This window comes from Callithrix jacchus, chromosome 5 (assembly GCF_049354715.1).
Source record: "Callithrix jacchus isolate 240 chromosome 5, calJac240_pri, whole genome shotgun sequence".
NCBI classification, from domain to species: Eukaryota; Metazoa; Chordata; class Mammalia; order Primates; family Cebidae; genus Callithrix; species Callithrix jacchus.
This window is the reverse complement of record NC_133506.1, coordinates 13,834,927-14,084,330: the sequence shown is the minus strand read 5'-3', so window position 1 is coordinate 14,084,330 and position 249,404 is coordinate 13,834,927. Positions and strand designations below refer to the sequence as shown.

At 40.3% G+C, this 249,404-nt stretch overlaps 1 protein-coding gene and 2 long non-coding RNA genes across 11 annotated transcripts; all 3 read right to left on the bottom strand.

The window, feature by feature from the left end:
- Positions 1 to 25,006: 25,006 nt before the first annotated feature.
- Positions 25,007 to 37,522, bottom strand: BMP2 (bone morphogenetic protein 2). The gene is made up of 3 exons (XM_002747345.7): positions 36,324 to 37,522; positions 34,745 to 35,097; positions 25,007 to 27,001 (listed from the first exon to the last, which is right to left on the bottom strand). The coding sequence occupies exons 2-3, from the start codon at positions 35,088 to 35,090 to the stop codon at positions 26,157 to 26,159; spliced, it is 1,191 nt and encodes a 396-aa protein (XP_002747391.1). The 5' UTR covers positions 35,091 to 35,097; positions 36,324 to 37,522; the 3' UTR covers positions 25,007 to 26,156.
- A 5,254-nt stretch (positions 37,523 to 42,776) lies between these two features.
- LOC118153561 (uncharacterized) lies at positions 42,777 to 146,232 on the bottom strand. Of its 9 annotated transcripts, none has more exons than XR_008481208.2 (9): positions 146,111 to 146,232; positions 123,971 to 124,158; positions 123,521 to 123,701; positions 108,197 to 108,442; positions 94,164 to 94,374; positions 93,637 to 93,758; positions 89,699 to 89,819; positions 54,234 to 89,530; positions 42,777 to 43,490 (listed from the first exon to the last, which is right to left on the bottom strand). It is a non-coding gene; the product is annotated as an uncharacterized LOC118153561 (long non-coding RNA). The 9 variants fall into 9 exon arrangements; XR_013536321.1 differs by having other exon boundaries at positions 54,234 to 64,089; XR_008481211.2 differs by having other exon boundaries at positions 42,928 to 43,490; positions 54,234 to 54,307.
- Positions 146,233 to 148,176: 1,944 nt separating this feature from the next.
- Positions 148,177 to 154,691, bottom strand: LOC144582849 (uncharacterized). Its single transcript, XR_013536318.1, has 3 exons — positions 151,537 to 154,691; positions 150,870 to 150,958; positions 148,177 to 149,309 (listed from the first exon to the last, which is right to left on the bottom strand). It is a non-coding gene; the product is annotated as an uncharacterized LOC144582849 (long non-coding RNA).
- Between the last annotated feature and the right edge of the window lie 94,713 nt (positions 154,692 to 249,404).

The window sequence follows — 249,404 nt, the reverse complement described above, 5'->3', positions numbered from 1 at the left end:
ATTTTTTTTCTTTCTATTCTTCAGTTTGAACAATTTCTATTTATCTACCTTCAAGTTTACTGATTTTTTCTTCTGTGACCTCAAATCTGCTGTTCGGCGCCTATAATAATATTTCACTTCAGTGATTCTACTTTTCACCTGAAAAATTTCCACTTAGTTTAGTTATTCTATATAATTTCTTTTCTTTTCTTTTTTTTGAGATGGAGTCTTACTAGATTGCAGTGGCACAATCTTGACTAACTGCAACTTCTGCCTCCTGGTTCAAGCAATTCTCTTGCCTCAGCATCCCGAGTAGCTGGGATTACAGGTGTGTGCCACCATGCCCAGCTAATTTTTGTATTTTTAGTAGAGACTGGGTTTCACCATGTTGGCCACGCTGGTCTCCTCCCAATCTCAATCCAGCCTATTTTGTATAATTTCTATTTATTTATCAGGATGCTCTATTTGATTAGTCATTGTTTCATAGTATTCTTTCATTCCTTAAATATTACATTTAATTGTTTGAATGTTATTTTTAATTTCTACTTTGAAGTCTTTGTTGGCTGAGTCTAAAAATTGGAGTCCTCAAAAATGGCAGGTAATTACTTATTTTTTTAAATATAGGTCACATTTTTTATTTGTATATCTTGCAATGCTTTGTGGAAAACTATACATTTTAGATACTATATTGTAGCAATTCAGGATTTCTATTACTCCTCCAGGGGGATTATTTTTGTTGCTGCTTTTTGTTCGTTTAATGATTTACCTGAACTAATTCTGTAGATAGAGTCTGTGTCCCCGATGGTATATAGCTTCTAGCGTCTTTTATTAGATTTTTGTTGTTGTTGTTCTTGCTCTTATTTGTTGAGTCTGATTTCCTTGTGATTTCCCTTGTGTTAGCATAGCCTAGTCATCAGTCAATATTGTTCAGAGGTTGTGCTCAAACAGTAAAGTATTACCGTGAGCCAGTAATACTTCTACCATTTGATAGTAGAACTGTGTGTGGATTTGGAAATGCATTTGGTCCCTGGATTTTGCTTTCTGGGTGTGCAAACCCTTACAATCAGCCAGAATGAGTATATAGCTGGAGACTTTTCCAATCTCTCCAGAGTGCATAGCTTTGCCCAGACACCTAGCCTTTCAGAAGCCTAGAGATATCTTGGTGCTTATCAAAGATCACTATGGCCCTACCATTCCCTGGCTCTGTTATTATTATTATGCCTTATCAGGATTATGGCTTCAAGCTAGTTGTCATGATAGTCTTTCTTACCTGTTTGCCATGAGACCATACTATTTTCAATAACATTTATGGATGATATTTTTCTTGTGCACTCTGTTTCAAATCAGGCCATCTTCTTCAGCAGTGAAATTACTGGTTTTCTCAACTTGCCATGCCCTGGCAGAACTTCTTTACTACCTGCAGAAGTGGTCTTGTGGTTGGGTTGGACAGGAGCATCCCAGGCTAAAGGCTATAGACTTTCACAGTTCTTAACCAAGGCTTGGCAGGATTTTTTGAACAAATGTTTCTATATGTATTTTATATCTTTGGTAGATTTAATAATTCTGAAATTATTGTTTTCCAGAATCTTAATCATTTTTGTCAGTAGGATTTGCCCTGTTTTTCACTTCTTCTATCTGGAAGAATTTGCCCCTAAGATAAAATTGCACATCTTTGAAACCCCAATAAAAGGTATCTTGAGGGGAATAAATCTACAGAATATCACTTTATCACAAAATAAAATAAAAATCAACAGTTAACCTGGAGTTTGGAAAACCTAGGAATTAAGATACCTAGTTCTGGTTCTGGCTCTGCTACTGATGTTCATGAACCACAAATCCCAATATATTGGTTTATCTAGCTGAGTCTTCCACAAAACCAGCTGGAATTAAATACTTTATACAGGTCTTTATAGGATGAATAGCTGTACTCATATTAAAACAGCAAAACATAGCTAAGTGATGCTTAAAGCATCATAATAACAGTGAAAGTATAAGCGAAACTGCTGCACTAAAACACTTAGAGCACCATCTTGGTAAAACCCACAGGTGAACATGAACTTGGCTCAACACGAAGTCAGAGACTGTGAATGCATCGTCAGACCCAGGCACCAATCGCCCTTTCATCAAAGGCTCTTATCATCAAAACTTTCAACAAATGGTCTGCTTGAGAACATAAAATACAACTAGATAACCAAGGTCTGAGTGCCACAAATGAGTAGTATAACATGGCATTTGCCCATTTAAGGACAAAGTTTTAAACCTCTGCTTGTCACTTCATAACTGGGCAAGAATTTTTAACCATTCTAGACCTCAAGCTCCTCAACTGGAAAATGTATATAAAATCATTGATTCCTTTGACAGCTAAGAGGATTAAAACAAATGTGGCATTTCAAGTAGATAGTATGCAGAGTATGATACATAAGTCCTCCAAAAATGGTAGTAGTTACAATTATATCTCTAGAATGGTCCTGTGTGATGACAGTGGAGGCAGCTGTTGCATAAAAGATGGGAGTTCACACCAGATCTCTCTTACCTTTATTAGGTCGATGCTAGGATAAGTCACGTAAGAAACTCCTTCTTGGCTGGGCGCGGTGGCTCATGCCTGTAATTCCAGGACTTTGGGAGACTGAGGACAGCGGATCACTTGAGGTCAGGAGTTTGAGACCGGCCTGGCCAACATGGTGAAACCCCTTCTCTACTAAAAATACAAAAACTAGCTGGGCGTGGTGGTGCATGCCTGTAGTCCCAGCTACTTGGGAGACTGAGGCAGGAGAATGGCTTGAACCTGGGAAGTGAAGGGTGTAGTGAGCTGAGATCATGTCGTTGCCCTCCAGCCTAGGCAACAGTGAGACTCAGTCTCAAAAATGAAGGAAGAAGAAAGAAGAAGAAGGAAGAAGAGGAAGAAGAAGAGAAGGAAGAAGGAAGAAATGAGGGAGGAAGAAGAAGGTAGAAGAAGAAGAAAAAGGAGAAGAGACTCCTTCTTGAAGCAAGTATTAGTACCTGTTATTCCCTCACAACTCCATCATGTGAAACTGATGGGAAAGTGCAATGGGATGAGGTGGGAGGGGAAGCAGAAAAGATGAGAAAGGAGGGCACACTGAACAGAAGGCCACAGAGGCCTACCGATTTACTGGGGGAGTTGGAAGAAACTAAGTGAGAATAAGTGAGGGTGGCAAGAGGCAGGCAGGGAGTACTGATTCTGCCTAAGGCCACCTTGCATAGATCCCATTTCAGTCATCCAAGGGCTTCTCCCTTCTCTCTTTCACAACAGCCCCAAGCATCTGTGTAGCTGTATGACTCACCACTATCTCTTCTCTATCAGCAAAATATGCTGTTTCACTCCTCCACCTTGCCTCCCAAATTGGTCCAAGCCCAGAGATTTCCAAAACTGTGCCTCATTTATCCGCATTTGCAGGCAGTGGTAAGGATGGTCCCTAGGCTGACAGGTTGCCACAGCTGATCACATTTACCCACTTTGATATATGCTGTATTTTGACATATGGGCTTTTCCACAAGTATCTAGGAAATAGCCTATACAAGTGCATCAGTTGGGATGATTGGAAATGTACTGGCTTCTGTAACTGACAGGGTCCAGAGAGAGAGAGAGGGACCAAGTACAGTTCAATCAGGCTTCTGCTTAGTGTTCCTCTGTCCATTCTCACCTTTATCATCAGACTGCAGTAGTTTAAGGAATCATCCCTGGGTGGCACATCAGACAGAGAAATAAAGGGATTATTTCATCCTCTGGGTCTCTCTTTATATTAAATAAAAGAAAAAAAACTTTCTTAACTAAAATCACCTTGAAAACATACACTTTTGAGCCAATTTCTGTGGTCAGAAGAATACCATATGTGATTGGCTACAGTCTGGGTTCTTAAACTGACCTTTGACAAACTTCTCAGAATTTTATATTCACATGAATCCTCTAGGAATCTTAGTAGATTGTAGATTCTGATTCAGGAGATTTGGGGTGAAGTCTGAAATCATGCATTTCTATTATAACATCCCAGGTAATGTGGATGGTCTGCACTTTCAGTACAAGAGAACAGATGGGATCTGGAATAGATATGGAAGCCCTGTTAACTTCATGAAAATAGTGACTTTGTTTTTATTTACTGCTAAATTCCCAAAGCCAATAATACCACTCATTACATAATAGGCATCCTATAAGTATTTGTTGAATTTTGAAACATATATTTCCCCAAATTGGAAAATTAATGCATAGTCAGGTAACAGATCTTTCTAATTCATTATCCCTCTCCAGGCACCACTATCAACCTTTGAGCTTTTTCATTGCTGTTTAAAACACTCAATGGATTCTGAAAGCTAAACATGAATAAATGATACAACACCTGCACTTTGAAACAGCAGCCTTACAAATAAATTCTTTCCTTGAGACTGCTAGTAACCCATCAGTACACTGACCCTACTGAGACATCACTATTTAGATATAGAGATCTTCTTTCTAGGTGCATAAAATTTTGCAATTAGAAGTATTATATAGAAAGAATACTGCATGTTTCAACATAGAAGTAAACTGCATTATTCTTTGCAAACTTTTTAGCATGCCTTCTCAAATGGAGCAAGGTTAAATGGCATGAGAAGAAAATGAAAATGACATAAAGGGTATCCAGATTCAAACTGAAATATAGAAATGAATGTTGAAATAAGATATGCTTTTGTTGACACATATCATCTGATCCATTTGAAAACGTAAAAGTGTAGGATTTAGAATTGAATAGACTTACAATTCTTTTCTAAGAAATATTTTTGAAATATTTTTTCCTTCTAAGTGTTCTTTACTCTTCGTGGAAGTTAGTAGTAGTTTTGATTTCTGAAGAGAGAGAGAAGAAATTATACAGGTGCCTTCCTGAATGCCTTACAGTTACCTAGGATGGATCTAGAGAGCAACTGTTATATCTAGACACACAAAAAGAACATCAAATGGAGGATTATAAAACATAAACACTCAGACTTATGAACCCTGGCACTTGCCAACCCTGGTACTTTAATGAACCAACTGTTCTGGAGTCCAAGAGTGCAGAGGCATCCTCACAGAAGCCAAAGCTAATGTAAACTCTTATCTAATTTATCTGCTGGGTAGCAGGACTCAGATGCCTGTTAGAGGCCTAGTCAGTTCCTGTGAAAGGGCTAATCTCCAATCCCCATTTCCTTAGGTTCTTTCTCTTATCAGGGAAAACGCATTTATTCCTTCTGGGCTGATTTTTGGAGGTGACAATTAGCCTCATGGAAATGACTGCAAACTAGTAGCGGAGATTTCTTTGTTGACCCAAAATACCCTCCTGCCAAGTTTATAGGATGGATCTTCCTTTTCTGCAGATAGTTTATGTGTAACTGGTTTTGTTCATGGCAGCATGTTGCATTGGTTGGTGGGTGGAAGCAGGAGACAGATATCATTATCCATTCTTTTCCATAAGCAGTCAATGGCCTATGTCTCAGACAAAGGGGACACAGGAGAGTCAGGCTCATTGCTGTCCCTGAAAATGCAACAGAGCTTCTTGCTCCAGCTGAGAGAACTTCCAAAGCATCAAACTTAGAAAAAAAAAAATCTTGAAAATTGTCATAAGTCCTAGAGGCTGCTTCCTTCAAAGAATTATTTTTCTTGTGCTGAGTTTTGTGGGAATACCATGGGGCAGAATACAGGATGGAAGCAATTCACTAGATTCCTGAGCCATAGGTAGCTGGAGTGAAATCCCACATCCCTCAGTAAATCCACGACATTTATAACTCTTGACTCTCCCTGAAAACAAAGACAACCTTCCATTGGAATGATGACACCTTTATTTGCCCCTGCTTTGCCAACCACCATGTGCTGGTTTCTATGTTCTCTGTAAGAAATCATGCCATTTGCCACCCTTCTTTCTGTAATATGTGCCACATCTAAACTGATCTAAACTAGCTGAATCAAAATGTCCATGATAGGAGCAAACTGTAAGCCAGTTCACTTGTCCCTGAAAGGTCTTTCCCTTCTTCCCCAGTCTTTTGATTTTAGACTCAGCAAATTTTAAAGAGTGGTGCTAAATGATCAAAACTAAAATAGGAAAAGAGGACCTATAAATAGCCTATTAGGAAATATATTAGAATTAGGAAAAATTGCTCAGGAAAGTTAATTCCCTGAGCTCATCATTGCCTCTGCAATACTGGAAACCTTTCAAGAACTTCAGATAATAGGTTTTAAGGGAGCAGTCTAAAATCTTTCTTGAAATACTAAACAACTTAAATAAATTCTAGGACCAAAGGTGTTCTGATGAAAAACGAATGCCCTGCAAATTAATTGATACAGTTTGGATGTTTGTCCCCTCCAAATCTCAGTTGAAATATAATCCACAATGTTGGAGGGAGTCTAGTGGGAGGTCACCTCACTCTGGGTGGCCATGGATTCCTCATGAAAGACTTGGTGCTATCCTTGCAATAGTGAGTTCTCACTCTGAGTTCACTTGCGATCTGATTGCTTCAAAGAGTGTGGCACCTCCCCGCTTACTCCCTTGCTTCCATTCTCACCATGTGAGATGACTGCTCCTCCTTCACCTTCCACATGATTGTAACCTTCCTGAGGCTGTCACCAGTAGCAGATGATGGCAGCACGCTTTTGGCAATATTTGCAGACCCATGAGTCAATTAAACCTCTTTTTAAAAATGAATTATCCAGCCTCAGGCATTTATAGCAACACAAGAATGGTCTAATATAGTAATGAAACATCTTTATCCCTTTTCCTGTTTTTGTGTGAGTCTTTAATCAAGGGAGTGACAATGATTATTAAATGTGCACCCAGATACTTAAGTTTCAGAACATAGTATAAATAATTGAAGTCATTCATTTATAAGATAAGATATAAAGGAGTAACTAAGAAAATTATATAATCACTTCTGAAAAGTCCTCCTTTAGGAATTTTAAACAGTTACTGCTTCCAAGCCAAAAAAAATAGTCCTTTTAGTCTTTTTGTGGTAACTATTTCTTCCCCTCCCTCTACCAACCAGTTATTTTTTTTTCTTTTTAGCAAATAGAGAAAGAAAAAAGAAAAGCAAAATAATAGCTTTTTAAAAATGCAAGGTTTTACTTGAAGCCAAGACTGCATTTCTAGGTAACTTTGATCAGATAAATTACCTTTAAGTATCTCAATTATTCCCTTTGGAAAACTGAAATCATTTATCACCTTTTACTCTGCATATTTATAAGGACATTTAGAGATCAAATAAAACTTATCTGCTGGGACTTCCGTTTCCAGGAAGATTAAGTGGACACACTTTTCCCTATTCTTCTAAGTTCAACTAAAAACCCTGAGCATTATATGCTAAATAAATTAAGAGTTTCTGAAAAATAGAGTGAGAAAGGCAGGCCGGCTAGGGACATTAGGACTGGAAGAACACAGGTGGTAAGTTCCCTGGGGTTTCTTTTTACTTCATACACCCCAGACTGGATCATACAGAAGTGACATCTTAAAAACACCAATGGACACAGATCAAAAAAAGCCCACAGGAAAACCTGCACTCTTGCCAAAAGACAAGGTAAGGAGTAGTCTACAACGACAAGAAATATTTAGATAATAACCACTCTACTCAGCCAAATACCACAGAAAAAAACTTCAGCCCTATCCATACCTCTGATACCAAAGGCCAAGTGAGAGCCTAGGCTTCATGGCAGGGACAGATACTCCACACCTTCTCCCTTGGGATAATGATACCCCCTATCCACAAAGTCAGTGCAAGCCAGATTCAGATCCCAAAATTTCACACCCACATAGCAGTAACAAAGAGCCCCTCATCCTCTGAGTATCAGTGGAGGCAGAGAGGAAAATCTGGACTTCTATCTCCACCTGGCAGAGTGAAAGTGGCACTTCTCCCCCTTCATCCAGCAGGACTGCTAAATCACAAGATTTAAATAAGATCCAACAATCCTATAATATCAAAACTGTCCAGGTTTCAGTAACAAATCACTGGTTATAAAAGAACCAGGAAGAACTCCAACTAAAGAATAAAAGGCAATCATCAGATGCTGCCCCAATGTGAGAAGAATTTTAAAGCAGTCACCATAAATCCACTTCCATGAGCAGTCTCACACAGGCTTGAAATAAATGACTGAATAGGGAGTCTCAGCAAAAGAACAGAAGAACTAAAGAAGAATAAAATGGAAATTTTAGAACTAAAAATCAAAATAATTGACATAAATAACAACAATGGACTCAACAACAGAATGAAGAAGACAGAGGAAAGAATCCATTAACTAGAATAAACCAATAGAAATTACCTAATCCAAAGAACAAAGAAAGAACAGAGAGAAAACAGAGTGAAAAAAAAACTGAACAGTTTCAGGTATGCATGGAATTATCACAGATGATCTTGTCATCGGAGTCCCAGAAGGAAAGGAGAGAAAAAAAAAAAAAAGATGAGGCTTTAAAAGGATCAAAAATGAAATGGCAAAATCTTTTCTAAATATGGTGAAAAAAAATTGTCTATAGACTCAAGAAGATGAATGAACCTCTAACAAACAAATAAAAAAAGGGCAAAGAAACAAATTCCAAGATACATTGTAGACAAACTTCTGAAAACTAAGGACAAAGAAAATCTTGAAAGCAGCCAGAGAGGGGTAAAACAATTCAAATGACAGGGCATTTCTCATCAGAAACCATGGAAGACAGAAGGAAGTGGCACAGTACTTTTGAAATTGTTAGAGAAAATAATAATCACCTGAGAATCCTATACCTAGTTCCTGATGAAGAATAGTAACATCTTTAAAAAAGTACTTCTGGCTAACATCATACATAGTGAGGAAAGACTAACTGATTTCCACACAGGATTAAGAACAGGGCAAGGATGTCCACTTTCACCACTGCTGTCAATCTACTGGAATTTCTAGCCAGTGCAATTGGACAAGAAAGAGAAAGAAAAGGAATACAGATTTGAAAGGAAGAAATAAAATCATCACATTTGAGGGGTGACATTATGATATAAACAGAAAATTCCATAAAATATGCAAAATCACTTCTAGCCTAATAAATAAATTGGACAAGTTCACAGAATACAGATCGACATCCAAAAATCAATTGTATTTCTGTTTATTAGCAATTTATGTGTTGAAACAAATTTAAAATAAAATACTATGTAAAAATCATTAAAAGAGAGAGAAATACCTAGTTGCAAATCTACGAAAATATTTACAGAACTCCTATACTGAAAACTACAAAATGCTGTTGAAAGAAATAAAAAAAAAAGAAATAAATGGAGAGACAAAATGTTCATGGATTCAAACACTCAATAGAGTAAAAAATGTCAGTTCTCCCCAAACTGATATACAGCTTTAACAGAATTCCAACAAAAATCTAGTGTGGTAATTTTGTAGACATAGGTAAGATTATTCTGAAATTTATATAGAAAAGCAAAAGAACTGGAATGACTAAAACTATTCTATAAAAGAAGAAAGTGGGGGAAATCATCATACCTTATTTCAAGACTTATATAGTTATAATAGTGAAAATGTATGATACTATTGTATTGATTGATTGATTGTAGAGACAGGGTCTCATTTTGTTGCCCAGGCTGGTTTCAAACTCCTGGGCTTGAACAAGCCTGGGTCTCCCAGTGTGCTGGGGTTACAGGTATAAGCCACCACACTTGGCTGAAAATGTATGGTATTAGCAAACACACTGACATATAGATCAATAGAAGAGAATGCAGAACCCCCAAACAACTCCACTTAAATATGAAAAGCTGATTTTTGACAATGGTACAAAAATAATTCAGTGAAGGAAGAAACTTTTTGTAATGGGTATCCACAGGCAAAAACCAAAACGGCAAAAACAAATAAACAAAAAATCCTAAACCTTACATGTTATACAGACATTAACTCAAAATGGATCAGGATCGTAGATTTAAAGGTAAATTAATAAATTTTTTTAGGGAAAAAAACATAGAAAAAAGCCTTCAAGACCTAGAACTTGCTGAAGAGTTGTTAGACATTACACCAAAAACAGAATCCATAAATGAAAAACTGATAATTTGATCTCATCAAAAGTAAAAAACATTTTTAAAAATTTGTAAAAGATTCTATTAAGATGAAAAAGGCAAGCTATAGACTGAGAGAAAATATTTGCAAAACACATACCTGAGAAGAGTCATATCTAGATTATATAAAGAAGTCTTAAAACTCACCATTACAAATAAGCAATTCAAATAGAAAATGCCAAAAAAAAATAAGGAAATATTTTATTGAATGAAGTGGCAAATAAGCACACATATTATTCAGGCATTAGGAAAATTGATATTAAGGACACAAGCTACGCAACTTTTGGTATAGTTAAAATAGTTACAACACCAAATGCTGACAAGGATACAGAGAAACTGAATCTCATACACTGCTGGTGATAGGGTCAAATGGTACGGTGGGAAAGTGTATGGCATTTTCTTAACAAAACTAAAAATGATGCTATCTTATGATCAAGCAACTGAACACATGAGTGCTTATTTTAGAGAAATGGAAACTTATATCCACACCAAAACCTGATTGTTTATAGCAGCTTTAGAACCATGTTTGCTCATAGCAGCTTTATTCATAATTGCCATTAACCAGATCAGCTCAGATAGATGTCCTTCAAGAGGTGAATGACTGAATAAACTATGATACATCCATATCAGAGAATACAAGGAATTAATACTTGCAACAACATGGATACATTTCACGGGCATTATGCTGAGTGCAAAAAAAAAAAGCCCCTCTGAAAAGGTCATACACTGTATGATTTCATTTATATAATATTTTCTAAATGACAAAATTATAGACCTGAGGAAAAGATTAGCGGTTGCAGAGGGTTAGGGATGTTGGGGAATAAGGGAGTGGTAATGGCTATTAGGGAATAGCACGAAAGCATAAAATAGATCTCTATGATGATGGAACACCTCGATTGCAGTGATGCTTACACAAATCTAAGCATGTGATTAATGCCATAGAAATAGACAAAATTGATAATAGATATCAAATTTGACTCCTCTCCACTGTCAAATTCCAGTGTCTGCTATTGTACTATAATGATACAAGACATAACCATTGGGGGAAGTTGTATGAAAGGTACACATGAATCTCTACCAACTTCAAAATTAAGCTTTAAAAAGAAAAATTGCCTACTTCTACTGCCACCTTCTTTGTTTTAGTTTCAGACTGAGAAAATCCAGTCTGTCCTTCAAGTATTCTGAATCCATCTCCCCTAAACTTCTCAGATACTTGGGTCTATTTGAAATATTTTTCTTCCCCCGTTATCATCAACCTCTCTCTTCTTTAGCATGTAAATTAATATCTCACATTAAACAAACATGCACTCATACACAAACTTCCCTCCAAATGCTGCCTTACCACTTTGCTATACTTTGCAGGCAATCTTCTTCAAAGGATTGTCCATGTTCACTGACTCACTATTTTCACTCTTCGCCTCGGACAGCCTGGCTGCTGCTCAAAGCGCTAACATTCACTTAAATCAAGGTCACAGTCCCAGTGGAGGCTTTTCTACCCTGTTGTTACTGGAGATGTCAGTAGCACTCAATATTGTGACTCTGTCCTCGTTTGTGAACAATGTCCTCCCTTGGTTTTCACAGTACTACACTCTCTAGGTTTCCTGTTATTCTTCATGCCTCCTGTTTTCAGCCCTTTTTCACTTTTATTTCCTCTACTTGACCACTCAATGTCAAAATACCTCAGTGTTTGGTCAAATCCCCCTTTTCCCCTTCTTTCCCATTCCATTTCCATGGCTTTAGTACTGATATGCCAACAACTTCCAAATTCCTATTTCCAACTTAGGAGTCTTTTCTGAATACATCCCATGTACCCACTGCTTACTTGACAATACCATTTGAATATTTCACAAACATCTCAAATTCAACATGCCCAAGCTGAACTCGTGTTTCCCCAGCAAGATATTCTTCCTCCATGCTTCCCATCCTGAAATTATGATAGCTTAAGTTTTGATAGCATTCATTGCAGTCACTAGTCACTAAGTAGCTTGAATTTTAAAAATCTCAAAAATGACTTTTAGTTCTTCCTTTTCTTTCCTTGACATGTCTAGTCCATCAATCAGTAACATCAAATATGCCTCTAAAGAATATCTCAAATCCACTCAATTCTCTTCATCTTCCTTACCACAAATGTGATACAAGCCACCATCTTTTCTAAGCTAGAATACTGCAAATAGTTTATATATTAGTTATTTCTTATGTAACAATTTATCACAAGTATAGTGACTTAAAATATAATAACTTTTTTATTTGAGACGTTGTTTCACTTTGTCACCCAGGCTGGAGTGCAGTGGAGCAATCTCTGCTCACTGCAATCTCTACCTCCCACATTCAAGCGATTCTTCTATATCAGTCTCCTCTCCTGACTAGCTGGGACTACAGTGTGCGCCACCATACCCACCTAATTTCTTTTGTATTTTTAGTCGAGACGCATTTTTGCCATGTTGGCTAGGCTGGTCTCAAACTTCTGAACTCAATTGATCCGTGCACCTTGGCCTCCCAAAGTGCTGAGATTACAGGTGTGACCCACTGCACCTTGCCAAAATAACATAAATTTATTATCTTACAGTTTTCATGGGTAGCAGTCGAGGTGTGGCAGCTGATACTTCCATTCAGGGTCTCACCAGGCTGCAATGAAGGTGTTGATGAGGGCTGTCAGCCTTATCTGAGGATCAAGGTCCTCTTGCTCGTTAACAACATTTATTTCCTTGTGGCTGAGGTCCTGGCTTCCTTTGGTAGCTCCTGGCCAGGGACCAGTCTCAGTTCCCAGAGGCTACCCACGGTTCCTTGCCACGTGGCCCACATTGGTAGTTTACAGCACGGCTCTATGCTTTCTCCCAGGCCAGTAGGAGTACTCTCTCTGCCTGTTCACTCTCTTAAATATCTCACCTGGTGAAGTGAGGCTACACAGGAAAATCTCCTGAGTAACTCAAAATCAACTGATTGCCTCCCATCGTATTTATAGGTCAGCTGCTCTCAAAGGGAAGGGTTCTTCAGAGTGCATACACCAGAGGGCAGAAATCTTGAGGGCCATCTTAAAATTATCCCTGCTGCAGCCTCCTAATCATTCTCCATCTTCTCCTTTCTTATTCAATCTATTCTCCACGAGCAGTCATGGTATCTTGAACAAAATGCATTAAATCTCGTATCGCCCTTGTTTCATAAGCCTTAAATTACTTTCAATCAGATTTAGAATAACAGAGTGATATGATATGGCCTCTATTTACCTTCTAGTCTTTTTTTTTTTTTTTTTTTTTGAGACGGAGTTTCGCTCTTGTTACCCAGGCTGGAGTGCAATGGCGCGATCTCGGCTCACCGCAACCTCCGCCTCCTGGGTTCAGGCAATTCTCCTGCCTCAGCCTCCTGAGTAGCTGGGATTACAGGCACGCACTACCATGCACAGCTAATTTATTGTATTTTTAGTAGAGACGGGGTTTCACCATGTTGAGCAGGATGGTCTCGATTTCTTGACCTCGTGATCCACCCTCCTCAGTCTCCCAAAGTGCTGGGATTACATACCTTCTAGTCTTATTTTATTCCTCTCTTCATGATCAAGATGCTCCACCTACCATGGCCTTTTCCCTCTTCCTTGCTAACATCAAACTATTTCACTCCATAACATTTTGGGTGCACACTGTTTTGGGGGTGCACAGAGGCCTGGAATGCTCCCTTATGCCTACCTCCCCATAGCCAAACTCTGCTTAGCGGGTCTCTTTCTCCTCCATGAAGTTCCAGCTTAATGACATCTTCAGAGGGATCATCCTGAGTAGGTACCTGCTTTTTCCTAGCCCAGTGCCCTGATTCCTGCACAGGACTTTGTATTTACTAATTACTCATTCATCAGTGTGTTTACTTGTTTATTGATAAAGACTTTGTTTTTTGCTAGATCCTCAAGGATTTTAGTTTCATAATTAGTTGGTATTTAAGCTTACTTCAAAAGGTAGTTAAGACTGGGACCCCACCTGCTGGCACGGTAAATCTTGAACCTAAATATTTCAAAATTATAAACCCAGCCTACAATTATTATTCTTTTTTACTCCAAAATGTTAACACAGATATCAGTATTGTGCTGATATATATTTTTCTTGTCTTTTCTCTCATGTGAAAGCAGTTTCTATCAAGTTGTTGGTGTTATTCATTTAAATGTCTCTGAAAGATAAGGAGAAATACCCATTTTTGTATTTTTCTAGAATAGGGAGAATTGTGAATGGTAGTCATTGGATTATAAATTTATTTTCCTCTGGAAAGTATCAAAACTCAAAAAAGGAAAAAAGAACTCACAATTCCTAAAAAAGAAACACATCCAGGAGTCAACCTTCCACAAACGGCGAAGGGAAGTGTTTTGTCCACCTGCAAATAAGACAGGTACTATAGGATAAGTTTTAATATCATAAGTGCTTTCCCAAGACAAATGTTCTCTAGCGAGGCAGACAGCTTTGGGACAAAAAGGCGATAGGGAAGACCAAGGACCTAATTTAATCCAGGCACCAGTAAAATTCCTTATCTGCTACACCAAGACAGTAGAGCAGGGAAATATAAAATGCTTCCATATGTATTCTCAAATCTAGGAAAGCAGTCTTCTCTTCTTAAAATCTCCACTGATAAAAAAGAAATGACAGTGAAGGGTGTAAAGAAGGGGCAGCGGTAGGTGAAAAGCTCAAGAACTATAGTCATTCCCAACGCACTCCTGTGGCCTCCTGACTTCTGTAGCACCGTTACGTCTTTCTCATGCTTGTGACTGAATCCCTGGATTCTGCAGGAGCCACTTTGCTTGGGAAGAGAGGGAAGAGGAGTTAGAACTCCAGGAGGCTATTCTGCTATATCTCAAAAAATGCGTTAGGTTAATGATGGGTAAAGTAGTGAAACTGTTAGTTCTAATGAACATGAAGCTTAATTGGAGATTTTGTTCTTCAGAGACTCCAACAGGACCAAAAGTTTGTTCCACTCTGAACTCAACTAGGCCATGAGCTCAATCCTTTATGGAAACAGTTTTTTCTTCTTTTTTTCAAATGTGGCTGTCAACATCAAATAAAATATAGAGACAAATCTCTAAACTCAATATTTTAATTGGGAATCAAAGAACTGCATTTGGGGCATACACATAGACCATGGTGAATTTTGTTGTGTGCAAAGAACAAAGAGAAGGTTGGGAGTTTTATTAGAAAGAGAAATGTTCTGTATTGTGTTAAAAAATGCTCATGAATACTAGCAAGTTTCTGGGAGCTGGCAAGCTCTGATTGGTGAGTGATGGCTTTAGATAAAATTAGTCTTAGAGTCGTGGTAGGTCATTTCAACAGCTGTGAGGTAAAACTGGTATTAAGGTTTCAGTAGCTGGGTTTGAGGATAATTCCTAAAGTGGGTGCTACGTACCCCACGTGCTTTTCCCCCTGGCTCTTCAATGCTGGTTTAGTTAGGTAAGACAAGAATAATCCAAATTGTGTCATCAACTTTTAGATGGTAAATGTCTGTGGAGGTGAAATACATGTCACAAATTTTTGACAGTCTCTTCAAAAGGTGGGGTTCAATAACCCTTCCCACTTGCTTTGAGACGTGACTTGATGATTTAGTGACTTGCTCCTAATAGAATAAGGTCAAAGCAACAGTGTTCGACTTCTGAGACTGAGTCAAGTAGGCTTTGTGGCTTCCTCCTTATTCTCTCTTATTCTTTCATACTGGGGGCTGTCATGAGGACACTCAAGCGGCCATATGGAGAGTCCCATGGGGGGACGAAACAGGGGCCTCTTGGCGACAACCATGTTGAATGTACCATTTTAGGAGCAAATCTTCCAAGCCTAATTCAAGCTTTCAAATTACTTTAGCCTTGGTCGATATATTGGCTGCAGTGTCCCGAGAGATTTTGAGGTAGTAGTGCCACCCAGCTGCGCCTGAATTCCTGATCCTTAGAAAATATGTGAGTTGATAAAAGCTTGCTTTAAACCACAAAGTTTGAGGCAATTTGTTTCGCAGTAATAGACACCTAATAAGGCTCTACTTATTCATTCAATTTTCACTTTATAAACCACATTGACTTTAAACAATGACACGTTCACAAGCATTGTCTCATCTGTTCTAAAAATCCTATGAAATAGAAAGGGCTAGAATAATCTGTTTTAAAGGCAAAAAGATTGAGGCTCTGGGTGGTTACCTCCCAAGGATATGCATTTAGCAACCTGCAAAGCTGGAAGTGCAACACAGACCTCCGACAGGTGAAGCCAGTTCTCTTTCTACTTTGTTGATGGTGCCCAACCTTTTCTAAGACACAGTAGATGAACATCATCAACATTTACCGGGATCCTGTAACTATTCGTGACATTCTGTTCAAGTGTTGGCTCTAGCTCCGTCACTTTCTGTCACCTGAGAAACCCCATCAGTCTGCAAGTGAACACAAGTGACGCGAGTCCACTCTCATTTATTGCTCTAACCAACCACTGTCCAACAGAAACATAATACTAGCCACCTGTGTAATTTAAAATTTTCTAGTATCACATTAAAAATAAAAGGAAATGATAAAATTTTAAAAATATACTTTATTTAATCTACTATATCCAAAATATTATCCTTCCATTATAAAATCAATGCAACTATTCTTAATGTGTTATCTTACATCTTTTTTTTTTTCATACTAACTCTGAAATTGTGTATTCCACAATTACAGCACATCTCAATTTGGACTAGTCACATTTCAAGTGTATAACTGCCTCATGTGGCCAGTGGCTACCGTTTTTGCACAGTTCTGTTCTAAGGATATCATGCCCAAAATCTGATCCTTCATTTTAGCATAAAATGCTTAGAGCCACATCTCACAACTGATTTTAGCATGCAGGTAAATTCTGAGAACTGGGGTACCCTGCTTTCCATTTGCATTTTCTCTTCCTAATACATTCTCCTCTGGGAGAACAGAACTGGAAGGCAGGAAAGATGATGGTGAAAGGATGCTCTGTCCAGAGATCTAGAATGGTCCAATGTCCTCTTTATTCTGTCGTAAAAAATGAATGTGCAACTTTCCAATGGAAATGCCTAGACTCCTGAAACCCGGCATTATGCAATGACACAAAAATATCCTTGTTATGGCAATTTAGAATAATTATTACCTATTTATTAAAGTAAGTTTCTGAGCATCAATTAGTTGGTGTTATTCTGCAGATGTGCAAAAAATTATGAAGTGGGAGCTGTTGAATGAATCACATTTTATATTACAACCTGTTATTATCCAGTTACAACTGCATTTAATATCTGAAAGTTAGAGAGAGAGAGAGTGTGTGTGTGTGTGTGTTTTTAAATTGTGACCAGAATTATGACAAGATCCTTGCACCAGCCTGGGTCTTTCCTCACCCATGCAGCAGAAGTCCTACAATACCCTCAGCAAAACTACTCAGAAAGATCTACAAGATATTGGGCAGGATCTTAGCTTATGAGATTCATAAAATACATATGAGAAGGATTGCCTTCATTTAATGCTGCTACAACGAAGACCAGAGTTAGTAAATGATAGCAGGGACGTATTTACTGCAGTGACATTTTCACCCAGTTTCCTGAGCAATTCAATATAAGAGAAATAGTAAGAAGAAACAGACTGGCTGACGGTTAACATCAGCGAGATCACCTGGTGTATGGGCGCAGGTGGGATCTGGGAAGGGAAGGATGAGAGAAATGCCCCTCGTCTTCCTTTTTTTTTTTTTTTTTTTTAATCAATCTTCTATCTCAGAGGGAAAATATATATCCACCTAGGGAATGTTTTAAGTTCCTAAAGAGTAAATAACTGTTTCAACCTTTTAAATTCCATGTAAATTATCAATGAGTCATGAGAAAAATGCTAATGTTAAAATTAAAATCAAATGAATCACTGTTTCTGGCTGCAGAGGAGAAGCGCTTTCTTTGGTCTGCGCTGACACTCTGCTGAAGGCCAGTGGGTTGCCAGGTCCCTCCCTGCCCCACTAACCCCACCCCCAGCTGGAGCAACCCTTCTCAGCATCCCAGAGGTGGTGTTCCAGGGATGGGAGGAGAGCCATTCCTCCCTCACCACCAGCATTTTCCACGAGAAGTCTGTGGAATGACTGCCTCCCAAGCTGAGTCGCATTACCATGGAAAAGGACAAACACAATAGGATCTTGTTCTGTGTCCAAACTGGCCTCTCGCAGGAGATCTTAGGCACAGCTTCAGTCAGGTTTAACAAGCTCTCAGATTTGTGATGACACAGGACTGCATCGCTCTCCCTTTTAATAAATAAGATTGACTTTTTCAGCTCCTCTTCCCCTATCATATTTCCTTATCTCCACAAAAGTTCCTGACACCCAGAGCAAAGAAGAAAGAAATAGAAAGGGAAATGAATGTAAAATGGAAAGTACAGGAAAAGTCTATTCACAGTGTTTGAGGATTGAGTAAGTGATGGGGACAAGATTAAAGATATCAATTTCTACTCCTGCGAAAAAAAGGACCACCAGGTAACTTGCCTTATCACAACACAGCCTTGTGGGTCCTGGGATCTGTTGGGACTTAGAGGTCAAAACCCATTAGGCAGGAGACTTCTAGAAACGTGCATTTCAGCACCAGCTGCCACTGGATGAAGGTTCTTGTTTTCACACCAGTGGGACTGAAACAATGCAACCCCTTGAATTTTCCAGAAATAGCACAAAAAACACAAACGTGTCCCCTCCCTCATAAATTTCCTTATTTGATCTTCTCATGATTAATGGCAGTGTTACAGTTTCAATGTCCTATTCCTCTTGGTTCCGGGGATGAGAGTGCTTTGCAACATTGCCCGCCATGCTGCAAGGAAGCACCAGATTGTGTTTTAGGAATGTTAAACAGCCCCCTCTCTGTTCCTTGTACCAAATCCTTAATAATACCTTAGTGCATCAAGAGTGAGGCTGAACAAAGGCACAAGGGCAGTGTCCGTACAACATCCTGGCCTCCAGCTGCCTGTGCCATCAAAAGGGCTGCTCAGGAATCAGGGTACTCAAAAGAGAGAGAAGAATTGGAGCTTACACGTAGATGTCTAACGCGACAACCTCCCAAAGATACATTTCCACAAAACATAATATTGACACAAAATCTGATACTTGTGTGTCAGGCAGAAATATATTTTCCTTTGGGCAGATGTTGTAGGTAAGAGGACTCTAGAATTTCTTAGTCTTCAGTTTCTCTTTCAGTTGAGATTTGTTCTTTCTCCAAAGTTCAAGAAAGAGGAAAACTTCAAAAGGAGCTTCTGGGCCCTGCTCTACGCAGGTAAAATGTTTCATACTATCACCAAGGAAGAGATGATTGTGCTATTTAATTGTATTAAAACTCACTGTTTTGCTATTGAAAGCAGCATTGACCTAAGTTTTATATATACATATGTGTGTGCGTGTATGTGTGTGTGTATACGTGTGTATATATGTATATGCATATTTGTAACCACAAACCACCTCTAACAACTCCATTTCTCCCCACTTTCTAGTATTCAGCTGAGCTATCTTTTGGCAGCAAACATGCTCCAAATCTTGAGATTAGGAAATATTGACATTTTCTCCTGAATCTGTTTTTCCCTATTTCTACTTAGCTTACCTATTGTTATCATTAAGTTTGCAATCTGGCTCACTTCAGGGCCTTAGTGTTTAAGCAAAATTATTTTCATGGTTTCTAATATTGACAATACTGATATGTCCTGGAGGACTGTAGGTTTACCAGTTAAATCAAGTGATTGAACAATGTCTAAATCAGTAAGATTTATTTGTAGAGGAATATTTTGTCACATTTACATGTATAGGCCAGACAGGCTTCATGTAAATGTCATGTAAATTATATTTACATTACAATGTAAATGTAGTCTTTACATTAAAAGATTGTAATTTTCAAGAGAGTCTGTGATGAGCACACCTCAGGGCTCCCTAATTGATCCCCGTGCCAGGAAACCCTGCCTGGAAATGAACCAGGAAAGTAGTTCAGGTTTGCCATAGATATGACTTAATTCCAGCACCGCAAATCCCACAAAGAGGAGAGTCAAAGATTCAGCATCTCAGAGGATGAATGAAAAAGAATGGAAGCCCTCAGTGAGGAACGCACGCCAGCTACAAACTGTGTACACATGCAAGATGAACTTGTGAACACACGTCCAACTTGGCAGATCTATAAAGATTATGTATTTATAACATGCTCCTGAAACATCTTACCAAATGAACAAATGACTTTGATTTAAAATTAGGCTTTTAAGAATTTTAAAAAACTTTTCCAGTACTATCTACCAAAAAAGCATAGGTGACTTCCTGGAGATAGTATTCTCCACACACTAAAGCCTGTGTGTCTGAAATGTTGCCCCCAAAAGCAACCTTTTCACTTCCTCCTTGCCTCGAAACAATTGAAGCAGCTGGGAGCTGGAGTTCCACTTTATTAGTGATTTAAAACACACCCTTGGAAACTAGCTGGCTTGCTTTTTTTTTTTCTTTTTTTTTTTTTTCTATCCAGGTGGGAAGCTTGCTCCCTCTAATGGGAACAATACTTAAGAAACTTCTCAAACAGATAATACCTTAAGAGCTAGTCTTCAGAAATATCTTCTACCAGCCATCTATCCGACAAAAGCAATGGTAACCTGGTAGGAATACTAAGCCTTCCACATAAAGACATCGATAAAATAATTCAGCCGCCAAGATTTGGCATCTTTAAAAATGCCTTTTCAATCTTTATAACTTTTGTCTGCTTGGTCGTCTAGCAACCAAGTGCCGAAAAGAAACTCCACCCAAAACAAAGTGAAACAATACACTTAACTTCACGAGTGTGTATGCATGCACGTGTGTGTGTGTATGTGTGTGTGTGTAAGATTCTCAACATGCAAAGACAGAAACGCATTTTGAGACAATTAAAACAGAAAAAGTCTCAATTGTAGATGTCAGAAAAGGAAGTCAGGAGTGAGTAAAAAGCCATGAGAAAATGTGTAATGCAGGATGAGGGTATAGTTTCCACACACCGGGCTAAAGCAAGGTTTACACTCTTAAGCAATAAAAACAAACCATTAAGCTGGGCCCAGCACTGTCAGGAAGTATAAAACAGTTCTTGAAACTTTGCAGTTACTATACAAAAGCTTTTCATAAACTCTGTTTCCTGATCTTCATTAAACGTTAACATCAAGTTGCCATGGGGCAATTAGCTTGCCTCCTGAAATCAATAAAAAATCAACAATTTGGAAATAGTTGTACAGTAAAATAGTTCAATAATTATTCTCCCATAGTGTTGTGGCCAAGCGGTTCCAGTGTAAATGCAGTCCAGATGAGATCCTGCTCCTTAAGAGGGAGGCTTTAAGCAGATCGGTGGTTTGCTTAGAGACCTCCTCATCAGAATGGACTGCAACAATAATGTACTCCTGGCAATGCTCGGAGTGGGAACCAGGGCACGGGGCAAACACAAACCTTTAAGCGGTGTTCAAGTCAGCATCTTGCCTAGCAGTGCTTAAGCACCTCAGAGGGACTCAATGCAAAATTCAGAGACCTATGTAAAATGATAAGCTCAGTAAAAAAAGAAGGCGCCCTATGCTTGGCATTTGGACTCCAGACGGGAACAAATCATTATATATGTATGGATAAATTCACAGACACACACACACATATATGCATATAATGTATCTACGTACGCACAACAAGGAGTGCATTTGTGATTAGGAATTCATTCATTCTAAGAGGTCTTCAACAAATATTCAAATCTGAATTACTCGTGGGATACCTTCCAAGGACTCCTTAAAATAAAATGAGGCTGCTACCTAGACGACCCTCACAGGACGTTTTACTGAACAAAGAGGTGCTAGCACCAAGCAAGGGCAGAAAGTTATTTCTCTGCTGACTCCCCGTCTCAGGGGGAAATTAATTCCTGTTGTTTTTTCTAGCTTGAGCCCATTTTAAACACCTTATTTGAAGCCAACTGCAGCATTGAAAATTCCAATATCCATTAAATCAAACCTCAAATACCAGCTTTGGAAGCTTTATACCACCCTGTAGGCTCAATGGTGTTGAACAGTGAACTGCCTTAGAACTTAAAAAAAAATCAAGCATCATATTTAGTATAAACAAATGCTTCAAATGTATGACATCTATTTGCTGCCTTCAAAGGGAAAAGTTTTAACTCAGACGCTTGGCACTAAGATCACACAAGATCAGCTCAGTGGACTGACTTAAGTGTTAAACTTTTTTAAAGTACGTTTTTAAGGGCTTGCACCTGCTCCCCCATCCACATAGATGTACTGACACGTATTTGACTAAACTGACTATGTACATGCCCAAGCAAGCAAGCGGAGCAGATTTTACAAGATAAGCAACCAAGTGTTTTCATGTCTGAGGGTGGCTAGAACACAAAATTGCCAGTCATCTTGTTGGGGGAAAAGAATGCCCTTGGAAAAAAAAAAAATGTAGGGCATCATTTCAGATATAGTGAAAAGTATTAAGATGCCATCCTGTATGCAGGTTTGGTTTTTGTTGGTTTTTTTTTTTTTTCCTTTAAGTACTGCTTCTTAGAGAGGGGCCTAAACTTGGTCCAAATTCTGCAGTAACGACGAAGCTATTCATTAGCGCCTTGGTACTCAAACTGTGGTCCTTTGGCCTATAAGGGCTTCACCTGGGAGCTTGTTAGAAATGCAGGATCTCAGGCCCCACTCCAGACTCACTGAAACAGAATCTATAATAGAACATGATCCCAGGAGGTCTGTACACACATTAAAGTTTTATTCTTCTCACAGATTTCCTGGTGATTCGGATGCACATTAAAATCAAAGTTTTATTTAGAGCAATGATCCCCTAAGTTAGGTAGATGTTTACTTTGAAGTTTGCAGGGCAGGGAAATGGTCAGAAAATTCTGCCCTGGAGAATACCAAAAGGCTGTAATTTATGTCAGCAGGGTGGAGGAAAGAGGAAAAGCAATTTACCCAAGCGGAGAAGGCTTGCATCTTATCCCGCATTTCACCCTACCTGTCCCCTGCAAAAAAAAAAAAAAAAAAAAAATCAAACAGAAAAGAAATGGCACCAGGAGATTCTTTCTTTGGATTGTGAATCTATGCCACAGTTACTATAGGTGTTAATTGTTCTTGATTGCGCGGCTGTGTTCCTTTTGCCTTAGAGCAGATCAGGAGGCTGTGGTATGCGAACATTCAGTGAATCACTATCGTAACATTAATATGACAGTAAAAAAGAAATATGCTATTTTTTAAAGCCCTTTGAATTGTGCACATAATTTTCCCTCTCCAGTAAAAAACTGAGAGAAAAAATGGATTGCTTAGTAATCTAGTGATTCTATAACCTGTCATATAGACCAGGTTTACAGGTCATCTCTCCATTCTTGGCCTCTTAAGGTACCATTTAAAGCAGCAACTGAAGTAGGAATTATGAAAAGACGGAAGCACAGATAGATCTGTTAGCTGCCCACCCTCCCTCTTCCCCATTTTTGAAGGCAAATAATGAACATGGTAACCTGGACGTGCCATGCAGGTTAAAGCCACACCAGAGAGGCACACACAGTCGAGACAAGCACAAAAACAGATGGTCAATTGAATCTATTTTGAAAGGTGGGCCCCCTAAAATTCAGAAATGACTATGTGTTGACTTTTTAAAGACAACTCTGAAATGATTCAAAGGATTCTAGAGAATAATGACTGAAATTAAAGACGTTCAGTGTTATGTTCATTATGACTCTTTATTCCTCAGAATGAAGAATGTGAGCTAAAATGTCTGTAACAACATAGAATGTTTGTAAAAATATTGTTTCTCACGTGAGCTGCCAAGAGGGTCAGAGTCTCTGATTATAAAATCTCTGAAACTAAACTGAAAACGCCAGCATCTATACATATGTAATATATATTACATACATCTTTATATGTATATTTATGTATTTTATGTTTTATATATTAAGTACATATATGCAAGATAACACACTTTAGTTGATATCACTGAAAACAGTTTTAACTAAGAAAATTAGAACCAATGAAGCAGAGAAATCAGAAAGGTGGATGGAACTGCTGAAGGATGAAATTCTTGTGCTATATCCTCATGCTCTCATCTAGAGAACGTGAAGATGAGAAAACATGGGTTATTAGTTTTAACGTGTTAAGACTGTGCAGTCTGTGCTTCATGTCTATGGCAAGACAGGGTGAAGAACAGCTGGAGAACAAAGAAGACCCCACTCTCCTTAGTTGGTTCTAATCTAATGGTTCTCATCTAATCAAGAACAACAGAACTAGACATAAAAAGAAGCCAAAAGATTGTAACAGTTAACCAGTATTAGTAAAAGATAACTATGGTGCACATTTAAAGATAGGGTTTACATAACCTCATAACCTCCAAAATGTAACTAAGCTCATGGTCATCAAAAGTTAATTCCTAGGAAGAATTTGATTATAACAATCTGTTCCATTATAAACACACAGTTTTTTAGCCAATTCCAAGGAGATTAGAAGTAGGTTTCACCAATCATGCATGGCAGGATCAGAGGGGATGCAAAGTCTTAGAAACTGACCTAAAGTACTGCCAGTAAAAGTAGTTGTGGGTGCTCTGCTCTTGCAAACATCTGCTGAACCCTTCACTGGGTCTGATTCTAACCCGGAGTACAGAAGCCCTGACACACTGGTAAGTGTTCCTTCTGAGCAGCCTAATTTGACTTCATTCTGTTTGGGCGTCAGTCCAATTGGCAAATGTTCTTATAGAAGCTGATCTCAGACACTTTCCCTTTCTAATTTTTTGGCACCCTTGCCTCTGTTGCATGGGATATTATCTCCGAAACTTTATCTCGGGTTATCCAGGTTTTGCTTGTTTTGTAGGCTTTAGTTTTCCCTTAAATCTTTCTTCCCCAAAGAAGTTCATTTGAAAAATACTAAATCACTGGTAGCACCTTTGGTGCAAATATGACTTGTCAAATAACTTGCCTGCAATTTTCCAGCCATTCTTTACCTTTCCCCCCACCCCCTCTAAAATATATAACCAGAAACAAAAATGCAAACACAAGGTCATCATTGTGGGTGCTATACAAATGCACCATTTTCTTTCACAGGTTAGACTTTATAGAAAGAAATGTCAGAGCTTTGATATTTATTATCTGAAATAGGTTTAACATTTGGAGAAATGTGTTCAAACACACAACCTTGGAAAGAAAAGCAAGCTGAGAGTTACGAGAACAGAGGGTGGGCAGAAAACACGATGTGCATAATTTTGCTGCATTTTGGGCAAAAAGTTGGAAAATTGGGTTCTTTGGAGAATAGAGAGCTCTCAGATGAGGTAAAGGTAACATACAAATAAATTTCCAACTCTTGATCAGGGCCACGAGATATCAATTTTGAATATACATGACTACAATATCAATAATGAAGAAACCTTATGTTTTATTGAATACTTGGGCCAGATCAGCCCCTCTGAAGGGATCGCTAGGAAAGAAGAACAACAAACCCTCATTCACTTTCCTGCAGGTTCATCATTTTCCTAATTATTCCTATGGATTCTGCTTTATTCTTTCTGCAAATGAAGGGGCAGGAGGAGAGTTTCTATAATAGATCAGCAATGTCTGGTTCTTATCCAAATATTCAACCTAATAAGGATGTAAATTCTCATGGTTTGGACAACCACTCTGCAACATTCCTGAGAATTGAATAATATAATAATCTTGAAAGTCAGCAGAGTGGATTATCCACTTTTTTTTCTGGACTTGAACTTGTGAACTTAACAGTAGCGCTGCAAAAAAGCAAATGTGCTAAGCACTTTGCTAGAGTAACCTTCCATGTAGACTTTTCATCTTAAATACACACAACTGAAAACAACTACAATTTTTGGAAAATTATGTACAAACCCGATACTTCTTTTGATTACATATAAATACAAATTAGCTATTTTTTTTCCTAAAAAGTGGTTATAATAGTAAATAAATACAAAATAAATCTGACCATTATACTTCATGTGCTGGGGTTGAACCCATATAAAATGTACAACTAAATACATTTTAAATCTTTAAGGAATAATTCTCTGATTAAAATATTTGTTTTCCCAACTTCTTTTCGTAGATATAAATATATTTTCAAAATAGTTGTTTTTTTTTTTCCATTCCATAAATAAAGTCTTCATTGGGAAATATTAAAGTGTCAACTGGGGTGGGTTTTTGTTTGTTTGTTTTTTTCTTTTTTCTAAAATATATATATATTTATTTAATTAATTAATTTTGCTGTACTAGCGACACCCACAACCCTCCACAACCATGTCCTGATAGTTCTTTAATACAACCTTTTCATTTTCGTCAAGGTACAGCATCGAGATAGCACTGAGTTCTGTTGGGACACAGCACGCCTTAGGAATCTTAGAGTTCACAGAGTTGACCAACGTCTGAACAATGGCGTGATTAGTGGAGTTCAGATGATCAGCCAGAGGAAAAGGGCATTCTCCGTGGCAGTAAAAGGCATGATACCCTGGGGGAGCCACAATCCAGTCATTCCACCCCACGTCACTGAAGTCCACGTACAAAGGGTGTCTCTTACAGCTGGACTTGAGGCGTTTCCGCTGTTTGTGCTTTGCTTGACGTTTCTCTCTTTTGTGGAGAGGATGCCCTTTCCCATCATGGCCAAAAGTTACTAGCAATGGCCTTATCTGTGACCAGCTGTGTTCATCTTGGTGCAAAGACCTGCTTATCCTAACATGTCTCTTGGAGACACCTTGTTCCTCCTCCAAGTGGGTCACCTCCACCACGAATCCATGGTTGGCATGTCCCTGTGCAGTCCACCGCATCACAGCGGGGGTGACGTCAAAACTTTCCCACCTGCTTGCATTCTCATTCACCAACCTGGTGTCCAAAAGTCTGGTCACGGGGAATTTTGAGTTGGCTGTTGCAGGTTTTATGATTTCATAAATATTAATTCGGTGATGGAAACTGCTATTGTTTCCTAAAGCTTCTTGCATCTGTTCTCGAAAAACCTGAAGCTCTGCTGAGGTGATGAACTCCTCCGTGGGGATAGAACTCAAATTAAAGAAGAATCGCCGGGTTGTTTTCCCACTGGTTTCTGGTAGTTCTTCCACCGATTCTAATTTGATAAAGGAAAGCAAGGAAGAAAGAAGAAAAAGTCTTTCAGTAAGCCAAGTAATGGCATTTGATTATGACAATTTTTAAACCTCATTGTGGGATTTGATTTAGCCCATGTAAAAGTAGGTAACCCGAAAATAAAAATTTCCTCTTTAAATAAAAATGGAGCCTCTCTTCTCTCTGTTCTCTAAGTTCATGTCATCGTGCAACGCATACCATGAAACAACATTTCATAATTCTTTGTTGTAATTTTGATCTAATACATGAATACTGCTTCCAGGTGGCTATAATAATGGGGGAAATGGTGAAGCATTTCTTTGGAATTCCAGACTTTAGAGGGGGAAAAAAGTCAGCACTATAGTTAGTAGAGGTCTAATGAGTAAGGATTTGAGGAAATTATTGCATTTCTTTTTAAAAAAAGGCTTTAATGTCAATCCCTTAAGCAGTATTCTAAAACATTACTCTGCAATTTAGATGATTTACAAATCTCGATATACAGATTTCAGCTTCCTAATTAAAGACTCTGAAACTCAACATCAACGATGACATTTCACAAAGCACACCCTACTATTTTACTCAAAAGTCCAGAGACAAAGGCATTTACAGGGATCTACTTCTTTGGAAACGTATAGGTGGTACTAGGACACTGTAGTAATTAAGGCCAAACAATTTCAAGAGAAATAGCTTTCCCAACTGTTGCCTGTTCTCTCACCTCTTTATGACCTCAAAAATCAAAATCTCATTTTAGGTGCTTTTGGAAGAAAAATAAATGACTTGTGTTCTGTTTGTAATGCCTTTATAGTTTTAAAAGATAAACCGTATTAAAAATATTATAACTGCCTGGTAGTTATAAAGGCTGCAGATGGACAGAAAACAAAACAAAAAAAATTACAAAAATCCTATTATGATCTATATGACAAAAGGAACAATCTCATCAATAATCCTTCTATACCCACTACCATTATTTCAAAATAGCCATTTAAATGGGCTATGCATAAAAGTTTTGTTTGATTTTAAATTTCTGAATTTCAATTTTTAGGAAGTATTGTTCTCCAAACAAATAATATATAACACAGCCCCTTGAATGCTTGTAGTCTGCAAATCATCAAAGGTATGACATTGTTATTAAATTGATAGTATATACCATGAGAGTTTGAGATATTTGGGTTTATTTTATTCTAACTTTACCACATCCTATCATTTCACTGCCAAAAGAATTTGCCTGCTTCACTCAGAATTCCTACACAAGTGCTAACAAAATCTATTTTGCCATAGTTCCATGTTATTGTAAGAAGAGACTATGTTTTTATTAATTTTATGGTTGTATTTCCCTAAAGACAAACAGCTATAAGTTGTGCACTGAATCTAGATGCCTTAGCAAAGGAGAATCATGTCACATCACTCACTCAAAGGATTGACCTGTGCAACCTTCCATCATCAAAGCAACAGTCATTATGCAAGCTAAATGGACATACCAAGTTCAGTGGGGCAGTTACCAAACTATGGAGTAACACTTTAATGCAATGCTTTTCAAACTTCAACCTTCACATAAAACAACTTGTACACCATAAAGCTTCAGATGCAGGCTCTGATTCAATAGGTTTGGGACGACGCCTGAGATTCAGCATTTCTAGCAGCTCCTCGAGGAGGGGATTTATGAACTGGGAGACCACACTTGGAGTGTCAAGGTTTTGCAGGATGTTTTTCATAGTCAAGTGTAGATTGCCAGAGGAGTGCATTTTAAAGGAGTGCCTTTTTGTTAAATATAAAAATTAGTAGAAGAACCATTAGTGGTGGCAAAGAAATAAAAGTGGGCCTGAGTGGGCCCAGCCAGGGTCTCAGAACAGAAGTTTCTTCTAAAGCTCTTCTACATGGATATGGAGACTATCAGGCCAATAGAGTCCTTTAGGGTTTCCTTGAGCCTCTGAATCCAAACCTATAGGGAATACCTTTCAGAAGCCAGCCACATTCCAAACTCCACCTGAAGCTAATGGTAGCTAATGGAAGCTAATGTGCCTAAAGGCCAGGCACAATCATTAAAATAACCTTCTAACCATTCGGACCTGGGCTCTTCTCATTGGCTCCCAACGAGTACCAAGAATTGTGGTTAGCCTCTTTTATTTCCTCCTTCGTCTTGCAATACAGATGTTTCTGATGAAAGTAATTTTTCAGCAGAGAAGGTAAAAGTAACCTCAGACCCCCAGGACACCAGAGCCAAGCCAGCACCTGAGCTACTTACTTCCCTGGTACGAATCTACTTAAGAACACCCTCTTTTCTTTCAAAGAGAGGGAAGGCAAGGAAAATTATCTAGAGCATTCACTGACTAGCTGGATTAACAAAAGTGCTTAGAGAAATCACAATTGCAAGAAAACCCTAAATCCGAATCCATAAATAAACATATTCTCACACACTGTCTCTCTTACACATACACACCCACACGGGCCAGACAATGACAATGAAGGAACAATCTCCAAGGCCACCATGAGGGACAGGTAAATGAAGGAAAGAAGATGGGTATACGAAAGGTATAAAGTAAAATAATAACCTTCAAAAATATTAAAAGACAAGAATGAATCATATAAATTTGCCACTATTTGACCAGAAACACAGCAGCAATTTCATACGGTCCCAAGTCTCAGTGGAAGTATGTAGCCTTAGCAAAAGAGAATCACTCAGTGGCCTTAAGAAAGGAGAAAAATACACTATCAAATAATAAGAGGTGATCTGAAGATCTTTCTCTGACCTTCCAACTGCGCCTCAGTGAATCTATTCCTTGAAAGATGTCATCCTCAATACAAAGGCATCCATTGCAACACACCTGATTGCAGACTCAGGTCACAGAGATAAGTTAGAAGTTCACAGAAACCCTCACACCCAGGAAAATCATTGCCCGAGGTGAGGGACTATACCATCTTTTTTTTTTTAATCTGCCAGGGAAGAGTATGAATCTTTTCTTAAGGGTAGAAAAATTAAAATCTATTTGAAATAAAGTAAGTAAATAAACAAACTTTCTATAAATTATCACAGCAACCCTGAAGATGCCAAAAATACATAGATTCTCAAGTAATGTATGCTTTATTGGAGACTTATACAATTGCTAGTTTTCTGTAAATATCCCTTCCTGAATAAGCTGAAGTTCTTAAGGGATTTGAGGATTACGACCTATCTTTGACCCAAGTTTGTGAGCTCCTAAGTTCTTAACCAAATGGATGGAGCTACGGCTGCAAAAATGTGGGAAAGTGAAGAAAAATAAGACAACAATAACATTTGCCCTCTCCTCCAAAAGTGAAGTCCTAATTTAGTCATCTGTGCTATTTCAATCATTCATCTACCTTAAAATAATTCAAAAGACTGAGCTGAATTCTCCCAGCCAGCCTACGTCCACTCTAGCCTCCTTTTCCCTAGAGAAGACTATAACAGTAACAAAATAAGTCATAATGATAATGATACCTGAATGCTTTTTTGAATGCAATCTGGTACTATCAGCTTTATATGAATTATCTCACAACAAACCACCTAGAGAAAAACTATCATTATCTCCATTTTGTAAATGAAACTGTTGGAGTTCAGAGACGTTTTATAACTTTCCTAAGGTCACAGAACTAGCAAATTAAGAGCAGATATATGTAACTGAATCTACTGCAGTTCCCCAGTTTCTTTTCTTTTTTTCTTTTCTTTTTTTTTTGCGACCGAGTCTCGCTCTGTTGCCCAGGCTGGAGTACAGTGGCACAAAGGCTGGAGTGCAGTGGCACAATCTCAGCTCACTGCAACCTCCACCTCCCAGGTTCAAGCAATCCTCCCACCTCAGCCTCCCAAGTAGCTCGGATTAAAGGCATGTGCCATCATGCCTGGCTATTTTTTTATATTTTAGTAGAGACTGTGTTTCACCATGTTGGCCAGGCTGGTCTGGAACTCCTGACCTCAAGTGATTTGCCTATGTAGGCCTCCCAAAGTGCTGGGATTACAGGGAAGAGCCACCATGCCCGGCCAGTTCGCAAATTTCTGGCTACCTAACATACATGAGGACTCGAAAACTTGTAAGTCAAAATCATTAGGGGAATATTTATATTTAGTACAATGATAACATTGGGTGAGTTCTGTCCCAGCTAAAGAAACAGAAACATATGACTTAGGGATGATGGAGAAAACAGAAATGAGCAGAAAAGTGATGGGGCCTACTGGAAGATGTAGATTTTATATGGAGCCACTGCTATTTTGTGGCTGCTCTTTTGTTCTAAGTGAAGTATGGTAAGCGTTATCAAAAAAGTAAGTTCCCATTTTGCTTTGAGAATTTTAAAACACACTTTGGACTAAAAACATCTCCATTAAAACAATGACAACGACAACAAAACCTGGGGACGTGCTGGCAAATCAGTAAGGCTAGGAGTCGCTGCCCTAACACAAAATGAAGGTGGCTGAGTGAAACAGACAAGATTTTCCAGAAATGAAATAACAGAGAACTGATCAAAGAGAAAACAATATCAAATACAAAAGGTTAAAAATAATCCATTTTTTTTAAAAGACAACAAAGGAAATGGCAATTTGAAGGAACGGACAGCATGGTTGTCATCAACAACCCTGATTTGGCCTTTGCCCACCCTTAGCACCAACACCTTTGGAATGATCAGGTATTCTCTTATTGTCTCAGTGAAAATTCAGACAGAGCAAGTCTAAGAAGACAAATGAGTCACTGCAAAGGGATGGAGAGAGGTTTAGGGGAACCACTAAAAAAGAGGTGGAACAGAAAATGTCAGTGCCAAGGAAGGATCATGGGACACCAAAGCCTCAATCTCAACAACCATTTTGAAATAGAGTAACTTTCCTACTTAAAGCAGCCTCTGTAATGACAATGAAATACCTGGGGCCACTAGGGGACCATACCATGTAAGCACTGGTTTTGGTGGATCTATGTGTCCAAATCTGTCGTTTGTACTGGGAATTTGGGCCACAAAGTCCTTATCATGGGGCAATAGTTATTTCTTGAACTTTTCTATTATATGAATATCTTCATAATAATTATATTTGTGGAAAGGTTAATCTCTATTTGAAAGCTTCAGTCATAGAGGCAAATCATTCAGTTATTTCATGTAAAAAGAAGACTGTGTCCTTCAGAGTGAGGAGAACAAGCACCTGGTCTTTCTATATTCCCATCTGGCAAAAAGCATAAAGACTTTTTGGAGGGGCAGTGAAGTCAACCAGTTTCAATGTGTTTCCAACTACAGCAATGCATAAAACACTCTTTCCACTTGGAGAAGTGACTTTTCTATGTTCGGTGGCAATTCTGGAAGGTCCATGTAGCTGAAGCACTTTTTAATGGCCTTGAAAACAGTAACATTTTAGTGAAGCTTATATTCTCCCAAATAAAAGCCTTTGGAGAAAGGACTAGACGAAGTTCAGTAGGAAAAATACAACTGATAATTCGGACTCAGATCCTCTATGATATGGTCCCATGATACTCATATTGGTTGAAAGAACTCCATCATGATGTCTCTTGTCTAGTAATGCCACCAAACCATCCGATCACACCCTCAAAGAAAACCCAACAGGTAATTCTTATGGTTGGGTCTTTATGGTCTTTTATCAAATACATGCTCATTAATGCTGTAGAAACTAAATTCGGTTCTCAAGCCAGCAATCTTAATCACATGGTTTATTAAAAAATTTTTTAGTGGCATGCATGGCACAAGGATGTTTATAAAAAGCAAATCCTGGGTTTATACAACAGTGATTAGTCTTGAAAAAAGTGCTATCTCCATCCAGCCTAATGATGATATATTAGTCATAACTAGACAAGAAATGGGTTAGTTGAAACTTGGGGCAAAATTACATAGCTTTTCTCCATTATCTAACTGCATTAAGACCTGAAGTTATTACAAGTTGATTTTAATCAAGTGGGTAACTTCTGTACTGTTTTGCAGATAACATTTACACTCACAGAAGAATAAATTCTGACTTTATAAACTCAAACATGCTTTATAAGTTAAAGTAACACAGTTGAATAATGTGTAGCCTGCTTAGTTTTGATCAAGCCACTTAAAGAGCAATGATGAGACTATGCAGACATTACTGATAAAAATCCTCACACAATCGAATGTTTTACTTGTTAACTAACTTAAACGATGATCTTCCTTTGAAGTTATAACAGAGACACAGCATCTTCCTGGCCTTAAAAATAAAGTTAAGAACTTCCATGCTAAATTTCCACAAGAGGTGTCTAAAACAGCTGTTCTGACTATATTTCTATACTCAAACAACAAACAAACAAAACTATTCTAATCAGCATTTACTGGGAATGATTAGCTGGATCTATAATAATTTCAGGGCTAAGAGGGCAGAATACACACCCCCCACACACACACAAATTTTACACATGACAACAGATGACTTCTGCTTTCACTGGATGAATTCTGAAAGAGCGGAGTGAGTTCTTACCGCCTTTCAAATCTGATTTCTAGCTAGCAGAAATGTGCTTGAAAATGAACTGATGATCAATTCAGTATCCCCGCCATGATGTAGAGCTGCCTCAATGATAATGTATCTTCTGCTATGTGGCCTGCCTTTGGGACTTATTTCCATTACCAACAAATGTTCTCACAAGCATAAGTCATTCTTCACACTGGGAGAAAACATCTGGCTGTGCCATTTCTGATTAGTCTATTATCGGTGTAGATTTCCCACCTGAAACTTACCACCTAAGCAGGGAAAGGCAAGAAAGAGAGCTTCACTCCCAACTCCCCAAATATCCTTCATTGCTCTGTGATGTACAACTTTGTACTCTTTTCTGGGATTTGAAGAAACCCATGCTCTATTTTAAATGTATTAAGCCAAAGAAGCATCTAAAAGTGTAGAAAAAGAATTGGAGTGGAACATATTTTTGACTAATTGCTCTAAGAACTTAGGTACAGAGGCTCTCAATAGCCGCTGTAAGACATTCCCACTCGACAAAATGCCCTTCTGATGAAACAAGCAGATATATCCCACCTTAGAAAAACCACATGTAGTATCATAAAAGAAAAAAAAAATCCACATTTCAGTGCACATTAAAAAAAAAACAGGCAGCTGCTACAAATGCTTTTATCTGAAGGCTTGCCTTGTCTCTACTCAGGGCCTATCTCAGATTTAAGCACAGGACAAGAAAGCCATTGTGGAAACAATAAGATTGATTGTAGAATTGATCTCCCACGGGGATTAGATCGGGATTCAAAATCTTCCAAACCAGGCCCAGATCAACTATAAATTAGAAAGACTTTGGGCTTTGATTTTTCAATACTATCTCTGCAAACTCTGTCCTTGGCTCTGTCTAGCCTGAAACCCTGGCTTAAGCAGCAGATTTATAGAGCAAAAGCTTCCAAACAGACTTAAAGAAATGTCAATCTGCCTCCCTTTTTCTCCTTTTCTCTCTGTGGAATTCTTGCACGTTTAGCTGACTAGGGGCATGCCTTTTGCCCTCATCTTCCCCATCACTTGATTTCTCTCCAGTTCCTGGGAGGAGGAACTCTTCTGGCCGCAAGCCAGGGAAGAGGGTGGCGGAGTTACTCAAGGGGAATCCCTGGCTCCCCCACCACACAAGCGATGAGTTACAATGAGTTAAAATCAGGTTCAGAAACGATGGTACAGAAGCCAGAGTGGAAACGTTCCCCGGTGCCCTGGCCAAGCTGCCTCTGCAGGGATGGCTGCAGTCTGCCCTGGGTGGAGGGCTTCGCAGGGTAACTCCCCGCCCCCACGCCCTGCTCCGCGCCTCACCTTCATGGTGGAAGCTTCGCACAGTGTTGGCTCGGCTGGCTGCCCTCTCCAGCCGGTGGTCTGGGGCGGGTGCGCCCGGCTGACCCGAGTGCCTGCGATACAGCTCTAGCATGTAGGGGGGCACCACGGCGTCCCTGCTGGGGGTGGGTCTCTGCTTCAGGCCGAACATGCTGAGCAGCCGCAATTCGAACTCGCTCAGGACCTCGTCGGAGGGCTGGGACGAGGGGCGGCCCGACGACGACGCCGCGAACTTCCTGCGGCCCAGCTCCGGAACGAGGCCGGCCGCGCCGCCCAGGAGGACCTGGGGAAGCAGCAACGCTAGAAGACAGCGGGTCCCGGCCACCATGGTCGACCTGCAGACAGGACCGACGTGAGTCACCCCGAGTTCCCCGCCCAGTCCTCCCCCCTCGCGCCCCCGCGGCCCCGGCTCCCGTTTGGCAAACTTGACTCCTCCAGGGTGCCCTCCTGGCTTGGCACACTCGCGAGTGTACGTAAGACCGACCAAGGCTCAAATGTTTGGGATAATGAAAGGTCCCAAGTTCCAGGACCAGATGAGTTCTCGCTCCCATCCAACTCTTAACTCGTCTGACATCAGATCTGGGGTTTGCCCTCCCCTCCCAACCAAACCAGCTGCAATGATGGTCACCTTTTTGTTGTGACACAGCGCTGACAGTCAGTGCAGGGAACCTGGGAGAACCACCGCTTGGTCTGACACCCTGCGTCCCCTATACAAACCCAAATGCATAGTGCTCAGCGCTCTCTGGCATATAAACACATGCAAATGGTGCATGTGATTTCCTTAGAGGCGCTGTATAGAACTTCCTCATACACACACACACACACACACACACACTCACACACACACACACACACACAGCCTATAACTTCCAGACCCTGTAAGCTCAAGGCCACAACTTCCAAAGCCACTTAAAACTTGTGGCCCAGGTCCCTACCCTCAGGGGTGTCTGGAGAGGCCACTCAATCCCGCATCCCCATAGTACAGGTAAGACACACATGTATCTTCCTGGGATTACGTAAATGGCGAATATCTATTAATGCACGTGTCAGCTGTTAAAAACACAGTACCAAGCGATCCTTCAGTACCGACTGCTCGCATTTCTGGAAACGAGTAGGGAGAATCCCAACTCCTAGTACTTTCCTAAATGGGACATGGCTCTGTGTAAAGAAACCAAGTCTCTCAGCCACACTTGAAGAAGGGAGATCACCACGGCAGGGTGGACAGGTTCTCAGCTAACGGGTGAAAGCCAGGGGCTACCCTCTCAAAGGGATTTCCTTGACCCTTGACTCTTAAAAAAAATTCATTTAAGTGTTAACAGCTTCACAAGTATTCGGGGGAGAGGGGAAAGAAGAGGGGTGGAAGAGTGCGGGCTGGGAGGGTGAGGCTGATGGTCTCCCGGGGCAGCTTGAAGGGGGCACCCCCACAGGGCTCCGGTGCACGTGGACCTGGAGAGGGGTCTGTTTACTTCTGGCCTGGACATAAGGAAGGGCTCTGCCGCAGTGACTGCCCAGATCCCCCTCCCACCCACCCCCACCCCGGCCCCTGGCTAGCGTCCTCTACCTTTAGGAGACCGCAGTCCGTCTAAGAAGCACGCGGGGACACGTCCATTGAAAGAGCGTCCACATGGAAAAACTCTGGTCGAAGGAGCTGGCGCAAGGACCGAATGTCCGTTCCTTTTCTTTGCCTCCTCCTTCTCCCGGATGCCGGCCGCGCAGTCTCTCTTTTCACGCTGGGAACAGCGTCCCAGGGTCCGGCAAGGCGGAGGAGTGGAGGGGCGGTGGGGCTCGGAGGTGGCGGTGGCGAGGCAGGATCCGCTGGGGCAAAGGCACCGGCGCAAAGTGGGGAGCGCAAGTTATTCTCCCTGCAAGTTCAAGAACTCCCCAGCCAAGTGCTGACACACAACAACAGCGAGCAGGGGGAGGAGTGCGGGGCAGGGAAGGGAAGGAAAGCTAGAAAGGAGAAGCTGGTGCAGTCGTCCTCCTTAGGAACCAGCGCCCGTGGGACGCGTGGCCCCGCGCGGGCCGGCTCCGGGACTCCGGGGGCGAGGGTCGGGCGCTCCGCGCTAGCTCCGCTGCGGCCCATGGCTCGGAGCAGCCATCCTGGGCGACGCCGGGTCCGGGGAAGGGCACGGCGGCGATCTCGGTGCCAGGCGAGTTGCCCCCCAGCATCACTCTGCCTTACTCCAATGCACCCCCATTCGCGCTCGCCAGTCGAAAGCACCGAGGCTCAGGCGCCCCGTCGTCCTCGGGCTCATTCTTCGGCGAGTCTAGCCGAGTCCCGGGCCGCCGAGGTGGGTGACTGTGCTCTCCCCTCGTTCTCCCAGCCCTGGGGGCCAAGAGCCCTTTGTGGCTAGCCTGGGGTCCGATCACACCTCGGCCGGCGCGTCCCAGGCCCCCGATCTCCGGCAGGAGGTGCTCCGCATCGCGGCGCTCGGGTTCGGCTCCAGAGTCCCCGGCGCCCTGAGCGCCCGTCCGCGGCTCTGGCGCAGCCCGGGCAGCCGAGGCCACGGCGCTGTGGCGCGCTCGGCCGGGTGCTCAAGCCCGCGCGGGGTCTGCGACTCGCGGGTGCCTCGCGCCCCCCGGGTGATCTGCGCGGCGCTGGCCCCGAGAGCGTTAGGGTCGCTGGCGGACGCTGTGGCGGTCGACGTGCAGCGGCGGCTGCCAGTCCCCAGCGGGGTGTGGGAAGCGGAGCGACTAGCGCAGTGCGAGCCGGGCGCAGCGCGGCAGGGCGAGGACTCCGGCGGCGACGGCGGCGGCGGCGCTGTGGCGCGGCGCTCGCGGCTTTTAAAGGGGACGCCGCCAGCAGGCTCCCTCCCGGCCTCCGCCGAACACCTCCCCCTCGGCGGCGCGGGCCGGGGATCCCCGAGCGGGCGGGAGCTGCGCGCAGGGGTGTGGACGGCGCGCCCGGGCAGCCGCGGCGGGGTGGGGCAGAGGGCGGGGGCGTGCGGCCGCCTAGGCGGGCGCTCGCGCCTCCACCCCCTGCCCTCAAAGGAGAGATCAGCTGGCGCGCCGGACCCTCGGGGGACTCTGAAGGCGAAATCCAGGACAAACGCAGGGTCAGGGTCTGGCCTCTATTTCCCCTCTGGGCCCGTTATTCAACTTTCAGTTTGAAGTTTTTCGGTAATACACGATTTCAAAAAGTAAAACAGGACACCTCAATTGCAGCGCATTTTGGCATAGCATAGACGTGGGATCCACACTTCTGTTTCCCTGGAACAGGAGGAAAATTAAAAGAAACAGGAGGCTGGAAATTGAGTACTTTTAAACATTAATACATAGAGATGTATGTATTTACATATGTAAATGCATGTGTACAAATTTCCATTTACATAAATATGTGTATGCATTTATTTTCATATCCATGTACATGTAAATGTATGTTTATATAAATATATCCTTGTATCTTTGCGCCTCAGAGGCAGGCGATTAGCAGCTCAGAGGAAGGTAAAACAATGCATAGCGTGAACCAAGCATACAGGACAATTCCAGTCTGGGACCTTAGGACCTTCTACTCCACTCTCTTCCACCAGGCCCCCAAGAAGTAGAGCTGTGACACGTGGCCAAATCACTCCTCAGCTGAATATTCACTCAACTCACTCCTCAGCTGAAATATTCTCAGAGCTGCTGCACCGTGAGTCTGGGGCTAAGGGTTTCTACCCTTCCCAGGATTCCAGGAGCCCCCTTGCACAGCACCTCGGGGTTGCCCAAATGATCCCCAAAACCAAGGGCAGAAATTTTTGGTAAAGGCCAGGTTCTGCTTTCCCAGAGCTATTGGGCTTGCAAAACACAGAGAAAAAAGTCAGAATCGGGAGCTGGTAATAAAACTATTATCCATGTGTATTATTTTTTCGGTGGGGGAACTAAAATAATTCTAGGTTCCGCTCACGTAAATCGGATTAGCAACCCACAGAGGCGAATTAGGCACTTGCTGTTTCTAAAGGTATAAAGGTCAAATAAGGTATTTTGGAGGAAGCCTGCCTACCAGGAAAATAAAAGAGAGGTGGGGGGAGTTATTCAGGAACATGCTACTTTATTTCTTGCGCCCGGGGGGGGATTGGGGGGGACGGGGAAGGTGCTATAGAAATTGACTGTCACTCTAAGTCACTGGACAGCAAACAAGTAGCCAATAAAACATATTCTACATATAGACACAGTTTAAAAAGTATTTATTGGGCTTCTGAAACTACTTTTTTTCCTATCAAGTTTAATTGAGAAGTTAACTGTTGTTTCTGTCATTACTTAGATTTCAAAAACCAAACCAAACCTCTATGAGACTTCAATCAATAGGTAGCTTTTAAAGAGGAGGAAAAGTTGATAACTATTGAATGTCCCCGGAGAAAAAGTAAAAAATAAATGTCCTGTGATGACATCAAGGATGTCTTGCAGCTTTAGAACTTCGTAACTTGGTAAGTGGAAACCTTGTCAGTTTAGAATCTAAGGGAAAATGGGTAATTCCGAGCACTGTTTCATGGTGGTGTTGCCCATTGCAGAACCTCTTTTATGTAGGGTGTGTGACTTCTGAGGAACTACTGAATGCCTGTCCCAAGCACAACTTACCTAAATTTTGGCCCTATTTCTCTCAAAACCAAGGCTTCATTTTTTTTTTTTTTTTTTTTAAGAGATGGCTGCCCTCTTGTGGTGAAAATGAATTCGAACGCTTGAAAGAAAGAAGTTCATAAATAAATAAATAATCTCCAAAGATTGTATTTGGGATGCGAAGTACAGGCTGACTGTATCTACCCATTTTCCAGGGAAGAGCGATAGGCAGAAATGATAAATCTAACTAGAGACGAACTATTTTTTTTTTCTCTTCACTAATGGCTACCTTCCACCTGCAATTTAGATTGCTGGGTTATTTAATACGTTGGGAGAGTGTCTGTTTGCCATGAAAATATCACTTGCTGCTAACCGTTGTTGATTCTACCTTTTTCAAAGGTTCATTCAAAGTTTTTCAGTTGAGAGGGTGACATTCATTCTTCCTGAGTTATCAGATTTGGTGTATCTGCCAGCAAATGTGGAGAGGGGCCAAGGTGGGAGTGGGGAGTTGTTAAGAAAGGGATAGAGGTTGCAAACTCAAATGCCTCAGAGGGTACAGACAAGTTATGTATAAAAGCAAAGATGACCAGATAATGATTCCACACTAAGGAGGTCGTTACTATTCCGTTTCAGTCACTTCTTGCCAGTTTCTCAAGAAACGGTGCGAATTTGCATTTGATTGTGTGTGGACAGAACTCGGGATGAAATGAAGGGTTTACAGTCACACTTTGGCAACTTTTACTTTAGCACTTCCGCTCACATGATATTCCATTGGACTGCATTCTGTAGCCATGGCGTTCAGCATTGTTCTTGCCAGGCCAACCATTATGCAAATCAGTATTAAAATAGTCTTCTAAAGTGCGCAGCAGGCGTTGCATGATCCATCTACCTTGTAATTGTCATTCCATGGAAACCTGTGATAACTGCCCTGAGAAATACGCTTTGCTTTTTAGCATACATATCGCTTTGTTACAAGTTTGACACCGGAAACCAGCCGTTCTTACTTACCTGGATGAAGTTTTTGTTGTTATTGTTTTGTTTTGTTTGTTTGTTTTGGGACTGAGTCTCACTCTTTCGCCTAGGCTGGAGTGCAGTGGCACAATCTCAGCTCACTGCAACCTCCGCCTCCCAAGTTCAAGTGATTCTCCTGTCTCCATCTTCTGAGTAGCTGGGATTACAGGTGTGCACCACCACACTTGACTAATTTTTGCATTTTGAGTAGAGAAGGTGTTTCGCCACATTGATCAGGCTGGCCTTGAACTGCTGACCTTGTAATCTGCCTGCCTTGGCCTCCCGAAGTGCTGAAATTACAGGCATGAACCACTGTGCTGGTGAATGAAGTTTTTATCACAAGAACTTGGAGCCAAGGCAAAAGAAAAGCATTTAGTCAATCAAATGTTTTCCTTTTGGGTGTTTGATTAGACATAGTAGAGAGGGTGGGAGAAGTGAAGTGATTTATCTAGAAAATTAGACCAAGTTGGCCAACTCAGGATCACTGCTTTCAGCAAGTACCAATTACATCTTCTTAAAGATTAAGAAGAACGAATTTTGTGAATTGATTAGACTGTCACACAGTTTAAGATGTACACATTAATTTATGTCTGTAATTGATCATAGTTCAAGACTTCGGAGTTGGGTGACCTTGGTTCTAATTCCTGGTTCTGCCATGGATGACTGACGTTAAAACCGTCATCTCGTCTGTTATTTGGGGTAAATATATGTTCACTTGCTTCAGACTGACATGATGAAGATCAAATGGACAACATGTGTGAACTTAGAGAGTTTCTGATTGCTGCTCACTCTGTGTATCTTCAAACGTATTATTTGGCCTTCTGCCTGCAATAGGGCCTGGTTTTACGAGGGGACTTTGGATGCCTTTCTTCTCCTTCCCTTCTCCTTCTCCTCTCCTCCTTCTCCTCTTCTCCCAGCTTTTATTATATTGCCAAACAGTGGGTATTTCATCAGAAAGGTCACCACTTGGGTCAGCCAATCTAAAGCAGCTGTCCCCAACAATTTTGACACCAGGGACTAGTTTTGTGTAAGAAAATTTTTCTACAGATTGGGTTCAGGGAGACGGTTTCAGGATGAAGCTGTTCCACATCAGATCATCAGGCATTACATTCTCATAAGGAACATGCAACCTAGATCCCTCATATGCACAGCTCACAATAGGGTTTTAGCTCCTTTGAGAATCTAATGCTGCTGCTGATCTGATAGGAGGCAGGGCTCAGGCAGTCATGCTTCTTCACCTGCCCGTGGGGGTTCCTAATAGGCCATGGACCAGTACTGTTCATGGCCCTAGGGGTTGGGGACCCTGATCTAAGGAAACAACAAATTCTCATAGCCTCAGCTCCCTCATGAATACTGTGTAGAGACTACTAGTTGACCTCCTCTCGTGGAAGTTGTGAAGAATAAATGAGAAGGCGTGTGTGAAGACAAAAGGCTGCAAATGTGTATCACTATATACACGCAAATTAAGGCCATCGGCTCTGGTTCTTCAAAGATGTGATTTTGTTTTATGGTATTTTCTTTTGCACTTGGTAGATTTCAAAAATATGGGTTGAATGAACACATGTTTCTGGAAAATAATTACAGTCTTCAAAATAAGACTCCCCTGTGGCTTTTTAGCATGAGTACCACTTTGTTACCAGTGCAACACCCAACATCCGGTTCCGATTACTTCACCTCCACGAAGGTGTTTCATGGGAACCGGAAGCCACAGCAAAAGAGCAGCATTTAGTCATTCAAACATTTACCTAGTTTGCGTTTGATTAGACATAATAGGAATGATGAGTGGAGTGGGGTAATTTATATGCAAAGCCAGGCCAATCGGCCAAGTATGATTGTTTTAAATCTCCACTACATATTATTTATCATATACCAATACATTTGCATACCTTGTCAATGATATTAAAATATTTTGACTTTCTGTTAATTAGACTGTCAAGAGTCAACCACAGTACTTCCTTCTAGATACCCAGTCTACAAATATTAATGAGCAGCTATGAAGCCCATGGCACTATGTCACTAGGTTCCAGTTAATACAAAGATACGTAATGTCTACACATAATTTAATTAGAATTCAATGGAAGAAATGCAGCATGTTTCCAGGTAAATAAATATAAAATATATGTGATATGAGATAAGAACTTTAAGAGGGTTGAGACACAATTGCTTCAGGTTTAACAAAGAGCAACTCATTTCTGAAATGTGGAACAAAAAAAAAAAACCTTGCTCCGTGAGTGTCACTACCCTTATTTTACAGGTGAAGAAACTGTGCTTAGAAAGGTTAAGTCATTTTCTCAAAGCCACATGGCTAGCAAGTGGCAAAGCTTACACTAGACTCATATTTTGGGAGCTTTGGACTTCTCCCCCTTACTATGCCATGGTCTCTGAATTCATTCCCCCCGCCCCCCACCCCACTCACTATGCTATGGTTTCTCAATTCAAAGCCAAGACATCATGTGAAAAAAATTTAGGATGTTGTTTTGAGGAGTACAAAGAGGCAGTTCAGATTTGGAGGTGGGGTTGGATAGGGTTAAGACTATACTAGAAATTAAGTCTATTCCTTAGACCGAGCCCCAGGAGGAAAATGATGGAATATTCTAAAGGGCCAGTTGAAGGGGGTTGAACAAAGGAACATTATACAAAAATGTGGGCAGAATTGAGAGGAAGTGACTAGAGATCATGAAGTATCATGGCCCTACATTGGGAAGCCAAACCAGGAACACAGAGGGGCAGTTGCGAGAGCCCTAAGAAAGCCACAGTTGAAGGCAAGCCATTGGCAGAAGCCGGGGAGCTGGAAGGGCAAATAAGTATCTCCACCTTTCTTTTCTCTGACTCTCTGAACATTTGTGGACATCTCCCATTGGCCTAACTGAACCAGAAGAGCAAGTGTATTAGTTACCTATTGCTGTGTAATAAATGACCATAAACTTTGCGGCTTGATGCCCATTTTATTATCCTGGAGTTTTTGTGGGCCAGGAATGCAGAAAGAACTTAGTTTTCTTCTCAGGGTCTTGTAAGGCTGTAATCAGTTTTGACAGAGGCTGCAGTTTCGTACAAGCCTCAGGGTTCTCTTCCATGCTCTGGTGGTTGTTGGCAGAATTCACTTCCTTACAGCTGTAGAACTCATTCTTGGTTGCTTTTTTCATCAAGGCCAGCAGGAGACTGTCTTTCTGACTATTATACCCTGTTTTAAAAGATTCACACAATTATAGTAAGCCTACCCAGGATAATTTATCTTTTGATTAACTCAAAGTCAACTGATTAGAAATCTTAATTACATCTGCAAAGTCCCTTCACTGTTACGTTATAACATATCCCAATAAGAGGGATAATATCTCATGATATACATAGATCCTTCTCATACTCAAGAGGAGGGAAGTATTCAGAAATTTTACACCGAATGCTCAGACTCTCAGTCTATGCAGCCTATAGGCATTAGCCTCTAAGGCACAGAGGAAGAAAAAGAGTAGGTCTCCTTATGTTGTGGATCTCCAGGTACAAAATGAGAATATCCAACCGAGTAAGATTTGAACAGTGGCAGACTACAGGATTTTAACTCTTGTTTCCTACTCCAAAGAGTTTGTATTCTATTCTATATAAATGCATCACTGTGAAATGTTTTTACTAGAGGAATGACATGTTGGAGATGCAAGTTACAAAACAAATTTCGTATTTGGTAGAGTGTAACAGTGCAGTGGCAGTGTTGGAAGCATAGAGACTGTAGATAATGGAACCAGTCCCTAGCTTTTGTAACGCTGCTCAGAAGTGGTAATGGGGTCTAATATCCACATGAAAAATAAGTCAGTGTCAAAGCTATAATGGAGATGGGACAAGCAAGGTGTGGCTTGTGGATGGGCAAGAGAGTTTTGCAGGGGGAAGGAATCAACAATATCTGTAGAGTTTGGAGCCCAGGTGAAACAAACAAGAACAAAAACTAGTGGGGCCCTTAACAGAGAGAAGTATGAGCAAGAGCCTGATGAGAGACTCAGGGATAGTTCTTTCTGGAAGTACCTAGAAAGTTCTGGTTAAATATCCTCAGGAAGTTCTTCTGGAGTGATAATTAGGCACTGGCCTGGGGTTCAGGAGAAGGATTAGGGAATTGAGTTATAGATTTCTGAGCTAAGACTTAACCATCTGAGAAGGAAAAACATTGCCAAGGAAGTGCATAGAAGATGTTATGGAACAAGTGTTCAGAAAAATAAAAAACAGATCATGGTGATTTGTCCTAGAATTAATAAGAGAGCAGTTTTCAAAAGAAGAAGCTGATCTGCAGTCTCAAATGATGGTGAAGAGTGTGGAACAAATAGATGAAGAGTTCACAGTTCCTTGGTGAGGTTTCTAGATTGCAGATCTAGAAGAGTGAAGTGGAGGGAGGCTAGTGGGATTGACGTGGGAGTGGAAGGAAAGGAAGCTGAGTCACAGTGTGAAGTAACTTTGGGGGATAATCTGGCTGTTTAAAAAGTAATTCAGATGATGACTGAAGCTAGGATCAAAAGAGAGACTTTAAAAAATTGAATGTGAACATGACTGACACTTGTAGGAACGAGCTGACTTAGAAGAACTCAAGTTTTCACATGAACAATAAATCTGATCAATCCCTCACTATATAACCCTTTGGGCTCATCTGGCAAATGTTCTTAATTTCTTCAATATGATAGCCAGGATTCTTCATCCTCAAATGGATCTTTGAAATCAGCCCTTGTGGTAGAAGCCCACAAGCCCCTTGTGGTATTGCCTAGAAGATATTTGCTCAAATGTGGAAACCTCTGAGACTTTTCCTCTTTAGTAACTCATTCTCAAGATAACTTGCTTCCCAGCATATCACCTGAAACCCCCAGCGTTTCTGTTTCCTGGTCAATTGCCCACCAACCTGGAACAGAGCTAGCTATGCAGAGGTGATTTTTCGCAAATGAGGCAGACCTAAGGTCTTACCCATAACCGCTTGCTGGGGGGTTCCTCTTCATTTGAACTGAACGGTGATCTGTTGGAAACTCGTCACTTCCAACCCAGAACACAGCTTTTCAGAGTTCACTCTGAAAGAGGATGGGAGTGAAAATCTAAGCACTGCAAAGGCAAAGAATTTCTGTGGAGTTGAAGGATACCTGGAAAACTATTTTCTCTTCCAATCCAGGACACCAGTTATTGTATGTGTGTAGGGCTTTGAATGGAAAGCTAATAGAAAATAGCATGAATGGGCAAGTGCATTTCTAGTGAGATGAAAGTAGGAAAATAAGATCTTGTTTCTGTCTGAGCTGATCTTCAGGAAATCCCCAATGTCGCTCCTCCACACCCAGCTATCTTCACCTCATTTATTTCCCAAGGGTAGCTGCTAACACAGCAAGAACAGGCTTTTTCTATCTCCTGCACATGACATTCATATTCACCCTGGTGACTTCTACGCATGTCCTTTATCGCCCTTTGAGCCACGGCCATTTTCTACAACAGTCTCAATGCTATTGTTTCTTTCCATTTTGCTTCGTGAATAAAGAGACCCAATAATCTGTCATACAAACAGATAGGTTTCTTTGAGAGTGAAATGTGAAGATATGAATATGCTGGAATAATAGGGGTAAACAAGAACTGTCCCAGGCCCACGAGACCTGGGGTCACTCCAGAAAGCCTTCCCTGAGGTTTCCAGATCTCAGCTCTTTCCCTTCTCTGAAATCCCACTCTATTTTCTGTCTGTGTAACTTTTAACACTATTTCTTGTCTGTCTTAGAGCGTTCTCATCTATCCTTTCCCCTGCTACACTTACCTGTAATTGTCTTAATTTCTTAAACTTTCTTTTGTATGAATCAGTAGTACCTATTAGAGTGATAAATCTCAGTAAATTCTTATAAATGCTTTTAAGTTTGATTCAACTTACTGGGTGCATTGAAATATTTTATCTTTTTTATTTTCAAAACATTAATTTGAATAATTAAGGGTTACTGGGGGCTAAGTGCAAATAAGATAGGTCTCCTCCTTGACTGTAAGCTGCTTGAGGTCAGACATGTTTATTAAGAAAGTAAAAATAATTGTTGGTTATTTCCAAGTGCCCTCAAGTTTTTAAAAGATTTTAAATGCAGGATTCGAAAAAGATCAATTGTATCACAGAAAACCAGTTGACAAATGAAACTTTGATTATTGACACAACTGTTCGAGTTACTTCTTCTTTATGATTGATTCCCCCAGATTTATATTTCTCTCCAATAAATAAACAATAAATTCAAGAGCAGAGAAGTTGATCCAAGTTATAAAAGAAAGTAAAAAGGAGGCATTATCAGTAGGTGAAAAGTGTCTCCAAATAGTACATTAAACGGTTAAAGTCATCTTGAGAACTTTAACAAAATGAACAAAGAGTTCATATATGAGCTTTGCTGGAGAATTTCTGTGTGGTCATTGATTCTTTACAAGACAAAATCTTCCAGGAGAATAGTATATTTGTAAGTTTTAATCAATGCCTATGGGTTTGTCATTTACTTATTTGCATATTTCTGTGCCGTTCACAGCTTTTTGGGCCACACAAAGCCTAGCAGCATGGCAGTTATCTCTGAACTGTCAGTCATGTGCGTCTCCCCATAGGGCCTTAATGGGATCAATGGTAAATTGTAAATTATTTTCATCTTGGTTACCTGTTAATTCAGGTGAGATAACTTTGCAAAGGCATAAAGGGTTTGAGGGTAATGACTTTAGAATTGTGATTACAACATACTCAGATTGAACAACAGAAACCCAAGAGAATCCCTTTGATGGTGATTTTTAGTGGATATGCTCACCCTGGACATATTTCACAAATTGTCTTAATGGGAAACAAAAGATTCGGCTCCTTGCCCTAATTAATAATGAATTGAGCAAATAGTCTGAGGTATATGTGAGCTGAGCGATTTTGAGAAATATTGTATTTCATCCTCTTATATTTACTCTGTAGTTGACCACCCAGTGACACCGAAGACCAAATGTAGCTGCCATGTCAAAGTCTACCACAGCCCGCTCAGCCCTGAGGCCCCAGTGCACACCTGATTGCCAACTAAGGGCTTTTCCCACCTAATGCAGTTTATTCTCCCCACATGTGCTGCTGGCCAGATGCCCTTGGGAATTAATACCTCCCAGGAGCAACCCTCAATCAATGACCAATGGAAGTTAGCATCTGAATACCCCATCTGCCTCTAAGAGGGGTAATTCCGAGGTGCATAATCTGAACTGACTCTGTTCCAGCCAGCCACAGTCATAACTGGCTTAAGAACGCATCCTTCATAGGCTGCATTCCCTTCCCTACCTCACCTTCCCATTCTCCTAATCGTGTTTTCTTCGCCTCCCTCTAACTTACTTGTACTTGAACTTTCGTCATCCAGCGAGCTTCTGGAGGAACCCAAAATGAACACCGGAGTCTCTGTTGACCTGGGATAGTGCCTATCAAAATGGCTTTGAATTTAAATTGAATGGCACTTTGCCATGAATGAAATAAGCCTATTGGCTTTGGAGACCTATTTCTTACTGCACTTGCTTCATTTATTCATTCAATGACTTTTACTTTTTCAAGCACTGCTAAGTTGCCGGAGCTACAAAGATGAATATGGTGATTTATACAAATTAACAAAACAGAAGTTTATACAAGGTACAGAAACTGAACCAAGAATAGAGTTAACACCTACAGCTGAAGTTCAGAAAAGGTTTCCTGGGAGGACATAGCACTTGAGTTGGATCATAAAAACTGAGCAGGTGTTGGGCAGATAGACAAGGTGGAGGGAGGGAATTCCAGGCAGGAGGAACAGCAGGGGTAAAGGCAGAAAAGCATGAAACATCAAGATGCATTAAATAAATGATCAGCAACTTAGTATGACTGCACAGAAGAGGAGAAAGGGGTGCCAATATTTTGCTGGGAAAAGGAATCTGGACTTTTCCCCGTAGGATCTACTTTGCTTTTGAGAAAATCTCTTTGGTGGGAGTGGGCATGATGGCTTGGATTACAGCCAGATTACAGGCAGAAGGACAAATTGAAAGGCTGTTATTAATTGTTTAAGCAAGAGATAGAGAGTCCTTGCACTCAGCAGAAGCATGGGGTGAAGGAGAGGACTACGGGAGATTGAAATGGTAAGATCTGGTGGAACTTAATGGTCCATGAGGAATAAAAAAGGAGTTGAAATGACAGCATAGAAAATACAGAAGCAGGAACATGCTCTACTTCAAATGCATAGAGATTGAGAAAAATCTTGGGGGAAAAAAAAAAAGGCTCATTTAGGTTCCAGAATCCAAAATGTCAATTCCCACAATTGTCAATTATTATGTCCTGAAAATTAGTCTCTTAAGATCATTCATGCCAGTAAGTATATATCAAATAGGTAAGCTGTCTTTTTACAAAGTAAAACTAATCATTTTTAGGTTATTAGGGAGGCATTTTTTGGTTTAAACAGTTCATTACTAAAAGACCAATTTGCATCTATAAAGAGGCTGACAGATGGACAGTATTTGGTCTAATGCAGAGTATCATAAGTTATAAAACCATTAGAGAAAACAGTTATAATTTCGTTAAATGCCTTAAAAATAAATGTTAGCAACAGTCTGCTTTCCTTGGTATTGATTCAGCAGCTTACTGTTTCAATGTCTTATTAGACAAGTAAACTACTAAGTAGGCAGAAAAGATGGTACTCTGGGGAAGTGACTTATTTTAATATAGTGATGAATGAATGCTGATGAAATAGACAACAGCTTAAAGGTGAAATGCAAATTAAATTTTCTGTTTTACTTATATGTGCCTTATAAACAATTATAATAAAATATCTCTGAATATAATTTAGTATATTTTTGAATATTTTAAGTTAGGTTGGCTTCCCATAATGAAAGCCTCAGAGACATGTTTATTGGGAAAAATATAGAAATTGTACTATATTTGTTCTCACCATTTGAGACACTACGGAGTGGTTGTTGCAAAGAAAGAAGAAAGAAATCAAGGAAGGAAGGAGGGAGAGAGGGAGGGAAAGAGGGAGTGAGGGAGGAAGAGAAAAAGAGAAATCAGATCTAGCTATTTGTTCATTTCTCATAAAGGTGTTATAGGGAGAAAAGATATCTGATTATTTGACTGTTCTTATCTAGTTCAGAGTGAATTTGGATTTTCTTCACTTTAGTTAGAGAGCTAACAGAGTGTCCCAAAGTACCAAACATAGAATCAGGCAGAACTAGAACTATTTGGCTATTTTCAGTATAGATGTATTTGCCAAAATTCACCTCGCTCATATATTTTAAGTGATTTTCATTATGGAGCTACTAGGAGATGTCTGAATTGAATTCGCACATGTCCTTTTTCATCTTCAGCAAGAAATAAATGAAGCACTTTTAGATAGGAAGCAACTTTTAGATCAGTTGACTCTTGTTTCATGTCCTACATCAGTTTATTAGTCTGTTCTCACACTGCTATAAAGAACTACCTGAGACTAGGTAATTTATAAAGGAGGTTTAATTGACTCACAGATCTGCACGGCTGGAGAGGCCTCAGGAGTCATGGTGGAAGGTAAAGGAGAAGCAAGCACCTTCTTCACAAGGCAGCAGGAGGGGTCGTGGAGGGGAAGCACCACACATTTATCAAAGAACCATATATTGTGAGAACTCACTTATTAGCACAAGAACAGCGTGGGTAAAACTGCCACCATGATCCGATCATCTCCCACCAGCTGTCCCTCTCGACATGTGGGGTTTACAATTTGGGTCAGGACACAGAGTCAAACCATATCAATCAGTCATTAAAAATCAGAACTGGGCAATTCCCCTGTTTTGCTGACTTGGCTTCTAGCTTCAATTAAGCCAGAGAAGGAACTGAATGTGAACAGTTTTTCTCCAGTTGTCTTTCTACCTCTTTTTGAAATAACCTGAGTGAGGTGGACTAACCATAAAATGAATGACTAATGAATTATTACATCGAGTGTGCTTTAATGAACACTTTCAGAATTGTATCCTGAGTTGCCTCTCTTCCTGTGCTGTTCACACTGTTTTCTGAGCACTGTTTTCTCCCCACCAAGTCTACCTCATAGGAAAGCCTCCAGGAATGTCTGGGATTTTTCTTCTTTTAAGAATATTTATTTATATTTTATATATTTAGTATTTAATTGACAAAGTTTAAATATATTTAAAGTATACATCATGATGATCTGATATACATATACATTGTGTAGTGATTACCACTATTACATGAATTAACATGCCCATCACCACTCCTGCTGTACATGAGATCCCCAGAACTTGTTCATCTTATACCTGAAAGTTTGGACCCTTGGACCAACATCTCCCTATTACCTGCTCCAACCCCTCAGTCCCTGGCAACCATCACTCTGCTCTCTGCTTTTATGAGTTTAACTTTTTTGGGTTCCATATATAAGTGAGATCATACAGAGTATGTCTTTCTGTATCTAGCTTATTTCAGTTAGCATAACATCCTTCAGTTTCATCCATGTTGTCACAAGTGACATGATCTTCTTTCTAAAGGCTGAGTAATATTTCTTTTTTTAAATTGCATTTTAGGTTTTGGGGTACATGTGAAGAACATGCAAGATTGTTGCATAGGTACACACGTGGCAGTGTGATTTGCTGTCTTCCTCCCCATCACCTATATCTGGCATTTCCCCCCTTGCTATCTCTCCCCAATTCCCCACCCCCCACTGTCCCTCCTCTATTTTCCCCCAACAGACAGTAGTGTGTAGTACTCCCCTCCCAGTGTCCATGTGTTCTCATTGTCCAACACCCACCCTAAGTGAGAACATGTGGTGTTTGATTTTCTGTTCTTGTGTCAGTTTGCTGAGAATGATGGTTTCCAGGTTTATCCATGTTGCTACAAAGGACACGAACTCATCGTTTTTGATGGCTGCATAATATTCCATGGTATATATGTGCCACATTTTCCCTGTCCAGTCTATCATCGATGGGCATTTGGGTTGGTTCCAGGTCTTTGCTATTGTAAACTGTGCTGCAATGAACATTCGTGTGCATGCGTCCTTATAGCAGAACGATTTATAATCCTTTGGATATATACCCAGTAATGGGATTGCTGGGTCAAATGGAATTTCTATTTCTAAGTCCTTGAGCAATCACCACACTGTCTTCCACAATGGTTGTACTAATTTACACTCCCACCAACAGTGTAAAAGTGTTCCTTTCTCCACATCCTCTCCAGCATCTGTTGTCTCCAGGCTGAGTAATATTTCATTGTATATATGTGCCATAATTTCTTTACCTGTTTATCCCTGGATGGATGTTTAGTTTGTTTCCATATCTTGGCTGTTGTGAATAATGCTGCATGAAATTTAACCAAGGATGTGAAAGATATGTACACTTTATAAAACATCAATGAAAGAAATTTAGAGAGACATAAATAAATGTAAAGCTATCCTGTGTTTATGGATTGGAAGAATTAATATTGATAAAAGGTTTATGCTACCCCAAACCACATACATATTCAATGTAATCTACCAAAATTCCAATGTTATTTTTCAGAGAAATAGAAAAAACAATCTTGACATTCATATGGAACAATAAAAAACCTGGATAGCCAAAGCAATTTTGAGAAAAAAAGAACACAGCTGGAGGCATCTCATGCTCTTATTTCAAACTATATTACAAAGCTCTAGTAATCAAAACAATATGGTACTGAAAAAAAACCAGACACATAGACCAATGGAACAGAACAAAGTGTACAGAAATAAATCCACACTCATATAGTTAATAGATCTTTGACAAGGGCACCAAGAACAAACAATGGGGAAAGGAAATTATCTTCAATAAATGGTAATAGGAAAACTAAACATACACATGTGAAAGAATAAAATTGGATCCTTGTCTTATACCATATACCATAAGATTAGGACTTAAATGTAAGGTCTAAAACCATGAAACTCCTAGAGAAAAACACGAGGTTGGGGGGAAGCTCATTGACATTGGTCTTGGCAATAATTTTTTTGATATGACACTGAAAACATAGGCAACAAAAGCAAAAATAAGTAGAACTACATCAAACCACTAAGCTTCTGCTCAGGAAAAAAACAAAGGTTCAACAAAATGAAAAGGCAACCTGTATAATGGGAGAAAATACTTGCTGGCATTTCTGTTTTTAATCAACTTGAAAGGTCTTGCTTTGGAAGAAGCAGGTTCAGAGTTGGAGAAGGAAATCTAGGGGAAGAAGGCCACTGACTTACTATGTGGGCCAGGCTGCCATCAGGGAAGGAGGAGAGTGCAACTGGACGCTGCCCCCAATGGCAAATGCTAGTCTTCTTTAGCCCCCTAAGACATTTCTCTCATAGTAAACCAAATACGTTACTCCCAGTTTATAAAAGAGCTGAATATTTTTGGGAATTCTCTCTCATTTTAATGTAAGAGAACTTTTTTTAACTATTGACAATTAAACAATGATGACATCATATTATATTTTAAGTAACATTTTAAAGTATTTTTTTAATAACAAGGTCTCACTTGGTTGTCCAGGCTGGAATGCAGTGGCATGATCATAGCTCACTGCAGCCTTGAACCTAGGCTCAAACAATCCTCCTGCCTCAGCTTCCCAAAGTTCTGGGATTACAGGTGTGAGTAACCATAGTTAGCCAAAGTATTTTTAATAGAGAAAAGTAAAGAAAGCAAAATATAATGACCCATGGTTCTCTTACCCAGATGACCCCCGTTAACTTACGAAATAATAATATACACAAATGTTAAAAGTGCCAAAATATATAAAATTAAAATAAAATAATAAATACTAATAAAAGATTTTTTTCCTAAAGATAAACAGGGCTAACATGCATATTTAAACACAAGAGTCAAGGCACATACACAGATGTATGGATTTTAAAAATAAATACATCTTGACTGGGCACGGTGGCTTGTCCCTGTAATCCCAGCACTTTGGGAGGGTGAGGTGGGAAGATCATGAGGTCAGGAGATGAGACCATCCTGGCCAACATGGTGAAACCCTGTCTCTACTAAAATACAAAAAATTAAGCAGGCATGGTGGTGCGTGCTTGTAGTCCCAGCTACTTGGGAGGCTGAGGCAGGGGCATCGCTTGAACCCAGGAGGCAGAGGTTGCAGTGAGCCGGGATTGTGCCACTGCACTCTAGCCTGGCAATACAGCAAGACTCCATAATTTGTTTAACTTCTTCTCCTGATGGACATTTAGCTATTTTCAGTTTTTTTTTCTTTTTGCTCTTATAAGAATGTTTTAATAGGAACCAACCCAAATGCCTATCGATGATAGACTGGACAGGGAAAATGTGGCACATATACACCATGGAATAATATGCAGCCATCAAAAACGATGAGTTCGTGTCCTTTGTAGGGACATGGATGAATCTGGAAACCAACATTCTCAGCAAACTGACACAGGAACAGAAAATCAAACACCACATGTTCTCACTCATAGGTGGGTGTTGAACATTGAGATCACATGGACACAGGGAGGGGAGCATCACATACGGGGTCAGTAGGGGGGAAATAGGGAAGGGACATCAGGGGATGGGGAGTTGGGGAGAGATAGCATGGGGAGAAATGCCAGATATAGGTGATGGGGAGGAAGGCAGCACATCACACTGCCATGTGCGTACATATGCAACAATCTTGCATGTTCTTCACATGTGCCCCAAAACCTAAAATGCAATAAAATAAATAAATAAATAAATAAAAGAATGTTTTAATTAATACATTTATAAACAATTTTACTAATATAGCCAGAGGGTACATTTCTAACAATAGATTTTCTGGGTCAGATAATGTGCATTGAAAAAAGATTTAAAGATTGTACATGAATTGCACTGCACCAAAGTATGTGCTGATTTACTCCATCCTTAATGGAATTCATATCAGCTGTGGGCACTATCAAATGTTAGTAAAAAGATAAGGTAACAATGCTGCTTTATTTTATTTTAATTTGCATTTCTTTGTATTATAGATGAGACTGAAAATCTTACTTATACTTACCAGCCATTATATCTCAGTTTGTTTTTTATCAAATCCTTTGCCCATTAAAAATTTTCTGGTTTCTGTGCCTTTTCCTCATTGACATAAAAAGCAAGCAAACAATAGAACATTGTATTACTATTACCACATCTACTTTAAAAAGTGATTTTTCAGGAATTTTATCTAAAAGAAATGTGTCCTGTCTCAGAAATGTGTTATAAATATTTTTCCATCTATTGACTGTCTTATCATCTTATTACATATTTTTTGTATAGAAATTCTACATGTTGATGTAGTCAAATGTACTCATCTTTAGCTCTGTGACTTCTGTGCTTTCTGCCTTAAGTTAAAAGGCATTTTCATACTCCAAGGTCATACATTTATCAGTGCTTTCTCACACTATTTTAATGGATGAATCATTTATCTTGAAATCTGTGACTCGTCTGAAATTTATTTTGGCTCACCAGTTTCCCATCACATTTATTGAATTATCTATTATTACTAGTTTGAAATGACATTTGTCCTATATTATCCCACTTATGTTTCAGAGTCTTTCATTGACCTGTCCATCTATTTCTTTTTATCTTATCTAGTTGCATTGGCTAGTCTTTTCCTACTAGAGGATAAAGTGCGAGGGAGCAGGGATCTTGCATGTCTTGTTTGTAAAAAGTCCTTCCTTACTTACCATGTCAATAGGTTCTTGGAAACTGCAACCGTAAGTGAAGAGAGGTATACGAAAAATATTTTCTTCTCACCAAAATTATAATAAAGTGCCTTTAAATAGAACCATTTTATTAGAGAACCTGCTGTACCTCATTTGACTTACAGTCACAGTTTCTAAGAACCTACCAATGATATTAAACAAAGAATGACCATAGTTATATCCATACCATTTAAAACAGTGCCCGGCACATAGCAGTCTTCAAAAACCTCTGTCGCTCAGGCTGGAATGCAGTGGCAGAATTACAGCTCACTGCAGCCTCAACCCCTTGGGCTCAAGTGATCCTCTCACCTCAAACTCCTGTGCTCAGGAGGTTAGTCACCTCAGTAGCTGTGACTAAAGGCATGCATCACCGTGGCCAGCTAATTTTTAAAATTATTTGTAGACACAGGATTTCTCCACGTTACCCAGGATGGTCTCAAACTCCTAGCTCGAGCATTCCCCTGCGTCAGCCTCCCAAGTGCTGGGAGGTGTGAGCCACTATACCTGGTTCCACATTAATTTAATTTTAATTCTCTATGTAAATGGGCTCAGTGCACACATTTGTAGTCTTATCAGGGCTTCTTTTGTTAAGGTAGATTTCATTAAGAAGAGCTTATGGACTTCACGAGATTCAGGCTTTTTTTTTCTTATTAAATGAATTAACTAACAGTTACATAATGCTTTCTATATGCCAGGCCCTAAGTGCTTTATAAATATTAAGTAATGTAATAATAAAAGCTATAGTTTTTAAATGTTTGCAAATAATTCAGTTGGCATCAAATAAGTGTGCCCTCTTGGCTTAGTTTAGAATTTTTACATGAACCCCCATCTTACCTACCCACCTTCATCCCAAATAACTTGAAGATGTTGCTGTATTACCACTGCTGGTAGATGTTACTGTATATAAGTCTGTGGCCAGCTTGACTTTTAATCTTATACTCAATTTTCTTTTTCTACTTGTATTCCTAAGAAAATTATCTTGATCTTTGAAGTGGCAATTTTTGTAAGATGTATCTGTTTGTTGTCATGTATTCATTTGTTCTAGAACACATTATATAACACAGTCAATAAATTGGCTAATTCAAATAGCTTTTTTTCAAGTCATTTCCTTGTATTATATATTCTAATCTCTCTTCCATTGTTAGGATTTATAATGAAGATACCTCACATCTTCACTGGATTGTCCTCATACCCTCCAAGGGCACATTTCTTCCCATTGGAGATAGACGTTCACTCACAATCTCTAATCTCTGTTAGAGAAGTAGAATGGAGGTGAGGGGTGCATTTGGGAGGTGGTGGGAAAACATCAGAGCCTCTGGTGTCTCTAACTCTGCCTGTCTTTTTAAAGATGTTGATTTGAGTAGTGGGCTCTTTCTTTACTTGAGCCCTAGTGGTATTTTCTCTCTCTCTCTCTCTGTTTTAAAATATTTTTATTTTTAAAACGTTATTATTATGTTTCACTCTGCCATTTTGCTTCAGACTCTGCCTATCTGCTATTTATGTATTGTGCAGTATCTCATATGCTTGAGCTACTTCGATTTAAAAGCAGAGGTCACCACGTGAGAATAGCCTTATAATTCCACAAAGTTCACTGGCAGTAAGTGACTTCCGTAAGGCCACTAGATGATTATACTGGAGGTAGGACTGCTCATGTGTGGCAGCTAGAGAAATTATGTTGATGAATTGTCACGAATAGCCGAAGCTGATTACAGCATACATGATAAGCAAGTTTATTGAGCACCTACATGCCAATTTCTCTGAGCAAAAATGAACTCATTTGGGTACTCCTCACAATACTGTAAAGTAGACACGTTTTTTACTCCCATTTTATAGAGGAAAAACAAAAGACACAGAGTGGTAACAGAATTTATCCAAAGCCGTCCAGCTCCAAGGAGAAGAAATGGTATTCACATTTTGGTGGGCCAATCCCAGAAGTGGTGGTCTGAACCCTTTTCTTATGCTGTTTAAGCTTGAGTCCAAGTTACATTAAGCTTTCTTTACTGCACATGTAGACTTTAAAATGTTTGGTTTCCCTAGTAAGGCCAAAAAAGCTTTCTAATTAAGTCAACTCTGTCAACTCCATTTATCATTCAGATATTCCATGTAGGATATTCCTGATGACTGGGCTTATTCAAGTTCTTGCTGAACTAATTGGGTGATTTGATTTCATGTTGACCCATCCTTAATTAATAAAAATAATATCAGTGCTAGCCCCTCTAACATTTTTGTCTGCACATGTAGAGGTTGTGGCAGCGAATGTTACTGTGAACTCTTGTGCTCCAACAGCCATCTTTTGTCTGCTTCCGCACTGGTGGGAGAGGAAAGGACAAATTTGCAGCCAGTCATGTATTTAGAATTAGCCTTGGCTATAAAGACCCAACAGACCAAGCAGCCTGATCACTCCAATATTTGTTTGTCTGCACGTGGGATTCGTGTCTTAGATCATGACACAGAAGGAAACCTTCTTTTGAAAATTTTCTCTATACCAATCAAATTGCTCCCTTGGGACACATCATAAAGAAATGTCATGGAGGACATTAATAGTGGCGTTCACCAGAGCTATTTTTTACACAGCCACGTTCATCACAAACTCAAATTTTAATGAAAAACAGAATTTTGGTGAGTTAGTTTTTTTCCCATTATTTTTCAGCTTAAATTTTTTGATAGTCACTGGACCCATAAATTGAACTTGTATTCAAAGGATTTGAGCTAAATTAGTTCAGTAGTTTACAGTTAAGTTAAAATAGAAAAACTACATTTTTCTCTGAGAATAACACACACACACTCTCTCTCTCTCTCCCCCCAACATCACCTTACTAAAATAATTTTTTTCTTTTCTCTCTGCTGAGTATTACTCAAAAGTACCTTAAGGTTTAATATTCAAACTTGGCAGTTATAAAATCCTCCCAGGGGAGGAAATTCAGGAGAATTTAGAGCAAATTGGCTTAGCAATGTGTTTTGAATATAGGCAACAGAACATTTTCTGTTTGGGTACAACTACATCAATGAAACTTGAGTCCGTGGAAGTCTTGTCCGATGCCATTTAGAAGGTTGTCAGAGTTAAGGGAGGCGTTAGAAGAATACCAGTTGGAACAGAGAACTGCCTAAAGGAAAGACTCTATTTCCTTCCATTTCCTGCTGTAGATAAATGAGGACCAAATATAGGAAACCGTAAGGTCATTTCAGCAAATAAAAACCAACACACCATTCTGGGTATCGTATATTGTGGTTATTGCTTCTGGTATTTTGCCCAGTGTGATGGATTCAAGCATGGCTGCAAATTCTTTGACGCTTTGACACTCTTCCCACACTCCTAGTTTTGAGTGGGCTCATCACTGCTTTGACCAAGAGATTACAGGGCAAGTTACCCTAGGCAACTTCTGAGGCCAAATCATGCCAGCAGGCAGCTTCCACCTTGTTTGCTGGAATGCTCACTAGTAGAGCTGTGAGTGATTGTGCAATAGGTCGGAATAACCTGTCATACTGAAGAGGATAGCATAGCTTACTGATTAAGAACACAGACTCTAGAACCAGACCACCCGGGTTCAAATCCTGGCTCTACCAACTGCTAACTTTTTTCTACCAACTGCAGGACTGTTACTTAATGTCTCTGTAATCCAGTTTCCTCATTTGTAAAATGATGAGATATAATAGACCAGTACCTATGACCTGTCCTCATGTCTGTACCTTCCATAGCTTCAAAAAGTAAAATGCGATAGTATTTATTAACTCCTTAGAATAATGCAGGCAAATAACAGACACCATGGCAGTATCAGTTCAATAAAACATGCATGTTATTTTAGGTTTGCCTTGCAGGTTTAGAAGCAGATTGCACTCAGTATGTTTCAGAATCAAGTCATTCTGCATTTTGGATTTCAGAGAACAGATCCCCATGGCAGCAAGTAAAAAGGTTGCTGAAACTGTGACGGACGTCAGCAATTCTGACCAAAGAAACTTCTAAGGTCTAAAAAGCAGGAGGCTTCTAAAATACTTCTTTTGCTTGCACTTCTCCTACTACATTCTGGGCTGATGTTTGCTGTGTTTATATCATTGAACCAGGCATTTTCCTACTCATGCCCTAGTATTGGGTAAGATATTTGAACTTTTAAAATTTACATGTCTAAAATAGTTACCAACATGTACTCCCCCACCTTCCAGCTTGCCTCACCCTCTGAGGGATTAGGTTATAAAATGAATGAAATCATCATTCCTGTTTAGTGGCCAATCCCAAGGCTAAAATAAAAAATGGAAGGAGGTGGACAGCAAAGAACATTGAAGGAAAAATTAAGATATATGGATACAGAGAGACCTAACTAGATATCTCATAGGGCATATTATTGGCAAGCACATCACAGCCTGATTGTGATTTTCCTTCATTCATCTTAAATCAGAATAATAAAAATGGAGCTAAAATTTACTAGTCAAAGTACACTGAAGAGATAGGTCAATTATCTAGGGCAAATATACAAATATACTTGTCTTCTGAGACATCAATGTACTAGTCATTTGCCAGTTTGTAATAATTCCCATGTCCTGCTCTGGTAACTGCATTTCTCGGGCTGCTTTTCTCCCTAAGTTTCTGGTAGATTTAGGCAAAGAGAGGCTCTGTTGGAAGACTGGAGGGTGGGAGATGGAAGAAGCCAGGGTAATTTTCCCCATCTGTCTGTGCTTCAGATTACATCCCTGGCAATGGTTGTCTCCTGTATGATTTAAACTTCCACTGGGAGGTCTCACCAACCCCATAGCTTCCAAATTCTGGCCCTGGTAACAGCATTTCCTCCCGCTAAGGTGGTAGCTGCTTCTTGCTGTTATTAACATGTGGGTTGCCTCACCATCCCCTCTATGGCTTCCTTCCTCCTCATTTCTGTCAAGTCTTTCTATTAAATTCCTTCTGTTTAATATACCTAGAGTAATTTTAGTTTTCCTGACTGTACCTTAGCTACTCCATAAGCAGTTCTTTATTATCTAAAATATAAGGGAGTAAGTAGTGTTGTTTTATTGACCTGACAGTTCATAAACAAAACAGTTGCCTATATTGAAGATGTTAAAATACTCATATGAATTACGATTTTCTTATTAAATAACTGGGCCATGGTTGCGACACACTTAGGGGTAATTCCAGCAATTACTTCTTTATATAGAGTAATTAGATTTAGTGGGCATTGGTGTTGAGTTGCTCAAGACAGTGAATTACCTCTCAGATGCAGGCAAATCCTCTTACAGTCACCTTCCTATGGGCCTCTCACTGTGCATTCCCTGCTTGTGTCATATCAATTGTGTAATATGTCAAACTTATGCATAAAAATTCATCACCCAATAGAAAAAGCTACTCTCACTACCATGATTTAACAGATAATTAATCTTTATGCTGATGATTCTTTTCCTCAAGTAACATTTGTATTGACCCTCAGGACTACCAAGATCTGGTAGCAATCGTTCCTCATAAACCATTTTATTTGCTTGCATGTCATCAATGTGAGAGGCTGGATACAGAATTGAGCATTAGGAAGTGCCATCCTGAGGGATCTGAACCTCAGCAGAGAAGCTGGGATCCACAGTCAGAGCTGACTGTTTGCACGAAGGCTTTATTGCAGCTTAGCACGTATGAAAAGGTTTTCTGTACTCCGCTGCTGGATGAAGCAGATTGCATCACCAGGAATTCCTGTCCTCTAACACATAGTGGCCAACAAGCCTTAATAAGCATTTGCTTTTTTATTTTCAGGTCAATAACGTAATACTTTCTGTCCATTATGAAATCAGTTTTTAAAAATACCCTTTTTAAGCTAGAAGAAAAGACATAAAATAATAATTCCAGTGCTCTGACTCTGGTATGTCCTGTGCACAAATACTCAGTCAACTTCACTTCATGCAAACGATGGGACATGGTTCATTCTTAAATAAGACTGAGTTTCCAAGGCACAGCACCTGGCAAGAGGGGCTGTTGTCAGAGGAAGGAAATTGTATATCTTTCCATGAGGTAGATGCTCTTGGAGGGGGTGGGAAATGGGCTCCATCCAAGGTCAAGGCCAGCATCCTCTTAGCAAAGTAGAGTTCAGGAGCCAAGGGTTCAAAGTTAATACACTTTGGTTGGAAACAGTGACACAAGGAGCTTAGGGATGCAGATGTAGCAAACAGGATGCAGACCATCTCAGAAAGCCAGAAGATCTTAATCTAGCCAGCAGGCCACGTCAGAATTATGGCAACCCCAGTCAAACAGTGCAGAGGCAATGAAAGAGGAAGTAGAGGATGGAGATGAGGTCACAAGCTAGAGGCTGGCTGGGCTAGAGGGTGCTAACCTCGGGATTGCCTCTGGAAGAGTTCCTCTGTCCCTTGCTCTGGGTCTAACTTCAGAATTGTCTTGGTTCCTTAAGGTATTCAGATACCACAACACTGTGTAGTATCCCTTTTAGGAGCAGGAGCCACTAGGTCTGTTCTGAAATGCCTTAAAATACTGAAGGATATCATCTGGTACAGTGGTTCTCAACATCCACTACAGTACCTGTACCTAATGCCACTGGTACTGCTCTGTGGCCTGTTAGGAACTAGGCCACACAGCAGAAGTTGAACTGTGGGCAAGCGAGCATCACCCCTGAGCTCCGCATCTGTGATGGTATTAGATTCTAATAGGAGTGAGAACTCTATCGTGAACTGCGCATGCAAGGGGTCTAGGCTGCATGCTTCTTATGAGAATCTAATGCCTGCTGATCTGAGGTAGAACAGTTTCATCTCAAAGCCATCCCCCTGCCCCAACTCCATGAAGAAATTGTCTTCCATGAAACTGGTCCCCAGTGCCAAAAAAGATTGGGAACCACTGTTCTGGCATACTTAATGATCTATGCTGATCCCTTGTTTGAGAAGCTTTATCCACACAATGATAAATAATCATTTAGATGGGTTTTCTCACCCGGCCAACCTTAGGAATTGCAAAACCCTAAGATTTCCCTAGTGTTTAGTGGACATGATGTTGTTCTCAATGGGATCAAGGTGAGTGCTTACAAATCTGCAGTCAACTTCATACAACCAGCAAAGAGGCACCTGGGTATGCACACAGATCTCAGGAGCCAGAGGTTTCACATGGCCAAATGACTTTGAATGACATTGAATCAAGAATTCAAAGGACTTAGTGAAACAGGAATGTCATTATGGAAATATTTTCAAGCTCTAATAGCATAATACCCAAGCAGGAAGCTAAGTTGTCTAAATACAGACTGGACTTCAAGGAAAGACAGCTTTAGGTAACCAGGGCGTGTGTGTGTGTGTGTGTGTGTGTGTGTGTGTGTGTGTGTGTGTCTGCGCATGCATGCACATGTGTGTGGATGTAAGAGTGTCTGTGCATTGGGAAGAGGTGACTCTGAGGAGTAGGGAAGAAGGTGATCAGGATCCAGGACTGCCCTGAAAGCAGTTGAGTACTGTCCTGGTGACTTCTAGAACATTCCACAATTTCTGCATTTTTGGTACTGTAGAAGGAAATTAATCAGAACAAATATTCCCTCTCCTTGCTCCATGTCAAACTGCTCAGACGCCTTGCATTTGGGTCTCACTGAGTTCAGCAGCTCCTAACTGGTGGCCAGTCAGTGGTATCTAGCTTTAAAAAGTATCAGATTTGGCCTAAAAAGTGCCTTTTAACTTTTACAAAATTGTTGCAAAAATCTAAAATTTGGAAATTTTTCTATAAAAACCTAATATTCCTGCTTTCTTTTTTTAAAGAGAGAGAAGATTTGACAACACCAGCCAGGCCTTCCTTCCCACGTAGCATCAGTGTGCTGGAGCAAAGCAGTGGGGCATCCCTCTAGATGGGACACATGCTCCCTGGTTTTTCATACCCCAAAATACTGGCCTCTGTTGCCATTTGTCATCACACCCACAATATTTTTTCTCTTAATATAGAATTAAATAACAGTAAAATATGTCTTGCACCAACATATCTATCAAATGTAAGAAACAAATACAGGCCTAGAGCATCTGTGTGCCAAAGTATGTTTTCTTACACCTGTTTTACTTAACTCATGTATGTTACCTGAGTTAGACTTATTTATAATAGAAAAGTTAATGAAAATGGGTTGGACAGAAATCAATCTGCGGTATAAACCTGAGCACTTGTGGGGAATGTCATTACCTCTGTCCTTGTTCCGTAGACAGCCATGTCAATATGGACATCAAAAATGTAGAAGTTTGACTGGCTCAAGAATCTATCTGCTCGGGTCATTGGGATTTATTTGACTCTTTCATTGTTGTAAGAAATGATCCCTGGAAATAGCTTTCAAAGGCTAAATGACACCACCTTTATTAACTGTGTGAATGACAGAGAACTTTGCATAAACACTGAGTTATGAAAAGAGTCAATGACCTCTTAGAATCTGGCAGGTTTAGACAGACACAGGTGAGTGGTTAAGCAGTTCCTGTCAGTCAAGACTTCTGAACAAACAGGGGCATGTGTGTCTCAGTAAAATGAGATTTTTTAAGTGGCTCTCCCTGAGCTATAAAATGCCTCTTAAAAAAAAAAAAAAAACAGATGAAAACATCCTATGAGAAATTCTGAAGTCTTTAATACATTTCAGGTCCTGTAGATTTCTTTAAAAAATAGACTTCTGAGGTAGTTTAAGAGGGAGGGAAACGCTGTCAGAATCAAACAATTAAAGACCCTTAAAATACAAAACACACACATGAATGGACAATAGCAATGACACTCAGAGGCATGGTTTCAAAGAGAGAGGAAATGAAGTGAAGGCAAGTACTGGATAAGGCTGATGAATGGAACAATATGAATCAAGTGGTAACACAGGACCTTTCTGCCTGGGATATGGGCGATTCTCAAAGTGCAGGATAATGGGCACCCTGCAAAACCCAGGTCTAGATTTTTTTAAATGCATCATAGAAAATCTAAAGCATAATTAATCTCAAGGATCAAAACCATTTCCTGGAATTTAAATTCCAGTTAAATTTTTGCATGGTTTCTTAGTCTGGATCTTGTACAAGAAAAAGATGCCAAAAGTGGATTCAGCAGATTGAATGAAAGATCGAAAATTCAAATGTTGATTGTTCTTCATTCACACCTCCTTTGCCCCAGTCCACTCTCTTTGCATTATTCTGCTTTGTGTCCCATGAGGTGATATCTATGGATGGAACCATGCTATCCAGGATGCTGTGGTCTCTGGCTTCTGGCTGCTGGAGGTACTGCCAAGAGATTGGAGGGAAGTTAGAAAGAGATAGAGAGGTGACAGTATGGCTCCCCCTCTTCTCTTCCTGCTAGATCTCATGTGTGACAGTCCAGCTCCCATGGGGCTGTCACTCACGGCATTGTTGCTCCTTTGTGTGTGTGTGTGTGTGTGCCTGTAGACCTTGGGGTGGTTACAATTTCTTGCTGTTGGTAGATCCTGGGTGTCTCAACATACCTTACTAGTTTCTTTAACTATTCAACTGTTCTCACTCTTCTGCACATGGTCTGGGCATTAACCTCTCTTTAACCAAGTCTCGTATGTTACAACTCCCTTGTAACTAAGTCTCTGCTCCTGCCAAGACCCTGACAGGTACAATCCATTTGCTGGAAGTCCTGGATAACTCTTAAGTGTTCAGTGGTATGATCAATAACAATAATCATCCTAATAATAAAGTTAATTGAGAGTTTTCTGTAGATTAGACAGTGTATTTTATGTCTACTGTCTCATTTAAGGTTCACATCCATCTCAGCAGTAAGATATTGTTTTTATCATCTCTCATTTCCATATATGGAAATTAAAATTTAGGGAGATTAAATTGTTTGCTCACGGTTCAACAGCAACTAAGAGACCAACCTGAAACTCCAACTTGGGTTTTCCCAAAGCTATCACAGAAGGACAGAGTGGGCAAAGAGCTGTTCTGAAATTTCTGAGAGGCTGCTATGGAAGAAGATTTGGACTTCTACAGAAGGCCAAAGGGCAGAATAACTCCCAAAGGGTGGAAGCAATGGTGTGCTGATAAATGTTTAACAAGTGGTTCTCAGTGTAGCAGAGTGGGTGATACTTGTGGAGGAAGAAGCCCTAATCTGTAGCTTTTGATAATTCCTGTGATGTAAACACACCCATCATAGCCGATTTCAAGCCACCAAATTGGCATCACTAACTGTGGAGTTGGGAAGAGCTGTGCACAATCAGCTTGAGAGTTGGTAAGAGTAGGTATGAATCTGCTCCAACAAAAGTGAATTTTGACTAGGAGGAAAAATCATGCAAAATGGCTATTGGTTACCCTGTAGAGGAATGAGTTAATCATTATTGTAGGTAACCAGAAGTTTGATGAGCTGTCGTGGACCTCAGAGAGGGAATTTCTGTGCTTGATAGGACCTGGAGACCATTTAGGTAATGTCTGACTCCAATACATTTAGAAATGTTGGATGGGTTCTAGGTGGGAGAGAAGAGAAGAAAAGGAAGAGATCTAGTCAAACCTAAGAATCTAATTCTAACTTCACAGAGCTGTGTGACCTTTAATAATATATAAAATTCCTTTGAGCCTCTTTTTATTTTTTAAAATGAAGATAATAACACTTAATTCTCATAGTACAAAATTAAATGACAGAGCCTTGGAAAAGTTATCAAATGCATTTACCATGTCTCTCACTCTAACATTTCCATTCACTCCTCTTCTACTAGGGCAAAGAACAAGAATCTATATGAAAATCACTTTATTAAAAAATATGCTTAGAGAATTAATATCCGAGATTTCTATTTCATGGTTTTTGACCTGTGGTATATACACATCGATCTGTATTATGGCATGGTTCCATTGAAATTGGCTATAAATTAAAACGAAAGAGAAAGGGAAATCTACCAAAATTTTGGCCACTAAATCCAACTAAAGGCCATGGAACCATTTTGAGATATCAGAAAGTCCAGCCAGCTGGACTGTGTTTTGTAACCCTGCCTGCAGTGTAGCACTATCAGAGGAAACAAACTAAGGACCGGCCAAATTGGTTTTGGATACACCAACCCACACTGGCACAGCACAGCAATGCTTAAAAAGAAGAAAGATAGAGGCCACCCTTCCAAGCCTTAAGTCATTTTAAGGGGCAAAGTCAGTATGTGACTCCAGAGCTTGCCTGCGTATTGAAAAAGGCAGCCAACATCCTCCAGGGAAGAGCAGGAAATTTCTTATGCAACTCCCTCCGCTCATTTACTTCTCCAAGAACCCTTCTAAAAGCAGAGATGTCTGAATCTTCATCATGTACTTAAAAGCAGAGAAGAATGCTACTTCCATGAGCTGCACTTAAGGTATCTCCTTCTTGTCATAGTGGGCCAAGCAGATAGAAAGGTGGAAATAATATAAAAGCTGTTAACTAGCTTTGCCTCAAAGAAAGTTTTGCCATTAAAGGCCCTAATTAGACTTCAGAAGTGATATTCTCTTTAATTTTATTTCAAAAAAAATTTTTTGAAAAAGTTATTAAATTTATTTCAAAAGTCACCACCTCATTTAGCATACTGCTTGATTTCAGAGAGGTTGACAAGGAAGAATTGTTCATTGCCAAACCAAAGAGCTACAAAGCATTTTGAGTTTTATCCTCTTATAAACCTGAGAGGCTGAGACCAATGCAAAGAAGAAGGGCATATAGAAGGAAAGAAACTTTTGCAACACCTACGATGTGCCAGACAGTTTGCTGTTATCTTGTAGAATCCTCTTTACAACTGTTTTCTTTCTGTATATGTAGAAATTGAAGCTCAGAACCAGAAAGTAACTTCTTAAGATCAGAAAGAACCAAACTGGTAAGTATGAAATTCAAGCCCAACTGTAACTGTAAGAACTGTGCCTTTTTTTTTTTTTTTTAAAACCACATTACTTGACTTTCCACACTACTTAACTTCTTAAGTGGTTTTGATCAATATCAGGCATCTAGATATTGGGCATCCGAATGATTGGGTGAAAAGAACAAAGTCCAGTCCAATGGGGCATAGCCTATGCCCATCTGAATTTAGCCCAGTGGCTTTATGTATGTGCACAGTGCCTGCAGAGCTGGACTCTGCAGAGCCAAGGAACCCTGTCTCCAGTTGGGAAAACAGAACAACACCGGAAAAATGCTTAGCACATGACACTACACAGCAGCTAATTGAATATAAATTGACTGGCTCCATGTCTAAGCTCAACCAGAGCTCAACCAAAGGAAAAGTCCACATAGGTAGGCGGAGGAGGTGTTATGAGAATCTCAGTAATGATAGAGTCTTTATAAGAAAAAAATTGATGGTCAGGTTGTTTCCTGTTAGGTCAGGGGATGACTGGAAATTAACTAAAGCAGAGAAATGAAAACTAATGTGTGTGAGGTATACAAAGTGACACTACAATGCAATTATCACCACATGTCCTCCAGAAGAGCGAAAATAAACACTGAAAATATGAAGCACTGGCAAGGATGTGGAGCAACTGGAACTCTCAGACGCTGCTTGCAGGAGTGTAAATCGGTTATGGCCACTTTGGAAAACTATTTGGCAGTTTTTACTAAAATAATTCACATGCATACCATATATCCAACAATTTCTTTCCTAGAATTAAGGACAGCAAAGATGTATACATGTATTCACCAAAATATATGTACCAGAATGCTCGTAACAATACTATTCATAGTAGTCCAACTGGAAGTTGCCCTAATGCCCACCGACAGCAGAATGGATGTACAATTTTTGGTGTGCAATGGAATATTCATAGCAAAACGAATGAACAGCCTGCAAGTACACACAAAAACAATGATGACTGTCTCGAACACTGAGTGAAAGAAGCCAGACACAAAAGTATATGCTATGATTCCACTTCTATAGCCCAAACCAGATTAAAAGAGATGATATATTCAAAAACACATTAATTTATATTAGGGGTTAGTATAGTGATTACCCCTGGGGAGATAATGACTATAAATGGGCATGAGAGGGGTTTCTAGGGATGTAATTGATGTTCCCTGTGCTTGTTACACAGGGTTATTTAATTTCTGACAGTTCACCAAGCTGTTCACTTATGATAAGTGTAATTATCCATTGGTAGATGATATGTACATGAAAGTTTAAAACTTTAAGATATATGTAGGTGGCAATCCAGACAAGAATGGATTTCTCTCCAATCTCATCAATGTCTAGTGCTCTTGTTAAATGGAAAGGGGGGCTGGGCTTGCAGAAAGATTTCACCATCTTTCCAATTCTCCCAACTCTGATGATGTTCATGGTGGGTTACTAAAAATGTGTCAGTGCCTCCAGATAAGACTGTATAAGCACTCACAGAAGTGAAAAAGTCATTTGCTCCTCTGTTCCTCCTGTCTTCTTCCTCCCACATCTCCAGCCCCCAATCAGCTTCCTGCTAAGTATTAGTTAACCTCCTAAATGGATACGTCTTGATCTTAAACCTCACAGGAAGGAATATTTACTTTTGTATCTGGGTTCAAAGTACAGACTACAGTAGTTGGCTCTTAGGTTTATGTTATTGGCTTAATTTTCTTGCTCAAAATGAGATGAGGGATACATTAAGATTGAGAAATTTAAAAAAACATGATTGATGAACTGGCTTACGTGACTAAAGTTCCTTTAGCAACAAAAATATTTGGTACCTTCCTTTAATTATTGAAATCAAGCAATGTGCCTGGATCTAAATGATACAAAATGGTTTGAATTAGAGTCAAATAATTGCCATCCTGACAGAATATAAACTTTTTCAAAGGGAGTGGTGAATGGGGATAAAATATAACTAATAAACTCTGAAGCAAAGCTCACATCTAAGACTTAAGCTTCAAAGCTCTTAAAAATGAGACTTTTTTTTTCCTTAAGAGAGAGAGACTGAGATGCACGCAGAAGGAGGAGTGGTTTTCCCAAGCTGATTTTTCTTACGGGGTGACCAAGCCTGGGTCGGAATGTTACCATGTGATCAGCCCAGACTGTGGCAGCAACACAGTCTCAACACAGAAGTTAGGACTTTCTGCAGCATCATTAAAATAATTGGGAGAGAAAAAAAATGTTAAGCTCCACAAGCTTGAATCACAAGCCTCTTGGAAAGGTTAATAAGCTTTCTGCACTGCACTCTCCTCCCCTCTCTTCAATGCCCTGCCACCCCGACCCTTCCCACTTAGAATGGCAGACTGGTTATCAGTCGGGAAAAGATTCAGAATAAAGCCTTTGTTTCCAACAGCTGCACAGGCCCCCATTCCACCACTGTTGTCGGGAGGTTCTTGTTTATGATGATGACTATAGAGCTCTAAAAGGGAGCTCTGCTTTGATTCCCATGGCTGAGAGCAACTAAGCTAGCAGACTCTTGGGGTCCAAAAGGAAGTCAGTCCTGCAGTATAAAGGTATGTCTGTCAGGAGAAAGGGGGAGGCACTAGGCAAGGTGGTAGTGGCAACACACTGGCTGAGGTTGGACTCTGTTAATGAGAGGCAAGCAGCTTAGATCCAGGCAAGGAAAGACAGAACTGTCTTTAACCAGAGAAGCAGTTGTAGCACAGCTCACAGAGAAAGTGTTGGAGCATGGAGTAAATTCAACTGCCTGGGTAGTGTGCCAGCTGGAGGAAGGCAGCAATTGGATAACTGGATTTGTGTCAGGAAAATGAGAGAGAGGAGGAAGGGAGTGAGAGACACAGACAGAGGGAGGGAGAGAAAGAGAGATTGAGCTTTCTTCTTCCTCCCTCCTATTTGGCCTTGGAATACCCTGCAGACAAAGATGGACTTCATTTAGCAGAGTCCTCTGGCCCAGGCTGCCATCACCTGCCAAAGCCCTGAGCTTGAAACTAGGTTCAAAGTAGGGTTATTAATGAGGGAACAGCTCCCTGCTCCTCCTCCTCATCAGTGAGCTTAAGTAAGTATAGCTGGTGCCAGTGCTGGCCACAAATGGAGGCCAAGAGAGAAATCAGCCTTCCCTAGAGAGTCAATGGCTTTTAAAATTTTGTTAAAACTCATTGAGATGGGTGAGCAGAGCTTCTAATGGAAAGAGAGAGCAGCTTGGACCTTAAGACAGATATTTCAGAAACCATATCCAGGGGAACAACCAATTTACAAAGGAAATCCTCACATCCTTGTGTTAAGTGAAAGCTCTTCCTGATGAGTGACAGTGGAAATGTGGACAACTGTGTGAATTTGGAGCTCATCCCTCACAAAGGCCATACTCCTTGGCAGTTACAGCTGACTTCCTATTGAATTCAACCTTCTCTGAGTGTGACATCAGGGAAGCCTCCAAGTGGGGCATGTTCAGACCTTTGAGCTCAAGTCTTTGCTCTGCTGATTAGCCTTTTATGTTTTGCTTCATTCCACACCCCAATCCCAATGACTACTCTGCCATCAGCACCTTCTAGGGGCAGTTGCTCTGTTCCAACCCTGTGAAATAGTTTTTATTGACCAATTTTTTTTTAAAGTATTGAGTTTAAATGTTGATATCTCATTCACAGGAAGTCTTCCATGTGATCAGTTACCCAACCTCTTTCCCTATTGTGGCTCTGTCCTCCTCTAGGGTCTTAGAGTTCTCTCCATTTAAATACTGACTGGGAAATTGGAGAGTAGAAAAGGCATCAGCTTCTTGACTCCCTTGTTTGGAAGTGGTACACAACATCTCTGTTTATATTTTACTGGGGAACCTTAGTCACATGACCCAACCTAGATTCAAGAGGGTCTGGGAAATGTAGGAAAGGTCACTGCAGCCCAATAACAGCTTTTCTCTAAAAGCCTAAGTCTTTGGTAGACAACCAGCCATGTCTGCTAAGGAAATCTTATTATTTATGACTCCCCCTCCACCCTCACCATCACAGCTGATTGAACCTGAAGTATGCACACGCCTTGGTCACAGACTGGCCAATGGCATCCTGTTGCAAAATTATATGCCCCAACTGGCACAACATTAGCTGGGTTTATTAGATAATATCTTCAAGGAACTCGAAATGCCCAAGTGAAGAAACGTACAAGCAAAGAGTAACTGATTCTCATTCTTGGAAGAGCACAGGGATAGATATCCACAAAGTCTTGCTGATGAATGCTTTTCCAGTTCTAGCATTTGCAAGGCCTGCCTGTTGTTGAAGCCACATGGTCAGAAAGGAATGATGCCAGTCTTCAAACTCAGATTACCCTGGCTCCAAAGCCTGATTTGTAACACTAACTACTACTATCATCATTATCTACCTCATGATACCACTTCCCTATTCAATGTTTTAAATAGAACCTCTTAATATTTTTGGTAAGTTGGTTCATTTTCTCAATTCCTTGGCACTTCCTATTTTCACAAAAGGTGTGACCCTTTTGCCGTGTAACTTTGCAGTTTATTTTTCTAAACACAAACTCAATTTTTCTATCCATTGATGGTGGGGTTGGCCATATGGCTCACTTTAATTAGTGAAATGTGGGTAGAAATGACTGTGGGAGAGTTCCCAGAAAAGGCTGTTTTGCTCACCTCTTCTACTCTTGTGATCACCATACAAAGAGTATAACACAGGTAGCAACAGCCTCATTATTTTAAGCCCCAAAATGTGATCATGGAACAGATTTGAACCCAACCTAAAGCCTAGAGCCAACCCTAGTCAACTCCTCATCTGAAGCAGAATAGTCCCAGCATCACTGCAGAAGCATGAGTGAGAAACACAAAGGCTTATTGTTGTAAGCCCCTAAGTTTTGGGGTGATTTGTTATGCAGCTTCATTATGGCAAGGGCTGATTAATACAATGCTATAAAGAAAATGTTCTTCTCATTGGCACGATTATATACATCTGTGCTTTTTGAGAACCTACTATAAACATGTATATATGTCATATTATTTTTGATCCTATGTAAATAAATAATCCCTGCTTTAGCTACACCACCTATGACCAGCAGAATTGAGGTTCTTACACACACACACAGACACACACACAGATACACACAGAAAGTTACTGTTTAACACTAGAAAGTGTACATTCATTTTCTTTATAGATTAGCAACCAAATTTATTAGAGTTTAAGTAAAGAAAATATTTAAGACTTGTCCAAGGACATTTCATATAGATAATGCATTTATGAGATTTTACATAATAAAAGAGGGGATACCATTTGTTTTTTGACTCGCTAACTAGACTTGGTTTCTCAGTCCTGGCTGAGGCCAAAAATCTCTTTCTTCTATTTTCCACCTGTTTTCTAGGTAAACAAGAAAAGCGAATCAATAATTACAAATAATGACAACATCATTTCTTCATTTAAATTCCTCTCTTTCTTCTAGCATCAGTCCCACACTTTTTTCTAGGAGGCACAAGGAACATGACGCTAGAAAGATGCCGAAGGCAGCAGGGGGTGGATAGCATGTTGAATGTGTATACATGAAAGCGATTTTCAATTTCCAGTGCAAATTTTAAGTGTGTTTTTATCGCTTACAACTGAAACTAGGGGCAATCTCCAAGTCATTTACTTAGGTGACAGGATAAAAATATGATTACATAGATGAGGAATCATTGGGTTAAGAGTATGATGAGATGTGTTTTGATCCAGCTACATACTCAAAAGGAAATGTTCAGGTCTCTATTCAGTTTGGTCAGTTCCTACACAACTTCTTTGACATATTAGTTGTTTGAATGAACATTTTGCCAAGACCAGAAATAAAATGTATATAATGTTTGTGTTGACACCCTACTCAATATGTGTCCCCACCTACCATAAAGGCTCCACTGTGGCAGACATTACTAATCAACTCTGCTGTGGCAGACATTACTAATCAACTCCTGGCCCTTTTTCCTGCTAAGCCTGGAAGGGCCTCAGGTTCCGTCTTAGAACAACATTGCCAGCAGTCACTGCTAATTGATGGAGTTGGCACCTGAGATGAAATCTAGTTACCTTTCTTGTCTTAGACATTTTGTGCATTTCGGATATCATCCTCTATTCGACGCATTTCTACCTTCTGTCAATTTTCACTTTGTAAAACCACTTTTAAAATAAAAATCAGTGCAATCTTCCACACTCTCTAGTGGAAGCCTGTCTTCCCCTCCTAAACTCCGTCTCTCTCTGTTCCTTTCCACTCAGTGTGGAAGCTGCTTTCCTCTCCTGGATTCCATCTTTCTGGATTCTCTCACTCAGCGTGAGAGTTAGCTGTTTCTTTCTTTTTCTTCCTCCTGTTTCTCTGTCTCTAAATAAATCACTTTCTACAAACAAACAAAAAATCAAAGCAATCATAAAATGACAATACTCATAAATTACAGTATTCTGAACACATATTATTGTTCTGTCCCAAGACTGTCTACAAATAGCAATCAATACAATAAACAAAGGTTAAGGGAGAACCAAGGTATTTCGTAAAGAAAACAAAAGAAAAAAATGAATAGGACACAAATCTCCTTAGTCTGGTAGCAAATTTCTGTTAAGAAACAGGTATGTTAAGGAGTGCAGCCTCACAGAAAGCAGTGGGGAGGCCTTAACCATGGCAGAAATGATCTCCCTGATTTAGTACACTTTGGGAGAATCTGGTCCAAAAACAAGTGGCTGCTTTTTGGGCAGAAAAACAAATTTTGTGTTGTAACTGTGTGAAGTTATTCATAGCAGACACAGTATAGTTTCAGACAAATGGGAAAATGTGTTAAGGAGAAAAGACAAACTAGTATAAGTGACTCACCAGTGTTTTCAGGGTGAGTGAAACACACAAATCTGAATTTATCAGTTCTGAGCTCCCTCTGCTTTCCTTTCCTTTCCCTTTCCCCCCTGCCAGGCACCCCCTCCAATGTTCCCTTTTCTCCTATTCTGAATGCATCAGTGTCCCGGAAATTCTGGCAGCCCTCCTAGGCCAGCTGTTGCCTCTGACCTGGACATTCCCAGCTTTCTACAAGGTCATGGGACATGCTGTATTCTGGGATTCCTTTAATGGAAGATGGGAAGGGCTTGAGACTATGTGTCCCCACTGTCCCCACTGTCCTCATGACCCTGACTGGTGGGTCCAGTTTACAAACACAGGCTTGAGTGTCAGCCTTGTGGTCGAGGATTTGACTTGAATGTAATCTTTAACTTATAAATTCAGTACTTCAATTAGCTCCATAACCACCAATATAGCTCAGGGAATAAATACTAGTGTTCCCATTCTCTAGAGGAGGAAATATAGATAGGACTCATCAGTTAGAGTGTTTGAGTTTCAAAATAATGAGTTCAGTGTCTTATTCTAATATTCCAGAAACAGCAATTGTTACCACAAATGAAGAATGTACACATTTGTTTTACAACATCTTAATGCACAGTATTCAGCCTTCCTGTACCCTTGACTGCTTAGTCCTTAAAATATATTGGTGCGGCAATGTCTGCATGCCGTTGTCAATACATTTATTGGCCTGTTTGTCCCAGCATCCCAGTTGGAATGGGAACCCTTCTAAGAAAACCCTTTATCCATTATTCACCTACAAACTCACTGGGCACCCCCAGAATTGTGGTCATGGGGGTACAGCAGGTGTCTAGTCACCCTTTTCTGGCTGTACCAATAACTGGGACCTGATTACAATTCTGTCTCATCCAAGGCACCTCAGCAGAGAGAAACTAGCAAGAAACTCACGCTTCCTGCCCGATCTCCTTCCTGTCTTCTGTGATGTAAAGTGGAGAACAGGCTGGAGAGTGTGCTCAGATAGATAGAAGAAACTGAGCAAAGCACACAAAAACAAATGAATGAGTAAAAATGAAAAAATAGGGAAGATTTTGAGTTGTCAAGAAAGGAGGAACTCTGAACTTCTGGCACAGACTCAAACCTGGAAACCCAGTGAGGTTTGCCCATCACTAATGATCACATAATAATATGTTCCCAGGGGAGGGGCCGAAAAAGGCTATTAAAATACCGCAGCTCTGGTGCTGTATGGGAGACAAGCTCTGAAATGTGGTCCCCGTCAGATTTCCCTTGAGAGTCAAAGGAAAAAATGACTGCAGTTTGGCTTCTAAAGGTAAAATGTTGGGAAAACTCACTGGGGAGGTTTGTTTCCCCAGCCCAGGGTTGGAAACGCCTGCGTTTGCATTGTATATTTCAAATGTGGTGATGGGCCAGCTTGTTAAGTGTGCTGGCTTGCTCACTGGGTGACTGGCAGGCAGCCGTAAGTGAGCGGAAACAAAACCATTTGTGGGGTGTGAGGTGGCCAAGGTAGCTAGAACCAGCCTTTTGTGATGTCTTCAATCAAAATGGTTATTTCAAAAGGTGTTGCCAACTTGGCCTTTCCTTCTAGAAAGATAGGATTCTTGGGTAGAGTACACATGGGTCTATGGGCATCTTGACTGATCACTGTGGCCCATGAAAAGTGCTAATTTCACTGTATCCTATGGGTTACAAATGGTAGGGCTCAGTAAAAGTTTTTTTTTTTTTAAATAATCTTTACTGGGGTGTAATTTAATACAATTAAATTATCCATTTTAAGTATATAGTTCAGAGTTATGATAAATGTGAAGACCCATGTCACCACTACTGAAATCAAGACAGGACATTTCCATCACATTAAAATGTTCCCTCGTGCCTTTTTGCAGTCAACTCTGCCTCCTGATTCCCAGAAACCACTGATCTGTTGTGTCACTCTACACTGGTTTTGCCTGTTTTAGAATGTCATACAAGTAGAATATTACATGTATTCTTTTGTGTTTGGCTCATCATGAGAGTTTTGAGTTTATGTATGCTATGGGTATCCAGAGAGTATTTATTTTTTATTATTGCATAGTGTGCTGGTGTATGAATGTGCCACAGTGTAATTGTCTACATGCTGTTGGATATTTGGGGTTTTTAACAGAAAGGAGTGAAGAGAGTAGAGAAGATATAAGGAGATTTTAAGTTAAGGAAGATATGGAAATATGGGCAAAAGGCTTACACTGGCACTTCAACTAGGCAATATCCAAATATCTAACATCTGTGAATTAAAACTAAAACGAGTTACCAAATACCCTCACCAGAATGGCTGAAATAAAAACCTCTGGCAATACCTACTGTTGGCAAGGATGTAGGGCAAACAAAATTCTCATGCTGTGTGTAGGGTAATGTAAATTGAACCCAGTATTTTTCAAAACTGGCAGTATGCACTAAACATAATATACGCAAACTTGTGACCTGGCAATTTCACTCCCAGGTGTATATGCAATAGGAACACATACATATGAGCATCGACAGACATGTAGTAGGATATTTATAACAGTGCTATTTATATCTCCAAAATGAAAATTACTTGAGTACTCATTGACAGTGGAATGAATCAATAAATTGTGGTAAACATATAGATTACTAGACAGCAATGAGAGTCGACAGTATATAAATACACATAACACTATGGATATTTCTTTTTCTTTGTTTTTGTTTTTGAGATGGAGTCTTGGTCTGTCGCCCAAGCTGGAGTGCAGTGGTGGGACCTTGGCACACTGCACCCTCAGCACACTGCAACCTCCACTTCCTGGGTTCAAATGATTCTCCTGCCTCAGCCTCCTGAATAACTGGGACTACAGGCACCTGCCACAACACCTGGCTAATTTTTTGTATTTTTAGTAGAGATGGGGTTTCACCATATTGGCCAGGTTGCTCTCAAACTCCTGACCTCAAGTTATCTGCCTGCCTCAGCCTCCCAAAGTGTTGGGATTACAGGTGTGAGCCACCATGCCCAGCCTCACTATGGATATTTCTTATGTCAGATACAAAAGAGTATACTATATGATATATTTATATATGTGTCTAAAATTCATATATAGTGTTAGAAGTCAGAAATAGGGGTTATCCTTGGTTGGAGTAGTGACAAGAAAGGAACACGATAGGAATTTCCATGGAACTTGTAATTTTTGTTTATTAATCTGATTACTCAGGTGTGTTCAGTTTGTGAAAATTCACCAACATCTGCACTTAATAATTTGTGAACTTTTATAAGCATGTTATTATTCAGTGAAGAGTATCAATTGTTTTTTTAAAAAAATCGTTGGTATTTTTCAATCCTCTACCTTCATTTACACACACACACACACACACACACACACACACACATCACAAGAACTGAGAAACTGTTGGCTAGGTATGCTATAACCTTGGTTCACAAAGTGGGGTCATGAGGCAGGAGCAGGTGCCTCACAGTCCAGGTTGTCAAGAAGCCACAAAGACTTGTGACAATAGGTAAGGCATCAAGATCTATTTGTAAATATAAATAACTGTGATAAATACATATGGAGGTATCATAAAATTGGTGTGAATCTTTGGAAATGTCCACAAGAGTTCTGGTCCTCATTCTGGCAACATAAAAAAGGAGGAGCAGCAGATGGCCCTCATCAGTTTATGACCTCCATGAATCCTTCTCACTGGTTGGTCTTTGGTCCTGGTTTTTCAAACAGTTAATTAAGTAATCAGGAGAACTAATGGAGAGTTTGACATCACAACTGCAAGCCAAATGAGGCAATAGAAAGAGTAATATAAAGCTCTCATAATCCCCAAAATAGCTTCCCTAATACTGTTTGAAATAGTGCTGTTGCAGATGAACTTGTTTTGGTTAAGGCTTTTCAGTGAACGATTTTTTAAAAAAAAGAATTATCAGTGATAGCCAGCAACTCCCTTGTCTAATAACATCAAGTTTTGCCCGGTCTCTAGGCAACAGCGTGGCTGCTAGTACAACCATGGTTGTTCCTAAAGGGCACTCAGCCCTTCCTGCCTTTGCTGCTCTAAGTTGACATAAAACGTTTAAACAAACGCACAAGTTTTTTTTGTTCTTTGTTCCTAAATATTTACAAGAAATTTTGGAATTTTTCAAAAGGAATTGCAAAATTAACAATAATCCCATTTTTAAAATGATGAGCATACAAAGCATCCACCTCTGTTTCTTAAATGCCTATAAGATGCCTGATTTTCTCTCTGTGTTTTGCGCTTACTCCAGGAAACAGCTATAGTTCAGTGAATAGAATCTTCACATTTCCATCATTAGACAGATTTGAAGCCTAGTTCTTTCGCGTAGTGTCGTATGAGCTTAGATAAGACCCTCAGTCCTCATCAGCCACAGTTCCCTCATTTGTCAATGACGAATGATGTGAGAATTAAACAAGATAAGATGTTTGTAGGTGTCTTCTGAATTATAAAATGTACAATGGCCTCTGGACCAGCTCCAGTGTCATCATCACCTAGGATTTGTTAGAAACACAATTTTTCAACCAGGCCCAGTACCTCACTCCTGTAATCCCAGTACTTTGGGAGGCCGACATGGGAGGATCATTTGAGACTAGGAATTTGAGACTAGTGCAGGCAACATGGTGAGACCCCATTCTTTAAAAAAACAAAAGAAACAAAATGAGCTGTGCATAGTAGTGCATGCCTGTACTCCCAGCTACTGGGAATACAGTAGGGAGGCTGAAGTGGGAGGATCGCTTGCTCTCAGGAGTCTGAGGCTGCAGTGAGCTATGATTACACCACTGCACTCCAGCCTGGGTGACAGAGCGAGACCCAGACTCTTAAAATCAAATAATAAAACACTTTCTCAGGTTTAAACCCGGACCTATTGAATTAGAAACTGAGGTGCGGTCCAGCAATCTATTTCAGCAAGCCTAAGTGATTCTGATGCTCACTTAACTTTGAAAACCCCTGTGCTACATAGACACATGCCTGCACTTATTTAAAAACTGCTCTTCTCACCCAAAGTCTTGGCTCAGACTCTACCTAGGACATTTTGCCCTCTCAGAAGGTATGGGGAGGAAGCTGCTTCTTACTGTCTTGTAAAGAATGATCTATTTTTAGTTCATGGTGAGATGGGGCAGAGTCAGTTCTCCATGTGGACTGGGCTCTTTATTTTTGGCCCTGTCTCTGGCAGGTCTCTGCTCGCAGCTGTCGATTCTATCTGCTTCCCTGTAGGAAGCACTCCTGGTGCAGGTCAGGTGGGGCTGGCCTCTTAGAGATAGGCCTAAAAATGTGAGAGCTTCTCTCTAGGCTGTGAGCCAGGGAGTGATCTCCATGATCTATCCAGTGTCTGCTCCACAAACCCGGGTCTTCTGCAGTTCTAGACGAGGATGTGAAGGAGTGGGCAGCCCTCCTTTGCCCTTAAACTCAAGCCCTGTCTTTCCCAAACACGAAATACAGGAAATCCTTAATCTGAAGGTCAAAACACTGATACTGGACTTGAATTCTTATTGGGTCTGTTCTCAATTGATTTAAAGCAAGAAGGAAAAAGTAGCACCATTAATTGGCACCTCAAACCTCAATGTTGGTCTACTACAGTAGGCTAGCCCTGGGGGCTAACTTTGATGGGGACACCATTTTTTCTGAGAAATTACACCAGGGGCCTGCCCTACTTTATTGGCCCCATCTTAGATATTCTCACTTTGTTCCCATTTCTAGTCCGCTGGGCAAAAGTACTTTTTAGTTCTCTTGCACTGTAGAAAGGATGAACAAAGTTCAAGTTCACCAATCTTCCTCAAGTCCACCCAAGCCCATTCCTAGCTCCAGTTCTCAAGTCTGTTCACATTTTTAAAAATCCCATTTCTATTCCTGGTCCCTTCTCTATGAGAATTTTCTGTCATGATATGTTATAAAGATGTGTCTAGTAAACCATCACCCAAAAGCTTAATGGGTAAAAATAACAATAATATATTTTGCTTATAAATTTGCAAGTGGAGGAGGGAGTGATGGGGCTGGCCATCTCTTCTCCGTGTGGTGTTGGCTGAGTGGCTTGACCGGGAGCTGGACTACGTGCTGTCAAGACAGTTAATTCACATGGATGGCCAGTGGGTGCTGACTGTCATCTGGGAGCTCAGCTAGGGATATGGTCAGAGGCCACACTGACCTCTCCATAAACTGCTGCAATGCAGTGGCATGATCGGTTCTCACCGTAGCCTCAAACTCCTGAATTCAAGTGATCTTCCTGTTTCAGCCTCCCAAGTAGCTGAATTACAGGTGCATGACAACATGCCTATCTATTTATTTTTATTAAAGAGCTGCTTGGATTTTATTACAGCATGGTGGCTATGTTCCAAGAATGAGCAACCCAAGAGAACAGGCTAAAGACCTATCCTTGGAAATCACATGCCACCACTTCTACCACACTATCAGCCAAGGCATTTACAAAATCTTAACATACACAAAAGGAGGGCACATAGATTCTACCCTCGATGGAGGAATGAAAAGATTCTAGAAAAGACTGTAGGATGGCAGATATTGTTGAGGACACCTTTAGAAAATACAGTCGCCACTGAATTCTCTAGCGGCATCAAACTCATTTTATTAAAATGCAAATATTCCTAGAAAGGTAATACAATAAACAGCTACCAGTCAATGCCCTGTTGAGGATTATTTTTGATTATGTACCCAACTTGGAGGGAAAATGACCTATACTGATTAAAGGCAATGACAATAGCTTCTAGTTTGCATACCTAACGTGTGTCAAACACTATGCTACACAATTTACATGTGTTATCGTCTGTACTTGTAACAAACCTGTGAGATAGCTGTTACTGTTCACATTTGACAATTGAGAAACCCAAGCTTAGATAGGGTTAGGGAACTTGTCTGAAGCCACACAGGTCAGAGGTGGTTGAACTGGGATTCCAACCCAACCAGTCTGATTTTGCCTCCTCAGTCTGATTTTAAGCTTTCTCTCGACCTACCAACCAAAACTTTAAAAAAAATTAGTTTAAACTAATTTTAGATTTACAGAAAAGTTGCAAAAATAGTACGAAGAATTCCTGAATTCCCTTTACCCCCCTTCCTCTGATACTAACTCTTTATATGACCTAATACAGTGATCAAAACAGGGCCGTTAACATTACTACTGTTAAAAGAAAAACTAGAAAAATTAAGTTTAACAGAACTTAATTGAGCAGAGAACAGTACTCAAATTGGACAGCCCTCAGAACCAGAAAACATTCAGAGAGCTCACTTCACAATGCAGGGAGGCAGCTGCTATTAACAGAAAATGGAAGTGAGGTACAGAGACAGCTTTATTGGCTACCGTTCTGTGTTTGCCTTATTTGAACATGGCTGATCACTGGAAGCCTGTGATTGACTGAGACAAGGCTATTTATCACAAAATAATAAAGTTAGGCTTTCAGTTAGTTTATATACTTAGGTTGCCATTTGTTAAGGCCTCAAAGTATGAAGGCATCCTCAGGTCAACTTTAGTTGAATTTCATAGTTCAGTGTTAACTAAACTACAGATGTTTTTTGAATTGTCCTCATTTTTCCAAGAACAGCCTCTTTATGTTATAGGATCTAATCTAGAATCACACATTCCATTTAGTTGTTTTTCACCTTGCTTTTTCTCAACCTGTGACAGTTTTTTTTTTTCAGTCTTTCCTTGTCTTTTATGATATTTTCACCTGTGAAGAGTACTGCTCAGTTCTTTCAAAGAAAGTCTCTCCATTTGGATTTGTCTGATATATTTTCTTCTCATGATTAGGTTGAAGTTATGCATTTTTGACAGGAACACCAAAAAAGTAATGCTAGAGTCTCCTTAAGGCAGCATGTCAGAGGATATATTATGACAATAACTCTCATTACTCATGTTAGCTTTCATCAATTATTGGGTAGTATTTCTAAAGAAAGGTAGGAGAAAATGAAACGTGGACTTGATGTGGCAGTAGGAAATTCTATGCACTAATGTTGCTATAAATAGGATAATAAACAATTATTCTTTGTTTATTTTTTAGAATTTAGCTGGGATTACAGGCATGTACCACCATACCTGGCTAGTTTTTGTGTAGAGATGGGGTTTCACCAGGTTGGCCAGTCTGGTCATGAACTTCTGACCTCAAGTGATCTGCTTGCTTCAGCTTCCCAAAGTGCTGGGGTTACACACGTGGGCCAATGCGCCCTGATGATAAATAATTATAACGAGCCTTCCATGTGCCAAGAACAATACTTATCACTTTATTAAGATTAACTAATGGGTTATCCAGGATGCAGTGATTTCTCGGGACCTTGGTCTCCATGACCTTTTAGGGAATTTGTTTGATAACAGAGCCAACTTGTGAGTATCAACACCCATCTTGTGGGGCTCAAGGAAACTCGGGTGGAAAGCAGGCATTTCTAGAGGGAATCTGAGGGTTGTAAAGAGCAGATCAGCGTTTTAGGTCACTAGCTGAACTCCAGCTACTGAAATTTCTGTCTTAAGTGCATGGAGCTTCCATTTTATTGATCCATTGACAGGCAGCCTGGCTGGAAGGGTTTGTGGCCCAGAGCCCTGGCTCTGTGGGATAGGACCCTCTTTCACTATCATAAATGGAACTTCTTTAGCTTCGTCTTCTCCATTTGCAAAATGATGATGATGCCTATTTATAAGCAGGAAGGCTATGAGAGTAGTGCTGTAAGGATAGTGCTGAGCACTTCCTATTCTATTAGTAATCAATAAGTTGGAGGTAGTATTTTGAGGGCAATACCATGGTATAGAAAGAATGGAATTTTTTTTTTTTTTTGTCTGAGATGGAGTCTCTTTCTGTCACCCGGCTGGAGTGCAGTGGCATGATCTTGACTCATTGCAACCTCCGCCTCCTGAGTTCAAGCAATTCTCTGCCTCAGCGTCCTAGCTGGGTTTACAAGTGCCTGCCACCACGCCTGGCTAATTTTGTTGTTGTTGTTGTTGTTTTTGTTTGTTTGTTTTGTAGAGACAGGGTTTCACCATCTTGGCCAGGCTGGTTTTGAACTCCTGACCTAGTGATCCACCCACTTCAGCCTCCCAAAGTGCTGGGATTACCAGCGTGAGCCACCGTGCCTGGCCGAAAGAATGGAATCTTTAAGTTGTACACTCCTGTCTCTCAGCCTCAGGCCTGCCACTTTCTAGTTGGACAAACCGGAGTAACATAAAACTCACAGCATCAATTTCTGGAAAATGTTGAGAAGCATTCCTAGTTTGTAAGCATCCCTAGTTTGTGATAGTAATAATGTGTAGAAAGTTCCAGGCCTATAATAGGTGTCCCAAACAAGTACCTTTTATTTTTATTATGGTTGGTTACATCTTTAGTCAGTTAATCCCAAGGTTTTCTATCTAACGTTGGCCTTTTCCCAGCCAAATTCTCCCTTTGGGGTGCCCTCATGAGGGACTTCAACTAGGTGGGCTCTTGGCTCTTGAACTGGGCTCCTGAGTAGAGCTGAAAAATTCAAAGGAAATCCATGAATCTCCATGGTACCAAGGATACAGCAGCAATGCCATTTTTTTTTATTTAATGGCACAACCATTGGCATCAAGACAAAGAAGAGAATTTTCTTGTGACTCAGCAGTGATTAGCCTCTAAATGCTCAAAATATTTGCAAGCTCTTGCATTCTCTATGGATACACAGGTATTGGTATGTTTCTAAAGAAAATATCGATGCAGAATACAGGCAGTTTGGACATGGCTGCTTGCCGAGATGATTAATATTTTATGACAACAGTTGAACTGAAATGGATTTTCCTTCTGGTCCTATAATTGCTGGTGGCATTTCAGAGTGGAAAGAAAGCCTTGGTTTAAAATAAAACAAAGCTGTTGATGAGAATATCTTCAGCAGACTGGAGTTTGGGTTGAGGATTACTCCTCTGAAAGTGAGGGGGTATAATTAGGGCAAATTTATGTGTCTTATATATAACCATATGTGAAAATGAACTGTGGTGCTCATATTTTTCAAGTTGTAATATAATTGTAAGTTACTGGATTGGCAGGAGGAGACTTGGGTTCCAGACTCCCTTCTGCCATTTCCCTGCTATGTGACACTGGGGGAGTAGCAATACCTGCCTTGTACTTGGTTGTCTTATCTAGAGATTTGTAAGAACAATACTTATATAACTACATGCTCTGGATATATTAAAATTTGCAGGTGACTATGGCCAACAGAAGCACACAGTTGGTGCTTAGCAAGCCCTTGATGAGTTCAGTAGAATTTAACCTAGTCCATACTTGGCATGAGTGGCCTTGGGCATATCCCTGGGCTTTTCCTGTAAAATAAAAATGGTGGACATTAAATGGGTATAAGAGTTGCTTCCACATTCAGATGTCTCTCTGCATCTTGGTGTCCATGTCTGTGCCCTCTTATGTACCTATACAAACATTCCACCATAGTTTCCAAGTAGACATTCTGAAGTACTGGTCAGCTGTCTCACAGGCATTCCCAGATTGAAAGCCTAATGTCCTTTGTATTGTACCCTCCAGTTCATATGTGCCAAGAACTTCTCAGGAAAAAGCAAATGATGGAATATAAAGATTCTACTGTGGCTGCATTTCAAACAATAAGCAGAAGTAGTTTATTTAATCAAATGAGACTCTTTGCACTCTCTCTCTCCTCAAAGCAGTTACAATTCCTAAACACCTCAAGGGAGTTTCCTTTGAGTTTCTGAAAATATGTACCTCAAACTAAAATTTAAACTTTTAACACAAAAAGGCAAACAAGGCAAACAAGACTAGCAACTCTTTAAAGTAGGTTTCCAAAAGAGCATTCTTAGAGGAATGTTGCTTAATTCGCAAGTCATTGGCAGGTGAATGTGACTATTACCGAACACACTTTTTCCTACATCTTCATAAAGAATGGAATTCTATCAGTCTCTCATACTGCTACAGATTTTTAACTTAAAGAAAAAGAATATTACTAGTTAAAATAATTAAAATTTCTTGCAATAGTCATCAGCAAACATTTCAAAAGCTGCATTATTGCTTTTCAAGATGTATTTTCAAGTATATTACTTTCCTAGGACTACTATAAGAAGGAACCACAAACTGGGTGGCTTAAAATAACAGAAATTTGGCTGGGAGTGGTGGCTCACACCTATAATCCCAGCATTTAGGGAGGCCGAGGCGGGTGGATCATGAGGTCAAGAGATTGAGACCATACTGGTCAACACGGGGAAACCCCGTCTCTACTAAAAATACAAAAATTAGATGGGCATGTTGGCACACGCCTGTAGTCCCAGCTACTCGGGAGGCTGAGGCAGGAGAATTGCTTAAACCCAGGAGGTGGAGGTTGCAGTGAGCCAAGATCATGCCATTGCACTCCGGCCTGGGTAACAGGAGCAAAACTCGGTCTCAAAAAAAAAAAAAAAAAAACCCAGAAATTTATTCTTTTACAGTTCTGGAGGTAGAAGTCCAAAATCGAGGTATTGGAAGGACTTTGCTCCCTCTGAAATCCGTATGGGAAAACCTCATTCGTCCCTTCCTAGCTTCTTGTGATTTGCTGGCAATTCCTAGCATTTCCTGGCTTGCAGCTACAGCACCTCAGTCTCTGCCTCTGTCATCACATGGCATTCCTCCCTTGTATGTCTCTTCTCCTCCTCTTCTAAGGACACCAGTGATATTGGATTAAGGCCGTCACTACTCCAGAATGACCTCATATTAACTAATTTCATTTGCAATGACCTATTTCCAAATAAAGTCATATTCTGAGGTCCTGGGAGTTAGGACTTCACCATATCTTTCTAGGGACACAATCCAAATCATGACATTCAGGTACCTGGAAACACCTATTCATTCAGAACAAATAAAGCTAAGTACATTTGCAAGAAGCTGGAGAAGCAAAAAAGGTAAATAGCAGCTATATACTAACTAACATATTTTATATGATGGCCACAAAACTATCCAATGTATATTTTGATGAGACAGTAAGGATTTATTGAAACCTCTATGGAAAACAGTATGCAGATTTTTCAAAGAACTGAAAGTAGAACTACCATTCCTCCCAGCAATCTCTCTACTGGGTATCTACCAAAAGGAAATGAAATTGTTATATCAAAGAGAGACCTGCACTCATGGTTATTATACACGAGCCACAATAGCAAAGCCATGGAAGAACCCTAGGTATCCATCAATGGATGTCTGGATACAGAAAGTGTAGTATATATACACCATGGAACACTACAAAGCCATAAAAAGAATGAAATTATGTCTTTTGCAGCAATGTGGATAGAGCTGGGGGCCATTATTCTAAGTGAAATAAATCTAAAACAGAAAATCAAATACCATATGTTCTCACTTATAAGTGGGAGCTAAACAATGGGTACACATGGACATCTAGAAGGAAGTCGAAACACTGGGGACCCCAAAAGGGAGGAGAGTGGGAGGGGATGAGACTGAAAAATTACCTACTGGGTACAAAGTTCGCCATTTGGGTGATGAGTACATAGAAACCCAGACCTCACCATTATGCAATATATACAAGTAACAAACCTGAGCATGTACCCTTTGAGTCTCTCTCTCTATATATATATCTGTTGGCTTAACTTTTTGTCCAATGCATGCACTTTTCCACGTATGTTTGTTGTAGGGTGGACTTGATTCTGCTTGAAAACCCCAATGGCATTGAGATGATTGTTTCATGAGGGCTACCACTCCACTTTTGATGAAAGCTATCACTTCATTTTTTCACTTTCTTGGTTATAAAAGATTCTTCTCTTGGCAAGTCTACTGGATAGGATCACACAGCTACTGTCAATAATCTTCCCCTCTAGATAAGGCCAGGGTCTGGAGGGGTCTCCCTGGCCCTTCTGACAACTCTCCTGATATTCAGTGAGAGTTACAAGTGCTGTATTATGTGCTCTTAGCTGACTGTCTAATCCACATGATTCAGCTGCTGTAGCATTGCTGTGAAAATCTATTCTAAACAATCTCCAATGAAAGTTATCTTAAATCTCTATTAGCCGCATATAACTTGACCAGAAATCTGTGCAGAAATGTGCTCAAGATAGCTAATGAATCCTTTCTCTTAGGTGGCTCCGATCTCCTCCTCATAGTCACATGCAGTTCTCATTTTCATTGACATCTGCAGTATTCGACAATGAACCTACCTTCCCTTGGATTCCTGTCTTTTAAAACGTGCATCTAACTCATAGTTTTAGTTCTCTTCTCTACCTCTCTAATTACCTTTATGCTATTTTCTTTCTTCCTTCTTTGGTTTTTCTTTCCCCTCCAATGGAAAATTAAGTGTATGATCCGATCTACATAATTCCATCTATCCTCACTGTGCTGAGTACAATATTAAGAATATTTCATTCCCTTGTCATTTTCATGCCTCCTCACTCCATTGACCTCAGACTTGGCTATGGGGCTTGCTTTGGCCAAAGGATGTGAGTGGAAATTATGTATGTCACTTCTGAGCAAGACTTTAAGTGTGCTTGCTTGGTTGGCTCCTTGCCTCTTCTTATTCTGACCTTTTACTGTGAGAACAGTATGCACCAGATGCACATGTAGCCTTGAACGGAGTAACAAAGCCCCAGGCAGAGCTGCAACTGACTCACAGGAGACATGCTGTGTGAGCAGCCATAGGCTTTTGCTATTATAAGCCACTGGGATATGGGGGCTGTTTGTTAGGCAGCATAATCTACTGAACTCTGACAAATTCAGTGACCCTCAAATCTACCATGGCCTTTTTCTAGTAGTGCCACATAGTCCATTTTCTAACTGCATGTTTTGTTGGCATTTCCAACTCAGTTTGTTTAAAAATTAACTCATTAGGGTTGTGGGGTTTTTTTTCTTTTCAAAAAAGTTCCTCCTTCTGACTTCCCTGTTTCTATAAATATGACCTTGATCTTTGAGTTAACTTGGACTTCAAACTTTGGAATCAGCTTCCAATCTCCCTCTGTCTTGCTGCTTCCACGTTTAGTTAACTGCCAACCCTGTTGAATTCTTTTCTTTAGTTCAATAAATGCTGATGAAAACCTACTATATATCTAGCATGGCCCTTTTCTCTGTGGGGTTTGAAGATGAATGTGACATAGCTCCTGCCTTCAAAAAGTTTTCAATCAGATCTGGAAGCAGGATCATAAAGATGATTTCAGCACTATACTATTTGTGCCATGATAACATTATCTTGTAGGTGGAGAGGAGAGGCACATTCACGGAAGGCTGCCTGGAGGGGGAATGATGACTGAGCTGGCATTTCAGGAATGAGTAAGCAGTACTGAGGAAAGAGGGATGGGGACAAGGCAAGCAGGCCAACTCTTTGGAGGAGAACCAGGAAGGCATGGTTGAGTGTGGCGGACTTGGAGAACCACATGTGATACAGTATTATCTGAACACAAACTGAGGCGAGCGTAGGAGATAAGATGGGAAGATGAAGCAAGGTCCAGGCCACGGAAAAGTTCCCACATTCTGTTACCCAGTTTAGGTTCCAGCCTACAGAGTTAGGGAAGAGAGGCATGGTTAACATCATGCATGAGTGGAAGGTGGATTATTTCCTATATTAATTAAAACAGAAAACATAATATAGCACCTATGACATGCCAGATGTCATTCTAAGTGCCAGGCAAATATTAATTAGCTCATGTAACTCTCCTAACAGCCTACTCTGCTTTGCCATCTTACAGATAAAGAAATGGAAGCAGAAAGAGGTAAATCTGTCCACGGCTATAGAGCTAAAAGTGTGAGAGTGTGGATTTGAACCCAGGAAGTTTGGGTTCAAATTCAAATGTTGAACTGCTACACTATTTTGTTATGGCTGGATGAGAGAGACCACTGTGATTGTACAATGATAGCATGAGCTAACTAGAGACAGCATGCTTTGTCACCAGGGGCTGATTTAAGAAACATTTATGTGGTTAGATAAGGAAGACTTGAGACTGATGGGATAAAGATGGGTTCAGCAGAGAGAGGAGCCAGGATTGACCTGAAATTATTTGGCTTGGCTGACACTGGTGGTGTCACGAGTGAGACAGAATATAAGAGGAGGAGCAGATCTGAGAGGGAGATAATAAATTCTGTCCAGAATGTGTACAGTAGAGGAAACCAAATAACAGTAGGTTGAGAATTGACTTAAAGGCAAGAAGCTGGACATGGCGAGCCTCTGTTATCACCCATTAATTCATGCACTTTAATACTTGAAGTGCACAGCAGAAGCCTCCTAACAGACTTCCCTAATCACTGTTCCTCCCTACTCCCACAAATTCTGTACTCCACATGGCAGCAATCTCCTGAAGGTGACATTTTAATCATGTCCTTCTCTACCTCACCCATTTCTAAAGACTCCACTAGTCCCCCTTCACCTCCTCAGCCTGGCTTCAAGGTTTCAGAAAATCAGGTTCCACCTACTTTTCTAGTCTCGTTCTTCCTGCAGTGCCTTATGCAACACCTTCGAGCTTTATGTTCCCGTTATCCCTTGCCTTTTCACAGTGGTATGCTTTTGTGCATGTCGCCTTCCCCCTCAATGCCTGCCTAAGAGTACCCTACCCTTATTTTAAGACCCATACAAGACACCTTTTCTTCCATAAACCTTCTTTAGTTATTCCAGCCAGAAAGGGTCTTTCCTGTCTCTCAGTCCCTACTGTTGTATATAGTTGACACCTCACCTGGCATAGGCTCATGCCCAATGGCTAATTATCTAAGAGATTCGTGTGCCCTTTAAAGACTAAAGCATTTTGTACACTTTTATAGTCTTTCTATTATACATGCCTACTAAATTAATCACATTAGTCAAGATCAAGGTGAAAAATCATGTCTCTGGGTACACCAAACTTCAGGGTAGCTTACCTTAGCCATCTTTTTCCTATTTAATCTTCTTGGAAACTGTGTCAGTTGACTTTGTTTATGTCTTTATTGCCTCAACATGATATGGAAAGAATGGAGGAGAGGGAGGAATCATTCCTTTTAAATATATTCTCTAATGGTTTTACGAAATTTTAAAAGCAGCATGCAAACATGGCGGCTATTTAGCCCACAAAGTAAAGATATTAAAAGTAGCACTATGATAGCAAATGCATGAAGGAGAGCAAAGAGGCATTAACTTCCACCAAAGTTTTCAAGCTCAGATATCTGTGGCCATATCAGTCCCAAGTTTCATCCTTCCTGTAAAACATAGAACAGAGCTTGGTGGGACCAGCATCCTGCAAGCCAAGAGTCACATTGGTTGTAACGCTGTGGGCATGGGTGTTTTGCATGGTTATTCCAATTTTCAAATGTGCATGAATAGTCTCCCTGAGCTAGATCACGAGCAATGTGGGAACTAAAACTTACCTCCCTGTGGGTTCCCTGTAGAACCTAGAGAAGAACGACTTAGAGGAGCTGATTTATAGATGTTATTGAATGGATCAGTCATCCCCAAAATCCCAGGCATATTTCTCAGGATCAGAATCTTCTGTGAGAAAAAAAATGGTATACCAAGTGAAACAATCATCTTTTCAGTTATATATATATATATATATATATATATATTTTTTTTTTTTTTTTTGAGACAGAATTTCGCTGCTGTTACCCAGGCTGGAGTGCAATGCGCGATCTCGGCTCACCGCAACCTCCGTCTCCTGGGTTCAGGCAATTCTCCTGCCTCAGCCTCTCGAGTAGCTGGGATTACAGGCGTGTGCCACCATGCCCAGCTAATTTTTTGTATTTTTAGTAGAGACGGGGTTTCACCATGTTGACCAGGATGGTCTCGATCTCTCGACCTCGTGATCCACCCGCCTCGGCCTCCCAAAGTGCTGGGATTACAGGCTTGAGCCACCACGCCCGGCCTTCAGTTACATATTTTAAAGAAATTGTTAGGCAGGAGAAGCCTGAATGAACTTCATGTTTTAAAAAGTTAATGTATTATTCATTTTTATCCTGGACTACTCCTGGGGTAGGGTTATGTGTGAGAGAGAGTGTGTGTGTGTATGTGTGTGTATGACAGAGGTGACAGAGAGGGGAAGAGAGACAGATTCAGTTTAAGTTTTCTACACAGCAAGCATGCTTTGTCTTAGAGGCGCTAAAGAAATTTCCTTTTCCGCATTTGTATTTAAATGAGGCACTAACTAAAATCGGGTTTCATTATCCTAAGCCTCAGCTCACACTTAATGAAAGAGCTGGTATAAATTATTTACTGAATGTCATACTTCAGGTTTTAAATTCAATATATTGTGATACATATGTTACATAATTTAAGAGGCAGACAAATTACAATATGGCACCTGCCCCTGTGTCTCCATTCGGTCATTTCTGCTCCCTCACATCAATATTTTAGCAGAGACCCTCCAGTTCTCTCCTTTAAAATAAGCCACTATCCAAAAACCCACAAAGGGAAGTAATCCATTTAACTTAGGACAAATCTCATATGCTGAATGATTTAACAGCTCAATTCTGAGCTTCAGCAAGTCACCGAAACATGTTGTGAGCAGAAGTATCAAATGTGAGAACAGAAAGTCTCCCCAGCCAGCTTCACTCTCCTTTTGCTGTCTTTGGGTCACTGCTCTTGGGGTGTTAAATTTTTTTGTTTGCACTTAACCCTCTCGTGGGCCAGAACCCATTCTGCCTGTCCTGCCTGCCCCTTTGCTCTCTTTCCTCTGTTTTCTTTTCTGTTAGTGATTATTTATTAGTCTCCGAGGTGCAGCCTAGGATTTTTCATGGTATTTCTCCCGCTTCCTTCAGCCCGTTTGGTCACTGCTGAGTGTTCAGATGGGAGAGTAGGTTTTGACATGTCCTGTTATGTGGAACTGGAGCAGTACGCTGGAAAAGCTATACAATTACCGGTTCCCTGGCATCATTTCCTCTCAGCTTTTTGGCCAGGAGGGACTGGCTGAAGAGGAAGTGTAGTCCCATGCTTAGAACACACAGTGGTGGAGAAGGCTGGGCCCTGGCTATGTCTCCTGGCTCTCCCACTGACTCCTTGTCTAAAAGCAATGTGCCCGTAGGCAATTTCTTTTTGTTTTCTCTCTCTCTCTGTTCTTTTCTGTTTCTCTCTCTCTCTCTCTCTCTCTGAAGTCAAGGTAAAAATCCTTTTGATTGCTAACACCCTCTCACCTGGCATAAATGAATGTGAGACAGAAAACAGTTCATTAAGCCTGCAAAGAATTAAAACGGATGTTTCTAAGGTGCTTTGACATCCTGAGAGAAATAGAGTACCCTTCTATTATTCCTTGGGGAAGCTGAATTTCTCATGTGAGCATGGTCAGAGAGAGCTGGGTCAATGGAAACAATTTGTATTTACTCTTCCCTTATCCATCTGTAATCACCCTGCCTATTTTTAGAGTAGTGTTTTCTAGAATTTTAATTGGTACACACATTACCAGGGGATCTTGCTGAAACGCTGATTTTGATTCGGTAGGACTGTGTGGGTCCTGCATTTCTAACAAGCTACCAGGCCACGCCTATGCTTCTGGTACTTGGACCACACCTACTGTGCCAGGTGTCAGAGAACTCTCCGCACCCCCAACTGTTTCCTTGTCCACACTGTCTAGACTGTCCTCTCTGGCCAGTCTTCCTCTTCTCTGCATTCTCCATCTAAACGTCCCAATCCTATATCCCATTGTCTGAGATCCTCTGTGCTATGTCAACACGACGAGGAGCAGTTTCGTGGCTCCAGAACTACTTTTCCACCCTTGGGTAAAAAAGTTCAGTCCTCTTCGAAGTTTGAGCCTACGTCACCCCCTCTTTGCTCTTGTCCCTGGCATTGTGATTTTGTTCACCCAGTCATTTGGTGGAGGCTGGCACCTGACTCATAACCATCATGATCCATCCACTTCAATCAGTCTACAACACGCATACAGTCTGCCTCTTCGATACCTATTCTCACAACTTTTTATTTTTTAAAAATAAAAATGAGCGTTACCTTTACTCCACTGCAGCTACTGCTTCAAGCACCACACCCCAGACTTGGCCACCAGCCAGAACTGCTGAGCATCAGAGAACTTAAACACGGATATCCTACCCCGTGACCTCCTGTCCTCTCCAGTCTTCCTCCCTCCCTCTGGCAATGCTTGTTCTTTCAATGCCTTCATCCTTGATGTCTCCACTGTCTCTTGACCTCTTGTCTTTGTGTATGTAACCCGGGTCTTCCATATGGCCATCCCAACTCTTTTCTTAGAAACACAATTTTCTTGAGTTTCTATTTTTCTTTCTCATTGCATCTGGAGCACCGTCATCTGCCCTTATTTTTCCTACACCTGGGAAACTGAATATGGCTAGAGAAAAATTACCCATTGTACCACCACAAATGCGTCGTCTTAACCTCCACTGGGCCCATGCACGACTCCACGATGTATTCATTCACAGATGCACAGGTCCTCGAGCCACCTTCTGAACTTTCACCTTCTCCTCAAAACTCTAATCCAGTCCATGTCACACCACTCATCTCAGTAAATAACTATGCTCCTAGTACACAAAAATTAGAGAAGCCTTCCTCGGTGAACCTTCTGTCTTCTACGAGCTTATCTTCATCGACATCGGTCTTCTCTACCCTCTCAGATGATGATGTGCCCTTCCTTTTAAGGCCAGACCCAATCACCTGGGCCTGATCACCTCTCATCTCATCCCATTTCTTCCAGGCTCAGTTCAACTAGTTCCACCAGCTTCCTCATCTTTAACCTCTGTTTCCCACCCATCTCCTTTTCCCACACCAGCTGCATGCAATATCTAATTCTCCTCTTCCGCAATTCTCCAGCCTCCTCTCCCACAATCACCCTGCCTCACACATTCACCTGGTTTCCATTCTCCTCACAGGTGACGCTCTTCCATGCCTTGATAATTTTGCTGAGGCTGTCTCTAAGTGAGACATTCTTTGCTGTACAGTCTGGAAAATGTCTATTCATCTTACAAAACTCCAGTTGGGTGCCTCCTCCAAGCAGGCTTCCATGTCTCCCACAGTCTTAGTCACCTTGCTTCCGGGTTGCCATCCATGTCTTAAGGTTACCATAGCAACCTTAATTTATTTCCTATATTTTCTCATATTATCTATCTGTGTGTCTGTCTCTCTTGTGGACCAGGACCTTTTGAAGTCAGGGACTAACGGCTCATTTGTTTTTGCCTCTCAAATGACTGGAACTGACTGGGCGCAGTGGCTTATACCTATAATCCCAGTACTTCCGAAGCCCAAGGTGGTTGGATCATTTGAGGTCAGGAGTTCGAGACCAGCCTGGCCAACATGGCAAAAATCCCGTCTCTACTAAGAATATAAAAATTAGCCAGGTGGTAGTGGTGCAAACCTGTAGTCTGAGCTACTCAGGAGGCTGAGACAGGAGAATCCCTCGAGCCTGGGAGGCAGAGGTTGTGGTGAACTGAGATCGTGCCACTGTGATCCAGTCTGGGTGACAGAGTGAGACCCTGTCTAAAAAAAAAGAAAACCATGACCAGAACAGTGCCTGGAATAATGTTGTTGAGAAATAAATATTGGTGAAATGAATGAATTAATAAATAGAAATCACTCATAAAATAAATGTATCATCTTGCATGCCACCTCAGTTCCAAATTGCTTTACTTCATGGACCTCTTTTGGGGCATATTTGTATTTTATCACAGGGCCAGCTTTCAAAGCTTACTTTAATAATAATAGTAACACAGGTAATAACATTTTTGATATAACACCGACTGTTTATTGAGTTTGTCTTAGGCTCTGTGCTAAATGATTCATATACATTATGCCGTTGAATCCTTATGACAGCCCTGTGAAGGCAACCTTATTATCATAAGCTTAGAGGCGAGGAGCTGAGGATCAGAAAGGTTAAGTACACACCGCAGGTCACATGCCCAGGAGGTTACAGAGCTCGTTCTGAACCTTTGCCAGGCTGGCTGAAGATGCATGCCCTGTGCACCACATTTGACTACCCTTTTGGCCCCTGGCTGTTCGTCTCTAGAGTCTGGCCTCTCTCCTTCCTGGTCACATGCAGGGATTTTCCTGGGCTTCTTCGACGTAAGCACCCTCCTCTCTGTCCAGCCTCAGAGCACTGTTAAAAGAGTGGCATTCAGTTCTATATTTGTCCATTTAGTCTAGACATGTAATAGTATTTCAAAGAAGCCTACGGGTTGAGAGAATTCATTTCAATAATCATTAAGTAATGAAGTGCTACTTAGCACTGTTTGCCTTAGATAGGGAGGACTCTGGAACTGAGGCGTTCTGTGGTTTTCAGTAGAATGCAGTTAAGATGATTGGAACTGTGGTGCTCTAGCTGGCCCTTTTTTGTTTTTTCGTTTGTCACTAGTGATGTTGTGTAGAATAGATTCTGCATGTTCACCTTCAACAAGGAATGAATGCCAATGCAGAACCAAGGCTGATTAGAAAGCCAAAGGGATTTGAGACCTGGCATGTGTGACCCTGAGGCAAGGAGCCTTAGTGACTCCTTTACCTGGAGACCAGAGGAGGACGTATTTTATTCATACATTGTCAGAGGGTGCTCTCTAAATAGACTGCTTTGAGACTCTGGAGAAAATCAGGTGAAAAAGATTTGATCCAGGGTTTACCTGATGATTCTCATGTTTCTTGTTGTCAGTTAAATTGGATATTTGTTTAATGCACAGAATTATAATAACAAAGTTTCTGCTGAAGGCTTTATAACTTGATCCTAAATAATTATCAGGGCCTTTTTTAGGACCATCACAATTTCTAAACTCTGTCCAGCTTTCTCTGGTCTATCATGTTATGTATTGCTGTGCCTGCTACAACGTTCATGACATAATAGCTTTAGATGATCATCCTTAAATCGGAATTTTATTTCCCACTCAACCCACATTTGAAGGCTGCATTCACTTGCCACAAATCTCTCACCCAATTAAATTGAAAGAATATATGTATAACTAACAATCTAAACATATGTGTGCCTGTGTTTCTTAAAACAATAAAATCTTAGTGGAAAAGAAGGTCAAATCATTTGGAATTGTTTAGACACATATTGGGGGTCTATATTATTAGCAGTATATCTTCTGTATACAATTCTGTAAATGTTATATGTTATTGTTGGTAGTGTTTTTTTTAAATCTCTGATACATGATAGAATCATATTGTAGAATTTTTATCTCCTCCCACAGGGTCATTTTATCATTAGAAAACATCCTTTGGTTTGTTAAATGCCAAGTACTCAAGGATGCAATTGCGACCATTTCAATTATCATTCACTTTTTTTTTTTTGAGACGGAGTTTCCCTCTTATTATCTAGGCTGGAGTGCAATGGCATGATCTCAGTTCACTGCAACCTCCACCTCCCGGGTTCAAGTGATTCTCCTGCCTCAGCCTCCCAAGTAGCTGGGATTACAGGCACCTACAACTAAGCCTGGCTAATTTTTTGTATTTTTAATAGAGATGAGGTTGGTATCAAACTCCTGACCTCAGGTGATCCACCCACCTCGGCCTCCCAAAGTGCTGGGATTACAGGCATGAGCCACCATGACTGACCTATAATTCACTTTTAAACCTTTTGACTTTAGACTTATTTCCTGTAATAAATGCATATAAAGCAACAATTTCTTTATTGGCTCATTTCAGAAAATAAGCACCTTCTCAAAAATACATATAAAACAAGCTTCCCAGACCAAGATAAACAGAGATCTCCTGAATGTCTGCAGGCAAAGGAAAAGACGGATGCTCTTTGGGTCCCTTCTAGAGATGGGGTTGTAGGATTTCTATGGAGGCGATGGCTGTAAGGAACCAGGTACAAGTCAAAAGCCACTCTTTTAGATCACAGGATCCCCGGGAGTTTGTCTCCCAGATAACACTCTGATAACTGTTGGTGTTTGAATTAAAACTAGAATGCCTTGCTCTTTACCCTCAGCACTAAGCCCTCTTTCTCAGTGTAAACAGGGCCTATGTGCCAGGGTTCTTTTTCCATCTGAGGTCAAAATATTTCAACTGTGACATCACCATTGGTTGTTGAGGAAATGATTAGGTTATCACAAATAAAGTCTGTCTCCCTGGAATGAAATGATGGAGTGAATGAAATGATGGAACAAATGAAAGCCCAGGAATAAAATGCTTGTCTCCTTCAAAAATTCTTAGCCTTCCATGTGGAGGGCCATAAAGATGACCTATGGAGAAGGAGGCTTTGGTTCAAGTTCTCTGGGAGAGAGGTTAGAAAAGTAGCGAATTAACCTGTCTGATACCTTATCAGTCAGTTTTGAGTAATCAACTAAGTTAACATTCTTGCCTTTCACAAATCATTAAATCATACACCACGGACCTGGAAATCTCTTAGTTCCTCCACATGAGGTATGGCTGGAATGTGAGGAAACGTCAGATTAGGAGGACTTTTCCCAACAAAAGAGAGTGAGTGATTCCCTTGGAACTTTAACCCTTTTTAATCTGAGTAAAGTCCTTAGCAGTTAGATCAGGAAGATAAATGAGGCAATTGCTCCTGGTTTATGACACTCTTTGATGGGTTAAGTTGAAACCGGATGGAATTCCACTAAGTTCTCAATGGAACATCGATGCACACAATAACCCACAATATCATGCACACAAATACACAACACAGGGCATACAGCTGTATTAAGCTTGGGTTCATTCTCCCTGGTTTCAGTTAAAGAGCAGCAGGAGGAACTGGCTTGTAGATCATCTTTTTTCTACCTTTCCTTTCTTCTCTTATCAATGTCCCGTCTTCTAGGGTTTGAATTAATGCTATAAAGGTTTACCCTTGCCTCAACTTCTCCATACCTCAAGGAAATTCAACACAAAAATGGAGATAATGAAACCAATTAGAAATAGCAGAAACAACAGCAGCAAATTGGGAAATACCACAGTGCCCAGGCAAGCATGTCAAGAAGACTTTTCTATCCTTCCACAATCGGTTCAGCTTGGGGCTCATTTAAAATTGAGATGCTGTAAATTCTTGCTGAATATTTAAGTATTTCCTTATCTACCGAATCACTGAGGATGAATCATCTGCTCATTTTAAAATGTGTAGTTTGAGGCAGGTGGATCATCTGAGGTCAGGAGTTTGAGACCAGCCTGGCCACCATGGTGAAACCCCATCTCTACTAAAAATACAAAAATTAGCTAGGTGTAGTGGTGCAAGCCTATACTCCCCGCTACATGGGAGGCTGAGGCACAAGAATCACTTGAACCCGGGAGGTGGAGGTTGCAGCGAGCCTGAGTGACAGAACAAGACTCTGACTCAAAAATAAATAATTAAACAAACAAACAAGGAAATAAAATGTGTAGGTATCAGAATTACCTGCAAAACCTTGAAGAAGTGTATGCTCTTATGCCAACACACAGAGCGGTAGCGTATGCACTCAAGCTTGCATTCTTGTCCCAGAGGCCAGCAGGGCCTAGGACAGCTCTCCTAAGAGATTTCTGAATCCCTGCCATGCTTAGCTAGGTGAGATTTGATACGATTTGACACCAAGGGCAACTCTAAAAGGAAGACAAATTTTAAAAGTAAAACCCAAGATGGTGTACTTTTCACAAATAGAAACTATGTCTTATTTATCTTTTTGTCTCTTTAAGGTGACTACCAAGTGTCTGGCACAAAACCTCCCTCAGTGTCTTGTTGGTGAGCTGAAGTTCTTCCCTGCCTTCTGCTGGGCAGAGGGCACACTAGTTGGTTGTATGAACAGAACCAGCTGCTTGAGATAATGCCGCTAGCCATGCCAGCATCCAGCCTGTAGGGCTACCTACCCAGTTCTGACCAAGACAGAGACCATTAGAAGCCTTCTTTCCAGCAAGGGGGAAGATGAATGGGTTGGGGCCCATATGCATGTAACAGTCCGTACAAAAGCCTGTACACTCTTACTTTGGCCAGTCTTCTCCCCAAAGAGCTGTACTTTGGGAATTCTGGTGTTTCATTTTAAACCAGAAAGACCACAAGGCTGGCACTTTTCTGTCTAAATCTTCCTCTTCCAAACCTCACTTAGCACATCCAAGAGGTTAAGGTTACAATCTTGAATTCTGCCTGAGTTCCCCAGGACCATTCAGATATTGTTTCAGTTATCTATGGCTGTGTGTGTGCCAAATCACCTCAGAGCACAGTGGCTTAAAACAACAATCATTTCATTGCTCATGATCCTGTGGGTCAGGAATTCGGGCAGGGCTGAGTAGAACAGCTTGTCTCTGCTTCACGTGGGATTGGCTGGACTAACCCAGCTGTACTCAGCTGTCGGCTGAGCTGGGCTGGGCTAGGCTGGGCTGAGCTGGAGGATCTAATATGGCCCTGGTGCTGGCTGGCTGCTGGAGTACCTTGGTTCTCCTCATGGACTCTCTTGAGAGACTTCCATGTGGTCTCCTATGCTCCAGGCCTTTTTCTCTACCTAGCCTCTCTCTCCAGATGCATAGCCTGGGCTTTTTCATGTGGTGTCTCAGAGTAGTAAGAGTTAAAATAGAAACTACTAGTTCTCTTAAAGCCTGAGTTTGGAAATTCCAGAGCATCCCTTCTGCATCATTCACAAGCTGGCGTAGTGTAAGGTTGAAAATCAACCCAGTTTCAAGAGGTAGGGAAATAGACTCCCCCTGTTGATGGGAGAAGCAGCACGCATATGCAGACTTGAGAGAAGTTGTGGCCTGTTATCTCTGTAGGCAATCTACCACAGACCCGTGGTTTTGGACCACTGACAGCTGCTGTTCTCTGCAGCCATACTGATATGCAAGGTAACCCTTGAATTCTTGCTTTTCTCAATCTCAGTTTCTCTCTTTACCAGACCAGCTATGTGATATGCCTTAGGTAACCCTTGCTCACTCAAGACATGGCCTGGGGCATTCCTGGTATAGATGCTCATGACATCAGTCACCATTCATGTGATGGAAGGGGAGCTTAAAGCTTATGCCTTCCAAAGACATCCAGCCACTTCCTAAGAGAACCATGCTGGGGAGTAATTTCCACTCCCTCTCCTTTATCTCCAGCCTGATCTTCAGTCTAAGTCACCCTGCAAACATTTTTATGGACGTGGCTCATTGGGTCTTACCCAAACTTACTCTCCCAACTCAGAGTTTAAGTGCCCTTAAACACCGAGCTGTATGTCCCTGCCCTGTTCCAAGATCTGTGGTGACAGCCTGTACTACCCATTCTTTCCCTGACATCTATGTCTTGGTTAAAATGCTTGTGTTGCATGTTGCATGGGGTAGAGAATAGGAAATGACCACTGATTAGAATGATTGGTTCCGCCCCACTGATCCTTTGTCCCTGTCCCCCTTTCCACAACGTTAGGCCATATTCCAAGAGATGATCTTTGTTCTCTATTGAGAAAGGCTGTAATTGACACACCTCTTAGGATGCTTTTCTGTATCTCCAAATGGTTAAAAGGTCACATTACATATTTTATATGCACCTTCAGGCTTTAGTACAGCATTGTGATTGGATGAGGTTTACAGGAAAATAAAAATCAGGATGCCATCAAGGAAAACACAACTAAATATTGTCTAAAAATAATATGCCTAATCTGCATTTGAAGACAAACCTACACTGCATATCAATTTCACATGATTAATCTATTACTATTTACATGGTACTGTGATTCTTAAGGGTCATAGACCATCTTTGTTAGAAATATAAGGAAAGTGGGATAAACTATTCCCCAGAAAAATGCACAAGTGGATAACATTTTGCATTCATTTCAAGACATTTGCCTAACTCCTGAGTTTCATTAATGAATTTCCTATAAAGAATGTTAGATGCAATGGGAGGTAGCCTTTTGGAAAATCTCAAGTACAATGAAGATCAATTTAGAGTAATTTTATTGAGAATTATATGGTCAGGACACATGTATCCTCCTTAAGCATTCCATTTTAATTATTGTCTCATGTGGATCTTATTACGTAGGTGACCTTCTGCCCTTTGGTCATCTCCACCTTCCTTTCGAAAGAGCTGATGGAAGTATCCTTAATAACCACGTAAGCTTTCAAGCCGGTGCCCCTTCCTTGGGGAAGGAAAAAGCTCTCTTAATCTATGGCTCACATGAAGTACGGTGCTGAGTTTTGTAAGAGGAGGATCCTACCCTGAAGGGTTTTGGTGACGATCCAATTTTCACATGAGCATCATAAACTGAAATTACCAGTTGCTATACATCCTGTCTATTCTCCTATTCAAAGAGATACACAGTCCTCTAAGGAGACAGAAATAAATGCACAAAAGGTCATGTGTAGTTTGGGCATTTCTTGGGCCAGGTACAAAGTCCATTTTGATGGACAACGTCAGTGGATGCCTTGCTCTTAATGATTTACCATTGCCAAGGAGATCTAAGTAGAGTCATGAAATGTAAACTGAAAGAATCTGAAAGTAATTAAGATTTCTTAAGACGTAACTGAACACCACATTTTGTGTATATAATTCAAGTGCACTGCCCAATTCAATAGATATCCAATTGTTAAGGCAGCCTTCACATACCACATTTTATTAATTTGTCTCATTTCTACATTATCATGGGTTTGAGCCTGACTATGAAGAGGAAAATAAGATAATAACACCTTGGGCAGGTAGAATGTCTTTTATCAGTGATCTCAAAACATCTCATAAGCATTAATCACTTCTGAAAACACGCTGGGAGGGAGATGGGGCTATGACCATCGTGCTGATGAGGAAGCAGATGCTGGTTAGGGATTGGTGACTTACAACAAACCACAGGATCTTGACAAGGTCTGGAGGAGAAAGGAGGAAAAATGGCCAACCCCGAGACAGAGCCTTCAAGCTACTTCTTTGCCCAGCTTGGTTCATCCATCAGCTGCCAGTCCACTCTGCTCTGGCTGCACCCATCCTCACCACTTCCTGTTTCCTTCTTGTCTGATTATCTCTGGTCTCACCACCAGGTAATATATGCTCCTCTTTGAAGCAGATAGTGTTCAAGCTGAACTTTATAAGCTGGGCTTCTTGCAAAGCAAATAAAAAGAAATCAAGGGAGAACTAAGTACCATGCATCTGTCAGGCCTTCCAAAAGATTCATTTACAACAGCCTGGGTTGTAAATCTCAGACTCTATCAAACCTATCTTGGTCCTTGAAGACTTAGTTTGGAATGAGTTGTCCTTCCTGTGGTCAGTAGTAATAAGATACTATCTGGTCCCGTAAGGTTCTAACACATTGGATGAAGAACAGCTAATTTTAGCCTTTTGTGTTGTATATCCCACAACATAAACTAGGTGAGGCACTGTTAAGAAAGTAACTCCTGATCACTGGGCATGCTCACTACGGTTTGCTCCTTCTTATTCCCTTTATCTTCATGAATCTTCTCATTTCCCAATCACACTCAGAAAGACACATTCAAGCCTCTGTCCAGGATTAACATCCAAGTCAGAACAAAGTCATGCCATGAACACACACAAGAACCATCTTATCAAGGAAAATTCTAGAAGTTCCTCAACATGTCACAGCTCCTCTGTGGACAACACCCTCCTCTCTAGTATTAATATATACATTTTTTATAAAGCAAAATATATGTGCCACTCTGGATATTTCTGCTTCCCTCTCTTCTCCTTCACCTTCTTCAAAATAGGCAATACATAAAGATGAAGTTTTAAAGAATGATAGCCACTGTAGAATGAAGTGTGGACTACAAAATAAAATCATGATAAGTTCGTTCCATGCCACGTCACTAGAGAAAAAGGTTATACACAACTAGGGGAAAAAAATCTTTTTTTCCATTGACCCACTCAAAACAAGCTATGACCTCACCAGGGCTGGATATCTGGTGAATTCCACTAGAGTATCATGCTCTGGAATTTAGGAATTAGAGGAAGGGGCCAGAGGAAATTTTAAAATAGACCTAGAGGGTGGTGAGGCCTGGTTCACAGATCTGCTGCACTGTGTAACCCACAGCCCTCTGGGAACTGTAGCAGTGATGTGTTTTACTTTTCTATTTTGAGCCTGTGACTCACATTACAAATATTGACTTCTATTTCTCTATTAGCATCAGATTTTTTCTTGAATCCTCCAAATTGACTTTGACTATAACTTTGGTTAATATTAAACCTCTTGGGTCAACACATTTTTATAGCTGTGAGCTGCTGCAACCACATGGAGTGGGGATTGGCAAAGAAGCAGCGCAACCAGGAGCAGGACACGGAGAGGCTCTTTCCAGGCCTCCCTCCCCCGGCCCCCGGACTACCCACATGCTCCTGCCAGATTCATCTTCCCAAAGCACCAGTGGCATCATGGTTTCCTGGGTAAAAGCCTTCCATCTAGTACCCCTTTGCCAACTGAGGAAGATTTGAATTCCACATCCAAGCACTCCAGATATGGAAAGGCTTCTCTCTCGCAAACCCCAAGGACTTCACCCAAACAAATCACTTCCATATACATATATCATTTTTCCCTTGCTTCAATACTCCAAGCACTCTGAGCCTTTCTTTTGATACATAAGTCATCCATGAGAGTACATAAATTCTCAGCTTCTGCCATCTCCACCATAGGCTTTGACATACTCACCTTTGTACTCTCCAAATACCTAGTACCAGAGAGCCAGGCACCAAGGAGATAACGAATAAACCTTTTCTGAGCTGAATTCTGTTTCAAAGTTTATCTATTTCCTTTAAGCACATATTTAATAGTGACATGAAGTAATAAAAATAGCTGTACTGCAAGGTGTTAGAGCAAGATGTCTCAGGGAAAATTGAATGATTTTTGCTAATACTCAGCTAAAAACAAAAACCACACATATTAGTATTATTTTTCACCTTATCTGTAATAGTAAAACAAATCATAGCCAGAGTGGTAATAAGCATGAGATTATAAATTATAATACAATAAAAATAGAAACCCACAGAGAACACAGCGTCCTAACCATCCTTATACCATGAATTCTTTTGAGGATACACTAAACAGAATCAGAGCATGAGATGTATTTTTCACTTGCCTCCACACGTTTTGTAGTGGGTGATTGTTAAAGAGAAAACAATGGGAAGGCAGGAAGAGGATACGGAAAGCAGGAAGAACTGGAGAAAAATTAAAAAAGGAAAGGAATCTAAAAAGCCAGGTATCTCACAAAACAGAAAAGACATCATCCTTGACAACATAAAGTGGATTTGACCTCTCTCTTTCATGGAACTGAAAGCAACCAGATAAAGTTCAATCCCTTTGTTTGCAGTTGAGAAAACTGAGGAGGGTGGGGGGCAGGAGGCTAAATTATTTCACTTCCTCAGGGTACAAGTACTGTAACTGAAGGTAGACATTTTGGTCATTCTGGTTGGACATCCTAAGCAGGTTAGTTAAAAAATCAAATGGAGCCCAAGTGCTGCTGATAGAGTCCTTCCAGTTGACAAGTGTTTATCTTGCCCTTACTCGATATCAGATCCTGAGGAAACAGGAGGAAACTCTTGATTTAAACAAAATTCATTCAAGAGTTAAGATATGCCCTTTTTATTCTAAGGGACTGAAAAATAAAAGCCTGAATTACTCTGAAAGTTGGTTCATATGTAGCTTTCTCAGCCATGTTAGGTAAGTCCTCTAATTGTTCACAGGTTTGATAAATGTCTAGCTTATATATTATTGCCTCTGCCCAATCATTGACTGTCGTTTGCTTCCCTGATCTGTGATTCATCTTTGTGGTATTTCCAATCAATTGCCGATATATTGGTCTCTTTGGCAATGTAGGCCAAGGCGTGAGTGCAGTTGCAAGATGGCTTTCCTGCCCACTGATCCATCTCTCATCCACTGTCTAGGGTTTCTGCAATAAAAATAGTTGACCCACATGCAGTTTGGGCCTTTCATCAGCTGCCTTTTTTTTTTTTTTTTAAATCAAGTTTGCTTTCTTGAGACACAAATACCAGTTTGGTTTCAGAAATATAAAGGAAGCAGGAGGCTATTTTGTCAAATCAACCTCTCTAGAAAGTATGTGAGTGATTTGTGTGTTTTCTCATGGTTTGTAATAATGGACAAACAGGGGGCATATGTTTCCATTTGATCATAGCCCTGTGGACACTGAAAGTCCGTATTTTCCTGTTGCTAAAACTTGATGGAAACAAAACTAAATTAAAAAAATCCCTCAAAAGGAAAGGAGCAACACTTCTCTCATGACTCATTTTCAATGTCAATAGAAAGATTTGTTTCCTCTGAAGGAGCACTTCAAAAAGGAAAAAGCAACTAAAAATTCTAAAGCGAAATGAAAATCCCACTACATATTTTATTATTGTAAAGCCAAGAGAAAAAAGTGTTTGTGATCAAAATATTTCTTTCATTCGTTTGTACATTCTCACTCTTTCCTCCTTTCAAAGAAAACAACTGGACCATCTTCACCTTCCCATACAGGCATGTGTAATACATTTGCGATAAAACTAAAAACTGAATATTCGCTGTAGTTCGTTAGGAATCAAGTCAGAGGTGAGGTTATCTTGCTCCAGACATTCAATGTTACGCATATCAACTTAATCCCTGACTATGTCAACTCCCCTGTACAGCTTTATCCGTTTTAAATAATATTGACAGCCACAGCCACAACAACAGCTAACAGTTAGTGAGAGCTTACTAAGCCTCAGGCGCTATAGAAGCAGGCCAAATGTAGATGTAAAACAATAAAGTTTGAATTGTTAGGAAACAAACACACTTCTGTGCCCAGCACTTTGGATTTGAATTGACTTTGCTTCTCAGAGCTCAGGAGAGAAAGATGGAAGGAGATGAGTTCAGGGAGTCATGATGACGGGTTCTGAAGTCTACTGAAAAGACCAGGCGGAGAGTCATAGAGAAAAGGGGGACACTCCCTCCGGGGGTCACCCCTCACCATTGCGCCCCAGTACAAGGCATGTGCCTGCCATTTAGTGTGTTCTGTAGGCATTTGCTGCATGGAAGGAAGTCTGCTTCTCTCCTGCATGCCAAAGTGATTTCTAGAATATTCGTAACCTCTGCTCCTAATGGACATGGCCTCCAGGATAAAAGAAAGAGAGAGAAGGTAGGGGGTAAATTGGAGTACTATCATGAGCACTTCCGCTTAGTCTGATTCTGCTTTGGAATATTAAAAAGTTGGACCAAATTGGGCAGATGGGTGTGCCTGCCTCTCTCTGGGCTCAGGACTTCTATCTTCTAATGTCTGTGGTTTCAAGCTTGCCACAAAGACTTGACAACTTCTCACTTTCAAACACTAAATGGGGACAATTAGCCTGTGATCTATGTCGGATTAAATGCTCAGCTTCCATTTCCTGATTTCTTCCAGCTCACGAGACCCGCAGGCCAAAAATATACTCTCCCTCCTGCCCACAAGGCCGCAGAGCCCCGTCATAGTTCCTGTCCTCTGAGTGTCCTTCCCGTTTTTGACCCCTTTTGCTATCACAAGCTTCTTTCCTGTTGTGCCTTCTAATTCATCAGTTAGCACTGGCAAAACATCCAGCAAAAAGCTGTGTCTCTTGTGCTTTCTGCATGCTCTGTCCCTATCCTTAAGTTTCCATCTCACATGTTAACTGGACTCCCTGCCTCACTTTGCCCTTCCTGCGCCCCACACCTATCACTCAAAAGAAGACACAGCTTCAGACTTCCCAAGATCTTTACTGTGCCGGCCATTGGACTAAAATGTCCCTTAAATCAGGCCATTTCCCACTTATCATCACATGCACACCTCATCTAACAGGAGTATGGCCATCAGCGTGTCATTTCCAGGTCCTACTTCCAGGGAGTGACCTTTGATGGTAATTGATCATATAAGTGCATCTATGCTAATATGTTATTTTTCCTTGAGATAACTTTGCTTTAAGTAGGTGGGAAAACATACATTTTCAAAGGTTATTTAAGACCTAATGTAATAGTGGGGATTTTGGCACGGTGAAAAGTCAGGGGCCAAAGCTTGTTGGAATGCCTCCCAACCATACCAGCAGGTAAAGGTTAGTGTTTTAAACTCTGATTATGTTTCCTGCAGCCTCAGCCTTTACTGCTGCCTCTCTGCACTGTCCTCTCTGTGGCCCTCAGTGAGGACTTGATAAACCATTGACCTCAATTATTAAGTGTGGCACAGAAACAATATTAAACCTGACTCTGGGTTCCCTGTTGAGCTATCATGTGTCTCTCAGCAACTTGGCAGGGACCTTTTTCTCACCCCATGTCCTTCCTATTACCCTGTAGCATGTCCTGAACCCTCCAAAGCAACCCCAGAAACTCAACTCCAGCTTCTCAAGAATGAAACTGTGGGACACCTGTGCTGGTAATTTTGCAGGTCAGCACTTAATCAACAGGCTCCTTCCTGCCCTAGTGTTCTGATGGTCACCTGGGGTCACGAGGTTACTCTTTCTATCACTAATCACTGCTGATTCCTGGGAAGCAGAGTTGAGCCGCCCAAAAAGGAAGTTGAGTCATCCACAAGCAAAGAGTTGCTTTTATGTTTTGCTTTGTTTTAAAAATCTGAGTCTTAGAGGAGTCTGGATAGGGATTTGGAAGGGTCTTCCACCCTCCGGGTCAGCACAGCCTGCAATTCCTAGGATACCTGGTTGCTGCATCATTAACCAAAAGAAACTGAGAAATTCCATTGACTATTAAAATTACAAAAGCAGATTATATGTATTTAGCAAACACATTGTGACATGTATGTCTTCTGTGTCATTTACTTCTCACAGTTACCCAGTGAAGCAGGTACTGTTATTATTCATCATTCTAGAGGTGAGAAACGAAGTAGAAAGGCAGTGACATACTGGTAAATGCTCACAACTGACTCAACAGGCCAAAAGGAAACAGAGAGAGGAAGGAGAGAGAGAGGGAAGGAAGGAAGGAAGGAAGGAAGGAAGGAAGGAAGGAAGGGAGGGAGGGAGGGAGGGAGGGAGGGAGGGAGGGAGGGAGGGAGGGAGGGAGAAAGAGAAAAGAGAGAAAGAGAGAGAGAAGGAAGGAAGGAAAAGGAGGAAAGAAAGAAAGAAAAAAAGAAGCCTTATGTGTAACATTTGCCAGTTTCTGAAGGGGTAAATCTTCACTGCGTCATAGATTTTTTTTTTGAGGTGGAGTCTTACTCACTCTGTCACCTTGATGGAGCGCAATGGCTCAGTCTCACCTCATTGCAACCTCCGCCTCCTAGGTTCAAGTGATTCTCTTGCTCCAGCCTTCTGAGTAGTTGGGACTACAGGCACCTGCCACCATGGTTTTTTTCTTTTTGTATTTTTAGTAGAGACAGGGCTTCTCCATGTTGATCAAGCTGGTCTGGAACTCCCGACCTCAAGTGATCTGCCCACCTTGGCTTCCCAGAGTGCTAGGATTACAGGCGTGAGCCACCACGTCCGGCCCATCATAGAAGATTTTAAATTACCAACACGATGCTGGTGAACACAGAGTTGGGAGCGATTTGCACAATCAGCTTTCTTGAGTTGGCTCCAGCACAACCTTCCAGACAGAATGGTTGTTACCTCCTTCCTGTCACAGAGCATGTACCTGGTACAGCTGACATTTGAACGCAGAGAAGGCTGGCTCCAGATTCCATATTCTTAACCACTAACAAAGCACAGCTAGAGCCAACTAGCAGGGCCCCCTCTGATTAGCAGGTCGTTTGGAGTGCTTATTTTAATTAATCAGTTAATTTCACAAATAAACACAATGGTATTTGTTGGCAAAGATGAAATGGCAACATGTCTTGATTATTTTTGTCTTCCCTGCCTCTGAGATAGTACCAGCATGTTTTAGGCACCCATACTTGTTACTGGAATTTTGCCGAGTTTAATAGGCTGGCATTAAAAGGATGTGGGATGTTCTTCGGTTAAGTCCTTAGAGGATTGAAGATTAGTGTTCTGGAGATGGGGCAGGTGGGAGTTGAGGATGGGGGAGCTACATGTCAGAGTGTAGAGACTGGCAGAGTGGGGTAGGGCACGACGCCATTGGAGTCAACGTTTCTCACTTGCCTTTTTCCCTAGGCTGGTACTGCTGCTCAGAACTCTAAGTGGAGTAAGGTTGGGGACACCCTACCTGCTGATTTGTCTTCTTTGCTGCATTAGGTCGCTGATGAGTCACTCTGCTTTGGCTTTCAAGAAACAGGTGGAGACAGAAGAGGCAGGGCCCCCTTTGCAGATCAATGCTAGCAGCTGCCTGAGGTATGAAGCTGGAGTGTGCGATGTCTCATGGTTTTGCCTCCAGATCGAGGGATCACTTCACAATTTCACGCTTTCAAGGTGAAACTGCAAGGCTCTGCCACATGTTATCAATTTGGCTGACCTGAGAAACAGAGGGATGGTTAGGATGCCCCTGTGGTACGCCAGTGTAAAAACTAGTTAAGGCATAAGCTATGATTGGGCAAAAATCCTTACATGATCCCTGGTGAAAACAAACCCTTCACCTGGGCCAGACAGACACAGCACATTTGCCCACATGACCTTATTTGGCCCTCACTAAAACCCCGAGTAGACCTTTTATTCCCATTTGTCAAAGGAAGAAACCCTTAAGTGTATCCTTCTGGCCTGGCAGGAAGTTCCTAGTCCACTCAGATGCTGAACGTTAAAGACTCTGTGGTCAGGTTGAAGGGAAGCAATGGGGCTGAGCCACCAGGAGCTAGCAAGAGCAGGAGCCTGTACCATCCCCAGGTGTAAAGCAGAGGGAAAGGGGTAATGCCACCAAACCCAGAAAGCTGCAGCCACCATGGGAGGGAGGCCACTGCCTGGGGCCATGGCCATTCTCAAAGCCGTGATCACTGTCAACACCAGACCTGACCTGAAGGAATGTAGGACAAACACTCCAACTTCTCTCTCATGTCACAGAGGTGAGGAGGCACAGGAAGTGGGCCCCTAGGGTCAGCCTTCTGGGTACAGAGCAGGACAAAGAAGGGCAGAGGATGCATCTGAGAGGACACATGGAGAACAGCCAGTACGTGAAGTAACTTCACTAGGCTCGCAGAGGGTGTGTCTGCCAGGAAGGCCTGAGAGGGAACACAGGCATCCTGGTGCAAAAGAGAGAGCCAGGAGATGGGTCCAGAGTCCATGAGTCCATGTGGCCTTGACCAAGCTGTTCCTTTGGTCTCAGTTTTTCACCTCTAAAACGGAACACTAGATTTGATTCACCGTAAGACATTGCCACTTAAATAGTCATAGTTCTTAGTTTCCCCCAAATAATACTCTTTGCATCACACCTTGCTGAAACTGGAGTTAATTTCCCTCTTCTCTTCTTTTCTCTCTTTTAATGTAAAATGCTTAGGGCATATTACACATGAAACAACAAACACCACCACAAAAGGGGAGTGTTTCTAAGTCACCATTTGTCAGCTCAGTGAATGGAACTCATGAGACATGAGAATTCCTGGTTACTTGAGGTGGCAGCAGAAGTTACTATTGCCTGGCTAGGAGTCCTGCTGCACAGCCCTGGCCTCCATGTTTACTGCAGGGCATGGGGGCTTCAGAGAGGATGAGGAGGCTAGCTACCCAAACAGTGTTGGTGGGAGAATGGTGGAAGAATCTAGACGTATAAACACACACACACACACACACCTGGGGCCACACACAATCTATGCAACTTTCCTGGACATATTTCTGGGATGTTCGGTGTGTGCCATATTGTGATTCATTAATACTATAAAACAGAGGCAGCATGGAAGCGTTTGAGGAGTGCCGAAGCTCTTTAAGTTTTTTGTTTTTATTTAGCCATTAGGCAACCTATTTCACAATGAACAAATTCAGGGAGATGGAAAAGCCTGGAAAAAACTTGTATATGTAGTAGAAGTTCAGCCTGTTCATGTCCTAAAATGGAATCATTCATAACTGAGAATGTATGTAAATGATATGAAATAATGATTCTGGAATGGGTCTGGAATGAGGCTGGACACCCGGCCTTCTGGGTTATTCTCTTGCTGTTTAACTCTCCTTACAAAGGCAAGAGAGCTGACATTCTTACAATCGTTGTACTGCAAAAGGAACAGTTGAAAAACAAGCATTCAGTGAACAAACACGTCTGTATGTGGGTTATGTACCCACTTCTCTGAGTATTCTGGCTGGCAGGCCCACATACCCTTTTGGCTCACCTGAGGTCACCTGCAGTACTTCCCAATACACAGATGGCCTCCCGTGTCTCTCTGCCTGAGGTTGGTCTCTGGCCACAGGACTGTGCTTGACCCACATGCCAAGGCACGAATGCCCTATGAGCAACTCTTAACTTCTGAGGGATGGGAATCCATATGGCAGGAATACCGCAAGCTCTTTGCGGTATGGCTCTGAGCATGTTCCACACAGTCTCTTAGAACAGGGCTCCCTGGCCCCCCAATGCCAGTCTGTGGTCTGTCAGGAACCAGGCTGCACAGTGGAATATGAGCAGTGGGTGGGCGAGTGAGCGAAGCTGCATCTGTGTTTACAGCCATTCCCCATTGCTCACATTACTGCCTATGCTCTGCCTCCTGTCAGATCAGCCAGGGCATTAGACTCTGATAGGAGAGCAAACCCTACTGTGAACTGCACGTGTGAGGGATCTAGACTGTATGCTCCTCATGAGAATCTAATGCCTGATGATCCGTCACTGTCTCCCATCACCCCCAGAGGGGACGGTCTAGTTGCAAGAAAACAAGCTCAGGATTCCCACTGAATCTACATTATGGTGAGTTATATAATTATTTCATTATATATTACAATGTAATCATTAATATAAGGTGTACAATAAACATAACGTGCTTGAATCATCCCAAAAACCATCCTCTACCACTGCAGTCCGTGGAAAAATTGTCTTCCATGAAACTGATCCCTGATGCCAAAAAAGTTGATAATCACTGTCTTAGAGGGTCCAGGGTGGGATTAAGCCTCAGTTGCCCATAAGGGTAAACCACTCATCAACTCATCTGGCCTTCTTCCTTCCCTTTCTCACCTTCCTTCCCCACTGTTCTCCCCAGAATTACCTCTCAAAACACTGCCTGCAGCCAAATCCTTGCCTCACACTTGCTTTGGGGGAACTCAAACTAAGATAATGTCTTTGGGCAAATTAGAAAATGATGCCCCTTCCTGCAGGCCAGTTTGCTGCATGTTGGGCAGAGCACAGGCTGGGTTCCAATGCCCCTCTGTCCTCACCACGCCCCTTGTGCAGTGAACAACTTACACCACTGCACACAGGCACTCTGGTATCACAGACCTAACTTATCTAATGTAACATGAAATAAGTTAGTGCATGCAGAAATGATTACACACAGGTGTGCTATGCATAGTAGTTTCCTTCCTCTATTTGAAATGCTCACAGTGGTTTTTTCAATCTTTTTTATTACTTTTTAGCTTTTTCTTGATCCCTGCCTTTTTGATGCTATAAGTCCCTCACATTTTTGTGGGGAAATGAAGATTGTTTTGTTTTCAAGGATCATATACACTTAAAAATTTGTTTAGAGGGTAGATTTCATGTTCCGTGTTCTTACTATCAAGTAAAAATGCTTGTGGCTGAGTTTAAGGTTGCGGGTGAAGTAGCTGAGATAACCACCGGAAATGGGGAAGGAGAAGCTGTTGAGAGAGAATGTTGCCTTGAGCCCAAGGCAGTTCCTTTAGGAGTGACCCAAGAGCCCGGCCAGCCCATGAATGACGGCTGGAAAGATCATTCAAGGACACGCAGCTTTGCCTACGCTGGGCCAGTGACTCGCCTACTTTACCTGAACTGATTCGTTAACTCCGTGAAACAAATGGCTTGAATGATATTTTTGCCCTGAATCAACCACTTATTTGGACCTCTTGCAAACACAGGCTTTCTGTGAAATAAGATCAGGTAATGTCAGCTCTGCACCGGCAAACATACACAGACTGGTTGCAGAGCATGTTTTGGGAGCAATGGCAAGAAAGTAATTTAAAGTTTGTTACTGTTGAGAAAAAAAAAAAAGATAATTAAGCATTTATTATTCGAGCTTAGGAAGGAAAGTAGCCACTTGCCCGGGAGGGAGTGACATCAATCTGAAATGCACGGTTATTTGTGTACCTGTTTAAAACTGAGATTTGAATGCCTGGTAATGGGAAGATGGAACAAATGTTCTTTTTATCCAGTTGTTTCAAACTTGTGTGGTTAAAAGACACATCTGCTTGGATGCTGTTCCTCTTGGGATTGCCTGACCTGGATTTTAAAAACCAAAAGCATTTTTAGCTGGATACGATCATTAGCTGGGTACCATGCTCTGTGCAGAGGGGGAGGACCTGAAAGTGGCCTTTCCTTGAGTTGCAGTGAAGCCTCCCAGGGGTGGCATTGCAGAGCTCCAGCGGCATGGGGTGTGAGGCCAGACGCAGTGTGTTCTTCTGAGGATGGGTGATTGATGTGAGCAAGCTCAGAGGCCCAGGAGTAAATGAGTCAGCAGCAGGGAGCAGGAGCAATGAAACAGGGGTATTCTCTCGAATCCTTGCTTATTTTGGGACAGCCTGATGCTCTTCTCAGAGGGAGCAAATAAAGCATTAGTGGAGGGAGACGCGCTTATGTAACTCATTTCTAAAGCAAGTGGGTGACGTCACTGAAGGAATCAACACCTTAATTAAAGAAGTTAAATAGAATTGATGTAAACACAGCTGGCCTCCTTTCAATGTAGACTCATACTATCCTTAGCTCCACCACTAATTAGCTGTGTGAACTTGGACAAGCATGCTGGGCCTCAGTTTCCTCAAATATACAATGAGCAGGTCATCCAAGGCAATGGCCCAGGTACTTTCCAGATCTAACATCCCTCAATTCTATTGAATATAAAGAGTGGCAGAAGTTTCCACAATCATTGCAGCGACAATAGTAGCTAATATTTCCTGGGCCCCTCCTACATGTCAAGCACCATGCTAGAGACTTTCAATTGTAGTCTATCCAAACACACGATCTCCTTGCGTCCTTTTAAGAACCTCATGAGGTAGGTAGGGAACATTATTATCCTGATTTTTGCCTGTGGAGAACCTGAGGCCATAAAAGATTATGGGCCTTGGACAAAGTCACGTAGTAAGTAGCTGATTTGGTCAGTGTCTCAGCAGGAAAAAGATGACATGTTCCAAAGGATTTAACTGAGAATAAATATAGGGCCTCCTTATGGATTCGTGGGCAGAGCTAAAGCAGCCAACAGGGAATAGTCAGGCACTGGGACTGTCAAAAGCAAGGGAGCACAAGGAGACATGGGGATGAAGTGGATGTCACTGGAGCCTGGGGAAGGCAGAGGCCAAGGAGACGGGACACCGGCCTGGAGCTGGAGCCACAGAGGAACGCAGCCGCCAGCAGAACCAGAGACAAGTAAGGAGGAAAAAGAGGAAGAAATATCCCAGCCTCTCTCTCTTATTGCCCTCCTACATCCTGCTAGACCTTTTCATTGCCTATAGACAATCAAAGCTAAAGGATAAAGGAGCCAGAGAGGTCAGCCTCTTGGCATAACAGCAGGGAAGAGAAAAAGAGAGAAGAGGTCTGGGGACTACATGGAGAATAATCAGCAACACGGAGCCAGGGCTGTAGCACTGCTCTCTCTGAGTCCAAAGACCTTCCAGCCGGTCCAGCTAGATGACAGATGTGTAAGAAGACGTATTGCATATTGGAGACTATAATAAGATGACTGGACCTTGAGAAGCTCTAACTTCATTGGCAATGGCTCCATGGTCCTGGTCATCAATGTTAATGGCATCACAACAACTCCTATCATTGCAGCCTCACTACGTTTTGGGTTTTTCTCCTGAAGACATATCAATGGATTGCTAGTGCTGCAGGAATGGGAATGTGAGGGGGAGGAGGGTGGAAGGTCATTCATTACTCATAAGTCTTTTCATAAATAATGCAATAATATTTAACTTTTGTAAGTTCCCACAAAGAAGCAGGCCCAGATACGCGCAAACACATGGGGTTGTACACTCTTTGGTCTACTACTCTTTCTCTGGTACCCAATGTACCTTCAACCCCTGTGTATCCACCTCTCACCTCCTAAGAGACATCACCATAAGCCCATTTCCATGCAGTCATCTTTTGCACACGCTACTCCCTCTGTCTGCAACAACCTCTTTCCTCACTTAGTGAAACTAGATTTCTTCTCCAGGAAATGAATCAAAGTTCACTTCTTCACTGTGAAGCCTTCCTCACTTCCCTGTTCACTCCCTTATCTACATTTCTTTGCACTAACTTGTATTTGTATTGCCGCACTTCAAAAGTGTAAATATTTCTGTTTGCTTCTGCTGTGGACTGTGAACCCATGAGGAAAGGTGTTGGTTAAAAACAATAAAAGGAACAACACTAACATTTATTTAGTAATTACTAAACAGCAAGCACATGCATTAGTTTAAGTAAGCCCCACAATAAACCTAGGAATTGGGTGTAATTTTTATTTTCATTCTGCAGATGTAGAAACTGAAGTTGGGAAAGATTGACTGGTCTAAAAGGTCACCTTGCTGTATTTATAGACGTTTCAGATGTTTATAGATGTTTTTATAAGTCATTCAAGTAAATGTGCTCTCTTAAATAAAATGTATAAAAAGTACAGAAGAGTGGGCATAGGAGGCAGTTCTGGCTACGAAAGGGTCGGACAAAACATATCAACATGTATTTTTTTTGAGCAACTACTATGTACCAAGAATGGATACTAGGAACACAGTTTGATAAAGTAGTGTAAATATTGAAGCCTTCTATTCAAAAACTTAAATTATGAGCCTTTTAAAAAAAAAAATAAAAACATAGGAAGTAAAAAGAATTGAACTTTACCAGGAATGTTTATTTCTTTTATTCACACATACATTATTTACCTTGGGAAAATCTGATTAAATGTTGGCATTTGTTAATTCTGAAATCCTACTACGTGGGTATTTGCTATATATAAAAGCTTATTTTTTTCAGCTCTCCCCAGTCTCTATGTTTTGCCAAATTGAAAATACACAGAATACTTACATGATATTTTATATGTAGTCGAGGATAAATAAATATTTGTCAGTAATAATGAAAATAAAGAGGCAAGCTATTAATACAAAAAATTAACACAGAGCAAATGAAAGTTCAGACAACAAAAGCTGCATGAATTTCAGAGTCATCATGGAATATAAAATATTGTCTGGTATCTGAAATACATGTTACATCAAGTTCTAAACATATCAGAAACATAATGCTTCCGGGTCTTGAAAAATATTCTCAACTAAATAATAATTCCACAAAAGAGTCAAGGATATTCAATTCTGAATCATTAAACACGACATGGCAATAGTATGTATTGTTTCATGGCAAGAAAGAATAGTAACGACACCACCACAAAATCACTCACAGACTAGGTTGCTGATTGCTTCTCCTGGCTCTGAAGTCTTTAGGTGGCCACACTCTGTTAAGTCTGATTTCACTCTGACTTTGTGTTTGTGTGTGTGTGTGTGTAGGGGGGGATGTGCATGCATGCGCACATCTGAATTAGTGTACACACATGGCGCCAAACTAAATGAGATTGCAACATTCTCACCAAATGCATGTGAGACCAGAAGGCTGATCCGAAGGTGCCCACCCTCCCATGTGCACAGATTGAGTGGAAAACTCCCATCCTCACCTGCATATTTTGTCTCTATGGGACTGTAATTCTGGACTACCAAAAATAAAAATAGGATTTGCTTCTGGTTTAAGATTCAGGAAGGTAACTACAGGTTGATGTTAAGTGTGAAAGAATCATTTAGAATGTTCGTACACATTTGGCAATGTATTACATTATATATACCTATGCGCATACGTATATGTAATGTATATACATATGTATAAAGAACATATATTTTGTCTCCATAGAGACAAAATATGTCTCTTGTGTGTGGGGGGGGGGGGATGAAATTAAGCCTGACAGAAATGTGGGCAGAAGGAAGAGGCTAAGGAGGGAGATAATATTTCAACAGCCTCTCAATAATTTTTCTTAGGATTTTTGTCATTCCATCTCCTCATTGGCTCTCCCTGCACATTCCCAACACTGTGCCCCTAAGACCCAAGGGTTCTGATGCATTGCTAAAAGGCTTCTTGGATTGTTTTGATCTCCCAACAAGTCCCTTCATTCCCACTGAGAACTGCCACTGAAATCCATTCCTCGTAAAGCCACCAAAGTTACCTTCGCATGTCACACTATCAGCCTGACATTTTTCACCACATCTTCCCAGCACAACTCCTCAGAAAGCCCCTAACACCGATCCTTCACAGTCCGGTTTCTGCTCACATTTCAGTCTTCACCAAAATCCTTGCCTACTCCATTCGCTAACTCTGAGGTCCCTGGATGACCCTACAGGGAGATTCACCATTCCTAGGTACTCACCAAAGTGAAATTCTCTTGAAGCAACAACAAAGCATCCAAGGTCAAACCAGAAATGTGCCTCCCATTTATTTTCTGACTTAACACTGATTTATATTAGAATACATTTGAGAGAGACTTTGTACTATGGTTCCCTTGTTCTTCAGATTCCCCAGAGATTTTAATCTGAACATATCAGGATATTTCCCACCTACCCTTTTTGTATCCTTTTCCCTCTGCTTGAAATGTCCTCCCGGTCCCACAAGTGGGTACGCTGTGTCTACCTGGCTTGTGCTTACTTTTCCCTGAAGACTCAGCTTAAACATCCCTGATGCTTTGAAGCCTTCCTGAAGGGACCTCTCTTCCCATGAAATTACTGTCATGGCTACCACTTATGACCACTTACTATGCACCAGGCACTGTTCATGTGTTTTGAATGGATTTCTCATTTAACTCTCAAACACGTGTTGGGGTAGTGCTATTATTATCTCCACTTCACAGATTACAATTTTAAGGTTCAGAGAAGTTAGGTAGCTTGCCCAAAGCCACACAGCTAGCATGTGGTAGAGCGAAAGACAGAAACAATGGCCATCTATATCCATGACAATCAGCTTTCCAGCCTCTCTGCCCCTCTGTGGTAACCCTTGTATTACTTTGTTGTGACCACTGGTTTAGTTGTCTGTTAACCTGTCTGTCTGTCTGTCTGTCTGTCCCACTAAATTGCAAGTAAGTCCCTTGGGTGCAAGACCCATTGAAAATTCATTGTTAGTGTCACACTTCTGGGATCCTGTTGGAGGGATATGGGTACTTGGAGGAAAGAGGGAAAAGAGAAAAAAAAAAGTTTCTCCAATAACCCTGGAATCATTGTCAGCCCTTGGAATGACGTTTTCCAGGGCTCTTCATATTTTCCATGGTAGCCTAACCCAGTTTCTCACTATTCCTCATTCGTGTTCAATTCCACTCCAAGGAAACAGCCTGACCCCATGCCTGAGAGGGTTGTGTGCGTTATGGTACATAAAAAAAGAAGCCTTACAAATAGCAAGTGTTTTGAAAACTCTTTACTATATTCCCATTTCCCCTACCTACCTCCACCCAAAAAAAGCTGGAGTTATGAAACGCATGCTAAATATTGAGCCATTAAACTTAGGGATATTGAGAGAACTGTTTTCTTAAAAGCTTATTTTTTTCAGCTCTCCTTGTTTTGCCCTGAGTGTTTTTAGCAGTTCAAACAGGTTGGGTTGCCCACAAAGAGCAGGGCACAGGTTTTTTCCACCCCGTAGGTTGAGGTATTCATTCCCACTTTAAACCTCTCTAAATTTATGTGCCAGTATTTTCCAAGTAGATGTATTTGTAGATATGTTCGGGATAGGACTGGACATTCACAGTATTGACTGAGACTGGGAGATGACAGCTGGACAAATTCGAGGTTTCAAGCCTCATCCTCAGTCTGACCTTTGGCAGCAATGGAAATGTTTGCACTTTGCAAAGCTTGTTATTCTCTATGTGTGTGTGATCGTGTGAGCATGTGAGTGTGTGTGAGAGAGAGATAGAGAGATGGGGGAAATATGTGAGAGAGAGAGAGAGAGAGAGAGAGAGAGAGAGAGAGAGAGAGGGAGAGAGAGAGAGACTTGGCTTTTAAGAATAACACTATAATAATTGCCAGAATGGGTCAGGCCTGGGGCTTCTGGGCTCCTGGGTTTCTGCCGGCCAGAGTTTGGGTTCTGAAATAAATGCCACAACATATTATTACAGCATTGTCAGAATTCCTTATGATCTTATTACACTTCTCTCTTTCTAATCTCTTTTCCCACGTCACCTCTACCTTGGTGACCTAGCATGGATTTACTTCTTTTTTTTTTTTTCCAGTGGGGGGGGAGTCAAGTTTACTGAATTATAATTTATTTACCCTATTTGGACAAATGCACCTAGTCCTATAACTGACACTGCAATTAAGATACAGAACACTTCCCTCAGCCCCAAATATCCCTGTCTGCCCCTTTGTAGTTAACCACTTCCCTAACCCGCAGGCCCTGGCAATCACTGATCAGTTTTCTGTTCTTATATAGTTTTTAGACTATCCTATCTATGGAATTATATGGCATGTCATCTTTCATTTCTGGCTCTTTTCACATAACAGAGTATATTAAGGAGGCATGCATGCTGTTGCACTGATCAGCGCTTGATCACGATGATTTTTATTCTGAGTATTATCCCATTGACTGGATGCAGTGCAGGATGTGATCTGCATACCAGTTATTTATTCACTAGTTGATTGTTTCTAGATTTTATTGGTTATGAATAAATCTTCTCTAAACAACTGCGTATAGTTTGTCCATGAGCCTAATTTTTTATTTTTCTTGGGTGAATCCTCAAGAGTGAAATTGCTGGGCCATATTCGTAAGTGCACATTTAACATTGTAACAAAGTACCAAGTGTTTCCAAAGGTAATCTCCATTTCCTCATTCATCTGACAATTTCAAAAGACTTCAGCAGGGTTCCTGATCATGTCCCTTAATGCCAAAAAGCATTGTGTGAAGCAGTGTGTTAAGGATATGAGTATAAAATGGGTCAGACTACTCAGAATCCCAGTCCAGTGGCGGCAGGAACAGTGTGTGAACTATTACCATTTCCGAGCATTTTTTCTTTTGTCAAGAAATTATGGCCAAAAGGGGTTAACTCACCTGCCCTAGACGACTCTGTCCCCAGGTTGTGGATAAGTCATTCTGGCTCATGGGAGAACTAGGCCTATTATTAGGACCCATTTCCCCATTTTCAGGAGGAGACGGTAAGGCCTGAGGAGTTCAGGAATGACCTGGAATTTGATGTTCTAATACCTGCTGTCTACTGTGACAGTGACTCACTGGATGACTCTGGTATATCAACCTGACGCTCCGAGATTTGGTTTCCTGAAGTCTGAGATAGGATTGCCCTGTTGACTCAACTCACTGCTTGGGGAAAGAGATTACAAATAGGAAGAGTGTCACACAGGGGCGTTGATGCTGGCAGTTCCATGGCATCATGGGCCTGGACACCTTTTTCCCAAGAATGAGAAAGACCATTATTATCCCATTCCCTAGATGGAGACTCTCTCATAAAGAGAGATCACATGCCTGACCCTGTGAGACACAGTGAGTCAGAAGAGTTTAAAGAGTTCTCAAGACTCCCAACACTCTTTCTGAAGGTGTCTGCTGACTCACTGAATCCCTTCCTTCTAGAATAATTTTACAAGTTGAAAACATGGTTGGGCATATAACTTGGCCCTTGGCCCTTCTCAGAGATGTTAATAACAGAACTCATCTCCAAAATGGCCATCTTACTTTCAGGTGTCCCTTTCCACACATCAGAATTCTTTAATAAACTGGTCCAGGCTGACCTTTAAAGGGTAAATAGGGGATCCTGAGGCATGTCTACAGCAGACACTGTCTACTCATAGGTTCTTTATTTTTCTCACTGCTGGGTGTGCCAGCCTGATTTCCTATGGCCATCACCTACATCTCTCTCTTTTCTTCTTGTTCTTCTTCTGTTTTTTTTTTTTAAGCACCCACCACTTGGGGATAACACCTTCATCTTTGTCATGGGACTTCCCTCGGGCTCAGAACACACGTTGCCCTGTGCATTGCCAATGGCTGTGTCTGTGAATTCACATCCTACCAAGGCAGGCCTAACCAATGACTGTGCATTGGGTCTTTTGGCTGAGATAATATTGAGGTGTGTGTTTTGCATCACTTTGCAGAGTTTCTCCCTGGGATTTTATCACCTTTGTGGAAAGTGCCTTAATAAGACACTTTCTTGCCTGCTTTTTCTCCCCACATCAATTCCCTCCCTTCACCCACCCAAGCTCCTTGTACTGTTCAAATAAACTACTTGCCCTCAAACCTTTTCCATGTGTCTGGTTCTGGGGAATTTAAACTAAGACTGTCATCCACATTTTGCATTTTCATATATGTCTTTCTCAAATTCTAAAAGGAGTCTGGAACTCCCTTCTGATGATTAAGAGCACTGTTAAGATATGCTTTTCTCCTTTGGAAATCTCTTCTCCCTATGTCCTTGAAATTTTCTTCTTCCAAAGACCTCTCAGTGGTACCCACTTGCTGTTAAAACCAGTCTACAGGAATGAATCAAATGAATCTTAAATTTATGCGCAATAATATTTAGCTAATAACTGTTAATGAGTTACATAATAACTAGGGGCATATTCATCCCAGGGACGTTTTGACTTGAAACAATCATTAAGCACAAAGTAGAAAACATAGATTTTATATCTACAAGGAATCCAAATAATTCTGGATACCTTAGGAGAAAATTTTAGTTGAAGCATTAAAGGAAAAGGTCAAGTTGATTGTTGAGCGTTCTTCTAATAAAACATTGCTTCATGTGTTTTCATCACATAGATGGGGCTCTGGCAATTGAATTTATATATGAACATAAAATCTGACATGCACACCAAAGACAATTATAAAACTTGTAAGCATATAGGACAGACGCAATTTCTTTTAACTGTCTATAAAAAGCAAAGGTGTGTCTCTTTCTAGAAAAGGTAGGCAGCTCAGGATGTCATTCAAATAGTTTTACTCACTGACTTATGACCTGGGATTATTTTAGTGGTACCTTGTCCTCAAGCTATTTCTAATGTACTGACCACACACACACACACACACACACACACACACACACACGGTTTTTAAACCAAATGCACAATGTACTTTCATATCCATATCCAGTATCAACATCAAGGAATATCAAACATAATAGCTGACAGTCTGAGGCTCACTGTCTGCTTTCAAGGAGCTGCCAAAACATTCAAAAGAAAACACTCCAATTCACAGCAGGGCTCGTTGTCAGTTTACCTGATCTGAAATTCAACACTATCATAACTCCTGACATTCTCACTTACTTGCCTTAGGAAAATGGGGGGAAAAGTAATTTTCCTTAGTAGAAGACTACCGTCTGTTTGACAAAGCTTGCGTTTGATCTTCACGTGTCCACCCTCGCCAACAAACACAGATCAAATTCCACGTCTGTGACAGGCGGAAGAAATATAACCTTGTAACTTACTAAATAAATGGTATGAATGTGGCCATTCCAATGCAAGCATTGTGGGATGGAAGCACTGGCTTGAATAGAGTCCAGTCACTGCAAGTTAGCAGGAGGTGTGTGTGCGCCCATCACTTCCACTGTCCACAAAGGAGAAATGTCAACGCTTAAAAGCACTCACTTCCTTCAGGCACAATTGACAATCAGGCCTCCCCTGGCAAGCCAACGAAAACTGGGTTTTCAGCGGAGTGAGCTAGAATTCCTCATTCAGTCACTGGTAGTCACATGGATGGATGCTTACAAGGATGCATCCGTTTTCACATCCATTTTCAGGGGTACCATCTTGTGCTTTGCAATCATTGGAATTCAGCGTCTATAATTCAATCACTTATAATGTTCCATATAACTGGAACATTCAAGCTTCTTAGCCAACTAAGTAAGATTTTGTGCTCAAATGAAGCACTTGTGGTTCTGAATGAACAGTTGAAATAAATTGTGGGGCTTGGGATTTTGTAGACACAGAACTTTTTAAAAAATTAAACTTTATTCAAAAATTTTCTCTTTCTCTCTTTCCTTCCCTTATTCCTTCCTCCCTTGTTCCTCTTTTACTGTCTACTCTACCTTTTGGTAAAGTACAAAATGGACCGAGGAAAGGTTCTCAGCTTTATTTTTACCAAGTGACCACAGTTGCATAACCAGATCTTAGGTGAAGAACAAAAGATTACCAGCACCAAGAAGCTGACTTGCGGGGCTCGCAGTCCCTACTTCTTCCACCAAGGGTAACTGCTCTTCTGAATTCTAATTGCATAAATTCATGTAGCCACTTTCCAAACTAAATATATGAAATCATACAGATGTACTTTTTGTGTCTAGCTTTTTGTTGTTGTTCTAGTTTGTGCATTCTCATTGCTGTTTATGCACTCTTCTATTTCTGGGTATTTGAGTAATTTCCAGGTTCTAACTATAACAAATAGTGATACAAGTCTTTTGATGATCATCAACACTCATTTTTTTTTAGTGACAATATATGCTCGATGGCAGAATTGTTGGGTCCCTTGGCATGTTAAACTTCAGGAGACACAACCAAAAAGACTGGCAAAGAGCTTGTACCCTTGGTGTTTTTCACTTTTACATCTTAGCCATTTACGTGTGTGTATTCTTTTATTTGTAGCAAGGTTTTTGTTTGTTTGTTTGTTTGTTTGTTTTAGAGATACGTCATGTTCCAAAGCATGTCCTAGGCACAAAGGGCCAGATCCTGATCTTAGAAATTTGATGAGAGAGACAGAGAAATAAAACAATGCATACAATCCACAGTAGTGAGGGGTATAACAAAAGTAAATACGAAATGCAGTGGATGAAACAAGGGAGCATTTCTTCAAAGAGGTGACAAAGAAATACATTTATTTATTTTTATTTTATGTGAAGCTTCCAAACTTCATGTAAATTTCTCATATGATTAATGTGCGCTAATAACCCAATTTCTTGTTTCATATATTCAAGAAAATGTTACCTAAAGCTCTGCTTACTCCCCTAGTTCATTCTTCATACATTTTGCAGAAGATGATTTGTTTATAATCTCATCTACTTTTTGATGTATTTTTTCCCTCAGTTATACAGAAGGCATGGAGAGAAAGAAATCCTCCAGCTCGAATAAAAGCAGCCTATCAAGGTTTAGAATTAAACAATGAGTAAGTTTGAAATATATGGGAAGTAAATTTCTTTTGAAGGAAACCAGAAAAAGAAAGGAATTATGGTTGTTCTAGAAGGATGAGTAGAAGCCAAAGGAGAAAATGAACAAGAAAAAGAGAAAGAATCGAGGCTCATTTAGAGACCAGCAAAAGGTTGTGCTCACATTGAGTAACGGTGGGAACAGCATGCAGAGGTAGCAGGTCTTGCTATCACAGAGAACTGAGAATTTGTTCTTTAGGCCTTCATGAGATTAGAGAGGTGTTGGAAAAGGAGAATGGCCTAATTAGAGTTTTTAGGTATGATATTTGTAACCACACTCAGTTAACAAGCACAGAAGTTACCAGTGGCATTTATATCAAATTTGCTTTGAGGTTGTGCTGTTGCTCTGTGCTTACCAGTGAAGATGTTACCATCCATGACTGCCTGAGTTCCAATTGTGCCTCCAGCACTTACTGGCTGTGTGATGCTGAGCAATTTAGCTTCAGTTTTGTCAACTGGATGGTAGTCGTTCCAACACTTCCTACCTCCTAGAGCTGACGTGAGGGAAATTATCCAAGCAAAGGCCTCAGCTGCAGCCTGGCAAAACATAAGAGCTCTAAAGGTGTTAATTACTAGGTTAAGCAGGAGATAAAAAAAAGCACCAGGGTGATGACTTATGCCTTTCCTGTGGAACACCATGGGTGTTTTATGTACAAATGTAGAAAGGTAATCACACTGACATGTTCCAAAACAATCTATGATTCTAACTATGCATTCATACATTCAACAAATAGGAATCATGAGTGTTCTGTGTACAATCTGATAAAGTAATAAAGTTTGTACGTTTAAAAACATTCTAAACTCACATTCATGGATTCAACAAACAGGTATGAAGTCTCTCATGGAGGCAGGCAATGTGCTGGACACTCTAGATGCTAAGAGAAATTGAATTGCTTCTGCTTCATGGAGCCATGACACAGCGTGAGTAGAGCTCTAACCAAAGGAAGTGTAGAGGAAGCACCCAATCCAGTCTGGGACAGCCAAGAAAGATTTCCTAGAGATGACAAATAAACAGAGATTTGAAGTGCAAGCTAAACAAAGGACACTTATGTGTAGGAATAGCAAGCGATTGAGAAACCACATATGCAATGAGAACAGAATTCAGTAGAAGTAGGGACGAAAAGAAGCTATTTGAGGCCATTCCCTCTGGCTGCAGTGAGCTAATCATATCATAGTAATAGTTTATCTATTACTTCATGCACCATATCTTTATTGATTATCTGCTTTGTGCCCAAAAGTGTTTCAAGTACTAGGGACATAGGGATCTATCTGAGATGCTCTTGTCATCTTGGAGTTTATATTCTGCTTGTCAAGAAATAATTAATAAGGAAGAAAGTGACAGATGTGATAGATACTGTGAAGGGCATAAAACAAGGTGGTGTAGTGATATTGATGGCTTAGCTAGGAGGAATGGAGACAAGAAAGTGTCTCCAAAGACATGACATTGGATCTGTGGTTTTAAAAGATCAGGGAAAGAATATTCCAAGGAGAAGGAACTGCAGGCCCAAGGCACTGAGGTGGGACTGAGCTGGGGGAATGAGTATAACATTGAGTTTGGAGATATAAACAAGAGTCAGGTCACACAGAACCTTGGAGGTCAATGTCAGGTGCAGATTTTATTTCAACTGCAGCAGGGAGATGTTGGGTGGATGGGTAGGAACTTGAAGCAGAGAACTGTCATGCCAAAAGGTATATTGTATGGTAAATGATATTAAAGTAGGGCAGCAAGGGAAAGAGAGGCCTGCCCAGCAGCCTGAAGAGCCCTTCAAGGTGAAGCCCAATGTCTCTACTATACATCAAAGGGTGCAGACACAAGTAACATCTCCATTGCCTCCAATTCAGTTTGTCAAAGGAGAAGGAGGCCTGTCTTTGTCTTGGAAGATGCCGTATCATCCTAAATACTTTCTAAAAACGTACTGGTTTGCCCAGCCCTGAATGAAGATGTATTCATTCAAAAATATTTATTGCTGCTTCTTTTAGTCAGCTTCCAGGGTGGAAGCTGAGTTGCTCTATTTTTTTTAAATCAATCCAAAATAATTAAAAGAATGTAAAATGTTAATCAAAAGTAAATGAAGGGATAGAATAAAGGAGCCAGGCACTACTAGTGACTTTTATTGCTTTTGTTGGGAGCCTAGCAAGGGAATTTTAGATGAAATTCCCCTTTCAGAGTCCAGGAAGTAATGACACATTCAAGTTAAGCAGTTTCCCTTCCCTGTGGCCCTGTGTGGTCCACTGTGATTGGGATCTGGCCTGTTCTCAGCCTGCTAGAAGAGTGTCAGAATATGTGACCCCCTCCCGGCCTTTCGTGATTTCTCAGTAGAAAGGAGTCATTTGCATGAACTCTTCATGTTATAGGCCCCAGGAAACAGGTATAAGACACACTACTTGGGAACAAGAGTTGAAAAACAGCAACAGTTCACCCTGGCTGTCTCTAGCATTGTCCCACAGTTGGTTCACACGATTTATGTTAGCAGAATATCCAACTGCCCAGGAGTGTGAATTTCACAGGGAGTGCCGGGGGATGGGAAACATTGCCAAAACAGTGGATTCATTTTATTTTTCTGGATTTTTTAATTATCAAACTTTGATCATTCAGAGGAAATAAAAAATTCCTAATTTAAGCATCTATTAAAGTGGTGGTATCATTGAAGATAAAATGAGTATCAACCAGAATTTCAATCTTAAAACACATACCTGTCCACCTATATTGATTACTTCCAGTACAGTACTCAGTAGCTGAAATCTGGCACATTTAATTACCACCTGTGAGCACACTACCCACCAATACCAAGCTGTCTGTCTTTGTCTCTCAGCCTGCTTTTGGAAACCCACTGTTCCCTGTTCACTGAAGCTTGCAAACAAGTTTAAGTACAAGATTAAACAAAAGACAATCTTTATTGAGAAAAATGCAATAAATTTGACAGTCAAAGATGACTAGAGATATAACTTCACTCCTCTCCTCGTTGACCTGGCTTAATAGTTGTTTTTATTTATCCCTAGGAACCAAAGTTCTGAAAACATCTATTCAAATTTCTAAAGCACGTTCATTTTTCAACATGAATGTTGAACCAGTTAAGAGTGTCATCTCAGTGACTTTTTTCTATTTAGAAAGATGACTCCCCCCTACTAAGATCAGGGCTTATACCCAACGTAATCATAGAGACATTTTTTTTTTCTGGTCTCAACCATGTTACCATTCTTCTGCTCCACAGAAGTGATGTATTTGGAGGTGTGAAATACTCATCAACATCATGCCATCTGACATTCTTATCTTAATGATTAAGTCAGTTCTTAGAAGAATAGATTCCATACTTACTGCCAGAAGCAACCTTCTTTAGTTGATTAAGAAACTTCAACTGTGATGACAGGAAGTGTAAATTTGATGTTGTGCTAAGAATGTGATTATCCAAATCGTTTCTAAGTAGCATCAAGGTGGAAGTAGATATCAAAAGCAATACTTCTGTTTTCTTCTCTGCCTTCTAATATTTTCATTTGTGCCTCTCTAATTTTTAGCAAATTTGCATTTTTACTGCATATTCTTTTGTCTCATATCCAGAGACACTAGATCATCAAACTAAATATAATTGAAAGTGAATTAATAAAAATCGAAAATGTGCTTCATTTATAATCTATAATGAGGTTGTTAAGAAAAGAGCTCAGAAACTTACTAGCCCTGCAGTTCCTAGTAACTACTTTATAGTATCTACTCTTATTGTTATGAAAGCCTTAGGTGAAATTTCTCCCCTCCATAGTTTTCACCTTCCTAAAGAATCTACCACCAAGAACAACCATATCCTTCATTTTTTGAAGCTTCCCCTGTTGGTTAACAAATATTGATAGCTAATAATACAAGACTAGAGTACCCTTTAGAGTTTTCATTGTTTATTTTTAGTTAAGGGTTGAATACATGTTTTTTACTATTTTTCTCTAAGAATATATGTTTGATATGGTCTCTAAAACCTGAGAAGTTGCTGGTTATATTTTAAAAGCAATTGAAAGGTATCATTGATAATATGATGTCTCATAAGACCTGATGTCTGCCAGTAAATTTTGGACACACAAAGCCATTTATTTATTTATGCATTTATATGGTCAAACCACTCTTAAAAGGGAATAAATGAGAGGAGACATTTACTATTGAAACTTTCTGGTATATTGACTTCACCCAATGGTTTGAAGTCAAGTTATTTATGCCCTTACAGAGAAAGTCTTCATGTCTACTACTTTTAAGTATTGGCTAAATTAAGCTATTATTCATTTATGAACAATCCTGCATTCATTCATGTAATCATAAAACATTAGAGCTAGTAAAAAATAAACTCAGTTTAACTTAATCCTAGTCTTTCATTTTATAATTGAAAAAATTGAGAGGTGGGGACTGTGAATGACTTTCTTATAGTCTTCATTACTTAGTTATTTGTTCTATATCTTACAAAAGGACTTAAGGTAATTTACGATGAGAGAATAGAAAATAAAACGAGAAAATAAAATAAGATCGAAACAGTGGCTAAATTTGGCCACAAATATAGTCCTGGGTGTCCAGTGGCAAAAGCTGAATATAATCTTCACAAACTCCAAGGTGCCTCTGAGCTACCTCAGATCAATTACTTAAATAAAGCATAGAGTCCCTGTAGAGGGCTGAGAACAATGCTTCTTTGATCTACTACATTCTTATTTAGAAAGGAAGTAACTAGCTCCCAACCTGATTTTTTTTCTCCATGCCTCTGACATCAGTTTTTAATCATTTATGAGAAATATTACTTAAAACACCCCTCCAATTTCTTACAATTTATCTCCCTTTAGAATCAATTTCACTGTTACTTTTTTTCCCTTATGGCATTCTTGCCTGTTTTTGTCAGAACTCCTTATACATCTGAATCTCATCGCTTCAAACAGTACAAAAGCAGGGAACAACTTTACATCTTCTAGTGTTCATGGCCATGGCGGAGCATCCACAAACAGTAATTGTCAAAAACTGCTAAACAGAGGGAGGCTGAGGTGGGCAGATCACGAGGTCAGAAGATCCAGACCATGTTGGCCAACATGGTGAAACCCCATCACTACTAAAAATACAAAAATTTGAGCTGGGCATGGTGGTGTACACCTGTAATCTCAGCTACTCAAAAGGCTGAGGCACTAGAATCGCTGAACCCAGGAGGCGGAGGTTGCAGTGAGCGGAGATCGCGCCACTGCATTCCAGCCTGGCGACACAGTGAGACTCTATTTCAAGACAAACAAACAAAAACTGGTAAACAGAGAAGAATAAAGGAAAAGAGTAAAAATATTGTTGTGTGTTCTTATCATCTATCTATGGGTCACTTGACTAAAAGATGGTGGTGTGTAATTGTGTTCAATCAATAATGTTTCATGTGTGGAAAAGTATATGAATATAATAATGGCTTATTTCAAATGTCCAAATACGAGGAGAAAATTCTTGACTTAATTTCAAAGGTAAACTTTAACAGGAACTTATTTTTGTTTTATTTTCTTCCAAAGGTCTGAAGGAAAATGCTTCAACATCTTTTGAGCAGTTACTTTATGCCAGGCGTTGTCCTAAGTTCTCTGCACTTTCAGACTCATTTAATGGCTGAATGTTTATAAAACTTCATCCAATGCCCCCCTTGCTCTCCCACAAAACTGCCCAGAGTGAAGCAAATCCCCTTGTCTGCCCTCTTACACATTACTTTCTGATGCTTTAACTGTTCTCCCTATTTTTTCTTTTCCTTACTCCTACCTGTACCATTTGCTAATTGGACATTGCCAATATTTAAGCACCTTTGAATGAATTCTGATGAGAAAATTTGGCAACTATTTTGGTGACTATGGAGACACATTTGTAGTAATGGTTGGATACCTAGAGCTATAAATGGCAATCAAGATGATGTCCCATTGAAAAGAATGCAGATAGTTCTGTTCTACTGGAATTTAGAAAGAAACGAAAGGTTCGCAACAGAAAATGTGTTGCAATGATAATTTGCTATTGCACAAATGAATCCCTGCCATTATATTCACTGAATACCACACAATGACCTAGACCCAGTAGAAGACTACGTAAGTGATCCCAGCTTTCTAAGGAAAAGAAATACCTCTTCAAAGATCACTGAGGCATAAATGTTTACCTGTCAGGTAGGATCCTATACACATACAGGTTATTATCTTGGGAACACGTATTTTTTGATTTTTTAATATTCATAATATCATATAGCAAGTACTTATAACAGGAAATAAAATATTATAATTAAAGCATTTCAGGCTTTTCTATATACACATAAACATATATGTATGCATATATGCACACACATACATATTGTATCAACTATCTGTGGTCACAATAATGCTACATAGGAAATCACACTGGAACTCATGGATTAAAACATGTCTGCAGGCTGACAGAGAGTTCGCTGGTCTTGATGGCACTTGGCTGGGCATTTCTGACCTCTACTAGGCCACAGAAGTGTCTCTGCTCCAGGTGACTTTCTTCCCCCTCCTGGGACCCATGTGCTGTCCTGGACATGTTTTTCCTCATAAAAGTGGCAGAGGGGAAAGAGCAAACAAATCCAATTATGAAAGCACTTTTCAAGGTCCTGCTTACATCATAATTGCTACCAATCCCATTGACGGTGTCAGAGCTCAAGGGTGTAGAATCACATACGCCCACAATAGGAGGACACTGTCTGCATGGTGAAAAACATGAATACAGGGAGGGATCAGCACTTGGCTGGACAGTTCTGATCTCCACTAGGTACAGACATGACTTTCTGCTGCAGGGGACTTTCTTCCTCCTCCTGGGACCTGTGTGCTGTCCTGGGCATGATTTTTCTCATGAAAGACATATACATATATGAGAAAAACATATCTATCTATACTATAAACATATATGAAACATTATACACACACACACACACACACACACACACACAAAGGTTTCACTTCATTTCTTTCCACAGAAAAGATCTTTAATGACAATTTAAAAGGTCCCCCTTCTTTTTCAATAACAAATGTTATTTTCCAATAACAAGCAGGTTTTCAGCATAAAAAAACATTGATAATAGCCATCATGTGTTAGAGGTTTTACCAAATACCAGACACCATGCAAAGGGTTTTTCATTTACTATTGAACTCAGTGTTTACAATTTGGAAATGCTCATTTTTACAACACTGAAATGTGAGTGGTATTAATCTTATTTTAAAGATCAGAAACAGAGGCGCAACCAGGTAAGCCAGCCAGTGTGAGTGTGTGGAGAACCCTGGATCCAAACTCAGTTCCATGTGATTCCAAAGTGTGTGCTGTCACTTCTTTGTATTTCTATGTATCCCCTGCTATACTTAAAAGTTCTCTAGGCTGAGGCAGGAGAATTGCCTGAACCCAGGAGGCGGAGGTTGCGGTGAGCCGAGGTCGTGTCATTGCACTCCAGCCTGGGTAACAAGAACGAAACTCCGTTTCAAAAAAAAAGTTCTCTACCACTGGCCTTGCCACCCTTTCCAACATCATTCACCACTCCTTTCCTTCTTGCCCAGTAATCTCTAAATGGTCCCTTATTATAATGCATTCTTTGTCCAAATTGCCACATTCTCTTCTCCTTCTACCTCTGGACATCTAAATTCTCACTATGCTATGAGGCTTACTTCAAATCCTGTCCATAAGGGCTGTCATCATTTTCTCACTTAGGTTTTATGAAGTCTGCCAGTTGGCATGTCTTCAAGGAAAGGAGACAAATCTTTATATTCTTTCCTAGTACCTACCTTACAATCAGTCACTTTTTAAATAAATTAATTAAAATGTATGAAATTTTCCTTCCCAATTTGAGTTGAACATCAAAAATTTATGGAGAAGGTACCTGCCCTCAGAAAGTAATTTCTTCTTGCACACAAGATCCTTTGAGAATGGGAAGACAATTCCTAGAAAGTTCCTCAGAAGAAGACATTTTTTTACAAATACAGGGTAGTTTTTAACCAAGGGTATGAAAAAAGGGAATGCCTTTATAACCAGAGGCAAAAGGAGTGAATAAAAGCAGGATAGAGTCCACAGTGGAAGAAGGAAGTGAATAGAGAAGGGGAGTGGAATGAATGTTAATGTACTCTCCAAACTCCTATGTTGAAATACTAACTCAGTGTGATGGTATTGGCAGGTGATATCTTCTGGAGGAAATTCAGTCATAAAGATAGAGCCCTCGTGAATGGGATTAGTGTCCTCAAAGAAGAGACCTCAGAGTGATCCCTTGCTCCCTTTCTATGATGTGAGGATAAAAAAGAGATGACAGTCTCCAACTTGAAAGAGGTCCCTCACCAGAACCCGACCACACAAGCACTGTGATCTCAGCTCCCGGCTCCAGAACGCTGAGAAATATGTTTCTGTTGCTTGCAAGCTCTCCATCTATGGTATTTCTTATAAGTAAGACAGAAGTCTAGCCAGAAGAAGAAGGAACTCAGGGGCAGATAATGAAAAGGAGCAAAAAAGCAGGCAAGTAAGAAGTAAGGAATCAGAAGAGAGATCACAATGAGAGCAACATGGAACCAGGATGTTGAAAATCAGTCACTTGGCACTGATCCCAGAGAGGGCAAAAGTCGACAATCTTATTATTTCAGTGTCTGGGTAGGTTTTCTAATTAATGCTAGAAATCGTACAGGTGTGATTATGATCCTGATTGCAGTGAACACTTGCCCAGCTCTGAAACAGGACTTTTGCCTAAGTGTGAATAGCTTCTGTTTAATACATTTCATTCCTTAAATACACTTTTAAATCCAGTTGAAAGAAGAAAAATACCATTTAGCTATCATTGAGCTAGTAAATAATGTATGGTATCTCATCTTTTCCAGGCTTCTTTGCCAGTGTCAGAGAGCATTCACGGTTTTTGAAAAATCATCAGACTCTCTAGTACTGAAGCTAATCTGAGGTGCCCGGAGGCAGAATGTGTCCAAACAGTCCACAAAAGACCTTGTATAAAATTTAATGCATCTTGAGGATGAACTGTCTTCTCTGGTCTCTGGTTGAAATTCCGCTCTCCAAAAGCAATAATCTCCTTCCTTCCTTGGCTGTTTCAATCTTCATATACTTTTGGGTAGAAATATTTCCCTTGGAATTTTCCAGGACTTTCATAGTCTTCCTGAATGTTTCCTAGGGTGATTGTTGGGAGTTAAGATGCTCAGAAGGCCAAGAGGATTTGACTTATTTAATCAGTATACCCAAACCCAACAGAATTCAGCTGGCTCTTGGAATTTTGGCCAGGTCAACTACTCCCCTACTGTAATAAGACACCAAATTCGAAGATGGGATTCCAGATGAGTCCTCACCAGGATCCCTTTTTTGTTGTTGAATGTGAAATGGAGATTTTCCTCCTGCTGCCAAAAGCAAACCAAGCTCCTTTCTACTCAAATATCATGTTGCAAACTCCTATGAAATTTGCCCTCAGTTATATCCCTGTCTTTTCTTGGCCTCACTAATTTCCAGGTTCTGAACTCCCATGGAATATCTGTGTTTCTCATTAATTTCCACAGATGTATTTCCCTTTCCTCTAAGTGGAATCTTGGCATCTTGAGGCTGGTCTAGATTTCTAGCCTACAGTTCTTTTGTAAGTTTCTGCAGTCTTCGTGCTGGAGGACATTCTCTTTCGCCTCATTTCATCACTCTCAGGTAGTGAACTTGGTCCAATAAGGCAGGGTGAAGTTGAGCTCCATCTGCAGCAAATGTTGTCCCTTACTCACTGGCTTGGCTTCCCACTGTTCCTCACATCTGAATCATTTGTTGATGGACCAGCCTTTCCCCTGAAAGGTTACATCAGTGGCAATCCTTGAAGTACTCATGCTATTGGGCTCTGGTTTTGAAGTCTGGCATACCAGAAACAGCATATTTATTGAGCACATTCAGCTTAGATCTTTCATTCAGGTACCATAGGGTACAACATTCTGCCAACCAGAGTTGAAAAGCAGACATTACATTCCTTTCACAGCTTCGACCTGGAAGAGATTTTTCATCCCCTCACAAAACCCATGAAACATCCCTTTCTGTGGATCTGCTATAACTCCTCTTAGGACAAATTGGCCTAACAGAATGTCCTAAGTGGTCCCATGAGCTATTTCAGGATTGCATGCAAAAAGCGTTCCATGTAAAAGAAGATGGGGATAAATTTCACACTATGTGTCCCTCTTAGAATACATACAAATAGTTACTAAAATTTCTAAGAAGATAAGAAATATAAAAAACGTTTTACTTTGTTCAAACCAAAGTTTTCTAAACATATTTGTACTGACTCATTCAAGCTTGATACCGATCATAAATACACAGAACAGAGGTGAATAATGAATTAGTCTCTAGGCTTTCCTTGTCTGCCTGTTCACGGATGAGGATTTTTGAGTTTCTCACTCAGTTTCTTTCACTTCTCCTATCTCTGCAGTTGCCTTATGTGTTCTTGTAGGCATGTGGAGTGGAAAAATAGAAGTGTCTTACGAGAAGCTCAAAAGATTGAGCTTCATGGAAAATTATATATTTTCAAGACGGCTGGACCAATAAATGCCACCTCACATGTTCTTCATCCTCTGTGACCTGCAATGAGAGATGGGATCTATGTTTCCTTCCTGGAATCTGGACAGCCTCTTTTGTGACTGTGATGAATTGAGTATAACTGAGGTATTGTTATGTGCTTTCTGAAGCTGCATCATAGGAAGCAACGCAGCACTAAGTTGGCCTTCTCTCTGTGTCAGGATTCTCACAACCTCCATGTTGTGAGGATGCCCAGGACATGTGGAAAGGTTATGTGTAATTATCTGGCCAAAAGCATTAGGGAGATCTCAGCTAATAGTTAGTACCAACTGCCAGACAGGTAATGAGAAAGACTTTAGATCATTCCAGGACCCCTCACTGCACTTTTCTAGTTAATGCTGAGTGGAACATAGATGATCTATTTCCAGGAGTCCCCCCAATTATAAAATCATAAACAAAACAAGTGTTGTCATTGTTTTAAGCCACTAAGGTTTTGGGTAATTTGTTATGCTGCCATAGTAACTGGAACAGGTTGGGAAAGTCTTGTCGTGGAGAAGGAGACGGGTCAACATGATTTAGCATTTTGATGATGGCAATTACCAATCACTAACAAATGACTGCTAACAAGAGAACAATTCTTTCTAAAGCTTACGGTGCCCACAAATATTACCTAGAATAGTGGTTTTCTTTTTGCTTATCAAGAAAAACCATTCAAACAATTTATAATATTTCTTCTTGGCACACTGTTTATTTATTAGTTTCACGAATAACAGGGCTGTGAGCTGAACAGCCAAGATTTCCCTTGGCTAGCTCCCTTTCTTCTTCAGAATTAGCTCAACTATCATCTTTAGAAAGAAGCCCTCCCTCTCTCCTGCACAAGGATTTTGCATCTATACCCTTCATAGCATTCAGCATTATAAGAATTATTTAACTGACTTGATTACTTGTTTATTCGTTGTCTCTTCCCACTAAAATTGATTTTTTTAAAACTTGTGTTATGCACCACTGTATTTTCAAGGCAGTGACTGAGTTGAGTAGGCATTCATTGAATGAATGGACAATAATAAAGGGAAATCTCAAGGAAGGTCTCCGTCCTGGTAGGTGGAGTATTGGCTTCTGGAGCTGGCTAGCAGCTATGTAGGTATGGAGCAAGGCCTCTGTACTCTGTACCTGATTCACAGTCCAGGCGGTAGACCAATGACCCTAGCTGTACCAGCTCTCCACAGTTCAAGCTGCTGAGGATCTCATGGGGCCTGAGGTTCAATTTTAGCAAATCCTTATATGACTTTAGCTGATTTTTCACTACAGAAGTTGCATTCAATCATTTTAAGATCTAGGTTATAGTTTCATCTGATAAAAAATCTGCTTTTGGAACATTTAGTCCTGGCAGACACACCTTTGTTCTCAGTCTAGTCTGTCTGTTCCAGACAGTGCCCAAACAGACAGGCTGGGGTGAGTATGATTAGACTCTGTTCATGGTGCTTTGTAACTCCTTTTGCAAAGAAAGTCTTAGAGGCACAACAATTCTATAACTTACTATCCAAACTAGGAAGCGTTTGAGAGGAAAATGGGGTTCTGTTAACAACTACATTCAGAAAAACAGCCTAAATCAGGATTTCCCCAGGAAAACCAGGACATTTGATCATTCTCTATTTCCTAAACCTTGGGTAATGCCAAGGAATCTAAAAAGATATATACCCCTTAATTAATTTTGTAGCATTGGTAATATGAAAAGCCACCAATTTTTGGTGTCTAACATGCATTTCATGAATAACAAGGTTTTAATAATATTATCATTTTGGCTGTTTTCTTTATTTTCACAATGTCTTTTTGATACAATGGACAATAATCAGGCCCTAGCAGGAAACAGAATTTCCCAGGAAAGAGTTTAACTGAAGATAAAATTAATAAGAAGGTGATGCACAGAGAAGAGGGCAGACTTTTTCTCCACATATATACATATGGTTCAGTGATATATTTAATTAATGAACCTCATTTATAAAGTAGTTCTAGGTCTACAGAGAAGTTAAGCTGAACGTGCAGAGTTCCCATATGCCTCCTATGCCTTTCACAGTTGTCCCTATTATTCATATCTTACATTGGTGTGGTACCTTTCTTACGACTGATGAACTAGTATCAATACGTTATTATTAACAAACGTTCATGGTTTCTACTAGGACTCAGTCTTTGCATTGTACATTCTATGGTCTGGAAGGATGCACTGTGCCTTGTATCCACCATTGCAGCATCATACAGAATAGTTTGCTGCCCTAAGATTCCTCTGTGCCCCACCTATTCTGCCTTTCCTTTCTCCCTACATCTGTGGCAACCACTCATCTTTTTTATGTCTCTGTAGTTTTGTCTTTCAACTATGTCATGTAGTTGGAATCATAGTGTATGCAGCCTTTTTGGACTGGCTTCTTTCACTTATCACTATGCATCTAAGGTCCTTTCATGTCTTCTCATGGCTTGAAAGCTCATTTATTTTTATCTCTGACTAACATCCTATTGTATGAATGACCACAGCTTGTTTATCCATTCATCTACTGAAGGACATTTTGGTTGCTTCCAGTTTGGGGTAATTATGAATAAAGCTGCTATAAGTATCTGTGTGGAGTTTTTGCACAATATAAGGTTTTATCTCATTTGAGTTACTACCAAGGAGCATAATTGCTAGATTACATAGTAAAATGATGTTTAGCTTTGTAAGAAATTGCCACACCAACTTCCAAAGTGGCTGTACCATTTTGCATCTCCACTAGCAATGAATGAGGGTTCTTTTTGCTCTGTGAGATGTTGATAGTTTTAATGGAACTGATAAAAGATGTTGAGGAACTCTTAGTCCAGCAACAGCTAGAAACCTACCAATCAACCTGAAAGACAAAAAAATTAAAGTAGGGTTGACAGAGTCAGAAAAAAACTGAAACCACAAAGAAGTTTCTACCAAACAGGAGCTGTAATCATGGAGGCCCGTAGCCACTACCAGGAAAGAGGTGCCAAGGATGGGTAAGGGCAGGAAATAAGTATTCTGAGCCCTTTCCACTCTTTCCATCTGTTCCACTGCCAGCACCTCCCATTAGCTCAGAAACTAAGGAACAAGAGAATCCACATGATGTCATCAGTAAGGATCAATCACCAGGGACAGATGGGGCAGAGAAGGATGGGGCTGATGGATCTGAAAGGTGAGATGGAGGTGAGGAGAGAGTAGCTCTCTCAAACATCACACAATTATGATCAATACAATATAATAAGCAACAGTACATGCAATTTTAAGAGCATTGTTGTTTTTTGAAGAGTTTTTAAATGATATATTACTATTTTTCAGTTGAATGTGTTATTGAGTCATTCTATAATATTTAGAAACACAGAATCTAGACCTGCAAATGCAGCAGAGTGGAAGGGCAGTACCTCTCTCCAGGACCACCTGTCCTTCTTCCTTGCCCTAACCACTCCAGGCAGGTGGGTGTCCATTTGACTTCCAAAGAACTTTAAGGATAAGGAAGACTTATCCTCATCTACCAGTTACAATGCTTAATAATGCAGCCTTTGAATGATTATTTACAAGGGAAACTTCACTGAAACTAAATGTCTGTTCTCTGAATCTAAACAAAGGTTTTATGATAGGTGCCACTGCTGTTTATTTCTTGTCAGTTTCTCTTGTCATAAAATTTTATGTTCAATCAAGTAACGAATTTTAATTTGAATGTGAAAAACAAAAATAACATTTATTGTCTTTGTTTTTTGATGTTTAACATACAAAGTCCTCTGGGTCATAGGGCCAGGTGGGAAGTAGGGGGTCACCTCTTGTCCTTTTTCAGGGTTTTTCATCCTCAGGACTATTGATGTTTTGAGCTAGGTCACTCTCTGTTGTCAAGAGCTGACTTGTTTAATTGGAGGATGTTCAGTAGTGTCCCTGGGCTCTACCCACTAGATGCTGGCATTCTCCTATGAAACTATGACAATCAAAAATTTCCCCAGACATGTCAAATGTCCTCCAGAGGCAAAATCTCTACCCTGCTCTCACCCACTGTTGAGAACTACTACTGTAGTCTAAGGGAGGCACTAGCTTCTGTCTGTGCCATCATCATAGTAACTCAACAGTAACCTCCATTACTTGACATAGACATGGTCCTGATTTTTGTAACCAAAAGATTTACAAACAGACCTAAACTTATTGTTACAAAATGGCATCTTCCAGAAAATTCCATGGGGAGACATCTTTTCTGATGTAAACCAGCTTTCCTACTTCTCTTAACCTTTTGCTTATATTCGCAGGGTTTTTGGTTTGATTCTAGCTCAGTTTAGAAGATCTCAGTATCCTTTCTGGCCCTATTGGGGGGTGTCATTGATGATGATACATGGGACTGTAGTAGAATTTCAAATGGCAGTTGGAATAGAAGATTTGGGAGCTATGGGATTTCTATGCTGCATACAATTAGCAAAAACAAAGACCAGAAAAAAAAAGTGGAAGTACCAACTTGTACTTCCTCCAAATCACAAGTTATCAAAATGCTAGCCCTGTATAATGTACCATATTTATCCAATGGCCATTGTTTATTTCGTGTTCTTGTTTACATCTAAAATGTAGCAGCTTCTTTGTTTTCAGTCTTTATCTTCCTTCAAGTGTTTGAGAGAAAACAAATCTTCAAACTACCCAACTCATTTTACATTAGAGACAGTTCTATTTATTTATTTATTTCCTGCCTCATTCCAAAAAAGGTTTTGAGGAGGATGAAGAAATTGAATGGCATGGGTCAGTGAGAAAGAAACTGAGAATGGCATTCCTCAATTTAACACTATTTTCTGAAACAATGTCAAGCCCTTACAAGGATGGGAAAATAACAAAGTCACATACCGTGAAAGTCAAGGATTCTCTCTTAGGGAATATGTGTCCTCTAGCTACTGTCCTCCCAGTACATTTGTGAGCTTAGCAGTTTGGAATGTCAACAAGAAGGGTGATTAGGGGCAGAGGCCTGCAAGAGGCTTCATGGCCCACTTGTTGATCAATGGAAGGAAGCTGTTTAGAGAGTGTGCAGACTAACTACTTTAAATTATCATGAAAGGGATATTTATCTTCCCCAGTCATGAGATGAATTACAACCAAGAATCCTGGGCAAGCAGATCTTCTGAAAACAATACTCTATGGTGAAGGGGCTGACAATCTGTTCAATAAATGGCGAGACCTTGAATTGACTGTCTTTTAACTCCTCTCACTAATCACTCTTCCAAATGTTCAACCCAAATGTCCAGTCCACGGAGATTCAATTGATCACTTTATTTACAATAGTCTTCAAGACCAAATCTGGGCTTGAATTTTTCTGAATTGACTCAGAATTTAGAAGGAATGAGAGAAAGACAGAGAGAGAGAGAGAGAAAAGAAGGGAAGGACGAAGGGAGGAAGGAGAGGGGAGGGGAGGGGAGGGGAGGGGAGGGGAGGGGAGAGGAGAGGAGGTGAGGGGAAGGGAGGGGTGGGGAGGAGAGGAGGAAAGGTTATGTAATGGATCTAGTTGGGGTTACTTAGTCTGGCATTATCTTTAAAAAGAGTAAGCAGAATGTTGGGACCCAGCTTCTTTTTTTCTTTTCTTTCTTTCTTTTTTTTTTTTGAGACAGTCTTGCTCTGTTGCCCAGGCTGGAGTGCTGTGGTGTGATCTCGGCTCACTGCAACCTCTGCCTCCTGGGTTCAAGGGATTCTCCTGCCTCAGCCTCCCAAGTAGCTGGGATTACAGGCACCTGCCACCACATCCAGCTAATTTTTATATTTTTAGTAGAGACAGGGTTTCACCATGTTGGTCAGGCTGGTCTCGAACTCCTGACCTCCTGATCCACCCGCCTTGGCCTCCCAAAGTGCTGGGATTATAGGCATGAACCACCGTGCCTGGCTGGGACCCAGTTTTTGAGTGGAAGTTCAGTCCTCAGGGAATGTTTTGAGCCCATCAGAACACACATGTCATTGGAAACCATTGCTGCAGTTGCACAGGACACCCTTAGTTACTAATTGCTTTGGAAAGGTCTAAAGGAGCAGACTTGTAAATCACAGGCACTCTCTCTGCAGAGTCAGCAGAGAACAGAGGCCTTGGAGCAGCCTGTGTTGCTGTGACTCAGTCACTTTGGCTGGAAACAGGGTTGGAAGTAAAAGCAAGACCCTGAAAGACCAAAGACATGGAGAATGATGAGATTGGTTAGTCTAGTCTAGAGCAGTAACAGAAATACAAATGTGCCATAGAAATGCATTGCAAGCCACATATGGAATTTCAAGTTTCTAGTAGCCACATTAAAAAAGTAAAAAATAAAAATAAAATAGAGAAAATGAATTCTAACAATATATTTTTTAACCTAATATATCCAAAATAGTTCCCACATCAACATGGAATCAATATGAAATAATAAGATAATTTACATGTTAAATACTAACTCTTGGAAATTTGATACATATTCGACACCACATGTAACTCACAACACACGTAGCTATTGACTACCATACTAGACAGTGCAAGTCTGAAGATATGATGTACAAGTTTCAATCTCTCAGTAGCCTAGGGCTTCAGGATGTGCCACAGCATATCAGTGAAGTGACTCCATCAACATGACTTGAAAATGAAGTACAGCTGCACATAGCAACAGTAAGAGAGCTGAATCTAGTCCCTGGGGCCAGTTAGCTGGGTGACCTTGGGCAAGTCTCTTGAGTTACTCTTCTCATCTCTCAACTGAGGCAGTTGTGCTAGTTGATCTCCAAAGTGCACTTAAACTTTAAAATGTCTAAGGTATCTGGGTTGTGAAAGACACTTGTGGTTTTTAAAATACGTCACATTTGTTTTTGATACTTGGCTCCACAAGAGGTAGAGCCTAATTCCATACCCCTTTGGTATGCATTGGACTTAGTGACATGCTTCTAATAAGTAGAATGTGGTGTAAGTTAATGATTACAATATAAAAGATTTTGACTTTTGCTTGCATTCTCTCTCTCTCTCTCTCTCTCTCTCTCTCCTCCCCAGAGCAAGGTATCTGTTATGTTATGAGAACTTTTAGGCAGTTTATGTAGAGGCCCACATGGTAAGGAACTGAGGCCTGATAGCATCCTTTAGAGGGAGCCTGGGAATGGATCATCTCCAGCTGAGCCTGAAATAGACTGCACCAAGCCAACTGCTTGACTGCAACCTCATGAAAGACCCATAGGCAGAAACCCCCAGCTAAGCTACTCATAAATTTATGACCTGCATAAACTGTGAGATAATAAATGTTTGTTGTTGTGAGCTGCTAAATTTGGAGACATTTGTTACATAGCAACAGCTAACTGATACATTCCTGGAGTGTAAAAAACAAACTGAATAAACTAAGAAACTCATTGGCTACAAGCAGGACAGCACGAAGCCATCCTTTCCATTATGCATGGGTACTTCCAGGAAGTAGCAGTGACAAACAGGCCCACCATGTGTAAAAAGTAACATTAACTGAGCATTTTGGCTCATTTAACTGCTCCAGCCACTTCTTATAGCTTAATGCATTTAATCCTTTTCATGACTCATGAGATGGGTAGTACTCACACCTCCATTTCACAGATAAGAAAACATTAGCATGGAGAGGTTAAGTAATTTTCCCAAGATTATACAAGCCATAAAAGACAAAGCTATGATGTGAACACTGATTGTCTTTACTTCTATGCTACAGTGCCCTTTATAGGAAATTAGGTGGGTGTTCTCCCCAAGGCCTAGATCACAGAATAAATTCATGAACACAGTGAAAAGCCCTGAAATAATAACTTCTCCTGGGAAAAATATGTCCAAAGACTTCACTCTCTACAGTCTGGTCATTTGCATGTAGGGATCCTGCCAGCAGCCGGTCACATTTTTCAGTTGCTCTGAGATGGGAAGACGGTTTAGGGCATTGGTCCAAATTTCCTTAAAAGTAAAACTTTCCAATATTATAAATGATGATGTAGAAATTAACTGAGGAAAGCTGATGTCTGAATTTGGAGGACTTGTTATTTTGGGGAACCCATTTTTCAGGCAGTAACAAGAGGAAGCTGAGATGTTTTAAGAGCATGGCATGCAAGAGACAGTGAGCAGAGCTGCCCTTTTAACTAGAAATTTTAAAAAATGGTATTAAACCACAACAGCAACAGATGACCCTGAAGTTCAAGGTCAGCTAGGATTTCCTGTCAGGGAAGACTGTGAAACTGGAGCCTGTGGAGTTTCCTTCCCTGGAATTTCCCCTCCAAGGTTTTTAGACTCTAATAGTGAAAAGGGGGAGGAGTGACCTCTAGTAGAGAGGTTAGAAGCATGATTTTGGGGTCAGAGATCATTTGGAGTCCTTTAACTTTGTCATGTACAAGCTTCATAAACTCAGTTAGATGACTACTGTGCCTACATTCCAAATCCTTCAAGTGTAAAATGAAGACTTGTAGCATATCTGTACTTTATGGATACTGTAATAATTGATACCACAAACTGACCCGAGTGGCTTTGATCATTCACAATTACTAGTTCCTTTTTTACTGACATTGGTAGCTTTCAACAACTAGAGGTAAGCAAGGTCTCTTCTCTCTAACCTCCCTGTCAGGTAATATGTAGCAATAAAAGTAATTGTCAGAGATAAATTTCCCCAAATACAAATATTTATTTGCAAGCAGGTACCAAGTGCTAGGAATTCCTTACTTAACTCTCTGTCTAGCTAGATGCTTCCACAGAGCCTTGCCTAGGAGGTACACTTGAGACAGATTAAAAATGTATATTTCCATACCAAAATTTCACCCAATTCAGGTAACAATCACCTGTTATAAACAAAGTTGAGATTATTTCATATTCCTAAGCTAAAGATGCTATTCAGAAGTTTGCAAACTCTTGGGATCATCCACACTGTTTACACAAGGGAGCAGCCCTGTGTAATATTATTCCACAATCTACATGACTTTAACAACCCTGGCTTCATGAATGCAACACCCACTCTGCACACCATTATGCAAATATACCAGGCTTCTGTTATTCACCAGATGCAGTGAGAGCCAGGGTTTATGGTAGGGCTTTTAAAGTACAGTGCTATGCTAGTAAAAGGGATCTCAAAATTGTATTCTTTGCTGGTTTTCATTGTATAAATATTCCCATTATGCTTACTTCAAACTATTACTGTAACATGCCATCTCTGTATACAGAGTTAGAAAGAGGTGTGCACAAGCACCTCTCACAAGCCAGTTCAATCTGGCTCTGCGTTACTATGAAGTGTGGCCTTCTGATTTGAGTTTTCCAAATGCTAACTACCTAGTCCCTGAGAAACATCCTCTGTGAATAGATTTGTGTTAATTATATTTTGTTGCATTAAAAAGTACCCCTAACCTGGCAGCGTATAACAACACACATTCATTGGCTCAGTGTCTCTGCTTTGGAAATCTTAACATGACTTAACCAGGTCCTCTGCCTCAGGGTCTCTTTGAAGATGATGATCGAGGAGGTGGTCTTTTCTGTGGTCTAATTGGAAAGCTTGACTGGGGAGGGATCTACTTCCAAGCTCAGTCTAAAGGGAGACTTACCTCAGTTCCTGCTGGAAATTAGCAGGAAGCCACCCACCCTTCCTTGCCATGCAGCCCTCTCTGAATTCATCACCACAGCAAGCATTCAGGAAAAGCCAGAAAGGAACAGGCCAGCAATAAAGAGAGTGAAAGATGGAAGTCACAGTGTTTTATAATCTAATCTCAAAAGTGACATCCCATCACTTTTGTCACATTCTGTTATTTTGGAAACAAGTCAGTAGGGTCAACCCACATGGAGAGGGAGGTGATTACACAGGGGTGTGAATACTAGAAGGTGGAAATCATTAAGAGCTATTTTAAAAGCAGCATACAATGAGCTCTAGAGTACAGATAAAAATGAATCTCAAGTATATATCACTCTGTCTGTGCTGAAGATATTTCAAATATGATTACAAACAATGTTAACTAAGGCAATGTAAGTTGAATAATAAGTCCAGATAATGTTCAATAACAACTCTTCCTCCTCCTCCTCCTCCTCCTCCTAAGAAGCAGTACTAGGCAAGTCATAAGACATAAAGCTGGGTAAAATACGGCCCCTTTGCCTAATTGAATGAGCTATGTCTCATTTTATTTTCTCTTGTCAAATTGTGATGTTCCAAAGATGCCCAATCTGGTGGAAAAATTAGCAACAAAGGGCTGGGAAAATTCAGGAAACAAAACCTCACTCCTTAAAACAGGAGCCCTTTTCATAGCATGTTGAAGCTATATGAGGTGGCCCAGAAAAATCCCCAGAGCATAACCGGGCATTAATGGACTAGAACAGCAGTTCTCAAAATATGGGCCCCAAACCAGCAGCTTAGCGACACCTGGGTACTTGTTAGAAATGCAAATACTCAGGCCCTACCTCAGACCTTCAGAATCAGTAATCTGGGGGGTGGAGCTCAGCGCTTTGGGTTGTCAGTTCTCCAAGTGATTCTGATAATTCTTCTCATTTGAAAATACCTACATCTAGTCAGAGTCTTGACATAGACTGTACTCAGTCTACGTCAGAGCTAAAAGGTATCTTAGGGATAGATAATATGTTCAAATCCCTCACTATTCAGTAATGAGGAAACCGAGGTGCCAAAAGGTGACATGACTGGTTAATTTCACCAGATAATGAGCAGTTGTCTCCCGAAAGCACGAGCATTTTGAGTCCTTAGATTTCAAGCAGCCCAGCAGGCTGGGCTCCCTATGTCAAGGGAGCTCCTGCCTAAACCCATTCCTTGGCTCGGAGTGTATCAGTGCCTCTGTCCAGTCATGCACGGCACGTCCTGCCAAGTTTGCAGGTGTGGTCCATGTACTCAGAGGAGTGCCACTGGAAGAGTTAAACAATTACCAACCCTTGCCGGCCTTCCTGCTCTTTAACGCCACATACCTGCCCCATTACCTGCAAAGGTGAGCTCAGACAGAGGCTGTGATCACACCTCCCTGGCCACCTGCCAATGCTGAGGGGGATGGGATTGGGCTGCCATGGTTGCCACCTTGTTTATGCAATTAACATTTAGACAATAAACCTAAACCTTCCCAATATTACACACCCTGGAACACAAGATTACGAAGGTTACAGAATTCCTGGCTCAGGTATAACTTTCCTTTAAAAAATTATTTTTTAATATTTTCAGAGATGAGGGCTCGCTATGTAGCCCAGACTGGTCTTGAACTCCTAGCCTCAAGCAATCTTAGCCACCTCAGCCTCTCAAGGTATTAAGATCATCAGTGTGAGCCTCTGTTCCCAGCCTAGATATAACTTTCTGAATTATCCTATGGAATTAACAGACCTCCCAAAAATACATTATATGAGTTGGTGAATGGGTAGAAAATAAAAAGACCCCGGTGTTTATCTGAGCAAAAGCCTCCTCATTAAGTCAGAAGACAGCAATTCTTATCCCTATCCTGTATCCCTAGGAACTGGAGAAAGGAAGATGAAAGGGAGGGCCTCCAGAATTTGTTTCAAGGTCACTATTTCCATGAATGGCACTACAAAGCACATGTCCTTATCTGGGCTATCGAACATACTTCAGGTTATTTTTAAATCACATGTCAATTTCGAAACCTATTTAGAAAAACTTGATCATGAGGGATGAAGAGTGGTAGATGATGGATTATCCTGAGTTTAGAGCTACATGGCTTTTATGAGAAAATGAAGAATTTAAGTGGTAAGAATGATCTCTAAATATATAAATACCAATTGCCATCCCTGTAGAAGCCTGCCTAGAACAGTGTTTCACCATAGGAAGCAGTAGGGAGCTCATGTTTCTGGACCTTCTCAAAAACATATTAAAAATGCAAATGCCCCTGTTCTGGATATCAGTAAACTTCTTGGGGCTGGGAATGGGGGTATTGGTCCATTTTCTGGGTTATTCTAGTAAATCGTTGCCTCCTAGTCTCAGTACCTTGCCCTACACTCATCCAACATGCCTCAACTCCAGCAAGGGTACCAAAAGTATAAATACGTAATTCATAGAGATTCCAAAATTCCACACTAGAAAGCTGTGTTTCCCAAAAAGAGGAGCCAAATCTTCATTGTCTCTGAATTTTTATACCCTATAACATAGGTAAAAAACTAGTGCACCTCTCTGTTATGCTAGCCTACACACATGCATTGTGCTGTACACACTGTGTTTAACTCATTTTTAAAATAAGGGTTTTTGTTGTTGTTGTTGTTTGTTCATTTTTTGAGATAGAGTCTTGCTACTCTGTCTCCTAGGCTGGAGTGGAGTGGCACAATCTGGGTTCACTTCACCCTCCACCTCCTGGGTTCAAGCAATTCTTCTGCCTCAGCTTCCCAAGTAGCTGGGATTACAGGCGCACACCATCACACCTGACTAACTTTCATATTTTTAGTAGAGACGGGGTTTCACCATGTTCACCAGGCTAGTCACGAACACCTGACCTCAGGTGATCTGCCTCCCTCGGCCTCACAAAGTTCTGGAATTATGGGCTAAAATAAAGTTTTGAATTACTTACTACAGTAGATTCTATTTTTCAAAGATGCCTGCAATAATATCTCTCGCTCTCATGCTCTTCCAGAATGTAAACCTCTCACTTCCCCATCAAGAGATAGAAACTATCTTTCTCTCCTTGAATGTGGTTGGGCTTATAAGAGTTTTGACCAATACAGTCAAACATATTGTGACATTGTATGACTTCTAAGACTGGATCATAAAAGGCCATGCAGCTCCCTCCTTGTTGGCAGGAACACTTGTGCTTGATGCTCTAAACTATAATGGAATGAGCCCCACTACCATGAGGCCACCATGATGTCAAGCCACATGGGGAAGCCACATTAAGTTGCTCCAATTAATAGTCCTGATCCCTGAGTCTTCCCCGCTTAAGCACCAGACATGTAAGTGAGCCTCTAGGTGATCCTAGCCTCCAGATGCTCAGTCATTACCCTCGCTTTCCAGCTGAGGCTTCAGACATGGTGGAGTAAAGAAAAGGACAGCTCTACTTTGCCTGTGAATTCCAACCAAAATAATCCATGGGAAAAATAAAATGGTCATTTTAAAGCAGATACATTTTTAGTAAATTTGTTTTGCAGAAATAGTACTGGAATAGTTTCCAACACTTATTCATAAAGAGATTTCTATAAAATGTCAAATTTTCTTGAGAAATGGGAGAATATGGAAGATAGATTTCATGTGTACACAGAGGAAGGCCCTAGGTAGCCATGCCTGATGCTGCGAACCAAAGTTTGACAGCATAAACTTACATTCAGCCTTTTGTTTTTCTTATGCAGCCAAGCTGTTTCCTTCAAATTGGAAAAGTAGAAGACTGAGAGAACCCTGAGTCTTTTATATTAGCACCATCTTTCCTGGCTCTTCTATGTGTTTGAGTTTTCAACCCCTGACTTAGAATACAGCAACCATATAATAAATACTTGTTGAATTTCAAAATCAATCTATCTTTCTTCTTCCTGATTTATATTATCTCTGGATTCTGCTCATAAAAATTTCTTTTCCCATAGGTTTAAAAGCACTTACAACATCTTTTCCCTTGCTTTTCCCTTTCTTTCTTCTGTCTTCCTTTACTCCTTCTTCTTTCTTTCCTTCCCTTCTTTTCTTCCTCCCTTCTTTTTCTTCCTTTCTTTTCTTCCTTTTTTCCAGCCTTCTTTCCTCCTCCTTTTCTTCCTTCTTTCTTTCCTTTTCTTTCTCCCTCTCTTCCTTTCTTTCCTTTTTATCCTTCTTTCTTTCCTCCCTTTTTCCTTCTTTCCTTCCTTTATTAGTTTCTTTCTTCTTTATTTTCTTTTTATCTTCCTTTCTGCTTTTCTCCCCCCTCTCCTTTTTCTTTTCCTTTCTTTCTTCCTTCCACACTTCCACATTCTTGTAGCTGCCATACCTGTCTGTATATCACACCACTACATACAAGCTGTCCATTCATCTCCTGCCCAGAATATAGGATAGTAAGATAATAGTTTCCAAGATGGAAAAGGCTTGTCTCTTAGCAGAAGCACCATTTTGTTCAAGGAGCACCTTCCTCAGAAGCATTTAGGGAGTTCTTTAAAATATAGAAACCAGAGCCTCTCCCCAGACACATCAACTCAAATTGAGGGGTATAGAAATATGGATTTTATCAAATGCTTCAGGTGATTTTGGGGTACATTGTGCTTTTAAAATGAATCTAGCCTTCTCTAAATAGTGAAGCATGAAAGGTGGGTTCTTCCATCAAACCCTGAGATTGCAAAACCAGACCTGATGTGACCCGGATCATGGGTGCAGGGGTACTGCATAAAGGTCAGAGAGCATGCAGGAGGCTGTGATGCAAACGAGATAAGACAGAGAGAAGTTGGGGCCAGGACCTCTCACAGCACAGAGACTTAGGAGACCAGCTGAGCAAAGCTCCTTATCATGTGGTCTGTGAACCTGAGAACAGGAGAGAAAATTCTGCCTTGTTTGTCCTAAACTTCGACTGAAATGTTTCACTTCCTTTAAATATGTACACAGGCTACAAATCACAGAAGCATTAGAAGGCCATGATGTTGCCCCTAAAAGAAATCAAATATTTGTATATCCTAGGGATGCCCTCTAGTACCATTTTCACTCACCACTTCTTCAAAATTATTATATTTTTAGCACCGCACTTTATATCATTCTATCTAATAGACTACTAGAGAAATACATCCATTACTTTAGTACAATTCCAAAAAAAATTTTTGACATGTAGCTGGTTTCCCTTATAAACCCACGTATTTTATCTTACTGATTTGAAACTATTCTCAGGAAGGAATCCATAGGCTTCACCAGACTGTCAAAGGTCCATCTGCCAGAAGCCCTGGCTTAAAGGGACAGGCAAGCTGTGATGCAAGCCAGCCTGGGTTTACAGCTCTACCGCATCTATCCCAGAAACGGAGACAGAGAGCAGAGGTGGGGAAGGCCCCTAAGTGCATTCAGCAGCAAAGCTCTTCCTCCTAGGTGTCTACAGGCACAGCCTGCAGCTTATACACCAAGCCCACCAGCCTAGCCTGCTAAGAAGCATCCATGATTCTTGGGCCTCGACTGAGATATTCAAGGCTAAGGGATCATCTTCTCCAGGAGACTGAGCCCCCCATCCAGCCTCATGCCTGGGTGTCACCAGGCCCATGACCTGCCTCTAAAGTCACTTTGCAGTTATCTTTTTTTTTTTTTTTGAGACAGAGTTTTGCTCTGTCAACCAGGCTGGAGTGCAGTGGCACAATCCCAGCTTGCTGCAACCCCTGCCTCCAGGGTTTAAGTGATTCTCCTTCTTCAGCCTCCCCACTAAGCTGGGATTACAGGTGCCCACTGCCACACCTGGCTAATTTTTTTTTTTTTGGTATTTTTAGTAGAGACAGGGTTTCACCATGTTGGCCAGGCTGGTTTTGAACTCCTGACCTCCAGTGATCCGCCCACCTCAGTCTCTCAAAGTGCTAGGATGACAGGTGTGGGCCACTATGTCATCTTTTTACACAGCAATAGAAGTGCTGGAATGAGGCAGTCATGCTGGCTGAAAAGTGAAGTAACACATTCCTTTACGGAGGGCCTGAGAAGGACAACTAACCTCTCATTAAAAACAGCGATGCTTGGTTCCAGGCTGAAGGGCCAGGCACTGTGCAAAGTCATTTATTCATCTTCGCAGAAACCCTACAGAGTCAGAGGTTTTTTCAATGTCCATTGTTAATCTCTGCTTTCTAGATGAAGGGAAGAAGGTTCTGCAAGATCGATCAATGTGTAATATTAATATCCATAATTACCAATAATTACGGATTATACGTGTTAATAATGTAGATTCTAATTTTGACACCAATATCATTTATTATATTAATTATAGGTAATTATCAGTTACCAATAATGTTCATAGTAGCTAATAGAATTAACAATATAGCATCCTGTCCTGTACCAGATCATAGACTGTGCATTGAACTTTCATTTTTTCACATCATGTTACACAATCCTCTAAGATGGGTTCCATTATTATTGTTATCTTCTAAATGAAGAAATCAGAAACTAAGAACTTGCCCAGATCCCCAGCAAGGAGCTGGCTATTCCTTGGGGGATGGTATTTGGACCTAGTCTTCTCTGACAGAAAGCTCACATGTTCTCCCCTATATCCAAGGTTTCTGGTCCTCACTGTATCACTTATGTTAATGTTAACACCCCTTTAGCCCTACGTATGCTTGGCTAGTTGTTAGTACGGAACTAGTCATGGGACCTTCCAGGAAAAGGGAGGAGCAGGCAGCTTCCATGTCTCAAAAGGGTAGAGCTATGGAGTCCTTTCCTTCTGGCCAGAATCTTGCAGACCTTGCTCTGCTATCCCCCATGTCTTCGGCAACTTGAGTCAGCGGCTGAGCAAAAGCCACAAGGACAGTCCCAGGAGGTGTGGTCTGACCAGGAATAAACACAGGCAGGGAACATTTGAACGAAAACGCACAGAAACTTGACAACCAGGACATGCCAGGACATGCCAGGACACGCCAGCTCATGGCTCATAAAAATTGCAACTTTTATCGTGAACATTTTACCTGATGAAAATAATAATAATGAAAATAATAATAATACCTGATGACACTTCTGGGGTTATCTGGGATTGGGTGGTATAGCATTATGTAAGCTCTACTGTGGAGAAAGAGCTGTGAAACCAAAGGCAAAATGGACATTTCCTTGCCCTTATTGGGAGGACGTGCAGGGTAGGGTTAAGGGGAAGAATTTCCCTGGCTCATTCCATGACGCAAAGACCAAGGTTAGAAATGAACTGAACCACCTTGTAAAAAGCATTATATATAAAGTCATCTGTTTACCTCTGCTGCTGCTGTCACAAGCCCATGTTCCTATCAAGGGTTTAAAGCAAACATTGTAAGCGGCTAAAAGAACAACATCGTTTCTGATTCTCTCCTAAGACCTAATTCACTTACAAAATGGGTTTATGAAGTTAAAGTTATGGGAGGGGAGGAGAAAGGGGAAAGACAAGAACCCTTTTATTTAGCATCTTATTCACAATGAAAATTGGCACAGGAGCCAACCACATACATTAACAGAGCTTGGGCAAGTTTAAAGCTTATGAATACATTTCTGTGGAAAAATGTGAATATGGAAAATCCCCTCTCTTATTTTGCCTTTTCCAAAAAAGCAATGAGTTCTGGGCTCAATGTGTATCCATAACCTCAGTTAGAAATGCCAAGTGGGACTGAGCTGGGGGAGCCCAGGTCTGAAGGGAGATGGGGGTCTGCTATCGGGCAACCAGAGGAGAGGCAGGAAGGAGGCTGCAAACTCACCCTGAAGTCAGATTTCATCATAAATTGCAGAGGGGAAGCCCATCTAGAATATGCTGATGTTCTCTGCATCTCTCTGGTGAAGTGGATGTCTGTTGGAGAAGACATATTAAAATCAGAAGAGAAGGAAAGAGATCTGTTTCAAATCTTGCTCAAGATACATTAATTAAAACGAGAGTTATAGGTAGGACATTGCACACAGCAATAACCAGGAGTCCATTATCAAGGTCTTGTCATTGAGTTTTACTCAGAGAGTTTTTCCTTGAGGAAACTTTCAGTATTCAGAGACACAAAGTAATTAACCCTCCTAAAAACTGCATTGCACATAGAAGTTTCTGCCAATGTTCTTCTTGCTTTAGGAGTGTTACAAGCATTAGGTAATGCTTTGCTTGACAGTATCTCTAGAGAAAAAGGGATCTGATGGTTTATTCATAGAGAGGGGAAAGGAGTTTAGAGATAAACAGGCTAAAGAAGTTGTCAACATCTTCAGCGTACCATCCATAAGTATATCTGTCTTCTACCATCTATCCATCCATCTATGTATCCACCCATCCATCCGTCCACTTATCAATCCACCTATCTTTCCACCCAACAAATATTTATTGAGGGCCCAAAAGGCACTTGCTTATGCTCATGCATAGGTGTGTAGAAAGCCTGGGAAAACACTCACAATCCCCGAAACTCATCTTCACTGCTTAGCCTGAAGAGCTACCGAATTGTTGGTTCTGGTGAGAGATCCAGCACGTACGAAGGCTATAAAATAGCAAAGAGATCACTTATGTAACAAATGGAATTCAAAGTAAATACATACGGAAGCAACCACTTTGCTAGAAAAGATCAAATAAGAAAATCTAATGATCAGAAAGCAACAGTCAACACATTTCTAGGAAGCACTTGGCAAGTGGTTATTGACCATCCACTATGGGGCAGGCTCTGGACTGGGCCCTGGGAAAACAGATGTTTCTTCTATACCTATACTCCCTCTACTCACAGCGCTCCTCAAGTCTAATGGGGAAGGCAGACTGGAAATGCCATATGCACATTGCTGTAAGCGCTGCAGGCTCTGTGAGAGCTGGTGCCAAAGCATATAATGGTCTGCAAGCTTGGAGAGAAAGTGGCATGTGCAAAGGCCCCAGGATGGGAATGAACTGGGCACTTCTGGAGACTTGTATGAAGGCCAGTGTGGCTGTAGGGGCAGGTCACTGAAGGCCTTGTCGGCTGTGCTTGAGGGAGTGAAAAACCACTGATGGTTTTCCACAGGGAAAAGACACTGTTACGTTAGCCTTCTGAAACTGTGCCACTGGCTTCTGGGAGTAGAATGACTTCTGGTGGCAAATGGTAAAAGAAAGATCACCGGAACAGTCATTCAGGCAAGATGGTGGTAGCACATGAACTGGCACCTTTCAGGTGGGGATGAAGAGAATGAGAGGAGGTTAAGGGTTATACAGAGGAAAAAAGCACTGCAGGAGAGAAGAAAATCAGAGCCCTCCTTTGGAAGAAAATGAATGAAAAAGGAAGAAAATGCCTCCCTGCTCAGTAGTGATGGAGGTGTCCTAGACATGCAGGGGTCAGGGTGGGATCTGGAGCTGACAACAGCTTGTCCAAGCTCAAGCAGGTTTGAGCCAGGCGTTGGAATGGTTGTGGGTGGACTGTTCTTGAGGCCAGCTGCCCACCCAACTTAGCTATGGGGAGAGAAGATCTGCATCTAGCCAGCTCTCAAAATGTCAGATATATCTCCATTCATTCTCTTTTTTCCTGTAGTCTATTTTTTTTTTCTTATGCTTTCCATACTGTGAAGTTTCTAGGCCTGTAATCCAAACATGAAAAAATAAAGTGGCAAGTTTTTGACACTTGAAATTAGTTTTTTAGATCTATGATTAGAATAAAATTCAGCAGTTGTAGAAATGGATGCTCAAATATTAAAATGTTAAAACTATTTTCAACTTAAGTTTTTTGAGATAGCATCCACTCTGTTGCCCAGGCTGGAGAGCAGTGGCAGGATTGTAGCTCACTGCAGACTCAAACTCCTGGACTCAAGTGATTCTTCAGCCTCAGTCTCTCAAACTACTGGGCCTATAGGCACATAGCACCATACCCAGCTAAGATTTTTATTTTTAGTAGATATGAGGTCTTGCTACATTGTCCAGGCTGGTTTTGAATTCCTAGCCTCAAGTGATCCTCCCACCTTGGCCTCACAGAGTGTTAGGATTATAGGCATGAGCCATCACACCTGACCCAACTTAATTTTTGAAAATGATGAAATAAGAGTTCCGGTAGCCTGGAATCATAATGTTCTTTTTAGCCCAAATCACATATGCCTCACCTTTTCTGGGAAGTGAAAGCTTTCCCCGCCACATAAGGATATGATTGACACTGCTCACATTTGTAATGTCACTCTGCTGGCAGGTTACCTGTCATGCATTGACAGCAGTAAGTTAACAATTACCTTGAACTTTGTGCTAATGAGCCTTCATAAATTACTAATTAGAGTCCCTTAACTGACTAGAAAGTTGAATCTGGACATCACATCCTATGAATTTATCACAACTTTAGTCAATTTATTGTATAAATTTGCCAAGTGATTTTCTTTGAGTAATGCAATTACCATTTGGTCAACCTGTTATTCAAAAGATAACTATGGCCACCACTTCTATAACAGCAAAATAGACCAAGATTCTAAAAGTAAATAGCAACAATCTGTTTACATATCTGATAAGAACTTACAAATCCCCTAGTTTGCTTTTTTTTAAAGTTATGGAATGAAGGTAGGTATGTAGAGAATAGAAGGTGGCTCTTGTTATTTTTCAAAACCAGTTCACCTTTTTAAATGAGTCACATCCCTGTGTCTAAGCCAAGTTCTTCCATGTCCCCACTGGCCTCGGCTTTGGGAGCCCTGGGTGTGATTCATGGGTCATGATCCTGAAGACAGAGCCCTGTATTTCTCCAAAAACAATTTAGGCCCCTCCACCTGTGGTGCAATGCTACAACTCCATATAAATCACCGGGAGCTTTTATGGGTTGACTAACATGTTAACACCCTGTGATCCAGAAATAGAGCTGCCTAAGCTTTTATTCTAGGTTGGGTCACATAAATTGTGTCTCTGGCAGTGGTTCTAGAATTTTCGGTGTCTCCCAGGATGATGGCAGGATGAAACAACAATTGGATGATTAATATGCGTGACTTTGTGTAAATCTTACCCATTTTTGGTTGGAAGGAGATCAATCCTCTTGCCTTTACATTGGCTGTCAACATCATACCATCATTCTTAAAACTGCAAGAACTGTCCCTAGCTCCCATTATAGGAATCAAAAATTATAATATTTGAACTTAATAACTGTGGATACAATGCCATTCAGCCCCATGTGAAGGACTGAATGAAATTCCTATTTATACTTTTTTCATAATATTTCAAATTAGCTCTGCAATGTTTCATATCCAAACCACCTGTAGGCTGTAAAAATCACTTCTTGCCATCTTAATTCCTCAGGAGACTGTCTAATATCATTTAACAACATGTAAAGAGATAAGAAAATGTCCTTTCGAAAGAAAAATCAAAATAAAATGTATTTTAAATTACTTTTTTAACTTTTAGTTTCAGGTTTGTTACATAGGTAAAATAGATGCTGCAGGGGTTTGATGTACAGTTTATTTCATCACACAAATAATAACAATCATTATGAATCCTCATCCTCCTGTCACCCTCCACCCTCAAGTAGCAACTCAATGTATCTGTTATTAAATGGATATGGTTTCGAAACTAACCCATGATGGCAAATGTATGTGAACTATAATCAATTAGTTCCTGCCCAGAGCATGGCTGAAAAGGATACTGGTTCCAAAAGGAAAATTACTGAATTGATTAGTAATGCCATAGGCTCCGAATTGGGGAGTGGTGGCTTTCGAGCCATGTATTTGAGATCCATACCCTACTTCATAAGCCATAAATTTAAAAATTACTTTATTGCAAATAAGATAAAATATCTTAAGATAACACATTATCTAATAAATTCCCATTTTTATAAGTACTCTATATCTCTCCTCAGTCAAGAAAGCCCTATTATCAAAATTCAGAAGAGCTAAGCAGTGAAGAACACCTCTACACAAAATACCCAGATACCCTCCCCAGTGGTTTCCACATTAAACATGTGCCAGTGACTTCCAAATGTTTATTTTTCAGAACCAGAATTGTTCCTGGGCTTTGGATTTTATTTTTAGAGCTTATTAGACAGCTTCATTTCACAGATAATAACAAATTAAGAAAAACAAACAAAAAACCCACTTCTTACTTGAAAAAAAATTATCTTTACATATTTTCTATTTCATTAATGCCATAATTATGAACTCAAACTAGAACCTTAAGATTACTCCTTTTCTTTTTCAATCATTTGACACAATCAGCCACCAAATCCCAGCAATTGTAAGGCTTGACTTCTACTGCTTTCCTAAACCTAACCCCATTGTGGGGGGTATTAGGTTTCTACTGTTGCACAGCAAATAAGCAAAACAATTAGCAGGTTAAAGGAAGATAATTTGTTATCTCACCAATTCCCTGGGTAAAAAGCCTGGGCATGATTTGGCTGAGTCTAATACCCAGAGTCATACTCATTGAAGCCTCTGAAGAAGTTTCTGCCTGTGTGCTCTTTCAAGCCATTAACAGGAGCCAGTGCTGTGGAATTGAGATCCCATTTCCTTGCTGGAGTCAGCTGTGGGCTATGCTGAACTCCTGGAGGCCCACCTTCCATGCCACATGGCACCTCCATCTTCAAAGCTACAATGCAGAATCTTTCTCCAATCAATCCCTCTCATGCTTTGAATCTCAGTCATAAAGAAGATGCCTATCCCTTTTGAAGACTCATGGGATTAGTTCAGATACATTTGTGATAATTCCCTTGCTTAAAGTCAATTGATTTGTGACCTCAATTATTTCTGCAATGTTCCTTCATAGAAGCACTGAGACTAATGCTTGATTGAATAGCTAAGAGAAGATATGTGGATGTAGGATATCTTAGAATTCTGCACTCCACATTTTTCATGCTCACTGCTTTAGATGAGGCCTTCACCTAAATCTTTGTGTAGACCATTACAAGGACCATGTGACTCTGTCTTGAATCAGGTTCTCCCAGAAGCAGAACTTGAGATATAATGTTGCAGGTTTGGGAAGTCCATTTGTAAGGTAAACCCAGGAAGTGTTCCTGAGGAAGTACGGAAGTTGAACAGAAAAGAAAGAAAACCAGTACAAGACTTGTTAGTAAATACAGTACTTCCTCCTTATCCCTGATCGATGCATATCAAGTCTCCCCATGGATGCCTGAAACCGCAGATAGTACTATACATATATACTTATGATAAAGTTTTATTTATCAAATTAGACACAGTAAGAAGTTAACAACAATAACCAATAATAAAGTAGAACAATTATAACAATATATGGTAAAAATCATGTGACTGTTGTCTCTCAAAGAATTTTATTGCACTGTGCTCACCTATTTTTAGATATTGGTTGACTGGATATGTGAAACCACAGAAAGCAAAACTGTGAATAAGGGGGCTACTGTATGTTACCACCATGGGCATCTGGGGCTCATTCCTGCTGACAAGGGTGAAGAAGCTGAGGTATTTGTCTCCACCTCCCACCTTTATTGCTTGAGGGCTGCTCCTTTCTGTTAACATGTTATCTGAATTTTTCTCTTCTTAACTAAATACACAGATATGATCCTGTTGCTCCGCTGTCTAAAATACCTATCTGTTAATACAATCAACAAACATTTATTGAGCATTTATTACATGCAGTGCCCTAGAATAATCACTGTGGACTCAACAGTGAAAAGGCAGCCACTAACGCTGCTTATGATGGAAATGGTCTAAACGTTAAACTTAGGCTGGGCATGGTGGCTCATGCCTTTAATCCCAGTACTCTGGGAGGCTGAGGCAGGAGGATCACTTGAGGCCAGAAGTTCAAGACCAAGCTGGCCAACATGGTGAAATCCCACCTCTACTAAAACTACAATAATAATAATAATAATAATAATAATAATAATAATAATAATAAATTAGCTGAGTGCAGTGGCACACACCTGTAATCATAGCTACTCAGGAAGCTGAGGCATAAGAATCGCTTGAACCTGAGAGGTGGAGGTTGCAGTGAGCTGAGATCATATTATTGCACTCCAGCCTGGGTGACAGAGTAAGACCCCATCTCAAAAATAAACAAATAAATAAAATAAAAAATAAAAGTTAAACTACAAAATTCCTTACCATAGGTCACAGAATCTGGTGCGACTCTAATTTAGAAGTATCTTCTTTCACATTCTCTATTAAAACCATCCTCTATTCAAGTCACCCACAGTCCTCCATGTTCTTGGGAAATGTGTACTTTCACAATTTCATGAATTTTGAGGAAAGCAAAAATGTTTTTCTCTCCTCCTTTTAAAATATTTTATTTCTATAAAATACCTGGCTCAACATTGGCTTCTTCTGAGCATCACCCTGACACCTCTGCCTCTACTGTATTTATCATCCATGTTACTCCTACATCAGGGCCTGCTGCATAGGAGACCCTTGTGGAATAAATACATTTAACAACCATAAAAGAATGCAACAATATCTGAGTGAACTCTTTCTGACATAAATATTTGTTTTAAGATTTCTCTTTGTTTTAGATTTCTATGTATGGCATTACTATATTTAGAGAGGTGATAGAGATGACTACAATACATCCATGAATACAGAAATAGACATATAGAAATAAGACAAGAATAATAATTTTAATAAGCATTTACATTGGTTCTTGATATTCTGGGATTCAGCACAAGAGTTAGCTGACCAATGTGTTCTTGGGACTGGAAGAACTTAAAGCAGAAGTTCTTGTAGACATCAGGGAGAATTAAGCAATACCAAATTCTCAAATTTATGTAAACAATATCTCTTTTTCCAAGAAAAAAAATTTAATATATCCTCATTATGTTTTCCCCTTAGTTTCCTCCTAGACCAAGTATTTGGAAGCATAACAATATTGTATCTGACTTACTAAAAAGGCTACTTTTTAAAAATTCCGACTGGATTCTTTGAAGCCCAGCACACATTGTAAAGTAGATATAAGTAATGTCTGTTAAGCAATAGAAGGGCATTTAAAATCACAGTGGGCCTGTACAGTGAAATATGCATTTTAACCAAAAATGTCCCACATTTGTATTGCCACTGAAAGTGAACTTCTGGACTCAGAAATCTGAGGTACATAGTTGAGATTCCTTTTGTTTCCCTTGAGCCTCTCTTGGTTCAAGAAAACTGCCAGTTCTAGAACACATTTCTCTCACTTAATACTTTGTTTTTCATAGCTGCTATTGAGCTCCTATTATATGCTATGCATTCTACTATGTGTTGAGGTTTTAAGCATAATATTGAAAGAAATGTATCAAAAAAGAAAATGCTAATTCCTTTGTCTCAATAAAAGTTATACCCACTAGATCCCAAATTTTAAAAATCCAATTGGCAAAGGCCTGACTTAAGGTTTGTGTAAAACCTCATTACCTTCTAGCAGAAACTGTTCAGATTTCAGATTAGGAACCATATCCTCCTAATACCAAAAGAATCGTTTTTTGAGTGAAACAGGCAAGATCAAGTATCCCCAGAAGTGAAGAAAAGCCTAAAATACATCATTCTATTAACTTCCTATAATATTGAAAAATAAAGGTGATTCTTTTATTTTAAAAATTACTAAATGTTTTAAATATTTATCTTAATCATGTTAATACTTTTAATTTAAGAATGCAATGCAATAGAAAATTGTTCTATTCTTAAGATTAGTACATGTATTTATAAATAATATTACTTCATGGTTTATTGGAAATTGAATGGTTCAGTTAAAAGGACACAAGTTTAAAGTTGTAAAATAGACATCTTTGGATTCATTATTAACCTCTATAATAATAAGCATGTATGTACAATCACATTTGGAGAAAATGTCAAAGCCTTATTTATTAACTCCTTTGGACACTGAGAGTCTAAATGTGAGGTAACACTGAAGTATCCCAGGACATGCCCCGGTCAAAAAGGGAAAAGTGGCTGATATTTTGCAGCTGTCATTGCCCAGGACCCTGGCATACATGAGAAGGAATATTTTGCTTTGAAAATATTCTCTGTTTTCAGAATTAAGACAGACTTCCCTCTCGGCACCCCCTCTCCTCACCCACAAACCAAAATCCTTCCTGCCATTAATCATGAAAATCCCTTTTGATACAAATAGAAAGTACTCTGTTTCTCCCTAACACACCACATGCTTGGCCTATAGCATGTAAGGGTGATTCCCAGTTAGAGGAGAATGTAGTACCAGGACTAGGATAAATTAGGCAGATATTTGGAAATGAGATAAGGTAAGAGAAGAAAGAAGAAAAGAAGAACCAAGGAAGGAAGGAAGGAAGGAAGGAAGGAAGGAAGGAAGGAAGGAAGGAAGGAAGGAAGGAAAAGAAGAGAGGGAGGGAGGAAGAGGAAATAACCAGATTTTTCAAGGGGGGAAAAAAAAAAGAAGACCTTGTATAACCGGGCAAAAATAGAAAGGTGCAAAAGCTCCAGGGCCTTTGCAACACAGACATTGAATCTGGGCTCTAGCCCTTCCCAACAATGAAACGATAGGGGAATTCAGGGCTTGGGCACTGCTCCGGCATAACTGTGGACAGATTTTCCCCATATGTTTACAGAATTCTGAAAGTACAGAAATAGCTGTTGAACTCTAAGCAGTTTTTGTAAAATTACCCTAGCTTGGAGATGTTTTCATTCTACCCTGGGGACTCTTTGGTGAAATCTAAATAAGTGAAAAGCTTCAGCTATTTTGGAGATTTCCTTGCACTAAATAATATTCTGTAGATTGGATTAAACACTGAAAAAAAATTGTAGATATTTTCACATTCACATAAATCAAAATGGCTGAATGTTTAAAAACAAACCAAAAAAGTGCCCTCTGGCTGAAACCAATTATGGAAATTCTTAGTCACAAGAGATAATTTATTAGATCATTTGTAACAAGCACAATGAGTAAATGAAAACTGATGTCTATGACCTCAGCTACCTCAAAAACTATGATGTTTTCTATTTATAAGAACGATCAGAATAAGGTGTGCACATGGGCCCACGGGAAGAAGGATTGGATGGGGAGTCTGCAAAAAGCCCTCCTCATCAACACCAGGTTATCACCGACTTGGGAGACAGTCAGCTGAATAGTTGACAACTGGAGGTGACTTTTCTTTCTCCTGTGATTCTATTTGTTGACTTCACTGGCTTTCAGGCAATAATCATTTAATTGATTAATTCACAAAGGCAAAGTGAGAACAATTCTCTTCATCTGGTTAGTCTCCATGTATTCTTCAGATAGCAGCTCAAGCATCACTTTGTCAGGGAAGCCTTCTCTGACCACAAACTCCCAACAGAATCAAGGGAAATATTACATTGGATAGCCCCTAATCAACTTCTCTCTGTCCCTTAGGCAAGAATCTCCAGAGTACAGAAACAATGTCTGTTCTGCTCACCATGATAGCTCAGTGCCTAACACAGTGGCTAGCCTTTAGTGAATACTCAGTAAACATTTTTTTTTTGAGACAGAGTCTTGCTCTGTCACCCAGGCTGGAGTGCAATGGCGCAATCTCGGTTCACCGCAACCTGCGCCTCCTGGGTTCAAGCAATTCTTCCACCTCAGCCTCCCAAGTAGCTGGGAACACAGGCACATGTCACCACAGCCGGCTAATTTTTATATTTTTAGTAGAGACGGGGTTTTACCATGTTGGCCAGGATGGTCTCGATCTCTTGACCTAGTAATTTGCCCACCTTGGTTTCCCAAAGTGCTGGGATTACAGGTATGAGCCACTGCACCCGGCCACATTTTAAAAATGAAATAGTAAAGCATTGTGGGGAAGACTTTGATTGCAAAGAACAGCTACTCGACTGCATTTAATAAGCTGTCCAGAGGCAGGTGTTTCCAGAGTTGGTTACTTGAGCAGATCAACCATGTTGGGACACTTCACTGTCCATCTCTTAGTTTGCCCCTTATAGTCACAAGGTGGCTGCAACAATTATGAGCAACATATTCTCGTACAACTGGCTGTACAGCCAACAGACAAAGAGGTAAAGAATCACTTCTCAAACATCAGCTTCTTACTAGAAAATAAAATCTTGCCGCAGGGATTTTCTGTGCAGACTTCTCCCTCAGTACTCATTGGCTGGGTTATGGTCACATGACCTGAATCTATTTGCAAGGATGGCTTGAGAAAAGATTGTCTGGCATTTTCCTTACCTATAACAAGGAGAGGACTCTACAGACAAGATAAAAGGATGAGCAGGTGGCTATTGGATAGTAATCAAGTATCTTCTGGAAAAGCCTACAGTTGTATTTTTTACTTACCATTATTTTTAAAACCCGTCAGTAAAATATGAGCCCTGTTGTAGCATAAGAACATGGGAAGAACATGTTCCTCATAGAGCTTTCCCTGGTCCAAAGGAGCAGATATGCAGGTGAACTCAAAAATACTTCATGAATTATTACACCCTGTGTCTGATAAGAAAAAAAAAAGTGCTATCAATATTATGAACTTGAAAATTATTTCCAATCCCTGTTAAATTGGAGATTCACATGAAAGCTGTACCCCGTGCTATCTTGCCATCATTGGCTGGTGTTATTTAACTTGTGGCTGCTGTCCATTAGTGGCTGTCTTTACAGCACAATGGTTTTGTTGAATCTGGAGAATAGTATTCCATACTCTTGTTAATTTTTTTTTCTATAAATGAAAAAGCTGCTTCCAAGCACCTACTAGATCAACCAAAAAACCCTGTAAGCACAGTTAAATAAACATTGTTTGGAGGCCAAAAGAGTTATAGATTGAGTGATGTATTGACAGAGCCTCTAGAATGTCTTTGCAAGTTTACTGAAACCCAACGTTATTGAGAAGTCAAAAGACCCAACTTACTTCATGACTCAAATATGGACTTTAATTGAAGTGCAGACACTGGAGACAGATATTATGTCTTTTATTACCTCCTCCCTCTGTCCAGATTAGTTCCACTTCTAACCCTGGTTTAAAAATTCCTCTACGAGGGGATAAGGTGCTGAAATGTTCTGTTTTAGCTTTGCTGGCAAAAATTTGACATACCTGGGAATAGAAGCCACTGGTACCATTGACTTGGAGATGAAAGATGAGTTCCTTCTTCAACTCAGAAAGATAGAAACATGAAGGCCCCACTCAAGGCTTTCCCAGCTCTCAAAGATTAGTGAGTCCACTGTCCCTTGGAACTGTTAATCAGATCAGGTAAATTCATTCATGGGCTAAACTTACACTAGTATTGCCAAGAGTCATGAGACCTTTTCAGAGTGGGACATCTTTACATACTCTGCCCCTTGGGATCACTTCAAATTTTGTTCAGGGATGTGAAGTGACCCCCAGGAAAACCCACCTGATGGTCTGGTGTTAGAGGAAATTCCTGGTTTACTTTGTGGCTGCTTCACAGGAAGAAAAAAAGATGTTAATTGTATTCTTTAGGCTTTTCTCTTTCCTGGCTACATTAACACCTACTATGCTTTGTCTTCTCTTAAACTCATTTCCTATATTTATAAGCTTTGTTATTTCTAAAAATTTTAAACTGTACCTTTCTAAGAATATGGTTCCCTTTTCCCTCCATCCTGAAAGGTCCCATTCATATTCCTCTATGTGCAGTGATTTGCATGTTGTTCTCTGTGACGTGATGAGCCTCTCAGAATGTTTAAAGAAACACCAAAGGAGGTTGGTTTGTTCACATGAGTAAACATTAGAGATGGCAGCATTTCTCTGAGGAAATTTGGAGAAGATTTAAGTCTGAGGATTTGACATTTCTCAAAGTAACTGAGTATGTTCAATAGAATTAAACATACTTAGAACACATTTTTTTTAAAGCCAGGAAAATATAAGTGATATATTTCTTTGTGTTGTCCAAAGGCTACTTGCATTAAAATTAGCTGAAGCGCTTATTTTAAAAATGCAGATTCTTGGTTTTCTTCTTAAACATACTAAATTCAGACGTTTTTAGAATGAGATTTTGAAATATGGGCCTTTAGAAATCTATCCTTTTGTCTTTTTCTCAAGGTGATTCTTGCATATCTTTGGGAATAACTGGCAGAAGCCACCTCGAGTCTATTAATTTGCCTGATTCATTGATATGTAACAGAGTAGGTAAGTGGATGATCCACAGGAAAGAGGAGAAAGTTGTTAGTTTCTAAACACAGAGCTGGTCATAGCTATAACTCAGAGTGTATAGATGAAGGGTTTGGAGCTATCTTTGTGCCATGGACTTCTTTGGCATACTGGGGAAGCCATTATATCCTTTCAAAAGCATAAAACAATACACAGATTATGAAATAAATTATGTTAAGGTATAATTTTATATGTAGACCCCTTGGGGATCTGTGAACAGCAGATTAAGAATCCCTGAGCCAAGAGATAAACTTGCCCAATTATCAGAAGCCTGCTAAGTGAGAATGATAGATCAGAATTGGTTAGATGCTGTGTGAGGCTTGCAGTATAAATGAGCACCTGCTTCAGCAGGAGAGTCTAACAGTGCATCAGAAGGAAGAGTCATTGAAGATAATAACAAAAGTGTTTAAAGATGGAACCCACTGCAAAAGGGCAAAATACATGCCCCAGTTCCTCTTTTATTTCTCTCTTTGCACTGGATCCTTCCCCTCAGCCTACACAAACAAAAATTTTCTTCCATTTTAGAAGTCTTAGCTTGGTCCTACATCTCCCTCTAGCTACCATCCTACCTCTCTCTCTTTTCTGAGTAGAGCATCTTAATAGAAAGAGACATCAGCACTTCACTCCTCTCTCACCTGTAACCTGCCTCCCATCTTCATTTCCCCACTGCGGTTTTTTTCTGCCGAAGTCAACAGCATTTGACACTTCGGACCACTCCTTCTGTTTCGCATATTGGTTTAGTATCCTAACACCTCTTTGCCTGGTTTTCTCACTACTGCAGATGCTCCTTTTTGGTCTCTCCTCTGTTCCCATTTCCATCACTCCCTAAATGTCCTCAACCCTATTTCCTTCACATTTTATCTATTCCTTCTTACAATTTTCACATACTGCCTGATCTTAGGCCTCCATTCATTTCTCCGAATTTATTTCACCAGTTGCCTAACTCATCCTCCCAACTTTTGCTGACTCCTCTGATCTATTCTCTACGCATTCCCAAACTGGAAGGAAGCATTCTTCTCCCGAGAGCTGATCCTTCCCTTGGTTTTCATTGTTTGCCCTAGTTTTCTTCCAAAATATTCTCTTGAAATCTGTGCCTGTCTGGGTAAGGTATGTCTCTGTGTATCCCCAGAGTACCTTGAGACCTAAGTGATGCTTTCAATGTTGCCTCATTAACTCTCTTTCTAGACTATGAGCTCCTAGAGGCTTCATAGGACTCACCCAGTCTTTTATGTCTCTCCTCATATCACACATAGGCTATAAATTTTTAATCGAATTTTTAAAAATCACTTAACAAAAGACTAATTCAGTAAACAAAAGCATAAATAGGATAATCATAAACTACTACCAATCATTCTATACCTCTTTGGACAATAAATGCTGTGGGAATTTTTGTGCAATTTATTCATTCACTGAACACATAATTTTGAGTGGCGTCTACATACTAATATTCAAGACATTGGGGATTCAGTGGTGAATAGATATTCCTGGTTTTACCCTCATTGAACCAAAAGAGTAATGAGTAAGGCAGATGATATAGTTTAGCTGTGTCCCCACCCAAATCTCATCTTGAATTGTAGCTCTTATAATCCCCATGTTTTGTGGGGGGAACCTGATGGGAGGTAATTAAATCATGGGAGCAGGTCTTTCCCATGCTGTTCTCATGATAGTCAATAAGTCTCACAAGATCTGATTGGTTTTATAAAGGGCAGTTCGCCTGCACATGCTCTCTTGCCTGCTGCCATGTAAGACATGCCTTTGATCCTCCTTCACCTCCTTCCATGATTGTAAGGCCTCCCCAGACACGTGGAACTATGAGCTCATTAAACCTCTTTTCCTTTATAAATTACCCAGTCTCAGGTATGTCTTTATTAGCAGTGTGAGAATGGAACAATGCAGAAGACAATACATAAATACATGCTAATAAACTGTGATAAGTATATGAAAAGAAAACATCTTGAAGCCCTATGTGGCCAAGGACAAATGCACACTATTTCAAGGAAGGGCTCTGAGTCCCTGGAGAATTGAACTAGCCCTTGCATAAGTCTTAAAGATTTCCTTTTCCCTTAACTGAAGGCTTACTCTAGAAATAATCTAAGAAATTTATCCTTTCTTTTCCTCCACACACTATTCTTAGCCCACTAGACTGAACATCCTCATGGGATGAGTCATGCCACCACTCTCCCCTGAAATCTGGGGTAAACCTATCTTGCCTCACAGGCTGCCTTCTTTATCTGGATCCATTGTGGCATTCCACAAGCAAGGTTGCTTACAGATGACAACGTGATGTGGAAGAAAAAGAGATCTTCTTTTTTATTCATGTCCCAGTTTTACTTCCATCTGCTTTACTCACCCCTCTGAAAATGTTGCCACCTCCTTGAGCCAAGGGGGCCTCATTGGGTTGGCCTGGTTTTCCTGAGATCCATAACAGAGACCCTTTTCTTTGGGGTTGGTGTGGGATTTCTGCTCCCCAAGGCATCCTCTGAGACCAGTAATCAAGGAAACTATGACAGTGCTGTTCTTCTCCTTCCTTCCATGCTTCTTACTTCCACCCTAACTTCTTGGAGCTAGTATGTATCTTTCCAAGGAAAGGAGAGGAAGAAAGTGATGAGAGAAAAGAACAACAACAAAAAGGAGGAGTAATACTTCAAATAAAAGGGGAATGGTGAATAGAAAGGATGGTTAGGCGTGGTGGCTCACACCTGTAATTCCAGCTCTTTGGGAGGCCAAGGTGGTTGTATCACCTGAGGTCAGGAGTTCAAGATCAGCCTGGCCAACATGGTGAAACCCCATCTCTACTAAAAATACACAGATTAGCAGGGCGTGGAGCCAGGCACCTGTAATCCCAGCTACTCGGGAAGCTGAGGCAAGAGAATCACTTGAACCAGGGAAGCAGAGGTTGTAGTGAGCTGAGATCATGCCATTGTACTCCAATCTGGGTGCAAGAGTGAAAAACCATCTTTAAAAAAAAAAGAAAGAAAAAAAGGATGGTTTTTGCTGGATTTTTAATGAAAAGGAATATATTGAAATAGGTGCTTAGCTGAAAGGTATCACCATCCCATCTTGCCCCCAAAGATCACCAGATTTAATAAATGTTTCTTGAGCAACTGCTATGCTCCAGGCATTGTGCACAAGTTCTGTAGTGCACAAAGAATGTTGTAATTATTAAATAAACACATTCCATGAACTTGAGAGGGGGTTATCAGCATGCATGTTCCATGTTTGTCATCATTGTTCTAGGCCAGTGGGTCTCAACCTTGGCAGAATATGAAAGTCACAAGGAGATAATTTTTTTAGTAGCAATGTTCAGGCTCCACCCTCAGATTTTCTGACTTATTGATTTAGGGTGGGACCAAGACATCACTAAGATTTTTGTTTTCGTTTTTGTTTCTGAGACAGAGTCTCACTCTGTCACCCAGGCTGAAGTGAAGTGGCATGATCTCGGCTCACATAAACTTCCGCCTCCTGGGTTCAAGTAATTCTACTGCCTCAGCTTCCTCAGTAGCTGGAATTACAGGCCCATATTCGCACACCCAACTAATTTTTATATTTTTAGTAGAGACAGGGTTTCGCCATGTTGGCTAGGCTGGTCTCAAACTCCTGAACTCATGATCCACCCGCCTTGGCCTCCTAAAGTACTGGGATTACACATGTGAGTCACCACACCTGCTCCAGACATTGCTAAGTTTGTAAAAGTTAATTTTAATACAGAGCCAGGGCTGAGAACCACTGGTCTAGGCCATAGGTAGGGAAGGTGGTCTGGTCGCCCTGAAAGGTAACCAGCCTAGATCTTCCAAAGTCCAAGAAAGGACCCCTCTTCCTATACTCAATTCCCATTCTGAACAACATGCTGACTTAGAGCCTTTGGAGGAATTGCTTTTTTTTTCATTTCCCCTCTTCCAGGCACTGATCGCCATTCCCAGCATCTCCATACATTGAATTCCTCTTGCGGGTGCAACACTTGGACTGCACACTCTGTTTAATAATGGGGTTCTCCCATTGGCTACATCCCAACCAATATTCCTGCCCTTTTTCTCTAAGTCCCACCCCTCACAAATAATGTGTATCCAGAACAGGTTGAAATCTCAGTGTTTGTTTTTAATCTGTAATCTATATAATTACATTACTCAGCTGCCAAACCTAGTCCTGTAAAAAAGTAAGAGATATTTCTTTTCCTGAGCCAGAAGGTGGGACCCTGACACTCCCTCACACTTACACCTTGGTTTGAGAAGGAGCCTTTATTTGTATGACAATTATTCCCTAGAGAATATCCACACCTCCTTTTCTGAGCCTTCCTTCCAGGCTGAGCTGGTGCTCATCAGGAAACAAAATCTCATCCAACCAATGGAACTGGCAGTGCCTTCAAAGTAGGCCAAAGAATTTGGAGCTTGTCTAACCAGAAATTCTTACCCACTCCCAAAAAATGCATATCCTGTTCCTCCAAAGGATGGTAATTAGCACCTGCGTCCACCACTGAGCTCCTGTGGGATCTGGCCAGTTGCTCGCACAGCTCCTCTGGTCTGTCTTGGCTTTCTAATGAACCACATTCGTCACATGATGTGCCACCTAATCTAGTAGAGAGGGTGTTGCAGGACTCCTTGAACTTAGGTGTGACTGCCTTAACAAAACCATTAGAGAGTACACAAGAAAGGATGTGGCTAGAACATAGCTGGGGGTGTCATCCAATTAATTTGACAGCCACAGATTCCTTCCCAGAAAGATTATAACATCATAGAATACTGAAGCTTAGAGAGGACCTTAGAAATGATGTGATCCAGATGTTAACATTTAGGACCCCTTGCCTCTGATTAGAATCTGTCAAAAGCAATAGACCTTCTTCCCAGAAAAATATGTATACACACAAAGTTTTTTTTCACAACTTCAGGAGGTTAAAACACAAATTCCATTGACTGAGTTTATGAGCCCCCTAGATAGGAAGCCTGACGCAGTCTAACCCTCTCCCCACCAGCCCCGTACACTTATACAGATATTACAGGTGAGGACACTGCGGTCCAGAGAAGAATGAGACTCTCCAAATGACTCATAGATTAGTAGCAGAAACACAAGCTCCAAAGTCCTGATTCTATCCCATAAGACTCAACCAAGACTGCTGTTCTACTACCTCCTTAGAAGATGTTTAGGGACTGACTTTTTCAGGGACTATTGTTCTTCATCTGAGGATTCCTGTTGGTGGACTTTTCTCTGTGTGCACATTGTGTCTTATTGGCAAGATGGGCAACCATATTCCTTTTACTGGGCAGCCTCTTTCTTAGAAGTAATGACTTAATCTGCTCAAAATATTGCCAAGCATAAAGTCAAGGGGTGAGCCTAAGAACCTTGTCTTCACCAGAGCACCACCTGGTGGAACATTGAAATAAATTCTATCTAAGCCCAGGGAAATGCCTAGGATACAGGGAACAGCATTTACTATTTCTTCCATCTTTGATGCCAGGACAGTAGTTTTAATCCAGATTTCTGGCCTGAGTAGTTTTCAAAATATTGCTGAATGAAACCAGATTCAAAGATTATGCGATAATCTGAAAAACTCAAAAATGTCCTAACTCTTTATACAAAAGTGATACTTTTGTCCCCTCCCCCACCCTGCCTTTTAACAACAGATAAATCTAAAAGCAAGGGGGGAAAGTATTTCTCTTGGGGTAATAAATTGCCAGCTATATTTGTTAATTAGAAAGAACCTCAAGTGAGTGGAGTTTTTTAATACTGTCCCATTATCTAGAGGCAATGAAATTCTATTTCTATCTCTGCCATCTGGGGTGAATAATCCTGGGTCAATCGTTTAATTGCTCTCATCTGTGGCTTAGAGGTAACTGGAGGCAGTGACCATGGCACTTACTATCTGTATGACTTCTTGGACACTCCAACACTTAAACTTCCTGTGCCTCGATTTCTTCTCTAAAATAAGGAAGACAATAATATCACACATCTCTTAAGGGAGGATTTACTTACATGATGTGAGTTTTGTTGGAAAAGCCCTTCACAGCATCTGAGACGTCTCAAGAGACAGATACATTTTTTCTTAAAACATTAGTTGTTGGGGAATTACATGAGATATACATGTGAAGCACCTTGTGTAATGCCAGGTTCACACAACATACTTAATATTTAGCTTATATTTATAAAGATTCAGTGGGAATGACTTAGTGGTGAGAACATAACCTCACATATTTCAACATCACATGTGAATTGGTGTACTATTAAGACCTAGAAAAATCAGATGTTATAAGGGAAGGGAACCAAGGGACTGTCAAGCTCACTTGCCTTCTTTATAGATAATGAAAGTGAGGTTCAGAAGTGTTAAGGGGTCATTCAAGGACACACAGCTATGAATGGTAGATCAGAACAAAAACCCAGAGTTTAAGCTTTTAGTTCTGTGTCCTATCAGGATGATGGATGGATGGAAGGAAGGAAGGAAGGAAGGAAGGAAGGGAGGGAGGGAGGGAGGGAGGGAGGGAGGGAGGAAGGGAGGAAGGGAACAGAAAAGAGAAAAGAAAGGAAAAGAGGGGGTGAGGTAGGGAGAGAAAAAGGGAGGGAGGGAGGGAGGGAGGGAGGGAGGGAGGAAACACTGAAGAGTTAAATGCACAGAGCAAGGCTTCCTATTAGTCAGTTGAGCTGGATCTGTAAGCTTCTAACACTAGGGATGATATCTCAGGTTTTATCCATGGGCTAAAAGGACCCAGTTTCCAAAGCCCCACCTCAGTCCCATCAGTCATACCGCCAACATCTGGAAAGCCTAGGCCAAACACCCATCTCTGTGTGTAGTCAGACCTCTCTGCCCAGGCAGTCTCTGGGCTCCAGGACACATGGCACCAACCCACCTGAGGGCTAGGACCTCCTCAGCAACCAGAAGCTTCTCATTTCTGGGTTGGGAAAGCGGAAGACCAGACACTAAGTTGGCCATTGCCAGCATTATGGAAGGAAGCTTTTCCAGGAAGTTCAAATGTCAGGGACCTAGTTCCTCCAGACCCTCCCACACCCTGGGTCAGACTTCAAAAATAATTCCTATGGTCTTTTGATTTTGAAAAATTTTCAGAAAAAAAAATATATCATAATTAAGACAGCTGTCTCTTTCCACTCTATCTTCTGTTCCACCACATTTCGCTTTGTGCTAGCTGCTATTGAACAGGGGTGAGTGCTTGAGGGATAATACATAGAAGGGAAAGTTGAACTAGAAATGCACTTACTTATTATTTAGTGGAAATAGTTAAGTAGTTTACAGTCACATGTATAATGTATAAGTAAGTTACCATTTCCCACTGCAGTGTAGGAATAGCTTCCAGAAGTACTCCTGTTGCCTGCTGTGTAAACTCATCTAGTGTCTTGACAAGAAGGTACAGGGTCCACCTCATATCAGGGCATGGATAAGGCCTGTAGTACTTAACATGACATCTGTACAAGTGGTGGACAAGAAACAAGGCTTGATCAGCATTTACCATTTCTTCCATCTTCAATGCCAGGACAGTAGTTTTATCAGGATTTTTAGCCTGGGTCTGTAAGCTTTGAACACTGGGCATGACATCTTCAATGTGTCGGAGTGTCAAAGGCATACAGATAGTAAGTGTCATGGTCACTGCCTCCAGTTACCTCTAAGCCACAGATGAGAGCAATTAAATGATTTACCCAGGATTATTAGCCCCTAGATGGCAGAGATAGAAATAGAATTTCATTCCCTCTAGATAATGGGACAGTATAAAAAAATCTTTAAAGTTAGGACTCTGAAGCTAGTCTGCAGTTTTTGGAGTTATAAGTGGAGCATTCAGCTCTTACAAAAATGCAAGTTCTCTGCCAGCAGAATATACTGAGTTTCCCAACATATACAATTATAAATGCATCATTTTTTTTTTTTTTTTTTTTTTGAGATGGAGTTTCGCTCTCGTTACCCAGGCTGGAGGGCAATGGCACGATCTCGGCTCACCGCAACCTCCGCCTCCTGGGTTCAGGCAATTCTCCTGCCTCAGCCTCCTGAGTAGCTGGGATTACAGGCACGCGCCACCATGCCCAGCTAATTTTTTGTATTTTTAGCAGAGACGGGGTTTCACCATATTGACCAGGATAGTCTCGATCTCTCGACCTTGTGATCCACCCATCTCGGCCTCCCAAAGTGCTGGGGTTACAGGCTTGAGCCACCGCGCCCGGCCCAATACATCATTTTTTTTTATGGAAAACAAGTGAAACAAAATATATCAGAATTTCTGTGTTTGTAGGGCACAAGCTTGTGGCAGTACTAAAAACTAAAAAGAATGGTGCGCTTGTGTTTGAGGTGGTTTTTTGCATTTTATGCATTTCATCTCATCAAAAATAGATTTTGATAAACCATGCTAGCCTGAAAAGTAAATTATCTATTTTCTTTTAAAAATTATATTTAACATCCATTGTTGTATCGAAAGGCAATCAGCTGGAATACAGCCAAATATATAGGAAAAAAGTACAAAGCAGCTCATTAAAAAACATGGTGTTACTTTTTGGTATCATATACTATTTAAGCACTTTTAACATTTAAACATTTGTCATTTCTGGTGACTTAATTGTTTGTTTTTGATTTTAGATAAATGTTTACTTCATTGCTACTTTTGTAATCATTTCTTCCTCTTCCTCTGACCCCTGAGTGTCATTTAAACTTCAGCCTTAAAAACCTGTATCTGCACCCTAAGAGGGGTCAAAGAAAAAGAGGAACAGCAGGAGAGACAGAAAAAAGAAAAGTAGAGCTAGGAGGAGAGAAGAAATGTCCCGCAGGACAGAGTCAGTCTCCATGCAATCAACCAGTTTGAATGTGACTTGACGTCTAAGTAAGTCTTTTAACTCCCAGCAGACAAATGACCATTTACTAGTTTTCTCTGCATCTGATTTTCCCTGCAGGAAAAGCAGGGAAGTCTGACTGTGGTGAGTTCATTTTGCCGATTCATACCTAGATACTTGAAGACATGAAGTAATATCCATTTTGTTTGGTCTATGGCCTGGATAATCCATTAGTTACTTCTTTAATTGGCTTTCTCAGTGGTGAACACCCTCATTTTCTCCATTGCCAGGCAAGAGTCAGTAGGATTTTGAGGCATCCCATGAGGAGAGTGGCAGCAGACAGAAGAAATTCAGCCAGCAAAATTAAAAGCAGGCTTTCAAAAATATGGTTCTGTAGTATATTAGGAAGAACACATATTGACATCATCCATGCTTCAGTTTCTACTGGCTTTGATATGACAATCCATCTCTCAGATTTATTCTAAAGAATAACTTACTTAGTGACTAGTCTTGAAATTATGAAATTTTCCTTCCTGAACTTCCTTGTGCTCTTTAAGATGTTACTACCAATGGGAAAAACAGGATGTAGTTACATAATGAAAGTGTGCACCACCCATTCTATTCTACTGTGGCCAAACAGAATTGTATGTCTGAAAGTACATGTCTAACGACAGGAATCTTGCCCAAATCACAGTGGCTTCACCTGGCTCCTTAGCACAACTTGAATTTCTTAACTAATTATAAAAAAGAGATAACAGAGATTTTCATTCTACAAAGCAGCTACCATGTCTGTAAGATAAGCAAAAACACAATAAATGGTTTGCTGATATTATAGGAACATACATGACAAAATAACATTGTCTTTCTCAAGACTTTATGGCCACCTTGGATTACTGCAAGAAAAGGGCAGGTTTGCCGCTCAACACTGCAGCATGCAAAGGGTTAACGCCACATGGCATTGGGCTGATGGAAGATTGTAGAGTGGGAGTAAGATTTTCAGATATGAGCAATCACAGGGTAAAGAAATGTTCACTGAGGTTGGGCAAAAGAACATGAAAAAAGATAAGAACTGTCATCCTTTGGCCTTGTGCCATGAACTGAGACAGCTGCCATATGGAACTCTAAAACCATTCAATGAAACTCGGTGTTGCTCTGAAGTTCTCCGAAAATGAAAATAATGCCCCAGCTTGATGAAGGAAGGACAGAAAAGGCCTCCTCAGGGACTTCTGATTCCATGTCTGTGGTTTCTCTGGGAAAGAGAATTCCATGCTTCATTGTCTCCCTTTGTTGTGGCCCACTTGATTGTAAGGAATAGAAATCCCTTCAAACTGGCAAAAGTAGTAGAATAATATTCAGCAGAAAGAATGAATAAAATATTGCTGTATGCAACTACATGGTGAATTCCATAAGCATTATGTTAGGTAAAAGATTCCAAAGACGAAATTGTTCAAAATGAAAACTGTAGGATTTCATTTATCTAATAATGCAAAACTAATCTACAGGGTAGTAACTAAGGAGAGGCCATCACAGTTGTCTGGGTGGCATGGACAAGAGCTGGAGCAATAGAAACAGAGACAAGTATATGCCCCATCTTGAGAACAAGATGGCAGTTCTCAAAAAATGGGGTTGTGAGTGAGGCAGGCAAGGCAAGGTCAGTTCCCTGTTTTTTCAGATTTCCTTCCTGAGCAGAAGCAGGAAGTGGAGGTGATGTCAGGTAGCACCTTTTGGCCCAAGATCGAGAGCCTTTTTATCTGTACCAGCTTCTGCTATCACGGCCCCTCTCCTCTCATTTGTCAAATAAGTCTGAAGGAGGTCTTCTGTTTTCCAGCCCACCAAATGCTGTGCTCCGAACAAAGGGAGTGGGGACCCTTTGAGAGTCTAACAATCCAGTTTGGAAAAACAGAAGACTAAAAAGATTGCAAACAGAATCAAAATAAGCACAATTTAATAATCCCTCCTGAGTAAGAGGCAGAATCAGTCTGAGAAAGTTATACCGTATTGTAGGAAGGGTCACACTTCAGAGAGAGAGAAACACACACACACACACACACACACACACACACACACAGAGAGAGAGAGAGAGAGAGAGAGAGAGAGAGAGAGAGAGAGAGAGAGAGAGAGAGAGAAGTACTGTGGCCCTAGAAATGGCATTAATAATTCACATTTTATAAGTTTTCACAGTAAATATAAATAATTTATATAGACGTATCTGCTCTTTACATGTGCTTTAGAACTGGCAAGAAAGCATAAAAGACCCCCTGAAGGTGAACAAAGGGAAAAACAATGGTACGAAGGCGAGTGGTAGAAGACAGAGGGAGCTGCCAGCTATAGAGGTACGTTGGTGGACCAGCCAGTCACTAAAAGTGAAAGACATATCAATAGTGTAAACAATTTTCACAATCAATTGCACACATGCTCTGTTAGCAAATCAACATTCCACCAATATGCCCTCCCACATATTATGGCTATAAATAGACAGCTATGGTTGGGTGAGGAGTAGCACATTGGAAGTAGGGGATGGAGGGTAGAGTTCACAGCAAATTACTAAATCACGGCTTAACATTGTATGAAAAAGACAGACCAATATGCTAGACCCAGGCCCATGATATTCTGCATCGGCCTGTCTTTTAAACCACTCATAGGAAGATGCTGGGGTATCAAGAGTGGACCTCTAAGGAGCCAAAAAGCTTTGGCAGCAGACGCTACAAATCTCAGAACTACCAAAAGCCATAAGGCTTGAGAACAAATATTGCAACCTGTATGCTGGGTAATTTGTTTGCTCTTAAATTTTTCCCTTGCCGTTCCTTTGCAAGCTCCATTTCCTGGACTTTCTTGCTAAGTGGCTTCTGGCTTGGTTTAGGCAATGAAAACCACTGGAGAGACTGGAGGACAGACAGAAGGAAGAAGCCAGGTTTTTATCCCTTTTCCTGTCTGTTGCATGAGCTCTGGCAGCGGCTGTGTCTCCAGCTTGGTTCCTGCTCCCAACAGGAAACCTCTGCTATCAATGAGCTCCTGTGGATGTCTCTGATTCTTGGGTTCTAATTAATCTAATTATTCCCTTTATCCCTCTTGTCCTACTAGCTAGTAGTAGTGAATTCAAGCTGTTGCCTTGTTGGCCTTTGGTCTCTCACTACCTCCAGCACCATTGTACCTAGTTCCCCATATTAAATTCCTTCTACCTGAGTACCTGGAATGGGCTCTGTGCTCCTGAGTAAACTCTGACTGATCCAACCAGAAAGCCCTTCTTCTGCTGGATAATGTGTGTTTATGGGGCTATTCCCCCACAGGAATTTCCATTCGGAGTTATTGGAAGAAGGAGGCCATGGAGGATTGCACAGAATTCCACAGTAACTGTTTTCTCTTTTTTTTTTTGGAGATGGAGTTTCACTCTTGTTACCCAGGCTGGAGCGCAATGGCACGATCTCGGCTCACTGCAACCTCTGCCTCCTGGGTTCAGGCAATTCTCCTGCCTCAGCCTCCCGAGTAGCTGGGATTACAGGCACACGCCACCGTGCCCAGCTAATTTTTTGTATTTTTAGTAGAGACAGGGTTTCACCATGTTAACCAGGATGGTCTCGATCTCTTGACCTCATGATCCACCCGCCTCCGCCTCCCAAAGTGCTGGGATTACAGGCGTGAGCCACCGCGCCTGGCCCCCTGTTTTCATATTTTTAAAGAGAGTTAGACAGCACTAGGAAAGGCATCAAAGATCACTGGGTAAAGTGGCAGATGGGGTTGTGAGAGGAACGAAAGGCTCTGGCTCCTACACTGGGAAGAGGGAAAAACACCTTACAATAGACAACCTGTGCCAGACACCACTGGGTACCAGAAGCATATGATTTTGTAAGGAGTGTGAAAGCGAGTGATGCAGGCAAAGAACAAAATGAACTGTGACTTGGAGCACACCAGGGAAATGTGAGAAGAGACCGTCTCACACACAGGAACATAGGAGAACTGCATCAGCTTAGAGGCTCATTGCCTTGAGGTGGTTCATGGGAGAAGGCTGAGAATTTGAAGTCACTGTTACAAAGCTCTCCCAAACTGCTTATGTCTGTCCCATGGCTGCCATTCTAGCTGCTGCAGATGGCAGAGGGCTTCCCAACCTGATTACAAACTCTCCGTTATAGGAAGGAGGAGTCCTAAAATCAGGTCCAACCAGCTCTTCATTTGTGATGTGTCTCACACTAACCAGGCTGGTTCTAGGCTTACTTTCCCACAGATTCAACATTTATTCTTTCCGTTATCTGCTCTATTGTGGAAAAAGGAGGTTGATCCCATCAAGCTGAATTTGCCAGCAGCCCACATTATCTTGCCTCTAGATGGGTTTGGCCCATGGGAGCCACTACTAAGAGACTAGAGGGTGAGAGGAAGGGGAAAAAAGATAGACTTTCCCCCTCACCCTTATCCCTTCTCCATTTTGGGTAGTACCCCTGCCACGGCCACATTTTCTTGTTGATTCCAGCTCTTTCTAGGTAGCCTACAGTGGTTCTGTCTTTCACAGTGATCTCAGTCCTTAGCACCAGTAAAAACACCTCTTTCCTCTGTCCTTCCAGCCAAGGGGTGTTAGAGGATTCTAACCGCTGCTAATTCCCAGGTTGCCTCTTGTACCTCTTGTGGCTTCCAGAGCTTCCATCATCTGAGTAACAAATTTCTTGCATTGTATTTTTTCTGTTTCAAATACTCAAGTGGTTTCCAATCCCTAGTTTGACTTCGGCTGATATAGTTACACTATGTAGACGTTACGAAGGCCAGAGAGAATTAAGCCAAGTAAAGTAGTACCAGGCAACTACAGTTCTTGATCTCAGATCCCAAAAGCTAAGTTTATACATTTTCCCTGAGGTTGATTACACAGCTTATTTTCTTCCTTCAGTCCTCCAAGACAGAAAGCAGCATCAAAATAAGTTGTTGTCAGAAAATTTCATATTAGTGTTTTCTTATATCTGAAAATTAAAGGAATTAAAATCAATCTTTCATTACTTCTCCTCTATTTCATGAGTAAGAGCATGGTAGGAGTTCAACAGTTAGGGCACTTAGGTAGCTGTGGCTCTATATTGTCAGGAGGTTAGATTTTAAGGTTTCAGTCTTTGGGCACCTGTTCAAAGAGAATAGCCCTTGTGTTCACTCTGTCTTACTTAGCACAAACTTCTGCTTGACTGACTTCCAATAGCAGAACAAATCCCTAGCACATGAACAAACCTCATGCAAACTCATCATAAGATCCTGATCACCTAGCAGAGAGATGATGAAGAAACTTCCAGTCTACAATGATATGACACACTTTTTTGTGTAAAGCTCTGGGAATGAAAGGGTGGAAAGAGAAATGGAACATAGAAAGTTGGGAGAAAAGCAAGCAAGTGTTGTAGAGAGTCTCAAATGACCATGCTGCATGACTGAATGCAGAAATCATAAAAGAACGAGGCATCATGTGGTGTGAGCCCAATCAAAGATGGTAGGTATCAGAAACCTATCAGCAGGCCAAGGCGGGTGGATCACGAGGTCAAGAGATCGAGACCATGCTGGTCAACATGGTGAAACCCCATCTCTACTAAAAATACAAAAAAAAAATTAGCTGGGCATAGTGGCACGTGCCTGTAATCCCAGCTACTCAGGAGGCTGAGACAGGAGAATTGCCTGAACCCAGGAGGCGGAGGTTGCGGTTAGCACCATTGCACCATTGTACTCCAGCCTGGGTAAACAAGAGCGAAACTCTGTCTCAAAAAAAAAAAAAGAAACCTATCAGCTTCATCTGCAGAAAGACTAGAGGAAACTCTTAGATAAGCTCAGAATCTTCCCTTAATAAGAGCACCCTAGTTCCTTTTACTATTGTAAGCACTAAGAATTAAGGCCATTGGAGAACTTCACCCATGCAAAGGATCCTTCTCTGGCTTTAGAAAAGATGGATCATGAGGTTTTGGGGAAAAGATTTGTAGTTCCAGGCTGGATCCAACCCAACCAATTGTGAGCAGTGAAGGTGGAAATAGGAGGAGGGATAAAGCTGATGATAATTCCTTGTTCAAAGCATAGACTTTGCAGATTCCCCAACTGCCGTAGAATGGGATGAGGGGTGAAGGATAAAGCTATAAGCTAGGAGTAAGTACTTTCCTTCCCATATCTAGGTTGTGGCTAAGCACAAAAGGTTTTTCTACCTTTTGGGACACGTTCTAAGAGTCTTGGTTAGACAGCAATTTAAGAAATATCTGAAACAATGCCAGTTTATCCCAGTCTCATAGTCTGAATGTGGTACTAATTGTGCTGGGTTGAGAATTTTAAGATTAGAATGTGTGTGTAACACAGAAACACTAAATATTATTGGTAATTACACCAGCTTCAGGTTTAACATGTATAAGAATGCCTGACAGAGGAAACAGAAGTCCCCCGCATCAGCTGTAAGTACTGGATATTACAGGTGAACCTTGCTGAATAAGGTAAGGATATTGTGTTGGGTCTTTCCAGTGTGGCCTTCAGCAAGCATGGCTAAAACTACATCTGGGGAGGCATCAGGTGGGCTTCATCCCACTGAGGATTGTGGGACACCAGATGTAGCTGAGCCTAGGAGAAATTTCTTCCCCCAGCCTCTGGTGGCACCACACTGTAATACTTCATTGAAGTATTATCAACTATCTTATCAACGATTACACTCATGGCTAAGCTGTCTACAATTTGTGTTTTAGAACACAGAATTCTCCAGGTTGCTTTTTTCTACAGGGAAACGACTAGGAGTAGTCTCAGAAATAAAGGTGTCCTCAAAACCATTTGAAGAGAAATGCAGGAAAGCCAAGAAACCAGAATTTATAAGGCTAGTGAATATTCTATTGGGAATTTCTTGCCTTAAAGTAAGCTATTTAACTATTTAGAATTAACCTTGGAAAATCTGGATGGATAACAATCTCTCCTGTACATCCTTACTGATGTTAAGATGGACACTATGAAGTAGCATAACGAATGATCATGTCTAAACCTTTTGCTAATCAGAGTTAAGCAGTAGAGATGCAGACCTTCTGTCCGGTAAGTCCCATCACCTGGCCACAGACACCACATCTTAACAGGTGTTTGAGAGGGACTTCTACCTCGGGACATCACGTAGCCTGCTTTAAATATTCACATGTAGATTTCAGCATGAACATAAGTTTTCATTTCTCTAGGGTAAATACCTATGAGTGAGGTGGCCGAGTCATGCGATAAGTGCTTGTTTAATGATATAAGAAAGTGCCACACTGTTTTCCAGAGCTGCTGTGCCACTTCCCATTTCTACTAGCAGTGTGTGAGAGTTTCTGTTTTTCTGCATCCTTGTCACACTTGATATTGTGTGATCTGCACTATTTGTTTTAGCCATCTAATAGATGTGTAGAAGTATCAAAACTTTAATTTGTATTCTTAATGATTCATGGTGTAAAACATCTTTTCATGTGCACATTTTCCTTCCTTATTATCTCTCTTTGCTCAAAAGGGAAATAAATTCAAATCTGTTCAATTTTTATTAACGGTGTGTTTTTTTGGCCTTAATATCGAGCTTTGAGAGTTCTATATACATTCTGGGTACAAGTCCTTTGTTCAGTATATGATTTGCACATATTTTTCCCAATCCGTGGCTTATCTTTTCAATTTCTTAATGGTGTCTCTTGAAGCACACAAAAAAAGTCCAATTTAGTTTTTCTTTTATGAGTCATGCTTTTGTTCTCATGTCTAAGAATGCTTTGTGGAAATGTCCATTTTGCTCCAGATTACAAAGATTTTCTCCTATATTCCCTTCTAAGAGTTTCTATTATAGCTGTCTATAATAAAAGAATTAGGCAAAAAGTTATCAAGTGTATTCTATGTTTTTCAATTGACAATATGGAATTTATAATAATTTAATTATAATACTAAATTATGTAGTTTAGCTATTCTAACTTCTGTTACTTCCTTTTATATTAGTAAAATTTATAATGAAGCATATATATACTTTACTACACAGTATATATGTACACACACATGTATGTGAGTGTGGTGGGCACTTATATATATACTTTTTCTGGAGAACTGTTCATTAAACATTTGCCAACACAGAACTTCTGAGAACACTACTGTAAGGTACACATTGGTGATTTTTAGGATTTTGCATCTTGGCACAACTAGATTCTACTTCTACGGGCACTATTTACTGGTCGTTTAACTTCATGTGAGCTAAGCTTTCTAGATCATGGTTTAATTATATGTAAAATAAGGAAATGGGCATAACGCTGACTTTCCAGGTTGTTTTGGAGATTAAATCCTCTAATTTTTTGCATAGGGCTTAGTACAATACCTGGCACACAACAAATTTTCAAAAAATGGCAATTACTATATATTGAACCGTATTTCAAAACCTGATGTTTATGACGATCCCATTAGGTTGTATAAGACTCTATTTTGCCAAATATATTTTATTTAAAAGGTAAGAAAGAAAGCAATATATTTTAGATTTAACCACTGTGATTTCAATTAATGTTATTAAAATTTAATTTAAGTACTTAAAAGAGGATATGATATATAGAAGCTGCCTAGAAAAATCCCTTTGGCAACAATTATAAATTACTTCTATAGATTTTATAGTTCACAAAGTGTGTTCTAACAAACCAGCCTCATCAGCTCTCCACAACCAACAGAACCCAGTTGACCATAAGCATTTCTGCAGTTTCTGAGCCAATCAGGAGCTCTTCTTGTTTTATGGTAAACCAGAAGTGACTTTTCCTTGCCTTTATAAAGCAAATTAAAGCTGCCCTGGGACTTTTTGACCTCAAGGGAAGCTGACCGGCCCAAGGGGATTCTAAGGAACTCCTCTCCCTGCTGTCCTTATTAACCTGTAACCAGCAAGGTGGCTGCTTTTCCTGTTTGCCAATTGCCTTTGTACCAAAATGTTCCCTCCCCTCAGACACCCCCCAAGCCTCACTATAAAATGAGAGCAAGATAACAGGAAGCGAGGAAAACTGGTTCGTTCTGTGGTCAACAACACAGAGGTTAATGTGTCACTAAAGGAAGTTTCAAAAAGACAACATTGAAGATAACAGTCCTTCCCCATGGTTTAGAACAGTTTCAGGGCTGTGTGCTAGTTGTTCTCACAGAGAAATACTTTCCTAACAGTCATGTGAAACAAATACACTGATGTATAGATTTGTTTGTATTTGTGTTTGAGTTTATAAGTATTTGTATATATCCATAGCCATACTTATCCATATATACATATTATGTGTGTATATGTTAAAAAGACATTTTAATGATGTTTCTTTTTCATCAAGCACAAAGGATTCTCTATATACACTCCAGAGATGATGTTATGACATAGTCAACTTACTTTTAACTACAATAAAAAGGATGCAAATTATGGAAAAAACATTGTTTCTATTTGACTTTAGAATATATTATAAAATTTGCTTGGCAATAAATTGTTCTTCTTGTAGACATCTTCCTCCGATCATACAGTTTGTTGTTGTCAATGCCCAGCACTGAAAACAGACACCCAGAAATATTCAAGCAGTACATGATACAGTGGGACAATGATCACCGAGGCAGCTTAGCTCTTGTAAAACAGCAGAGAATTATATATAACCACTTTTTAGGTGGTTAATAAAAATGGAATTTGTAGACAACTAAAACTTCCATGCTTTGCCATTGAAGTAAATCACCCCAACGTTACTTATGTAACTGAGATTTGGGAGCCAATGTTGAAGTTTCCTTCCATTCTGATTAAATTTAGTTGTGTTAGATGAAGCCCACTCTAGTAGCTTATTGAAATCTTTTGACCTTCCATCCTGTCAATATTATTAATAGCTACATCTCTCAGTTTTGTGCCACTCTAAATTGAATAAGCATGTTTTAAAAGATGTTCATTATTTTTGTCTACTCAAAATCCTCCCTTTTTGTACTACTCTTTATCCACGCGGTTTGGGTGGAGCTTACTTAATGCGCTGGCTCCATGGGTGGGTACGTGATTTTGGCCTGACTTATCAGAATACTCCATCAACTTGGACACTGGTAATTGATTCAATATTGAACACTTTAGCAATTCAGACAATAAGAGTCAACTCAGAGCTTCTGCTGGGAAAACTTTGCTTGTCTGAAGTTGCCAACCTGATGGAATGTAAGAACAGAGTCATGGAGCCATCTTTAACACCATACGGAGATAGTTTTATAGCATGAAGCCAACAGAGAGGAAACAGAGCCAAGAGAGGGTGAGAAGAGGACAACATTTTTATCACATTGGTCAAGTTTCATAATCCAAGCTGTGCTTGCAGCCTCACTTCTGAAATTTTCTGGTTGAATTTCTGTCACTTGCAACTACAAGTCTTAATTCTTTTATTTTTTCTCACTCAAGTGATTATTATAATGTTGAACTGGAAAAGAGTTCAGTCCAGAGAGCAATCCTCACTGAGATTCAATGATGGCTTTAATATGCTACCAGCTACGAACATATGCCATCTGCCAGCTTCCATTTTTCTAACTTTTTGCAGGGATCTCATGAGAAACTCTTCCAAGGACCTTGATGAATGAATCACATACATGGTATCTACTTGTCCAAAAAGACTTTTTAAAAATGAAAAAGGCAAGTATATCACGAATCCAACCTATTTTTCAGTTGTTGAGGACAATTGCCAATTTTTTTGTGGTCTAGAATCCTGTTTTCTTTCCAAAATGCACACTGATTTCCTTTTAGAGAATGAACTGTAACCCTCTCCTTCTGTAGGCTTGGCAGACAGGCAGACCCAGCTTCCTTCCTCAGACCATGATGGCCCAAGAGTCCAGAACCTCTTTATCTGCCCTGATAGGACAAGAAAGGGGCAAGGTTGGGAATGGGCGTGGCCAATCAGAGCTTCTCTCCTGAGACTGAATTTTGAGTAGCCAACAGTAGGATCAAGGTTATGATGGTCTGCTCCTCTGAATTATGAAGCATACACTAGAGTTTTCCTTCTGTAAGACAGGCCTTCTAACCTTCCAATTCCTGTAAACTAACTGATCCAGAAAAGACTATTACTTGTCTTTCTAAGAGCTAATAAACCTTCTGTTTAATAACCAAGTCTAAAATTGCTCCAGGAATTTCTTTAATTCACTGGTTGCTCTAACCCATCTTTTTGTCTCCTTGAAAATATGGAGACATTTTATCTTTCGTAGTATGTAGGAACCTCTTTTATTATTTATAATTTCCCAAAGACTGGTGACAGAGATTCTGTATACCACATGCTACACTCTCATACTCCTGGATGGATTTCACTTAAAGATTGAGTTTTGTTAAAGAAATGTTATGATATCTTCCTGAGTTCTTCAACTAACTTGGGATAATTTTCTAAGTCTTTTAAACTTGAGGTTTTTTTCCCCCCCACAAGAAAAAGAAAGAAGAATAGAATGGTAGGCTGGGCACAATGGCTCATGCCTATAATCCCAGCACTTTGGGAGGCCAAGGCATGCAGATCACTTGAACTCAGGAGTTTGAAACCAGCCCGGGAAAACTGGTGAAACCCCATCTCTACCGAAATTATAAAAACTTAGCCAGGCATGGTGACATGGTCTGTGATCCCAGCTACTTGGGAGGCTAAGGTGGGAGGAAATCTTGAGACTGGTGGGTGGAGGTAGCAGTCAGTTGTGATCATGCCACTGGATGACAGACTGAAACTCCATCTTAAAAATGAAATAAAACAAAACAAAAAGAATAGAAAAGTTAGCTATTGCTCCAGAAGCTTATATTTGCCTCAGTCATACCGGAGGCATAGCTACCCGTTCTATTCATTGGAGAAGAATATTCTATTCCAAAGAATAGAACGGGTAGCTATGCCTCCGGTATGACTGAGGCAAATATAAGCTTTTGCCTCAGTCATACTGAGTTTTTCACTGACTTGTTATTTAACCTTGAGCAAGTTTTCTTAATCGTGGTAAGGTTCAAGTTGTTAACTCATAAACTGGAGATGGCTCTGCTTTATATGATTTGCTAAAGGACCTGCATACGATAGAAATTCACTGGATGCAAGTTCCTACTCTCCTGTCCTTCAAGCAGTAGGTTTGTGATGTCTGCCTTCTACACACATGGTTCTCAAGGCCCTTCTCTTGTATTTGCGGCTTCCTTCAAGACATAAAACATTCTAGGATTCCACTTTCTCTTGTTTAAGACTGGGCCAGCAATAGCTGTTATCTCCTTGGTATGTGCTTTTAGTTATAAATTCTGATTTCAGTGAGAAGTTCCCTAAGAATTTAGACACAAGAAGAATAAGTTTGTCCAATTGAGAGCTTACGTTATACAAAATCACCAAAGCAAAGATGAGCAAAGCCATCCTTGCCCTGCTACGTTATGTGCCACTTAGGCCAGTGGTTTCCAGACTTTGGGATTTCATAAATAAATTAAAAAATAAAATAAAACCCAGGGTTTCCAGTTACAAATTTGCCAAGTAAGAACATGAGAGCTACAAATAGTAAAATATTATAAAGGATGACATCCCTCCCTCCATGTACCAGAGAATAAGATGGCTCCATGGTAAGCATTTAATCAAACCCTTATAAGCTGTGATATCAGAACTCTGTTAGTCTTCGTGTTTTTGGAAGAGCAACAATGGGATATAGCTGAGCATGACACGTTTCCTATTTAAGAAAAACTCAAGCAGTCACAATATTAAGATGGGTGTGGGCAGGAGGCTGAGGTGTTGAGGATGTAAAGGAAGTAATCTTATTTCACATAATAAAGAGAAAATCTTGTGGCCAAGCTTGTTTGTAGAGAGAAATCATTGCTCATTATGGGATGGTGGAGGAATGCCTTTCTTTGTGCTTATGAACTCATTTCATAAACTGTAAACTGGTTGATTATGGGACTAATCTGCTGTGAATTTTTTTTGGCCTACGTGTTTTAAAAATTCAATAATTTAGACATGTATGAGAATAATTTTTGGCTCAACAAAAATTACATTGCTTTTAATATTCTATTTGTTAAACTGTACTCATCAATATTGCTGTTCTGGCTCCTTAAGTATATGACTCTTCTTTACATAGTTGAGATCAGGCATTGAAGAACTATGTCTATAAAGGGCCAGATAATGAATATATTAGACTTTGTGAACTCTACAACCTCTATTACAACTACTCATCTTTGCCATTGTTGCACAAAAGCAGTGATAGAAATAGGTGAATAAATGAGTGTGGTTGTGTTCCAATAAAATTTCATTTACAAAGGCAGGCGATGAGTTAGATTTGGTCCCAAGGTCCACAGTTAGCTGATCCTTGGTGTAGACTTTTTGATAATGTTTGATTTTAGAAATGTCTTGTCATATTAGAAGATATATGTGAATATGTATGCCAGTGTGATTGGTTAATCACAAGAATCAATGGATATATCTCTAAGTCACCTGATTGGATTTTTCAGCTGGATCTGTGTGCGTTCATGGCTGCCTTGAACAACTTACCATAATCCATTTACCCAGGGTGTTAGTCTAAGCTGAATAAATCAGACTTGGGAAAATGCAACGCAATTGATAGAGGTCTGTGATATTATAAAATATACATTTTATCTTTGACCCCATTTCTTGGCATACAACTCCCAAAATCCTTGGAATCTCCAAAGTGACGATTTTTGCTAATGAGTTAACTGATGACTGGCAGGCTCTAGATAGCTTCAGGATGGGGGCTGGTCATGAGGACCACCAAGGCAGGGTTAGAGGATTGGGACTTTCACCCCCATCCCCAAACTCTGGGGAGAGGTGGGAAGAGTGGCTGAAAGTTAAGTTGATCATCATTGGCCAATGGTCAATGGTCAAATAAATCACACCTATGTAATGAAGACTCCATAAAAGCCCAAAAGTACAGGGTTTGGGGAGCTTCCAGATAGCTGAACACATAGAGAATCCTACAGGGTACTGTGCTCAAGGAGAGCAGGGAAGCTCTGTGCCCCTTTTTCCATACCTCACTCTATGCATCTCTGTGTCCTCTGTAATACCTTTATAATAAACTGGTAAATGTAAGTAGATGTTTCACTGAGTTCTATGAGCTGCTCCAGCAATTTAATTAAGCCCAAGGGAGGTATTGTGGAAACCCAGTGTGAAGCTGGTGGGCCAGACATTCTAGAGGCCTAGACTTGTGACTGTCATCTGGAGGGGCAGTCCTGTGAGACTGAGCCTTCAACCTGTGGATTCTGGTGCTACCTTCAAGTAGATAGTGTCAGAATTAAATTGGAGGATACTCTGTTGGCATCTGCTGCAGAATTGATTGTTCTCTTGGTGTGTCGAGAAAAGCCCACACACATTTGGTCACAGATGTCTTCTGTGTTGATTGGTGTAAGAGCAGAGGAAAAACAGTTGGAATTGTTTTTCCACCCACAAGGTCATCATGAAGAAGAATGCATAAAAATAGAATTTAGAAAAAGTAGTATTTTGAAGAAAGGCCTCAACTTAAAATCAGGAAAGTAAGGTTAAGTAAAACAGACATCCTTAAGGAGAGGCCACATAAGGAATTTAATTCACTGGTAGCTTTTCTCTTGAGCCCTATAGACATCATATTTAGTGTGCAATTTTGTGTCTTTCTTCATCTATTATTATTTTTAGAGATCTCAAATCCTCAGGAAAACTCATTTGGGTCAGACTATTAGAGTTCACCATTAGACTGAACTGAGGTACGACCTTTCCAGGACAAGCTAATAATACAGCTGCCATTTATGATTCTCCCTCATTTCCCCCTTCTGTAGTGGTTTCAGGGGCCATGTGTTGAAGATGGCAGAGCTGCAAGATGGAAAAAGCCTGACTATTGGAGGTAGCTCATGGAAGAGATCCAACTAACAGAGCTGCCCAGAAGTTTACATGAGTGAGAAATAAATTTTTATTACGTTAAGCTTCCAAAATTTGAGATGGAATGTTTGGCAACTCATCTTCCCTAATACATGAATATACATCTTCAACTTCATATATTTGTGGAATGGCGAATAAAGGAACAGATCAAGAGGGAAATTATAATCTGTGCAAAAGGAGAGGCAGCCAACTAAAGGGCTCTAATCACAATCTACCTGCATCATAGTTCATTTGGATATGGGGGCTGGACAAGAGACTAAGGAGCAACTGACAGGTGGATATCTAAGACATTCAGGAAAGATAACTGTTGAAGGGGAGAAGGTGAATATGATATGCCTATATAAACAATCAAAGTGAGATAAGTGTGTCGGGTTTGTATGTGTGTGTCTTTATTTTTATCATTTTCCCGCAGACCATTGCAGACTTCGTGAGGGTGAATTTCTGTTTAGACAAGTATTTGGAAACAATCTCATGCCAACTGAATGGCTTTTACAGAAGGATTGATCAGTCATGGAAAAAAGAAAGAAAAGAGAAACAGAGACCATCATCAGTTATGTCTGCCCAGCACCTTCCAGGGAAGAGGAGGACATTATCAGTCATCTCTGGGTATATCCCCTCCCACCAGCAAAATATCCCTAATACGAAAGTGGATGCAGGAAGTGGCTAGCCAGGGGACTTTTGTTGGTCTGGTCCCTTTGACAAAACCATTCTCACTGTAATGTAGATGAATCAGGCTATTTTAGCTGTGATGAGATATTTCATTCTTCCAGTTCCTCTTGTTCTGATTCCAGAATGTACAGGTCATGACTACCTCAAAGTTTCTGTCTCCTCAATATTTATAGTGTCTATTATAAATTGTAATTGGTATTTCATTTTTATGCCATCTTATGAGTTTGAATAACATATCTTTGGCTCTGAAAGATGGAATTGCCCTCAATGAATTAGCAAGTTCAGCTTCTTAGTTTGCAGAGTTGAGTTCTACACTCTGGACTGTGGTGCTTTCACCAGAAAAGCAAATGTCACCCAAAGGATTTTTTAGAAGACAGCCTTTCCTCCTATGTCTCATGTGAGGCATACGCCACACATATCTGATATGAGCACTGTTCTTATTTGCTTTCCTATCATCTTATCTTTCCACATAATCTTCATCATTAGGAATGCTTCAGTGGCATCTAACAGAAAATCCAACTTTAAACATGGAGGAGCTCCCGATTTATAAAGTTATCAGATACAGATGATCCCTATAGGTCTTTGGGGCTCTGTATATTATCGTTGCTTCTCTCACCAACAAGGGGCTGAATAATTGAGTGTACATAAGTAAAATATGGGTGAAGTGAGATATGACCTTTCCAGGGTGGGATGGAACAGCTGCCATTTCCTTTCTCCTGAATCTGGGCTGGCCTTGTAATGTGCTTTGATCAATTGAATGTGCTACATGAATGGTCTGGTACTTAAGAATCCTGACAGCTTTCTGCTTCGCCCCTTTTCATCTTTCTGGGAGTTTTACATTACAGCAGCACTGTAAATAACCCTGGAGAAACCATGTGGAATGACAAAGGTACAGCCAGCCCTGGTTGTTCTGGCCAGCCCAGCTGAATGAACCCACCTAGAAATGACGCCATCTTAGATGTTCTAGTCCAAACCCATAACTGAATTTATTTGCACAAGTGACCCTAGGTGATGCCATATGGAGCAGAAGAACTACAATAAGTAAGCCCAGCCAATGACCAGGAGTATGAAAAACAACTGTTGATTTTTAAGTCACCAAGTTTGGGTTGGTTTTACATAATAATAAGCAAATCTTTAAATTCCCCTTCTATTTCTGTCTTCAGAAGGATTTACCGGTGCTATTACTTTTTAGTATCTTTAGGGGAAATAATAGTGTTTTCCTTATAAGGATGTTGTGAGAATGAGTCAATGCGTATAAAGAACTTAGTCCAACTTTAGGATCATCGCTGTCACTATAAAGACAATTTGTTATTCAAGCATGGTAAATGGAATGCCTCTTGCAGTGGTCAATTATAGGCGAAGGTAAACATGTTTGTGTAGTGTATTTCATAGAGTTCTTGGATGCATACAACTGCCGTTTTACAGATTAAATATATTAAATGTTTAATGTTATGCTGAGCCTGTAAATTTCAGGGAAAATTAATACGATCATGGAGTCATCTTTTTATGGTCACTATGAGTACTTCACAGAGTTTTGAGGTCCTCCGGTAATAAACATAATTTTATGTGTCTTTTATTTTCCCAACAAATTTTATGAGTATTAACAATGCTATCCTGGTAAATATTTTTCAACTGGTTGTTCAAGAGGAAATAAATCCCTCACTTGAAGTGTTTGCCAAATTCCACAGGATAAATTCTTCTACCATGGCCAATTGCAACCCACCAAGACAATGTGGCTCGACCAGAAGTCATGAAGAGATGCACAATAGAACACCATTACATAGGATTTCTATTATATAGATACAATAGACAATCTCAACAGTATAGATTATGGTAAAAAAATGTAGTACAAAAGTAAGAAGAGATGGATTTTTGAGAATTTACCATCTTTGTTTTTATAACTTATTTAATTGTAAAATTAGATGATTTAATTTTTAAGAATAGCTGTGTTTAACAACCAATCCTCAAAATTCCTTAAATTTTAGCAATGGTCTCTCTTGCACCACTGTAGTCTGGCAGCAACACACCGTTCTGTGCTAATTATTGTACAGCATGTGAAGATGAGTGACTAAATTTAAAAAATTCAAGCATTTACTGAGTTCCATTTTATATAAGTCATATCCACAAACATGATTTCACTTCTCTATATGTGGGAGGTTGGGGTAGGTCATTATCTCATTTTCCTGAAGAGGAAACTGAGGCCCAGAGATGTTAAAAAAGCAACCAAAATCATAACCAATTGAAGTCATAGAGGAAAAGAGAAGAAATCATATACTGAGTTGTAGAGCTTATAACAAGTAAAAATAATTGTTGGCATTTTTAGGCTGGGCATGGTGGTTCACGCCTGTAATCCCAGCACTTTGGGAGGTCAAGGCAGGTGGATCATGAAGTCAGGAGATCCAGATCATCCTGGCCAACATGGTGAAACCCTGTCTCTACTAAATATACAAAAATTAGCTGGGCATGGTGGCATGTGCCTGTAATCCCAGCTACTTGGGAGGCTGAGGCAGGAGAATCACTTGAACCAGGGGTTGGAGGTTACAGCCTGGCAACAGAGCAAGACTCTGTCTTTGGGGAAAAAAAAAAAAACAAAAAATATAAGTTAAGCATCTTATTATCCTCTCTGCCTAGATGAGAAAATTGAGGGTCAGAGGGTTGCCTGAAGTTACAGTTAGTAAGTGGTGCAGCTCAGATAGAATCTCAGCCAGTCTGTGACCAGAGCCCACATGCTCATCTTCTGAATGCCTCATTTCAAGGGAGTAGCTGCTAGTCAGCTTGGGTAAACTACTATATGACAATGTGGGCCAGTGTTGCCAGATCTTCTAATTTATCAGGAGAAAGATGGAAATACGGACAATTATGTGAAATCGCTTGATTGTTTCTAAATTCTAGAAAGTTCTTGGTCAACAGACCTTTGGCTGTTTCCCCTCCTTTCATTATTTTCTTCCTCTCTTTTGATATCTTATTATATGGATGTTGACCCTTCTATTTTACCCACCACAACTGTTAACATTCACATAAATTCTATCATCTCCTTACCCATTCCCAATGCCTTCTGATAGAGTTTTTCAGCCCTATCTTCTGGCTCAATGAATTGCTCTTTATCTCTAACCATTTTTTAGTTCAACCCAATCAATCGGTTTGATTTTCTACAGCAGTGGTTTTCAAACTTGAGTGCCTCAGAACCCCCTGGGAGTATACCCTAAAACACAGATGCCTGGATTCCAGTCCGGGAGTTTCAGATTCAGTAGATCTGGGGTGGGTGCAAGAGTTTGGATTTCTAACAAGTTTTCAGGTGATGCCAATGTTGTAGCTCTGGGAATCATACTGTAGGAATAGCTGCTTTAGTACAACTCTTCTGTTTTTTGTAACTCATAATTATACTTGAATTGTCTTTATGACTGTTTATTTCTGTTCCATTTTACCATGCCTTGCCATATCACTTTGAATATATTCATTTGACATTTAAAATTCTTGTTCTAATATATTAATTCAAGTTTGTGCAATATAATCTGTCCAGGAGTTTTAGTTTTCTGTTTTTATAAATATAGTATCTTTACATATACCTATGTGTGAAGTACACCCATATTTAAGTCTATACTTTTATTAAAATATAAATGTCAATGTACATCTATACATTTGTTACTCTCTTCTGTAGTCTTTTTCTTGGGGAGTGTCCACAATGTGTGCTGGTGGGAAGGGATAAGAGCAGGCCCCAGCCTGGGCCCCTTCAGGGGATTTTAGAGAATAGAATAGGTGACTGCATCTCAAAAAACAATCCTGAAAGGAGGGACAACTCTCTATTTGCCACCTCATCACCAGGCAAACTTCCTATACCTTTTCCCAGAGCATGGATCTCATTTCCATGCTATTGGTAAATACCTGTCACCCAAGTGCAGGGGACAGAGGATGAGAGGAGGGAATTTTGGAACTGTAGATCTGATTGAGCCGGGTATCCACTATCTCTCCCTTTAGCCCAGTCTAAATCCAATGCTGATGCCTGCCATCCAGCCTGGGCCTCCACTGATGATGCCACCTCCTTGTAGAGCGACATGGCAGGAAATGACCCATTCAGGTAACAAGGTGAAACGAAAGTGTACCATACAATTCCCTCCCTCATTCTGATTGCTTTCTCTTGGGTCTGTTTCCTACCCACTCTGAGATGAAACTCTTTCTGCTAGTGTTTGTCTTAGTGCCAGATCGAGGCCCTTCTTACTCCAAGTGGGGTTTTAGGGGGAAAGATCTTCCAGTTGACTTTTACTCATCATCTTGCTAACAACGGCAGCCTGTCCATCTACCTCCACGCCCAGCTCCCTTGTCCCTCCTCCCCAGGCCTCCCTTGTTATCTCTTCATTTGTCTTCCTTTCATTATTTTCAACTCTTCATTCTTAGAAGTCATATTTTTAGTCCTTTTTAAGAAGAAAAAAATTCTTTCAAAAAATTTTCAGTTTTCTGTAGCTAATTGGTTTTGCCCTTTGACTAGGAATTTGAGACAATGTTCTCTTTTTCTGAAGGTTTCTCATGATCCTTGTCACGTATTTCAAAGCAATGTGCACTACATTGTACATGCATGTTTATAGCAGCACAATTCACAATTGCAAAAATGTGGAACCAGCCCAAATTCCTCTCAATCACTGAGTGGATAAAGAAACTGGGGCATATGTATATGATGGAATACTACTCAGCCTAACCCAGTATCTTCTAATAGTCTATGTTGGCTATCACATTATCTTAGCTGCATGCTATTCACTTGGCTTCTAGCTAAAATTTCAAAGTACTTGGTGGGAGGTTGACTGTCCAGACTTCCAGGATATGCTGTAGCTGCTGAATAGAGGAGATATTTTTAGTCATCTCTGCTGCCTGCTTTTCTATAATACCGAATGAGTGATACACATGAAAATCCAAGACTTCCCTCATCTTCTGGAGTCAGAGTCTGGGCTATTGTCATACCAGCTTGGCTTCTTCTATCACAACTTTTTCACTCTCTTCCATACCAGGCACCTCTCACAAACTTCCTATGTTATTAAATGCTATCTTCTGAGAGTTTCAGTCTATGAAGAGGTAAGAAAAGAAGATGTGTGCATACAACCGAAGGAAATAGTGCTCTTGCTTCTGGAAAATCAGTAGCTATGTAAAACGAGGATGGCTGAGCTAATTTTTGCTGGCTTAGCAACCTAGTTATTGATTCAGGTATCGTATCAGTCACAACAGCAAGGCCACGATGCACTAGCAACGAACTCAAAATATCAGTGACTTCAAACAAGGAAGCTTCATGTAATGTGGAATAGGCCATTTGCAAAACTACATTAATTTGTCATCTGTGGTAATTCTCCCCCCTGTATCCATACCCTTAGCTAATCTTCTTGCACAATGGCTCTGGGCTTGGTCATATAAATTGCTTTGGTCAATGAGATATTAGGAAATGGGATTCGAGTGGATTCTTGAGAAGTGCAGAAATACACGTTCTCTGGAATTCTTAGACTATTGTATGAAGAAACTGCTAAAGATTGAGAAACTGCACGGAACAAACACAAACTGCCACAATAGAAGCTCATAAAGACTAACCAGCCCTCCAACCACCAGAGATCTGAATGAAGTCATCCTTAATAAGCCTATTGAGAGCAAACTTGCCAACTGACTATAGGACATGAGAGAACTTTGCAGAGATAAGCAAAGCTAGTCCAGACCAGAAGAATCACAGAGAGAATCCATAGACATGTGAGTAAATAAAATGGTTGCCATGGATGGATGAATGGATGGAAGGAAGGAAGGAAGGAAGGAAGGAAGGAAGGAAGGAAGGAAGGGGAAAAGAGAGAAAAAGAAAGGAAGGAAAAGAAAGAGAGAGAGAGAGAGAGAAAGTATCATTTGAGGACATAATCACTCATTTTATTTATTTATTTTTTTTTTTGAGACAGAGTTTTGCTCTAGTTGCCCAGGCTGGAGTGCAATGGCACGATCTCAGCCCACAGCAACCTCCACCTCCTGGGTTTAAGTGATTCTCCTGCCTCAGCCTTCAGAGGAGCTAGGATTACAAGCATGTGCCACCACGCCCAGCTAATTTTGGATTTGTAGTAGAGACAGGTTTTCTCCATGTTAGTCAGGCTGGTCTTGAACTCCTGACCTCAGGTGATCCACCCGCCTCGGCCTCCCAAAGTGCTGGCACTACAGGCGTGAGCCACCGTGTCCGGCCTCATTATTTTATATTGCTAACCAACTCTTTCATGGCTAGCATTACCCAGACATTTAAAGGTGTGTAATGTAAGGCTACATCATAGAAATTTCAGAAAGTATTCGCTAACTGCACCATGAACAGCCCTGAATGTACTTTGGGAATTTAAATATTTTTTATTAAATTAAATAATGTTTTCCATAATTCCCTGGCCATGTGTGAAATATACATTAGGAGAAAAATAATATGAATATTAAAATGCCAACAGAATCTAAAAGTTTTAGTCTCACCATAATTGTATCCCCAGTGGCACTTGTTCTCATTAAGTATAACACCCTCTGGGTAATGAAAATGCCATCTCCACTTCTAAAGAAATTCCAGCATAACTGCATTAACTACTGCTCCTTTACATGCATGCATGCCAAAGCTTGTGTTGATCAAATAAAGAGTGGTCCACATGGACACTAAAAGTGGTGTGAAAATTCCAGTGAGAAGCACAAGTTAGTTTCCAAATCCTAGAAACCTTCAGAAAACATGAATGAATGTTTACAAATGTTATAAAATCTGTATATATATATATATATATATACACACACACATATACATATATAAATGTATATATATATAAATGTGTATTTTTTATCGAACAATTTTCAAATTCTCTTCTGAAGGACTCAATGTAGAGTGAAAATTGAGTTTTAATGTGTGTCTTATGCATTAAACTTGGAAGGTGGGATGGAGGGAATAGTGGCAGCCTACTTCCAAAATCTTTTAGAATTCCAAATTCTAGAAATTCAAATAAGTTTGAACAAATTGGCATCATTATGAATTAGCATTGTCTCATTAAAAATATATGCAAATTTTACCACTTCGATAAGAATAGTGACACCAGAAGCAGGAGATAACTCTTCTCTCTTAAACAAAAAGCAAAACTCTTATCTAAATAATCAAGAAATAGTAATCTGATATATAATGTATACATTCTTATACAAATGTTTATACAAGTAGCTATAAAGCAATTTGGACGTGCAGGTTGAGAACTGTCCAATAGTATCCCCTTTACTCCTGTCACTAGTATTTTCTTTATTCAGACCATTAAATGTTTGCTTTCTATTATAACAATACAAACACATTATTTTTTATTTATTTATTTTTTTTTTGAGACAGAGTTTCACTCTGTCGCAAGGCTAGAGTGCAGTGGCACAATCTCGGCTCACTGAAACCTCCGCCTTCTGGGCTCAAGCAATTCTCCTGTCTAAGCCTCCTGAGTAGCTGGGACTACAGGCATGTGCCACCACCCCCAGTTAATTTTTGTACTGTTAGTAGAGATGGGTTCACTATGTTGGCCAGGATGGTCTCCACCTCTTGACCTTGTGATCCACCCACCTTGGCCTCCCAAAGTGCTGGGCGAGCAAACTTTTTAATGTTTTTATTTTTAATTTTTATGAGTACATTTTAGGTGTATATATTTATGGGATACATGACATACTTTGATACAAGCATGCAATACATAATAATCACATCATGAAATATGGGGTATGTGTCTCCTCAAGCATTTACCCAATTTATAACAATTCAATTATATTATTAGTTATTATAAAATGCACAATTAAATAATCATTGATTATAGTCATCCTGTTGTGTTATCAAATGCTAGGTCTTATTCATTCTTTCTATTGTTTTGTACCCATTATCACTTTCCCCTATCCGCCCCCCACCCCCACCTTTCCCAGCCTCTGGTAATCCTCCTTCTAGTCTCTATCTCCACGAATTTATTGTTTTTATTTGTAGTTCCCACAAATAAGTGAGAACATTTGAAGTTTGCCTTCCTGTGCCTGACTTAATTCATTAATATAATGATCTCCAGTTTCATCCCTGTTGTTGCAAATAACGGGATCTTATTCTTTTTATGGCTGATTAGTACTCCAGTGTGTATACATACCACATTTCCTTTACTTATTCATCTATAGATGGACGCTTAGGTTGCTTCCAAATCTTAACTATTGTGAATAGCGCTGCAACAAAAATGGGCATGCAGATATGTCTTTAATATACTGAGTTCTTTTCTTCTTGGGTATATACCCAGCAATAGGATTGCTGGGCTACATTGTAGTTCTATTTTAAGTTTTTGAAGAACCTCCAAACTCTTCTCCATAGTGGCTGTACTAATTTACATTCCCACCAACAGTGTATGAGGATTCTCTTTTCTCCACATCCTCGCCAGTGTGTTATTGCTTATCCTTTGGATAAAAGCTGTTTTAACTGGGGTAAAACACTATCCCATTGTAGTTTTGATTTGCGTTTCTCTGATGATCAATGATGCTGAGCATCTTTTCATATGCTGCTTGCAATTTGTGTCTTCTTTTGAGAAATGTATATTAAATGTTTTGCTCATTTTTAATCAGATTATTAGACTTTTTCCTATAGAGTTGTTTGAGCTCTTTATATTATTCTGGTTATCAGTACCTTGTCAGATATGGAGTTTGCAAATATTTTGTCCCATTAACTTTGTTGACTGTTTTCTTTGCTGTGTAAAAGTGAAACAAACATTTATTGAACACGTACTCTGTGCCTTATGCACAGCATTTTATAATGTATTTAAAATGAACATCATCATATGGACATCTCAGTTAGGTAGATACTATAATTTTTCTCATTTTATATGTGAGGAAATTGAGGCACCAAGAAATTTAGTAATTAGCCCAGTTATTCAGCCAACAGATGAGGAAGCCTTGGAGATTCAATAGTTGAAAGCTTGATTCATGCATCCGGTCCTTAAGCACTACACAGTTCGGAAACCAAAGTTTGGATCCAGTTGAAACCACTGAGCATACCAACGTATGACTTAGGACAAGTCAACCACCTCCCTGAGATGTAATCATCCCTACATTTACAAATTTAGAACAGGATAAACTGAACTCCATGGCCTATCTAGCACTAACATGAGATAACCTCAACGTATTCTGTCTGTGCACACTGACAGTGTGCAGGTCTACGTGGGCAATAACCATGGCTGTGACCCAGCCTCTGCATCCTTGGGAAAATAGACATGTACTGGCCAGTACGACAGCCACTAGCCACATGGCCTAATGAGCACTTGAAGTGTGTCTGGTCTCATTGAGAAGTGAGGGGAACATAAAATACATCCAAATTAGAAAAGACACGTTACAAAAAAAAAAAAACAAAAAACAAAAACACTTTAGTAACATTTTTATATTGATTATATACTGAAGTTATAATTTTGAAAATCTGGAGTTAAATAAGATACATTACTAAAACTAACTCATCCTGTTTCTTGTTACTTTCTTTTTAATTGAGCTACTAGGAGATTTAAAATTACATATATGGGCTATATTATATCTCTATTAGATAGCATGGGCTTAACTATGAGTAAAGTATAAGAGGGACTGACAAGTAGTTGTCATCACCAAGTTCAGACTTTACTTGTGCTAATTTAGTTCAAGATAAAAGAGTGTCTAGAGTTAAGAAATCCTGAGCATTTTCTTTTTCAAAAAGGCCTTTATTTATAAGACTTACCTCCCAAAAGATTTTGCAACAATATTGAGAAGGTATAAAATAAGGCATTAGGGCAATTTCTTACTTTCTTTCTCTCTTTCTTTCTTTCTTTCTTTCCCTCCCTCTCTCTCTTTCTTTCTCTCTTTCCTTCTTTTCTTTCTCTTTCTCTCTTCTTTCTTTTCTTTTTTTCTCTTCTTCTTTTCCCTCTCTCTCTCTGTCTCTCTTTCTCTCTCCCTCCCTCACTTCCCTCTCTCTCACAACTCTCTTCCATGTAGGTAGTCTGATAAATGTTTAACTCCTGGCTCTGGGGAAAACCTGACTTATAGAGTCTTCCAATTTTCATAGTGTAAATGTTCCTCCCACAACAGATTTAAACCACCAATCTTAGCTCACTGACACAAGAACAGAAAATCAAACACCGCATGTTCTCACTTACGGGTGGGTGTTGAACAATGAGAACACATGGACACAGGGAGGGGAACACCACACACTGGGGTCTGTCGGGGTGGGGAAATAAAGGAGGGACAGTGGGGGGTTGGGAATTGGGGAGAGATAGCATGGGGAGAAATGCCAGATATAGTTGATGGGGAGGAAGGCAGCAAATCACACTGTACCTATGCAACAATCTTGCATGTTCTTCACATGTACCCCAAAACCGAAAATGCAATAAAAAATAAAATTAAATTTAAAAAATTAAAAAAAAAACCACCAGTACGATACCACTAAATGTGGAATTAGAATGTGATGTGCAGTGCTACATTATTATCTATTATTTCCATTACACACATGCTGCTATAATCTAGCTATGTCCACCAAAATTCATGTGTTGGAAACTTAATCCCCAATGCAACAGTGCTTGAGGTGGGGTCTAATGGGAGGTTTTGAGGTCATGAGGGCTCTGCCCTCATGAATAGGTCAATGCTGCTATTAAAAGGGCTTGCAGGAGTGGGTTCTCACTCTTCTGTTATTCTGCTATGTGAGGACACAGAGTTCCCTTTTCTTCTGCTGCCTTTTACCATATGAATGAAGGAAGATTCAGCAAGAAGCATGACACTAGATGCTGGCACCTTGACCTTAAATTTCCAGGTATCCAGACTGTGGGAGACTACATTTCTTTTCCTTATAAAGAATCCAGTCTCAGGTCGGGCACAGTGGCTCATGTCTGTAATTCCAGCATTTTGAGAGGCTGAGGTGAGTGGATAACCTGAGGTCAGGAGTTTGAGACCAGCCTGGACAACATGGCAAAACCCTATCTCCACTAAAAGTACAAAAAAAAAATAGCTAGGCATGGTGGTACACACCTGTAATCTCAGCTACTAGGGATGCAGGAGAATTTCTTGAGTCTGGGAGGTGGAGATTGCAGTGAGCCAAGATTGTGCCACTGCACTCCAGCCTGGGTGACAGAGCAAGTCAAGGAAAGGAAGGAAGGAAGGGAGGGACAGAGGGAGGGCGGGAGGGAGGGATGGACAGACAGACAGGGAAGGAAGAATCTAGTCTCAGGTTTTCTGTAATAGCATAGAACAGAGTAAGATAAACACAATAGAAGTAAATAACCTTGAGAACATACATAAAAGTAACATGCAGTGAAATTATTAAGAAACAGTGAGTTCTATGTATTTTTCCCTTGTTTTAAATATAATTTAATTTTGTTTATATTATTTACTTTTTAATAGCAGCTATGTATAACAACTGACTTGCCAAAAAATTTAAACCCAAACATCTAACAATGGACTCTCCAGCTGGCTTCCGCCCGTCACTGCTATGGCATTTACTTGCAAGCCAAATGGAAAACAAGCCTTCTTCTAAAATAAATAAATAAATAAATGTTACCCCCAATCATCCAAAGATCCACAAGGCATAGCTCCAGGTGATGGTTTTCATACACAGAAACACAGTACTGAAAGGTACAGGAACAGGTTATTTGGCTGATTATAGTGTCATTAATCTTGGTCTCACATAAGCCATCCCAAAAAGAGATAACAAAATCCTATCTAAGACCCATCAAGGGAGGAGAATCTTGGCCTCCCTTGGTAACTCTCAGGAAGTTCCTTCTTACAACTAACCGAAGTCTCTTTTGCTACTTTAGTGGAGGGTAATTCTTGTTTGCTTTGTCTTTAGCGAAGGTGGAAACAGCTGGTTACCATCCCCTACATTATAACTCTTCATGTAAGGAAATGAAACACCCCAAACCAGCTTCCAAATCTGTTCAGCTGTAAAAACAGGCTCTTCTTGAGCAAAAACAAACAATAAATTAAATGGAATTGGGAGTTGAGAAGTGCTGCATATTTCACTCCAGGGAAACACCTCGGGCCAGGTTATACCCTCGTCAGCGCCTAGTGATCAAAGGCACATTTTCCCTGGAAACAAATTCAAGGAGTAAAACAGATGGGATTATTAATCAAATTGCTCTTAGCATTCGGGGCCATCTACAGAACATCTTTAAGTGGGAGGCATTCTACTCTTTATCTTGTAATAAGATTGTGAGATCTTGGCTAAATGCATGTTGCCTTGTATGCTGACGCCTTGCTTCCTATGTCCAAGTATTTTCTTAGGAAACAGAATGCAATAAAGTAGAGTAACTGCAGAAGCCACATCTTAGGTGGTACAAGTAGGCCAGCAGAGGTTAAAATGGGAACAGTCAAAGCTATGCCACCTACATTTTAATGGTAGCGTTCTTATCTCTCTGAAAGGAATTTTAAAAGGAGAAGGCAGAAGAATGGATTCCGTAGTGTATGACTAGCCTGACAGGAAGCAAAGGGGGGCATTTTGAAAAGAAAGTAATAAAACAGTCCATGTTTCTGTCAATTTATGATAGTGTCATACACATCAGGAAGAGAACGGAACTGTGAAGCTGCAAAACCAAGGGTTTTAGGAGATGGATTTGCCCTGCGCACTGTCTGATTGCTGCCTTTGAGTTTAGATTGACTCTGATGTTATGGAAACTTGAGGTTGGAGTTAGGATCCTGGTGCCTGATTTACTTGCCTGTTCTCAAGCACTCAAGGGCCTTCTTATTTTGTGTGGCTCAAAAAGGTCATCCCTTTTCCATCTACTCTTGTTACCCTGACTCATCATTTGTTTTCTGTTTTGAGTCAAAACACCCAGATTTCAAAGTCAAATTCAGCTCAGACTGCCACACTTGCCCTTGGACTTTGTCAAATCCCCAGGAAAGGAGAATGAACAGAGTTTCTTTTGCTGGGCTCCCACAGGTAGACTTTGTACGGGGTTGCTTCCTGCAACTAAAATTCAGCCCTGATTTCATCCAAGGAGACTGAAAAATGTTATGATCCTGACCCACAGGTGATGCTGCATGTCACCTTCTCTGTGGACACTCTCTGACTGGCCTTCTGTTTCTTAAGAAAAGGTTTCCAGGCTGGGTGCCATGGCTCACGCCTGTAATCCCAGCACTTTGGGAGGCTGAGGCGGGCGGATCATGAGGTCAAGAGATTGAGACCATCCTGGCCAACACATGGTGAAACCCTGTCTCTACTAAAAATATAAAAATTAGCTGGGTGTGGTGACGTGCACCTGTAGTCCCAGCTACTCAGGAGGCTGAGGCAGAAGCATTGCTTGAACCCAGGAGGCGGAGGTTGCCGTGAGCTAAGATTGTGCCACTGAACTCCAGCCTGGTACCTGGTGACAGAGCAAGACTCTGTCTCAATGAAAAAAGAAAAGAAAAGGTTTCCAAGGCACTGGAAGATGGTAAGAGGCAGAATTACCCTTCTTCTCTAGGGCTACATAATTTGAAGCCCACTCAACTGCTGGTCATACCTATCTATAATGAGCCGGTAGGCCATGCAACAACTCCTGCCAAAGCTCAGATGCACACCCTTTGTAAGCTACAGTAGAAGTGAAAAAACAGCAGACTTTTGTCCAAATCCAGCCTGGCCGGATGTTTAGTGTGGTCTTCTCAGTGCCCTTTTTGTTTGTTTTTCCAATTGAATTAATTGCGTAGGATTTCAAAATTGAGAAAACCTGCTTGTGAATCTACATTTCTAACTTTTCCAGAGGCTCATGCCACACTGTGCCAAGTTCTGACGTGGCAGCAAATGTCACAGCAGAGTGTGACTGTCCCTTGAGACATCGTGGTCCCCACTCCTCCCTAGCTTAAAAGCATCCATTGCTATGTATCATTGCCTTTGCTAGTTATATCTCTGCTTCCTGGCTTACTTTAGTCTTATATCTTTCCTATATGTTACTGGCCTGAAATGTTTTAAGAAATGAGAGGTAGAACCATATCCTGCATGAAGGATTAATATAAACAAGAAATTGATTTCAAGACTAAAGAGATCACGTAAGGCAAAAAAAAAAAAAAAAAAGAAAAAGCAAGGCTGGGCACAGTGGCTCATGCTTGTAATCCCAGCACTTTGGGAGGCTGAGGCAGGTGGATTGTGAGGTCAGGAGTTTGAGACAAGTCTGCCCAATATGGTGAAACCCTGTCTCGACTAAAAATACAAAAATTAGCTGGGTGTGGTGGTACGTGCCTGTAGTCCCAGCTGCTCAGGAGGCTGAGGCAGGAGAATTGCTTGAACACGGGAGGTGTAGGTTGAAGTGAGCTGAGATGGCACCACTGTACTCCAGTCTGGGTGACAGAGCAAGACTCCATCTAAACAAAAAAGAAAGAAAGAAAGGGAAGCTCCCAAAAAAGTGCTGCTGCTTGGCCACAGGCTCCTTCTCATCTTCTGGAGTAGGAGTTGGCAGAATCTACTGGTTCTGAAGAAGGTGAAAGCTTGGGGACTGCACAGGAAATAAACCAGGAGGTTTGTAGTAGTCTTCTTGTACCCATCCAAAGACAGTCTTCAGCTGCCTTGTAGTGTCCATTTTCCATCATTATTACAGTATGATTAAGTTACATACAATTTGGAAAATAAAAAGAAAGAGGGAAGTCTCCCTGTTAATACAGCCTCACTGTCCCCCATTCCTAATATCCACAGTGATCTGTTACTTGTGAATCTCCCAGAAAATGACTAGGTATCTAATGTATTTATAGTCACTCTTTTACAAAGATGAGGTTTTACTATGCTCATTTTCAGTTAAGAGTGTTAGCCCATATAATTCTTCATTATTCACTTTTGAAAGTAATATCTTTACAGTTTTTATTATAATAGAATGATGCACATTCATAATAAGTCATTCATTCAAGACATTTAAAAAGACAGATAAAATTTAAAGTTACCTAAAAACATTTTCACCCATGAACAATAGTTACTAACATTTGAAGAGCTTCATCACAGACAATTTTCTATGTTTACATACAGACAAAGGATGGATGGGTAAGCGGATGAATGGCAAGAAGGAAGGATGGAGGACAGATTGATAAATCAGCTAATGAATGCACTAAAAATGGAAACATGCTATGACTGTATTTTGAAATAAAAGGTTTAATAGTTTTTCTTGAATATAAAAGGAACAAAAAGAATGCTAAGGACCTATTCAACTTCAGAAAAAGAATATTTCTTCATAAAATAAATTCTTAAATTATCTCTCTAAAGGAAAAAATGTGAAAAACATTAAGTGTTTGTATCTATTGACTCTTCTTTATGAAAAATATGAAAACTAGATTCCCTTTTTAATTATATTCTTTTTTATATTTGTTTTTTATGGCACATTCTGTTCTGTCACAGTAATTTCAAGAGCCGTTTAGTTTTATTTCTACATTTAAATAGCACCAATGCTCACCGCCACCACTGCCATTGTCTCATGAATGCTTCATTTCTGAGGCTTAAAAAACATATTGATTCTTTGATTCACTGGCTGAATAAAATATTTCTACAATTTTTCTTTCAAGAAGAGCTCTTGGGTGTTCTATTTTTTGAATTTTTGTGTATTTTAAAATGCTGACTTTATGCTTAAGAGACGACTTGGTTTCTCTGTGTGTGCATGTATATGTGCATATATATTGTGTATGTGCATATATGTGTGTGTGTGCATGTGTGTGTGTGTGTAAAATTTACACTTTTCTTCAGAATGCCATGGACACTGTTCTGCTGTCTCCTGGCATTGTTTTGTATGTAGAACAATCTAACATCTTCCCAATTTGTGACCACTTTTTCTATCTAGAAGCCCATTAAAGTATTTCCTTAGTACTTATGTTTTAACAACCCACTAGGATTTATCTTGGTGTTTGTTAAATCTGTTTTGTCTTGGACAACATGTACCCACTGAATGTGAAGACTCAAGACTTACGGAAAATTTTCAGGAAACTGAAGGCAGAAGAGGGGTTAAGTAACTTGTGCGAGGTCACACAGCTAATAAATGGCAGGGTTTGGTTTTAAACCCAGCTGCCTGATTCCAGAATCCAGCCCCCTTCATGCAGTGCAGTTTATCCTAACGAAGTGTGTGGGAATCTCCTCTCTAAGCCAGTTAGTCAGCTAGCTTACTCCAGGGATATCTGCATTTGGCAAGTTCCGGACCATTTAGACAGTCCCCCACCACTTGGAAGTCACTGTCCAGTGAAAGAATAACAGAGTGGGTTTCAATCATTATGGTATTGCATTTTTCCAAAGAAGAGAAAGGAGGTGGATGGAGGAGATGGAAAGACAAAGGTCGAAGATTACAAAGGAAACAAAAATGATCGCAGAGCACCAGTGCAGACTGGTGGAAGCAGGGTTTGCTCCTGCTACCACAGGGCATGCTGAAGACAGTAGAGAATAACTGGCTTCATCCCCTGATTTCAGTCCCAGACATCTCCCCTGGATGCAACTTTCCATGTTTCCTCAAATTCTAGGCTCAGCATAGCACAAGAAGTGAAGAGATCACATGGTGTACAGGTGCCTAACAAGGTCATTCCTCTCAAACATCAATGCAGGCAGCAGTTCTCAAGGTGTGATGGAGCAGCACTAGCCAGAGTCCATACCCAGCTCTTTCCAGACCTAACAGCTGATCATATCAGTCATTGGGGTTGACATTCTCTCTACAGAAGGCCATTTATTATTTTTTTAAAAGGGTCAACTTTCATTACAATAGACCAACACAATAGACTCATGACTTGGTCTAAGTAAGAGGGGGCTTAGAATAGTGAGACCATCCTCTCATTTTAGAGGTCACACAGCTGGTGCTTGATTTTTAGATTAGCAAACTGTAAAATTGGAAAGCAAGAGATATGGAAGCAGGGGACACTGGGACCTGATATGGACATAGGAATAACTGTGGCAGGGTAGTGGGTGTTGTGGGCGCTCTGCCCACATCCCTTTCCAGGTCAGAGGCACTCATTCCCTGGCAGCTGTGAGTGTTGGCTACTAATGGCTCACACACTACCTCTTATCCTCACTTCTCCAGAGCATTATCATGAACCACCAGGAGCCATTTTGCCAAGAGATGATGCCCCCTACCTAGGGTAGCCCACAGCTGATGACTGACTGAGACAGGATTATAAAAGAACAGCTTCTTTACTTCCAGGTGGAATCACATCTGTACTATAATGCACGTTTCTGTCCTCCCCATGAGGTCAGGCTGAAGCTGGATCACAGCTGGACCACATCCTGACTTATCTCCTATCCCTACCCGCTTCTGCTTTTCTCTTCTCCTCTTGAGAGTAAATCAGGTGTATCTGAACTTCTGTTTTAGGCTGTGTTTCTAAAGATGCTAACCTCACACAAGCAGGATACTGACTAGGGGAGGAAGCAACTCAATTCTTGGCCTACTTAACACTTAGCCTGGAGGAGACTCTAGTCCCAGAATAATCAAAGATTTTCCCATTCTCTCTCTTTCTCTCAAATAGTTCAATGTTTCCAATATTTCATCCAGGAAAAGATCTACAAAGTCTGAAATTCATCCCTTAATATACAGTCATACTAGCTCTGTGTTTTGGTTCAAAGAAGGGTCTGCACTTCTGTCTGGTAACGCAGTGACCACTTCCTTAGTCTCCAGGGATGGTAGGGTTTAGATGATGCCTCCTGTGTGAGGCATCCCAGGGCCTTCTAAGCCTAAACGTGCAGCTCATTAGCCACACTGCTCTATTTCAGTCTACAGTAAAAGTGAGTCTTTCGTCTTGTTCATCTGTGCCCTGAGTGGAACTGCTCTACAAATTGAGATAAGGCACAGGAATTGAAATACTTAGAGACAACAAGTGTTTTATTTAGAAGTAAAACAATAACAGGGCTATGTGTGGGAACTGCAAGCTGGAGTTTCTCTGTCAGAGGTGTCCTTTTAAAGCTCAGGACGGTATTGAGATACCACCTCACGCCAGTTAGAATGGCGATCATTAAAAAATCTGGAGACAGATGCTGGAGAGGATGTGGAGAAAAAGGAAAACTTTTACACTGTTGGTGGGAGTTTAAATTAGTTCAACCATTGTGGAAGACAGTGTGGTGATTCCTCAAGGATCTAGAAATGGAAATTCCATTTGATCCAGCAATTCCATTACTGGGTATATACCCAAAGGATTATAAATCGTTCTATTATAAAGACACATGCACATGTATGTTCATTGTGGCACTGTTTACAATAGCAAAGACGTGGAACAACCCAAATGCCCATCAATGATAAAGTAGACAAAGAAAATGTGGTACATATACACCATGGAATATTACACAGCCATAAAAAATGATGAGTTTGTGTCCTTTGTAGAGACATGGATAAATCTAGAAATCATCATTCTCAGCAAACTGACACAAGAACAGAAAACCAGACACCTCATGTTTTCACTCATAGGCAGATGATGAACAAAGAGAACACTTGGGCACTGGGAAGGGAACAACACTCACTGGACTATGTCGGGGGGTGGAAGGGACGGGAGGGGAGGGACAGCAGTAGATGGGGAGGATGGAGAGGGATAACACTGGGAGAAATGCCTGATGCAGAAGATGGTGGGGGGTGGGGGATGGAGACAGCATACCACTATGGCATGTATGTACCTATGCAGCAATCCTGCAGGATGCAGGATGTGCACATGTAGGACAGAGCCCAAAGTACAATTTAAAAAAAAAAAAAAAAGCTCAGGACTCGGATTGCCCTGCCAAAGGATTAGATTCACTTTCTTTTTTTTTTTTTTTTTTCCTCTTTGCCTGGGGCCGCTTCACTGAGATTTTCCATTTTCTCCTCTGTTTCTCCCCTCCTCAGTAATCCCTCAAGCATCCTCCTTTACAAAGGACACCTTATGATGGTCCTGAGTCCTTGTAAAATCAGTTCAGTAGGGTAAGGCAGGAGGCAGGTCCTTTTCAAAATAGGGAATTCAGTGATCAACAAACATCAGTTGGGGCTGCTCAAGGAAAATGTCAACATGCCCTTTAAAATGTGCTGCCTTGTTTACAGTCACCTCCTTTGCTCAAAGGGGAAGCTACCTGAAGCAATTGGATCGGCATGGTAAACTTGTTACTATTGCCAAAAATTAAACGTTTTAATGGCAGACACTCTGACTCCGGACATTGTCATTAAAGATCACCGCTGAGTCAAGAGGTGAGTGTAACACTGATCCTCTTTGGTTTTGGTCATTAAAACTAAATATTAGTAAAATATGAGGTTTGCAAAGCAAAAGCCAGAGCTGGGAAGCCAATCTGTAGTTAAATAGCCATGTTCTATCAGTTAGCAGAAGTGAGGTTGTATAGCCATGACAAAGAATTTCTGAGCTTCGGTGGCTGAAAACAACAAAGGAGTGTCTCTTGCTTGGTTGCATGTCTTTTGTAGGTCATTTGGAGACACCAGCTAACAGGAGTAGTCACTATATAAAAGATAATTATATTTTTGTATATTTAGTAGAGACAGGGTTTCACCATGTTGGCCAGGATGGTCTGGATCTCTTGACCTCATTATCTGCCCACCTCAGCTTCCCAAAGCGCTGAGATTACAGGCATGAGCTGGGCATGGTGGCACGTGCCTGTAGTCCCAGCTACTCAGGAGGCTGAAGTAGGGGAATCACTTGAACCCAGGAGGCGGAGGTTGCAGTGAGCCGAGATCATGCCAGTGCACTCCAGCCTGGTGACAGAGCGAGACTTGGTCTCAGAAAAAAAAGAAAAAAAGATAATTAAACGTTATGGCAAAGAATAAAAGATCACTCTGAAATGAATTACTCAGCTCAAAAGTGATGTGTCACTTTTACACACAACTCTTTGGCCAGAACAATTCTCAAGGACAGCTAGACATACTCCATCAGATTCAGTGACTAACCTGTGTTCCAACTTTCAGACTAGTCCCCAAAGAAATCTTTCCATTTTGAAAATGTCCTACCATGGAGTTTTACTCCATTAACAAGCATTGATTAAATACTTATCATGGGCCTAGCATTGTGCTAGATACAATATGGGCCACAGAATAAGTTTAAGATTTTATATTTACCTTCTAGAAGTTTCTGATATGGCTGGAAGATGATCAAGAAACAAGAAAGATGTATAATAACACAAGATAGGGCAAAAATGTATGATAAATGATGTGGTAACCAAATCAAACATAGGACATTTCTTTTTCTTAACCTATACATGGAAAAATTGATCTGCTACACCAGCACTGTCCAAACGATACACAATACAAGCCACACTTGTAATTTTGAATTCTCTCATAGCCATTTACAAAAAGCACAGGAAAAATCGAATTTACTAATACCTTTTATTTAACCCAATATATCCGAAATGTTATTATTTCAACACGTAGTCAACATACAAATTACTAATGGATCTTTTCACATCCTTTCCTTTATAATGAGTCTTCAAAATCCAATGAGTATTTTCGGCATATATTTCACCTCAGTTCAAACTAGACCTCAAGTGCTCAAATAGCCAGTGGCTACTGCATTAAAGCATTTTACCTAGTAACATAACAAGAACGTTCACACGCTTATTGCTTACTTGGCCAGGATTTTTTTTAAAGAAACTGCTGGTGGTGCATGGCATGCCTGCTGATTTTTCTGGTTGTTTAACCTGATGCTTTTTCTTGGAGGTCAATCTATGTACAGCTTATTTTTATTCTGCAAAGTGATAGGGTTCCATGGACTTAAAGTAGTCAGGACTGCAAAGAGTGCACTGGGAAAGAAACACTAATCCCTCCAAAGTTAGGGGATTCAAGCAACAGACCAAGCGCATGTTCTGTTAGGGCTGCAGGTGGGGGAAGGGGCTGAGCAGAGGGCAGGAGTGTTGAGGATGTGCCTAATTAAAGGCTGCTTGTTGATAGTGCAGCCTTTCTCTTAAAAGGTTAAACAAAAAGCAGGGCCACTGTATTTCAGCAGACTAATTACCAAGAGTGGCTCTGACCTTTTCTGCTCCTGGAGATTTATGATAGAACATTTTCCTTTGACATGGCACAGGGCTCCATAGATCCAGGTTGAGTATAATCAGGTGCGGAACACTTTCTTTGCATAAAGGCATGTCAGTGTTCCTGAGCATGCCCAGGAAGTGTCCCACGATGGAAGAGTCCCCGAGGGTGTTGTGTGTCTACTCTTTCACGAGCACCCCACACTTCTGAGAATCAACTTTATCTATGGAGTTGAAGAAACACAAAAATAAACTATTTTCACAGCGGAAACTGTTATTGACAAAGGCCATGGAATCTGAGCCTTGAAAATGCTACCAGAGTCCAGTTAATCTAATAAAGCTCTTGATATTAATGGGCTTAGCTAGTGGGAAAGTTTGAAATTCCTTCTGAGAGTCAACAGGGTCCCTCAGTGAGCTAAAATCCTTCTGCTGGGGTTTTTCTTTGGGCCCCAACATGCCAATTTCACTAGATGTCCCATTGCTTCAGGACAGTCATCTGCACTTCAGTTTTGATTAATTCGGATTGGCTCGTTTTTTCCAAGCCAGGTGTACAAACTCCATGACCTTGGCTGTTGGTTGGCTCCATGTCCTAGTGCTAACGAAGCAAAAAGTATCTTTGTAAACCCCAGGTGGGTCTGCTAACTAACTGACTTCAGCCACCTGTAATGCTTGCCAGCCCTATCAAAGGAGAGGAATCTGGTAGAAAACACGCCATTTGATCCAATTCCCAGAAATTGACTACTCCCAGAAATACAACTTAAAAGGCAGACAGTACTCGTGAGTGGGTCCTGAATACATCTTTATCACCGCCTTTTTCAAGGCGGCATTATTAAACTTAAAGCCTTGTCCTACCTGGCGTGATAATTTTTTTCCTCAAAATTGCCTCTTTCAGATGGAGTCAGCAGATCTAATTTTGCCCTCATATACCTACAAATCATCAGTTAGTCTTGGCCCTTACAGCCACATTTCAAAATCTAGACTCAGATGATTTGCTTTGTATTCATAATCTCATTTAACCATAGTGAGAAAGATAAACAATGTTTACTGAGAAAATCAGCTAATGTTAGAGGTCACCACCAATGATTGGGTTGATGAAGACATCAGGGACTTAGGTTCTTTTTGTGTTTTGTTTTGTTTTGTTTTGTTTGAGATGGTGTCTCACTCTGTCTCCAGGTTGGCATGCACTGGCGTGATCTTGGCTCACTGCAACCTCCGCCTCCTTGGTTCAAGAGATTCTCCTGCCTCAGCCTCCCGAGTAGCTGGGACTACAGGTGCATGCCACCACGCCCAGCTCATTTTGTATTTTGTGGTAGAGACAGGGTTTCACCATGTTGGCCAGGATAGACTTGATCTCTTGACCCCATGATCCGCCCACCTTGGCCTCCCAAATCGCTGGGATTACAGGCGTGAGTCACCACATCCAGCTGACTTAGGATTCTTCTGAGTCTCCTTGCTTCTTATTTTTCCTGAAATTCTGGAGTGAACATAAAACATTCCAAAGAGCTGACTTGTTTGTTAGTTGTCCATTGAGAAAGGGCACTCAAATCTGATGATAGGAAAGAAGCAGGAACTTCCTTCTCTGGTTCAACATATCCCAGCTTCCGGAAAGATAAATGGAAGCAGCGTCACTTTGCTACTAGTTTCATTTTTCAGATCTAATAGTAAAAAGCTATTGGAAAAGACACCTCGTAACCTAAACAAAAACCAAACAACGATGCCTACATTCCCCCAGGGAGAAGCACAGCAATTGCTATTTATGATAATGGCAGCTGACAGCAAGGGCTTTAAAAAATGCTTTCCCTCCCGTTGTCAGTTTTGGACTGATGTTGGACGCAAATGAAGCCCTGATAACATTGGTGTATTGTTCCTGTAGGTCCTAACCCCAGCAGGCTACATCAGTATCTTCTGTCTGAAGAAGTTGCGTTCTTTTCATCAAACACATTCCAGAAGTCAGCGGTAAAAGCACTGACGGGGGAGAGCAGATTGATCCATTAACTCTCACCCAGTTCCTTGGCTGAACCCTCGCTTCACATTCCAGTTTTAGAGATTTGGTGAGTTATCAAACGGGAAACAAGCTCTGAAAGGAATTGTGTCTTTGGAGGTTGCTGCCAAGGCTCCTTCTTGTAGCCTGTGCACCCTAGAGAGGAGAGATCTGCTTCCCAACAACGGTTCTCAAGACTTCTCAAACTTTCTGCCTGAATTATGGGATGGGAGGACCTTGTTAAAATACATGTGATCCAGCAGTGGTGAAACCTGAGACTCTGCATTCCCGTGCTTCTAATAAGCTTCCAGATGATGCCAATGCCATGTCCAGGAGCCACGTTTTGAGTAGGAAGGAGCTAAAAAGCACTGGGAATCTGACAGAAGACAAGGTAGCTGCCTTTTCATCCATTTGAGTTTGGGCTTCAGGTTATCCAACAATGCATCATATATAATTGCCAAATGGCATTGGGTTGAATGCAGTAGGAAGAAATACGTAAGAAATTGCCCAGCATGTGGTTATTCAAACACCTACTGCTCGGTGTTGTGAAAAACACATAGTCACTTTAAACCCCACGGGCCCAACGAGAATGAGGAATCCTGGCCAAAAACAAAGGTGTGTGTCTTTAAGGTGAGAAGATTGACAAGGGAAGATAGCCTCCATACTTTCAGCAAAGCCGAAAGAAGAATAATGATTATTTCCTCTGTGCTCAGTTCCCTTTCGGGTGACTTTTTAAGTTCAGGAGGTATTCCAGGCCACTTTAAGGGGACATTTGATCTGGGTGTAGCCCTTTAAGGCACGATTCCATGTGACTAAAATAAAGATCACCAGTGAGATCTGAAGCACAGAGAAGTGCTGCCTTAACAGATCTGAACCTGTGGCAAGTCGCAGCTCCTCACCATCGTCCAAGTTTCACTTTTCTCTCAATTGAAGAGCCTGGGGTAACTGCTGAATTTAGTTTTAGGTTTCTCCAAGAAGAGTGACCTTCTAACTTTAAACTCTTTAAACTTAATGATAAGGTTTCATGTCAGACAGACCTGACCCCGGTGTTCTGACATACCAGCTGTGCCATCTTGAACAGCAGACTTACTTTTACAAATGTCATTTTCTCTTCTGGAAAATTTAAATGATGACAACCTACCCCATAGCATTGCTGTGAATACTAAATAAGCTAACATATAAACCAAGTATGTTTAGTCAAAATAAACCAATAAACCAGTACATACACCTATCTTTCCAATTGTTAAAAAAGTAGAACATCTTTGTCCCCAGAACAGCTCAAAATTCTTCTAGGAGTAGAAAGGGCATTAGAAATGCCAAAGGATTTCCTCTGGTGGCTAATTTGACGGCTGGGAAATATTTTAGGAGAGAGAAGACCATAATTTAAAGTATACTGACATCAATAAATATTTCCTTAGCATTTAGTTGTGAGAGCTCTGAATCCTCTGTCTGTTCAGAAATTTCTAATTTTAAAATAATATGGTGCTTTGGGAGTTTTTGAATCCACACAAACGTCAGAAAGACCAGGTGTTGTCATAGTTTTCCATACTTAGGGAGATGTGTACACTATCCTTACTTCTTCATGAGATGAGGAAGGAAGACAAGATGACCTCCATGACCCCTTCAGCCCCATACCTCTTTGATTATATTAGGAAAAGGCTCAGAAATAGCGTCAGTTATGACTAGAGAGTGAGATTGGCATTACAACAGGCCACTACTGCCCAATTGATAGGCAGATGACACCTTCAGCATTCTAATTGCAACATTCCTAAATAGCTGCAAAGCACACCCATCTCGGCCAATTGTTATTAAGCTCAGATGACTTTCTTGAGATTACAGAATTGGACAGAGTTTATTGCTAAACATTTATTGAAATGGCTTAAAAGGTTTCAGATAAATCCTAAATTCTTATCATCACCTCTGATTCTGGCCCAAGCATCAGTCCCTCAAGGAGGCTACTCTTTCCCACCCCTCTTCATCTACCATTATGGGAAGGCTCCATTCTTCTTACTCTACTTTCCTGTGCTCATTCCAGACTTCATACACTGCAATGCCAGATTGACATCTGGTTGTCTAAGAAAAAGACCACTAAGACAATTTGCAAGTAAACGTCTTAAAATAACAATAGCCTTGCCTTTCTTCCACCTCAATTACATTCTATTTTTCACCCTGTGGCCAGAATAGTATTTTCTTTCCTATTTAAACCTTTCATTGGTGCTCTGCTGTCCCTGGGATAAAGTTTGAATGGTACCTGTTCTTTGTGATCTGGCTTCTGCTGATCTTTCCAGATGTGCCTCTCTAAAAGTCCCACACTTCCTCCTTCCCTTCCCAGCATCCACGTCTCCACTGCTGAGCTCAGATGCACTTGGGATTGTGCTCCATGCATACGTGGTCTTCTCCTGACATAGTCACTCTTGTCCTGTGCTGCTCCCCCAATGATGGCTTACCCTGTGGTGAATTCTGACTTATCATTAAGGTATCCCCTTGGACATCACTTCCTGAGATTGGTGCCTCTCCTATGTATTTCTGAATGTGTCCAGCGCTACCTGCTTATTCATTGGTGTACCCCATTTCTAAGCTGGTAAGAACCATGCCTTATTCACTGTTATACTCCCAACATCTAAAATCCTTCCTGCCACGTTGTAAGCGTTCTGCAAACACTTGATGAATAAATGAATGAATGAATGAATGAATATATTACTTTCTATATAGTAGTTCAGTGGTTATGAACATGTGGACTACAGATATATCAGCAGCATTAGTTTCACCTAAAATCTTGTTAGAAATGGCTGGGTGTGCTTGTGTGTGCCTGCAGCCCCAGCTTCTCAGGAGGCTGAGGTAAGAGGATTGCTTGAGCCCAGGAGTTGAAGGCCAGCCTGTAGCAACAGTGAGACCTTGTCTCTAAAAAAGAAAAGGAAGAGAACCAATTCTCAGGCATCCTATCAGACTTCTGAATCAGAAATTCTAGGGGTGGAGATCAGCAGTCATTATTTAACAAGCCCTCTAGGTGATTCTGAGGCATGCCAACATTGGACAACCACTATTTTAGAACAAGTGGTACTCATCTTGAGCTGCACATTACAAACACCTGGGGTGTTTCCTAAAATGCTTGAACCAGCTCCCCCCACTGTGTGTGCATCTCTGTGTGTGTGTGTGTGTGTGTGTGTGTGTGTGTGTGTGTGTTTCATTCGAATAGGTTCATGTGGATTCTAGAGTACTTTTTTTAAAGCTCACCAAGTGATTCTAATATGCAGCTGGGGTTGAAACCACTCTCTTAAATTTTCCATCTCCTCCCTCTGTTCTCACCACACACACATAAAATTACCTATAAAATGGGCACTTGTTTAGTGTCACTCTGCCAGTGACTCTTGCCTCCCCCATGGTAATGGGATCAGGGCCTTGCATCAGATCTAGCCAAGCAGCCAAAACCTCACTATTCAAAGGCGGTCCAGGGAAGAACAGAGTTTGCATCCCTCAGTAGCTTGTTAGAAATACAGAGTCTCAGGCTCCACCCAGACTTGCTGCATCAGAATCTTGTATCTTAAAAAGACCCACAGGTAATTCATATGCACATTCAGGTTTGAGAGACACTAGTCTAGGAAGGAGAAAGCACTGAACATGGTTTTACAGTGCATAGAAGTCAAATTGTATTTTACAGGTCTTTATTTCAGCATACAGTATTATATGTTCAAAGGTATTTTGCCATTGGCAAAACTGAACAGGGCCAGAGCAACCGTCAGTGTCACATGATTTCATGGGTTCATAGCATAAAATGAACCTCATGAGCCTTGGCTTCTGCTGACTATTGAGTAGAGAAGATAATTTCTACATAAGAGTGTTGGAAAAACCAAACCACCCAGGAAGATCCACACATGCACAACCCAAAATAATATATCATCCATGCTTCTACCCCAATCACATTTATTGAGTGCTTATTATATGCCAGGTTTCATGCTAAGTACTCAACATACACTAACTTGATCTTCCCAATATCCTTATGAAACAGGTACTGTTATTACCCCCATTATGGAAATAAGAAAGAAAGCAGAAACATGGAGAAGTCAGGCACAGTTTTGGAGTAACAACCAGAACTGAAATCTAAACCCATCTTTCTCTGGAAGTAACCACAACACTGTGCTCAACAATTACGGTAAAGGAGAAGGAACAATGACTCCAAACAACTGTTTTTTAAACATTAGCTTAAGAGCCCCAGACTCTTCCTCTAACAATCAGAAGAGCCAGAATTAAATAGAATGGTTGCTGTGCCAACCCGCAGAAGTCAAATATAACTAGGCAGCAAATTAGAGTAAACATTTAGGAATCCCTTGCATGTGGCACACGACTCCACCCACCCTTCTTGGCACAAGCCAAGACGTTGGTTATATGGATCCCGCTGGCATTTCATGTCCTCATGCGAGTCACACAGAGTATCCTTCTTACTACTGAATGTGAACATGACCAGACTTATTTGAGTAGTTTGGCATGTTATGGTAATGATTCAGTAGTGCAGACCAGGGTGAGAGCTCCAGCTTATGCACTCCCCCACACCCACACCCCTTACCTTTTTTTGTTCAATCACCTGGCATAAATGGAGGAAGAAAAGTTTTTTGGCATTGTAGTCAGGGCTGATGGTCATTTTCTAAGGACTGGGATTTCCTGAAGATACAAGTCACCAATTGTCCTGGAGCCATTAACTGCAACTGATTCAGAAGTCCTGGGAAATACATCTCATCTAAACAGTTTTTGCCAAGTGAGATAAGGCAGGGGAGGGAGGGGAAGGGCACCTACAGGTGCATATATTTGGAGCAAAATTTTTGCCCCACATATGCCAGTCAATCAGCTTAGCGCATCTCTCCCAGCATTCCATTCTACTGACTGTCTCCCATTAATACAGTAGGGATTTTACACGGTAACCTAATTTGTAGGCATGGGATTTTCCTGTGAAAAGTCCCTGTGCACTGTTCAGAGGTGAGACCCCTGAAGGTTTATATGCTCGCTCTTTGTGGGTCAGAAATACTCTTATTGCCAGGCAGCCTCTGATAAGAGCACTACTGGGCTGTGGTGACAGAGTCTCAGCTGATGGACATTGATGGAGTGGAGACACTTCTTACATGGGGGCTCCAAGATTAGAGCACATGATTTAAGCTTATCCAATCAGCTCATTCACTTTCTTGGCCACTGTGATTGGTTCAAGGTTAGTCCTGTGACTAGTTCAAGCCAATCAGAGTGAAGCACAGGAATGTTTTCTCTGTTGTGCTAGACCTGAATGATGAAGCTGATAGCTTTGAGAGCTTCCTGAAATCATGAAATGTCTGAGTTTGTGGTCTTGTAAGCATATTCTCAAGAGAATACTATTGTCAATGTTTCTAATTCATACCACAACTTTGTTTGGAATAACCAAAAGGACTGTATATTAGTCCATTTTCATGTGCTGATAAAGACATACAGAGACTGGGAAGAAAAATAGGTCTAATGGACTTACAGTTCCACATGGCTGGGGAGGCCTCAGAATCATGGTGGGAGGTGAAAGGCACTTCTTACATGGGGGTAGCAAGAGAAAATGAGGAAGATGCAAAAACGGAAACCCCTGATCAACCCACCAGATCTTGTTAGACTTATTCACTACCACAAGAACAGTATGGGAAAAACCACCCCCATGATTCAAATCATCTCCCCTCAGGTTCCTCCCACAACACATGGGAATTATGGAAGTGCAATTCAAGATGAGATTTGGGTGGAGATGCAGAGCCAAATCATATCAGATTACACACACATAAACTCATAAACATTATTACTAAAGAAACTTGCCTACATTCTTTATTTCATAGATGAAGAACCTGGGGTCCAAATTATGCAATAAATGGCAGAACCAAGTATACCATTTGGGATTTCTGATTCCTATGCCAACTGCCAGTTCTATCACTGGATTAGACCAACGGGTCCCAAATCTGGCTAATCAGAATTATCTACAGGTCATTTAAAAATACAAATTATCTGGTGCATTTTCAGATTTGTTGATTTAGTATAAATGTAGACTCAGACCTAGGAATCTGTATTTTAAGTAGCTTCCTGAATATGTGGATGCACATTCAGGAATAGTCTAGACTGTGCAAAATAAATTTCAAAATCAGACTTTTCCTGAAACTATGAACAAAACTTTTGAAACATTCTTAAGGCAAATACAGTAGACCTTTGGATTAACAGGTCTTTTAATTGTGTCTCCCAGTAAAGTTTTATAAATGCTAACTTTCCCTAAAATGATTTTTTTTCCTTTTTATCAGAATATTCATATGATCAAAATAGGGTAATTTCCATGCTCACACGCTGAAAAAAGTAAAAAGACTGGATCTAAAATCCCATCGTTTACCAGTAATAAAGTTAGATTTGCATCTAAATCTTATGCATGTACTTTTGCTCTCCCATGAGCTCATTTACAGGAGTGATCCTATAGATTATGATGCAAACACAAAATTGATGATAGAAGAAATCTCTCAAAACCCCAGTGAGTGAATATTCTCCAGCCTTGGGCACTTTCCTCTTATCTCCCCTTTCTCTTTCCCCTCCCCTTCCCTCACAGTATGGTAAGAACTGCAGAAAAAATTAATAATAATATTTATTGAGAGACCATAGCTCTGCCTTTAAACTAGACCCACTGGTCAAAAGATATGTGAGCTAAATGAAGGAGACTGCCACCACTCATTAAAAAATATATGTATACATATTTATATTACAATTATATATATAGTTGCATAATTTCAGTGGCTTTCAAAGTCTGGATACAGCTTTCCTGATGTTTTTAGTAAATGTAAGATTTTAAATTATTTATTCCTACATTTGTTTCACATTATTTAATCAACTAAAATGTAGCTAATAATTTGTCATTTTGAATAATAAAGTTATTTGGCAGACTGAATATCACATGCTCATTTTATTTCCAACTTCTTTTTCTATTTTTCCTTGTTGAGACCCTAACGCTAATTATTAACATCTGAACTAGAAGCCAAAACCCAGTCTAGTTCTTCCCCAACTCTTTTTTGTGGTTGAGTATCCAGGGGGTTCTGAGGAATGAAACCTTCATGCAGAGTTCCAAGATTAGAGCACATGATTTAAGCTAATCCAATCAGCTCATTCCCTTTCTTGACCACTGTGATTGGTTCAAGGTTAGTCCTGTGACTAGTTCAAGCCAATCGGAATGAAGCACAGAAATGCTTCCTCTGTTTTGCTAGACCTGAATGACCTACTTGTATTATCATATGTAATATCTGCCTCCTCTTATTTACCTATCTCTACTATACTATGCTATACTATACTATTGGGAGTAGGTTGTAGATACCATGTTCCTTTACCTTAAAATACTTCATTGCAGATCTCCTAACAAAAAAAATCACCCTGTTCCCTTACTAAACCACAGTGCAATTAATAAACTCAGAAGATTAACACTAATATAATACTAATATCTAAATGCACAGTTCATAATCCAATTTTGCCAGTTGTTCAAATAATGTCTCTTACAGATATTTTATTTTCCCTGCTCTAGTTTCAAATCCACCATCACTGCATTTTATTATTTTCTATAATAATCCTTTCATTTGAAACATAGTTTTTAAAAATTTATTTTGTTTTGGTTTTGTCTTTTATGACATTGACTTTTTGTAAAGTTAAATTCAGTTTTTATTTGAACGTCCCTCAAATTGATGTGGGGATTATTTTAAACATGCATATGCTTAAAGAAACCTTAGGGCATTTATGCATATTGCATGGGAATTATAGATATAGGTATATTCCTCATGCATAATTTATCAGCAATGTATACCACTTGTAAAAGTAGGCATACATTTGTAAAACATTACGTGACAAGGAGGGAGAATGAAAATTCACAATTTTGGAAACAGTGGAGTTTGACACCCTATTCTCTACATATTCCCTAACTACCAGCAAATTGAGGATGATCAGGAATTAACTACTATATTAAGGTGAGTGTGATACACATTTATGTGCAAATAATCAAAAAACAGCTTCTTTTTTTTTTTTAACTGTACTCTCTAATGAAAGGGACAGGATCAAAATATGAGAAACAGGATTTTACAACCAAGAGGAGAGAGAGGCAAAAAGTATGAGACACTGGCACCAACACAGTATCTGAGTGGTGAAGTGGGAAGAGTTGTGGATGAGAAGTCAAGAAGCCAGGATCCTACTCACTCTCTGAGTGATCTTTGGCAGGATGCCTGCACTCTCTGGATACAGTTTCTTTATCTATAAAATTAGAGGGTTGGACTAGATGCTTTCTAACGTCTCTTCCAGTTCAGTGGGTCTATGAAAGACTCATATCTACATCATTCAAAATCTGATCAAATGCCAGTCTGGGCAGCAGTTCAAAGAAAGGGACTATCAACAGTCAAGGCAATAATGGGAGGTTCTGTGTAAGAGCTGGGGGTAGGAGGTGGACTCATGAGGAGTAGGAAAGAATTTGGTAAGTGGACAGAGAACAAGGACCTGCTAAAACAGAGAGCAGTCAAAACGAATACACACTCAGAATTGGGCATGGAATGTTCTTGAAACAGGAGACCAGCCTGGTTAGCACAGAGGTATGAGGTGGGGACCTAAACAAAGGGACAACTTCTGCCAAACATAGTCAGCCTCTCTCTATGGTGGCTACTTTTAGCTACCATGCAAACTTTCACTGATGCATTCTGGGATGATGAATATGCATGTAAAAGAGTCCATGAATACTGTACAATCATTAGCTTGCAGTACCTTCATGAGAAATAGTTTTGCTCCATTTTGCACCTATACCTATAAAGTATAAGTGGAAACTATACCTATAAGTGGAAACTTACTTTATCTAAAGATAGTCACATTTCCCCCCATCTTAATCACCTACACCTTTTTTTAACAAAGAAGGAATGCAGCACTGTCCAGATCATTCAGCTTCATGAATTGAGTGTCATTACTGCTGATGGTTGGTTTATTCAGCAATGGAGATTACACTCTTTATTAAAAACTAATCATAGGTAGATGTGCTCATTGAATCTTTATTATCTTTTTATAAAGAGTCATTTCCCCTCAATTTTATAACTAGTAAAATTGGGCTCAAAAGAGTTCATAGCCAACCATGATGGCCTGTACCTGTAATCCCAGCTACTCAGGAGGCTTAGCTGGGAGGATCACCTGAGCCCAGGAGGTGGAGGCTGCAGCGAGCCATGATCATGCCACTGCACTCCAACCTGGGCAACAGTGAGATCTTGTCTCTAAATAAATAAATAAATAATAAGTTATTTCACCTGCCTATAACTGAATATGAATCTGAAGTTACATTTTTAACTTTTGAGTTGATTTATACATAGTACTATTTGATCCTTGTAAATAATGCTTTACTTTGCAAAGATAACTGATGGGGCTTAAGAGCTGAGAAAAATATCTCAAGAACAACCTTATCCCAAGTAGACATATCAAGCACCAACCAGATTGTTGGTACCAACTTCAAATACTCTGAGGGTGATTTATACAGGTGAGAATATTAAAATGTGAATGACCTAGTCGTAAGTGTTGCCAACTGAACAATATTATTAAAATAATTACCAAAAACTATTTGCCGGTAGTTTCAAGTGCATTTAAATGTATTTGAGACTTTATATGTACTTGGGACCAGAAAGGTTACTTTTATATGTCTTAGAAAAAAAAAAAAGATCAATTCTACTTTACACACAGATCATGAACCAAGTTTATGTACAGGCAACAGAAAATATAAAGAAGGGGAATTACTTAAAGGGGAGAGGTTATAAATCCCACATGCCCCCTGGGATAGTTTTTGAAATATTATTTAATGGTAGCAGTGGTTATGGGCATGTGTGTACTTGGAGGATGCGCATGTGTGTGCATACACTTTGAGGATGTTGGGTTTTTTTTTATGTTTTATATCCTTTGTAGTGTTTCAAACATCTGTAGATTTAGTGAAAGAAGATTATAAATCTGCATGTATTTTGGGGTAGAGTTGTAAATTGTTGGTATTGGCTGTAAAGTTTGTTCTTACTCATAAACAGGTCTTGCCTTTCTTTCTCTCTCTTTCTCTCTCCCTCCCTCTCTCTCTTTCCTTCCTTCCTTCTTTCTTTCCTTACTTCCTTTCTCTTTCTCTTTTCCTTTTCTTTCTACCCTTCTTTCTTTCTTACAGCTCTTTCTTTGTACCTACTTCCTTCTTTCCATTCTTTATTTCTATTTCATTTTCTAAAGTGATAAATTTTTCCCAGTAGAAAATAAAAGTGACCAGAAAATGGGCTGCTAACACACAAAAGCAAAGGGTCATTTAGTTTTTCAGAGGCATTAGAGAAAATCCTGTATAGTAAGAGGATTTAAAGACTTTCTCTTATTTTTAATTAAACTAAGAAGACTTAGTCATCTTCCATATGGAATATTCTATTGTAATCAGAACATATTGAACTCCTATAACTATGTCTTCAATGTAAAGAAAGTCAATCTCAAAATACACATTGCTATTTTTAAAAAGTTAATTTTTACCTGTTAGACACAAATGTTTTATTAATAATGCATTTCAAATTACATTTATGTAAGTAGAGTTTTATTTTCCCATTGATTTTTATGATAATAGTAAAAATCTGTTACCAAATTCTGTATTAGATTGCTATGGCTGCTGTAACAAATCATCTTAAAACAACACAAATTTATTCTCTTACAGTTCTGCAGAACAGAATCCCAAAATCAGTTTCACTGGGCCAAAGTCAAGGTGTCAGCAGGACCGGTTCCTTTTTGAGGTTCTGAAGAGAATGTTTCCTCACCTTTTCTAGCTAAGCACTTTACACATCTCAACTTATTTAATGATCACAACAGCTCTCAGAGACTGGTGCATTTATTTCCACTGTTTGACAGATGAGGAAAATGAGGCAGAGAATAGAAAAGTGACTTGCTGTGAGTCACACAGCTTCTAAGGAGTAGGGCTGGCATTTGAACCCAGTGAAGACCTTAGAATCTGTTCCCTGAATCCCCATTGTCCTTCCATTTCATGATAAAATATCATGACATTTTAAGACTGTAGAAAAGTTTTTAAATTACTTATCTAAAAAATGATACTTAGGATTAAATTTATATAACATTTTTAAATTCAGGGGATATTTTGAAGTTTGACACAGTTCCTTTAAAGAGCTAAATGGAAAATATTTCTAAGGAATAAAAAATATATTAATGGGCCGGGCGCAGTGGCTCACGCCTGTAATCCCAGCACTTTGGGAAGCCGAGGCAGGTGGATCACGAGGTCAAGAGATCAAGACCATCCTGGTCAACATGATGAAACCCTGTCTCTACTCAAAATACAAAAATTAGCTGGGCGTGGTGGCACACGCCTGTAGTCCCAGCTACTCGGGAAGCTGAGGCAGGAGAATTGCTTGAACCCGGGAGGCGGAGGTTGTGGTGAGCCGAGATCATGCCATTGCACACCAGCCTGGGTAATAAGAGAAAAACTCTGTCTCAAAAAAACATATATATATATATATATATATATATATATAAATGAACATGGATCTCCAGAAAAATAAAAAAGAGAAAATACAACACTTGTAATATTCTTTAATGCCTGGCTAGCATTAGCCAACAACTCCTTTCCTCTATATCATCCTTGATCATGAGTAACCTGTCAGAGGAAATTATTTACAGCAATTAGAGAAATAAAATTTTCAATATAAAATATTGCATTATTTTTAAATGGACAAATGAGTAATCGAATATATAGAGGCAAATATGGCTTATTTATTATTATTTGCATATAAACATGATATTAGTGTGCAATACAGTGGATCATCTTTAAAAACAGGTCAGTTTCTAATACAACTCTGTTTTCACAATTAATTTGAGCTTGACTTTTTCCTTTCAAAAGGGTAGTAACATCAAACAATACTGGTGGAATTAGTGCGTGTGCTGAATTCATGGGTACTAATTTCCTTCTTACTAAAGTCCCACTTGCCCAATGGGTTGTAAAGAAACTCTGCAAGGCCATTTACAAGCAATAATAACAACAAACCATGTAATCTCTTTGTTACTAAGCAGGCAGACATTAAACAATTTGATTAATTGTACATATATATATATATGTAAAATATACACACACACGAACACACACACATTCCTTTGCAAGGCAACAGTGGCTGTATTTGACTAAATTCCCTAACAAATTTCTAAGTCATCCCTTATCTTGTTTGTGATATTTTCCCACATCCTAACAGTACAACGTGACCCCAAAACCTCCTGTTATTCGTTGGTTCAGCACAGTCAGACCTTCTCTTGGATCATGCTTGATGCTCAGAATGTGTAAGACATGGTCCCTATTCTCAAGCAAGTAACAAACGAACAGGGAAGCTAGTGGGAAAACAAATACTGTGATACAGACCGTAACAGAATTGTATACAAAATGCTGTGAATGCTTGCCAGGGCTATTGCTTAAGGAAGGTTTTGGAGCTGTGTTTTCTAATGAGTAGGAGTATCAAGGTGCATGGCATCTTCTAAGATATACCAGGAGGATAGTATGCCCTCCAGGACTGGAGGGGAGAAGAGGGGCAGATTTTGTAACTCCTTTGTCTACGCCAACAAGTCTAAACTTGATCTTATAGGCAATTAAGAACCATAAAGTGTTTTTAAATTAGTGTAGGACACCATCCGCCCCAATATATCCCACTCCCAGACACCTTCTGATACCCCACAAAAATTCTTCCATAGTCTTATTATATTATTCTATTTCCTATAAGATTTTCCCAAGGAGTTAAAGAAAAACTGATATTAGTGATCCCAGAATTCCTTGATTAACACGGGTCAAGGCACAGCACTTGAACATTTCAAGTCACATTGGCAGGGGTGTTACTCCTCTCTGTTGGAAGTTTTTACCTGCTACCTGCAGTCACTGGGAAGGTGGGGGCTAAGGGGGTTCAGGATTCTATCCCCTTTCAACCAGAGCAGCTTGCTTTGATTTGTTACACATATTGTTTTCCTAGATTTTCTTCTGGGAAGACAGGAAACTGGACTGCAAAAATGGATGTTCTCACACCATCTTCAGTTAGTGGTAAGGTGAAGCCCTCACTAAAGATATGGCTTCTGGCTGTCGATGTGCCAATCACCAATGAGGGATGTGTCCCTTATCAGGTGATTTGCAAGCTACATGTGGATTGATCTCCTTCATGATTCCATAGAATCCTAGAGCAGGCAGTGTCTTCATAGACCAAGAGAAATTGCAAGTGTTGCCCAAGGTTAGCGGTGCCAGAGGAGACTGGTTCTCCAGGCAGCAAGCTCAGAGCTTCTTCCGCTACCATTCATCTCCACACCGTATCCCCCCAGCTGCAGTGCTTCTGGCTGGTAACCCCACCGTCTCTTGCCGGGACCACTGGCATAGCCTCCTAACTGGTCTTACTGCTTCTAACCCTGACTATCCTCAACAACAGCAGCCATCCCGTTATGACTTCTGGGATCAAGACCTGAGGTCAATGAGATCTGTACTAGCTGCATCACAGGGTCAAAAGATCAGATGGGTTGGGACAACACTTTGAAATGTGGAAGACAGCTGTTTTTATCACTAACCCAAAAGTTAAATAAAATAAACCCGCTTGAAAAACAAGGGAAGGTCACTTGGCATCGCTACGGTTTTCATAGAAGCCTCCCATCACTCATCAGTTCTTCCCTCAATTTCCTCTTCTGTGATCACCTCTAATGCTAAAAGGACATAAGCTCTGCAGAAAGGGCAGCTGGCCCAGGCCTCTCAACAGGGCAAAAATGTACCATCAGGAAACAAAACTGAATACTGCCATCTACTGGGAGAAAAAGGCACACCGCAGAGAAAACTCATGAAACCAGGGAGGAAGAAAGTAACTGAAAGAGACAAAAGATACCATTTATAAGCTGAGCTCCTAATTAGAGGGGGATCACTGAAAAGATGAAAGAAATTAAAGGTGCAGAGGCATGGTGGAAGCAGAAAATGTGATGGGTAAACATAACTGGTACTTAGGGGGCATTGTTCCCACTCACTTCATTTTTCAGAGGAAAAATAGAAGCCCAAGAAATTTGAGGAACTCGCTTGCTACCAAATGCAGAGACCGTTGTATCTATATTTTTGGTTGGTTGGGAATCTACGCATCTATCTGTCATCTATCTCTCTCTCTCTATCTACCTACCTACCTACCTACCTTCCTATCTAGGAACGCATGTATTCACTTACATTCCAGTTGGTTTCAGAGGTATTGAAGGTGGCTAAATGAGAAGGTGGTGATTAAAATTATTTATGAATGAGATGTATGGAGAGTAACTGGACAAAGTGAGCTGAGTCATGAGAGAAAGATTGCCAGGACTGAAGGTGGAGCAAGAGATAAGAACCATGCCTCACACTGATCTCTTACCAGTAACATTCACTGGAGGAAGCTGTTTCCAACAGTTATTCTTTATCCTTCGATGAGTACCAGTGACTTGGACTAATGCCAGAGTAGCTATATTCCAGAAATGAAGAAAGCTGGGAAATCCCATTGAACCTTTCTTCAATATATATCCAGATTCATATAATTTCTTTCCACCTGCACTGGTACCTCGCTGGCCTGTGCCACCATCGTCTCTTGCCTAGATTGCTGCAGTAGCCTTATAACTGTTTTTTCTGCTTCTAGTCTTAGCTATTCTCACCGACGTCAGCCACAGTCATTCTGTGACAACTTCTGGTTTCAAGACTTTCCAAAGCCCTCACTAATGAGTGAACATTCTCTCACTGCTGCCCCACACAATCTGGTCACCATATCTTCCCCATCCTCTTCCCATTGCTTGCTCAGTTCCAGGTACACTGACATCCCCACTCTTCCCCTAACTAGATGAGCACCTACCACAGGGCCTTTGCACTGGCTATTTCCCCTGTCTGGAAGGTTCATCCAGATAGCTACATCTCCTTCAGACATCTCCTTCAAGTCTTTGTTTGAATGTCACTTTCTCATTAAGCCTACCCGCGTTTAAAATCGCCAACTCATAACCTCTATTGTACTCATAGATGTTTATAGCACTTCTCATTGTAAACATGGTATATAATTACTTCTTCTCACAAAATGGAACAAATCCAGGAAAGCTGAGCTGAGTACCCTGAGGGAATGGCAGGTGATCCTCATTCTCAGAAAGCACAGCAGCTACTCTGTTCATGTCTCTTTGCTCCCAGGGTGTTCTCTTTTAAAATTCTGTCTACTGGTCACATAATGCTCACATAAGGGAAGGAAGGATTTTGAAAGCCAGGTTTGGTTCCGGTTGTAGAGGGCTTGGGAAAGAAGCTGTGTTTATTTCAGAGGATGATGGGTGCCATAAACAGGTTTGATTTGATCCAGCATAGATAACTCCATTGGGAAGAAGGAAGACATTGGAATCCTAGAAACTCTTTAGTAAGTTGGTGCCAGTAACAATACTTGACCAGGGTAGATCCTCTGCCCTGGGTCCCACCTTTTAGAGAGCCCAGCTCTGACTTTTCTCTTGCAAACATCCTTCAGGGCCGAATGAATAACCCTTTGTGGAGCCAACATCCCTCCTTCTTGGCCACCCTTTGGACATCTGGAACCTGAGAATTCCCTGCCTAAATTGTTCTGAGCTGGTATTCGGAAACTGCAGGGGTCTCTTTCCTTTTTCTGTCCCATCAGGAGTGGACAGTATGCACATACACAGGCCCATGGGGCAGCAAGGAGCCATCGCATAGCAGTGGGGTGGTTGGAACTGTGAGATGGAGTGTCTGTACACCTGTGTGGACTCTCCCCTGTGGACAGAGCCAGGGAGTAGGAAGAGAAAGAATCAAGCCATAGTGTGGGCAGGGGACAGAAGGGGACATTATTTTACTTTATTCTGGCCCCAAAAGTAGGAGGGGTAGCCCTGGCTGGCACGACCCCCTGAGAGGAGGTAATGAGAGGATGAGGGAGAAAGAACAGCAAAGGGATGTTGTAGAAAGAGAAATCTTACTTGGCTGCCTGCTGGGGGCTGCCCTGCCCCTATGTGGTATCTTGGAGGCTGCTTTTCAGATCCAGTAATTACAGGTCTGGCCATGGGATGGGATGGGGTGGGGCTGAGGTAAAGTGGGTGAGGTCCTTTGGGAAAAGGTGGTTAGATGTCTGAGGCTACAAAACCCGGGTACTGGCCAAGCACAAGGAACAATGTTTGGCAGAGAACAAGGGGTGGGGTCACTCCTGGCTGCCAGGCCTGGCCAGGTGCTGGGTCTGCTATGGACATGTGGGCATCAGTCCCACACTTTCCCCTGGATGAGCCAGTTTTTGGCTCTCTTCAAGTGAGAGCTGAAGTAAGAACACATCTGGGGATGCAGCTGACCTTTAGGGAGATGACCTCATCTCTGCCTCCTATTACATGTGTTCAAAGTGACTTTGAGAATCACAGTGTTTGTTCAGTAGCTATTTTAATAATTCTCAGAAGCATCTTTGGAGGGTTGCAGCCCACACTACCACATGCAAAGTTTCTCCTGCCTTTTGAGAAACACAAAATGCTTCACTCTGAGGAGATGCAGTCTGAACTACATGCCCCTGAGGTCCATTCCAAGGCTGGGATAGTAAGATATTTGCAGTTCTGGTCTTTCCTTCCCAATGTTCCCTATCTTCGTAGGTGTTTCTTTGCTGGGTTAGTATGTTTTGACAGATGAAGTGGTGCTCCAGTGAGCCACTGAGCTGCTGCTGAAAAGGCATCATGATACATTCTGTGACCAGAGGTGGATGTTGATAAAGTAAGACTTGGTGCATGTTTGTGGGTTGCAGTTTGCCTAATTAGTACAATTAGAACATTCTTTTCATTCATGAATGCAGATGATTATATGTCATCTTTCTTCCAGTTTGTGTTAAGATGTTGCACAAGAAGAAAATAAGTCCCAAAAAATCCAGAACACTGAAGAGTCTTTCTTTTGGGAAGATTAGATTTGGCACAAAACTATGTATTGAAGCATTCCACTACTTTCATGGGATAATTCCTCTAGAACCCTTTATTTCCACATGTGGCCCAGGATCCAAATGTGGAAGGACTAACTCTGTTGACCAAGACGGAGACTCTGGAAAAGAGGAAGCAATAAGAAAATGCAGATACAGAGTGGGGAAGTCTAACTTTATGCATAAAATGATGGGGCCACTGCGTAGGTAACAAAGGGACAGGATGGGGGGCTGTCCTGACACCTCGCTCAAGGGAGGGGAAGTAATGGGCCTGAGCAGTGACAAACAAAAGTCTTTTTCAGAGCAGTGGGTCTCAGGCTAGGCACTTCAGCAGCATGGTAGGGATGACAGTTTCAAAGCAGGCAGCCACAGCGGTGCTGGCTGCCTGAAGGTCTCAGAGAAAGCAACTAAGCCTACACCAGAAGTTGTGCAATGCAGATTGTCTAAGTTTAGATTCTCCCAGGAACTCGTCACGAGACAAGGATGTAAGTACAAGTAATTTATTTGGAAGATGATCTCATAAAACACTGGGAAAAGAAAGGAAAATGATACAGGTAAAGGAACGCAGTCAATAGAGGGTGTGCTGTTAAGCAAACTACTGCTGTGAGCAACTGGAGCCCAGTTCAAGTGGGCATCTCTGGGAGACAGTATGGAGCACATGCTTAAGAGTCATCTGGCCCAAGGGGCAAGGGAGTTGAGTATTTACCAACTCTCATCAGTCATTGGCTGAAGGATTCCCCTAGAGAGTTTTACTTTCTCAGCACTTTCAGCCTGCCCTGCACAGGTGGTAGTTTTACTTACTTTCTTATTTATTTATTATTTTATTCGTTAGTGATCATTTACTTTTAATTATCACTTATAATGATAAATTTTATGACCCTGGGTCACCAGACAGAGTTCTCAGTCATGGTATCAAGACTTCTTCCTCTTGCAACTCTGTCACTCTCTCTCTCACCATGCTAAAAATGTCTAATTTAATTTCTTAGGGATGTCCACTCTGCCAAGTGACTAACCATGATATTTATGTTATTCAAAAGGGGTACAGTCACAAAGACAGTGTTCTTAGAAAGGCCCTTTTCAATTATCTTAGATACTCAGCATTTATTCTTAGCCGTTAGGCTGGCCCCCTGCCCACTGCCTGCTGTAGATGAACTCTCCCATTTAATCCTCACTAAATCCTGTGAATTAGATGCTCTTTTAACAATCAAACTCCAATGCAAGGATGAGGAAAATATGACTCGGGTTAAAGAGCTTTCAAAAGCCACATAGCAATTCATAGGTCTGTCCACCCCCTAGTCTAAGATTCTCTATGATCACATTTTCCTGCCTCCAGTTACCTTCAGATAATCTAGGGTGCCTCCATAGGATGACACAGACACACCTGCTGGAGGGACTCCAAAGATGTCAGAGAAACAATAAAAGAAAAATTCCTCTTAAAACATTTGTTAAAAGTATGAGTATTTGTTAAACTGTAACATACGTAAGGAAAAGTGTCCAAATCACAAGTATTCAACTAGCTGAATTTCCACAAAGGGAACATACAGTGCAGGTTTCAACAATGGGAACATAACCAGAACTCAGTGGAACCTCACACTCTCCTTCCCATTTTCACCGTAATTAAAGACCAAAGGTTACCACTGTCCTGACTTCTAACACCATAGATTCTCATGGTGCATGACCTCGAACTTTGTGTAAATGAGACTTGTCATGTTATATTCACGAGATTCATCCATGTCGTTGCATGTAGCTGTATTTAATTCATTCTCAATTTCTCATGTGTGAATACACTACAATTTATTCATCCTGTCTGTTGTTCATTGATGTGTGGGTATTTTTCAGTTTGAAGCTATTGCAAATAGAAAATTTATGAAATTTCTTATACATGTCTTTTGGTCCACTTATGTATGCATTTCTATTGGAGATATATATATATCCATTTCTGTTGGATGTGTGTGTATATTTTGTTGGATATGTATGTGTATGTATGTATATACACATCTATATGAGAGGAATTTCTGGGTGATGTGGTGTGTTCAACTACAGAAGAAACTTGGATGCAAAAGTTAGGCTTCTCTCAATGAGCTCCCCTCCTTTCCAGGATCTGACTGCTTAGAGAGCTTTCAGAGGCCTTCAAACCCATGGCTTCTGAATTTGCCTTCTGTAAGTTACTCTCTGATACAGGAAGCAAAAGCACACTCAATACATTTTAACAATTTACTTACATGCATTTATCTAATTGCACATCCCATTAATTGATGCTAAAATAACGATATAGACCAAGTCTTCAAGGACAAAAACATCCAAATAAAAGTGATGCTGCGGTTATTGTGCTGCCAACCTCTTTCCTGACTCTGGCTTGTTTCATTCGTTTTGGGTTTTCCACTGCCTTTGGAAGCTGTTGATAGTGTGCCCATTCATTTCAGATTTAGAAACAGATGCATGTTGAAGTATAGATGTTAAGTACCCAATTAGCACCTTTCCATCATTCCTTTGGATTATTACATGTCCTGAAATCACTCCTCTCTTGGCCCTCTGGCCTTTCAAGATTTCTTCTCTCTTGCCACTCTTTCCTGTGGTTTAGGTCTCATTTTTAATTTGCTTTTGTACATCAGAATTCCTTGGGGTGGGGGATAGAAGAGTTGTCAAAACACAGATTTCTAGGCCCCACCTTTAGAATTTCTAATTCAGCAGGGCTGGATGAAGCCCAATAATTTGCATTTCGAACAAGTTCCTCTGAGATTCTGATGCTGTTGAGCCAGAAGCCACATTTTGAGATAGGCCCTTTAGCGCAACCTCGATTTTTCTCTAGAAATTTTAAACTGTCTTTTCAAAAGAAAGCATTGTGTCTACTCCAGCTGTTTCTAATTTCCTCATGCTGGATTGCTCCCATCAACTGGAGAGTGATAAAACATAGGATTTTAAAAGGCTGGACCCATGTTCCTCCTGCATCAATTTTAAGAAAACAAAGCAATGGTATAAATAGTTAAACAGGTCCTTCCCCAATAACCAGGAATCAAAAGCTCCTTTTCAACTGAGTTATATTTAAAGGCGTTTTCTTTAAATTTTGGACATATTTGGGAGGAGGGGAATTAAACGGAAGGTTCCTGTACCACTCAAATCTCCCCCTTCCATCATTTAAAAAAATGTCATTTATGACTGCAGGCCTGTGAAGCCAACTTTATTTATAATTCTCAGTAGCCCTCAGGTTCTGGGCCAATCTAAAGACACAAGTCTTTCTTTGTTTTTACATGAAATATCTGTTGAATACATATTTTATGCATATTTGTCCAAATTTAGTCAAAACAACACAAACGCTCAGCTATCAGGAAGTGTACTCTGATGTACAGTAGGTAAAACAAACACAAGGTTGAATTCACACAATGGTATTCGTGGTATTTTGTCAACTTTTAAACCTTTACAGTATGTGGTGTACAATAGCAGCCTGAAGTTGCGACGTGCTGCTCTGTAATCAAAGCACATCCATCCGCAGGAGAAGAGAAGGGTGCGAGGGACTTCTCCCTTGCATCTGAGATGAAACAGACAGGACTGTTTCTCTGTCTCACTACGCATACTGGGGCAGGAGAGTTTCCATGTAAGGGAAAACTGCTGCTTTTAACAGAAGATAAATTAAGCCCTGGGGTTAGAGTGAAACCTTTAAGGTCAGAATTCAGATGATAAGAGCAAATGGAGGTTTCCCCAGTTGTGTCAGAGAGCTAAGTAAGAGGTGAGGTTTATCAGCCTTCCTGCAATGGTGCTAATGAGTGATAAGGAGCTCTAATTTGAAGACGCCCTGGAGCTGCTAAAGTGTGCGTGAAATGCACACAATTCATCAGCAGAGCAATCATCTTCTCCTCACACAAATGGAAAAGCCATTTTGGTGTGATCAAAGCCTAGGGGGAGAAGGGGATATGGAAACTAAATTTTAGAACACCTCATATGTGCCAGGAAGTATTCTAACCCTTTGTCAAGGGTCAGTCATCTGATAAAATCTTCATTGTCACTTTCCAAATATAGTAACATGTTTACAGATGAGGAAACTGAGGCACACAGAAGGTAAATGACACAGTCTGTGCCTCAGTTTCCCCATCTGTAGACAAAGCTGATACATGAAGGAATAGATGTGTAAACCCGCATCTGCCCGATTTCAATTCTATTATTTCCCTACTAGCATTTTTTATGCTCCAACATATAATATATAGGACACACAATTGGCAGTCTTTTTCAGGAAGTGCATATCAGAATGTCAATAAGCATTTTAGGCTGAAAAAGACCTGAGGTGATTCTAACCCATCTCTCCAACCTAAGGCATGCCCTGTGACTTGATTCTACCTGGGATAAATTGAAAATCACTGAATACATGACAGTGGTGCTTTGGTGAAAAACCATTAGAGTAGGAACTTGGAAGTTTGGATCAGCTCTGCCACTGATAACTGTGTCACTTTAGGCAAATGACTGAACATATGTCATTCATTCAATCAATATTTGCTGAACAAAGATTTAGTAGTAACACTTCCCATGTTGCAGACACTATGCCAGCTAGTGTAGATAGAAGCTTGTATAAGCCAGATTCTTGGCTTGCAAGTTGTCCATGATCTAGTGAGGAAGCCAGACATATAAACATGTTTGACATTCATAATGAAGTATGATAGCGTGGACTCCTTCCTGTAAGGGGTTATGAGAACATGGTTCCAAAAGCTCTTACTTCTGCCTTAATGGTCAGAGAAGTCAGGGAAACCTCAACAAGAAAGGAGAGCATGGAAGAAGTTTTCCAGGAGGATAGGGTGAAGCACATGATAAGGGAATGGCATGTGCAGACATGAAGACATGTTCATGAATCTGAATGCCATTTGCCAGAGCGGAATCATTTGAGGACATGGCATGTTGTGCTAAAGAGTTTCAACTTTATCTTGTAAGTGATGGTGAGACAGAGAAATTTTGTAGCACCATCAGGTGGTTAAATTTATATTTTGGGAAAAGCACTTAGTGTGACAAATGAATTGGACAAAAGACACCAATCCGGCAAGGAAACTAATCTGGAAGCTGTTACAAAGATTCAGATAAGAGATCATTTTGGCTTAATCTAGAAAAGGGGTGTGTGTGTGTGTGTCTAGTTTAAGAAAGGACTGGTGCACTCCAAAGATGCTAGTGCACTCAAAAGGAACTAGTTCAAGAGACATTCTTAAAGTAGAATGAACATCCAGTTTTCAGCAGTCGACATAACTTGAGAGAGATGATAGAACAAACTGTGGTTATAAAACATGGTCATACCTGTTTTGTTCACTATTCTGTATGCTATTCTTCACATAGTGTGAGCCACCTAATAGATGCTCTACAAAATATGAATGAATAAATAAATATGTGAATACATGAATGAATGAGTGATGATTTCCAGGTCTCAGGTTTGGATGAATGCTTGGACCGTTAATCAGAATAGGTAGGTAATAGGACCATTCATAGGGTAGGAGAAATTGAATTTAGTTTTGAGTATTTGAGATATACATGAGAAATGCACTTGGAAATATGAATGTGTAGTTCCAGGAATGGAAGTTCAAGACTAAATATTACGGTTTGGAAGTCAGACATATAGAGACATTATTTTAATCTACTAGAAAAAAACATAATTACCCAGGCAAAATAGCCAGTCGCTCAAGCAATCATTTATTTATCTACTGATTTATTCCATATATACTTATTGAGAATCTGGAGAGTATACTTTGCTTCAGGCATTGGGCAAAGTTTAAGCAATGAATAGATTCTATTTGGGCTCTGCCTTCAGGATGTATATCATAGTTGGAGAGGCAGTTTAAAAAATAAGAAAACAGACAAATGGGGCAATTTCAACTTGCCATAAGTACTACAAAAAGACACAAGTGGTTGGGTCAGAGAAATAGAAAAGGAGGGCTTCTTGAAGGAGTTGACATTTAATTTAATAAAACAATGGCTGCAAAAGCCTTAGGTGAAAAAGCATTTATTTGCTATGCCCAAGAAATTGAAAGGTAATGCACACGGCTAGAGATTAGTGAATAAGGTGGAAAACAGCATCTGAAGAAGTTGATAAAAATGACCTAAGTTACCCAGAAACTTTAGGATTTGAGTGAGAATTTGAGTTCTAAAAGCAACAGAAAGCCACTGAAGGGTTTTAAGCAGGGAATTAATTAGATTTTTGTTAAAGAGTTATACTTTTTATATGTTAACAATGAATTACGTGGGTCAGCACTGAAAATAGACAGGTTGAAGATGGTTTCTACCTGCTGCTTTATTGGAAGATTTAGAGAATGAGGCAACATGAAAGATGTGAATAATTCTGAAAAATGAAACATATGAATCTTTTTGTTTATGTGTATGTGTGTGTCAGTGTGTCAATGTAGAAAGAGAATGTAAAATCCAAGCGGAATATTTTAAGAAGATACAGTTATATCATTGAATTTAGTATAAATGTCAGGTCGGGGAGTGAATAATGCTAATATTATTAGTATTAAATTACATTTCAGAATCTTTAAAAATGATTATCCATCTCGTTAATATGTAAGCCTCACTTTTTTCAATTTTTCTTAGTTGTTTTTTGAGTGTGTTTCTTTTTTTTTTTTTTTTTTTTTTTTGAGACGGAGTTTCGTTCTTGTTACCCAGGCTGGAGTGCAATGGCGCGATCTCGGCTCACCGCAACCTCCGCCCCCTCGGTTCAGGCAATTCTCCTGCCTCAGCCTCCTGAGTAGCTGGGATTACAGGCACATGCCACCGTGCCCAGCTAATTTTTTGTAATTTTTAGTTGAGACGGGGTTTCACCATGTTGACCAGGATGGTCTCAATCTGCCGACCTCGTGATCCACCCGCCTCAGCCTCCCAAAGTGCTGGGATTACAGGCTTGAGCCACCGCGCCCGGCCCAAGTGTGTTTCTTAAGTTGCTTGGATTTTGCAAATTCAGTCTATTAATTCAGAACCTTTTAAGAAGTGAATTTAAACTGTTTACAGTTGTTTTAATTACTAATATATTTGGGCTTATTTCAGTTATCATAGGTTTTTATACTTACTAAGATTCATCAGCCTATTTGTTCTTATTTCATGGTTTCGGTTTTACAATTTCTTTAGTTTTCTCTATAATAGTTTGGAAGCTGCACATTATACAGTCTGTTCGTTAACATGCCCAGGTAGATTTACATACTTTAACAAACCCTAACCCTAACCCTAACCCTGTAGTTAATCAACATCTCTGTTCTCCTAGCAAGGTAAGAAATGGATATGGGTATGGATATGGATATTTCACAGATTTCTTGGCTTTAAGCACCAACGAAGTCATTTGTCACTATTATTATTAAAACTTCTAATTACAATGGATTTACCAATATGTTTCACCTGTTTCTGTGTTTGTAACTGTGTCATGCATCCTGTTTCCTCGCTCTGTGATACTGTCTTTCTTAATAGAATTCACCTTTCAGTTTGTTCAACAAGGGCACCGGGATATTTTATGAATGTTAGTCTGTTTCACTGTCACCTTGAGTGAGAGCGGCAGTCTAAGTAAAATCCAAGCTTAACAGTTCCTTTTCTTTAACACGATTGAGTGTATTACCACACTGTCCTCTAGCATCTAGTATTGCCAATGAGAAATGCACCTAATTTCTTTTTTATATTTTAAAACTAAAAACAAAAATAACTAAAATCCTTTTTCAGGTTACCATTCTGAACAGCTGTGTTTTTTCTTTGTGTAAGAAAACGGTGATAATGAGTTTCAAGTCTTATGAGCTACTGTGTTCACTCTACCTGCCAAAAGAGAGTCCAGGATCATCTGAAATGCTTCTCCATCCCCCTGGCAGCAACACATATTGCTTTACAAGTTCTCTATGGTTTTAGAGATTGTGAAAGGGCTAGGAAAAAGTGATCAGCAAGTCACAGAAAGGTAAAATTAGAGGAAAGCCTGCAATTAATTTACAGATATTTGGCAGTGGCTGTAGTCAGTGATAGAGCCAGCAAGAGAACTGAGTGTCTTGGCTTTCAACTGTGTGTTCTTTCTACAACCACAAAATGTTCAAGACTGAGAGAGAATTGCCACAGGAGACTTCCTTCTTGCTATGTATAGACATTTTGCTCTTCTAGAACTGGCCAGTCTTTTCTTGTCTCCCTGCTTAAGCAGAGGTATTCAGAGTAGATACATTATATCTATTTTCCTAATTATAAGAATCCACTAAGACTAAAAGAAAAATCTCTGAAATTCTCTCACCTCTACCTACTTTATGATTTTTTTGGAAACTATACACTTTAATATGGTGTTTTTCTTGAAACACTCAAAAGTGCAAGGGAAAATGCTTTTTAAACACTTAAGTAACACACTTGTGCCAAGATGGCATTATTTTATTTATTTTTTAAATTTCAGCTTTCATTTTAGATACAGGGAAGTATATGTGTAGGATTGTCACGTGGATATATTTGACCCAGGTGGTAAGCACAGTACTCAGTAAGTAGTTTTTCAACCCACAACCCCTTCTGTCCCTCTCCACTCTAGTAATCCGCATTGTCTATTTTCATCATGTTTATGGTCATGTGAACTCCATGTATAGCTCCCACTCAGGAGCAAGAACATGCAGCACTTGGTTTTCTGTTCCTCCATTAATTCACTAAGGATGATGGACTCCAGCTCAATCCATATTGCTGCAGAGGACATGATTTCATTCATTTTTAATGGTTGCATAGTATTCCATGGGGTATATGTACCACATTTTATTTACTCAGTCCACCCATTGATTGGCACCTAGGTTTATTTTATTGCACGTCTTTGGTATTGTGAGCGGAGTGGTGATGAACGTATGAATGCGTGCGTATTTTTGGTATAATCATCTATATGCCTTTGGTTACATACCCTGTAATGGGATTTCTAGATCAAATGGCAGCTCTGTTTTAAGTTCTTTGAGAAATTTTCAAATTGCCTTCCACAGTGACCGAACTAATTTACATTCCACAACTTCATAAGCATCTGTTTTTCCTTTTTTTGACTCTTTAATAATGGCCATTCTGACAGGTGTGACGTGGTATTTCATCTGTTGTTTTGATGTGAGTATCTCTGATGATGGGTGATGATGAGCATTTTTTTCATATTTGTTGGCCAATTGTATGTCTTTCCATAAGTGTCCAATTATGTCTTTTGCCCACCATTTAATGGGGTTATTTGGTTTTTGTTTGTTGATTCATTTATATTTCTTATAGATTCTAGATAATGACCTTTGTTGGAAGTATAGTTTGTGAATATTTTCTCCCATTCCACAGGTTGTCTGTTTACTCTGTTGATGGTTTCTTTTGCTGTGCAGAAGCTCTTTCATTTGTCCCATTTGTCAATTTTTATTTTTGTGCCAATTGCTTTTGGGGACTTAGCCATACATTCTTTGCCAGGTTGATGTCAAGAAGAGTATGTCCTAGATTTTCTTCCAGAATTTTTATAGTTTAAGGGCTTACAATTAAATCTGTGATCCATCTTTAGTTAATTTTTGTATATGGTGAAAGGTAAAGATCTAGTTTCATTCTTCTGGATTTGGCTACCCAGTACACTTTATTGAACAGGAATCCTTTCCCTATTGCTTGCTATTGTTGGCTTTATCAAAGATCAGATGGTTGTAGGTGTGTACCTTTATTTATGAGTTTTCTATTCTGTTCCATTGGTTTATGTGTCTGTTTTTATATCAGTACTGTGCTATTTTTGTTACTGTAGCCTTGTAGTATAGTTTGAAGTTCAGTAATGTGATGTCTCCCAACTTTGTTCTTTTTATTTAGAATTGCTTTGACTATTTGGGTTCCTTGTTGGTTCCATATGATTCTTAGAACAGTTTCTTTATATATATAATTTTGTGAAGAACGTTGTTGGTAGTTTGATAGGAATAGCACTGAATTGTAGATTGCTTTGGGAAGTATGACCATTTTAATGATATCCATTCTTCCAATTAATGAGCATGGGATGTTTTCCCCTTTTTTGTATCACTTCTGATTTCTTTCCATTTCTTGTGTCATTTCTGATTTCTTTCCTTGTAGAGATCTTTCACCTTCTTGGTTAACTTTATTCCTAGGTATTTTATTTTCTTTGTGGCTATTATAAATGAAATTGTGTTCTTGCTTTGACTCTCAGGCCAGACATATTGGTGTATAGAAATGCTACTGATTTTTGTACACTAATTTTGTAACTTGAAACCTTGTTAAAATCATTTATAGGTTCTAGTAGCCTCTTGGTGAAGTCTTTAGGGTTTTCTAAGTATAGAATCATATTTTCAATAAAGAGAAACAGTTTAACTTCTTTTTCTAGTTGGATGCCTTTTATTTCCTTCTCTTGCCGGATTTCTCAGTAATACTATTTTGAATGGGAGTGATGAGAGTGGAACATCTTTGCTTTGTTGAAGCTATCAAGGGGAATGGTTTCAGCTTTTGCCCATGCCGTGTAATATTGTCTATGGATTTCTCATAATGGCTCTCATTATTTTAAGATACATTCCTTCAGTGTCTAGTCTGTTGAGGTTTTTTTTTTATCATGATAAGATATTGGGTTTTATCAAAGCAAAAATCCACCAAAAGATCAATGAAACCAAGAGTTAGTTCTTTAAAAATAAGATTGATAGACTGCCAGCTACACTAGCAAATAAAAAAGAGAAGATCCAAATAAGTACAATCAGAAATGACAAAGATGACATAATTGATCCCACAGTAATAAAAAGGATTATCTGAGAATGATTAACTGTGAACAACTCTGTATGTACAAATTAGAAAATCTACAGAAAATGGATAAATTCCTGGAAACACACAATCTCCCAAGATTGAATCAGAAAGAAATATTGAAACCTTGAACAGACCAATGTTGAACTCGGAAACGGAATCAGTAGTCAAGAACCTAGCAACAACAACAAAAAAGGCCTGGACCAGATGGAGTCAGAACCGAATTCTACCAGACATAAGAGAACTACTGGCACCAATTCTACTGAAACCATTTTTTTTTAAGTCCAGGAGGATGGACTCTTCCCTAAGTCGTTGTATGAAGTCAACATCAGCCTGATACCAAAATCTGGCAGAGATGTGATGATGAAAAAAAACTTCAGCCTATATCCCTGATGTACAGAGACACAAGAATTCTCACTGAAATACTAGCAAATCAAATTCAGCAGCACATTAAAAAGCTAATTCACCATTATTACTGGGATGCAAGGCGGGTTCAACATATGCAAATCAATAAATATGATTCAGCACATAAAGAGAATCAAAAGCAAAAACCTATGATCATTTCAATAGACACAGAAAGCGCTTTCAATAAAATCTATCTACTTTACCTTTGAGACTTTGTCGTCAAGTTCCCCAAACATCTAGGTAGAAAATCAGAAAGCTTAAGGATTCATCTCGATTTTTGAGATGTATTAGAAAAGACAAAAACACATTGCCAAAGAATTTAATGCTGATATTTGGGGTTCCATATGCATAATATTCATATTCAGGGCATTTCCAGCATAATTTTGAACATTGAGTAGGTACTTTCAGCATTGTTTTTGTCAAAAGCATTGTTATAAAATTAAGAACTCTTGCTGCATCAAATAGACATTGCTACTATCAAAATCAAATTATGATTTACCTATCTTGGACTGTTTAACTCAAATTGTCTATTATTATTATTATTCAGAACGTAATCACTTCTCACTAATTTCAGTAGTACCATCCCAGTCCTAGCCACCATCCTCTCCTTCCTATATTATTGCAGTAGCCTGCAAACTGGGGTTCTTGCCTCCTTTCATCGTTCTCAATCAACAGCCCCAGTGATGATGTCAAATCAATCAACTGCTCAAAATGCTCCATTGGTTTTTCACCTCAGCAGAATAAAAGCCACAGCAATTTTAATAACCTACAGGACTCCACTTAGTCAAGCTCTCCATCACCTTGCTTGCCTCATCTTCTTTTCTCCTTTTCATAACTCACTCTAGTCATTCTGGCCTTCATGGTATTCTTAAAACTCGTTAGATATGCTGCTCCCAACCCCTGGGCCTTCGCATTTGCCGTTTCCTCTAACTGAAAGATATTTCTCCTATTTTGTGGACAGACTCTTTATGTCCCCCCAAACGTATTTGTTGGAATTCTAATCCCCAATGTGATGATATTAGGAGGTAGGATCATGGAAAGCTAATTAGGTTAAGAGTGTGGAGCCCTCACGAATGGGACCAGCAGCTTTACAAGAGGAGACACAAGAGTGCTCGCTCTCTCGCTCTCTCTCTCTCTCTCTCTCTCTCTCTCTCTCTCTCTGCTTTCCACCATGTGCAGAGACAATAAGAAGATGGAAATTTGCAAACCAGAAAGTGAGCCTTCACCAAACACTGAATCTACCAGCACCTTCATCTTGGACTTCTTAGCCTCCAAAACTGAGAGATGAATTTTTGGTTTAATTACCCAGTCTATGATTTTTTTTTTTATAGCAGCCCAAACTGACTAAGACACCCCACCTTTATACATGGCCAACTCCCTTACCCCTTCAGGTCTTTTATCAAATTTACATTGTCAGTGAGGTCGACGAACAATATACCATTTCAGAATTCCTCATATCCCACCTTGCAGCTTTTGTCTTTGCCATAGAACGTACTATATGCTTTATTAAAATAGTCTTTTTTCTTCTAGAGTGTAAGCTGGCACACAGTAGGTATACAATAAACACTTGTTGAATAAAAAGATGAATTAATACATTGCTTGAGCAAGTACTGTGCTACGTGGTTTGTATATATCTCATTTAATTCTTAAAACAATTCTGACCTAGAGATACTATTAATTTTATTGTACTAATGGGGAAATGTCAAATAGCAGTTCAAAATTCATTCAGCTAGTGAAATCTGGAAAGTGACACCAGGGCCCGTGTTCTGGTAGCTTCTTCCCTGTCTCCTGCATTGAGAAGCTGAAGATCAAGGTTGCCCTCACAAGCAGGATGGCACATAAACCACGGCAGAATGAAGCACATTACTGGAGTGATGTATAAGTCTATGGAACATGACTCACAGAACTCCACAGCTTGGCCTAAAGGGAAGCAGAAACTTCTTTCCTAGTTTTCACTGCTACCCTGCATAAACCCTAAATGTCTGTCAAATGTCTATAGTGATACAAACCTATAGTTGTCACCTGAGAGGTACGCAATTTTTAGTATCTGCATGTGTCTACTTTGTAATTGCTTCCTTAGGAGATAGCCATGAGAGAAATATATAAAATACATGCACTTTCCTTATGGAACAACACATGACTCTGTGTATAGTCTTTCATACTCATACATTATCTGTGCTTCAATTGACACTTAATGGGGTCTTGCTCCTTGTTGAGGGGAAGATACCACAGACCTTTCCTAAGACAGGAGTGACCCTTTCTTCTGACCCACTTATAGACAATCTCTTGCCAACAATGTCTAAAGCTGTCTCTGGGAAGGATGTGTTGGGAGAGGTGGGCAAGGGAGTGAATTCCTTCTCACACTTGATGATACAACACCTTTGGGTCACGCTGGGTCAAGGAAGTGAGCTGAAGAGGCCTGTGACATTTCTGACCCTCTTTCATCTCAGAGACCCAGTAGTGATGGTGCCAAAAAATCTGAGGTGTGCATACATTCTCACATTCAACTGTATATTGGTCACATATTGTATGTTCGGCTGTGGGCTAAAGCACAGTGAATGTTACACTACAGCATATAAGACCTGATCTATTCCCTGTGCACTATGCTGTCAGACAAAGGTTGTGACTTAGACAAACTTGTCAACTTACGTCCGAAATTAAGTGATAATTTGAACATAACTCAATGACAAACTACACAACCAAGCCACACTTTGGTAGTAGTCAGAAAATCCGATAATTACTTCCTAGAGTTTTTAGAAAAGGTTTCACAGTGAAGGTTTGGTTTTAAAGACAGAAAAGTATGTATATTTGCAAAATAAAGGAGTCAAGTTATTTCATGTAAGAAATAGTTTAAGATAAAGAAGCCAAAAATAGCATAATTTGATTAGGAGAGAGAAACCATTTGCCTACTAATGGAAAGATTATGTGGACATTTGAAAGTCTGCAAGAGAAGCTGAGCTATCACATTTATCCCATTAATGTAGAAAATTGTGAAGATTCTGTCTCCATCAGAGGCAAAGGTTTATCATCTTTTACTATCAGAGGAACTGTAACATGTGGTTCTAAATGTTTCACGCAAGAAACACATGCAGATGATAACAGGAATTAACTGGAACACAATAGTGGTATCATGTCTCATTCTTATTAATATATTAATTAAGCATTAATTCATTGCAGAATATAAAATGCTCTGTCATTCATAGTCAAGTGTGAACATGATGAAAACCAAGTGGGATTTCCCTTGCTGCCTGCACCTAGGGACTTCTGTAGCACATTTAGGGGGCATTCATACCAAATCAATGGCATCCCAAATTGTTGCTGTGAGAGTCATAATTTGAAGCTAACTCTAACATTTTAAATCTCACTTTTGAAAAATTGAACCAATTATGGCTCTTCTTCCTGTCTCACCTGGGGTTACAAAGACGCAATGGTGGGAATACATTAGAATGAAAATAAAGTGAAGCAAGAACAGACATTTATGACTATTTTGCTGTGTACTAGACATACAGCATGAGAATCTTGAAAAATCTATCTAATAATGGATAGATTATTAGATCTATCCATATGGCTGCTAGATCAGTATCTAGACTCAATTCTCAATGAAAAGTCACGAAATGCGGAGGATTTGGAAAACTGAGAACATTCACCGAGTGTGGGGAAACTCTGGAATTTGATTTTCTGATCAAATTGTAGTTGTGACCTTGTTTTCTTAAGGTTTGCCTCACCACTAAAACATGACATTAAGCTAGAAGGAAATACATGAAGACTACATACAGTCTCCCAACTTTAGAAGAAAGGTGCTCCTAGCCTTAGGCTTGACTCTCTGAAAGCAGAACTTAAAACATGGATTCCAGTGCATGTGGTTTATTGCAGGGGCATAAGGAGGATGCAGTCAAGAGAAGAGGAATGAGAGAAGCAAGATGGGGCAAGGGAAAGAGATGAGCTAGACTTAGCCTCGGCCTAATCTCATTGGGAACTCCAAAGTATGAATTGCACCACAGATTTGGTCTCACTGTGGGAATGAACTCTCTTACTCACGTTGGTCATTGGTTGTTGACTGTTCTCAGGGTGAGAGGTCGTTTGACCTCCACCATAAGGTGTCTTCTATTTGGCAATTTTCCATAGAGGAGAGCAGCTCTGAGCCATTACCGACCAACATTCATGCAGCTGGGGAATGATTACACCAGCCTGGTAAAGGCAATCTGAGAATTGACAGCTTCTATGCTATTCAGTATTCTCCAACAGGCAGTTTTGGATGTACTTGATGAGAGCTAGGGAAGGCTCTTTGGAAAAAGCAACACTTAAAACTAAACCTTGAAGAATGGATAACACACCAATGACAAAGATCTGTTGGAAAGTACATATAGCAGTGAACACTATAGATACTTGAGATGGAATTCTGCTATTTCCAATTCCTCCTGCAGCAGCTATCAACCACATATTTTTCTCCTTTTCCATAGAACACAGTTGTAACTAAGAAGTGGCTGCCCAGCCACAGGCCACATTCATTCTTCTGCACACTTCTTGCAGCTGAGTCTGCCTATGAGATGAATTCTCACCAATGAGAAGTGGCAGTGGTGAGTGACATTTCTAAGACACTTGTTAGGAACAGGTGTGCATCCTCCACGCAGTCTTTGCAATTTCCATAAACTACCCTATAGATGACAGAACCATAAGCTGGAAGGAGCCTTGGTTCCCATTCCCTGTGTTGAGAAGAACCATGAGCTAGTTGGAACCTCAGACATAAGCCATTATACATTCTATTGAATTAAAACTTCTGTTTTTCATGGCAATATCTTAACTAAGTGTCCTCATTAATAAATTAACAAAAATTATTTGCCAGATGAATCTAGAACACAGTCTCTCTTCTGATGCAGTGTTTTTCTTCTTGGGTTTTGCTCACTTTTTTTTCCTGTGTATTTCATGTGGCTCTGCCATAGACTGGTCACTTTCTTACAATAGGATTCAATTTAAGTTGTAGGACATTATGTTTCCCAAGCACAGTTTTTCAAATTTGCATTTAAAGAGTGATATCATCTATGGTCTGATAAGGAGGCTTTTGCCTTCTTGATACTCTATAAATTCCTGCGGCCAGTATTAGGTTTAGCAAGGTATGCCTCTGTTTGTGACATACTGGTCCCTTGTGCTATCAGGATAGTTGTCTCTACGTTCTTAACCCAAGTTCTCTAAAAGAAGAAGAAGATATTGAAAGATTGGCATCAGGTGGGAGGGTGCTATCCTCTGGTGTTTTGGAAAGAAATGGTATTTCCTATTTGTAAATCCTACTAAAAATGCATGTCATTTAGATATATGCATTAGGTCCATTATACTTCCAGAGAAAGGAATAGCGTGGGGACTTCACTATTTATCAATTTCACACTCAATATTGCATTGACTATGTTGGCATACAGTGAATATTATCACTGAGTCAGACTTGATATGGAATTTTTAATTCCTTTCAAATTAGCAGCAATTTAATCACTATTGTCAGAGAAAACAATGTGACAAATGAGGTTGCCTTCAAACTTGGATACAAGCTAAGTAAACTGCAGGCATGAAATAATTAAAAATAAGTTTGAGTGACAGTGACAAATCTTTTATATTTACAAAGCTTGTGAATGATTAAGACATAATGTCAACATGTCCATGATTATTAGTTTTAAACAGTAGAGTATACCTGTGACAATAATTACAGGTATTTAGGTACTTGCTCACTCTAATAAAATAACATTTAATGGAGGTAGCATCTATTTTCCAGGTTTAGCTCAGATAGAAACTGGGTCAGAACCTATCGTATGACATATCATACTCTTTAGAGATATAATTTTATATATTATATTCAATCCTCATGTGAATTTAATATTTTATTCAGAAAGTAATAGGTACAGAGGAAATAAATAAATCAAGGAAGTCAGGACAACTCATAAAGCAGGAGTATGAAATATGCACATGAGACCTCATCCCAACAAATCTTCAATACCTTGTATTATCTGAAATATTTCTATTGTAGTCTAAAATTTACCAATAAAAAAAGTTACTATTACTAAATATGATATGGGAAAAAGAAGTCTTATCTTTTAATCTTCCAAGTTAGATTCTCAGGCAAACTGATTAGAGTGACCTCTTTTGAGTTTTAGAAGAAAATTCTTTAACTGGAAGCAGACACTGTATTTTTCTGTCTCATAAAGGATGTTTTTATAATAAAAATTTACATTCCGCAAGACACTGGAGTTTTGTCACAGTTTCATTTAACCATGAATCACTAAAATCAGGTCATGCTCTCCCCCTCCCACCCCTGTTTCTCACATAACTATATCTTTAAACCTGTTTAGCTTTGAAAAACATGTTTCCTAATACACAGCTTGTCTTTATAAAAGTGTATTTGGGTTCACGGTGTCTGAGAAATGTACCATGACCGCTTTATGACCCACTGACACAGCTGTGGGTTTTATCATTTTGCTCACTACAATGCCCTGGATAGCATTTCAAATACATAGAGTCATGACCCTTATTGTTTGCCGAATGGGCTGTGAAATGTATGCTAATGTTCATAATAGGATTATACAAGGTTGTTTTATTGTCTGAAATATAATATGAGCATTACACTTTATGCTTTTCCCCACAATGGGTTTTTCCTTTAACAAGCATTAGGAAGTCTAATTTTGATTAAGTAAATATCGCCTTTCAGCTTTACAAATGATGGCTGACCTAGGTACATACTTTAATGGTATTAAGGGTGGAAAACAAGAATTAGCCAAATAAACTAAAGTACAAAGAATATAATATAGAACAATGTATGACAACTTGTTGCATGTACATATTTCATGCTAGAATTAAACGTAATGATTCAACTTAAGTCAAATATGGGCCAAAATTTATGTACATTATGAAGGTGACAATTAAAAATGCAGAATGCAGGGTATAACCATGGTGCCACTGTCTTTCAAACCCTTTGTTTTCTGCTTTGTATCTAGCTATTTGGGTATGACCCTATAACTTTTTTTCATTTGGGTTTCTACCAAATGTGAACCCTGAGTTTAGAATTTGGCTTCAAGTCGTTTATTTGGGAGGGAACAGTAGGTCACACAGTGAAGGCATGAGGAGGTGAGATAGATAAGGAATAATGCCAATAAAGAGCATGTCACAGAGAGGCACACTGCTGTGAGCAACTGAAGCAGGAGAACAGAGTCTGGAGGCAGGGAACCTAAGGCCGTTTCACACTGGCTTCCTAGAACTAAACTGAAAGTAAAACCCTAACTTTCCATGCCTAAGTAACAAAAAGACCAGAAGCCAACCCTTTGCAAACTCCCACCTTTTCTTCATGGGCAGATGAGAAATTGAAAGTACCTCTGATTGGCTGCAAAAAGCAATCAGACGTTTTTTTATTTTTGTAGCCAATCAGACGTTTGCATGAGAGTGTAACTTTGTAACTTCACTTCAGCCTCTGATTGGTTGCTGTTGGCAACAGCAGATGTTTGTATAGGTGTGTCCTTTGTAACTTCAGTTTCTGATTGGTTGCAGTAAGCAACCAATTGGGGGCCACCACTTCATTTACATAATGGCCAATGGGAATACCAAGCGGCCAATGGGAAACCTCTAGGATGTATTTGAACTCAAGAAGATTCTGTATGGGACCTTGAGCTGCTGCTCAGGCTGGCTCCCACACTGGAGAGTATACTTTCATTTTCAATAAATCTATGTTCTTTCATTGCTTCATTCTTTCCTTGCTTTGCTGTATGTTCTGTCTAATTCTTTGTTCAAAATGCCAAGAACCTAGACAACTTGCCGTCAAGACTCTCTACTGGTAACACAACTAGGACTCAATTTCACTGGGGATTATGTGGGACACTCTGTGGAACATGCCTCAGAATTGTCTCAATGAGGGGCAAAGAAAATCTGGTATTTATTCACCAATTACACTTCTTATTGTTTGAGAGCCATTCCTCGGTATCATGTCTGGGGTGTTGGACAAGCACATTCAATCTATCAGAGCTAGTTGTCAGGCTGAGAAATGCAGCAGGTCATAGGCATGCCCAGAAACTCTGCAGTGAATTCTAGTGTGGGCAGAGAACCCATAGCATCCACTGCACACATCATGGTAATGTGTGGCTGTATCTTTGGTGTGGTATGCTGGAACCAGAGCTTGGGATCTCAGAAAATCCAGCTTGAATCTGGTTCTACCATTCAGTTATGGTGAATGGTTTTAATATGCCTACAGCTTTAGGCCATACTGTATTGATATGACCTATAAGGGGTTAGAGATGGAAACTCCATTTTCCTGTCTATAAAACCAATATGAGAGAGTTATTGATGAATTCCATCTGATAATGGCTGCATGAAAAGCATATAAAATAGTTCTTGGCTCATAATAAACAGCCCATGGATTTTAGGGCCTATCCCCATCCCCCCATTCCTGTCTGTTTCCCCTTTCTTTATCAGTAATATTGTCAATATGTAGCAGACAGTGAATACAATTAGGGGTTAATGTACATCATTGTTCCCCAAGATCACCCTCAGGATTCCCAGAACTCAGAGAAGCTGTTATGCTCACAGTCACAGTTTATTGAGGCAAAATAATATAGATTAAAATCAGCAAAGGAAAAAGACACATAGGGAGGAGCCCAGGAGACACCAGGCACAAGCTTCCAGTTGTCCTCCCCAAGTAGAGTCATGTAAATAGCACTCAGTTTTCCCAGGAATGCAAAATGTTGCCAACCTGGGATGTTCACCCAAGCCTTGGTGCTCAGCACTGTCCTTTAGGGTCAGTCACATAGGCATGAATTACCCTTGAACTTGGATCCTTCATGCTCCAGACCCCAAAGGCCACAGTGATTCTGTATAGGCCAAAGCTCCAGGAGTTATACGTGATTACTTAAATGATCCAGAGAGCAACTGAGGGTCTTTAAAGCGTGTCTTAAGTAAAAGAGGGAAAAAACTGAAGGAGAAAAGAATCTGCCTTGTGAAAACAAACTGGCAATATTTTTCACAATAAGTAGGAGTTTTATTAAATGAAAGACCCATGATGGTCTTTATTCAAGAATGTTTAATTTCTGAAGCTCCAAACCAACACAGTTCTAAGATATAAGGATTATAAGAGGAGGATCTAACATCATGGTGCCATCAGGGCAAATGTACAAAAAAGAAAGAGGTACCGTGATTTCCAGAGAAAGCAATCCTTGTGAAATTTAATGTTTTTCCCATTAAATTGTGTTGAGTCAACACTAAGCTCTAGGGTAGCACTCCCCACTAGAAACATAATGCATGCCACAAATGTGAGCCACATATATGATTTCAAATTTTCCATTTTTTTAATTTTCTATTTTTAAACAAAAAGAGGTAATATTAATTTTAACAGCATATTTTATCAACTCAATATGTCCAAAATAAGATTATATAACCAGTATAAAATTTTAAGAGATATTTTACACTCTCATTTTAACACTAAATCTTTGAAATATATTGTGTATTTCTCTATAGCTCATCATTATTTAGACAAGTCACATTGCAACTGAACGGTGACTTTCATATTGCACACAGCAGCTCTGGAAAATAATCATCTTTTTCTCCTATAATCAGTGGGTCTGGTAAGGGGCTCCCATCTGTGCATACTTTACTAAACACTGTCAAATACTGGGTGGAACACAGACTTTAAAAACTCTAATTATACTATTTGACAACACCATTCTCTTTCCCTTAATTATTCTTGCTGAACATTTTGTCAATTTTTTTCAAATATAACTTCTTGACCATATAGTAACATATTAAGCATTTCAATGACAGATGATTACTCCCACATCAAGTATTAGGAAATGGGTTCAGAGAAGCTGAGTAACCTGCTCAAAGTCTCAGGGAGGATAGGAACAGGCAGAAAGGTCAAAACTGCAGTCTGTTTCTCATCTGAGCTTTCCAGTGCATCACCCCAAATAATATGGAGGTGAAAAGCATGATGGCTTATAGCCAAGGTGAACCATAAGACCTAAAGTGACTCACAAAAGCCTGGCCATAAGGGGGCAGAGCTATAAGCCTTTCAGAACTGTCTCCGCCAGAGGGGAAAGAATGAAAGCCCTTAGAAAGATTCCCAATTCCATTTGGGGCTTAGATCTTATGATAAGATGTAAGGCCATCACCTTACACTGGTGAAGAATGAGACTATTATTTACAAGTCATTTACAAACACATTTCGATTCATGAAGTCGCATTTCATGTTAATTCCTGGGAACTTCAACCAAGCCTCCAATCATTTTAGGGAACTGCACTGCTGGAACCCAGAGCATCTCTTGAATCAGTCTAGTGTTTCCTGATATGTAAGGGCATCAACCCCATGGGATTTTTTCCCCCTTCACCAACCTGGAGTTCTGAAGCAAACTACTGAGGAAGGTAACTAGGTCATAGTCTTTGACTGTTGAAAACTACAAGCAATTGATTGACTTCTTTGTCAATCTAGAGACAATAACCCAGTCCCCTACTAACTTACTCACATCCCATTGGTTTTAGTCACTCCTGGGCCCACTTTCCTGACTTTGTTATTTAATCAATGTTCCATAGGCTAGCACTTTAGACGTGTACTGGCATCATATTTTCTTGCAACCCAGCATTATTCAAAAGTTCCACTGAGAAACAATGATACATAAACAGGATAGGCTAATGGAGACAGTAACTGCTCAGTCTTTTATGTTAGCAGTTTTCAACTTTGACTGTACATTGAAATCACCTAGGAAACTCTAAAGAAAAAAAAGACCTGGACTTCCAGCAGAGATCTTGATTTAATTGTTCTAGGAGGTGGTATGGGCATCATGATTTTTAAAGCTTCCCTGGTGGTTCTGAGGTATAGCCATGGTTGAGAATCACTGCTCTGTAGTCTCTAAGCATTAGCCCTTAGTTAACAGTGTATGCCTAAGCAATGTAAATGGACCATATTTGCTAAGGTTCACATAAAAATTCCTTTAGAGAATAAATAAAATGTTATGCCACTGGTTTTAATGGAAAGTAAATAAAAACAGTATTTAGTGAGTTTTGGTAACATATTTAAGATATGAAGTAACAGCCATGATGTTTTTCTTCCAGACAAATGGGTATACTTTATTATTCAGATGAGACAAAAGGAGCTTTTCATTCCAGGTACCTGAAATGCCTATACTTTTAATCCTAGTAATTTTTCTCTTCTATAGAAAAAATTTGTATTTGCCATATGTTATATTCAAATTTATAAGCCACATCAACTTATTTTTGGAAGTGGATGGAGTATAATAAAGAATAATCATTGACTTATCATAGATATCATTTATTAATTTTCCC

Coding starts and splice junctions, on each gene's coding strand:
- BMP2 (XM_002747345.7), bottom strand. CDS start 35,090: ATGGTGGCCGGGACCCGCTGTCTTCTAGCGTTGCTGCTTCCCCAGGTC. Junction 27,002..34,744: donor GCGAAGCTTCCACCATGAAG/GTGAGGCGCGGA, acceptor TTATCAAATTAG/AATCGGTGGAAGAACTACCA.